At 48.5% G+C, this 266,301-nt stretch overlaps 8 protein-coding genes across 18 annotated transcripts; 4 read left to right on the top strand and 4 right to left on the bottom strand.

Moving 5' to 3' along the window:
* Nucleotides 1–15,116: 15,116 nt before the first annotated feature.
* On the bottom strand, nucleotides 15,117–26,973 carry TFAP4 (transcription factor AP-4). The gene is made up of 7 exons (XM_081299642.1): nucleotides 26,542–26,973; nucleotides 18,812–18,977; nucleotides 18,612–18,710; nucleotides 18,084–18,254; nucleotides 17,323–17,463; nucleotides 16,914–17,069; nucleotides 15,117–16,116 (listed from the first exon to the last, which is right to left on the bottom strand). The coding sequence occupies exons 1-7, from the start codon at nucleotides 26,628–26,630 to the stop codon at nucleotides 15,922–15,924; spliced, it is 1,017 nt and encodes a 338-aa protein (XP_081155768.1). The 5' UTR covers nucleotides 26,631–26,973; the 3' UTR covers nucleotides 15,117–15,921.
* Nucleotides 26,974–56,474: 29,501 nt separating this feature from the next.
* GLIS2 (GLIS family zinc finger 2) lies at nucleotides 56,475–75,135 on the top strand. Of its 2 annotated transcripts, none has more exons than XM_081299124.1 (7): nucleotides 56,475–56,812; nucleotides 70,687–70,929; nucleotides 71,550–71,722; nucleotides 72,220–72,396; nucleotides 72,477–72,610; nucleotides 72,690–72,811; nucleotides 74,324–75,135. In XM_081299124.1, the coding sequence occupies exons 2-7, from the start codon at nucleotides 70,758–70,760 to the stop codon at nucleotides 75,121–75,123; spliced, it is 1,578 nt and encodes a 525-aa protein (XP_081155250.1). In that variant the 5' UTR covers nucleotides 56,475–56,812; nucleotides 70,687–70,757; the 3' UTR covers nucleotides 75,124–75,135. The 2 variants fall into 2 exon arrangements, with proteins under 2 accessions (XP_081155250.1, XP_081155251.1); XM_081299125.1 differs by having other exon boundaries at nucleotides 56,555–56,812; nucleotides 72,693–72,811.
* Nucleotides 75,136–77,245: 2,110 nt separating this feature from the next.
* LOC308651700 (mitochondrial import inner membrane translocase subunit TIM16) lies at nucleotides 77,246–143,542 on the bottom strand (the record flags this gene model as incomplete). 5 transcript variants are annotated; one of them, XM_081299122.1, is made up of 31 exons in its annotated part: nucleotides 77,868–78,019; nucleotides 78,462–78,527; nucleotides 78,874–79,010; nucleotides 79,837–79,921; nucleotides 88,036–88,122; nucleotides 88,651–88,742; nucleotides 89,089–89,224; nucleotides 89,474–89,590; nucleotides 90,373–90,462; nucleotides 90,550–90,691; nucleotides 91,394–91,479; nucleotides 91,554–91,658; nucleotides 91,732–91,874; nucleotides 91,953–92,039; nucleotides 92,153–92,261; nucleotides 92,780–92,955; nucleotides 93,346–93,472; nucleotides 94,120–94,251; nucleotides 94,440–94,532; nucleotides 94,609–94,754; nucleotides 94,832–94,889; nucleotides 95,310–95,364; nucleotides 115,117–115,199; nucleotides 115,678–115,764; nucleotides 122,718–122,768; nucleotides 130,098–130,174; nucleotides 134,284–134,467; nucleotides 134,899–134,969; nucleotides 138,759–138,833; nucleotides 140,565–140,661; nucleotides 143,321–143,495. In XM_081299122.1, 31 exons carry the CDS (start codon nucleotides 143,378–143,380, stop codon nucleotides 77,933–77,935), a joined length of 3,141 nt encoding a protein of 1,046 aa, XP_081155248.1. In that variant the 3' UTR covers nucleotides 77,868–77,932. The 5 variants fall into 5 exon arrangements, with proteins under 5 accessions (XP_081155247.1, XP_081155248.1, XP_081155246.1 ...); XM_081299119.1 differs by lacking the exons at nucleotides 77,868–78,019; nucleotides 78,462–78,527; nucleotides 78,874–79,010; nucleotides 79,837–79,921 and adding an exon at nucleotides 87,698–87,905 and having other exon boundaries at nucleotides 143,321–143,542; XM_081299118.1 differs by lacking the exons at nucleotides 77,868–78,019; nucleotides 78,462–78,527; nucleotides 78,874–79,010; nucleotides 79,837–79,921; nucleotides 143,321–143,495 and adding exons at nucleotides 87,698–87,905; nucleotides 142,879–143,292.
* VASN (vasorin) lies at nucleotides 99,825–110,951 on the top strand. Its single transcript, XM_081299123.1, has 2 exons — nucleotides 99,825–100,425; nucleotides 108,330–110,951. The coding sequence occupies exon 2, from the start codon at nucleotides 108,339–108,341 to the stop codon at nucleotides 110,361–110,363; it is 2,025 nt and encodes a 674-aa protein (XP_081155249.1). The 5' UTR covers nucleotides 99,825–100,425; nucleotides 108,330–108,338; the 3' UTR covers nucleotides 110,364–110,951.
* A 14,049-nt stretch (nucleotides 143,543–157,591) lies between the features above and the next one.
* Nucleotides 157,592–185,195, top strand: DNAJA3 (DnaJ heat shock protein family (Hsp40) member A3). 3 transcript variants are annotated; one of them, XM_081296741.1, is made up of 12 exons: nucleotides 157,592–157,841; nucleotides 162,077–162,210; nucleotides 163,520–163,603; nucleotides 164,865–165,065; nucleotides 167,195–167,347; nucleotides 170,402–170,549; nucleotides 170,907–170,971; nucleotides 176,127–176,255; nucleotides 177,201–177,316; nucleotides 177,920–178,017; nucleotides 184,112–184,225; nucleotides 184,838–185,195. In XM_081296741.1, exons 1-11 carry the CDS (start codon nucleotides 157,631–157,633, stop codon nucleotides 184,210–184,212), a joined length of 1,440 nt encoding a protein of 479 aa, XP_081152867.1. In that variant the 5' UTR covers nucleotides 157,592–157,630; the 3' UTR covers nucleotides 184,213–184,225; nucleotides 184,838–185,195. The 3 variants fall into 3 exon arrangements, with proteins under 3 accessions (XP_081152867.1, XP_081152868.1, XP_081152869.1); XM_081296742.1 differs by lacking the exon at nucleotides 184,112–184,225 and adding an exon at nucleotides 179,640–179,678; XM_081296743.1 differs by lacking the exon at nucleotides 184,112–184,225.
* Nucleotides 181,250–196,107, bottom strand: NMRAL1 (NmrA like redox sensor 1). 3 transcript variants are annotated; one of them, XM_081296771.1, is made up of 5 exons: nucleotides 195,734–196,107; nucleotides 193,392–193,630; nucleotides 191,974–192,223; nucleotides 190,890–191,100; nucleotides 181,250–181,707 (listed from the first exon to the last, which is right to left on the bottom strand). In XM_081296771.1, exons 1-5 carry the CDS (start codon nucleotides 195,771–195,773, stop codon nucleotides 181,470–181,472), a joined length of 978 nt encoding a protein of 325 aa, XP_081152897.1. In that variant the 5' UTR covers nucleotides 195,774–196,107; the 3' UTR covers nucleotides 181,250–181,469. The 3 variants fall into 3 exon arrangements, with proteins under 3 accessions (XP_081152897.1, XP_081152899.1, XP_081152898.1); XM_081296773.1 differs by lacking the exon at nucleotides 181,250–181,707 and adding an exon at nucleotides 186,091–188,281 and having other exon boundaries at nucleotides 190,910–191,100; nucleotides 195,734–196,105; XM_081296772.1 differs by lacking the exon at nucleotides 181,250–181,707 and adding an exon at nucleotides 189,101–189,438 and having other exon boundaries at nucleotides 190,910–191,100; nucleotides 195,734–196,104.
* An 8,879-nt stretch (nucleotides 196,108–204,986) lies between these two features.
* On the top strand, nucleotides 204,987–242,403 carry HMOX2 (heme oxygenase 2). 2 transcript variants are annotated; one of them, XM_081298562.1, is made up of 7 exons: nucleotides 205,113–205,133; nucleotides 236,405–236,524; nucleotides 237,727–237,848; nucleotides 240,009–240,126; nucleotides 240,492–240,983; nucleotides 241,918–242,044; nucleotides 242,132–242,403. In XM_081298562.1, exons 3-7 carry the CDS (start codon nucleotides 237,763–237,765, stop codon nucleotides 242,257–242,259), a joined length of 951 nt encoding a protein of 316 aa, XP_081154688.1. In that variant the 5' UTR covers nucleotides 205,113–205,133; nucleotides 236,405–236,524; nucleotides 237,727–237,762; the 3' UTR covers nucleotides 242,260–242,403. The 2 variants fall into 2 exon arrangements, with proteins under 2 accessions (XP_081154687.1, XP_081154688.1); XM_081298561.1 differs by lacking the exon at nucleotides 236,405–236,524 and having other exon boundaries at nucleotides 204,987–205,133.
* A 1,259-nt stretch (nucleotides 242,404–243,662) lies between these two features.
* CDIP1 (cell death inducing p53 target 1) lies at nucleotides 243,663–263,533 on the bottom strand. Its single transcript, XM_081298564.1, is given in 7 exon segments — nucleotides 243,663–245,030; nucleotides 245,133–245,406; nucleotides 246,090–246,246; nucleotides 246,248–246,328; nucleotides 246,385–246,486; nucleotides 246,999–247,071; nucleotides 263,378–263,533. Coding segments are annotated over 5 exon segments (702 nt in total). The 5' UTR covers nucleotides 246,463–246,486; nucleotides 246,999–247,071; nucleotides 263,378–263,533; the 3' UTR covers nucleotides 243,663–244,918.
* Nucleotides 263,534–266,301: the final 2,768 nt, after the last annotated feature.

Below are 266,301 nucleotides of genomic sequence, written 5' to 3'. Positions count from 1 at the left end.
CCTCTGCAAAGTCTTCCTAAGGGAACATGATGGTCCAGAAAGCCAGCTGTATGAAGCCCTAGGACAACAGACACTGGCCTGTCCGGCTGGAGGGGACAGTGTCACCATGAGGGGAGGCTGCAGAGTCAGCCTGGAGGAAAGGAACTAAAACCTAGGTATGTCAGGCACTAGAACTTTATTTAGGTATAATCAATACACAACACACAATTCACCTTGATAAATTCTGACGTGTTTAATTGTGAAGTGATTAATACAATCAAGATAAGGAACAGATTCCTCACTTCACAGTCCCTCCTGAACCCTTCCCAGGCAGCCACTGACCTGCTTGTTATCTATATATGTTGGTTTGCATTTCCTAAGTATTGCTATAAATGGAAACATACTATGTCCTTTTTTGCTGCTCCTTTCACTTGTCATAATTTTTGAGGTTTATTCATGTTGTATTAATCATCTGTTCTATTACTGACTAGTCTTTCATTATATGGTCAACACAATTTGTTATTCATGCACCTGAGGACAAACATGTGGGTTATTTCCAAGGCTGGAATATTAAAAATAAAGCTGCCAAAGGATCGCGTTGTAACTAGTGGTAGAGCACTTACCTAGCATGTGCGTCGACCCAGGTTCAACCATCAGTACTACAAATAAGTAGAAAAATAAAATATACCCATGAACATTTGTATACTATCAATTTACAGATATATGCTTTCCTTTCTCTTGGATAAATGCCTTTAAGTGGAATGGCTAAATCATGAGAGTTCCTAGGCACCCGCTCTACCACTGAACTACAACCCCAGCCCCTCTCACTGTAGTTTTTTTTTTTTTTTAAAGAGAGAGTGAGAGAGGAGAGAGAGAATTTTTAATATTTATTTTTTTTTTTAGTTCTCGGCGGACACAACATCTTTGTTGGTATGTGGTGCTGAGGATCGAACCCGGGCCACATGCATACCAGGCGAGCGCGCTACCACTTGAGCCACATCCCCAGCCCCCTCACTGTAGTTTTAATTTGCATTTTCCTATGACTAATGACATTATGTTTTTTTTTAAATTTTTTTAGTTGTATATGAACTCAATGCCTTTGTTTTTGTTTTTATGTGGTGCTAGGATGGAATCCAGTGCCTCACACTTAAGGTAAGTGCTCTACCACTGAGCTAAAACTCCAGCCCGAACATTGTATTTTCATGTGTATATTTGCCATCTACTTCTTCAGTGTTTTTGATGAAGCGCCTCTGCATTCAGTTATTACAGAATATTGTTTTATTTGGTTTTGAGAGTCATTTATACATCCTGGATACAAGTCCTTTATCAGACATGATTTACAATATTTTCCCCTAGTCTCAATTGTCTTTCCATTTACTTAAGTGAATTTATATATTTATGAATATATTGTGGTAGAAATCGAACTCAGGGCCTCACACTTGCTAGGCAAGTGCTCTACCACTAGGCCACATTCCCAGCCCTTAAAAGTCATCCAAAGAGAAGTTCACCGAACATGGTGGTGCACGCTTATAATCTGATGTAGGAGGATCCAAGTTTGAGACCAGTCTGGGCAATTAAGCAAGATACTGTCTTAAAATAAAAATTTCAAAAGGGTGGGCATATAGCTCAGTGGCATAGAATCCCTGGGTTCAATCCTCAGAACTACAACAAAGCAAAACAAAAATTGACCATATATGTGAGTCTACTTCTGGACCATATCCTGTTGCATTATCTATGTGTCTATTCTTTCACTAAAATGTTGTCTTCATGACCACGACTTCCCACTAAGTCTAGAAATCAAGTACTGTGGATCCTCCAACTTTGCTCTTTTTCAGAGTTCTAGACAGACAAAATTCTAGTTTTCCTGCATTTCTATATGAATTTTACAATCAGCCTGTCAATCATTTTAAACAGCATTCTTGGATTTTAACCGAGATTATAATGAATCCAATAACATCAGTTTAAGTGACCAATTGTGAAGGTGGATTGCTTCCACTTGGTTAGGCCATGTGCCAGTTGTTTGCTAATGTGCCAATCTAGATGTTACTGTGAAGGTATTTTTAACATGTAAAGATCTTGAATAAAAGGGCCTGGGGTTGTGGCTCAGTGGTACAGCACTCACCTAGCACGTGCCAGGCCCTGGGTTAGATCCTCAGCACCACATAAAAATAAATGAACGAATAAAGGTGTGTGTCCAACTACAACTGAAAAAAAAAAAAAAAAGATCTTGAATAAAGGAGATTACCCTCTATAATATGAGCAACCTCATACTGTTAGTCAAAGGCCTTAAGAGAAAAGACTGAAGGTCCCCAAGTGTGGGAGGCCAACCTTACGGGTGACTGAGTTACACTCCCCAGCTGGGCGCTGAGGCGCTCAGTCACAGAAATGGGTGTGTCTTGCTACAGCCCCATGGGTGAAGCTATGCTCACCTGTTCCTTTGTAATATAACCCCTTGCCCTGTTTAGGATAGAATCTTCCATGGAAGTGCCTTTTGTGTGTCCCCTCCTCTTACTGTGCCCTTGGGTGTGGCCTACCCAGGTGTCAGTCAATCTGCTGACAGTGGACATCATGAAGATAGACTCAGCCCCCTGAAACCTGACCCCTTGCCTCATTTGAATAACTTCTCCTCAATAAAAGGGGTCAGCCGTGTTCTCTCTCTTTCTGCAGACCCTTAAGGTCAGAGGAGCTGTCACAGCAACCCCAAAGAAAAAGGTATTTGTGTCTCTTGTGTGGTTATTTCGTGCAGCCTGGTTAGCCCAGTTTAACTAGAGTGACCCCTGAGCCTTTTAGTCGCGAGAACAGAAACCTGGCACCCAAGGATGAAGGAATTTTACCTTGAGTGTGGTTTTAGATTCAAGACAACACCAAATCTCATTGGAATTCCGAGCCTGTCAGCATCCCTTGAAATTTTCAGACTTGCCAGCTTCCATGATCTTTTAAGTACATGCCCTATTGGCTCGCTTCTCTGGAAAACTCTAGCATATCAATATGAAATCTTCCAACCATGGACATGGCTGGGGGGAGGATCTCACAATAGGGGAGGAGGAAGAGTCAATCATGGAAAAGAAAAGGAACTAAAATGAACTCAGAGTAAGTGACACTAGTATGTAATTTTCAGTTAGTGCCTGTCAAAAGAGCTGACACTAATGAAAAGTAAATTTACAAATTTACTTTTGTCCTTAAAAAAAAAAAAAAAGTAGCCGAGCACAGTGGCACACTGTAATCCCAGTGGCACCTGTAATCCCAGAGGCTCAGGAGGCTGAGGTGGGAGGATCATGAGTTCAAAGCCAGTCTCAGCAACTTAGTGAGTCCCTAAGCAACTCAGTGAGACCCTGTCTCAAAATTACATACAAAAAAGGGCTGGGGTGCTAGGGTGCTGGGTTGTGGCTCAGAGGCAGAGTGCTTACCTCACACATGTAAGGCCCTGGGTTCAATCCTCAGCACCATATAAAAATAAACAAAAAATATTAAAAACAAAAAGGGGGCTGGGGATGTTGCTCAGTGGTTAAGTATCCCTGAATTCAATTCAATTCCCAGTATTGGGGGGGAAAAAAAGGTAAATGAAGCACCTCCTCTCTGCTAGGTGCTTTACATGTAATGAAGGCGGGGGGGGGGGGGCTGTGTAACACATCCTTAATTTCACATGAGATCAGGGGTCAGGGAGGTGAAATGACTGGTTCAGTATCACCAACAAAGAATAGAATTGTCTAGATTTGAACCAGCTCTAACTTACACACCTGTGGCTGCCATCTACCCACGTGAACACACTGGAGAAGACAGGAATTACCATGTCAAGGAAAGGAGGTTCAGGACTATGGGGAAGTGTGGGTAACATAGGAAACGCTTAAACTAAAGGGTCAAAGCAAGCCCCAAAAACCCAAACCCAGGCAACAAAAAAAGGGTGAGCCCAGTACTGCCCAGATGAAGTTATACCTGCTGGGGTTTCAAACAGATTGTTGCATTCCCATGTTCACACCAGCACCATGAACAACAGCCAGAAGTGTCCATTGGCAGATGAATGGATAAGCAAATGTAGTCAATCCAGGCAACAGAATATTATTTAGCCATAGAAAGATATCAGACTCTAACACATGCTATAACATGGATCAATTATGCTAACAAAAATAAGCCAGACACAAAATACTGTGTATTGGACACAAAGGACAATGTATTCATTGGGCTATGTATTCATAGGGCTACTAAAACAAAATACCATGAAACACACAAAGAAATTTTATTGTCTCACAATTCCAGAGGCCAGCAGGCTAAGATCAAAGTGTCAGCAAGTTTGGTTCCTTCTGAGACCTCTGTCCTTGGCTTGCAGATTGTGCTTTCTCCCTGTGCCCTCTGTGTGTCTATCCTATCTCCATTTATAAGGAAGCCAGTCAGACTGGATTAGGGCCCACCCCAATGACCTCATTTTACCTTAGTTACCTTCTTAAAGGCCCTATCTCAAATACAGCCTCATTCTGAAGTACCAGGATTAAGGTTCAATACATGAATGGGAATGGGGAGCGGGTATGACACAATTCAGTCCATTCCATACAATTGTTATGATTCCATTTATTTATTTTTTAAGAGATTTTAAGTATTTTTTTAGTTATAGATGGACACAATATCTTTATCTTATTTATTTATTTTTATGTGGTGCCGAGGATCAAACCCAGTGCCTCACGCGTGAGAGGCAAGTGCTCTACCACTGAGCAACAACCCCAACCCCATTATGATTCCATTTATATGAGGTACCTAGAATAGTCAAATTCAAAGATGGATGATGATAATTATACACTGTGAAAGTACTCAATGCCACTGAATTGTACATTTTAAATTACTTAAATAATTCTATTTTATATACATATGCATATATATGTCTATATACACACATGTGTATGTGTGTAAACACCCAAATATATATGTATACATAAATATATAAAATTTTAGTGTGTGGCAATGGGGGTTGAAGCCATTTCACAAAATGCTAACCAAGTGCTCTACCACTAACATACATCCTCCGTCTCCCCATCCACTCTGTTGTTGAGAATCGAAACCAGGGACACTTTACCACTGAGCTTCATCACCAGTCCTTTTCATTTTATTTTTGAGACAGGATTTTGCTAAGTTGGTTAGGGCCTCACTAAATTGCTAAGGCTGTCCTCAAACTTGCAATCCTCTATACTCCTGAGGTGCTGGACTTAACAGCCATGTACCACTACACCCAGCTCATCCTCAAAACTTTTTTTTTTTTTAGTTGTAGATGGACACAATATCTATCTATCCATCTCTCTCTCTCTCTCTCTCTCTCTCTCTCTCTCTCTCTCTCTCGTGCCTGGGATTGAACCCAGTGCCTCACGCATGTGAGGCAAGCACTTCACCACTGAGCTACAACCCCAGCCCCATCCTCAGCCTTTTTAAATTTTTATTTTGTGTTTTTTTTTTTTTCTTCATACTGGAGATTAAACCTACCAGGGCACTCTGGAAGAGTATCTTCCTAGTATACATGAAACCCTGGGTTCCATCCCCAGAACAACAAAATGAGCATAAAATAGGATAAAAGGTTCTGTCTGGAAAACAAGAGATTAAAAAGGAAGACAGGCTCAAATGAAAGTGAATTATTGAAATCCCAGCAATTTGGGAAGCTAAGGCAGGAGGACCACAAGTTCAAGACAAATCTGGGCAATTTAGCAAGACCTTGTCTCAAAATAAAAAATGAAAAGGGCTGGGGATGTAGCTTAGTGGTAAAGGGCCTTGGGTTCAGTCCCCAGTATCACAGGGGAAAAACAAAACAAAAAAAACAAAAAACAAAAAAACTCTTGAATCACAAATTCTGAAACAGTCCTCACACAGCCCTGAGAATCAGTCACCTAACATCATCCTCTGCTGCCACCACCTCCTAGTTCCAGAAGCTCCCCTTTCAGAGCTCAGCCTCTACACAGAAGCACTTGGTCTGAGGGTCCCAGGCCATTTTTAGAAGCCATCCATCCCACACTTGCCTGCTCCTGACCACCTTGGGCTGAAGCTCCTTGAGACAATCATTGGATGAACAGGGAAGAAACACATTTGAGAATTAAGAGGTGTGTTGCCAGAGAATAACCCTATACCATGGCCATTCAGAACCCACTTTCAATGCCTTGAAACAGGGGATGACCAGCTCTCCCCTAAGGGGCCAAGCAGTAAAAGGTTTAGGTTTTTTAGGCAACTGCAATTCCTTAACTCTGCTCTTTTGCAAGAGCAATCACAGAAAATAGAGATGAACATAGACATGGATGTGTCCCAATTAAACTTATGAAACAAGCAGTGGGCTAGTTTGGGGCAGTGGTTTGCAAGAAACCATTTGTGAGTTAACTAGGAGGTGGTGGCAGCAGTGGATGATGTTAACATTGTAATGTTCTTTGGTAAAGGATCACCTGCATCAGTGCTTTACACATTGGGTTTTCCTATGTGTGGCTGAATTGAATGGGGGTTAGGGGTCTGGATGGGTGGAAGGTACATTTTCTTGGAGCAAAGGGACAGTAGGTTTGTGAGGGGCTACTATAAAACTGGGTCCGGGGCCACGTTCTAGGACAGAACATAGGAGGCATTTTTAGAAGGGGAAAGTAGTACCACATATCCCTGGAAAACTTTGTCCTATGAAATAAGAGGGCTGGGGATGTGGCTCAAGCGGTAGCGCGCTCGCCTGGCGTGCGTGCGGCCCGGGTTCGATCCTCAGCACCACATACCAACAAAGAAGTTGTGTCCGCCGAAAACTAGAAAATAAATAAATAAATATTTAAAAAAAAAAAAAAAAAAAAGAAGCCTCAGAACTGGAAAATCAACACCATGATCACTAACATTTATTTGGAAGAACAGACAGCTTGTCTTAATTGCTAAATGTTCCTTCTATGTGGTTCCTGAGGGCAGAGCCATGTTGGATTGGCAAGAGCTACACACCAGATACCTCAAATCAGTATAAGATGTTTAGGTTTAACTGCCAGCACAGGAACAGGCTAAGTACCCTGTCCACAGCATAGACCAGGTGTTCTGGGAGGGGTACTGAACTAGAGCCTTCCTTCCCTCCTTACCTGAAAGGCTGAGTCTGCGGAGGCCTTTGGGGCAAATGTCTTTCTTCTAGGGGAGTGCAACAGTTTGAATTTATTTTTTTTTATTTTTATTTTTTTAAAGAGAGAGTGACGGGGGCTGGGGATGTGGCTCAAGCAATCTCAAACCCCTTAGGTGATCTTACCTCCCACCCCAAAGCCTCTGTCCTCTGCTGCCAGAGGCTTAGCATAGTCTTGTAATCACTGGTTACTTTTCTGCTGAGGCCAATAACCATTGCTAAATAATGCACATTAAGAGAAAAGACTGGGGGCTGGGGATGTGGCTCAAGTGGTAGCGCGCTCGCCTGGCATGCGTGCGGCCCGGGTTCCATCCTCAGCACCACATACCAACAAAGATGTTGTGTCCGCCGAGAACTAAAAAATAAATATTTTTTTTTTTTTTAAAGAGAGAGTGAGAGAGGGGAGAGAGAGAGAGTGAGAGAGAGAGAGAGAGAGAGAGAATTCCCAATATTTATTTTTTAGTTCTCGGCGGACACAACATCTTTGTTGGCATGTGGTGCTGAGGATCGAACCCAGGCCACACGCATGCCAGGCGAGCACGCTACCGCTTGAGCCACATCCCCAGCCCTAAAAAATAAATATTAAAAAATTCTCTCTCTCTCTCTCACTCTCTTTAAAAAAAAATAAATAAAATAAAGAGAGAGTGAGAGAGGGAGAGAGAGAATTTTTTTAATATTTATTTTTTAGTTCTCGGCGGACACAACATCTTTGTTGGTATGTGGTGCTGAGGATGGAACCCGGGCCGCACGCATGCCAGGCGAGCGCGCTACCGCTTGAGCCACATCCCCAGCCCCACGGTTTGAATTTAGATAGTACCCCTCAAAGGTCTCTTAAACAGTGGCAGTATGGAGGTGCTATAAACCTTTAGGAGTTAGGGCCTAGTGGGAGGCCTTGGGTTATTGGTTGTGTGCTCTCAAAAAGGATTGTGGGACACTACTGTACTCTGCTTCCTAGCTCAACCCAGAACACTCATGCCCTCATATACTCCCACCATGATGTGCCACCCTTAGCCAAAATGACAAACCTTCAATTAAACCTAAAGGATCATGAGCCAAAATAAAACTCTTTGGCTGAACATGTGACTCACTGGTAGTACTCTTGCCTAATGTGTGCAAGGCTCTGGGTTTGACCCCTAGCACCACAAAAACAAAACAAAAAATATGATAACATATTACATAATAATATATAATAAATATAAAAAATAAACCTTTGCTTACATCATAAGTAACCTATTTTGTTATAATGCTGCAAAGCTGATAGAGACCCTCCCCAAATCTACCACACATCTCTGTTTCCTGAGCTCAGGCCTGACTGGTTTCTGCAGGAAGCACATTCCTGGGTCTGTCTACTTCTAGTCCAGCCCATATCCTTGTCTCAAAATTATGTGCCATGTCCAGTGTCCCTGCACATGCTAGAGTGGAGTAACAAGAGAATTATCCAGCACGTGGTAACCTTGAGAAAAGTCACAGATGGGACAGACTCTTGGGTAGCTCAGAGTTGTGAAGGAAAGGAGGGTTCTGCCATACCCTGTCTCGGACATTTCAGTGGAGGTCTACTAACCAATTACCTCTTTTTCCACTTCATTTTCAGATGGCTGCTCTTCCTTAAGTGCTCCTATTAAGGAACCACCATATCTTCTCTGGTGGAGAAAACACCTAGGGCAAAGCTTGGAGACATACACCTGAGAGAATGGGGAAAATGGGTGGCCTCTCAGTAGTAGAGTAGTAGTCAAGTTCACAGAACCACTGTGAGGAAAAAGCAAGATGCTAGCAGGACAGTTATTTTAACTTTTCACTGAATTACAACCAGCACACTGGCAAGTACAAGAGCCAAGCGTGCAGCTCCATTAATCAGCACAAAGTGCAAAAGGGCAGGGGATGGTGGAGTGTCAGGTGGGTAGGCAAAGTAAAAGGACACAGGCCCCTTTAAGTGGACCTAGAATGTTAACAGTCCTCGCACACAGTTCCTATAGCCTGCTCTCTCTTTGGCTGTGACTTGCTAGATCAATCCATATCTCAAACATTCCTCAATGGTCTGGGAAACCTGGGCTGGACCCTGACAACTCAGGCAGCATTTGTGTTCAGATAGGTTGCACATTTAGTATGGAGTATACTAAGCAGGCCCAACAAGTAACCCTCATTGAAAGGAATGTCCCTTGGGGCTGGGGATGTGGCTCAAGCGGTAGCGCGCTCGCCTGGCATGCGTGCGGCCCGGGTTCGATCCTCAGCACCACATACCAACAAAGATGTTGTGTCCGCCGAGAACTAAAAAATAAATATTAAAAATTCTCTCTCTCTCTCTCTCTCTCCTCTATCACTCTCTCTTTAAAAAAAAAAAAGAAAGGAATGTCCCACTTATCTTGGAAACTATACATTATCTATCTCTAAGATAGGACCCAAATTTCATGATTGCAGTAATCTCTTCCTCAATTACTCTGACAGATACACATGTAGCATGTTTAAATAACCCCAGTGATAAGGAGCTCACCACCAGAGCAGCCACTCTGCTGTTGAATACACTGATAGTCTTAAATCAATCATAGTGCTGTAACTTTCTCCACCTGCCAGCTCAACTTCCCACCAAAAAGAGACATAGCTCCTCCCCTGATGGCAAGCATCTACCCTTCAACCCGCAGTACCAGCCCAGCCTCAATGGCATTTCTTTCTCCTACAAAGAAACAGTAGAGTCAAGCAAAGTGGCATACACCTGTAATCCCAGTAACTGGGGAGGCTAAAGCAAGAGGATTCAAAGTTCAAGGACAGTCTCAGCAACTTAGCAAGACCTCATCTCAAAATAAAAAATACACCAGGCATGGTGGCACATGCCTATAATTCCAGTGGCTTGAGGCTGAGGCAGGAGAATTCCAAGTTGGAGACCAGCTTCAGCAACTTGATGAGGCCCTAAGCAACACAGCCAGACCCTGTCTCAAAATAAAAAATAAAACGGGGATGTGGCTCAGTGGTTAGGTGTCCCTGGGTTCAATCCTCAGTACCAAAATAAATAAATATAAAAAGGATTAGAGATGTAGCTCAGTGGTAAAGTGCCCAGAGTTCAATCCCTGGTACCAAATAAAGAATTCCCAATATGTGTTAATTCTCTTTGTATCCAGAATATTCAAGAAGTCATTGCCTCCTACAGGGCAGATGATAATAGGAGAGACATGTGAAAACAGCCAATCTCTGAGGTGCTCAGAGCACCTGCAACCTTATCCGATCATTTGCCTGTTGCCTACGTAATCTTGAGAAAGTCCACTAAGATAGGCAACACCCTGAAGGAACCCTTAACTCAGACCCCCTAATTCAGGAAACTTTGCAGCTGTCACTCCTAGCTCCTTTTCAACACTAGGGGTATGGTAAGGAGAGCCAGCCTGAGGAACTCACTCCTTTGTACAGTTGCCAGATTTAGGGTTTGTCTTTCTTGAAGCCCCCAGTCCTACCCCCTCCTCTTAGCACACGTTCTTGTCAATCAACAGAAGAAACTTGTGATTCAGCAGGGCAAGAAAAGAGTAGAGACTAAAGCACTAAAGCGGAGGGATGAATCTCACCCCAACTTGGTCAGGGCAAGCAGAACTCGAGTGTGAAAAAGGCAAATGCTACGTTGCCAACAGCATCAAGGAAGCACACAGAAGCAGCTGGGTACAGGAGGGACAACAGGATGGGCTAAGGACAGCAAAGCAGCCAGCTCCAAGAGGCTGCTTGAGGATTTGCATGTGCTCTACATACTGGTCTTGAGCCAGGTAAGTAGTCAGCACTAAGGAGGCCCAAGGTCATAGAAAGGGACCCCTCTTCCACCGGGCATCCTCTTCCTTCAAACATCTAACAGAGCTGGGGCATTGCTCTCCTGCATGGCCAAAGACAATACCAAATCATGGCACAAGAGTCCTTATGCTATACCAAAAATGTATACAGATAGCTCCCAAGAATTCACAAAATACAATGTGCAAGCATGAATTGGAAGAAGCAGAAGAGAAACAGGAGGGACAGAAAATGGAAACATTAGTAAGCCTAGTGGAAAAATAAATGACACTATATATTTAAGTCCCTCACATGTATGTAATTTGATCATTTGCCCAATGCCCAACGTTCTTAAAAATAAGAACAAAGATTTCAAGGGAAAGAAGGGAAGGGGAGGAGGCATGGGGGTAGGAAAAATGTGGAATGAGATAACATCATTACCCTAGGTACATGTATCATTGCACATGTAGTGCCACTCTACATTGTGTACAACCAGAAAAATGAAAAGTTGTGCTCCATTTGTATTCAATGAATCAAAATGCATTCTGCTGTCATGTATAACTAATTAGAACAAATTTTTAAAATTAAAAAAAAAACAAAGATTTCCTGAGATGGCCAGGTGTGATGGCACGCTTCTGTAAATCCAACTGCTTGGGAGGCAGAGGCAGGAGGACTGCAAGTTTGAGGTCAGCTTAGGCAATTTAGCAAGACCCTATCTCAAAATAAAATTAAAAAGGTTAGGGAAGTAGCTCAGTAGTACAGCATTTAGCCAACATGCATGGAGCCATGGGTTCAATGCCCAGTATGAAAAAAAAAAAAAAAAGAACTGTTGTAAAGAGGACATGTAACACCCCTTGACAACATTCTCAGGAGACACAACACATTTCCCCTGAAGCTTATCCCTAACAGAGACCCTAAAGTAGGCTTGGTAGGACACCAGGAACAAGAATTCCAGCCCCTCTCCCAAAGAAACACACCAAAGAGGGTCAAGCGTAGGCTCAGGGACAATCTGAATTGCCACTTAAACCAATTCATATGTTGTGTGTAGGAGAAAAAAAACGACACAAGCCATTTGAGGGACAGTATTTACTAAAATGGAGTAATAATAGCCATAAGTTAGAAACAATTCAAATGCCCATCACTAGGTGAATGGATAAGCAAACTGTGGAACATTCATACAATGGAATAGTACTTGGCAATAAAAATGAACAAAAAACGATGCTGGGCCCAAAGTGCATGCCTGGAATCCCAACAATTCTAGAGGCTGAGGCAGGAGGACAGGAAGTTCAAGGACAGACTCAAAAACTTAGCAAGACCCTGTCTCAAAACAAAGTAAAAGAGGTTGTTCAGTGGCAGAGCACTTGCCTAGCATGTGTGAGGCCCTGGGTTCAATCCCCAGTACCAAAAAAAAAAAAAAATGTTGCCGGACGCAGTGGCACACACATGTAATCCCTGCAACTCAGGACTGTCTCAAAATAAAAAACAGAAAGTGCTAGGGATGTGGTTCAGTAGGTAAGGGGAGGGGGGAATGTGCCAGAAACAGCTCCGTGCTAGAGCACCCCTGGGTTCAATAGTACTGCACAAAAAACTGCTGATTATACACAAAAACACAAATGAATCTCAGAGACATTATGTTGGGTAAAAGAAAACAAACAAAAAGCATGGTTTATATAAAGTTTTAAAATAGACAAAATTAATACATGTTGACAGAAATTATAATCATCTTGACATCCCACTATACCTACCAGAATGCCTGAATTCACTGTCGCGATCTGACAACGCTAAGTGCCGGTGAGGATACCAACCCACTAGAACCCTCCTACGTTGCAGGTGCATGCATAAAACCGGCGGACGCCGCTAAAGCCAGTCACACAGCACGAGTGTCCGCCCCGGAGGGAGCCGGGTGAAGTTGCGCAGGACATCCCCCCCTCCCGTATGTGGCTAATCACTTCAAAGTACGAAATGTTTAAAAGAAAAGGCATTTGCGAGACAGTGGCAGGAAGAAGGAAGGGGGCTTCTCGGGCTTTGATGGGACTCTCGCTACAGTCGTGTGTGTGTCCGGTTTGTGAAAATTAGTAAGCGTCCAACTCTGAACACGGTACACAGTTCACCCACAGGGACGCTTTTAAACAGGTGCTGGGGCTCGGGGGTAGGGCGTCCTGAGCATGCGCCAGGCCCTGGGTCCAATCCCCAGCACACCAAAAAAAAAAAAAATGGGTGCTGCTCAAAGTTGCACTGGTCACGTCACTCTCACCCTAGCTCCCCCGCTCGAAGGCCTAAAACCCCCGCTTCCCGGCGCAACACGGTGGCCCGCGTCGGCCGCCGCCACGCCCGCGCTCCAGGAAAGGGAAGGCGCCCCGACGGCTACGTTCGGACTCTCGCCACACGCCGAGGTAACTGCGCCGGATACTCCGAACGAACTAGGTGTCTTATGAAAACCCGTGTCACCTGTTTCTTGACTGTTTTACGGTGACTTGACATTCTGTCACTCGTGAGAAGGCGCGCCCGCTGCCCGGAAACACCCTTGGGCGCAAGAAGCTGGGATACAGCGCGCTTGGACGCTCCCGGGCGTCCACGGGCCGGACTTGCGTGAGAGCACCGGCGCCGGGCGCGGGGGCGGGGCCAGAAGAGCGTGCTGGCAGGAACGCGCTCAGGAAACCCCGCTCCGGCGTCTAAGGCGTGCGCGTTGGCGGGGTCGGGGAGGAGCTATTCCGGGAAAGGGTGGGGCCTCAACCGCGCCCTCGACTTCCGTTGCCTGCTGGGACGCGCGGCGACTGGTCGGAGAGGAATTTCATTGACCCCGCCCCAAGCCCCGCCTCCCGTCTATGGAGCGGCCCACAGGGACCGGAAGGAGGCGGAGCCTCCGTCCTGGCCCGGTCCGGGCATCCTGGGCCCACAGCGCCCTCTGTTGGTCCTCTCAGGAGCTGCGTGGACCCATTGGGTCTGCTGCCTCACACCTGGCTGGAAAAGGTGTCTCCACCCGCCTTAGGAAGGGGCGTGCCCGCCCAGGTCCCAGCTAAGCCCCATCCCTCAGGGGCGCTCCTACTTCATATAAACTAGGCTGAATGCAGTCAAAAAGAGTGCAGGAAGCCAGGCTCAAAAGCCCACATACTGTATATTTCTCTTTTTTTTTTTTTAATTTTTTTTAAGAGAGAGTGAGAGAGGAGAGAGAGAGAGAATTTTTAATATTTATTTTCTAGTTCTCGGCGGACACAACATCTTTGTTGGTATGTGGTGCTGAGGATCGAACCCGGGCCACACGCATGCCAGGCGAGCACGCTACCGCTTGAGCCACATCCCCAGCCCGTATTTCTCTTTATATGTCATTTTTGGAAAAGACAAAACTGTACTAGTAGAGAATAGATCAGAGGGGGTGCCCTGCTGTGTTGGTCACAGAGGGGCCTGGGGGAACCCTGGGGATGAGCGACCAATCCACATCTTGATGACGGTCACCCAACTGAACGCCACTTGTCAGAACTCGCAAAACCAAAACCTAAAATGTTAGTTTTACCGAATGTAATTATACTTTTAACTTTTTTTAACTAAAACGAAGCTGGGAGCAGTAGCACACGCCTATAATCCCAGCTCTCTGGGAGGCTGAGGCAGGACAGCAAGTGGGAGGCCAGCCTGAGCAATTTAGGAGACCCTGTCTCAAAACACAAATAAACAAGGTTACAGATGTATCTTTATGTATCTTATGGTAATGCCCCTGCGTTTAAGCCTCAGCACCACAAAACTAAAAATCTGAGACTGGTGCTGCAGGGGCCGGGTGGAGAGGGAATGGGAAGTGACCGCTTAACAGATAATGGATTACTTCTGGAGTTTTGGAATTTGGGAACTTAGTAGGTTGTGTAACATTGTCAATATATAAAGCCCTTGGGATATCATTACCTCTAATTTTCAAAAAGGAAACAGACTTAAAGGAAGTGGCTTGTCTGAGAAGAGTATTGGCAGACCAAGGCTAGGATCTGGGCACACACTCACCACACCACAAGAGCATGTTCCATTCCCTTCTACAGATGAGGAGACTGAGGTTCAATGGAATTACACAAGCCTAGGAACCCTGAACACCCGTGTTCTTCTCCAGAAGTTAGGAAACTGTGGCTCACTTGCTCTTTCCCCTTACCCACAACACCACCCTCCATCTTTGCAGAATACCCAGGGAATATGGGGATCCCAAAATCTCATGACAACCCACACACAATGTGGGTATTATGTTCACAGTCCCCTCTGGAGTTGGGGGTCCTACTACTGGTCAGGTAGCCTGGTCTAGGTCCTCAAGACAGTGCACCCCAAGAGACACAGAATCTAAAAAACAAAGTACAAACTTTATTTGTTTCTTTACAAAGGCACAGTGGCCTCTTGGTTTTTCCCCCACTTTTTAACAAAATATAATAGCTTCTCCTTGGACACAAAGACCTCAAAATTGTTTTAAAAAAAAACAAAAATAAAAACAAAACCTAAACCAAAATAAAACCAACAACAAACAAAACAAAGAGAGAGAGACAAAGACATTCTGGGGTTGAGGATGGGACCTGGAGGGAGAGGTGGGCTGGGGGATGGAGAGTCCTGGTGCTGAGATGGGGAGGGGGAAGGGAGAAGGGCAGCAGCAAACCCCAACCAAGAAGCAACACAGACCCCCGGGCCCCCAGAAAGCCCGACCCAGTCTGACCCCCAACCCATGTAAGTGCTTAAGGAAGAAATATGAAAACCAAACAGAGGGAAGGATTGAGACTGACAGGCTCTGGGGAGGGAGGAAATACCTTGGGGTTTCGTTTGATTTTCCCTGTTCTTAAAAACACGTTCAAATGAAAAAATGTTTTTTGGCGGAGAGAGGCCAGGCACCTCAGTGTCAGCGTCCCCCAGCCCCCAGGGCCGAGGCCCAACCCTGGGGTCCCAATGCTCCCACACGCTCTGCAGCACCCCAGCCCCGGGACCTTGGCTTGGGTGGCATCATTCAAAGGTTGATTTACAGTATTGAAAAAAGAGGTCATAAAAGAGACCCAAATGACATCATAATTTTGTAAAAATTTCTCACTCATTCACCCACATTTCTCCCTGTTGCTGCCCCGGCCCCCTCCAGCCCCCACAAGGGAGAGGAGGGCTGGGGGTGGTCAGGGAAGCTCTCCATCCCCTAACGGCTCCTCCCGGCTCTGGTCCATGGCATCACTGTCTGAGGCCTCCGAATCGGAGGCTGTGTCGGAGGTATGGGCCTCCGGGCAGCTGCGGACTGGCTTCACAATGACCGCTCGCCGCTGTTCCTCCTCCAGCTCCTGCTTCTCCTGGGTGCCCTCGATGTGCTGGATTGCCTGTGCAGAAACAGGCCACTGAAGAAGCTCTGCTGGAGATGCCAGCCAGCCAGGAGACAAGGGCAGACCTCAGCCAGCCATGACCTCCCCCAAAACACATACCCCAGAACTGTCCAGAAATAAACCTGGCAGAGGGGAGTGCTGCCAGAGTCCAGGAGGAACAAACTTTAGAAACCCCCACCTCTGTTAAGTTGAAGAACCCCTTCCCAGAACCCACAGTCCCAGGGCTGCCCCGCAATGAGCATCTCTCACATATTTATGCATTCTAAAGTCTGCCTGCTAGCTCATTAAAGGCCTTTGTTACTATTGCATTCAGTGTGCTGGGTTTATGGGCAACTAAAGGTCTGGGGGTACAGAAGGGTTTTTTCCTGTTTGGGCTTTTTTAGATTATTTCATTATTAATTAACTAATTTCCTTATGCTGCCCACAGACTTATAAAAGGTGTGAGGACAACCCACCCAGCCACTGCCACCTCTACCTCTATCCCAAGTTCTGGGAAATGGAAGTGAGAGAATGTTCTGGATCAACTCAAAAACTGCAGGAGCTTGGTAACCAGGAGGCTCTGAGCCCAAAGGAGCCTCTCTGCAAAATCCATGACAAGGAAAAGAACACAGTTCTTTTGCCAGGCCACTCTCCAGTTCTCTGTCCCCAGAGACACAGGGAGGAGACCTCCCCAGGGGCATCTAGACTTCACCCAACCCAAGCCCCTCTGGCTCCTCTTCCATTTTTTCTAACTCCCCTAAAAGTCTCTTCCCAGAGGTCCCCCCACAAGCTGCCCCTTCCCCAAGCCCAGGTACCTGCACAATGGTGTCCAGATTTTGCCGGGAAGTGGACACAGAGTTGATGACTGAGGAGGGGCCCATGGTGACAACATTGATGTGGTGGGAGTGGGGGGGGGCTGGTGCTGGCACAATCACTGTGGGGTGGTGCGTAGGGGCCGGAGGGGGCAAGAGCTGCAAAACAGAAGCCTTCAGTCTCTCCAAAGGCCCTTCCAGCCCATCACCCTCCCTTACTCATGGGGGGTCCTGTAGTTTGGGTCTTATTTGCCCCCCCAAAGATCTATGTGGTCCCTGGCGTGGCACTACGGCAAGGTGGTGTGGGCTCTAGTGGAGGTTTATAAGTTACTGGGTGGGGGGGATTCCCTTGAAGAAGATAGTGGAACCCCAGGGCATTTTTCAGGGGGCCCTCCCAGAGCCTCCTGCTCACCTGGGTCCGCAGGTGCTGCTGTTCCCGCTCCAACTTCTCCTGGTGCAGCAGCCGCACCTGCTCCTGCTGCTGCTGCAGCTGCACCTGCTGGGCGATCACCTTGAGCTTTTCTGGATACATGTGGGCCTCAAGCGAGCGCACCTGCAGGTGGAGCACACAGCAGTCAAGAGCAGGCCAAACCAGCAGCAAAGCAAGCCATTCACTAAACCCTCAAGCCCAAGCACAGAGCAAGCCCCAACCCAAAATCCTAGCCCTCCTCAGCGTGAAGACCAAAGTCCTCACCAGAGCCCACCAGGCCTCTTCCCCCTCCAGCCCTTGGGCCTTCCCTCCACCTGGAGCACCCTTCTCCTTTCTGTGTCTGATTAGCTGGTTTCCATGTAGAACCGGGGAGTACCCCTGGAGAAGTAGGTCAATCCCCTCCTGATGGCACAGCTCTTCTTTTTTTTTTTTCAGGCTTTTTTTTTTTTTTTGGTTTTGGCGCTGGGTCTGAACCCAGAGCTTTATATGCTAAACACATGTGCTGTCACTGATCTATACCCCAGCCCTCGGTTCCAGACTAGGACTGATTCCCCTCGCCCCCACGCAAAAGGTGGCCCTGGAGGGTAGGGCCCTATCTGGCTGTTCTCCATTCCTAAGACTGGCACAAAGCAGGTGCGCCCGTAAATACCTGCTAAACGGAAGGCGCCAGGGCAGAAGAGACCACAGAATCCATCCTCCGCGCCCGCGGCACCGCGCCCGGCCGGCAGAGGGCACTGCCTCACCTGCTCCTCCAGCATCATGCGCACCGAGCGCTCCTTGTCCAGCTGCTGCCGCAGCTCAATCATCTCCCGCCGCAGGTCCTCCGCCTTCTCATCCTCCCAGATGTCCGGGGAGCCAATGCCCTCGTCCTTGTCCTCTGCCCGCCGCCGCTTCGGAGATGAGCCACTCAGCTCCTAAGGACCCCAAGGGGTTGGTGAGTGTGCTGACACCCCCATACCACGAACACCACCATGGAGATGGGCTCCACTGCAAACCCCATGGAGCTGCCCAACAGAGATGGACCCACCTAGGGAGCCCATTTTGCAAATCCAACAACTGGCCAAATGCCTTCCAGAGTCCACTCCACCACACAAAACGGGAAACTGAGGCCCTGGCAGGAAGGCAAGTGTGTGAAGTAGGCAGGTTGGTGGACAAGATGGGACCTGCTGCTGCATCTGCATCCCAGGCCAGTGGCTGGGTCCAGGCCTGCCCATGCTGAGGTGAGGGAGCCAGGAGGAGGGTGCTGAGGAAAGGAGGCCCCCTCTGGGTACCTGAATGAAGCGCTTGAGCTGTGTGTTCTGCTGCAGGAGCCTGGTCTTCTCCTGCTCCAGGGAGAAGATGTACTCTGCTGTCTGCTGGAGAATAGCTGCCTGAAGGCAAGAGGGAACAAAGTCAATGTGGTATTTGCCCAAGCCCACTTCCCTTCCCAACCACAGCCTGCCACCGACTCCAGGAAGCCCTCCCTGCTCACCTTGCTGAGCTTCTCTCCATCTGTGTGGGGGATGAGGGTCTTGAGGGACTGGAAGCCTGCGTTGATGCTCTGCATGCGCCTCCGCTCGTTGCTGTTGGCAATCTCTCGCCGAATTCGCCTCTCCTGGTCCCGCTGGGTCTCGGGGGTCAGTGGAATGTTGGCAAGGCTGCCAGGAAGGACGGGGACAGGTTCAGGCTAGATGCAGTATTAACCCCACCCCCAGTGGACCTATCTTCAAATTCATCTCCTGAGGGCCCTAGATGTAACCTGCATCTCTGCCCTGCTGCAAAAAGAGGCCAGATCACACAGATGCCTACCCGCCAGCAGATCACCTAAGATGACAGAGAGGTGCTCCCTGGACAGCTGGCTTCAGGCAAGGGCAGCCTGCTCCAAACCTAACCCTTCCCTGGCTTTCTTCCTGGAAAGAGGTGTCCTCCAGATCAGAGGCTCCCAGACACGTCTGGGTATCAGAAACACCCAGGAATCTGGGTGAGGTAGCACACACCTGTAATCCCAGCTATTCCAGAGGCTGAGGCAAGAAGATCACAAGTTTGAGGCCAGCCAAGGCAACTTAGCCAGATGCTGTCTCAAAATCAAATTTAAAAAAAGGGCTACGTAGGGATGTAGCTCAATGGTAGAGTGCACGCCAAGCCCTATGCGCGCGCGCGCGCGCACACACACACACACACACTACTACACAGGAGTTTATATACTACAGACCCCAGATGCCAGCTCCAGTATCTAGCTAGGTCTGGGTGAGGCCCTGTAGCCTCCATGGCTGTTCCCTGTAATTGTGAGCAGGTGGACCCCAGGCCACAATCAGAGACACTCCTGGGACATGTCTGAGCTCCAGGCGGTGCATCTGGACCATCTCCTTCAGACTCAGCCTTTGCCACCCCAGGACTGAGAAAATGTTCCTCCTCCTCCCTTCCTACCCCTACAGCCGTGTCTCCAGCTATACTCCCCTAACACCCCAGTCCAGCCCCAGCCCTGCAGACTAAGACTTCACAAAAGATAAGATGGGTACCACTCATTCCACAGAGGGGACACCAAGCCAACAATCCCTAGGACAGTTCTCCACAGAGCCCACCTACTCCAAAAGGCAAGCCCACTCTGTGCCAAAGAAGTGAGACTCCCCGCAGGCTGTGGGCGACGTTACTGCCTGGTGCAGGAGCAGTAGCCAGTGGGGTGAGAGAGAAGGCAGCCAGGAAGGGGGCGAGGCTTCGGGCACTGGAGGAGGCAAGGCAGCAGGGGAGCCTGTGGGCCTGCGCCACTGCTCCCGAGGGGTGGGCCTGTGTGTGGCCTGAAGGAGGCATGCCCCACTTCCCGGCCCTCCCCTGCAACTCCCCCACCCCACCCCGCCTGATGGCTTCCAGATGCTGGGCTCCTAGCAGAGGCCGCCAGCCCCACCCAAAGCCACAGCCTGGCCTCTTCCTGAGGGGCCCTCCCAGGGTGACCTGTTTCAGGTCTTAGCCAAGGAAGCTTGTGCTCCTGGGACGGGGGAATAGGGAAAGGTCTCTGTGCAGCACTCATCAAGGTCAAGGAGGAGCCTGGTCTAAATCCTTTGCTGTGACTTGGCCTTTGTCCTTATCCCCAAAAGAAAAGGAGCTACACAGCAGCCCAGGGGAGAACACAGAGGAACAGACAGAAACAGTCAAGGCCTGTTCTGCCCCACCCAACCTGCCCCTTTTGTCCCACCTCAGCTCCCTGAGGGCCTCTGGACACATCCCTCCCCTTCCTAGGCCTCAGCTTCCTCTCCCAACAGAGGGTGGCCAGCTAGGAGTTAGCTCCCCATCAGCTGCTGCTGGGTCTGGGGGCAAATCAGCCCCTTCCTGCTTCTCCAAGCCAAGGCCCCAGACATCAATGCCCAAAGGCCAGGGCTGAGACCCACCCAGAGCCCCAGGGCGCAGACCCTTCACAGGGCCTGGGAATGTCTGCACTAGGAAGGGAACCACATCCCTCCCTTTACAGATGACGTTCCCCTTCACTCAGGGTCCAGAGTCTGGAAAGCCACAGTTCTAGATCAGACAGCTGAACATCCATCTCCCTGTCTTCAGGCCAGGGTGCCTCCCTTTTTCTCAATTTTCTGCCCCATAATGGGAGTGAGAGGGTGTCTGCAAAAAGAAAAAGAGCAGGGCAGAAGCTGAGGCTCAACTGCCCTCAGAGCCTGGCCCCTGGAGGGCTTAGAATAGAGGAATGAGCAAAATACATTCTGTATTCTTCATGTAATGTGCTGGACACACTTTGCTAGCATTTCTTCATTGAATTGTCACAGTTTTCCTGAGTCAGGTGACCTGATGGTTCCCATATAAAGAGGAAGACAGAGAGTCTTGGAAAGGGACAAGTTATTGCAAGTGGTGGAGCTGGGACCCCAAGCAGGTATGGAGCCATGGGGCAGAACAGGCTCTGCATTATCCCCACTGACCAACAGGGAGCAGTCATCCATGTAGAGGGCTACGCGCTGGATATGCCCATGATCAAACAGCCAGACCAAGGCACAGCAGGCTCCTGCAGACACCCCACCAGCTGCTGGTGCCCTCTATGGACTGTTCACACCCAGCCCAGGGCAGCTCAGCAAAAGGGGTGTAGCTGCAAGAACAGTGCTTGTGTTCCTGCCCTCCCCCAATGAGGGGCCAGGCCCACAAGAAGTGACTTGCCCAAGGTGGCACCTGGCAGAGGATGAAGCAGGGTGCAGTGGAATGTATGTTCCTGCAACTCCCTGCCCAAGTCCCACCATGAAACTCAGCCAAGGGAGCTGACCCTCAGCCTCTCTATACCACCCCCACAGGATGCCTCCTAACTGGGGAGCTCAAAGGAACCCATAGAACCCTGGTCCTGAAAGGCCCAACCCCAAAATTCCAGAAGGAAGAGACCCTGAGAGCCGTGGCCCATGTCAGCCCCTCCTCTGCACCAGAAGCTGCCAGTCCAGGTCCTCCAAATGTCCCATTCTGCCCACTCCCTCCAAACCCATCAGTCCAGCCCCCTGACTTGGGAACCAGCTGCTTAACTCCAAGAAAAGAGACTTCCCCTCAGCTACGGCTCTTCATGTAGACCTGAATTTGCCACCAAGACTCTCAATTATAATTCATCTGAACAGCACCACAAGTACCAGCTTAGAACTGTTTAATGGACTACTTGCTAACCAGAAGTTCTGATTTGTGTGGTGTTATCTAACCAGGAATGCTGACTGGTGGAATGCTGACCAATCAGGGCTTCTAAATGCTGACCAACCCAAGGTTCCTACTGATGAAAGATGGTTAACTGTCATTTCCAGGAGATACGTACTGCATAAAGTGGACCTTCCTAAAACTGCCTGAAAGTTCCTTACAGCTTTTTCTGTGTGTTACAGAAGTAAGCTCCATTCACAGTAACCAACCATATGGTAAAAGTCCCACTACCGGGTAGGGTTGAGGCTCAGGGGCAGAGCGCTTGCCCAGCATGTGTGAAGCACTGGGTTTGATCCTCAGCACCCACATATAAATAAATAAAAAATAAAAGTACATCAACAGCTAAAAAATATATTTAAAAAAAAAAAAGTCCCACTACCTTCCCCAACTTCTACTCCTCCAGGTGGGCAGAGAGGCCACTGGCAGCAGGTAGCTCTGGCTTCTTCTCCCCCTCACCTCACTGTCCTCTCACAGCCAGTCTGATGGGGCTGACCAGGGCCTGCTTCGCTTCAGGAATAAGGCAGGACACTGGGCAGCCAAAGAGTCAAGGTGTAAAATTTGGGCAGCAGGCTTGGGTGTCAAGGGCAGGGCTGCTATCCCTCCTACAACAGTGTCCTTAGAAATCTGGGAAGGGGCTGGGGATGTGGCTCAAGCGGTAGCGCGCTCGCCTGGCATGCGTGCGGTCCAGGTTCGATCCTCAGCACCACATACCAACAAAGATGTTGTGTCCGCCGAGAACTAAAAAATAAATGTTGAAATTCTCTCTCTCTCTCTCTCTCTCTCTCTCTCTCTCTCTCTCTCCCCCCTCACTCTCTCTTTAAAAAAAAAAAAAAAAAAAAGAAATCTGGGAAGACGGGCAGCAACCCAACCAGATGTTCAGGGACAATGGTATACTCCGCACACCTAGATCCCTGACCAGTACGTGCTCCCCCTGCCCAGTCTAAGACCAAGTATCTCCTATCCCCTCAACCTGACTGCCCAGTTCCTACCTCCAACTGGTCACTGAGAACTTCATTTCACAATCCCCTCAACTCATACATCCCAGAGTCACTTAAACATCCACACAAAGGTGAGGAAGTCCACACAAAAAACAGGAAGAGGGGAGAACCTGCCCACCAAGGATGCCCAAGGCACTCTTACTTCTCTGTCTGCACAGGTCCCACTGCCTCTAGCCATACACCCCTCTCCAACCTACCACAGCCAGTCCGCCACCCTCCTGGGTTCCAGAACACAGGATGCCCAAGCTGCTCCAGGCAGACATTCTGCCCCCACCTCACCTCCCTCCAGCTCCTCCAGCCCATCAGAGGGAACCCTGCATTGGGTTCAAGTGTCACCTTCAGCCTAGCCACCTGCTGGCTGTGGAACCACAAGCTGTGCCACTGTGTCTCTCATACAGCCTCTGTCTACCCCACCTGTAAAACGTGGAAATACTGCCTCATTTCACAGGGTCATGGTAAAATGTAAACGAGAGAGAGCTGGGCATGGTGGCACACGCCTAGAATCCCAGCAACTGGCGAGGCTGGTGCAGGAGGATCGCCAAGTTCAAAGCCAGCCTCAGCAACTCAGAGAGGCCCTCAGCAACTTAGCGAGACCCTGTCTCAAAAAATAAAAAGGGCCGGGGATGTGGCTCAGTGGTTAGGCACCCAATCCCCAGTACCAAAAAAAAAAAAAAAGAAGAAGATAGAGAGAAGTATGGTGGCAGACGCCTGTAATCCCAGCAATTCAGGAGGCTGAGGCAGAAGAATTGCAGGTAACTTAGCAAGACGTTTCTCAAGAGATCAGGGTGCTGATCAGTGGTAGACCCCTGGGTTCAATCCCCAGAATGAATGAATAAATAAATAAATGAGAAAGAACATAATAGGAGGATAACAGGATTCCCTGTTTCCCAGGGTTTGCACCCAGGTGTCCAGAACATCCCGTGGCTCTCTCAGGGGCCGAAAGGACCCTTTAGCACCAGTGGTCAGGTCTTATTCACTGCTGTATCCTCGGTTCCAGCATCTAGCTGGGGTTTCTAAATATAGGATCAGGGACTCCATAATCCAAAGCCTTTAATTTTCTCTAACTCCCTGCCCCTCCTTTTTTTTTTTAATTAGGAGCATTTACTTTGTTTATTTATTTATTTTTATGTGGTGCTGAGGATTGAAGCCAGTGCCTCACACATGCTAGCAAGTGCTCTGCCACCAAGCCACAACCCCAGCCTTTTAACTCCCTTTTTACAGGCACTTTTTTAAAGAGCTTACAAAGAGAAGGCCACCTGCTCTTCAGAGTCTGAATGACACTGTAACAGCTTCCAGACACTTTCTCAGAGGTGTTGCCTTTTTCCAAGGCTGAGGATCATTAGACAACAGGTCCAAAACCTCCAGGCAGCACTGTACCCTGCAACCCTCTCTCTCCGTTTGGCCTGGGAGACAGAGGAGAGGGGCAGGGAAGGCTCAGCTAGACAGAGATGAAGTGAAGTCCTCCAGCCTGAGAAGCAAATTCACCCAGCCAGAAGGTCAGTATTCCCATGTCACCCTGTGGCCCCAGGTGAAAATGAACAAACCTTAGAGGCCTTGACTCTTGGCCCAGTGCACAGCTGGTAACTGCCTAGAAGAGGGTCAGGCTGAGGACTTGTGCACCAGGAAGCAGGCCCTGCTACCTCAAGCACTGGGTCTGCCAAGGCTCATACCTCCTGGTGGTCTGCTGGCCTCCTTCAAAGGGGGACTTAGGACAGAGATGGAGTGAAGCCAGAGTCTTAATAGGCCCCAGAAGTCTCAACCAAAGCCCAAGCATGGCAGTCAGAGGGTCTCACTGCCCAAGACTGCACAGGTCAGAGGCCGAAGGAGTCCTCTCAATAGTTTGGAATTCAATCCCACCTCCACTGCCCAGCCCAGCTACCAATAGCAAGTGGAAGGGCAGGCCTCTGGGATCAGTGTTGCAGACCCACCTCCACCACTTGGTCTAGCCAGCCTCTGTGTCCTCATCTTTACAAAGGAATCAGAAGACAAGGAGTCTCAGAGGAAGACTATGACAACTCAATGAGAAAACCCTAGCAAAGCGACTTATTACTGCTGGACCTTTTCTAAGGCCACCCTTCAAGGTGGCCCTGCCAGCTACCAGACCCATTAACTGGTATTGACTGTGAACTTGAGAAAGATGGGAGGCCTGAGGCGGGGCGTGTGCCTGTGCAGTGGAGTCCACTGGCCTGGGATACACCATGTGGGCTCCTCCTCCCTAACACCCGGCCCCGCCTGCCCGGGCGGCAGAGCACGTGGCTCCAGCTTTGGGGAGCCATTTGCTTCTGGAGCAGCACGGCAAGAAAAAGACTGCAGGTCCCAAACTTGTGCGCACTGGAGAAACTCCCCATCTCTGCGCGCATCCCTGGCTGGCCACTCGGGGTCGACAATAAGCAGATGTCCGGGCCCTGCCATCAGAATTACAGGCTTGTGCATTCTAACGTATCCAGGGTGATTCCACTACTAGTGGCCAGCGAATCCTTCACCCTTGGTAAAGGATAGATCTGGGGCAACCCAGAGCCAAGCTTGCAAAGCGACTTCTATGGAAGGCTGAGGACCCTGGGCCATCCACTCGGCTGTGACCAGACGAGCGATTTTGGTTTACCGCTGAGGGAAGGATCCGGGGATGGGAAAGTTCACGTGCGGAGAGGGGCGGCCTTGCGCAGCCAAGGCCACCCTCAGGTGCCGCGTACCTAAAGGCCTCCCCACCTGGCCTGCCTTGCCCCCACTGTAAGCAGAGGCTGAGCTTTGTGCGGGGAAAGCGTGGCCTGAGAGTGCCTACAAGTCCCACAATGCCGCAACAGCCGCGCGCGGAGAACTACAGCTCCCGCGAGGCCACGCGCGCACAGGCCCGCCTACTCCAAGAGGGCTGCAGAGTCACGTCCAGGCCTCGCTAGTAAACAGCGCCCGGGCGCGGGCGGGCAAGCGAGCGACCCAGCAGTAACCAAGATGTCCAGGGCCGCGGCGCTTCTGCCCGCCGCGCTGCCCCTCTGGGCCCGCCCATCCCCGCAGCCCCACACAAGCATGCCCCCGACCCCGAAGCAACTCCGCTCTCTGCAAACACGCACACCACCCGGCTCCCCGCCCCCCCCCCGCGTCCGGATCCGCGGCATGGCTGCATTGTAGCTGCCCTCGCCGGGGCTCCACGCGCGCCTGGGACCCCCCCTCCCAGTTCCCTTGGAGGGGGGCTCTGAGAGCACAAGGAAGCAGGGAAAGGAGGAAGCAGCCGCGAGAAGGGGGGAGGAAGCGAGGGAGTAAAGACACCAGCACCAAGCATGGCCGGGACTGCTGCAGAACCACGTGGGTCTGTTTGCAATTTACAAACGTCGCGACTCGCCCGCCTGCAGGGGACAAAAGTGGCTGGGGCCGCTCGGGGTCCCCACGTTCTGAGAAAGGAAGGTCCCCAGGCGGCTCAAGCACGGGGAACTGGGCTGCAGCCACCCCGGTGGCTAAGAAAAGAGAGCAGGGTCGGCAGCGCGGGCCATGCGTGCGCACACGCGCGCCCGCCCGGGCGGGCTGGCCAGGGGCTGCAATGGTAGGAAGGGGTGGGGGTAGGAGGAGTACACACCTACAGAGTCCTCCTATCACTTCTTTCTCTGTTTTCCTGAAATGTTGCAAAGAGGGCACCTTCTGAGTGGGCACCATGAAATACTCCATAGCGATCGGCCCCCCTCCTCTGCACGAGCTGGGTCCCGCGGTCCGCCGGAGAATGCAAGATGGAAATCCGAATCAAAGGGCAGCGCCGGACGGAGGTGCAGAATCGGCCGGTCCCAGATGCTGGCGGCGGCGGCGGCAGCGAGGGGAGGGAGGCGGGCGGGAGGGGCGGGAGGGAGGTCTCTCCGGCCTGCCTCCCCGGGCGTGTGTATGTGTGTGTGTGTTTGCAGCTGATCAGATGTCTGTTTCAAGGCGGGAAACAGCTGGTGAAAACTCAGCACTCCCCCGGCCTCCTTCCGCGGAGTAAGGAATTGCATGTAAACAAAGGACTATTTGCAGAGTCCCTCGGGCGGCGCAAGGCCGTGGCGAGAGGGGCATGGGCCCCGGGGGGCCGCCTGAAACCAGTGTCTGCAGACCTCCCCGACGGTGCAGGGGGCCCAGGGCTGCGGACCGGCTGGGGAAACGCGGCGTGAACTGAGCGAGCTGCGGCCCAGCTACATGCGCCACTATGGGTGATGAGGTCCATCAGCTGACAGGTTGGCAAGCATTGCAAAAAAAAAAAAAAAAAGGCCAGCCTCTGTGAGGGAGCCCAGTCTTTGCCGCTCGGGGTCCGCTGGGGACTGCCCAATGCAGGGTCTACTACGCTCACGAGGCCCCTGGGTCGGGATGGGGGACGTGATTGGGTTCCGCTTGCAGCGGCAGTGGGAAGGCGGCCTGGGATGCGTGCTTGGGCTTTCGCTTTTTCACGATTGCAACTACACGGAGTGGAGCCACTCTGGCGCGCTCCCTCCGAGCTGACCCAGGGCCCCCTGGAAACTTGCGTCACAGCCACCTCTTCCCACTTGTAACTTGGGGCTGACTCAGGAGGCCGACCAGCCTCCCCTCTCCGTCCCTGCCCTGCTGGTTGCCCGGACAGCTCCAGAGCCTAGGAATCCCGGAGTCAGGGAGGGGACCGCGAAGGCAGCGAGCTGGGCACCTGGGATGCTGCAGCTGCCCTGGGAAGCCTGGGGGCCAGGGAGCGGGGGCAGAACGGCGGCGGCGCCTTGGGACAGGCAGCCAGCGCAGCCCGGAGGTCTGATCTTTGCTGCCGGGTCTCCCCCCACATTCCTCCTCTGCGGGCGGAACACTGCAGTTTCACACCACATAATGAAGCATGGACGGAACTTGCTCCTCCGCTAGGGTGCGCTCTGTACAAGGGGGTAATGGCACAGTGCCTTGAGGGGGACACTGTAGCGGCCAGTTTCCGTCCTCCGCCCCCACCCCCCACCTTCCGGCCACAGTCCCTCCCCTGGTTCAGGAAGCCCACGCCTGCCTTGGAATGTCCTCACTCCTGCCCACTGCCTTTCCCAATCCCATCCGCCTTCCAGGTTCCGCCCAAATCTCGCTTCCTAATTGAAATGCTCCTACTAATAACAATTGTTACCGTTATTATTAGGAAACATTATTGTTATTACGTATTGACAACGCTGTGTAGATGCCAGTTTTGCATACATATTCTCCAGTACTCAAAACAACCTGTTAAGGCAGTTTCTCTGGGTACTGATTCCAGAATCCCTAGGAGGCTTAATTGACAATGTAACAGTCCTTCCCCCCCCCCACCCCCGCCATACCAAGGATTGAACCCAGGAGCTTAACCACTGAACCACATCCCCAGCCCTTTATTTTTTATTTATTTTTTAAATAAGTTCTCACTAAGTTGCTGAGGCTGGCTTTGAACTCACAATCCTCTTGCCCCAGCCTCCCAAACCGCTGAGATTACAGGCTGCCAGTAAATGTAGCATCCTTGAGCTCTGTCTACCTCAGGGGTATTGAATTGGCTGGGTGTTGCTGGGGAAGTTCATCTTTTACTCCCCTTGGACCAGGATATTTTGATGCATCACTGACTCTTTACCATACCATTTTGCAGCTAAGAAGACTAATACTCACTAGAACCTCCTAAGCCCATGCCTTTTATACCCCACCACCCTTCCAACACTGTGACTTGTTTTGTACTGATATTTGCTTATGTGCAGGGGTGCTCCCTCCTGTCATGTTAAATGTAGCTTTAAAGTCATCTCTAGATGTCTACCTAGTCCAGTTTTGTCTCCCAGAGAACAGGGACTGTACTTTGGCCCTTTCTACCCAAAGAGGTAGCATTCCAGTGCCTGAAGGTACAGAGGAAACATGGGACTACTTTTTTGTTTCTCTTGGGAGTCGTTTCGGAGATCACACAGACACCTTGGAGTGCAATGAAATAGCAAAACTTGGGAATCACAAAAAAAAAAAAAAAAAAAAAAAAAAAAAATCTGACATTCAAAAAAAAACATGTCTTGGGGCTGGGGATGTGGCTCAAGCGGTAGCGCGCTCGCCTGGCATGCGTGCGGCCTGAGGTTCGAGCCTCAGCACCACATACCAACGAAGATGTTGTGTCCGCCGAGAACTAAGAAAAAATAAATAAATGTTAAAATTCTCTCTCTCTCTCTGTCCCCCTCTCTCTCACTCTCTCTTAAAAAAAAAAAAAAAAAAACATGTCTTCATAACTTTGTTTGGGGTGGGGATACTAGGGATTGAACTCAGAGGCACTCAACCACTAAACCACATCCCCAGCCCTTTTCTGTATTTTATTTTGAGACAGGGTCTCACTGAATTGCTTAGCTCCTTGCTTCTGCTGAGGCTGGCTTAGAACTCTCGATCCTGCGTCAGCCTCCTGAGCCACTGGTTAGCGCCACCACACAGCACTTTTTTCTTTTTTTTTCAAAATCACCAGGTAGGTGTTGTACACCTGTAATCCCAGAGACAGGCGGCTAAGGCTGGAGGATTACAAGGTCAAAGCCAGCCTCAGCAACTTAGTGAGGCCCTAAGCAAAGGAACAAAAAAAGAGGGCTGGAGATGTGGCTCAGTGGTTAAGCACTCCTGGGTTCAATCCCCAGTACCAAAATATTAATTAAAATTTTAAAATCACTGCCCAAAATTTATGATGGGCAAAATGCTCACATCTTTTTTAAAAATATTTTTAGTTGTTGATGGATCTTTATTTTATTTATTGGTATGTGGTGCTGAGAATCGAACCCAGTGCCTCACGCATGCTAGGCAAGCACTCTACCATGAGCCACAACCTCAACCCCTGGAATATAGCCATTCTTTTTTTTTTTTTTTTTTTAAGAGAGAGTGAGAGAGGATAGAGAGAGAGAATTTTTAATATTTATTTTTTAGTTCTCGGTGGACACAACATCTTTGTTGGTATGTGGTGCTGAGGATTGAACCTGGGCCACACGCATGCCAGGCGAGCATGCTACCGCTTGAGCCACATCCCCAGCCCGCCATTCTTAAAATTATGATAGTTTGAGCTGGGCATAGTGGCACACATCTGTAATTCCATTGGCTCAGGAGGCTGAGGCAGGAGGATCTCGAGTTCAATTCCAGCCTCAGCAAAAAAAAGCGAGGCACTAAGCAACTCAGTGAGACCCTTTCTCAAAATAAAATACATAATAGGGTTGGGGATGTGGCTCAGTGGCCGAGTGCCTCTGAGTTCAATCCCTAGCATCCCCCCCAAAATTATGATAGTTTGGGTTGGGGATATAGCTCAATGATAGAGCACTTGCCTAGCATGCATTAAGTCCTGGGTCTGATCCCCAGCACCACCAAAAAAAAAAAAAAAAAGATATTTTGTTTATTGAATTTTTTCTTTTGCTTTAATTTTGACTCTTGCCGGGCACAGTGGTACACACCTAGGATCCCAGTGGCTCAGGTATCTGAGGCAAGAGGATTGCAAGTTCAAAGCCAGCGGCAACAACTTAGGAAGGCCCTAAGCAATTCAGTGAGACTCTGTCCTATAAATAAAATACGAAAAAGGGCTGGGTATGTGGTTCAGTGGTTAAGTGCTCCTGGATTCAATCCCTGGTACCAAATATAAATATTTAAAAAATTAAATAAAAATAAAATTTTTTAATTGATTGCATTAAAAATTGTTTCTCTTGCCAGGCACAGTGGTGCATGCCTGTAATCACAGCAGCTCAGGAGGCTGAGGCAAGAAGATCAGAATTTCAAAGCCAAACTCAGCAACTTAGCAGGGGGGCCTTCAGCAACTTAGTAAGACCCTATCTCAAAAAATAAAAAGAGCTGGGGGTGTGGCTGAGTGGTTCTGTACCCTAGGATTCAATCCCTGGTACAAAAAAAAAAAATTGTTTCCTTGATTACTGAGTTTTTGGTGCCTGCTATGTTTTGTCCTTCAACCGAGTGTCCCACTGGTCTCCTGTATGACAGTCCCCTCTTTTGCTGAGTGAAGTAGTTCACAATGACCAAGGCAAGAGGCAGCAAGGTCAGGGCTACCCACCAAATTCCCTACATCCCCTCTGGGTCTGGACATGGATATCATTTTTACAGCTCTGCAGAGGAAGGTGGGAAACCTTTGCCCAACCTTGGAGAATTCCTGTTCTCGCTGCTTCTCCCTGCCTTAACAGGTGACAAACCCTGCAAGACAGAGGTCAAAGCAGACAAACTGCACTCAAAGAGTTCACAGCCTTCTTGTAGTGACAGAGAATGTGCTTAGGAAATGACCACACTTGGGGACACATACAATACTGGGCCACATAACTATACACTGAGCAATTTCCCCAGTGCCTGGAACGAATGACAGCTGGAAGAAGCACACATGTCCCTATTCTTTAGACTAAGCCTAGTTCCCAGAGGGCACACTGGGAATGGCTTCACCATTTTTTTTTGGGGGGGAGGGCAGGTACTGGAGATTGAACTCAGGGGCCCTTGACCACTGAGCCACATCCCCAGCCTTATTTTTTAAATTTTTTTTGTATTTATAGATGGTCAGAATGCCTTTTATTTTATTAGTTTACTTTTAAGTGGTACTGAGGATTGAACCCAGTGCCTCATGCATGCTTGGCAAGCGCCCTGCAACTGAGCTACAGCCCCAGCTCCCCAACCCTATTTCTATTTTATTTAGTCTCACTGAGTTGCTTATGGTCTTGCTAAGTTACTAAGGCTGGCTTTGAACTCATGATCTTCCTACCTCAGCCTCACAAGCTGCTGGGATTACAGGCGTGCACCACCGAGCTCAGTGGCTTCACCATTTCTGCTAAGGCCCTTTCTTTCATTGGTGTCCCCAGCCCAGTGCCCTCCCATGCCTCAGAAGTACAAATCCAAACACTCCTTATCTTGTGCAGCCCAGTCCTATCCCCAAACTGAAATACCATCACTAGACACCACTCCTCCTCCCTAACCCCCTTCCATCACTTGTCCCTTTTCCAGCAGTAACATAAGGAGTCCCCAGATTCTGCTCCTTTTTTTTTTTTTTTTTTTAAGAGAGAGAGTGAGAGGGCTGGGGATGTGGCTCAAGCGGTAGCGCGCTCCCCTCGCATGCGTGCGGCCCCGGTTCGATCCTCAGCACCACATACCAACAAAGATGTTGTGTCCACCAAAAACTGAAAAATAAATATTAAGAAATTCTCTCTCTCTCTCTCTCTCTCTCTCTCTCTCCTCTCTCACTCTCTCTTTAAAAATTTAAAAAAAAAGAGAGAGTGAGAGAGAGAATTTTTCAATATTTATTTTCTAGTTTTCAGCGGACACAACATCTTTGTTGGTATGTGGTGCTGAGGATCGAACCCGGGCCGCACGCATGCCAGGCGAGTGTGCCACCGCTTAAGCCACATCCCCAGCCCCCAGATTCTGCTTCTTTGAGGCTCTGTGCATCCCTCAGTCAAAACCTCTTCCCAAGTCCTAAAATAATTGCTTGGGCCACTGTGAGTAGTCAAAAGTACTCAGGAGGCTAAGGTCAGCCTGGGAAACAGCAAGATCTTGTCTCCACAAAGGTGGGGTAGGGCTGAGGGTGTGACTCAGGGCAGAAAGCTGGTATAGCACAAGATGAGACCCTGGGTTTGATCACCAGAAACAAAAGCAAAAAGTGCCAAATTTATAAATCCAGGTATTAGCAGGGCTGCATTCTTCCAGAAAGTTCTAGGAGGTGTTTTCCTGCCTTTTCCCATCATCCTCCATCTTTAAGGTACACCCTTTCAACCTCTGCTTCTGTCCTCATATCCCTAAGTCTCACCTTCTTGCCTCCTACTTGTGATGACCTTGAACCCACCCAGATACCCAGAATAACCTCCTGATGGCAAAGCCCTTGGTGGTATCTTCACCTTTGCCATGTGAAATAACGTTCCCATATATCTTGAAGGTTAGGGTGAACATCTGAGGAGGACTTATTCTGTCTGCCACATCATTCTTTTTCTTCTTCTTCTTTTTTTTGTTTTCTTTCTTTTCGTGAGGGTTTCTGTTATATATATATGTGTGTGTATGTGTGTGTGTGTGTGTGTGTGTGTGTGTGTGTATATATATATATATATATATATATATATATATATATAGCTTTTAGTTTGTGGACCATTGTATGCCCATGTTCACAATACGTTCATGTTCATATTATTTACCATAGCCAAAAGCCACAACAAAGGGCTGAAGTCGTAGCACAGCTGTAGAGTGCTTGCTTAGCATGTGTGAGGCACTCGGTTTGATTTTCAGTACCATATATATATATATATATATAAATAGCAGCCAGGACGCCTCCAATGACAACTAAAAAAAAAAAAAGCTTTTTAAAAAAAGCTACAACATGGCCACGGTGCGGTGGTACACACCTGTAATTCCAGTGGCTCAGGAGGCTGAGGCAGGAGGGTTGAGAATTCAAAGCCAGCCTCAGCAAAAGCAAGGTGCTAAGCAACTCAGTGAGACCCTGTCTTTAAATAAAATACAAAAATAGGGCTGGGGATGTGACTCAGTGAGTGAGCTCCCCTGAGTTCAATCCTTGGTAACCCCGCCCCCCAAAAAGCTACAACATGGATGAATCTTGAAAACATGTTAAGTGGGGGCAGGGGGACAGAAAAGGTCATATGTCCTATGATTCTGTTTCTATGAACTGTCTAGAACAGTTACATCCATAGAGGCAGAAAGTGGATTAGTGGTGCTAGGGTATGGGGTTGGAGGATAAGGGGATGAATGCCAGTGGGCATAGGGTTTATGTTTGGGTGATGAAAGTGTTCTAAAATTAGTGACAGTTGCACAACTCTGTCGATACACTAGAAACCACTGAATTCTATAACTTAAATGGGTGAATTATGTAGCATGTGAATTATAGCTAATAAAGCTGTTTTTGGCAATTTTTCCCCCTAGCTCTGTGGATCAAACCCAGGGCCTTGCACATGCTAAGCATATGCTCTACCACTAGCTACACCCCCAGGCTACAGAGCTGCTATTTAAAAACAGAAGTCCAGGGGGTCTCAGAGCAGTGGGCTCAGGGCTTCTTTCCTCAGCCACAGTGGGACTTTCCTCCCTGGCCTGGGGTCCTGGCTGCTTTGAGGGTTCCAGCAGCCCTTCTTAGCCCCAACAACACCCTCCTTTTAGGCTGGTTGGGAGTTGCTGATTGAGAAATGTGGAATCAAGAACTGTAGCCACAAGGGAGCGCTGTCGGCAAGGGGGCTGCTGCAGGTTGTATTTTGTGTGTGTGGTGCTGGGGATCCAACCCGGGGCTCTGCACATGCTAGGCAAGCACCCCTCCACCGTGCCACGCTCCTGGCCTGGCTGCAGATTTTGACTCTACAAGCAGCAGCACCCTGTGGAGAGGGGATAGATTTTTCTCATTTCTAAACTATATATGAATATATATTTCTAAAATATATATTCATTCAACTGGAAAGGATTACACCAGGCTGAGGGTCACTGGAGATCACAGAGAATTGTACTCCCAAAGATGGGGGGAACATGAAGGAGGATTAGAGCAAGTTAAGAGACTTTCTGAGGACATTCAGAGAACTAGAAATGGAATCTAACAGGAATCTATGTCCCCAAACTTAATTTGAGGCTTTTTCTTGTACGCACATATTCCAGGAGCAGTGGATGGACCAGATCACTTTTGTCCTGATATGCTTTGGTGCATGTGGGGAACCAGAACCTGTTGGGAGCTGGGCAGGGGTGAGGAGAGGTAGACAGACATCAGAGGATAGCAACAGGATGAGAACCATAGAAGCAAAAAGTCCCTGCCTGGGGAAGGAACTTGAGTGTTCCCAGGAAGGCAGAATGAGGGTGGGGCCACAGGGCAAAGTCATATTAGACTCTGGTCTAATATGACCAGATGCCCTGGTCCCCTCTCCTGCTCTGTGCTCATGAAGAGCTCTGGACCAACCAGACTGAGACCCCCAAACACTAGGGGGCGCTCAGCGCACACACACGCTGCTCCGTGGGCAAGCAGTAGCTGAACACAGTTGGGGAAATCAAGGCAGTATTGGGGTGGAGGTGGAGGCTGGACTCTTCATGCTCCCAAAGCCCTGCAGACCCAGGTAGTGCCTAGCAATCTAGGAGCCTCAAAGGGCCTGACCTCTGGATGCCCACCTCCTTCACCTGCCCCCATTTAATTCACTTCAGTCATAAGCAAGCTGCTGAAAACAAGGTGTTCAAATGAAGGGAGTCTACCCTTGTCCCCCACCCTCTGCTCCAATGTGGTGGGCACCTGCCCTTGTCTCCCTCTTCCCTGCTGATCCTTCTTTTTAAAATTTTTTTTTAATATTATTTTTTAGGTGTAGATGGACACAACACAATGCCTTTATTTTTATGTGGTGCTGAGGATCCAACCAGGGTCCTGCCTGTGCTAGGCAAGTGCTCTACCGCTGAGCCACAATCCCAGCCCCTGGTCCTTCTTTTTAACATGTAGCTCCTCTGCTTCCTCCCACCTCAGCTGGTTAAGGATTGTCTCTGAGGGAAGCATCTTTCTGCTTCTCAGTGTGTGACAGGAGGAACCCAGAGCCTTGGCTGTGTCAATTGGGCTGTCCCCTTTTATAAATACTCAAGTGGTAGCTGTGCAGACATACTATTTCTTTTTCAGACAGAAAAGCTGTCTAATTGCTTCCTAAATTGATTCTCTGTAAGGCAGTGGACCAGCAGCCCGAGGCATGTGGACATGAAAGACCCTCGAAAAATTAGTAGAGAAGATTGAACCAGAACAGAGGCACCTGCTGCCCAGCAGAGCCCTTTCACCAGGAGCAAAGGAGGTGGGGAGGACAGAGTCTCAGGTGTCCAGTTATTCTTATAAAAGAATAACCAGCAAAGGGGCTGAGGGAATGTGGCTGGAGAGAGCCAAGGGTCAGAGGAGGCTCAGGAGGAACTAGGAGGGAGGGTTTGAGGTTCAAGAGAAAAATAGGGAGCAGAGGGCGACTGGAGAGAACTAGGAAGTGCCGTCTCCGTCTCTAGTATCAGGGTTGGGGGTCAGCTAGCTGATCTCCACTGAGTGGACAGAGGTGGGTGAGAAACAGCAGAATACTAAGTCCCTTTTTAATATATTTTTTCTGTTGCTAGGGATTGAATGCAGGGCTTCAGGCATGGTAGTTGGGCATGTGCTCTACCACTGAGTTACTCCCCAACCCATTCCTTTTTATTATATTATTTAATTACTTATTTTGTTACTGGAGCCAATTCCCTTTTCAGATTGGAAAAGAAAGGACTGGAACTCCCAGGAGCAGAGGTACCTCCCTGTAATCCCAGTGACTCCAGAGGCTGAGGCAGGAGGATTGCAAGTTTGAGGCCAGCCTTAACAACTCAGTGAGACCCTGTCTCAAAATAAAATAATAGGAGCTGGGCATGTAGCTCAGTGGTAGAGCACCCCTGGTTCAATCACTAGCACCACCAGAAAAATAAAATAAAATTTAGAAAAATAAAGAGCTGGACTGCTCTAGTTGGAAACCGGACTTATAGGGCTCCAAGGTGGAAGCCGCAGCCAGGGAAGGGAGCTGCTTTCCCTGGGGAGGGGCAGCCTCAGCGGCACATGCGCATGTGGGCAGCAGCATCCATGGGCCTGCTGTGTGTGAGGGCCACTCCAGAGGACTTACTTGTTTCATCCTCACTACACACCTCAAGTGCTATCCTTGCACTCTAGGGACTTGCCCGTAATCATGGCTAATAAGTGCCAGGGCTCAGAGTCTTTCAGGCTCCTTCCAGTCACCCTGTGAGCTGCCCTGGAGAGTGGCTTCCACACTGACCTCTGAACTCAAAAGAGCTCACCTGGCCCTGGTGGCCCAGTCCTGGCCGAGTAAGCTGGGTGCCAGAGGAGAGTCCTGCTGGGGGTAGTGAGGGATAGGGAGGGAGAATCATGGCCATGCATAAAATGACAAGGTCAGTTACAAGGTGATATATAATCTAAGCTCTGCCGTCTAGCTGCCAGTACCCAGTCAGTCAAAGGAAGGACAATTTGTAGGGCTCAGGGAAGTTGTTGGCTTCAGGTTTCCACAGACAGGCAGGCAGGAGGAAAGATAAGCACTGTAGCATGTGGGGGGCAGAGAAACTGGTCTTAGGATGGCTCTGTGCCCGCTCAAGCCTTCAGGCCTGCAGCCCTTCCCAGCAGCGCTGCCGCTGCGCCCAGCACATGGGGGGTTAACATCTCCTGGTGCAACCGCCTGGGCAGTAGCAGCAAGAGCACAGGCTGCCAGTAACTCAGAAGCTGAAATGTGAGAAGCAGGACGCCAGGGGCAGGGCTGGGAAGGCTGAGCGAGCAGGAGCAACAGCAAGAGGAGAGGGTTTCCCTGGCAGGAGCCAGAGCAGGCTGCCTGGACCTCCTTTCCTTGGCTCAGGTCTCCGCCCTGTGGCTGCCCCTCCTGCCTCAGGCTGGGAGCTGTGGCACCCACACAGGGTGGTGCCTGGTCATCATCCAAACCTTTCAGCTGCCAGGCAGCAGGGTCCCAACCTCGACTTCGCCCACCTCACTCAGAACTGACCACGGAAGCCTCCCAGGCGACCCAGCCTCCTGCTGCTCAAGGCCAGCAAGAGATGCAAGGCTGCCTTTGAACAAGGACCACAGCAGCAAGGGCCAGCTAAGAGATGTGAGGTGCTGGGCCACCAGCCATTCACTTAGTCAATACCCCAGCTATCCTGTGAGTACCTACTATTATTGTGACCCCCAGTGAACCAGGGCTCACAGGTTCAGAAAATTTCCTGAAAGCCACACTGCCAGAAAATGAGACAGCTGACTTGAACCTGGGCTTGTCTATAGCTAGATTCAGACCCACCACGCCATGGGGAGAGATGGAAGAAGTTCATTACCAGGTTAGCAAAGGTCTGTGTGCCAAACCCACAGAAAGCAAGAAATGGAACACAGCCCTGGGACCCAAAGGAAGTGGTCCACAACAAACAAAAGGGCCAGCAGCTTTTGGGACTGCCATCACCTGAGGGGGTCAGGCTAAGAACAGCACATCAAGGAAGTGAGGGTCAGGGATTCTGCAGCAGCAGGAGGGACTGCCTTACTCCCCAGAGGTGCATCCTCTGGGCCACAGACCACTGCTGGGTGCTCAATTATACAGGTCACGGAGGTTTCTGAGGTTTGAGGTTTGCACAGCCTGTTTGAAGAGTCAGCAACATTTGGGGACAGGAGCACTCTGCGAGGCAGCGCCAACGAGGACCAGAAATGACTCTGGAGGCATCACAGCCACAGTGAGCCAGACAGTCCAAGCTCCAACCTGAGCCTGGCTTCATCTCAGCTCTAGAACCTCGGTTTCCCTGACTGAAGAAGGGAGAGGATGCCAGGAACGACCCTGCAGGGTCATTGTGAAGGTTAAGTGAGGTCTTTGTCAGAGAGTCCTTAAAGAATAAAGGGGGAGGGGCTCAGGCCTAGCACCTGCTAGGCCCTTGGGTTCCATCCCCCCAGGACAGGGGAAGAAAAAAAGAAGAGGTCTTAAAATTGAAAACCTAAGGGGCTGGGGTTGGGGCTCAGTGGTAGAGCTCTTGCCTCACATGCGTGGGCTGGGTTCAATCCTCAACACCACATAAATAAATAAATTAAAGGTATTGTGTCCATCTACAACTAAACATTTTTTTTAATTGAAAACCTGGGGCTGGGGATATAGTTCAGTTGGTAGAGTGCTTCCCTCACAAGTACAAAGCCCTGGGTTCAATCCCCAGCACCACAAAAAAAAAAAAAGAAAAGAAAAGAAAATTGAAAATCTACATCCATACAAAAGTTCACACATACATATTTATAGCTAGGTTATTCATAACAGCCAAAGGTAGAAGCAACCCTTAATGTCTATCGATAGCTGACAAAGGAGCTACAATGGAATATTATTCAGAGTTAAAAGGAATAAGGAGGAATCTGTGGCACAAACCTGTAATTCCAGCTACTCAGAAGGCTGAGGCAGGAGGATCACAAGATTGAGGCTAGCCTGGGCAACTTAGAAAGACACTATCTCAAAATAAGAAACAAAAAGACCTGGGGATGTAACTCCGTGGTAGAGCACTCCTGGGTTCCATCCCCAGTATCCTTAAAAAAAAAAATGTAGCTATCCTTTAGCTTCAGGGAATAGGTCACATAACAGAAGAAACCAGGTGAACACATTTAAAAAAAACATTTGAGCAGGGTGTGATGGCATGCCCCTATGATCCCAGTGACTCTGGAGGCTGAGGCAGGAGGATCGAAAAGCCAAAACCAGCCTCAGCAACTTGGCAAGGCCCTAAGCAACTTAATGAGACTCTGTTTCTAAATAAAAAATAAAAAAGGCTGGGGATGTGGCAGTGGTAGAGCACTTACGCAGCATGTATGAGTCACTGGGTTTGATTCTCAGCATCACATAAAAATAAATAAATAGGTAGATAAATAAATAAATAAATATAGGTATCATGTCCATCTACAACTTAAAAAAAACCTGGGATATTGCTCAGTGGTTAAGTGTGCTTGGGTTTGATCTCTGCCCCCTCCCCTCAAAAAAAATAATTTTTTTTTAAGAAGTGAGCTATGGTAGCACATGTCTGTAATCCCATTGATTGAGTAGGCTGAGACAGGATTGAGGCCAGCCTGGGCAATTTAATGAGACCCTGTCTCAAAAAATAAAAAGGACTGGGGATGTGGGGATGTAGCTCACAGGTAGAATTCCTCTGGGTTCAATTCCCAGTACAATTCCCACCAAAAGAGAGAAAGAAAGAAAGAGAGAAAGAGAGAGAGAGAGAGAGAGAGAGAGAGAGAGAGAGAGAGAGAGAAGGAAAGAAAGAAAGAAAGAAAGAAAGAAAGAAAGAAAGAAAGAAAGAAAGAAAGAAAGAAAGAGAAAGAAAGAAAGAAAGAAAGGGCTGAGTAGCGAGAACCTGGCAAAGCCAAGGAGTTGCAAGCATGTTCTGTGTCTGCAGGATATGGACGAGTGACCAGATGGCTGTGCAGTCATACAGGAGCCACTGACCATCGTGTTGACACATTGAACCCAAGACCTGTCATGAAGATGAGAATTACCAGGGGTTTGAAAAGCTATCCAGAAAAACTTCTTTGAGGAGGTGGGAATGGAACTGGAATCGTGACTGGGAGGACTTGGGTGGAGCCAGGGACAGGTCAGCACCACAGCCTGGGGCAGCTTAGAGGTGTGATAGCGAGCAGAGCTGGCAGCAATAGAGGTCACTGAGCTGGCGATGGCACGCTGGTTCTAACACGCTGCCCCAAGCTAGTTCCAGTAGGTGCTTTGCTCCAGTGATTCATAAACAGCAGCAAAAGGTCAGAGGAGGCCTGCCCTCCACCTCCCAGAAACTCCTGAAGCCCAGGAGAACAGAGATGTCCTGCAAGACTGATCCAGGGACCTTCCAATGTCAGATGGCCAGACATCCTCCTGATGTAGCAGGGGAGGCACAGGGACAGCAGCTCCTTGGAGCTGAGGTCTCCAGGGCCCCTCCTCCAGCCACCAGCAGGCTGAAGGTGGGGGAGGTGACTTCCAGAGGCAGGCCTGAGCCTGCAGGCCCTGCAGCTGGGGCACACACACTGGGACTGGACTGTGTTTCTCTCCTTCCACCCTCTTTGCCCCCAGCCTCCATCCTGCATTGCCCCCAGCCTCCTGGGGGGTGGGGTGGGGAACATGTCAAACAATATAGCACACCTCAGGGATCAGAAAGGGGGCTGGGGCTGGGGATGTGGCTTAAGCGGTGGCACACTCGCCTGGCATGCGTGCGGCCCGGGTTCGATCCTCAGCACCACATACCAACAAAGATGTTGTGTCCGCCGAGAACTAAAAAATAAATATTAAAAATTCTCTCTCTCTCTCTCCTCTCTCACTCTCTCTTTAAAAAAAAAAAAAAAAAAAGAAAGAAAGGGGGCTGTACATGCACACACACACACACAGCATCCTTGCATATCATATAGAACCCAAGAGAAAGGGACTGGGTGATAGTTATCACTGGCTGTACCTCCTTGTGACCAGCCATGTGCCAAGGGATTTTCATGCATTGTCTTATTCAATTCTTAAAAGAACTGGAGATTTCATAGATGAAGAAAATGAGCTTCAGAGCTTAAGGCAGAGACTTAACCAAAGGTACACCCTGATAGGTAAAATCCCACAAAGCCAGGCTCAATGCCTGGTACAAGTCCCAATAACCAGTCCCAGACGGGCAGCAGCAGAGCTACAGTATTGTTCCTCTGGGGTCCCCACTCCTATATTCTGCATACAACTCCCAGGGTGCCAACCCTGTCTGGGGTGGGTTCCTGACCCACACCCATCCTATCAGCTGCATGATGATCCTTTCAGAAATGAGCTGGTACCCAACTCTGGTCAAGGAGAGACAAACTTAGGATCTTGCTGGAACCCATGAGAAAAGTAGGCTGGGAAGTCACGGGCCTATAATGTCACAGTCTCCCCTTAGGAGGTGCTGGTGTGAAAGTAAAGGGAATGCAGAGGAAACTTGGCTGAGAGATGCAAGCCAGTGTCAGCATCCCAGACCCAGCTAGCCCTTAGCCCTCGCAATTACAGGATGTGTTAAGTAACTGTCTTTGAACCCAGGTCTGACTGCTGAGCTCCCGCCCCTTTCCCTGCCCTAGGCTATACCCGTAGAGGCTACTGTAGCTCCAGAGCTGGGTCAAGGCTACAGCTGGGTCTGCACCTCTCTCTTAGGCCCTGGAAGTAGGTGATAGATCCTCTCAGCCCCCTCTTAAGGCAATTCCATGTTTCCATTTGACCTTCAAAGTTGGCATCTGTTTGCAAGAATCCATCTCTTTCCTCCTGGAATTCAGTCTCCAGATGTCAGATCCAAGGCAGCGGCAGCAGCAGCACATGGCTCCCCCCAGAGTGAATCAGCCACATTCCAAAGGTGCAAACACAGACGCCACGCCCGCCCAAGGCAGCCTGGGGCTGCAGACTTCCTCCCCAGGCCTGGCAGCCCAGCACCCCCTCCCCTCTTGCTGTTTCCCAGCCAGACCAGGCTGTGGGCTTCCTTTCCAGAGACATTCTACTGGCACTGGAACCCGCAGAGAGCATGCTGCTGGGCCAGAGAAACTCTGGGCCTATAGGCTGCTTCCCCAACACCAGCCACTGACCCCAGCCTGGACCAGTGTGCTCACAGCTGTTATCAATATACATGGGTTCGGTCATTCCGCAGGTATTTATTGAGCACCTACCACATGGGGAACAAGATACAAACAAGCAGAACCTCATGGAGCTCAGTTGAGCAAGAGAGTCACGCAAAACCAAGTCCACAGACAGAAAAGAATTCTAAGGGGGAAGAAATGGGCTGACAGAGGACAAAGTGACAAAAGGAGGGTTATGCTATGGGTGGTGAGGCCTGTCTTGATTGGGGACATGCCATGTGAGTTGAGACCCTGAAGGATGAAAAGAAACCTCCTCCTTCCAGTCACTTCTTGGCGATCCTTTCAGGAGAACCATTGCAGTATTACCCCTATGTACTGCCTCCCCGCACTTAGGAAGTTCTTTTTGTTTGTTTCTTCCTTTCTTCTTCTTCTTTTTTTTTTTTTTTTTGTACCAGAGATTAAACCCAGGGGTGCTTAACCATTGAGCTACACCCCCAATTCTTTTTTATTGTTTATTGTGACACAAGGTCTCGAAGAGTTGCTTAGGTCCTATGTTGCTGAGGCTGGCCTCAAACTTGGGATCCTCCTGCCTCAACCTCCCAAGCCACTGGAATAATTCAGACTTTGATTATGCCTCAGTATATAGTTCAGTGATTTTCAGTATATTCATGATGTTGTGCATCTATCATGACAATCAATTTCAGAATATTTCATCATCAAAAAAAAAACAACCCTGCTTAAGTCACTCCCTATAGATTAGGGGCCCCACCAGCCCCTAATCTATTTTCATATTCTGGACATTACATATAAAAAGAATCACACAATACCTAGTTCTTTGTGGCTGGCTTCTTTCCTTCAGCATGTAACATGAATCAGTGCTTCATTTCTTTTCATGGCTAAATAATATTCCACTGTGAGAACAGACCTCAATTTGTTTATCTCTTCATCAGTTGATAGACATTGTTTCTGCTTTTTGGCTATTAGAAATAATGCTGTAATAGGTATTTCCATACACGTTTTGGTGTGGATATATATTTTCATTTCCACCTAGAAGTAGAATTGCTGGGTCATCCGGTAAGTAGGCTTAAACTTTTTTTTTTTTCCTTCTCAGTACTGGGAATTGAACCCAGGACCTTATGCATGCTAGGCAAGTCTCTACCACTGAGCAACACCCCTGACCCCTATGTAACCTTTTGAGGGTCTGTCAGAGGTTTCAAAGTGGCTTAGGATGTCCTCCCCAAAGTGTGTCAGTGTTGCAATCCCTCCAAATCCTTTACAACACTTGTTTGTTTTTGCAGTACTGGGGACTGAGCTCTGGGCCCATGCACATGCAAACACTCTACCATTTAGCTACATCCCCAGTCCTTTTTAAAAATTATTTTGAGAAAGAGTTCCGCTAAATTGCCCAGGTTGCCCTTGAACTTGCCATCCTCCTGCCTCAGCCTCCTGAATTGCTGGGATTACAGGCATGTGCCACCAGGCCCGGCAACACTTGTTTTTTTTTTTTTTTGTTTTTGTTTTTATTATAGCCATCCTCAAGGGTGTGAAGTGGCATCTCCCTGAGGTCTTGGTTTGCAGTTTGCCTCAGGAACCTCAGTGCTGAGGCCAGTGTCAATGGAGGAAGCTCGTGGATCTTTGGGCCTCAGCAACGCTACCCAAACCCTCTTCATTCTAAACGCAAACTAGGTGAACTGTGGATAATGGAGGGGAACTTGGTGAGTAGGGACAAGCTTGTGAGTGCTTCTAGAGAGTCTGACATGGCCTGGGTTGGGGGGGACCCAAGGCCCAGTAAAACATGGTGGCTTCTTCCAGGTGATCCATCTGCTCTCAAACTGGCCTGTGTGTCAGGGTGCCCAACGGCAACCCCATTCCAACCCTGCCCACACTGCCCGCTTGGCCAAGGACCCCAATGCCTCCAAACCCTACATCGGTTCTGCAGTGATCCAGCTCCCTGCTAGGATGCCTGCTGCTTGAAGGCCTTCATGTAAAAGGAGCAGCTGGGGAGCCAGCTGGAGGGTTCCCTGCTGTGTTCCCAAGAGCAGACAGAGGAAGAGGGGTGTCTTGGGCAAGTTTCTACACAACTCTTCCTCTCTGACCCCCATTAAATGTCAGGATATGAGGGCACAGCTTCACCTGTTTGTTCGCCCCTACGTCACCAGGGAATAGGCAGGCCACAGATATCTGTTGAACAAATGTATGAACAGAATGTAAGGAGAACCAGGACTGGGAATGTAGCTCAGTGGTAAGTGCTTGCTTAGCATGTATGAGGCCCTGGGTTCAATTCCCAGCACTACACAAGAAAAAGAGACAGTGGGAAGAGACAATCAAGAAAGAATTGTGCTGAGGCTGTGGCTCAATGGTAGAGCACTCGCCTAGCATGTGCAAGGTGCTGGGTTCGATCCTCAGCACCACATAAAAATAAATAAAGTTAAGGTAAAAAAAAAAAAAAAAGAAAAGAAAAAGAAAGAAGGGATTTTAAGATAGGGGTTGGGAGCTCAGGTAGTGGAGTGAAACAGTTTGGACCCAAAACCCATCTCTGTGACATTAGAGCTGTGTGTTCCTACTCAAAGCACTTGGTGTCCCTGAGCTTCCCTCTTGCCATCTGCCAAAGATGGCCTGATGATCTACCTAAAGAGTTTTTTTTTTTGTTTTGTTTTGTTTTTGTGTTGGTGCTGGGGATTGAACCCGGGACCTGTGCATGTGAGGCAAACACTCTACCAATTGAGCTATATCCCTAATCCCTCAAAGAGAGGTTTTGAGAATTAAATGCAATAATACAGATCAAGCAATATTTTGTGCCAACTTTTAAGGACCAGGTCATGTAATGTCCTAATGTCATGTTGGTCCTCACAATACATGAAACAGGACCAACTGTGATGTCAGATACCAAGAAACCAAAACTCAGGCCTGGGGGTGCGGTTCAGAGGCAGAGCACTTGCCTAGTGCGCTCAAGGCCTTGGGTTCCATTGCCAGCGTGTAAAAGCAACAGACCCACCAGGGCTCAAGGAATCTGGCCTAAGGCTGGTGGGGGCAAAACCCAGAACTGAACCAAACTCCACCACTGACACTGGACAGGAGCTTCGGCCCAGTGCTGTGAGGACACTAACAGGTGTAGGAAAGCCAGGTAGGTAGGTCTCTGACATGTCACAGCCAGGATGATGGGTCAGTCCCAACCCCTCCAGCTCATGCCCTAGACACAGTGCCTGGCCCACTGTGGGGCCCCAGCAAAGTGGGACAGCCATCGCAGGGTTTCTGAGACCCCTAGAGAGGGACTGACTTGAGGTGTTCTTAGGCGAAGGTTGAGTGGGCCAGGTGTGGGTGGTGGTTGGAAAGAGACGACCCTGAGGCTGTAGGGCTCTGGGACAGAACCCAGTGGAGGGAAGGGCTCAGGTGCTGGGATGCGGAACGTGACAAAAATACATGTAATTTTATCAGGGAAAACAAAACATAAGTCAGAAGTTCCTGCCAGTGAAGCCTGGTCCCTCAAGGATGGTACTCTTTCCTCTCTCAGCAAGAATAGTGAAGAACCCAGATCCCTGGGCCTTTCAAGGGTGACAGGTGATTTAGATTTCTGTGACTGACTTTATCTGGAAGGGCTCCAGAGGGCTAGCCCAGGGGAGATTCAATATAGCCCCTAAAAATGCAGGCATAGTGTGTCCCAAACATCAGGCACAAATGTTGGAGACTCTTGGAGATGGGAGTTCCCCACACTTTGCCCCCCCTTTAATATTTATTTTTTAGTTGTAGTTGGACACAATACCTTTATTTTATTTATTTATTTATCTATTTATTTTTATGTTGTATTGAAGAGTGAACCCAGGGCCTTGCACATGGGAGGCAAGCGCTCTATCGCTGAGCCACAACCCCAGCCCTCCCCCTTTTAATATTTATTTTTTAGTTTAGTTGAACACAATACCTTTATTTATTTATTTTTATGTGGTGCTGAGGAGTGAACCCAGGGCCTCACACATGCTAGGCAAGCACTGTACTGCTGAGTCACAACCCCAGCCTACACTTTGCCCCTTTGACAGAGGAAAAGTTTCAAGACAAGGAGGTCCCAGGATATCAGTGATACTCGATTTCAAGGGCCACCTGCAGAGGAGGAGCTGGAATTTAAAGGAAAAGCCAGTTGCTCTGGGGCCTCAGCTGAGAGGAGGTCACAGTGTGAAAAGGACAGTAAGGGACAATTTAGGACAGAGCATAAGAGGAAGAAAGCCAGCATACAGTTCAGCAGTGAGTGGGTGTCCTGGGGTGGCCTACTCTTTTGAGAAACTTGGCAGGGGAGGGTTGGAGACAGGGCCATGGCTTGAGACATTTATTTTAAACAGAGGAGAAGCTCTGGCTGATGACAGTGCTCTGCAGAGATTGGAATGCGTTTAAATTCAGTCATGGAAAACAATTACACACACCAGGCTCCCGGCTGCTAGAAGGCTCCGGAAGGGGTTTCTCTTGGCTGCCTGGCTGGGAGGTCCAGGACAATGGTTTTGAAGGTTTATTCAGAGGACCACGTGCACTGTAATCACTTGAGGAACTTGTTGAAAACACAGATCCCTGGGTCCTGCTCTGGACTTTCACCATGCCCTGTCCAAGGACCCACTGGGGCTCCAAGCCTCAGAATGTCGCCAGAGAGGTGGGGACTCCTTAGAGGGAGACAGACAGTTCAATGCTTAGCAATGCCCAGCTCGACTATTTCCCACCAGTTGCTCATCTCATTCCACCCCCCCCCCCTCCATGACTCCTATGTATGGTCTTGGGTCTCTCTGAGACCCCTTGGGGATCCCACTACCTCTCTACCCCCAGCACACAACTCATCACGCACCAGGATAGTGCTATAGCTCTAGTTGCCCCTTCAGCTCAAGGTCAGAGAGATCTCAGGTACTCAGGTGGAGTCAGGCGCCCAACATGCCCAGCTTTAAGACCAAACCTCAGCCATGCATGGTGTCCACATCTATAATCCCAGCTACTGGTTCCAGCTACACTTGTGCCATTCTTGAGAGGGGCTGGCTGACCCACCTCATATACAAAGCCCAGGTATTGTGTGAATGAGAAAAGCAGAAAGTGCCTGTCCCCTTTGGTCACTGCCCCCATCTGCCATTTCTACAACTCCCCAGTGTATGGGGGGAGTGGAGAAAGAGGTCTGTGAGTAAGAGACCCACCAAGCTTGTGCTCTAGTGTCAAACAGTTTGGATTTGAACTCCATCCCTCCTACTTCACAGCTGTGTGCTTTTAGGATAAACATATAAGTTCTCTGAGTCTCCTTCTCAAATGAGCCTGATAATGAGTTCCATTTTGGTTCTGTCCCATCAGTACCTCAGACTTACTGGTGATCTGAGGCAGGGGCTCAAATAACAGCCCAACTTCCCCCAAAGAGGGCTGAATCCTGTTCTTGACCCAGCCATGTTTTACATCAGAGCCTAAAGACCAGGATAGGGAGCTGCACCAGGCTGGGGAAGGAGTGAATTCTAGAAGACTCACCATTCCTGTGCCCTTTAGTGATCTCAGAGGCACAGACCAACCTTCACAGGAGGAAAACACTTCTTCCTCCCCTCCTGCTGCAGAGAAGCCAGAAGAGCTATCAGCACTCAGACTGGCACTCTGAGGCCCTTCCACGCTCAGGACAGCAGGAGAGGAGTCAGTGGGTTTTGTGCTTTCATCTCTCCAGGCCTGGAGGATGACTGGGTAATTCTGCCTGTCTGCAGTTGCTGGTGGCAGATACAGCCAGCCTGGCTGAGACTGCTTTGTTACTACTTCAGAGATATCAGGATACTAACCACACCAGGCTCCCTGATCCATATCCTCTTCCTGGCTCCTACCCTTCCACTCTCTCCCCAAAGTACCTGCTCCAGAGCCTGGAGAGGTGACAAACACTTTCTTAGACTACAAAATCATCTAGTGGGAGAATAGACCTTTGCAAAGGCTCTGCATGCCCTTGCTCTATGTACTGATTTTCAGGGTGTGCAGGCCAAGAGCAAAAAAAGGCCCTGCAAGTTCATCCTTCACCTCTGGAGGTCAGTCCCAACCCTTTGGGAGGAAAGGGAGGACCAGGTCCTGGTCAAGGTCGTCCCACCCGGGTCTCATAGGCATTTTAGGCAATGACGTGAGTCTCGGGTTCCAATGCAGGTCTGGCCACTTCCAAGCTGTGTGACCTTGGGGAAGTTATTTAACCACCCTGAGTCTCATTTCCTCTCAGTTTATGGCAGTGCCTACCTCCCATCATCCCCAGGATGAAATAAAAAAGATGTACAATGCACTTAGCATGTTGCCTGGCACCTGCTCAAAACCGTAGGCCATCATCACCATTACTCCATCCTCTTTTACTCCCCATCTCTTTTTCTCCACCTGTGCCATACCAGCAGGTTTCAAAGCACGGCTGCTCTGGTTCCCTAAACCCGGAATGCTCTTTCTGGAAAGTATTCGTTAGTTCCCTGTATGGCGGGCTCCGTTGCTTCCTTTAGGTCTTGACTCAATCAGCTTTCACAGTGACTCGCTCCCCTGCTTACGTCCTTGCCTGGGCCCTTATCTGAGAGCCTACACATTTCATTTATTAGTCTCGCAGGTGGCGCCTGGTGCCTGGAACGCAAGCTCCCCGAGGACAGCTCTGTTCCACTTTTCACTCGTGAGTCTCGAGCACCGGGATGAATGACGACAGCACAGACGTGTCTGGAAGCCGAGGAACCCGGGGAACCCAGGAGAAACAAAGCACCGCGACACCTGCGCTGGGTTGCGGGCGTCTCCCGCCAAGCGGCTGCAGCGCGTACCCGCGAGGTCACGTCCGGGGCGCGCCGGCCGGAAGGAGGCCCCGCGCGGGGAGGGAGGGGCGGGGCGCCAGGACCAGACCACGCCCCTAGAGCCCGCAGCGAAGGCGGGGCCACCCTAGCCGAGGCCGCCGGGCACTTCCGCTCCCCACTCGGCTCATTCATATTTATAAGGCGGGTGAGGGGCGGGGCCATGCTGGTCCGCGGCGCCCCGCCCCTGGGCCTGGGGTCCCGCCCCGGCGGAGACTCGGGCCCCAGTGGGGCGCCCCCGGCTTCCGCCCTGGGGAGGGAGTTTCCACTTGGTCACGACTCAAAAATGTGTCGCGCCCGTTCCTTCACCCTCACGTCCCTGCTCCGGGAGGGTGGGGGTCTCCTCCCTCTGAAGGCCGGAGGGGCGGAGTCCTGTGAGGGACGACTCCTCCTGGGGGTGGGTCTGTAAGGGTGCGAAGCAGACCCCTCCCCTCACTCCAAGTTGGTGCCTGTGCTTAAATTCTCATTTTCTTTTCCTTTTTAAATTTTGGTGTTGGAGGTTAAACCCAGGGCCTCGCGCACGTGAGGCAAAGGCTTTACCACTGAGCCACGTCCCCAGTCCTTCTAATTTTGAAACAGGTCTCGTTAAATTGCTGAGACTGGGCTTCAATTTGCAATCCTCCTGCCTCAACCCCAGAGTCTCTGCGATTACAGGTGCGCTCCACCATGCCCAGCCCCATCCTCATTCTTCTTCATCATCATCATCATCATCATCTTTTGGTACTGGGGATTAAGTCAAGAGGCGCTCTAGCCCTGAGCTATATCCCCAGCCCTTTTTATTTTGAGACAGTCTCCCTAAACTGCCCAGACTGGCCTCATATTGTGATCCTCCTTCCTTAACCTTCTGAATCGCTGGAATTACGGGCCTGCTCCACCACACCCGCCCCATTTTTGAGACAGAGTCTTGCTTAACTGCTGAGGATCTTACTAAATTGCTGAGGCTGGCTTTGGACTTATGATCCTCCTTCTTCAGCCTAGTCCTTGGATTTCAGGCACATGCCACATTTTTTTTTTTTTAAACCAGGGATTGAAGCCAGGGTGCTTTACCACTGAGCCACATCCCCAACCCTTTTTATTTTCTTTTTTAAATTTTTTTTACTTGTAGTTGGACATAATACCTTTATTTTATTTTTTATTATTTTTTAGTTGTAGATAGACACAATACCTTTATTTATTTATTTTTATATGGTGGTGCTGAGAATCAAACCCAGGGTTTTCTTTTTTTTATTATTATTATTGTTTTTTTTTATTGGTTGTTCAAAACATTACAAAGATTGCAGAATCACATCGGTTACACATCCACATTTTTACATAATGCCATATTAGTAACTGTTGTATTCTGCTACCTTTCCTATCCTCTACTATCCCCCTTCCCCTCCCCTCCCATCTTCTCTATCTACCCCATCTACTGTAATTGTAATTCATTTCTCTCCTTGTTTTTTTTCCCATTCCCCTCACAACCTCTTATATGTAATTTTGTATAACAAAGAGGGTCTCCTTCCATTTCCATGCAATTTCCCTTTTCTCTCCCTTTCCCTCCCACCTCATGTCTCTGTTTAATGTTAATCTTTTCCTCCTGCTCTTCCTCCCTGCTCTGTTCTTAGTTGCTCTCATTATATCAAAGAAGACATTTGGCATTTGTTTTTTAGGGATTGGCTAGCTTCACTTAGCATAATCTGCTCTAATGCCATCCATTTCCCTGTAAATTCCATGATTTTGTCATTTTTTAGTGCTGCATAGTACTCCATTGTGTATAAATGCCACATTTTTTTTATCCATTCATCTATTGAGGGGAAACCCAGGGTTTTCTATGTGCTAGGCCCCTGCTTTACCACTGAGCCTTAACCCCAGCCCTGTCATTCTCATTTTTTTTAAAGAGGAGAGTTTTATTTTATTTTTTAGAGAGAGAGAGAGAGAGAGAGAGAGAGAATTTTTAATATTTATTTTTTAGTTCTCGGTGGACACAACATCTTTGTTAGTATGTGGTGCTGAGGATCCAACCCGGGCTGCACGCATGCCAGGCGAGCGTGCTACCACTTGAGCCACATCCCCAGCCCTCATTCTCATTTTTTTAATATTTATTTTTTAGTTGTAGTTGGACACAATACCTTTATTTATTTATTTTTATGTGGTGCTGAGGATCGAACCTAGGACTTCACACATTTGAGGTGAGTACTCTACTGCTGAGCCACAACCCCAGCCCTCATTCTCATTTTTTTAAAAATATATTTTTAGTTGTTGATAGACCTTTATTTTATTTATTAATATGCGGTGCTGAGAATCGAACCCGTGCCTCACACATGCCAGGAAGGTGCACTACTGCTGAGCCCCAGACCCAGCCCTCATTCTCATTTTTATAAACATAATAGTTCTAATTTCCTGAGCACTTTTCTTTCTTCTTTTTTTTTGGGGGGGCGGTATCAGGGATTGAATTCAGGGGCACTAGACCACTGAGCCCATCCCCATCCCTATTTTGTATTTTAGGTAGAGGCAGGGTCTCACTGAGTTGCTTAGCACCTCACTTTTGCTGAGGCTGGCTTTGAACTCTTTTTTTTTTTTAAGATAGAGTGAGAGAGAGAGTAAATTTTAATATTTATTTTTTAGTTTTCAGTGGACACAATATCTTTGGTTGTATGTGGTGCTGAGGATCGAACCCGGGCCGCACGCATGCCAGGCAAGCGCGCTACCGCTTGAGCCACATCCCCAGGCCGGCTCTGAACTCTTGATCCTCCTGCCTCAACCTCTTGAGCCACTGGGATTACAGGCCTGTGCTACCAAGCCTGGCTCTAGGACAAGTTTCTTAGGGGTCAGGTGAGACCCTCAAGGTGGATATGTCCCAAACCCACAAGACCCAGCCAGGCCCTCAGGGCAGAGGCTCTTTTCAGCCTGAGTCCTGTGAGTAGGCTATATGGTATACACCAGGCCCACCTGGATCAAACCTTGAAGACCTCCTTTTTCCCTGGAGCAGGGCGTGAGATGCAGTCAGGGCTGATTCCCAGAATAAACACCCCACCCATAGACAGCCCCAGCCCTGCAGGCTCAACAAGCCAGCATCAACCAACAGAGAGAGCTCCCAAGGCCGCCAGCTCAAGGTTAATAAGTCATCCTGACCTCACTCCCTCCATCACTCTTCCTGTGCCTGGGCCCTGCTCGCTGTGGGTTGCAGCTTCATTCATAACAATAATAGCTATCATTTGTTTTCCTCTATCTCCCTGCCAGATGATGGTGAAACCTTTTTTTTATTTTTTATTTTTATTTTTTGGGGGAATGAACTCAGGGACACTCGGCCACTGAGCCACATCCCCAGTCCCATTTTGTATTTTATTTAGAGACAGGGTCTCATTGAGTTGCTTAGCGCCTCACCATTGCTGAGGCTGGTTTTGAACTCAAAATCCTCTGGTCTCAGCCTCCGGAGCCGCTGGAATTACAGGCGTGCTGCATTGTACCTGGCTTGGTGGAAGTTTTTTCTTTTTTCTTTTTTTTAACATTTTTTTTGAGAGAGAGAGAGAGAATTTTTTTTTTTTAATATTTACATTTTAGTTCTCGGCGGACACACCATCTTTGTTGGAATGTGGTGCTGAGGATCGAACCTGGGCCGCACACATGCCAGGCGAGCGCGCTACCGCTTGAGCCACATCCCTAGCCCTGGAAGTTTTTTCAGTGAATTCTGCACCGAGCCTCACACAGCCCTGTGGTAGGCTCCCTGAAGATTGATACTTCGGGGCTGCGGTTGTAGCTCAGTGGTAGAGCGCTTGCCTAGCACGTGCGAGGCCCTTGGTTTGATCCTCAGCCCAATGAAAGGGAAAAAATAAATAAATAAATACATAAAATAAAGGCATGTGTCCAACTACACCTAAAAAAAAATAATTGATATTTCACAGCTAGGGAAACTGAGGCTCAGAAAGGTCAGAGAGCTTGGCCAAGGTCAAGAGTTGGAACATGAGACCTGCTGCCATTTATCCATCCTGGTTCCTTTGTCTGTGTCTGTATCATGGGTCTTAAGGCTCACTTCACTGTTGCCTTGTGTCTTTCATGCTCAGCTCAGGCTCTGAAAAGATAGGACCTGTCCCTACACCTCTGATTTCCTGTTGGACCTAGCACTGTGTTACTTAAGAGCCATTTACTAAGCTCCTATTTTTTTTTGGGGGGGGGCGGTGCTGGGGATTGAACCCAGGGCCTTGTGCAGGCTAGGCGTGCACTCTACCAACTGTAAGCTCCTACCCTGTACAGGACACTTTCCTTTCATTGGGCAGGTACATGTGTGTGATGAGTGAGTGGCATTTCCTCTGGGTACTGACAGGTAAGGGGTCACCACTAGATCTCCTCAAAGGTGTGGGTGGGGTGCCTAGCCTAGTGCACAGTATGCCTTCAGCAAATGTTGAAAAAGTTTAGGGCACCAAATTTAGCCACCAAATATACCTTTCAGTGATATTTAGGAAGCTTTTCTACGTGCCAGGTCCTGCGCAGGACTCTGCAGGGGGAGTGACAGGGCAATGTCCCTAAGTCTTTTTCCTTGGGGAACTCTCAGTCTAAAAGGGTAAACCATCCTCCTGCCAAGCAGCCATGTTCTGAGCACACAGGAAGGATGAATGCTCACAGCAAGGACCCCTGGAGAGAGCAGGAAGGGTGGGCATTCCTCCTTGCCCACCTTTCACTAAGCAGCAGAGGACTCTGAGAAAACAGTTCAGAGGCTAGCCCTCTTGGGTATCTACCTTGCCAGTTATCTGATGCCCAGGGAGTCAATGGGTCTGAGAATGCACTTTGGAATCAGACATTAGACCCACTGAGATTATAATCTGCACCATGCCTCCTAATGGTGTATAAAACCATGGCTACCTTAATTTCTTTCTGCCTCAGTTTCCACTTCTGTGAAATGGGAATAATAATAGGCCCCATCCTCAGGGCTATTGGGAATATAATGAAAATGTCCAACAGAGAGAAAGAATTGGTCTGGCTGAGGATGAGGGGATTCTGGTTTGGTCAGCACTACTGAGTTCTTTCTTTACTCTTATTGGTTTTATAGGAACCAAACAGACAAATTTAGGGGTTTTCTGGTAGCTAAGGAGACACCAGTTGGGTTCTGGAGTTGGCCAAGCCATGGGCCAGGTCTAACATATAGCAGTGGTTACTAACCTGTATTGAGTGTACCTCAGTTTTCACAACTGCCTCAGAAGGAGGTATTATATTATTTGTCATCCAAATGCTGTATCCAGAGAGAGTGGGGATCCCAGGTCAGAGTTCTCCCTGGGAACAAGTACAGAAAAAACAGACTTGGAGATATGCCCTCCAGGATAAAGTCCCTTTTTTCTTTCTCTCTCTCTCTCTCTCTCTCTCTCTCTCTCTCTCTTTCCTTGTACTACTGGGAATTGAACCCAGGAGTGTTTTGTCACTGAGCTGCATAGTTTTTTTTTTTTTTTTTTTGTTTTTTTTGTTTTTTATGTTGAGACAGGGTCTTGCTAAATTGCCTAGGCTGGCCTCAAACTTGCAGTCCTCCTGCCTCAGCCTCCAAATAACTGGGATTACACTCACCCCTGGATGAAGTTTCTTGTAGCCAAGTCTCCCTCAGCTGGGGTTGTTGGCAGTTTATCCACACCCTTTCATAGTACCTAGCATCCTTCAAGCACTGATAAGCATCCTCCACAATGTCAGCAATTGAACTCAGGGCTCTTGCATGCTAAGCATGCTTTCTGCCTCTGAGTTAAACCCTCAACCCCTCAATAAACATTAAAAAAAAATTATTTTTTAGTTGTAGGTGGACACAATACCTTTATTTTATTTTTATGTAGTGCTGAGGATCAAACTCAGTGCTTCGCACATGCTAGACGAGTGCTCTACCTCTGAGCCACAACCCTAGCCCTCAATAAACATTTTTAAAAAAATATATTTTAGTTGCAGATGGACACAATACCTTTTTTCTATTTATTTTTATGTGGTGCTGAGGATTGACCCCCGTGCCTCACAAGTGCTAGGAAGGGCTCTACACTGAGCCACAACCCCAGCCCTTGATAAACATCTTTTCTATCAGATTTAAGACAGCCAGTTACTGTGTACCTTTTTCGGTGCACCTCGATTCCCGCGGGCTGTTGCTCTGCCTGGCTAAGATTCCATATTGTGTGACCGGGTGGGTTCAGGGCCGTTGTCCCGGCCGAATCGCGAAGGTTCCTGACGCCGGGAGGGGGCGCTCTGAGGCCCTCAGTTTCGGCCCCTCCCGACTAGTCCGCTGACCGCGAGTCGGCCCTTAACAGTAGTACCCCGGCTAGACGCTTTAGTTCCCAAAGCTGGCCTTCCCCTGGGTCCATCTGGCGGCTAATGTTTAACCCGGCCACACTCCACATTATCCACACTTGGGAAACGCGGGGCAGGGGGAGGTCACCTCCAAATAGCTGCCTTACATCCATTGCTCCCGGTAAATGGGCTTTCTTAAATCCCTTTCATTTATCTACCAACAGGTCATCAGCACCTACTGCGTGCCCATTCACACAATAGGTAATAAGCACCTACCTAGTATGTTTATTAGCACACACATGAGCATCTATTATGAATGCACCCAACCAGTTATGAACACCTACTATGTGTCCGTTTGTTCACCATGTCATGAGCACCTAAGATGTGCCCACCTGCACACCAGGTCAGGAGCATGTGCCAAGCGCTATGCCTCGTGCTATGCCCAAGTGCTTCAGGCTCTGGCGGGCTACAGTGGCATCAAATGCACCAACGAAGGCAGAATTACAACCAGGATGCTGAATCTAAAGTGTCTTTTCGACTTCTGGTCTATTCAGGGCCAATTGTGAAGCAGGGTTGGGCAGCAGCAGGAGGGCTGTTTTTGAACCACAATTTGTCACCAGACAAGACAGTGGCAATAAGATACTGGGCGGGGGCTCAGGATTAGCCCAAACAAAACACTCAAGAACACAAGTCGAGGTTCAACGTGAGGGGACAGAAAACAGCTTAGTGGCTGGGCGCAGGCTTTCTCACTCGCGTGTGTCCACTCATGGTACTTACTAACAGAGAGGTCCAGGCGGGATCGAGGACCTCGCAGCGTTCAGAGGCTGGGGACCTAGGTTGTCCCAATTGCTGTCACCAAGACAGTGGAAGCCCGGATTGTTCTGATCCGGGCCTTGTCCTTATTCCACCGTGAAGTAAACTGAGGCCAAGGGGAAGGCAGGGACCCTCCACGTCGCATGGGCGCGAAGGGCCGAGCAAAGCCTCGAACCCGGTTTGCGTCGTTTGGAATCGGGAGCGGCCTTTGCTTGTGCGTTCCTGGAACTGGGCTGGGCGGAGAAATCAGGGCCTGCGGAGAGGCATTCCTGCCGCCTTCCCAGCTGCCCGAGGCCGCGGGGGGCCTGGCCAAGGTGACCCCGCAGGAGGCGGCAAGGGTCCCCGCCCCCTCGGCCGCTGAGATCTTCTCCATCTTCCCGGTCTTCGGGGCTTTTCCTCTGGGCCCACGCGCCCGCCCCACTCCCGGGCTTCCCCGAGGGCGGGATATCTCGGTCTCTCCCGCCCCCCCCCCCCAGGCCACCTCCGGGCCGTGTCCTAGCGCTGCCCTCGGGCCGGGGGCGGGGCCGCGGGGGGGCGAGCAGGACGAGCGTCTCGGCGGCGACCCGGGCTGCCTCCCGCCCTCCCGGTGCCCGCTCCCGCGGCCGCCCGCCCTTCCTCCCCTCCCCAGGCCCAGCCGGCCTCCCCCTCCCCCCGGCGCGCACGCCCCGCCTGGCAGCTGGCGCCCCGGGCCTGGGGCCGCCGCGGCGAGAGGGGTTTGCAGCGAGGGCGGGAGCTGGCGAGCCGGCGCGCGAGGGAGGGAGGCCGCCCCCCGCGCCCCTCCTCCTCGCCCTCCTCCGCGGCCGCCGGTCCCTCCTCCCGCCGCCTCCCTCCTCCCTCCTCCCTCCCTCTCTAAGACATCCCCGCAAGGCCGGGCCGCCGCGGCCACCTTCCCTGCCCGAGCTGCAGATGTGGCGGAGCGGCCGGGCGCCGGGCGGCCGTGCCAGGGGAGCCCGCGCCCCGTGAGCCTCGCGCCCCGGCCCCCGCCCGCCCCGGCCTCTCCCCCGCTCGCCCCCCACCGCCCCCGACCGCCGGAGCCCGCAGCCGGGAGCACCACCGCCCCCGCCGCCGAGGTAGGAACCCCCGGGCGCGGCGCGGTGGGGACGGGACTGGGTGGGGAGCTCGCCTGCCGCGCGGGGGCTGCGGGGCCGGGGGGCCCCAGGGCCCCGAGGGTCGCCTCCCCCTCGCGCGTCTGCGCCTCGCCCCGGGCCATTGTGAGCCCTCGCCGAGGCCCCTGCATTCGCTTGCTCGCTGGCTCGCGCGCTCCCTCCCTCGCCGGCTCCCTGGCCCCGTCCCTCGGTCTTTCGGTCTTTCTCCTCCCTCCTTCCCTCCCTCGGTCCGGAGGCCGGGACGAGCCGCGGCCGGGCCCGGAGCCGGCGCAAACTTCAGCGGGGAAGTTGGGTGGACGCGGTGGGGGTGCGCTGCGAGGTGAGAGGTGGGCACCCGGAGGTGGGCACGAAGTTGTCTGGGGCAGCAGGGCAGCCGCCCCTCCCCGTGGCTGCGTCCGAGCTGTTGCTAGTAAGGGGTTTGGAAGGTGCTTCCCTTGTCCCGGAAAGTCTCCCTTCTGCTGTCTATAGCACGCCCAGGAAGGGCCAGGATGGGGGCGTCCCTGAGGGTCAGCACTGAGAGCTGAAATCCTGTCTAGTGCTTGGTTTTCTTCTGCCCTCTGGGTGGAAGCAGGTGAGGGCCTGGCAGGGTGGGGAGGGCAGGGGTATCCAGAAGTACTAGAGGGGGTGGAAGAGGGGGGTGAGGCAGGTGCATCCCCCGGGAGGGAGATGCCTGCGCCTGCTTCTTGCTGGCCCCCTGGGATGGGACTGGAATCCTGGCTGGCACCTGGAGGCCTTGGCACACTGCCCTGCTCAGCAGGGTACTCAGGCCACAGCAGTGCAGCATGCAGGCTGTCTGCCTGTCCAGGAGGGCCCGCCCAGCCCAGCCAGAGGGTGGCCCTGGGAGCAATGGTTACAGGGAGCTGCCTGGCCCTGCCCTGGGGCCTGGGAAGCTGGAAGGGATACTGGGAGGAGCCCTGGGCCCCCAGCCATCATAGACTGGGATCTTGGCTCTGGAGGGAAAGCTTGACAGTAAGGGGGCAGCCAGGCCAGAAGGGGACTTGGCCAAAGCCTGGGCTCCTGTGGGTTTTGTCTGGTCTAGGGATACTGCCTGAGCCATGGTGCTTGAAGCAGGCACATTGAGTGGTAGGCAGCCATCCTGCTGTCCTGGCATCCTGGAGGGAAGGTGGGGCCCAGCTGGTGCTTGGGAAAGACAGCATAGAGACCCTGTGCTCCTCAAGGGCTTTCTGAAATCCCCAGCTCAGTGAATGGAAAGTGGCCCCTTCAGCCTGCCCACCCATCTACCCCTTCCCAGGCCCCATTCTGGTGCCACAGTACCACAGCTGTCCCAGCCCAGCCCACACATCCCTCCCTGGTGACCTCGGAGCCCTCCCCCTCTGCTCCTCCTTCTCCCCTCTGGGCCCAGGCTGGGCCTCCCAGCTGGCCCTGACCCACACTGGGGGAGGGGCTGCACCTGGGGGGCCCTTCCCAGTACACTCCCCTTGAGGCACTCCAGCCTTGCCCAGCCCATTTCTCAGCCCAACCCCAGCTCCTCTCAGCCCTGTCTGCAGCCAGCCAAGCAGGAGTCAGTGATGGGGTTAGAGCATTGGTTTTTTGGGTTGGGGACCCCTTGGAAGCAGCCCTGTTTTCCTTAGCCTTTTCCCCTCCCCCTCCTTTCCGGAGCTGCCATTAGTGCTGACCCCCTGACCCCCTATGCCGGCCCGCCCTTCCCTGTCTGTGACCTTTGACCTTTGGTGTTAAATCCCTCCAGCTGGGGCTCTTCAGCCCCTGAGTGACCCTGGCCCAGGCCCCCTGGGGGGCCTCTCCCTGCTCCTGGCTCTTAGTGCAGGGACACCTGCCAGTCCCTCCCTCACCAATAGGGAGGGGGTGCCCTGGGAAGCCAGACAGTGAGTCACCTCACTTCCAGGCATCACTGCTTTGGGGTCAGTGGCTTTTGGGGATTTGCTGGAGTCAAGCCACAGCCTGTAGGGTGAATGGGAAAAGCCCCTGTCCTGGGAGTCTGATGTTCTGGGTTCAAGTCTTGGCTCTGTCACCAATTTGCGGGGGCCTTGGCCCAGGTTCCTCCCCACTCTGGGCCTCAGTTTCCTCATCTGTAGAACTGAGGGGTCAGACAAGGTGAGCTTCCTGAGCTCCAGAGTCCAAGAGAAAACTGGGCTTGCGGGTATGGGGAGAAAGGAAAGGATAAATCCAACAAAAGCCAACTCTCAATTATCCGTGGGTGGAGCCAGTATGAATAACTGGATGCCACAGACATCCCAAAACCTCATTTTAAACAATCGTGTGAACCGCTTCCCCCCCAAAGCTTTTGTTTCTGAAAAGCCCAGCTGTGAACCGGTAGCCATGGCCATTTCTTCTGCCTGGGCTCCCCTTGCAGGGAGTACAAGTGGGGGACCAGAGGGTAAACTGGCCACTGGAAGACAAAGTTCTGCCAGGCCCCCTGCTTGGGCCCTGGAGTGGGGCTAGACCCTACCTCTACCTCCCCAAGCTCCTTTCCATCTCCTTTCCTGGCTTGGCCTTGGCTCCAGGTTAGGTGGTCTTCTGGCCACCTAACCCTTCCAGGGTCTGCTTGTTGGTATGGAAGAAAGAATGTTTGCCCCACAACATTTTTCCAAGTGCATTTCTACCTACCAGGCTGAATTTCCCACTGGGTGAGAAGGGCGGAACCAGTGCTGGGCTTAGTTTGGGGCAATCCCAGCATGAGAGAGGGGGGCAGCAGCTGTGGCTAGGGGACCAGATGTTGGGGCTGGGGCCTGCAGAACTCTCTGGGAGGTGTGCTGGGGAAGACTGCTCCTGGCTCGTCCCTGCAGCTCCACAGGCCTCCATAGGTTCTGCATCCTAGGGGAGGCCAAGGAGGCCAAGGAGGCCCCTTACCCAAGTGGGAAATTCGGATTTTAAAGGAGAGGCCCTGAGTTGGATGGGATGAGTGGGGGGTGCCGCCTTTTCTGAGACTGTAGGAAGCTCCCCTGGATCCCTCCTCTACTCAGGTTATGGTTATTTTATCTTTCACAGATGACTGAGGCCAGAGGGGACACCTGGAAGGTACTGGGGGATCCTCCCTTCACCTAAAAGTGCCCGTATCAGGGTTGAGGGCCCTCCCTGGTTGTCAGGGCTATGTGCTAAGCAACAAAGGAGCCTCTCCTGAGCTGGGCGCAGTGGTGCACACCTGTAATCTTAGCTCCAGAGGCTGAGGCAGGGGGATCATGAGTTCAAAGCCAGTCTCAGCAATGATGAGGTGCTAAGCAACTCAGTGAGACTCTGTCTCCAAATAAAATACAAAATAGGGCTTGGGGTGTGGGGATGTGGTTGAGTGCCCCTCAGTTCCCAGTACCCTCCCTCCAAAAAAAGGAGGCTTTCCCAGATGATGAAGGGATCTCAGGAGCCAGCTGAAAAGATACAGCATTCCTCCCTCTGCCTCACTGCCTCCTCTCAAGGCTGTGAAGGGTCCCCAGAGACTGGCTGAGGTCTCAACTTCTACTGGGGATTCATCTTTTTTTTTTTTTTTTAACGTTTATATTTTAGTTGTAGGTGGACACAATACCTTTGATTTTTTTTTAAAATTTTGTTAGTTGTATATGGACTCAATGCCTTTATTTGTTTTTGTGTGGTGCTAGGATCGAACTCAGAGCCCTACACCTGCGAGGCAAGTGCTCCACCACTGAGCCACAACTCCAGCCCCCTTTATTTTATTTTTATGTGGTGCTGAGGATCGAATCTAGTATCTCACATATGCTAGGCAAGCACTCTTCCTCTGAGCCACAACCTCAGCCTGTGGGGGTTCATATTCTGGGGACACCAGAGCCAGATCGAGGTGGGACATCGTCTCTGCTCAAGCCTGTTGCTAGCCCTGGGTGTAGGGACTATGGCCCTAACAAGGCTCATGGGACATGGCTGCTGGCCCCTGGGTTTCTAAGGTGTCTGCCTAGGGTCCCACCTGGTAAATCCTAATTCAGATGTGCCAAGGGTGGGCACTGGATATTTTCAACAAGCACCTCTAGTGCTGATAGGCCACAGTCTAGCCACTGTTTCCATCCCAGGGACAGGAAAGAACTCGCCGATGATGGGTGTGGAGTGGGGGAATCTTTCACAGGGGCATAGCCTAGGCAGACCCAGGTTTCTCTCCTCTTCCAACTTGGTCCTATAAGCCTTAGCTATCTCTCCAATTAATAAAGTTTCATCCTTAGGTTCCCAAGCAGGACAGGAGGTGGTATACTGTGTGGGGGAACACCTTGTAAGGATCCCTGGAAAAAACCCAACCACCACAAAAGCCTTCCACTGGCCTGGTGAACTTTGCTGGGGCCTGCATCCCTCACCTGATGCTGCTGTGTTAACCTGGTGGAGAGACCCACGTATCCCCAGTTAACAGAGGAAACTGAGGCTCAGGATGGAAAACTGCAATGGGCATGTGGGCCTGCTATGGCTAGGGATCCTGGCAGCTAGCTACCCTGCCTGGGAGTAGCAGGGCCCTTGCTCTGGAGGGAGGTTGGCCAGGTGACTGTGTGCCCTGGTCCCCCAGCCTGTCCTTCCCCTGGAGGTGTCTCATCCCCAACCCCACAACTCAGCTCCAGGCCTCTCCACAAGAGATGGGAGGTGGGAGGCCTGGCCCTCCTCCCCCTTCCTGCTCTGGGGCTCAGGGACCCTCCCAGGACAAGGCCTCCGGGAGCCTCCTTTACAGTTGGTCCCCAAGGAGTCCAGAAGTCCAACCTGGGAGGCCCTTCTGCAGTCCTGTGATTCCTCCCTCTAAGGGTCTCCAGGCTGGGCGGTCTCCGAGGCGGTGGCTCTGGGTCCATTCTCCCACCCCAGATGGAATGAGGCTCTGGCTAGCTGGCGGCAGGTTGGGAGGGGCCTGAGAAGCATGAAGATGGAAAGTGATTCCAGTTGAGGGACTTCCCATCTGGCCCTGGTGGGGGTTGGGTGTCTTCTAGTGCCCTGACTATGGGGGTGGCTATGTGGGCCTTCTATGTCCTTTGTCTTTGCTGCCCAGAGAAGCCAGGTGTAGTACCCATATGGGAAGGGGCCCAGCCTATTGGTGGGGCATGTGTATGCACCTGTTCTCTGGCCTTGGCAGACAGGACCTCACACCCACTCCCTGGTTCCCTCCTCCTGTGGTGGGAAGCCAGTGGAGGCCCCAGGAGACCCTTGAGGCAACTGAGTCAGACCACGGCTGGGAGCCTCTAGAAGAGTCCTGCCCTATGGTCAAGGTCCAACATGGGCACAGTGTGCCCCACTGACACTGTAAAAGGTGTGTGGGGGAAACTCAGGACCTTAGGAATTTGGGGGTTGGCTTGAAGTGACATGAGGTCAGGGAAGATCAGAGGGGAATGAGGGCCTAGGGCTACTTGGCCTTGACCCCAGCTCTACTCCTGGCCCCAATTCACTGCAAGGGCCTGATGTGAGGTAGATGTGTCCATAGGAAGTGTCATTCCCTTGTCCCTATTATACTGTCACTCCCTTATCCCAGACTGCCTGGGCTAGTTCTCCTTGGGCCTTGCCCTCTTTCATCCAGAGCCCCACTGTCCACTGCCACACCTCCATGCACACTGACCCCAGCTGTGATACCCCCTACCCCAGGCTGTAGGGTCCTCCATCATCCTCCCTGTTCAGAAGTCCCTCCCGCCCACCCCAACACAAACTATGTGTTGCAAACTATGCATCAAGGACATAAACTGGTTGCCTTGCTTGGTCTTATGGACCTTGGGACCTGCCTAATCTTTATCCCTTTGGAAGGAAAAGGATGGGATAGTTTTGGAAGCTGCCTTATCTTCCGGATTTGCTTTCCACCCCGAGTAGGGGAGGGGGGAGAGCATGGGGTGGAGCCTGAGGTTGTTTGGTGCCCTATGGTACCTGGTCTTGCCTGGCTATCTGGGGCTCTGGGCCAGGGTCAGCTGGGAGTGGCAGGAGATGAAATGGAGGAGCTAGGCCCTTCCAGTCATCCCAGCTGACCAGGATGATCCATATTGTCTCTTCCTACCCCTTGTCTAGGTATTTACCTGGGTCCCTTGCCCCAGACAGAATGAAGAGACATTCGTGTTAGGGGACATGGCCCTGCTTCTAACCTTGACTTTGGGAAGCCATTTCCCTCTTTGAGCCTCAAGCCCTCACATACCTTTCTGCTTCACCTGATGGGGAGACAAGAAATGAGTCTACTCATTTGCTCCAACATCCACTGAGGACCAAGTGCTTAGGAGAGGGAAGAGCAGGTGCAAGGATGTCATGTGAGGTGGGTGACTGTGATGTTCTAATGCCAGTCCCACTCCAGGCCAGCTGCATCCAGGCTTGCATCACCAGATCAGGCCTGTTTATTGACCATGGATCCCAAGGACTTCATATTGCTGCCCAATTCAGTCTGGGGGCAGGGGCCATGGGAAATGGGGCAGCAGTTTATGGGTTAAGGTCTTCCCTTTTTCATCCTCAGTGGACTTGGAGCTGCCCAGGGCCCCAGAGGTATTCCTGCCTACTCCAAGTCTTCCTTCTTAAAAGGAGGTTCTGAAAGTTAGATGCAGGGAGGGGATACCTGAAGATAAGGGTCAGGAGACAGTGTACAGGACACTTCAAGGACCAGGCACACTCAGCATGCTCAAGAGCTGGTGACTGGGTCTGGGGATGTGGCTCAAGCGGTAGCGCACTCGCCTGGCATGCGTGCGGCCCGGGTTCGATCCTCAGCACCACATACCAACAAAGATGTTGTGTCCGCCGAGAACTAAAAAAAAATAAATATTAAAAAAAATTCTCTCTCTCTCTCTCCTCTCTCTCTCTCTCTAAAAAAAAAAAAAAAAAAGAAAAAGAAAAAAAGAAAAGAGCTGGTGACTTTGTGGCATTAGTGATGCATTAGCAAGTGCTTGGACCCAAGCTGTGTGCAGCAAGTAGCAGGGGGCCACTGTTGGGTGAGGCACCCTGCCTTCAACAGGGGCACATCCCCATTCAGGGGGCTCTTGGGCAACGGGAAGAGGCTGAAGCCAGAGAGGGTGAATCGGGGAAGACTTCCTGGAGGACACAGGCAGGAGGGAAGTGACAGCTAGAGACTTGGAAGTTGTGAAGCAGGAGCTGGCACCTGAGAGGCCAGGATACTGAGAAAGGGAAGAGCTAAAGGGGCAAGCCAGAGGACAGGAGACTCTGGGATGAAAGGGCAGGTGACATTCTCCTCTACAAAGAGAACACTTCATGGCTCCCCAGTCCAGCCCTCTCCTATGGGCCTCTTCCTCTGCTGCCTTTCCTTGGGCTCTGGAGTGAGGAGGGGACTCCCTGCTGCACTGCTGTGTTCTCTGTGACCTTGGCAGTTCATTTGGAAATTGGAGAGAATACTGCCTCATTCATGGGGCCTCCAGGATGAACCAGGATGGTCCCCAACAAGGGCAAGGGACCCCATACTCCTGCCCCGAGACTCCTCACCCCACATCCATGACTGACTCAGGTCTGCCCCCAGTCCTCAGCAGAGCAGCATACCCCAACACTGTTTCTTCACTGCCCATGTGTCTGGGTGCCCTTAAGGCCCGGTTCCATCTGACTTCTCATGGGGCACCTGGAACCTAGCAGAGGGCCTGGTTTGGAATGCACAAATGAGGGGGAGAGAAGGGCCAGAGTCCAGAGACTGCCTTACCCGCTTTCTGCTCTCCAAGTTGGCAGGTGCAGTTGTTGAAAGTGGTCTGCCTCCGGGGTGATGGGAGAGGTGGGCCACAAACACTGCATTGGTGGGGTATTGCCTGGGACTTGCAAGGTGCCTGGGGGTGGGTCTGCCTGCAGCCAGGTTTGGTTTGGGAAGCAGTTTCCTTTCCTCTGGGGACCAGACCTCCAACCCCCTAACCCTAAGCAGAGGCTCCTGAGTCTTGGTTTCTGAGACTAGAGCAGGTTACCTTTATGTGTTGTGTGTGCTGTTTGTGCACAGGTGTAACATATGCATGTGCCTGTATGTCTGAAGGCTGGGGTGGGGGGCGGGGGGAGTTGTTCCCATTCACCTCCTATGGGATTCTGCTCAATGTTTGTGCTGGCCCCAAAGAGCTCTGGTGAGTGGCCCAACTCAGCCCGCCCACCAGGCAGCAGTGCTGCCCATGCCTGGCCGTGTTGGGTGTGTGTCTGGCTCCCCTAGTGTTGGCCCCTCCTAGGGATTTGGGCAGCCTGGCCCAGCCCTGCTGTCCCTCCCTCCTTCCTTCCCAGCCAGGCAGGCGGGTGTGGGGGCTGCTTGGCGCGCTTGCCTCTGGCTGAGGCCCAGGTGCAGGCGGTGCTCATAGCCCCATGCACCCCCCACAAGCTGGGCAGACAGGAAAATACCAGACATAGTTGTGCAAAGGTGGCTGCAGGCGGGCAGGCAGCAGGGGGTGGGGGCCACCAATGGAAGCCTGAGCCACCAGGACACGGTGAGGCCATTGTGCCAGGCTGGCCCTGTAGTATATGTCTGTATGAGGGTGCACGTGTGTGCTGGGACACCCCTAGGCCTGGCATCACCCTCCCAGTTGGCAATGGACGAGGAAGTACATCTGGTATGGGGCTGGTGAGGGGCATAGGGGAAACAGCCAGCATGCCTTCCAGCTGTAGCTCCCCAGTTACTACATGAGGCACCCCCTGCCCAGGGCTGGAAATGAGAATCATCAGGGTTACTAGTTAGTGGCAAGCAGGGGGACAAGGCTTGACCATTATCGGGATGCTTGAGTTACCAACCAGGAAACTGAACTCAGAGTGATAGGGACCTGTCTGAGGCTTCACAGCCAGAGATGCCGCAGGGGGCTGCAACCAGGTAGCCTGACTCTGGTCTTGCTTTAAGAACACGAACCCGCAGCATTCAGGGTTCCTGGCACACACTGTCTTCAGGTGCTACTTAGCTGGGCACTTCCCTGAAGCCCCCATTACAGAGGACAGAGTTCAGATTTGGCTGGGCCACCTGGGTACCCCTTGTATCCCCATTGGGGTGGGCTGCTGGCTAGGTACCCTTGTGGGATAGGGAGGGGCTGTCTGCAGAGTCAGAGGTTTCCCAGGGAAGGCTAACCCCAGGGCCTTCCAGGAAGTGCTGCCTTCCCTGGCCCCTCTCCTGGGACTTGCTGGGCCAGGCCTCTGGACAAGCCCCTCCCTTAGGCCTGGGAGGAGGTCTGTCTCTGGCTAATCCAGGCTTTCAGTACTCAGGCTCTGGAAGGTGGCTAGGGCCTGCTGTGGTCACTCCACAGGACAGCAGAGGCCCAAGGCTTTCTTGAGGGGTAAAGATCAACCAGTAGCTTTGGCAAAGCCAAGATTCTCCCAGGTTAGGTTCTCCCCGCAACTGTCTGTGGGTATAGAGCCGAGAGCCAGTCCTGCTTTGAGTACCTTACAGTTCTAGACTGCCAAAGGCTGGGTACTCAGCAGTGGTGACAATTCATATGACAAGTTTTACAAAGTACCTACTATGTGATTGGCCCTGTTCTAGGTGCTGAATATGTCATACTAATGGGAAGCACCAAGTCAGGATTGGATATGTAGCATTGCCTTGCTTTCTCCCCAAACCTCAGGTGGGATCCTGTTACTTTTATCATTCCACTTTATCCATGAGGATGGAGAGGCTCAGGTGACATGGGCAGGAAGTAGCAAGGCCAGGTTGGGGCCCCAGGTGGTCTGCTCCATATTTGGAGCCCTGGCCTTCTGCCTGTCAGAAAGGGAGGCCCTGCCCCTGCCTTCCAGCCCAGGTGGCTGGGCAGCCTACTAGGGTGGAGCTCTTGGCTAGAGCAGGGAGCCACAGCCAGTTCCCAGGAATGTGGGGCTGTGGGGCCGTTTGCTTTGGCAGCATCTCTGCCTCCAGTGGGCCTCCCCACCCAGGTCTGCTCCCCCTGGTGCCCACCCACTGCCTTCCCTGCCGCCCCTTCTCCCAGGCTCTGCACTGAGACCCCACAAACCCCTTGACAGGGAGGGGGTGCCTGGCCTAAGCTCTTGGTCTACTTCTTCCCACATCCATGAGCACAGGAGAAAGTTTTGTCACTGACAAGTCACGTGACCCTGGACAGGCCACTTAAGTTTCTCTGAGCCTCAGTTTTTGCATCCAAGAACTGGGGATGAAACAGCACCTGCTGTAACAGGTGCCTCCTCTCTGGCCTTCCATTTCAACATCTGTTAAGAACAAGCTGGACTTGCCACAGCTGACCAAAGGGGCAGTATCAGGACTATCCCAGGAATAAGGGGTACCCCTCAAGTTGCGCTTGGCAACACTGATACACTGGTGGTCACTCACCTGACCTACGCTGCTGGAGGGTGAGTAGGGAGGTTGCCCTAGTTTAACAGAGGGCTCTGTCCTCTCTGTTTCTGCCAAGGAAACTAACTAGTCAAGTTAGGCTGTTTGTCAGTTCATAGTTCCTCATCTGTCACGCCCCACTCTGTCCAGTACAAATAACCCCCAACCCACCCTGCACTTCTGCCCCTCCAGGCTCAGGGCAGGAGGGACTTTATCCAGAGCCAGTTCTAGCAGTCTTCTGTTAGCCTGGTGACCTTGAGCCTCAGTTTCCCCACCGGGGTCGGGGCCTGCGGTTGGGAGGGTGGGGATGGAAGCACCCAGACCCGCCCTCTGGGGGTGGCAGTAGGGTTTACCGGGCCAGGCGCTGCAGCTGGGGGCCGCTGCAGCTGGGGGCCGTCTGCTCTGGACTGCCGCGGGCGCACAATAGCAGCCATTGTCTCGGCCGGGCCGGCGGGGGGCCCGCCCAGCCCACCCTCCGGGTGACCCCCGCCCCAGGGTGGGGGAGGGCCGTCCACAGCCCCCGCCGCCCCGGTGGTCCCTGAGCCGCCCCCGCGCGCTTCCTCCTTCGCCGCCGCCGCCGCTTCCTCCCGCTCCCTCCGCTCTAATTAGTTCCTTTTGCAGCTGGAGAAGCCGCGCAAGCCCGGGCCGCCCGGCCTACCCGCGGGACGTCGGCGTGGGAGCGCCGCGCGCGTCCCCGGCCGCCCTGTGCTAGCGCTGCGAGCCGCGGCCGCGGGTCGCTGATCGCAGCTCCACGCCGCGGGAGCAGGGCGCGAGGCGCACGCCTTCCAACGCGCCGGGAGGTTCCGCGGGAGGGAGGTGACCCGCGGGAGGGAGGTGACCCGCGGGTCGGCACGCTCCACCCCGCCACATCGGGCCCTGCACCTCGCCACCTGTCCGAGAGGGATGGGCTCCTGCCTCGGGACCGCCCCACCGCGAGGGAGAGACCTCGCGGACAAAGCGGCACTGGGTCCCCCGCTGGCTAGGCTCGTCTTCTCTGAGCAAGGCAGGCGGCGCTCCGCCCTTCCGAGGGTCATCGCGCCCCGCCCCCCCATGCCTTAAATCAGGTGACGGTGTGGCCAGTGCAGGAGGTGATGGGACTAAGGAATTAAAGAGAGCAGGAACCAGGCTCTCCTTCCTGCCCTTTTCATCCATCCCTGGAACAAAGAGCAGAGCCAAGCCGGTGCCTGTGGATGGGGGTGGGGGAACACTTTGAGGTTGGCCAAGATCAGAGCAGGAGTGGGGTTACAGGCCATCTCCCTAGGGGGTAGGTCCCTGCGGAGGGAAAATTCTAGGCAGGCTCATCTTGGATGGGATTGCTAGGAAGTGAGGGCTTTGGGATGGCTCCTTCCTTTCCCAGGAGCAGGAGGTGGTGCCTGGGCTGAGTTCTGGCTTCCATAGGAATGAGCCCTTGCCTCCCTGGGTAGAACTCAGCACCAGGATGGGGGGGAGCTGGGGGGCTGGGGGGTTGGGCCTTCTGATGGGGGGACTGTGCCCCTCCATAGAGATGGCTTTTCTTGGGACCTCCCCAGTTTTGAGACAGGGAACCAGTTTTAGGGCAGGTTCAAAGATCAAGGTGACCCAGGGCCATGGCTCCTCCCACAGCTCCCTGGGAGGGGTGGAGGGGACAGTGGGGCAGGTGCCACAAGATGTTGCTTGGGCATCATTGCCAGCGAGAGTCAGCATCAACTTGGATTCCCAGCTCCCCAAACATTATGCCTGAGGTTCCCTCCTTTGGAAAGGTTGGGGGTGGAGGTGAGGACAGGGGGTATGGGGAGGCCAGTGGCCCTGGGCCAGCAGAGGGACCAGGCCACCAGCCCTTCCTGGCTCCTGAATTCTTAATCAGCATAAATATTTACTTCCTTCCTCTCCTTCCAGGCTCTCAGCACAGAGGAGCTTTGGGGAGGTTGGACTGGGCCTGTGTCTAAAAATAAACAGGTGGAAGGACAGGCAGACACAGAGAGACATAACTAGGGAGGTGGGGGTCAGGCAGAGGACAGCTCCCTGCTCAGGGAAATGGAGGAGGGGACCCAAGGTCATCCATCACTGCCACCTACCCACCTGCAAGCTAGGATCTAGGCCTCCTGAGGAGAAGAGTGGTGCTCTGGTCCCACCTCCTTTATATTGTTGGGAATGCTTGATCTGTGTATGGTAGGGGGTATGTGGCGCACATAGATCTGACAGCTCCAACAGGGACAAGTCACAGACCTGGGTCTTGAAGCCAAGAGTGGCCCACCCATGCTCTGATGATGCAGGCCTGGGAGGGGTGGACAACCTCTCTATGCTCAGAGACTCCATGTTAGCCATGCATATATTGTAGGATCTGGGGATTTGTCCCAGAAAGCAGGGGGTCTCAAGTGAAGGAAGGGACTATTTCCTGTGTGCTTGGGGAGTCTCTGCATAAGCTTTGAATTTGTAGGAGGTAGAGGGGAAGGATGAACTGCATCGAGTGGGTGAAGTTGCCAAGGGGCCTTGGTCTAAAGAAGGGATGAGAGGGGACATGGGGGTTGTCATCCCTGTCCTATTCCTGAGAATGTTCCAGCAGCTCTGAATCCCTATGTGCACCACCATCCTGCCCCCCCCTTCCAGGACACAAATTTGGGTGCAATTTTCCAGGTAATGGCCCACCCACCATGTCCACCCTTTTGTATTAAATACAGCGAGTGACAGGATCTCGTGTTAGTAGAGATTTACAGGGTGCACCAGTCTTCATGAACAAAGGCCAGGAAACAGTGGGAGTGTTTTCTCTGTGTGTAAAGACTGCTGCTGGGAGAATGAAGTGTTGAACTTGGAGGGATGAGCTGACAGCTTGGTCAGAGGATCCTGAGTCCATTTATGTGAAAATTACACCAATGAGAAATTATATGAAAATTATAGCATGAGACATATAATAGAAGAGCGTTATCACCTTACTGTATGTGGTTTTTATGTACTGAGCTGGTCTACTCCACCAGCCCAGCTCTGGCCAGCCTGACCACAGTCCCCATCTGCCCCCTGCTGGCAGCCCAGAGCCCTGTGGCTCCCATTGGCTTGTGGATGCCTCTCCTGGCCCCACCTGGGAAGTGTCCCCAGTTCCTTGAGGCCAAACTCTGCATTACTTGCCTGAGACTTCCCTATCAGCAGGGCTGGGCTCCCTTGGAGGTGACAGAGCTACTTGCTGAGAATAGACAAGGGTGGGCACAGAGGGCCACTAGCATTTGATTGCTGAGGAATATCAACTGGCACCTTGAGGACACTCCTTGCCCACAGCCTGCTTCTAGGTCTTCAGACCCAGACCAGGCAGGCTCCCCCTCTCAAAGAAATGACTGTGGGGGGGGGGTGTGGGGGGCTAGGAATATAGCTCAGATGGTAGTGTGCTTGCCTCGCATGTATAAGGTCCTGGGTTCAATTCCCAGCATCACCAGAAAAAAAAAAAAAAATGAAATGACTGGTCAGAGGTCTGGCCTTGAGTCTCGTAGTTCTGCCACTTCTCTTTGACCTGAGGCAGTACCTCTAAAATTCAGCATTCATGGCAGAACAGAGGCCTTGAGCCTCCCCCAAAACTTGGAGGAAGTGGGCGTGGAGCCTCTGAATAGGTGGTTGGTTCTTTCCGTAAGAACCTAGGGTCCAGATTGTTCCCTCTCTACTCATTTGGGCTTTTATGGGTATAGCTTGAGGAGGAGCCTGGGGTCAGAGTCACAGTACAGCTTCTGTCCTTCCCCAGGTTCCTGCCTAAAGATCAGCTGGGTGCCCCCTTCTGCCTGCTATCCCCTCCAACGCCAGCACCCCATCACCATGCACTCCTTGGACGAGCCGCTTGACCTGAAGCTGAGCATCACCAAGCTCCGAGCGGCGAGAGAGAAGCGGGAGAGGGTGCTGGGTGTGGTCCGGCACCGTACTCTGCACAGGGAGCTGGGCCTGGTGGATGATAGCCCCACACCTGGCTCCCCAGGCTCCCCACCCTCAGGTACTGCACCAGCAGGGTGGGGGACTTGCACATGACTGAGCATTGACAACAGTAAGAAGAGCCAAGGTGTGTCCACCAGAGCACAGCCACAGCCCCTGGCTTCTTCCAGTTTAGAGTGCTACCCACAAGTTTATCTATTCATCCTCCCAACAGTTCAGTTTTGAAGGGAGCAGAGAGCTGAGCCAGGGTTCAAACTGAGGGCCCTGGGAGAATTTGGTAAGGGGTTTCAGAGGTCTAAAAGTAGTAGCATAGGTCCCAAGATCTCACCTGGGCTTTGAGGTGTTGAGGCTGGTCAACCAGGGAGCCAGGTGAGTTCAAGTTCTTTTCTATTATTCATCCTGTGTGCCAGACCAGTCTCCTCTATAAAATGGGTACTTCCTCTTTCATCCCATTTTGTCTTACACAGTTGGCTGGGTGCTCAGGGTGATGAAAGTCCAACAGCCGACAGTATCATTACATCTGTCAGATGTGCAGGCTGCTCCTTAGATACTGGGTCCCTCAGTCCTCTGGGGGGCCTACCTGACATCTGCTCCCCGCGTCACAGTGGGGATCCTGAGGTGGTAGGATCTGTCCCACCCGGACTCTTGACTCCAGCATCTTGAATCATGCCTTTCCCTTAGGCTTCCTGCTGAACCCCAAGTTTCCTGAGAAGGTGGATGGACGCTTTTCTGCAGCCCCTCTGGTGGACCTCAGCTTGTCACCACCGTCTGGACTGGACTCCCCCAATGGCAGCAGCTCACTCTCCCCCGAGCGCCAGGGCAATGGGGACCTGCCTCCAGTGCCCACTGCCCCGGTAAGGAGGGTGAGGATTTTGGAGAGGTGTATTGGTTTCCTGGGGCTCTGTAACATTATTCTCCCACAGTTCTGGAAGCTCAGGTCTACAAAGTGTTGGCAGAGCCATGTTCCCTTGAAAGCTCCAGGGAACAATCCTTTCTTGCCTCCTTGGCAGCCCTAGTCTGGTACCCTTATCACCTCAGTCTGCCCCATCTTCACATGGCCTTCTTCCCTCTGAGCTTCTGTGTCCTCATCTTCCTCTCTTTTTTATAAAAACACCAGGTACTGAATTTAGGCTACCCTAATCCAGCAGGACCTCATTTTAACTTGATTACATTTGTGAAGATCCCATTTCCAAATAAGGTCACAAGCACAGGTACCAGGGATTAGGACTTAAATGTATCTTTTTGGGGGACAACATTCAGCCCATTCCAGAAGGGGACAGAAGGGGTCTGGGTCTGCAAGGGGGTCTCAGGAGGGCACTGACCAGCTCTCTCCCTTGCCCTTACTCCCAAGGACTTCCAGCCACTGCGATATTTGGACAGTGTCCCCAGCTCCTTCCAGTTCTTCCTACCCCTGGGCTCTGGGGGGGCCCTGCATCTGCCTGCTTCCTCCTTCCTCACACCCTCCAAGGACAAGTGCCTCTCGCCAGAGCTGCCCCTGCCCAAGCAGCTGGTGTGTCGCTGGGCCAAGGTGAGTGGGGGCCACGAAGAGTGGTATGGGGCCCAGGGCAGGGGCCCCACACAGGCTCAGAACCCTGCCTGGCTCCACAGTGTAACCAGCTCTTCGAGCTCCTGCAAGACCTGGTGGACCATGTCAATGACTATCACGTCAAGCCTGAGAAGGATGCAGGGTACTGCTGCCACTGGGAGGGCTGTGCCCGTCATGGCCGTGGCTTCAACGCCAGGTGAGGGAGCAGGGGCAAGGGCGGGAGGAAGGGGCTAGGTCTTAAGCAAGCTGAGCGTGCCCCTGTGCCCTCCCTGGAGCAGGTACAAGATGCTCATCCACATCCGCACGCACACCAACGAGAAGCCGCACCGCTGCCCCACCTGCAATAAGAGCTTTTCCCGCCTGGAGAACCTGAAGATCCACAACCGGTCCCACACAGGTGAGAGGCCTGGTTGGGGGTTTTTCCTACATAGGAGAGCTGGGCAGGCTGGGGACAGAAAGGGCAGGCACCCAGCAGGCAGGCAGGAAGGACTGGACCTTAGTAATGAGGAACAAATCTTATTGATCATGACCCTTTCAGAGGGCCACTTGCTGGGGGAGCCCTTCCTATGGGTCAGATCCCAACATACACTGAGCATGGACACAACTTCCTGAGTCCTATCTGTATGATCTGACTAATAGCTAGCTACCTCAGGACAGCAGAGACTGGGTCTGCATTGCTCCCTAGTCCCTGAGCCACAGCCAACTCTTATTCACAGAACCATAGAACTAGTTTTACATTGTCTAATCACCATTAAAAAGAAAATAGATGACATTAATTTTTTAAAAATATTTTTTATTTTATTTTATTTATGTGTATGTGGTCCTGAGAATCGAACCCAGTGCCTCACACATGCTAGGCAAGTGCGCTACCACTGAGCCACAACCCCAGACCCGACATTAATTTTTAAGTTTTTATTTTTTAGTTGTACTTGGACACAATACTTTTATTTTTATTGGTACTGAGGATTGAACCCAGGGCCTTGCATATGCCAGGCAAGCGCTCTACCGCTGAGTCACAACCCCAGCCCCAATTATATATTTAACTGAATCCAACATATTTATTTATTTTTTTTTAGAGAGAGAGAGGAATTTATTTACTTTTTAGTTTTTGGTGGACACAACACCTTTATTTTATCTTTATGTGGAGCTGAGGATCGAACCCAGTGCCCTGTGCATGGCCAGGCGAGCGCGTTACCGCTTGAGCCACATCCCCAGCCCCAATATATATATTTAAACTGTTACCATTTAAATAATTTCAATTAAAAAAAAATCAGTAAGACCCTGAAAATCCTTACTTCAGACAGTCTTTGAAACCTAGTGTGGTGTTTCTTTTTCTGGTCTGTAAGTCACTCTCACAGCACATCTCTACTTGGACCAGCTGCATTTCAAAGGCACAGCAGTCAGCTGGTTGCTGTCCTAGCCAGTGCAGTGGTAAAGGCTTAGTAAATATGGAGCCATTTTTTTTTAAATTTTTATTTATTTTTCTTTTTTTATTGTTGGTCGTTCAAAACATTACATAGTTCTTGATATATCATATTTCACAGTTTGATTCAAGTGGGTTATGAACTCCCTATGGAGCCATTTTGAACAAGGCCAAATGAAAGGGCACACTAGTGAGCCCACCTAGAGCTACATAACCTCCAAGGTGGAGTTCTGCCTGCTTAAGTTTACCAGCTGCAGTGGGGCAAACTGATGGTATACAGCAAGGCCATCGCAGAGCTGGGGCTTAACCAGGCTGGGTTCTGCCTGCAGCAGCAGCCAACTGAGTCAGCTCTTGTGCTACATTGCTGGGGATGCCCCCCAAATCAGAGTCCTTGCTCTGAGAGATCTGGGCCTGGGGAATGCTGAGGGTGTGGGTGGGAATACCTGAGAATAGGGCAAGATTCCCTTATGTGGCCTACCCCTGCAGGTGAGAAGCCCTATGTCTGTCCCTATGAGGGCTGCAACAAGCGCTACTCCAACTCGAGTGACCGCTTCAAGCACACTCGCACCCACTACGTGGACAAACCCTACTACTGCAAGATGCCTGGCTGCCACAAGCGCTACACAGACCCCAGCTCTCTGCGCAAGCACATCAAAGCCCATGGCCACTTCGTGTCTCACGAGCAGCAGGAGCTCCTGCAGTTACGCCCACCCCCTAAACCACCACTGCCCACCCCTGACAGCAGCCCCTATGTTAGTGGGGCTCAGATCATCATTCCCAACCCTGCTGCCCTCTTCGGAGGCCCCAGCCTGCCTGGCCTGCCCCTGCCCCTGGCCCCTGGCCCCCTCGACCTCAGTGCCCTGGCCTGTGGCAATGGCGGGGGTGGCGGGGGTGGCGGGGGTATTGGCCCTGGGCTGCCAGGCCCTGTTCTGCCCCTCAATCTGGCCAAGAACCCACTGCTGCCCTCTCCCTTTGGGGCTGGTGGACTGGGTCTGCCTGTGGTCTCCCTCCTCACTGGCTCCGCTGGCGGCAAGGCAGAGGGGGAGAAAGGGCGTGGGTCAGTGCCCAGTAGGGCCCTGGGCACAGAGGGCTGCAAGACTCCCCTCGAAAGGACGGAGAGCAGCCGCTCCCGGCCAAGCCCCGATGGACTCCCCCTGCTTCCAGGCACTGTGCTGGACCTGTCCACAGGCGTCAACTCAGCAGCCAGCAGCCCAGAGGCACTAACTCCTGGCTGGGTGGTCATCCCACCAGGCTCTGTGCTACTCAAACCAGCTGTAGTGAACTGAGCCTGCTTACCTACCTACCAGCTATGACAGCTCAGCCAGCAGCTCTGGGCCCCACCCTGACGAACAGAAACTCTTCTGCGAAATAGCAATAATGTCCTACTGCCCTGGGGCCTGGTGGTCTGTGCTCCCTGGGAAGCTGCAGTCCCAGATGCAGTCCTCGGGCAGCAAGGATGGTGCTAGAAGGTCATTGTTGCCTTCCCAGGTCCCAAGTGAGGACTTGGCCCTGACCATGCTCTTGGGTGCTGAGGCCTTGCTCACCCTCAGGCCCCTGCCCCACAGCTTCTGAGCCCTCTGCCCATCCTCCACCGGACCCTTAGTCCTTGGTTTCCCACCCTGGTGCCTCCTTCATCCCAGGGCCAACTTGAGCAGGTTGTCTTCCCTCACTTGCCCACTTATCAGCCACAGAGGCCAGCAGCGACTGCTTCCCGTGTCCCAACACTGGGAGCAGGCAAAGTAGCATCTGCCCTTCTGATGGTCCAGACCACCCCCAACTTTATGTGATGTGCTGTGAGGAGCCCCCACGGGGCCACAGCACCCATGCAGGCTCACCCTAGACCCCTTTCCCTCTGGCCTACCCCCTGGAGGGAGAGAAGATAAGATGCAGACCCTGGCTAAGCCACAGGAAGAAGCCATGCTGTTCCCCACCCACCCCTATGACAAGGTGCCTTCCTGCTCGCTAGAGAAGGGAGGCCTGCTTGGTCAGCTGCCGTCATCCCTCATTCAGCCTGAATCAGACTACACTGCCAGAGGGCCAGCAACATTCCCAGGTGAAGGGCCAGCTGACCACTCACTTGCCCCTATACCCTGGAATGATCTGACTCAGGCATCCTGAGCATATGGGAAACATGGAGCCAGGGAGGGAAGGTGTCAGATGGACAGCCCTGGTGCTAGGACTTAATCCAGGCCAAACAGGCAGGGCCAGGCCAAGCTCCATCTTGGTCATCCCAGCTGGGACTGGCCTCACGGAGAGGCCTACGGGGCACTGGTACTGAGGCAAGAGGCAGCTTCTGGTCTTAAGGCACCAAGACAGCATTCAGGGGAGGAAGTGGAGGGAGCTTTCTGGCCATTGACTGAGGCCTGGGTCTGTGGGAGACTGGGCAGCCAAGCATGGCTACGGGCAGGCCCAGCCCCTCTGCCTGGGAAGAGCTGGCTGGAGGAAGGAGCTGGACTTGGGATGTTGCTGCCTCTGGCTTTTTCTCAGTTGAGCCTGATCCTAAGAGACTCCCACTCAGCCAGCTCCCCTAGGGTCTAGCTACTATGCAGGGGCCAGAGTATGCCAAGGATATGTTATTGATCCCACTGCCCAATCTCCAGAAGCTAGGCTATCTCAGCATGTCCCACTCAACCAACCCTGGGCCTTTTGTTCCCTTCCTGCCAGCAGCTGGGAGCTCTGGCTTCTAGAGCACCTTAGTCACTAGGCTGCAAAATGGCCAACCCCCTCCAATTCCCCACCCATAGAACAAAAGAGCCACCAGATGGCAGTGGGGTCCTCCATAGCCCTGTGGTTCCTCTGAGCAGTTCTGATCCCACTCTTTCCTGGACTGCCCTTCTGTCCTAGAAGGGTCACCCTGACCTGGCAGTCCCTGCTGCTGGTCTTAGAACCCCAGTCCTGACAGGGCCTGGCCATGCTGGCTCTGCCCCTTGATGGGGCTGTGAGCAAGGTAGAAAGGAGCTGGTCTTCTTTCTTTGGGTCCACCCTGGACCCAAGCACCCCCCTCATCCCTGTTAGGGCCCTAGGCCTTCAGTCCCTAGCTTGGGGGATGTATGGTTTGACTCAAGCCCAGGAGCAGAGGAATAGGGCACTGGAAGGTGACATTAGCTCAGCATGTGATTTGGTGATAGACCAGGCTTGGAAGGGCCAGTATACTTTTCGTTGTTGTTGGTTTATTGTTGCACATTCCAGGATATCAGTATTTTAACAGGTTCTAAGTGCCTTTCTATTGTAGCTTATGTTTTTCCTCCTCTTGGCTCCATTGCTGTTAGCATAGAGTTTAAAAAAGAGATAAGCTAATGACTATAACAATATATTCCTCCATGTGAGAGGAAGTTTATAAAGAAACAATAAAAGTGAGTTGCAAAGATGGTTTCTGTGTCATGAACATGCTAGGAACGGGGCTGACCTTAGACTGTCTGGCTCTATGCTCAGCTTTGGGGTCTCCCAACAATATTACCTAAAGCCCCTGATCTGGGGTTTCTCTTCAGCCTTTAGGTGCCAGCCTCAATGTGAGGCTGAAAGCAGGTCAGCCCAGCCGGGAACTGGAAGGAAAGAAGCGTGAGGGTCGGGTTCTGAGGAGCAGAGATGGAAGATTCTGGAGTAAGCATTACAAGGTTCAGGTCCCTAACCTGCTATGACTGGTGAGCCATGCCTTGGTCCAGGGATAGGCTGGCCAAGGTTCTCCCTCAGTCATGTATGGGAGCATTCTGCCCAGCTCACCAAAAACATCATATGGAAGCCTGGGCCAGGGGCTTTCACCCTGAGGGTGGGGCAGGAAAAGACCTGTGGGATGGTAATGGGTTTCCATCTGGCAGGATGCAAGGGAGGGAAGGGAACTAGGTGCCATGGGAGCAGGAGCAGCTGTATGACCCCTCAGGCAGGCTCTTACATGGTGGGACTGCTCAACAATCTCACCACCTGAACCCAGCTCCTGAGGCTGTTAGCTGTTGCCCCCCGGGGCCCCAGCAGAGCCCTACAATAGGCAGGAAGAGCAACTAGCCTCCTGGAAATGGGATACATGCAGAGGAGAAACACGGAAGAGATTTATTACCAAGCTATAAGTTAAGAGGTGGCAGGGAGAGGAGAGCTGCATGGTCACGTTCTGGGCACCTGCTCTTTGTCTTTCTCCTCCTGGGCCTGGATTCTGAGTTCCTCATCCAGGCGCTCCTTTGCCCGGACAACCTGGAAGGAGGTGAAAGATCAAGGCTCGGCAGAGCCTCTACCTTTTGCCCCCCCACCTACAGACAGGATTCTTCATTTCCTGGCTCAGGCTACCTTTCTGGAGGGCAGTCCTCCTCCACAGGAGCCCTGAAGGCTGGGTTTCTGCACCAGTAGACCAGTGCTGGTCCGGTACATACCACCAGTGGCTGCTCCTGCTCCTTCAAGGTCTGAATGCTGGGAGGGCCACTGTCCCTTCAGCTGAGCCCTACAGAACTGAGGCAGCCAGAGGAGTGGCAATTTGAGAGGGTGGGTGTCCTCTCTGAGGCTAGGGCACCAGGGAAAGGCCTGGCATACCTCACTTACTACCTGCCAACTCCCTAACTGCCAGCTGCCCTGCCAGGGGTCCCAACTGAGGAGAGGAGGTATGTGGCTTATCCTTCTTGAAGAATCAAAGAGCACTTACCTTGGACTGTAGGTAGAAGGAGCCGCCCACGGATTTATCATTCACCTTAAATAGATGTTCATAGTTCTGCAGGGGAGAGGAGACGGAGAGCAGACTGCAAACTCTGAATGAGACACCAGGAGAAGCTGACAATAAGGGAAGTTAAAGGGCCTGACCTCTACACCCCATATGCCACACTGTGCAACCCAGGAGGCTGCTATGACCTAAAGGGGCAGAGACAGGACAGATGTCCATAGAGGGACAGCTTGGCTGCTACTACCAACAGCTCTGCCTCTGCAACTGCCCTGCCTGGGGCCTAAAACTTAACAAACAACAGTGGCTTCCTCAGTGGGAGTCCCAGCTGGCTTCAGTCAGACCCACTGCACTTACCCACTTCTGCCAAGCCTCCCCTACCCCAGTCTTACGGCCTTACCTTCTGGACCTCCTCAGGACTCAGTTTGGAGACATTGAGAATCTGCTGGGCCTCCTGAAGACTGAGGCCAGAGAGGTTGGATGCAGCTGCAGACTGGTGCCCAGCTCGTCCCCGGGCATCAGCTGCGGCTCGGCTGGCTGTGTGGACACATGGGTGATTGCTCAGCCCTCCATGGCCCAAAGCTCCCCCTGAGCCTTCCGGATGGGTGGCTCACCCCTGCCAGGTGGCACAGAGGAGACATACAGGAACAGAAGTGGCCAGGAGTAGCTCTTCTCCAGGACTGGTTTCTTTTGGGGGAGGGGGCAGGAAAGTAAGGACAGACAAGCCTTACTGGAGGACAAGGTCTGACCATCGAGCCTGGGTTATGGTCCCCTACTAGATCATGAGTTGACCTAGTCCCCTTCTCCCCCTACCTCTGGTCCCAGGGGCAGAGCAAATTGGGGACCAGGCGGAGTGAAGCTGTGGCCAAGGGAGGAGCAATAGTTCTGCTGGGACCTGGCTGCCCAGCCAGCACCCAGACCACTAAAGCAAGCTTGCCTCTAGTGACACTAAAATCAGAAGCCAGTAAACATTTCCTTACAGGGTCAGATAGAAAATATTTTTAAATTTGGTCAATTTCACCTGCATGGAATTACTCAGCTCTCCCTGATAGCAGCCAGAGGATGTGGCTATGTTCCAGGAAAACTTAATTTACAAAAACAGATGGTCAAGTGGGCCAGTTTGCCAGCTCCTGACCAGGATATTCATGTTAACCAAGTCTCACTGGACATAAACCTCTCTCTCACATGGGAAGGTCCCAAAGTCTGGCATTACCTCCTACCACAAAAGAGTGCCCCAAGCCACCCAAGCCACAGAAAGCTTTATTGTGGAGGGAATCACTGTATTCATGACCAGGCTGAGCTACCAAGGAAGATCTGACCTGGGCAGAAGCTCTCAACTCAGGAGAGAGGGGCCCATGCTTACCTGCAAACTCCTGCCGCAGGGCCCGAGCAAAGGCTCTGCCTACCACCTGTGCGCCCATCACAATGATTTGGGCCAGGTACTTGGCCTGTGGGCAGAGTAGGCATCTGGTTAGAAGGCTGCATTCTCAGGGCCTGAAAAGTGGGGAGTCTGGAGATGGCTGCTGAGGAACTGAGAGTATGGTGTATAGCACTACAGCCACAGGCCACCTTCTCCAAAGTGCCCTGATAAAAAGCTTCTGCTTGGGGTGGCTTCAGATACTTACTGGAGTCTCCAGAGGCAGACTGGTCCCCCTTGACCTTCGGGAAAGTCAGAGAAAAACCAAAGCAATGTGGCTACAGGGGATGGAGGGCACTGACGTTAGTAAGAAACACCGTGGCCTGGGATCCAGAACACAGGGACAGTCCCAGACCTGTTACCAATTCACCCTCTATCCCAGAACTGACAATGACTCTTCCTGTGCTTCTCAGATTATCTGGTCCAACCTTCTTTTTACCAGTGGGGAAATTCAGACCCATTCTAACCATAAAGTCCTATGACTTGGAGTTCATTCCATTCAATACAACAAAAAATTACCACAGGTCTACTTAGAATATTAATTCTCCAGCTTCAGGAGCTAAAGGCCCATTAGGAGGGTAGTTAGACAATCACAGGAAGGACCTTTTGATTATCAAGAGTAGGGCTAGTTCATTGGTTCAGCTATTGGTTCGCCTACTCCTTCAAACACTAGCCAGAGTCTATGCCACCCACTGCACAGCACACACGGAGCCTGGTCCCTGTCTTGAGCTGGCCACATACTTACATGGCCTCACATGGAAATCAACTGCAACACAGCAAGGTTATACAGACCCCAGACTATGATTCAGCATGCCACAGACATACCTCACTAAGACACAACCAGACGCTCAGTCAGTAGAGGGAACACTGAGCAAGGAGAGAGGTTCTGGGAGAAGATGGTGCTTCTCCTGGCTAGGTTCTGAAGAGCAGATAGAATCGTGATGGGACTCTTAGGACTCTGAAGCAGAGGAACAGGATAGGGGAATAAGATACATCCTGGGGGGGCTGGGGATGTGGCTCAAGCGGTAGCGCGCTCGCCTGGCATGCGAGCGGCTCAGGTTCGATCCTCAGCACCACATACCAACAAAGATGTTGTGTCCGCCGAGAACTAAAAAATAAATATTAAAAATTCTCTCTCTCTCTCTCTCACTCTCTCTCTCTTAAAAAAAAAAAAAAAAAAAAAAAGATACATCCTGGGAGCAGCCAGAGGTAAGAACAGAAAGGCATATGACATGGGAAAATTTATAGACTATATTGTGACATGCAGATAACATAGGCAACATGTATAAAAAAAAATCCTGTGTCCATGAAATGGTACAAACAGGGTTGCACAGAGGACACAGGAGACTGCTCACAATGGGTTAACAGTGTTCATGTGGCAGTCAAGTAAGTTGCCCTTTCTTCTTTGTACTTTCCTGTGGTTAGAGTTCCCCTTGGTCAGCAAGTACTGATTGAGCTTGTGTGCCAGGCACTGTGCCAAACATGTTCTATTGTTTGTGCCATATAATCCCAATAACTCAAAGGGCTTAGTGACCAAGGACAGGCAGCTAGTACTTGAGTGAGGGAGAAGGAACCCAGAGCTGGCGCTATGTGACAAGGTAGCTGCGGGCTGCTGCCTCACAAAAATCCCAAGATAAGGCAGGGTGACTAAGCAAACTGATCCAGAAGCCAAAGAGGGGCAGGGGCTGTCAGATTCCAGTGGAATTCGGACTCCAGAAGTGACCTAGTTTGGCTTTCAAGGCCTTGCCCTTCCCTAACAGAAGGGATGTGATTATGGGCCAACAGGGGAATGAATAAACAGAATTTGGTTTGCATTTCACAAGTAGGTGGAAATTTCATAAGTTCTGGATTTCATACAAGAAAGTAAAGCCTAAAGAAGACCCTCATGTAATCAAAGGCGAGACTGCAGCCAGTTGTACTGGAGGTGTACGAGGAATAGCAGTGTGCTTGCTGACTGTGTAATCTCACCTGTCTTCTGTCCTCCTTGCCTAAAAGCTACAGGCTCTCAGGTGGAATACTGGCCTTGCATGACAGGGCAGTCACTACCTCCAGAGGTTCCCTGAGCCTGGAAAACCCCTTAGGTGATCTTACCTCCCACCCCAAAGCCTCTGTCCTCTGCTGCCAGAGGCTTAGCATAGTCTTGTAATCACTGGTTACTTTTCTGCTGAGGCCAATAACCATTGCTAAATAATGCACATTAAGAGAAAAGACTGGGGGCTGGGGATGTGGCTCAAGTGGTAGCGCGCTCGCCTGGCATGCGTGCGGCCCGGGTTCGATCCTCAGCACCACATACCAACAAAGATGTTGTGTCTGCCGAGAACTAAAAAAAATAAATATTAAAAATTCTCTCTCTCTCTCTCCCCCCCTCCCTCCCCTCTCACTCTCTTAAAAAAAAAAAAAAAAAAAAGAGGAAAGACTGGGCTGGGATTGTAGCTCAGTGGTAGAGCGCTTGTCTTGCATGCGTGAGGTACTGAGTTTGATCCTCAGCACCACATAAAAAATAATAAATAAAATAAAGATATTGTGTCCATCTACAACTAAAAAAAAAAAAAAAAAAAAGGCTGACCGCTGGCTATACCTCAGTGATAGAGTCCTTGGTTAGTATGCACAAAGCCCTGGGTTCAAGCTCCAGTACCCCAAAATAGAAAACAAAAACACCAAGGCTGTTACTGGGAAACTTCCCTAACCATGTCCTCCATGTTTTTTTTTTTTTTTTTTAGAATTTTATTTTTAATATTTATTTTTTAGTTCTTGGCGGACACAACATCTTTGTTTGTATGTGGTGCTGGGGATCGAACCCGGGCCGCACGCACTCCAGGCGAGCGCGCTACCACTTGAGCCACATCCCCAGCCCTGTCCTCCATGTTTTAAATCAAAGTTGTGCTGGGTATGGTTGCACATGCCTGTAATACCAGAGACCCAGAGGACAGAGGGATTATAAATTCAAGGCCAGCCTCAGCAATTTAGCAAGGCCCTAAGCATGTTAGTGAGACCTGTCTCGAAATAAAAAACAAAAAGAGCTGGGGATGTAACTCAGTGGTTTAGTATTCCTTGGTTAAATCCAAGGACCAAAAATGAAAAATGAAAAAAATAAATAAATCAAAGTGGCATGGTAGCCTGTGGTTCTACTGTCCAGAACTCTCTACAACTGCAGGGAAGGCAGGATTGGCCCACAAAGTTTCAGCAGCTACCCTGGCTGGTAGAGGGAGCTGGATAGAGGGCAGATGGAGGCCAAAGTTCCTGCAGGGTCACCTCCTACAAACCACTGGGGAAGGAGTGTGGTATAGTGGTTACAGAAGGCTCTGGGATCACCTGTGGCCAAATCCTGGCTGTGTGGCCCTGGAAAAGATCTCAATCCCTCTGAGCCTATTTCCTCACCTATAAAATGAGGACAATGATAGGGCTGTCACAGAGATTATATAATGCCTATAATGTGTCTGGCATGGACCTTAATAATACAGTAGGTGATCAGTAAGTGTTGCTTTTCATTAACTACTGCTGTTTCACAAAACTTGGCAATGGCTAGACAGTATAGAGTAACAAAGCAGTTCATTTGATTCCTCAGGGGTGAAGGCTGCAAAATGCTGTATTCCCCAGGGAGCCAGGAAGCAGTTAGGGAAATACTTCGACTGGAAACCTAACTTTGCTTCTCACTAGTTGGGTGTCCCTGGGCAAGTTACTCAACTTCTCTAAATCCTGTTTTCTTATCTGCAAAATGAAGAAAAGAATACATTCCTTATAGGAGAGTCATAAAGCCATAAAGGAATGCATGTAAAACCAACTGGTTCCACAGTGGCAGGCCGAAGCAAGAGTTCAACAGCTGGCTTTACTTCGGTACCAGACCCAGTTTGGTGTTAATGGTCTGGCAATCAGGTGGTGCTGCCAACTCTCATCCACCTATTCCAACCCAAACATTCCCTGAACACTGACTATGGGTCAGGCCATGCTCACAGCTGGGGATTCATGGTGGGCAAAGCTCTGGAAGCTGCAGCCTCTGCAGGTGATCCAAAGTGCCACTGGATGAGGCCCCTCCTAGAAAGACCTAAAACAACCCATAATACACTGACTGATACTTGGGTCTGAAAGTCCCAGTGAAGACCAACCATTGGCAATCAACTTCGGGTCAAGCAGTAGGCAGACAGCAGAGGTCAGAGCCACAGGACTCCAACCTGGGACCCACAGCGGGCAGCACATAGGCTTTTTCTTCTGTAAAGCAACATGGCAAATACAAGACCACAGCCCTGAAGTTAGGGCAAAGTACCACAAGTAATATTAAGGAGACACTCAGAAATAAGGATTATCCCACTAAAAGTACATCAAGAAAGCTCAGCTTTCTGACAAATGTGCTACATTGCTTCAAGGCACAGCTGCAGGCCCTCAGGTTGGTGAGCAGACTGCCACTAAGACTCACTTCCTTCTCAAGGACATGCTGAGCTAGCAAGGGGCTATGGTCACCCAGGGCCTCTACAAACAGCTGCTGGTATCACAGCTAGGCAGGAAAAAGGCCAGGACCACAGGGGCCCAGAGCCCAATCTGCATTTGAATGAATGTGGCTGCCCAGGAATGGACACTTAACCACACCACCCTCAGCTGCGCTTCAGACAAGGCTGGAGTCTTATACTCTATGCTCCCAGACAAGGTTTCCAAATACCTCCTAACCCCTCAGCTGGGGAAGGGCTCTGGCCATTGCCCAATACACACACCGTTCTCCACTTGGCATTCACATCTCTCCATCTGGCCTCAACTAACTTCTCCGCCTTATTCTCCCCTTCACCTCTCCCCATAATGCAAATGCACCCTCTACTCCTAGATCAGTTCTTACGCTTTTCTTCTCCACGTGTGCTCCAAATTCCTCCACTTTGAATATCTTCCCTTCTGACACTGTCTAAGCCCCAGCCCTGCGGGAGTCGCTGGACGTCTAACAGCCCACCTCCGGTGGGAAACTTTCCCAGCCTCCTCCTATCATACTTATCCACAGCATTTTCCTTTCCTATGGATAGAGTCCCTCAAGTCATCGACTGGCGGATACCAACTCCGCGACCCCCAGGGACGGTGCTCAAGAACTTGCCTTTTCAAAGTTCCCGGGAGGCCTCCGTGGAACAGGTGTGCGCATGCCCCCTCCGGTCGCCCGCGGCGGCTCGCTCTCACCCGGCTGAGCGGACGGCGACGGCAAGGACCGGCGCGTGCGTCAGCCAGGTAGGTGTGCGCTGCCTTCCGCCGGCGGCGTTTCCCGGCCGCCTCCCCCCACCCCCGCTTCCCGCAGCACGCGCGCCCTCAGCACGGCCGGAGCCCCATCACCCTCCCCAGCCTCCCTGTCCCGGCGGCGCGTCCCGAGTCTCACCATTGCGACCGCTCTGCCTCGGGGTCGCGGACTCCCGCTTCCTGGCCCCGCCGCGCCGGCTCAAGGGCGGCCGGCGGGTCAGAGGTTAAAGGAGACAGCAAAGCGCGTGCGCGAGGCCGCGCTGGGCATGCGCGTTACCTCGGCCCCAGGGAGCGCTGTCGTGACGAAAGAGGGTCGGGAGGGGCGGGACCTTCGGTGGGCGGAACCTTCCTTGGGCTCTGGGGATCACCAGGCGGGCGATGGATGGTCCCAGCCCCTCCAGGTGGCCCTCTAGCTGGGGCGCCAAGACTGTTTCTTCCCTTAGTTTTGCCAAAAATATTTAGAACGAAAACATCAAGTGAAATAAACGAATATAATATGAGGTAGGATGCCAAATTTTCGGGAATATCTAAGAAAACTGGGAACTTCAAAATAGATTTCAGTCCAGATTCCTTCTGTTTGGTAATCTGAGAGGCTGATTTCCTCCCCCAAATCTGTGCTCAAATGCCACCTTCTCAATGAAGCCCACCCCGAGTCCCCCACTATGAGATGCCCTACATTCTCTCTATTGAGATGTTATTCACACACCATACACCTCACACTTTTAAAGTGCACAATTCAGTGTCTTTGAGCATATTCACAGAGCTGTGCAACAATCACCACCATTTAGTTTCTTGCCCACCAGCAGTCATCCTCGCCCTGCCCTGACAACCATTCATCTGCATTTTGTCCCTATGGATTTGTCCCTTCAAGACATTCCACAAAAATGGAATCAATACTACAAGTGTCTTTTGTGACTGGCTTATTGCTTATTCCTTTTTTTTTTTTTTTGGTAGTGCTGGGTATTCCTTCATTTTTTTGGTACTGCAGATTGAACCCAGAGGCACTTTATCACTGAGCCATATCCCCATCCCTTTTTATCTTTTTGAGACAAGGTCTGGCTAAGTTTCTTAGGGCAACTATGGACAGCTAAATTGCTGAGGCTGGTCTTGAACTTGCGATCCTCCCACCTCAGCCTCCAGAGTCGCTGGCATTACAGGTGTGTATTACCATGCGCAGCTTAATCCTCCACTCTTGATCCCCTTTACTTTTTTAAATGTATATATATTTTTATTGTTTGATGGACCTTTATTTTATTCATTTTTTATATGTGGTGTTGAGAATTGACAGTGCCTCACACCTGCAACACAAGTGCACTACCACTGAGCCACAGCCCCAGCCCCCTGACATCCTCTATTTTTTTCTGAGGCTTTTACATCCTCTACCTTATCATATAGTTCCTTTATTTTTATGTTTATTGCTTATAGTCTGTTCCCTCCCACTAGAAGGCAAATTCCCAGGGGGCAAGCTGTGTATCTATTCTCCACCTGGAAGGCTGCCTGGAGTGTGGCAGGTGCTCACAAGTATTTGTAGAATAGATGGAAGTCAGGCTGCCTACACTGTGCTCTGGCACTGCCCTTTCTTTCCTCAGGCTCTCAAAATTGCTTCTTCCCTCAGCACTCCTGCTGTCCTTCCTTTTGTTAGAGATGTTCTTGTAGCATTCTCTGTGGCAAGCTCCTTCAGGTGTCAGCTTAAATGGGAGTCAATTTCTCAGACCTCTGAATACCCTATTTGCCCCCGCATTCAAATCACTTCCTTTTGTGTGTGTGTGTGTGTGTGCTGGGGATTGAACCCAGGGCCTTGTGCATGTGAGGCAAGCACTCTACCAACTGAGCTGTATCCCCAGCCCCACTTCTTTTTTTATAGTTATCTTCTCCATGGCTCCTTTCACACTGCTCTTCTGCACAGTCTACTTCCCTTGTACAACAAAGCTATAGTAAGCTTAAGCTCACTGAAAGACCCCAACCCTGCTGGGCTCTCCAGTTTCAATACCTACCAGAGTACTGCTGGGCACCTGAGTGCTGAATGAATGAACTCCCAGCAGCTTTCAGCTAAAAGGCCATAAGGACAAAGTGAGCTGGGATGAGGGTGAGCACAGATTCAACCACTCTCACTCATATTCATGTCCTCTTTCCCTTTCCAGTTATCCCAGAGACAAGAATAGCACAAGAGGTGGTCAGCTTACAAAAATTTAATTGCTGAAAACATCCAAGCATGTGCAGGCTGGTCCTTGCAGGATTCACACTACCCTAATTGGGCCATCGATTTGGTGAGGCCCCCTTCTCCTGGTTGCAACCCTGAGAAGCAGGGCAACTGGTCCCAGGTTCTTCAGGCTGGAGCTGTTCCAAATGGCTTGGTGGGGGGCCAGCCCCCAACACCCTTAATAGGAACAATTAAGCAGGCAAGATGGGTTGGCATGTAGTACCTGAAGGTGCTGGATTAAGACCAGCCTAGGCTGGGACCAGCCCAGGTCAGCAGAAAGAGCAGGGGAGACAGGGAGCCCAGGGCCTGCCCAGGGACATGGTACTGACCCCAACCCCATGCCCTTTGGTTCCACATGCTAGCAGGTGGTTGAGGACAAGCAGCTGGTCCCAAAGAAAACTGAATTACAGACAATCTCTGGGAGTTGCAGTAGGCCCAGCAACCATGGAAGTGCCCAAGGCCTGCAATAAACCAAGGCTTCTGAGATGGGGCGTGCCAAGGCCAGAGAGGTATCTTCCAGGTTGAAGAGATGTGAGGTGTGCAAGGGCACCAGGTGGTTCTAGGAGGTGGCAGCAGCAGATGAGGCCAGAAGTGACTGGTAGGCAGGCTAGTCCTGGGGTGATAAACCAAGAAGTGGGAGAGAGTTAAGAGGGTCTGGGAAGGAAGGGTATGTGTGCTGCTGTGTGTCTGGGAGGGATGGTGCTGCTGGTCAGGAAGGCTGGTCTCCCTTGCCACTCACTTACCCACTCATCCTCATCCACCCCTTCAAAAGAGTCCTGGGGCAGCGGGTCCTCCCGGTTCCCTAGCTTTGCCACCATGGCATTCAGCAGCTGCAAGAGTGGATCAGAGAAGCGTTGAAAGAAATAGGACTTCCAGACCTCAAGAGCATCAGATCCCATGGTTTTTACCCTGACAGTATTGTGAAAAGAGCCATTTTAATTAGAGCTGTGGCAAAGTTCATGGGTTTTCACTGAAGAAGACACAAAGACAAGAGATGGGAATCAGAGACAGAGAGACTGTGGCTGTGGCACTTGATTCAGGTGCAGCTGTCTCTGCACATAGCCTAAAAAGCTCAAACATACACCAGGGCCCCAAATGGACTTGGCTCTCCAACCTCCAGTTTTAGTTGGATCAAACCTGGTGGGGCTTGGAGGGGCTCTCCCTACCTTGCCTGGCTTCCTGTAACCTGGGGGTAGCAGGAGGTCAGCAGCAGGGCTCTGAAAGGTCTCCCCACCAAGCTCTGACACAGAGATCAGTGTGATACAACTCCCATCTGATCAGGACTAGAGATATGAAGGACAACCACACACAGCTAGGACCCCATCCGCTCTGCAGAGCTAGCCCTCTCCCTTGCCTACCTCTTCCTTCTTCTGTTGATCTGACTTCTCTTCCAGGTACTGTGCTGAGGATGGGGCTCGTCGGGCAGGCGCTTCACGGGGGGCTTGGCTCACTGAGATGAGGCAAGGACAGGTATCAGAGAGTCCCCTGTGTGGGGGCTGCTTGATGCCAGCCCCTAGGGGATAGGTGGCATAAACAGCTAGTGAAGTTTCTGTTTAGGAGGACTGCCCTAGGCACCAGGGACCAGGGTGTGTGTTGGGTAGGATGTGGGATGGAAACATAGGTACTACCCTCCAGGAGCTCAGAGATTGGGTCTCAAGACATGGTCACTCCATCCCTGAGAGAGCTGGAGGTCCTGTGTGTCCTCAATGATGAAGGATTGAACTTGGGCCTCTGCCTCCTCCTCTAGGCCCTGCCCAGACTCCCCTGCTTCCTCCCCCCAACCCTAGTTACTCCACCTGGGATCATGCCAGGGGGCTGCAGGCTGAGTAGTCGGGGCTGTCCATTAGTGCCTCCTAGCCAGGCCTCGGCACTGAGCACTGGCTCCCAGCTCACAGCAGTGTCTGGGAACACATCATCCTGGAAGAACTCTTTCTGCAGGGGGGGAAGGGACTGTCTTGAGACATTGACTAAGACCTAGAACACACCAATATCAAGCTCTGTGACCCTTACCCCCCCCATGCTGGGGCATCCATAACTTCTGAAATTTCAGCAAATAAGGGGCCAGTATCCCCAAAGAGCAGAGAGCAGGAAGGTTTGGAAGCACAGCCAGATAGAACTAAAGTCCCTGGCCAGTGCTGGGAAGAGGGTGTTGGGTGCTGGAATCCTTGGACCCGACCTCACCCTGACTCGGGGCAGCCGGAAAGCAACAGGCTCCAGGGAGGTTTGGCGCAGCCGCAGGCATCGGGCAAACTCCACTTCCCGCACATCACACTCAGTCTTGGGTAGGAGGATGAAGCCCTGGGGGGAGAGGAGTAACAGCTAGAGCCAAAAGCTCCTCCTGGGCACCCAGTGTAGCAACATTCCTATGTAGGACCACACCCTCCCCCTGGACAGTGGTATACTGGTAATGTGAACGGGTGGCCCTATGAAGGTTGGCCTGTTTTCAGAGTACAAACTCCCACCATGGCCCATCTCAAGCTACTAACTTGACTCATTAAATGCAGGGTTGAGAAGCGATGTATAGTGGCATGCCATCATGGCACATTTCAACTCTCCCAGATACAACCAATGGCACAAGTAATAGTAAAATCTAGTATGATAATTAGAAAGTGATCAGAATAGTTTTTTTTTTTTTTCTTCCCTTAGTGGTACCAGGGATTCCACCCAAGGCCTCAAGCATGCTAGGCAAAAGTTCTACTATTAAACTACTACCCGGTTATTTGTTCATTTTGAGATAGGGTCTCACTAAGTTGCCCAGGTTGGCCCCAAACTTAGAATCCTCCTGACTCAGCCCCCTGAGTCACTGGGATTATAGGCATGTGCCAGGCACCGGGCTATCCTTTTGGTTTTTAATATATTTTTTGTAGGTTTATATTGCAGGTTCATATTATTTAACTTTAAAATAGTTTAACTTTTAATAATGGCTGAGTATAGCAGCAAGCTATCAAAATTCCTGGATATTTCATAACCAGCTCTGACCTCACAGGCTCCTTAACTTCCCCACATGGCCACCAGGGGGCGGAGAAGCCCCAAGATCCCATCGGGGACAGGAGATGGATCAGGTACAAGGATGGCCTCACCTTGTGTGGGTCAGGAGATGTGAAGCTATTGCACTCCAGGAAGAAAGGGGCCTCAGAGAGCAGCTCATACAGGAACACCCGGGTGTCACCCTGGGGGACAGAGGGTAGATGGGGCAGGTGACAGGTAGCTAGCTTCACCACCCGTCCCCGACACCCTGCCTGACCATTCCAGCCCACCTTGCCAGTGAGGAGCACCAGGCTGGTATCAGGGTCGTAGATGGGCAGGAGAGTCGAGGGAGCTACATCAAGACCCAACACAGCTGAGGGGCCTCCTGCCAGGGCATCAGCCATATACAGCAAGAGCTGGCGCTCACTTTGGCTGCAAGAGGAGGCAGAGGCAGGCCCTTAGGGTTGGAGGGGCCTGGGCAAGACGAAGACTTCCACAGAGAACCTGATTCTAGGCAATGTGAGAGCTGAGTCCAGCCCAGAACTGGCCTGGCCAGGGCGGCAATGTCCCACCTGACCACTCTGCTTCCCCCCTCATCCCCGGCTATACCACTGTCCCTCTTCAGCACAGTGCTGACCCCAGCACCTGTCACAGGTGACTGTAGCTTCCCAGGACCAGACTTCCCCCTATTCTGGGCAGCTTCCTGGCCTTTCCCCAGAGCTCAAATACTCTGTCTTCCAGATCTTGGTCAGCAGCCCCAGATCAAATGATACCTCCCTTGGGAGACCCTTCCTGATCCTTCCTCCAAAGCACCATCTCTCAGAGCTCTCTAACTGGCTTTAGCTGGTCCCCATCAGGCCTGAGCTCCTGGGCCTGGCTCTCACCTCCTGGTTTCCGTATTGACTCATTTTCCCTTACCAGCCTTCACTTCCACCCACCCACCCACCTACCCAGCTACCATCATCCATCCATCCATTTATCCATCCATCCACCCAAACCTCTACTACTACCCACCCAACCACCCGGTAACTGAGGGGCAGGAACAAATTTTGCAGGCCTGAAAGGTGTCTGTTACTTTGGGGAAAGGAGACTCAGGTGCCTAGAGCCTGGGGATGGTGGTCTCTAAGTCCTCACCTGTCAAAGCCAGACACCAATAGACAGCGACCATCACACACCCAAACAATGCGAGCTCCGCGGCCCCCTTCAGGTCCTGGACCTTCCTGTTGAGATACAGCACATGAAGCACAACTAGTGTCCCTCACACCAGGTCTAAAGGCCATGTATACTTGCTTACCTGCAGGGGCTCAGGGCCACTCCGGGGCTCATAAACCCGCACACGCCCATCCTTGCAGACAGTGGCCAGCTGCTGTCCATCAGGACTCCAGGTCAGGCCAAAGATCTGGGGACAGGCAGGGATGTGAGAGGCAGCCTGTTGCCCCATGGTTAGGCCCCCATTCCTGCAGCTGTCCTACCTGGTCCTGATGGCCCTGCAGCCTCAGCCGCTCAGTCCTGGCCTGAAGGTCCCAGATGCGAATGGTGAGGTCATAGGAAGAGGAAGCCAGAATATCTGCTGCCAATGGGTGGAAGCGCAAAGAGTAGATCTTTTCTGTGTGACCTGAGGAAGGGGAATGGGGTGAGGCTGAGCCCCCTTGGAAGCCAGTGCCTCACCCAGCCCGACCCAGGCCCTCCTGACCTGTGAGCACAGCCTCAGGTGTGGTGAGCATGTTCTCCAGGCCCCCTGGGGGCACTCGCCACAGTCTGATCCGGGCATCCTCCCCGGCTGTGGAGAGAGCAGCAGCTCCTCACTACTGGGCCCAAGATCCCTGGCTCCCCAGAACACTCAGAACCCAGGGCCAGTACCTTCCCTCAAGCCCAGGCAACCAGCCTCCTTACCCACAGCGAGGCGGTGGGGATCAAAAGGGTCCCAGGCCAGATCAGTCACGGCTGCCCCATTCTGCAGCGTGGGCAGCGCTGTGTCAGGTAGGCGGCCAGGCTTCCTCAGCTGCAGGAGGTGCCCCACCCCATGGCCCATCAGAACCAGGCAGGAGAGCCAGTCCCAGGTGCTGCAGAGCAACAGCATGCCTGGGTCCCCACCCTCTGCAGCAGATGCCCCCACTGCTCGGTGACCCAAGCTCTCTGCCTTAACCACCCCATGCTCTGAGCCCCCGATGCCAAGGGTGAGACACCAAAAAGTGAAGAGCAGCAGAGCAGAGTGGTGGAAAGAGTTCAGGCCTGGGGCTTAGGTGGCCTGGGTTCAAACCCAGCTCCACTTACGCTGTTGTGTGACCTGGATAGATCACTAAACCTCTCTGTACCTCTTCACCCTCATCTGTAAAATGAGGACAAGAATGGTCCAAGAATGGACAAGAATGCTTGGGGCAGCTGGGAAGACTAAGGGACATGCTGGCAGGAGCCTGATACATGGTCTGCGCTCAGCGAGGTGACAGTCACTAATGCCCTTAGGATCCTTGCCACCTTCAGGGACCTGGGGAGCAGCCCTGGTGGAGTGGAATCCCTCACCTCAAGCACGGCCACCTGTCCTCCGCTGCTGAGCAGGGGCACAGCCACATGCAGCTGGTTGGCGCAGAAGCCATCACTCTCGCCAGGTGTGGTGAGGCTGAGTCCCTTAAGGTTGGTGATGTGGCTGTCTCGGTGCAAGACGCTACCCTGAGTGTGGCGGAACTTGGAACTGGGTCCTGGCAGGTGGCAGGGACACAGAGCTTTGCGTAAGGATGCCATGTCTGCACACCTTGCGCCATGGCTCCTGGCCGCTTGCCACCCTCACTATGGGAAGGTGCCTGTCATGTGCCCAGGGGAGGCCTCTGCAGAGGCAGCACATACAGCTTGCCTGGAAAGCTGGCCCTTGCTCCTCTGCAGCCAAAGGGATCTCAGCAGAATCCAGGGCTCCAGGCCACCCTCTAGTTTTACAGATGACCCTTGGCAGCTTTACTGTGGCTCACAGGACTATTGATTCTGCTAGGAGCTGCAAGTCTGGGTGCCCCACATAAGGCCTCCCTTCAGAGTTGGGGGACAGAAGAGAATGGGTAGGGACAGAGTAGACAGAGTCAGTACCCTGATGTGCTTACCCAGCAGGCTCTGCAGCGATCTCTGACTGGGGCTAGTCCCAATGCCACTGCTGCTGGAGAGTGAGGGCCCCAGGCTGGAGGGTGTGGAGGGCGAAGTCAGGGAGCTGGGAGAGGAAGAGAAGCCCCCCTGGGGAGAAGGACCCAGATCAGCCAGCGGGTCCCTGGGCACGCTAGCCAGAGAGAGAGGGGACACCCAACTCCAGAGCCACTGCTCGGGGGCCCTCTGGGCTGTGGAACACTGGGTTGGGTCTAAGCACTGCTGTGGGCATGGACAGTGGCAGGGGGAGCACAGGCTGGGGTAACATGGATAAAGGAGGCAGGCTAAGCTCTAGGCCATGAAGATAGCGGGTGGCAGCTGCTGGCTCCCAGATTTGTGGGGTGGGGGGAATATGCCAGTGAGTTAGAGCTGCCAGTGTTTCAAGAAAAGCCAGAAATCCAGTTTGTGTGAGAAGTCTCACTTCTTCAGTGTCGGCTCAAGTTTTCTATTTATGCAGCAAGCAATCCTCTGTCATTCTTGTTTTTATTTTTTTTCCTGTTATTCTTTTTTTTTTTTTTTTTTTTTTTTTGGTGGTACTGGGAATTGAACCCAGGGTCTGTGTGAGGCAAGCACTCTATCAACTGAGCTATATCCCCAGCCTTCCTGTCATTCTTGATAATTAGAAAGGACAATAAAGATCACCAGACAGAGAGACACAACACACCTAGTGCTGATTTCACCTGGGCACCCACTGCAGCCCCCTGCTGGCTGTGGGACGGGAGCAGCCTGGTACTTACAGCTGGGTCTGCATCAGCCCTGGGCGCCTCTGCAAACTGGACTGTGTCAGGGGGGGCCTCCGTAGCAGGCACCAAGAGGGAAGTGAATCTGGGGTGGGGCGGATGGGCCGGGTTAAGGCTGACCTTCTGCACCTGTGGAGAGGTTGGCATTTGAGGCAGTGGTAGGTATGGGCCACGGTGGGGGGGGCATAGGCTGCCAGGTGGGAATACAATCTCTGGAGGGGTCAACTGGGTTCAAGGGTCACTGACAGGCCCAGCAAGTCAGGGCCCAGCCAAACTGAGGGGCTTCCAGGGGCTGGTGGAATCAGGCATGGCCCTACCTGCTGATTGCTCCCGGCCCACCAGGTGTGGGGGTCAGAGGCAGGCACACAGCCGGCAGTATCTGGGAACAGGTCCTCGTGGAATTCCACAGCCTGGTGATGGACAGGCAGGCAGCCAGTGAGGCCCAAGTGTCCCAGGCCCAAGTCCCTTGCCTGGGCACCCCCTCACCTTTCGGGGCACATGGTGGCTAATGGGTATGATGGCTATGTCGCTCAGCTGCAGGACTCGGAGCACCTCGCAGCTCATGACAGCCAGTGCCCGACGGGGAACAAGAGCTGCACCCCGCAGCACACTCTCCAGAACACACTGGGTCACTGTCAAGGACAACACGGGAAGACAGTCAGGGAGGGAAGAGGAAGGGGGGTGGCAGAATGGGAAGAGATGAGCTCACCTGGGCTCAGTGCTGGCTGCTGCAGGGTGACCTCATAGCAGTACAGCTGACGCTCGCCCTGAAAGAAGCCCAGCCTGAGTCCCTCTCACTGACCATACCTGGCTCTCACCCTTGTTGCTCCCCAGGGACCTGAGCCACAGACCCATGGTGGCCATCTAGGAAACTGATTGCTATGTGCTGGGTGTCAAGCTGAGCCCTTGGCAGACTGTCCCTCATCTGCACATCATCACCTTCAGTGGTGACACTGGGAGTGTACAACAGCACTTATGGGACATAGACTGCATGCTGAGACATCATCTTGGCAACCCAGGTGAACATGCACCTGGCAGGGGGACCCTCAGGGCTGAGCCAGCGTTCAAGCTCAAGTTCCTCTTCTGTCAGGGACAGCGAGGTGGACCTTATAAGCCCAGGGACCAGAATGTGTCCCTCTGGGTGAGGGACAATGACAGAAGAACCCAGATGTATCTTTCTTACTCACCTTTCCTGCCAGGACCAGGAGCCCAGAGTCTGGGTCCAACAGGGGCATGAGAGACCTGGGGAGAGAGGACCAGTGGGCAGACTGATGGGTAAGGCAAGGAAGGAGGGCTATGTGCCTCATGACCCCAGACAGGGTACCTGGAAGGGTACCACAGTAACTAGGAGCCATCTAGCTGCTCCTGCTGTGTCCTGTAGGACCCTCCACTTCCTCTCCATGTGCTGCCCACACACCAAGCACAACCCACCCTTCCCTGGGTCCCCCACCTGTCCACCTGGTTCCCAGCCAGACTTGTGCTAGGCCTGGGTACCTCAGATCCAACCTCTACTCCGGGCTTTTCCAAAAAGACCCCACACGGATTCCATCCCCTCTCCCCTACCCCTCAGTCACCTAGACATCAGATCAGCACTGCCAGGGAGGAAGAGGGGGTGAAGCTAGAAGCAGAGACTCCCCCAGAACCAAGCACATCCTTCTCCATGCCAATCCCAAGTCCTGTGCCAGGCCAAGTGGTTAGGATACTCCTTGCCCTCTGCTCCTGAGGTGGAGGTCATGGCAGGAGGGGCAACACTGGGAATACAGAGGGTGGGCATGAAGCCCCAGATCCCTACCCACTGAGTGCCAGGCTCAGCCTTGGCCAAGTGCCTGTCATTGCTCAGGGGTCTGCACGCCCTTCCCTGGGCTCCGGGGAAGCCCTCTACAGCCATCAGGGTGAGGGCTGCCTTCTAGACCTCAGCACCCAGGGAAGCACCCAGGGGAACTGGAAGGTGCCACCTTCTGTCTCTTGCTCTTGGTCTCACTTTCCGGTCTCTGGGGACCCTCACCCCCAAGACTGTACCCTATCCCTGCCGTAATTTGGCCGTGGCAGTTGTCACTGTCCCTCACCCAGATGACAAGGTGCCCAGCCTTCCCCTCCCCTGCGCCCCTCCTCTCCCCACCCTGCCAGGAGCCACACAGTGGGCTGGGACTCTGGGTGGGTACCTGGGTGTCTCCACAGCTTCCTGGAGTGCCCTGAGTGGGTCACCTGTGAGTAACACAGACTCCTGATTACCTCAGGCCAACAGGGTGAACCAGGCTCAGCACTGCCTTTCAAGACCTGGCCTGAGCACTGCCTGCTGTGATGGTAGGGGTGAGTGGGGACAGAGCTGGTGTGACCCGGGGTGCTCCATGCTGAGGCTGGCACCAGGTCCCCTTCAGTGGCTCCCACAGGACTTCATTCACTTGTTCATTCACGATCATGCATTCCCTTGAGCAGCTGGCCTACCCAGTCCTCACCCAGCCAGCACATGAGACCAGAGGTAAGTCAGACAGATCTCATCCAGTCCTCGAGGAGCTCCACAGCCTAGTGCTAGAGGCAGACACAAGTCCACATCTAAAAGTGATGAAGGAAAGGTCCTCTGAGGACACGTGGCAGGGGGCAGGGTGACTTGGTCCTACCTAGGCCATTGGGGAGAGGGTGTTCCCTACAACTCGAGTGTCAGGGAAGTCAAACACGTCGCAGAGAGAGTTCCGGACATTGAAAGCAGCTTGTACAAAGGCCCTGTGGTAGGCGGAAGTGCAGCCCTTCCAGGAATGGGAAAGGCGATGGGCCTGGTAGCCCAGGAAGTAAGGGTGAGGGACTGAGGCTTGGGCTAGTGTGGGCAAAGCCAGATAGAACAAGCCTGTGGCAGGAGGGAAGTTCTGCCTCCAGTGCACCATGGTGACAAAAAGCTGATGGTGTGTTTTAAGCAATGGGAGATAGGTTGGTGCTGGGCAGGGCTATGCCGGCTACTGCAGAGACAGGCCAGGAGAAGTGGGAAGGAGGGAATGAGGCAGAGGCTGAGAGCAAATGAGCTGCCTGTGGCTCCTTTGCTCCCGGGCGAGTCAGGGGAAGAGGCCTGGCCCGCCTCTCACCCCTACCCCATCAGCTCCTGCCTACTGACTCAGGCACTCAGGATGCGGGGGCAGGAAGTCACAGCAGGCAGGGCTGGCTCTTCCAACAGGTCAAGCCAGTCCTTCTTGCCTCAGGCAGAGCCAGCTGGGCAGCTCTGCCAGGCAGGAGCATCCTGCTGTCTACAGCACAGCCCAGGCCAGGATCTGGGGTCATGGCAACCAGAGCCAAGGGTTGGCCAACAGCTGGCACGGGCCTGACTCTGGGCCCCATAAACAGAGCTAACTTGGGTCTGGGTCTGGATTGCAGAAGGTAATCCCTGGCTTGGCAGAGGGTCAAAGGTGGTGAGTTGTGTCAGTACCTTGCCGGCTGTCATGGCCCCAGGGTCTGCCACCTCAAAGGGCTCTGACTCTGACACCAGGTTCAGGGATTTACCCCAGACTCAAAGTCATAAAAGGTCAAGGGCCCACATCTGTCTCCACCTTCCAGTCCTAAAAGATAGGACAATAGAGGCATCAACTGGGTTGCGAAGGAGGGCTCTGGCCCCCTGATAATGCCACCAGCACTCCTGTGATGAGCTCATGGTGGAAAGATCGGGTACATGCAAAAGCAGCTCCGGGACTACATGTCCAGTTTTCTTCTCCACTCATCTTTTCACCTTCAGGCCTCCTCCTAACCTAGACATCTTGGCATTGCCCCTAGTCCAGAGCAGTCCAAGGCCCCTGGGCCAAGCCTGTCCCACACTCACTGGGTCCCTCCTTTCAGAGTCTCTGAGTGGGGTGGTATCTTGAAAGCAATGAGGAAAAGTTGGGTAAACTGGCAAGGTCTACTGGAAGCTGCCTTGAGCCCCTGGTAGATGGGGCCCTGTGTGAGCCCAGGGGATGGGAAAACACTTTAGGTGGGGGAAGGAGTCTCTTCATCATCCAAAGCTGGCCACTGAAGCAAAGGGCCATCAGGAAGTCCTGTTCCTTGGGGGAAATCATGCTGGAGTTTGTCAGATCCTCCTGGGTGGGGTTGGGCAGCATCTGTGGATATTCCTGAGGGTCTCAGAGAACACACGGCTCAAGGAAAATAGCACAGGGACAGTCTGACCAGAAGCCGCACAGCACTGATTGCACATTCAGATGATTGTGGGCCAGGCAGGAAATGAGTGAAGTGCCTGGCATGAGACAATAGGGAGTAGTGGGGACTGAGGTGACCGTGAGCCTGAGCTCTGGCCCTGGCCAAAGAGGGCAGCTGAGACTTCCTGTTCAAGGCAAGCTGGGAAGTCCCATTTTAATGCAAAACCATCTGACTTCTCAATGTTGGCAAAGGCTTCAAAGTTTAAAACATGCCACACAGGCCAAATGAATCACACCCAGGGGTCAGCGTTGCCCAGGCGAGGCTGGCAGGCATGTCCCATATCCATGATACAAGAAAATATGGAATGAGGAGCCCCACCTGTCCTGGGGAGATGACCCTGTGGAAACCAAGAAACTTAGAGGGGACATCTAGAAGGCAACTGTCCCAGTCACACCCCGACAACAACTGGACACAGGCCATCTTGCCTTCTGAAGTTAAGAGTCCTCCAGAGACCACACAAGTCCCCAGTTGGTGTTGCCCAGCCTCCAGGGTAAACCTTCAGGTCCCCCAAAGACTCAAACTGGTCCAGCAAAGGCCTTGGCTGCAGGCCAGATGGGGGTGGGGTGGGGTGGTGATATTCAGGGGCTCTCCAGAAGCTGGAAACTGAGCAGGGTCCCCAAAGGCTCTGAGGCGTGACTCTGACCACAGACACAGTGGGGGAGGAGAGCAGAGCGTTTTCCCGGAATACTCCATGGCAGGGGATTTTTCTGGACTAGTCCAGGCCCTGGCACCCACTCTCTCCTGCCCAATCAAAGGACACTGTCAACTGAAGCTCAGGCCCCACCCACAGTTGGTGAGATCCCAAACCCACCATCCCAGCCCCCATCTCCAGTACATTTTGCACCTGAAGCTGCAAGTAACTGTTGGGCCTTGGGCAGATGACCACTTCCCTTCCTGTGTCTCAGTCCTTCACTTAAATTGTGGGAAAAGGGTCCACGGATGCTTAAAACCCTGATAATGGGACACAAGGACCCCAAACTCAGCACCAGAGACTGTACTTAGAATGCTCTTGGAAGTGCTTTGTACCGCTTTCCCAGGAGGTTTTGAAATTGGAATTAGCTAACAACAGCAACACTTTCAGAGAGTTCACCTGAAAATCGGGACTTCAGTCTCAAAAAATCCTTAGCTGGTGGTAAAACACTTGCCTAGCATGCATAAGGCCCTGGGTTTAATCCCCATCACCACACTAAAATAAATAAATAAATAAACAACAACAAAAAAGATTAAGAAAAAGCCTTAACTCTGGTCAGGGGTGGTGGCACACCTGTAATACCAGCAGCTCAGAAGGCTGAGGTAGGAGGATTGCAAGTTCAAAGCCAGCCTCAGTGAGGCACTAAGCAACTTAGCAAGACCCTGTCTCAAAAAACAAAAAAGGCTAGATGGGCATGGTGGTGCCAGCGGCTCAGCAGGCTGAGGCAGGAGGATAAGGAGTTCAAAGCCAGCCTCAGCAACTTAACAAGGCCTCAAGCAACTTAGGGAGGCCCTGTCTCTAAATAAAATATTTAAAAAGTGCTGGAGATGTGGTTTAGTGGTTAAGTGCACCTGGGTCCAACACCTGGTACCAAATGGGGGCGGGGGGATCCTTAGCTCTAGCAGGCTGGGTTGGTCGTGAGGGGCTGAGACCTTCACTGGCCCCCACAGGTCCTGGTGTCTGCTTCTTATATATATGTCACCTGCCTGGTGTCATGGGCATCTGGGTTGTGAACCTTGGTGACAATCAGTATTTGCTTGCTTTATACACAGAAAGCAGAACCTATCTAGTGTCATACAGCAAACTAGGAGTAGACTCCAGCGGAGGGCCCCTGACACTGAGTCTAGGAAAGATCTCTCCTCCTCGTCCAGGTCGGGAGGAGGCGGGAAAGGGCCAGGCCAGGCCAATGACCCCGTCAGCGAAAAGGAGGCGTGTTCCCCGTTGGCCCCGCCCTGACCAATAGGAAGAGGCCCCGCCCCCGCCCCTTAAAGCGCGACCCGCCCCCTAGATTCGACTCCGGAGCCTGGGCTGGAGGACGCGGACGCCGCTGCTTCTAGGTCCAGGGAGCGCGGACCTAGGACCCCCTCGGGCCCGGCCGGCCGCGAAGGATTGAGGCCGCGGCCCGGCCCGGCCGGCTCCCTCGGGTGCCGCCGCCTCCGGTGAGTGTCTGCGGAGCTGGGGGTCGCGGGGCGCCGGGCTGGCTGCGCACGTTCGCCGTGCACGCGCGCAGACCACGGCCGCACACACACGCACTTTTTTCGCAGGACGGTGGCTTCCAGCCCCGTATTGTCACCTGGGCGGCCCCAGGCGCGCGCGGCGGGTGGGTTCCCTGTGCCCCTCCCCCGGCCGTCTCAGGGCTCCAGGAGCCCCACGGCTGGCCAGGGTGCATGAGTGTGTATGGTTCACCGGCCGGCGAGGCTGCTAGCAGACAAAATAAACACCCCCTCCCTCGCTTCCTCCTCCCACGGCTGGGCCCTCCGGCATGACCAGTTTTATGAATCAAACCCCTTTCAGGGGATGGCCCAGCCTTATTCTTTGGTTACATTTCATTCCTGGGGTCTGACGGTTCAGTGCCCCAGTGCATGCAGGTTGACTGGGGTCCTCAGGGCCTTGTCACTTACACCAGAACTGGGGGCCACAGATATGCAGCCCTCAAGAAGTATGGGGGCGGCTGAAGATAACTATTGACCCATCCCCCCCCAGGTGGGGGATGGACTTCGGCTGGCCAGGGCCTTTGTGCTCCAGGTATCAGGGTGCCCCATCTGCCTCTGCCAGGAAAGGGGCTTTGCTTGTGCAGTGAACCCAGTGGCCTAGAGCCAGCCTAGTCTTTTGTGTCCCCAGGGCTGGCAACACTGAGGCTTGAGGACTGCCGAGGTCCCCTGTGGTCACTGGCCGTCCAGCTGACTGGTGCCAGCCACTGCCTCACCGCCCCTTGTTAACTATTACACCAGGGTTGCTGACAGCATCTCCTGCTTGGGTGCAGGGGTGGGGTCTGCACCCTGAAAGAGGCTCTCAGAGTCCAGGTGTCCACCCTGCTTGCTTTCTACACCAAGGGCAGGTGAAGCTCCAGAGAGGCACCAGAATCTAGAGCCCCTTCCCAGGCCAGGAGCCCCTAGGGCTGGGGAATGGACCAATCTCCAAGGTCCATTCCTGCTAGGCTGTTGGGTGCACAGAGGGTAGCTAGGCTGGCACTCTCCGGCAACTGTTAGAGTTGGCCCAGTGGGCAAGTGAAGTCCAGTAGGGGCGCAGCTATTGGTAAAGCCCAGCAGAGCTGGGATAGGCTGGTGGGGGGATGGGAAAGCAGTCCCCTGAGTTTACTGTCTTCTCCCAGGGGAATCGGCCCCTGGAGCTTCTGTAAACACAGTGTCAGAGGCAGGAAGAGGGCTCTGGTAATGAGCAGCCCAGCTGGATCTCCTCCAGACCATTATCTAGCCTCTCCCAGTTCAGGGAGGAAGGACCCAGTAGCACACATGCCAGCCTGGAGGCCTGGGCACTGCCTGTCCCCTATCACCCTCAACCTCAAGGAGGTGAAGGACAGCCACATTGGGACAGCCATCTGAGACCTGTGGGTCAGATGGGGATGACTTGGGGGCTGGTGTCCTGGGGCATTTATCCAGATAACATCACTTGCTCCAGACTCTGGAAATGGGGGAAGAGGAATTCAGCACAAGGAGCCCCCCAGACATGCCTCAGACCTGTGCTCTCCTCTGAAGGCCCCTCTGGCAGGCAGCCCTGGGGCCAGGGCAATGCCCAAATAGGAGATGGATCCACAATTCCAACAGCTTCTGTTACTAACCCCCCTACATCCCTGGGGGAACTGGGACAAGACCCAGGTAAAGCAAGTTAAGTCCCTGTGGGGTTAAGTTAACCCCACCCCTAGGCTGCACAGTCCTGGACAGGAAAGTGGGTCGCACTGGGCCTGGGAGACCACAGAGGCACTCCTAACCACAGACAAGCCCATGGGAAGGGGCTTAGTGCCTATCCCCAGATCCCCCTCAGAGCCCCTCCCTGAGCTGGGGAGCCCAAGCTCTGTGTTGCCAAAACCAGCTCCCCTCACTGCTGTGGAATTTGCGTGAGTTCTTGGAGAAGGGGGAGGGTGTGTGTGTGTGTGTGTGTGTGTGTGTGTGTGTAGGAGCTCGGCCCAGTGGGTGTGTATCTGGCGTGGGTGTGTGCCTGTGCGCGTGACTGCAGCAGTGCTGTGTTCAGGGCGGGCAGAGGTGCTTCAGGGAGTCGTGTGTACTGGGGAGGGTGAGCCGGGGGCTTAGCCTCCTTCCTTTTATCGGTTTCCACATTCCAGAGGCAGCCGGGTTGCTTTCCCCAAGCCCTCAGCGGCTGTCCAGGCCCACAGGCCTCCCCCGCTTTTCCTCATTCCAGCCTCCCTGGGTGTGAGGAGGCTGGGGGAGGCTCCCTCAGGCCACCTCAGTTTTGGGGGGTGGGGTAAGGCAAGGGGCCAATTCTTCTCCAAGACTGGGGACAGCCCCCCCCCCCCAACAGGGCTCCTCCTGGGGAATGCAATAAGGCTCAGACATTCCTGGAGGCTGCCTGAGAGATTTCATTAAGGAGGAGGAGGAGGGAGCTGGCTTGCACTGAGAAGGGGCCAAGGCCCCTGCTAGCCCTGGGCCCCCAGTCACTGAGCAACAGTGACAGCCATGTGGAGCAGGGTTATGGCTTGGTGACTGTGGCCCACCTGCCCATTGGCAGTCCCCAGATCCCAGGAAGGGCTGCTTGTGCCAATGTGGCCAAGAACCCCAGGACACAGCAAGAATGAGAAAGGCAAGACCCCTTCTGATTCCAGGCACCTTAGGCTGGCAACCTCCATTGGTGACTAAAGTGTTCTTCTAGCAAGTTCAGGGTTAATTGCTGGGTTAGAGCCTTACTCCTTGGGTGGGGACAGGGTGGTGAGAAGGCCCAGCGTCTGGGCCAAGCAGCATCATATCTGCCACGTGCCAACAGTGGAATCTGGGCTGGCCCATTTCTAGTTGGGCCACAGCCACCACATAGCTCCAGGGGCCACAGGTGTCCTTGCCTAACAGGTGGCACCTCTCCTGACTGAAGTGGCACGTCCTGCCACCCTGAGGGCTCACTTGAGCCAGGGACTAGTCTTAGTCACTGGTCTCCCTGCCCTGGGCTGACAGGTCTGGCAGCTGCCAGGTCACCCATGCTGCCACTAAAGGCACCCACTTGGGGCTAGGCCAGCCTCCTGAGTACAGAGGAGGAGGGGGGCAGCTGCCAGCCACTCCACACCTGTGAGGGAATCCAGAACCTCCTCCCTGCATAGGCAGACACGCTGATGTCCCTGGCTGTCCCCTTTGCAAACCTATGACTGTGCAGAGGATTCGCCTCAGCTGTATTTCTAAAATACAGCTCTGCTGGGGCCTTACCTTCAGAAGTTCTTACTTAATGGTTTTTTTATTGGATGGGCCCAGGGTATCAGAATTTTTTAAAAGCTTCCTAAAAGTTGGGGTGGAAAAGCCCCAAGGGTTACAGGTGGAGATGGAAGCACAGAGAGGTCGGGGAGCTGGAGTGAGGTCACAGAGCAGACCGAATAAACAGAGCCAGGTTGGGAGTCCCTGGCAGAGGGGTCGCATTCTGAGGAGCAGCCTCTGAGGAAACCAAGCCCCTCTGCCCTTTGTGTGAGGACCCACATCAGAGACCCCTGACCTCTCTGCCCTGCTTTGTGGGCCAAGGGCTGCTGTGTCCCAGAGAAGGGGAGATGGGGTGGACCCAACTTAGGCCTGGGGCTGTAAGCCTTCTTGGACACAGACACGTCAGCGAAACCGGAGCCAGCCGTTTTGGCGGCTGCCAGAATAGTCCCGCCTGCCTGGGGAGGAGGGGCGGGGGTGGCAGACTCCTGGGGCTGGGCTGCTGCCAGGCCTGGCCTGCAGTGCAGAGCCCAGGCCCAGGCGGGCCAGCACCAGGAGCCAAGAGTCCAGAGCCATGGGGTCAGATTAGACGCACCCATCCCCCACACCTTCTCTGAAGCATCTGGCACAAGAGGAGGGGGAGTGTGAGTTCTGTCATCTGTCAGTCTGTCCAAATGTCCTCTGCCCAGTTGGGTACATGGCCTTCCCCAGGAGCAGTGTGGTGTACCAGCTTCAGGGCTGATGTGGTCACCCAAATGCCTAGACTCTACCCCACCCATGTGCCCGTCCCTGCATGTAAGTGGTTGCCCACAAGTGTGTCGCACACTCATTGAGAGGAGCGTTCTGGGTCCCTCAGGGTGCCTTTAGTCTTTCTTACTCATAGAGCCCCTCCCAGAGGTCATAGCAGCAGGGGGCTGGCCAAGGGACAGCTCACCCCCATTCCCATTTCTAAAACTAAGAACACTCCACCACACTTCCCACCATCCTGACAGTGGAGGCAGCCTTGCTGTGGAGGCCTTGAACCTGGGTCCGGGGACCTCCTGTTGGCATAAAGATACACAGTGTGCTCCTGCAGGAAACTTGCCCCCTAGTGGGGTGGGCAGGACTCCATGCATACAGGTAACACCCTTGACAACTAATGTTCACCGACCACCTGATAAGTGCTGAGGACAAAGAAAAGTGGTGGAACCTTGACACCCAGTCATGGTGTCATGAAGCCGGGGACCTCACTGTAGCCCTCCCTTCCTCACAGCACCCTAGAGCTCAGGGTTGTTCCAGAACCCTCCCCCACCCTTAGCAGAGGGAAAGGTTTCCCTACCCTGCCTCAGCTTGGCAGATCAGATTTCAAAGCGCAGGCCAGGGCTGTAATCACTGGATAGCACAGGGCGGCAGAGACCCCAGGAGATGCCTCCATCCCCACCCGCAAGTGGACAAAGGCACAAGCAAGTGGACAAAGGCACAAGCAAGTGGACAAAGGCACAAGACGGTAATCCCAGCAACTCAAACCTGTAATCTCAGCATTTAATCTCAAGCAGGATGACTGCAAGTTTGAGCACATTGAGAGACCCAGTCTCAAAAAATAAAAAGGACTGGTAAAGCACCCCTAGATTAATCCCCAGTACAACAAAACAAACAGAGCAATGCTCCAGAGGGTAAAGGAGACAGAGATGCTTATGCTGGCTCTGCAAGTGAGTGACTGAAACTCACAGTCATGAAAGGATTTGGGGATCTACTTCACCAGAATTTGGGCCTGAACTCTGTCTCATGCTGCTCTGCACCTGTCCCCTCCACAGTCAGCCTTTGCCCTCTCCAGGTTCCTTCCCCATCTGCTCTTGGTGCCAGGAACCCCATGGTGGAGCCCCCTGGCCATGAGACCACAGCTTGGAAAATGTGGAGTTTTCCAAGGCCCCAGTGCAAACTCCTGTTTCCCCTTGCCTGGTAGAGCAGGGACTCTGGCAAAGGAACTCAGCCCTGCATGTTTGGGGAACAGGAAGCAGTTAACTACTGCTTGCTAGGTCTCCTTGGTCCCTCCTGTTCTGAGCTTACTATCTCTCCACCAATTGAAATGCACCTTCTTGTCACCTGTCAAGCCAGGTGGCCATCTTGTAGCCAGACCCAATGACTGCTGATTAAAAGCCCAACAGATTAGGAAGCCCAGAGCCCACAGCTGTTCCCCCTCCTCCCTGGCCATGCTCCAAGCTCCTGAAAGCCAGTCTGGACACTCAGTGCTAAGTGCTCCACATGCACCTATCCTCTGCAGCCCTGAGATGTCCGAGGTAGATACAGGAAAAATGTGGGTACAAGAGTCTAGCTGCTGTCTGTGGCCTCACAGCTTGGACATCTCAGCATAGAGCTGCCTGCCAGGAGTGAGAAATCTTAACCATGACCTTATAGGAGGCCCACAGGGAGCTGAAGCAGCAGTGTGGCCAGGCTGGCCACGTGTAGGGTCCCCTCCCACCTGACCCCAGCCTGGCCCCTCTGGGAGGGTTGATTCAGGGGGCGGCACCTCACCCCCCACATGTATGCCCCGTTGGGGGGCCACTCATGGCCCACATCTGGAGGTTAGGCCCCACTCATCATCCTGAGTCAGCAAGGGTGGAGCAGGTCTCAAGAGGGGGACAGGGTTGGGGGTGCGGCACACAGGGCCTTAGGTCACACCATGGGGGCACTCAAGGGAGTTGGGGAAGGCTTTCACAGCTGGGCTCTGAAGGGCCTTCATCATTGCTAACTAGTGAGGGGCTCCCAGCTAGAAGCTCCTTGGGGAGATGACTTCCCTAGCAAAGGGACACTGCAGATGAGCAGGGCCGACAGGACCAACTCGGGTGATAAGGGCTTCCCCTTCACCTAGAGCTGGCCTAAGAGCCTAAGGACCTGACTCACGTAGCCTGGGATGACTCCTTTTCCTTCTTACAGTCCAGGGGCCATGGCCTGGATGACGGGGAGCTCGTGGATGGGCTCCTCCCCACAGCCTGGGGCAGGCAGGCTGGGTGGGGGGGTCCTGTTACCTGCTTTGGCCACATGAGAGAAGGAGAGGCCCAGCTCCAGCACAAAAGGCTCGTGTGTGAGTGAGCATCAGGCAGGTGCTGACCCTGGCAGGACTGCCTCTGGGGGAGAGGCTGGCACTCCAGATGAGACTCAGAAGTCTCAGAGGCACCCATGGTATGAGGTCCATGCCTGGATATGGCTCCAGGCTGTTCTGGGAGCCTACATTATGGGGGAAGGGGGCAAGCTGTGGACCATCTTGTCTCAGCTGTTCTAGTTAGGAGCAAGAGTCAAGACACGACATCCTTCATCTAGAGGGTGTGGACTGGGCTGGGATGTAGCTCAGTGGCAAAGTGTTTGCCTTGCATTTACAAAGTCCTGGGTTCAGCCCCAAGTTCCAAAAAAAGATTAAAAAAAAAAAAGAACACCATTGGAGCTGAGTGTAGCTCAGTGGTGGAGCGTTTGCCTAGCATGTGTGGGGCCCTGGGTCCAAACCTCAGCACCACATACAAATAAATAAAAAAGTATTGTGTACAACTACAACTAAAAAAAAAAAAAAAAGATAGAAGGTGTGGACCCTGTCCCAGGGGCAGACCCTTAAGCCCTTGGGCTACAGCTCAGACCTCCTGGCACCTCTGAGGGCCCCCTTTCCTCTTGTCCCTTTGGGAGTGGTAAGAGCAGCTTCCCCTGAAGTGGCTGCACACTGCCACTGCTGAGGGGTGCTCCTGCCCACTATTCTCAGTGTCATGCCCAGAGCAGACCTGGAGGACCATGAGAGGAGTGAACCTGGGGCTTCAGTACAGCCTGGCATTGCCTCTGTGCCCACCTCACACCAGTGCCCCCCACTCGACCTCAGCGGCCCTTTACCTCTAGTTCTGTCCTGGTCTGGAAATGGGTCTGCAGAGGCAGGCTCCCTGCTTCCCCATTTCCCTGGGACAAGCAGACACCTGCCAAGGACTGCAGCCAGCTTGCCCCTCCTCCAGGAACTTTCCCCCTAGCCACATCGTGGCAGCCCAAAGCCCCTGTCCTGGGCAGGTCTGACTGCACAAATGGAAAAACACCAATCCCATAGTTTCCATGTGAAGTCTTCCTGCTGCGGTCTTGGAGGAGGGAGGGATGAAGAACGTGGCCCAGGGGCCAGCAGCCTGGGGCAGCCAGCTTCTCTGCTTACGCGCCTGGGCTGTCTGCCTGCCCAGTCTCTCCCAGATGCTGCTGGGAAGGACTGCCACTCCATGACACACAATTCTCTCTCCTTCCCTGATTCTTCCCTTTTTCTACCATAGGTAGGAAGAGGTAGGAGATCTGGGTTCAGGAGGAGGAAGAGTACATGGTCACTGGGTACTCAGTGGCCCTCAGTCCCTGTGCTCATCTGCACACATCAGCTTACCGAATGCTCACAACAGCCAACATAACTGTAAGGTCAGATAGGCACAGTGGAACACACCTATAACCCCAGCGACTGTCTCAAAAATAAAAACTAAGAGAGATGGGGATGTTGCTTGGTGGTAAAGTGCCCCTGGGTTCACTCCCTAGTGCAAAAAAAAGATAAGGTCACATGGTATGGGAGTGATGGGGATGGGCCAGGAACCGGGCCGGGGGACCTGACTCATAATCACTGGGCTCTGTTGCATTTGGGGGCGTGGAGTGATGAAATCCCTTCTGGCCCTTCCTGGCGTAGCTGACCTCTCAGCCCTGACTCATGGCTTCTTTGCTCCCAGGGACAGAAGATGTGCTCCAGGAGTCCTCTGCCACAGCCCCTGCTGCTGCTTCTACTGCTGGTCCCAGGGCCCAGCGTGCAGGGGTGCCCATCTGGCTGTCAGTGCAACCAGCCACAGACAGTCTTCTGCACTGCCCGCCAGGGGACCACAGTGCCCCGAGACGTGCCACCTGACACAGCAGGCCTGTACATCTTTGAGAACGGCATCACCACACTTGATGCAAGCAGCTTTGCCAGCTTGCCAGGCCTGCAGCTCCTGGACTTGTCACAGAACCAAATCACCAGCCTGCCTGGTGGCATCTTTCAACCACTCGCCAACCTCAGCAATCTGGATTTGACCTCCAACAAACTGCGTGAGATCACCAACGAGACCTTCCGTGGTCTGCGGCGCCTTGAGCGCCTCTACCTGGGCAAGAACCGCATCCGCCACATCCAGCCGGGCGCCTTCGATGCGCTAGATCGCCTCCTGGAGCTCAAGCTGCAGGACAACGAGCTGCGGGCACTGCCCCCACTGCACCTGCCCCGCCTGCTTCTGCTTGACCTCAGCCACAACCACCTCCCGGCCCTGGAGCCCGGGATCCTGGATACTGCCAACGTGGAGGCACTGCGGCTGGCTGGCTTGGGGCTGCAGCAACTGGACGAGGGGCTCTTTGGCCACCTACGCAACTTGCATGACCTGGATGTGTCTGACAACCAGCTAGAACACGTTCCTCCTGTGATCCGAGTCCTGCGGGGCCTGACACGACTGCGGCTGGCTGGCAACACCCGCATTGCCCAGCTGCGGCCTAAGGACCTGGCTGGCCTGGCCGCCCTGCAGGAGCTGGACCTAAGCAACCTGAGCCTGCAGGCCCTGCCAAGTGACCTTGCAGGCCTCTTCCCCCGACTGCGGCTCCTGGCAGCTGCCCGCAATCCCTTCAACTGCGTGTGCCCCTTGAGCTGGTTCGGCCCCTGGGTACGTGACAGCCACATCACACTGGCCAGCCCTGAAGAGACACGCTGCCATTTTCCACCAAAGAATGCTGGCCGACTGCTCCTGGAGCTCGACTATGCTGACTTTGGCTGCCCAGCCACCACCACCACTGCCACAGCCCCTACCACAAGACCAGTAGTGGGGGAGCCCACACTCTTACCTTCCAGCTTGGCTCCTACCTGGCTGAGCCTGACTGAGCCAGCCACCAAGGCCCCCAGCCCACCATCCACTGCCCTGCCAACCAAAGGGCCTGCTTCCCGGGCCCAGGACTGCCCTGCATCTACCTGCCTCAACGGGGGCACCTGCCAGCTAGGACCAAGGCAGCACCTGGAGTGCCTGTGCCCTGTGGGCTTCACGGGCTTGTACTGTGAGAGCCAAGTGGGGCAGGGGCCGCAGTCCAGCCCCACACCTGACACACCAGGGCCCCCCCAACCCCTGCCCCTTGGCATTGAGCCAGTGAGCCCCACCTCCCTGCGTGTGGGACTGCAGCGCTACCTGCAGGGCAGTGCGCTGCAGCTCAGGAGCCTCCGCCTCACCTACCGCAACCTGTCAGGCCCTGACAAGCGGCTGGTGACTCTGCGACTTCCTGCCTCACTCACAGAGTACACGGTCACCCAGCTTCGACCCAACGCCACCTACGCCATCTGCGTCACACCCTTGGGGGCTGGGCGGGTACCTGAAGGCAGAGAGGCCTGTGGGGAGGCCCGCACTCCTCCGGCTGTCCGCTCCAACCATGCCCCAGTCACCCAGGCCCGAGAGGGCAACCTGCCACTTCTTATTGCACCTGCCTTGGCTGCTGTGCTCCTGGCTGTGCTGGCTGCTGCAGGGGCAGCCTACTGTGTGCGGAGGGGACGGGCAGCAGCCATGGCTCAGGGCAAGGGCCAGGTGGGACCAGGGGCAGGGCCCCTGGAGCTAGAAGGTGTCAAGGCCCCTTTGGAGCCAGGCCCCAAGGCAACTGAGGGTGCTGGGGAGGCCCTGCCAGGTGGGCCTGAGTGCGAGGTGCTGCTCATGGGCTACCCAGGGCCCAGCCTCCAAGGTGCCCTCCCTGCAAAACCCTATATCTAAGCTTCAGGGAGAGCCATGGGCTGAGTTCTCAGCCAGCACCCTCTGCTGCCACACAAGAAAGTTCTCAGTGCATATCCCGGGGACACGTGCTGGGTAGGGCTATGTGACCACTCCTAGTCCCTGCCCCTCTCTGCCTTGATCTCTTCTGTGAGTTGCTGTGGCCCAGGTAATGAGCTTTGATAGCCCCCTCGCCTGAGTGCTTATAAGGTTGGCATCTGCCCCACCTATTCAATGTGCAATCCTGGGGCCTGGCAGGCTCTGCCGTGTGCTGGTAATGCGGCTGGGGCCCTGCTGGGCTCACCCAACCCAAGGAGACTGGGGGCCAGTGAAGGAAGCCCTCAGAAAGAACATGGGTGGGGATGGGCCCTGTGGCCCCAGCAGCACAGGAACACAGGAAACTGGAAAGGAAGGTGCTCTGGGGACATGTGGACTTGCTTCTGTTGTTTCATTTTTTAAAGTGTATTTATAAGCAATCCTTTCCCATTTATGCTGGGAAAATGTTTTTCAAACTCAGAGACAAGGACTTTGGTTTTTATAAGACAAACGATGATATGAAGGCCTTTTGTAAAAAATAAAAGACAAAATGAAGTAAGTGCTTCTCAGGCTTGGCCTGGGATACACAGTTTGGGTTCAGGGTGGATGGGAAGGCTAGCCTCTGTGGGAGGCTGCAGACATCTCCCCACAGGGCATCAGGTCTGGGCTTCAAGGGCTGCCACAGAGGGTCTTGCCAGAAGGGCAGCCCGGCCAGGAGTGAATGAGACCCAGGCAGGGGTAGGGCCACCTGTCTTTGGGAAAGGGAACCAGTTGGAGCAGCCTCATCCTAGCCAGATCCAGTTTTCTGCCAGCAGGAACTATAGTACCTGAGTCTGAGAGATGCTTGTGGCAGATATGGGGCCCAGAGAGACCCAGGGGAGGTCATCCCCTGCTCAGGGGCAGGTCTCATGGGCAGTTCACCATCTGACCTCCAGGGAGGGGGTGCCTTAAGCTGTCTTATTCCAGGTCTCATGGCTGTCTGGTCCTGAGACCAGGTGGTATGTGTGGCCCCAGCTCCTCCCCACAGTCCCACAGGCTCTTCTGGGAAGTCCTGTTCTGCCCTCCGATCCAGCTGTGAAGAGGGTTTTGGTACCGGTAGAGGGAGGGTGGAGAGCCAAGGCCAGAATCCTGATGGGTGCAGAGGGAGGGGGCCAGCCAGAGCTGTTAGGAGCAGGTCAGAGACGGGGCCGAAAGGGCTGTCTGGCTTACAGATGGCACTAGGCTTGGTGGCTCCATGGGGGCCCTTTGCCCCCTGCACTGGGGATGTACTCAGCTACTCTAAAACTCCCAAAACTGCAGGTTGAGATGGGGGCAGAGCCAGGGACGTGTAGGAGAGCTGTAGCCCGGACTGGGTTTGGGACAGTGACGGATGTACACCATCTCTTCCCTGCCACCCCAGCCAGTCCCACGGGCCAGGTTTGCCTTGTCCCCAAGGCAGCTTGGGGACAGTGACGGATGTACACCATCTCTTCCTGTTACCCTCAGAGGGTGAGGGGCAGTGGGTCCCAGGGCAGTGAGGAGCCCAGCAAAAGCTGGAGCAAGCCTCCCAGAGGCCCCATACCAGTGTCCACCCACAGGTCACAGCCCTGGTCCTTAGCCTCACCCCAGCAGTAAGAAGGAAGCACAGCCAGGCCCAGAGGCTTGGGGTGTTGATGTCAACATAGAGTCGGGCCTGGCCACGCGAGGCTCTGGATTCAATTAGTGGCTGCTGAGGGCTCTGGCACGCAGAGGAGGAGGCAGGCGGTGTAAGTCATGTGGCAGAGGAGGTGGCTGTGGGCCTGGGTGGGGCCCTTCCTCCTAAGGCAGCAGTGGCGGTAGCAGCAGCCCAGGTGGATTTCCTGTAGGCCTGGGCTCCATTAGGAAGCAGCCATGGCGAGGCGGCCGCCCTCAGCAGCCCCATCAGAGGCACCTTTGTGGGCCTGTGGGCCGCTGCTGAGTACGGCAGCTGCTAAGGAAATGTTTCCACCGCAAAGCAAACCTGGCCCGTGGGACTGGCTGGGTGGGGTGGCAGGGCCCAGGAAAGGTACAGACCTCATTCACCCAGGGTGGCTTTAAGCCAGGGACCAGGGGCAGCCATGGGGACATGCCAGCCCCTTATTCTGGGTCCTTCCTGCCACAAGTGTAGTTTCATTTGGGCTGCATGGGCTCTGCTTCTGTCCCTGGCACCTCAGACAGATGAAGCAGCAGCTTGCTCACGGCCAAACAGGATGAGCCCACCGTCTGCTCCCTGGCCCAGCTGGGGCTGCCAGTCACAGGGGAAGATTCGGTGGCCATGACCCCTGCTGCTATAGGGGATAGAGCATAGGTTCCTCCAGCACCCTCACACTCATACCCCCTCCCATTTCACACCCAAAAGCATGTCTCCTGGACCAGGGAAAAGCTGCTTCTTGAACACTGAGCTCTGTTGGTCCCTCTCATATCCCCCATCTCCACCCGGCACAAAGCATGGGGCCTGCCTTACACACAAAAAGTGCCAGGTACCTGCCCCTCCCACCAGCCTTTCACAAGGCCCGAGGTTGGCCTGCTTCCCAGTACACCCAACTATTCCCACTGTGGCATGCTCCAGTGAAGACCTCCACAAATGGCAGGAAGGACAGAGATGGGAACCACAATAGAGCCCCTCCCGCCCCAGGGGAGGAGGAAGTGGGGTGAATGCCTGACCCCTGGCTTCTATAACTCTTAAGAGCACACACTGTTCTGCTCAAACCAAGATGGAAAATCTGTAAAACAGAAGAAACTGAGGGCAGCTGAGTGCACACCGCTGCCAGCCTCCCTGCAGCTGTGCCCACAGCTGACGCCCTGTGCACTTTCCATCTCCAGTCAGCGGGGGGCTCTGGCTTCCAGGGTGCATGGGAGCAGGGGACCCACCGCCTCTCAGTTTAGAGGCTGGCATGCGTCCCTAGCATCCACTAGCTTGAGAGTGCCAGCTCTTTTGCTAAGGGTTCTGGCAGGGCCAGGGCTGGGGACGGAGGGGCAAGACACTGGCCTGGACACCCATCTGGGAGTGATTTGAGAAGCTCCAGTCCTTGCTGGTCCTTCCAGGCTATTCTTAACTGCTGTAATTACAGGGTCAGCCTTGGCCAGTGGCACCGTGGGGTCTGAGCATCGTTAACTTCCAGGGGCCCTGCTGGGGCTGGGTGGGAGTTGCTCTGCGGGGGATGGAGGACCTATCACTGAGGGCAGGGTCTGGAAGGCAGGAAGCAGTGGGCGGGTGAGCACTTGATTGCTGATGCTGGGTCCCTTCACACCCACAACGCCTCTGCTGGGGGCCTGCAGGGAAGGGGCCAACTGGTCTGGGAAAGTCTGGAGGACAAGATGCCAGGGCAGCACCAAGACAACCTCAGGGCTGGGGTGGGTACGTGGAACAGATGATGGGTGTAGGACCCCGTGGCCCAGCTGTTCCAGTTCCTCCAGGGCAGGCTGGGCTCTGCTGACTTCCTTCCTGAACCCCCTGTTCCCCAGGCCTAGAGCAGCAGGAGGCTGAAGAAAGTCCTGAGTCTCACTCAGCCTTGCCTTCCTCACCTGTAAAACTGGCCATGCCAACAGCGTCCCAGTCTCCCTCTCCCTAGGTGTGAGAGGATGGGATGGAAGGTCTCTGTCATCCTGACCAAGTCCCCCTCTTTAGGCAGCGCACTCAGCTAGGGAACACTCGGCCAAGGGCTCTTCTAGAAGATCCAAGGGAGACACATTGCCCTTGCTGCTCCTGGTCTCTGTCCCTCCGTGATTCAGTTTTTTTAACATAAGAAGGTTCTTTCCTAACTCTAGCAGTCCACAATCCCCTTGCCTGGAAGAGCACAAGCCAGCCCCTCCATGAGTCACAGCTGGAGCTTTGGGACAGGGACCAAGTCCTTGCCCCTTCCCCCCATATCCTTGCTTGGCTAAGTGTGAACCTTCCCAAGCCTCGGTTTCCTCAGCTATAATGTGGGTGGTCGTGCAGACTAAATGACTGCTCCCTTGTAAGTGCTCATTGCAGGCCTCCTGATGGCTGGCTCTGTGCCACTGTGGACCAATGCCATCTCTGCACAAAGCTGCCGGCCTGGTTGGGGACCCCACCAGGGTTTCCACAAACCTTCCTCCATATACTTCTGGTGGGGATGGAAGGAAAGGTGTATGTGGACTTCCCCCATGCTTCCTGGGCACCAGCCCCAATTGGGGACGGACAGTGACAGCCGTGTAGCAAGTGCTGACTGAATGTCATAAACCTCAATAGAATCCAAGCCCACTCCTATCTGCCACTGGCCCCTCTAAATCTGCTCATCTCTCCCAACATCTCTACTTGTCTATCCCATAACCATCTTCCTGTAGGTCTCCCAGGGTCCTCAGTCCCACAAATATCCTCAACAAAATCAAGTGCATCTTCCAGGCCACAATCCCCTCCCCAAATGTCAAAATACACCTGTGAGCCCTAGGCCATACCCCATGACCCAGCACCCAGTCTGCCACCAGGGCCCACCAGGGTCCACCAGGGCAGGTCAGGCTCACTGGCTAACTGAAGGTTACCTCAGTGCCCTTGCTGTTGAAACCTGGGGCTCCTGGAGAGCAGTCTTTTACATAGACCTTGCAGCCCAGGTCAGGCACCTGCAGCCAGATAACAGGTGACCAGCCTGACTAACTGCCAAGCTGGATTAAGGACCCTTACCAATGGCTAATGCACCAGACCTGGACTCAGCACTCATCTGGTCCTCTGGTCCCAGCCCCCCCAACTTGTTGCAGCTCCTACCCGGGTGAGGTGTCCAGGGTGAGGGAGGCCAGGGCACTGGAGAAGAAACGGGTGTCCCACAGCTTCACTTCTTGCTCACGCATCTGTGGGGAGGGCCAGAGAGAGGCTCAGAGGGTCCTGGCCTGCCTACCTCAGGGCCTCCTGAAACCCAATGCCTGAGGGTATGCCTGGTACAAGGCAGAGCAGGGGGAAGACATGCCAGGAGAAAGAGTCTGGGTTTCCCTGTCCTGCTCCTTTAACAACCCCTAGGTGACAAAGGACAGGGGCGGTTCCCTCCATGGACTCTGGTCCCTGTGGGGCCACCAAAGCTCCCAGGGTCAGGCTTAGCTATTGCAAATGGAATTCACCAGTTTTCCACAGCCCTTAGTCCCCTGGGGCTCTGAGACCCAGCTGCAGAGGCAGGCCGTATATGGACAGGCCTGGAACTGGACATCAGCTCCCTACCTCCCACCAGCCTTATCCCACCTTCCTAGGTCAGGAGTCTAAAGGACTAGACACGCCCTAGTCCTCTAGACTAGGACTTACGTGACAGTGCCCTGCTCGCGCTGGAGAAGTCCCTACCTGGTTGAGTCCTGTGGACACGAGGTGCTCTTGCGTACCCGTCCATGCCAGCCGGCTGTCCCTGCTGTTCTCGTGGGCCTTTGTGCTCTACAGGATGCAGAACCAGGGCTGAGCCATCAGGGCCCCTTGGGGGCCAGAGGAGATGCACACAGCTCTCTCCTAGTTGTACTGGCCCCTGGAGCCCTAGACAAGGGGTGGAGGTGTGGAGTGGGCCTCAACTAGGGTAGTTCTGCTACCCACCCATCTGAGCACCCACAGAGGGACAGATCGGTCTTTACCTTGGAATTTCCTATGGCTGACCTAAGCCAAAAGAGACTTCATACACACAGGACAAAGCCCACTTCCAACCCCACCAGGACAGCTGTGTCAATAGGCCCTGGTGGATGCTCACCTCCTGGGAAGGCTGGACTAAAAGCAGGTGCCTAAAAGAGGCTGAGACCCCATCCCTTACCCTGCCCATATCCCCGAGCCATATGACCCTGGGGACCCCACACCCTCTCAAAATCTCATTTTTCTCTTGTAAACAGGGCTCATGGTACCCACGCTGCCCTCAGCAAAGCACTGTGCAAATCGCAGGATTAGCAGGATTACCACTGCCTCTGGGAGCTGCCAGCGGGCCAGAGGGCAGGCCTAGGGCCAAGTTCTGGGGAAGTCCTAGAGAGGGCAGTGCAGTGCCCCTTGTGGCCTCCCACGGTGCTAGAGCTGCCAGCAGGAAGGCTCAAGGCCCCCAGGAAGGAGAGAGAAGTTCACATCCCGGGCAGGCAGCCTTGTCCCTCTGGGCCCTGGTGGGGGGGAGGCTGAGGGGGCCAGAGGAAATGCAAACAGCTCTCTCCCAGTCACCCTGGCCCCTGGAGCCTGAGACAAGGACCCTGTTACCAAAAATAGCTCACCCCAACCATGGCCAGCCTCCTCCAAGCTTCCCACGATCTCCTTGGGAATGAATGAGGGAGGGAAGCAGCCAGCGAGGAGCTGGCCCAGGGCCCCCTCCTCAGCCTACAGAGGCGACCCCAGCGTGGGAGACCTGGAAACACTCCTCCACCCGTTGTTCCAGGGGCTTTTCTCACTGCTCCCTTCCCACCCAGCCACAGCAGCACAGGAAGTCAGGGCTGGAGCCTGAGAACCAGGGCCCCACACCCCTCTCCCTGACCTAAGAGGGGTTCAGATCCAGGAAGAGGGTCAGGCCCCTGACACCCAGAATAGGTGAGAAGTGTCATTTGGGCTTCTGTCTTCTCATCAGTGTACAAATATCCCTGTGTAAGAAGCAAACCGGATGGTTCCAACTGGTCTGCACATTATTCATTCATTCAACAAACACGTGAGGCCTCCCTCAGGCCAAGGACCAAGCCGGAAGCCAGCAGTGGGGATGGGCAGTCCTCAGAGGACCAAGAATGTGAGTGAAATCAAGCTGCTCCTTCATTTGTTCTTTCATAATACAATTATCCAAGCCACACAATGTGCCAGGAGCTGGAGACACAGTGAACAGAATGGACAAGGTCCCCAAGCCCACGGAGTATCTACACTGGGAGGCAGACCAGACCAAATGGAAATAACTAGGCCTTCAACATCACTGTAAGCGCCACAGAGCAGCCAAGTGGAGGTGAGGGAACAACCTGAGACAGACTGCCTGAATGAAACCCCAGACCTGCCCAAGGGCCCTATCCCAGAATGAGTCACAAAGTCAGTGCCTCAGTTTCCCTGTCTGTAAAAACTACCGTAGCAGGACCTCCTTTGGAGGACTGCCACAAGGAACATTAACACAGGAGAATCTGCCACATATCAAACGAGGTGGGGTACCAGGGATTGAACAGGGGGCCTCATGCATGCTAGGCAAGTGGCCCACCACAAAGCTACATCCCTGGCCATTATTTTATTTTGAGACAGGGTTATGGAGGCTGGCCTCAATCTTGTGATCCTGCTGCCTCAGCCTCCTGAATAGATGGGCTTACAAGAATGCACCACCACACCCAGCCTCAAATGCTCTATTTTTAAAGATGATAACAGTGTACAATCAGAGTGTAACTGAAGTCATTATAAAGTAACATTTGAGCAAAGAGGTGTGAGGTAGACAGCAGAACTAACACCTACACAGCAGGAGATGGAAGCAGAGAGGCTGGTGCAGGCAACAGGTGGGTGAGTGAGGCAGGGCCAGGCTATCACCAAGCATTTCTCATTCAGAGGCACAGCTGAGGCGAAATGCACCTTGGCCTACATCTTCTACCTTCTGTTCACAGGTGCAGAAACCAGGACCTAGAGAAAGCAAGCCCTCTCCCCAGTCACCTAGCAATGCAGCTGGAGGCTACCTGAGCCTCCAGTCCTGTGAGCTGGTCCCATGATCTCACTCCGCATGAGGACATGAGACCGGGGGTGAAGAGACTTGCAATGCAGCAGAGAGAGGGCTAGGGGAGCCCAAGACGACCACTGCCCCAGAAGCCCTCTGGCTTCCAGCAAGCATCCTGGATCAGCTCACCCTGGGGAGGGCACCAGGCCTCCAGGCACACAGCACTAACCTCTGCAAAAGTACTCGGAAAGCCACTCCCCATTATGGTGAACCTAGCTGTTGGCCCAGGGGCCACAGGAAGCCACATGGGTTGGGAAGGTCAGCAGCCACCTCTAACCCCAGATCACTGGAGTAATTTCCAATCTCAAAAATAGAAAGTTCTTTGCTGACCTCAGAGAGACTCACAAAAGAGAAGCCCTGCCTCTGAGCCCTCAGCATCTCAATCTCCTGGGCCCCGGGGAAGGCTGCATCCTATTACCCTGGCGCAAGAGGCCAGTCTGGAGGTTCCCTCCTAGAAGCAAAGAGGCTGCAGGTCCTCCTGGGGGTGGCCTTTGTCCCCACAGGCAATAGGGTATCTGCTCATGGAGAAGCTTTAGGAGGGCTTCACTGCCCCTCAGTCTCTGGACCAAAGTCCCTGCTACCTGGCCTCAGGAAGAGGAGAGGAGGAGGTACAGCCAGGCAGGCAGCACCAGCCCATCCAGTGAGTGTGGGTGTGTGTGTGCATACCCAGCATTTCACTGCAATGCAACCAAAGCCCCTCTGGATTACCATGACAACGGTGTGGGGCAGGGCTGCTCATCAGGAAGCCCTGGGCTCCTTCCTAGGGCAAGGAAACTTTTTCCAGTGGTAAGACCCTCACCTGAGCCAGGCTCAGTGCTGGGTTCCAGATGCTCAGCCCCCCAGGCTTTGTCACATGGGGTGGTCAGGAGGCACATACTCCCCCACAAAGAGAGGTCAGATGGCTCATCCGGGGCCCCTTTCTGTCCCTAAGGAGGATCTTGAGGCCTCACTGCTCCCCAAGCATCTCCCAGCCTCAGTGTGCTGCTTCCCTGAGACAGTCAAGACTTCAGGGCTTCACCAACCCCCCTCCAAGGCTTTGGTTCAATGAAGGAGCAGCAGAAGGGGCCTGGGGGCTCAGATAGAACAGGCCTGGCTCTTCTACTTGTGGCCCTGGAGCAGTGAAAGAAACATCCTGACCCCTGGTGTCCTGGCTTGGACTTCAGAAAGATCCAAAGAGCCAACTTTCTAGGGGGGCCATCAGGGTGGAAGTCCTACAGTGGTCATAGACATAATTGAAAAACGAAGGAGGAAGCCAGACACAGTGGTATGCACCTGTAGTCCCAGGATGAGGCAAAAAGATGCTTGAGCTTAGGCATTCAAGGCCACCCTGGACAGCAAAAGGAGACCACATCTCGAAAAGATATAGAGCAGACTGTGTTGGTATACACCTATAATCCCACCTACTTAAGAGGCTAAGGCAAGAGGATCACAAATTGGAAATCAGCCTGAACAACTTAGCAAGACCCTATCTCAAAATAAAAAATAAAAAAGGCTGGGGAAAAGTCCAGTGGTAGAGAACTTGCCAAGCAAGAGGAAAGCCATGGGTTCAATCCTTGGCACTGAAAAATACAAAACAAAATACATGCATACAGAATAAAGAAAATGTGGTATACATACACAATGGAATATTACTCTGTCATAATGATGAATGAAATCATTGCATTTGCTGGTAAATGGATGGAACTGGAGACTATCATGAGAAATAAGCCAATCTCAAAAAGCCAAGGCCAAATGTTTTCTCTGATATACAGATGCTAACTCACAATAAGGGGGCAATAGGGAAAAATACAAGTACTTTGGATTAAACAAAGGAGAATGAGGGGAAGGGAGGGAGAATGGAAATAGGAAAGACAGTAGAATGAATCAGACATTACTATCCACGCACACGTATGATTACACGACCAATGTAATTATACAACACGTACAACCAGAAGAATGTTACACTCCATACGTGTATGTCAAAATACATTCTATCATGTGTAACTAATAAGAACAAATTTAAAAATACATGTATACATACATGAAAATAAAAAGTAAAAACAAAACAGGGATGTAAATAAGAAGGAGGCACCCAAAGGTTTCTGCTTTAAGCTCAGGTGGCCCAAAGCAGGGTCCAGACAGTGAAGGGAGGACTCGTCCCTGCACCGCACAGCCTTCAGGCTCCGAGGATAGTGAGGGGAAGAAATGGGATGGAGGAGGATGCTATCCTCCAGGAGCCCCAGCCATGCCCCCTCAGAGAAGGTGCTCCTAGCAGGACTTCCCCCAAGCTGGCCCCTTGGCTCACGCCCACCCCTGCCGCCAGCAGTGGTTTTCTTAATAGAAGCCAGGTGTGGGCCAGATGCCCTGGGCGGAAGTGGGGGGCAGGGCCAGGCGGAGGACGGCATTCCAAGCCCACTGCCCCCGCAAGGCACCAGCAGGGCCGAGGCGCCAGGCACAGTCTCTGCAGTCAGGGAGCCGCCCTCGCTCCTCCCAGATCTCCTGGCTGCAGCCCCTTCAGAGGCTCCTCCAGGCACAGACCTTCACCCACTAGGAATCAGACTCCCTTGGCCAGCAGCCACTCCAACTCCACCTCAGCCCCCACTCAGCCCTGCTGGAGGAAGGGCGGGGGCTGGAAGGAGGTAGCGTGGAGGGGAGAGAATGGAGAAACACTCCAGGGTTGGCCCAGAGGCTGGGCATGGCATGCCCAGCGGGTACGAGTGCAGGCACTCCAGGCCGAGCATCTGAGGCCCTGGGCAGAGGACGACCTGGGAAAGGGGGGATTCAGTTTATCCTCCAAGTAGAGCCTGGACCCCTTTCTGGGTAAAGGCTTAGAGGTGAGTTAAGGAAAACTACCAGGTGAAGCCTATTGTCCACACCCACACTTCTCTGAGACACAAATGTCCTCTTGGGTGGAGGAGGCCAGGTAGCCCCTCCAGGATGCACAGGTGGGATGTAACCAAACTACTTTTCATCTCAATTCACCAGTCAGATAGGGCTTCCTTTCTGTCTTCAGCCAGAATGGAACTGACTGTACCATTTTGGCCCCCCAAAACTCAAATTTCAGGCTACCAGGTTTGAGCTGATGGTCTACTCTTGGCCCTAGGTGGGCATTAAGCCCTTGAAATGGGGACAGGGTGTAGATGGGTATGTACCTTTGCTAGGGAGCGTTTCCCCAGAGCTGGCGGTAGGACCCTACACTTCATCTCCCTGAGGGAGAAGACTTCAGTTTCTAGAAAATTCCCACCTACTTAAGAGGCTAAGGCAGGAGGATCACAAATTGGAAATCAGAAATTTAAATCCAATGAAATTAGGTTATTTGCAGGAAAATGGATGGAACTTAAGAACATTATGTTCTTAATAATAAGAACATAAACTAAATGCAAAAAGTCAAGGGTCAAGGGTCATATGTTTTCTCTTATGTGCAGAAGGTAGAAAGAAAAAAGGAAAAGAAAGGTGGGGGATCTCATGAAAACTGAAGGAGGACTACCAGAGAACAGGGACCAGGGGAGGAGGGGGAAGAAAGGGAAATAATGGGAACGATATTGGCCAAATTTTATATATATATTTGTGTGTGTGTGTGTGTGTGTGTGTATATATATATACACACACACACATATATTAAATATATATACATATTTTTTTTAATGGATAGCATGTCTTTATTTTATTTGCTTATTTTTTTGTGATGCTGAGGACTGAACCCAGTGCCTCACACGTGCAAGGCAAGTGCTCTGCTCCTGAGCTAAAGCTCCAGCCCCAAATTATATTCTTATAGTATATGCATGTGTGAATATGTATAATAAATCCCATCATTATGTATAATTATAATGCACCATACAAAATTATGGGGCGGGGAGTAAATCCACTCATCTCACTTCCTGCTTAAACACTCTAGGGGCTTTCCAAAGCCCAGGGGACAGGCTCTTAACATGGCCTGCCTCCCCTCTGGGTCCCTCAGCAGACTTCTGGGACAAGTTCATCCTACCTCAGGCCATCTGTGCATGTCACCCTGGTGAAATGAAACTTAGGCTGAAGCTTCAATGTCAGTTGCTCAGAGAAGCACTAATCCATTCCCAAAGAGAAGCCCCCAGTACTACCTAGGGCAGGGCCACTGTATCTGGCTCACTGGCTGCTGCCTCTAGGTCTGTTGGATAAATTAATGACTCCCAATGACTCTGTGTCTGCTGCATGAACCCAGGTCCCAGCCTCCTTATGTGGAATGCAAATGGCCACATGTGCCCCCATGCAATATACACTTGCAAACATGTGCAACCAAAACATGCAGAAACTCTCAGTCCTGTAGGTCTGATAGGCCCTCCCTACCCCAGGGGTCTCTGTGAGGCCTGAAGAGCACAGAGGGTGGGAGACTTTGGGGATACTCTCTGCTGGTCTCTTCTGACCATGCCAGGGAAGAAGAGTGTGTGTGTGTGGGGGGGGTGAGGGTCACAAAGGAAAGAAGGAAACTGGAATCTCAAATTACCTTCCTGAAGCCACAGGATACCTCCTCCGCCTGCCTGTGGGCAGCCAGGCTGCTCCCACCCTGTGATCAAAGCCAGGCCCTCCCAGGACCCAGAACTGGCTTTCCAGGAAGAGCTCTACCAGCAGCAGCCACTGCCCATGGCCTCTGCATCAGGAACCCGCCCGCCCTCCTCCACCTGCTACAACCTCTGGGTCCTCATCCTGCATGGAGGTGTCCACCCACCCCACCACCCCTACAACTCACCTGAGAGGCCTCAGGCTTTGCTCTGGGGTCGAAGATCCTTAGCTGCTTGTCCTGCAAAAGCAAAGAAGAGGAAACAGAAAATATACAATTAGAGTCAGCCCGTTTCTTCACTCCAGATTCTGATTGGCCCCTGCCTCTCTACCCGGGGCTGGCATTACATGCCCCAACCCAGTTCCTCCTTTGGCATGGACGGGTCCTGCTTCACGCCCACTTCCCCCAGAAGACCACATTTGGTGGGGGCAACCGCTCACCTTCCTGAGCACCTACTATGAACCAGGCATGTCACAGGCATGCCCTCTCCTGTCGCCCCAATGACTTTATGGAGTGGTGCCATGAATAGGACCCTTGAAAAGGAGAATGCAGACCCAGAACCAGCAGGAGGCTGCTGCAGGCATGTCCAGCCCTGTGCAAGGCGTCCTGGCTCCTCAGACGTTGGCATTTCTAACTTCCAATCAGAAAATGGAGCTAACACCTTCTAACAGTCCACCCAGCTTAGTTACTGACCCATACTACCTGAGAGCAGAGATGAACAAAAAAAGAAGAAAGAACTCTACTGAAATAAAACTCCCAGACCTCGTTCAAGCCATTTTTTGTGGAATAATCTGTGTATCTGTACGTGTACCCAAGTGTATATACATAGACAACTGGGGCAGAGGGCTGAGGATACTGTTCAGTGGTAGGGTGCTTGTCTAGCATGCACGAGGCCCCCTCAACTTCTAGCACCACAAAAAGAAAAGAAAAAAAGAACTGTGCAGAGAAAGGGCAGACTCTGTGTCCACTATTTATAGGCTTGGCCATAACTGTCCATAATAAATTGTTAAGTGCAAAAAGGAAGTTGCAGAATAACATGGCACACTGTGATTCTACTGTGGTCAAAAATAAACAAAAATCTCTATTTGTGTGACCATGTTCCCATATGTTTGGGATATTCTCTGGGCAAGGATGAAGGTCCTGACCAACATAGGCAAGGGTGTCAATGCTGGATACCAGGGGTGGGGCAGTGGGGGCTCATCAGCAGGTCATTTTTATGTCTGAGTGCAGCTCTACTTCTGTTTCAGATTCCTATTTTCATATTAAAAAAATAAACAATTGTAATTTAAAATTAAAAACATTACCATTTGCATCAGAATCAAAAAGTTGAAATGTTCACTTATAAATCTAACAAAATATGTATTGACAAAATATGAGAAAAACTACAAAACTCTGATGGAAAAAACTGCAGAAGGCTGGGCACAGTGGCATACACCTATAATCCCAGCAACTCAGAAGGCTGAGACAGAAGGATTTCAAGATCAAGGCCAGCCTGGGCAGTGTAGCAAGATCTATCTCAAAATCTTTTTTTTTTTTTTTTAAAGAGAGAGTGGGGGGGGGGAGAGAGAGAGAGAGAGAATTTTTAATATTTATTTTTAGTTCTCGGCTGACACAACATCTTTGTTGGTATGTGGTGCTGAGGATCGAACCCGGGCTGCACGCATGCCAGGCGAGCGCGCTACCGCTTGAGCCACATCCCCAGCCCCTCTATCTCAAAATCTGAAAAAATAAATAACAGGACTGGGGATGCAGCTCAGTGGAAGGTGCTCCTGGATTCCATCCCTAGTATGAGAGAGAGAGGGGGGGGGGGGGAGGGAGGGAGGGGAAGGAAAGGGTTGGGTTGTGGCTCAGTGGTAGAGCTCGTGCCCAGCATGTGTGAGGCACTGGGTTCAATTCTCAGCACCACATATGAGCAAATAAATAAATACAGGTCCTTCAATAACTAATAAAACATATTTTTTTAAAGTGCGTTTAAGGGGCTGGGGATGTGGCTCAAGTGGTAGCGCGCTCGCCTGGCATGCGTGTGCCCTGGGTTCAATCCTCAGCACCACATAGAAACAAAGATTTTGTGTCCGCCAAAAACTAAAATAAATAAATAAATATTTTAAAAATTCTCAAAAAAATAAAGATATTGTGTCCACCTAAAACTAAAAAATAAATATTAAAAAAAGTGCATTTAAAAAAAAAGAAGGAAGATCAAAGAAATGTATGGATATGAAGACTTAGTATCATAGAGAGATCTGTTCTCTCCACCTTTGATCTACAGAGTCCACACAACAATCCTAATCAAAGTTCCAGAAGTTGCTGTGTAAATATCGACAAACTGATTCTATATTCTCATGAAGAAGCTAAAGACCCAGAATAATCAACACAATGATAAAGGAGAACAAACCCAATTTTACTAAAAAGAGAAACAAATTGATGGAGCAGACAAGGGAGCCTGGAAAAGATCCCCCCAAATACAGTCTACTGATCTTTGACAAAAACCAATCAAGGGCTGGGGTTGTGGCTCAGTGGTAGAGTACTCGTTTAACATATGTGAGGCACTGGGTTCAAGGCCCAGCACTGCATATAAATAAATAAATAAAATAAAGGTCCATCAACAAACAAAAGAACCCACTCAACACCATGGAGAAAGGGTAGTCTTTTCAACAAGTGGTGCTGGAACAACTCAGGAAAAAGGAAAAAAGAATCTCTACACAGACCTTACCTTTTTCACAAAAGTTTAACTCAAAATGGACTACAGAACTAAGCACAGAACATGCAACCATAAAACCTTTGTTACATAACACAGAAGAAAAATCTAGGTGGCCTTGGATACAGCAATGACTTTTTAGGTCTAACACCAGAGGTATGATCATGGGAGAAAAATCTCACAAATTGGACTTCATTAAAATTGAAAATTTCTGGGCTGGGCTGTCGCTCAGTGTAGTGATTGCCTAGCAAGTGCAAAACCCTGGGTTTGATCACCAACACTGGGGAAAAAATACTGAAAATTTGTTTTTCTGCTTTGTGACATTGTCAAGAGAATAAAAGACCAAAACTCAAAGCCACAGACTCAAGAAAATATTTGCAAAATACCTGTTTCAGATCATTTATACCTAGGGCTAGGGTTGTGGCTCAGTGGTAGAGCACTTGCCTCGCATGTGTGAGGCACTGATTTAATTCTCAGCACCACATATAAATAAATCAATAAAGGCTGGGGTTGTGGCTCAGCGGTAGAGCGCTTGCCTCATACATGCGAGATCCTGGGTTCGATCCTCAGTACCACATAAAAACAAACAAACAAACAAGTGAAATAAAGGTGTTGTGTCCAACTACAACTAAAAAAATAAATATTTTTTAAAAATTAATCAATAAACAAAGTAAAGGTCCATTGACAATTAAAAAAAAATAATTTATGCCTATAACATCAGGAGAACATTAAAGGTTCAACCATGAATTGGGTGGGAGCAAACTTCTGGTACCCCAGTGACTCAGAGGCCAAGGTGGGAGCATGGCAAATTGGAGATCAGCTTGGGCAACTTAGAGGGACTGCCTCAAAATAAAATTAAAGAGGCTGAGATCCTTGCTGGGCACAGAAGCACTGCCTATAATTCTAACAACTTGGGAGGCTGACACAGGAGGATCACAAATTGAGACTAGCCTCAGCAATTTAGGAAAGACCCTGTTTCTTTTTTCTTGTTTTAAAAATATTTCTTTATTTAAAATATTTTTTAATATTTATTTTTTTAATTGTGGTTGGATACAATACCTTTAGTTTATTTATTTTTATGTAGTGCGGAGGATCAAACCCAGGGCCTTGCACATGCTAGGCAAGTGCCCTACCATTGAGCTACAGCCCCAGCCCTATTTAAAATATTTTTAAAACAATACAATATTAGTTATAGATGGACACATTGCCTATTTTATTTATTTATTTTTTTGTGGTGCTAAGCATCAAACCCAGTGCCTCATGTGTATTAAAGCAAGTGCTCTACCACTGAGCTACAACCCTAGCCCATTTCAACATAAAAGTTATTTTGAGCCACACCTGTAATCCTAGTGGCTCAGGAGGCTGAGGCAGGAGCTTTGTAAGTTGGAGTTCAGCATCAGCATATTAGTGAGGCCCAAAGCAATTCACTGAAACCCCATCACAAAATAAAAAGTAATAAGGGCTGGGAAGGTGGCTCAGTGGTTGAACACACTTGGGTTCAATTTCTGGTACCAAAAAAAGTAATTTTAAAATGGACTAGGGGCAGGCACAGTGGCACAGTCTGTAATCTTAGCAATTTAGGAGGCTGAGGCAGGAGGTTTGTGAGTTCAAGGACAGCCTGGGCAGCTTAGTGAGACCCTGTCTCAAAATTTTAGATAAGTGGGCTGGGGAAATAGCTCATTGGTAAAGTGCTTTACCTAATATACAAGGCCTTGGGTTCAATCCCTTGTACTAGGGGAGGAAAAAAAAAGAAGGGGAAAACCAAGTGAATACCTGCTGTGAGCAGCCCACATTGAGTGCCGGGGACAGAAAGATGAGCAAACAGCCCAGCCATCACTAAACTTGAAACCAAGGGATGTACTCTGCAGAATAGTCATAGGGACCTTTGGGGAGGAACTGAGACCTGAGCTGAACCCTAAAGGACAAGCAGAACTTGCTCTCTTACTCTGGCAAGGGAAAGGTATTTGGGGAAGGTGGAAGAACCCGAGCATGATGTGGAGGTGGGAGTGTACTGGTGTAATGGGGGAGTGCATGGGGTAGTGAGTAGGGCAGGAGAGCACAGTCAGCTGAGGCAGGGACCAGCCGAGAGGGCTTCCAAAGCCAGGCCTTGTGGGCATACTTGGAAGGGGCCCAGGGCTCTGTGCCATTCCTGGCAAAGCCTTCCCAGATGCAGTTTACTGAGCAACTGCCACACACCAGGTGGGCACTAGGCAGGATCCAGGGAGTAGCTCCTCTCAGCTCTGTGCTCCACAACCTGGGCTCCAAGGGTCCTGTGGTGACATATGTAGACCATACTTATGAAGGGGATGAAAGCACAGGGCAGAGAAGGTGCACCTAGGGACAGGCAAAGAAGACAATCAGGGACTGAAACAGAAACAATGCCAGTGAGAGTCAAAGAAGACAGCCAGGGACAAGGACAACTGTAGATTAAGGACATGAAGAGGGCACAGGAAATGGGACAGGATGGAGAGCGGGTCTCAGCGATGAAGGTCAAGGGAAACACCTCTCCACCCCACAGTGCTGCGAGAAAAGGCAGGGGCCTGGGTTCAAAACCACTGATGAGCTCTGTGACTTGGGCAAGCCCTGAGCCTGCTGAAGGAGGATGAGGACAATGGGACAACAGTGCCACTCACAGGAGGGTTACTGGGGCTTAGGGCACAGCACCCCATGGAGGCACCTGAGCCCTCTGGAACAGTACTTTAAGGCTAAGTCCTAACAGGAGTCCATAGTGTGACCTGAAGGGCTGGCCCTGCAAGGGATGCAGCCTCCCTGCAGTGGCCCTGTCCTGGCAGGGCAGGAGCAGACTTGTGAAGGAGGTGCAGGCGCAGGCGGCAGAGGCCATCCATCCGAGGGGCTGGCGTGCCCCCTAGTGGCCACCTGCCCCTTCACCGTGGCCCTAGGAGATCCTCAGGCAGGCAGTGAAGAGGGGCACTCTTGGGGCAGCAGCCCCACTGGATTTCCTCTCAACCTGAGAGCTCAGTGTTTGGAACCTACTGCTTAATGAACAACCCAGAAAAAAACAATCAGTAAGGACTAGGAAATTCACCTTCCAAAAAGGCAGAGAATAGGGTCCCTCCGAATGTGAACCATGGGCCTAGAGGGGTCTACTGCTGGGAGCCTTCTACTTCAGGAGAACTCCCGTCAACTCTGTCCCTGCCACCCCTTCCACTCCTTCCTCCCGGCCCTGGCGCCAGGCCCTTGCTACCTACCCATTCTCTAATAGTGCCTTCAGGTCCAGCACAGCACCAAGGCCACCCACATCCCCAGATCCCATGGTCTTCCTGGACCCTGGTGCATGGCCATGCTGGGGACCCTCTGTCCTAGGTCCAGGCACCACCCTGCCTTAGCTCTCTACCTGCCACCTTCTCCTTGTAGGCTTTGGATCCTTCTTCCAATGAACTGTCATTTCCTCCTGGAGGCACTCCTGGCCTCTGAACATAAACCATGCCCACCTTTCCACCTTCAGCTCTGGGCACCACCAGGGCCAGAGACTTAGGTGACGCTTCACTCCCACAGCTCCAGGTACTTAAGCTCAACAACCAACAATCACTCTGGGAGGTGCCCAACCCAGAACATCCACACAAGGTGCCCTTCTTTTTTTTTATTTTAATATTTAGTTTTCGGTGGACACAACATCTTTTGTTTGTATGTGGTGCTGAGGATCGAACCCGGGCCGCACGCACGCCAGGCGAGCGTCCTACCACTTGAGCCACATCCCCAGCCACAAGGTGCCCTTTCTGGCACCTTGTGGCACCTACTGCACATGCCAGTATCAGTGCAGGGGCTCTTCCTGGAGCCCAGGACCCAGTCTCATGATGTCCACTCCTTAATCCACCACTTAGCACTCAGCGCTCCTCCCTATGGTGTGCGTGTCTGCCCTGGTTTCTACCACCCCCGACTAAGGAATTATTCTTTCCATCCCTCAGGAAGTTGTCCAACATCTGTGTTGGACACTGCTCATCTGCCATGCTCTGTCCACACAGCAGCCAGGAAAGCACTCAAAACAAAAACTGCTCACCTCACACCATCAACTGCCCTCTGACTTAGTTGTAAATGTACAACATGCCTTTATTTTATTTCACGTGGTGCTGAGGATCGAATCCAGTGCCTCACACATGCTAGGCAAGTGCTCTACCACTGAGCTACAGCCCCAGTCCTGCCCTCTGACTTTTAATGCTTTGATGCTTTCCTGTTGCCCCTGAGGCCTGGGTACTTGTCTCCCCTGGCGTCCAGCCAGGTGCCTGCCCCAGGATTACTTCCCAACCCAGACCTCTGCTCCACAGCCCCTGTTTAAGGCCAATCTTCCCCAGCCTCTCTGACAAACTCAAAGTACCACTTCCCTTTCAGAGGTAGGTCCCAGGTCACAACTTGCCATTCATCTGTACCACCCTTCATGGAAGGTGGCCATGTCCAACAGCATGGGGCTGCCACAGAACCCTGCATATGGAAGCCACCAAACATGAGCCTCGAGTTTGGATAAACCATTAAGGCAGTAGTGTGAGGTTGATTCGAGGACAGGATGGAGCTAAATCGCAAAGGCCAGGCACCAGCAGCGGGCAGCATGGGGCTCTCTTCAGGCCCATTCTGTTAGAACCCAAGTGGGGTGGGAGTTCATAAATGTCCCACCTGGGGGCTGGGGATGTGGCTCAAGCGGTAGCGCACTCGCCTGGCATGCGTGTGGCCCGGGTTCGATCCTCAGCACCACATACAAACAAAGATGTTGTGTCCGCCGAGAACTAAAAAATAAATATTAAAAAAAAAAAAAATGTCCCACCTGACTTCATTGCCCTTTGGCTTCATAAATCCTGCCACATCTGCAAGGTACAGGCACGGCTGGCCCTGTGCAGAGGCCCACAGACTCACTGCCTACTTACCTTGCACGCCGTGCCCACAAGTGCTCCATCCCGGCTCCAGACAACACTCTGCACCAGGTCCCCGTGGGCCTCCAGCTCTGTAGAGAAGCAGCCAAAGTCAGGCCCCAGCTCATAAGGGGACCAGAGAAGCAGGCTGGGGCAGGCCTGGGGCAGGCCTGGTGTAAGGTAACTCCCAGGGTTAAGGCAGCAGCAGCAGCAAAAAGGATCCCTCTCAGCTAGGAAGAAACAGGCAGCAGCTCCCTCCAGACAGAGGTATGTATACCAGGGGCTTCTGCCTACAACTCTGCCCTTGTCGGGTCGCATCTGTACTCAACAACCACCTGTGGCTCCTTGTTCCTCGGTCTGGCTCTCACTTCCTACCAGGCTCACTTCCGCTCACTCTGCCATCCCTACTGGGTCACCGCAGCCCTGGACCTCTGCTCTTGCCAACTCCACTCTCTTCCCCTAGCAAGGGTTTTCAAATACATCCATCCACATGTTCTTTGAAACTCTTCCTGTTGTGGGTTGAATCGTATCCCTGCAAAAGATGCTGAAGTCGGGCTGGGGATGTGGCTCAAGCGGTAGCGCGCTCGCCTTGCATGCGTGCGGCCCGGGTTCGATCCTCAGCACCACATACCAAAAAGATGTTGTGTCTGCCGAGAACTAAAAAAAATAAATATTAAAAAAAAAAAATTCTCGGGCTGGGGATGTGGCTCAAGCGGTAGCGCACTCGCCTAGCGTGCGTGCGGCCCGGGTTCGATCCTCAGCACCACATACAAACGAAGATGTTGTGTCCGCCGAGAACTAAGAAAAAATAAATAAATATTAAAATTCTCTCTCTCTCTCTCTGTCCCCCTCTCTCTCTCACTCTCTCTTTAAAAAAAAAAAATTACTCACTACTTTAAAAAAAAAAAAAAGATGCTGAAGTCCTAAGTCCTAGTACCTGTGAATGTGACATAATTTGAAACTGGGTTCTTTTAGGCTGGGGTAGCTCAGGGGTAGAGCTTGTGCTAAGCAGGTGAGAGGCCCTGGGTTAGAGCTCCAGCACCAAAAAGAAAAGAAAAAGGAATATTGTTTCTTTGAAATGCAATATAACTGGTATGCTTATGAAAATGGGAACTTGGGAGAATGGGAAAATGGGAACAAGACAAACACGAATGGAGGGAAAGAAGGAAGACAGACACCCACAAATCAGGGAGCTCTAGAGGCAAGCCCTGGAACAGACCTTCCCATAGCCTCGTGAGGTGCTGATCATGCCTACACCTCAATCTGCCTCCTAAACCCCAGAACTGTTAGATAATAACTCCTGATATTTTACACCACCCCATTTGTGGTTCTTCGCACTGGCAGTCTTAGACACTAATACCCTCCACTTCTGAGTGTGAGGAGCACTTAGTGACTCTCTTCCAAAATAGAGAAGCTGGTAGGCAAGTTGGTGTGTGACCTGGGTCCCAAGTCAGGTCAGAAAATGCACTACGCTTCCTCTCTGTTCCCTCAGGGCACTCGAGCAGCCATCAAGGGACCCATAAGGGAGCAACTGAGCCTTCCTGTCCACAGCCAGCACCTTGTGAGTGAGTTGTCTTGGAAGGGGCTCCCCCAGCACAGGTCAAGCCTTCAGACAAGTGCATCCTCAGGAGAACCGAGCCAGAACCGCCAGCCTTAGCCACTCCCACATCCTGGCCCCTCAAAGACTCTGGGGTAATAAATGCTTGTATTTGTTTTAAGTATCTAGTTTTGGGTAATTTGTTCCAAAGCAATAGATAACCACCAAGGTTCCCTCCCCTGGACTAATCCCAGTTCTACCACCCATGAGTGCCACAGCCATGGCCAAGTTATCTGACCTCCTGAGCAGGAACTGACACATTCCAAAGGAGCTGCTGTGCAGACAGATGTGCAGGCCCTCAGCACAATGCCAGGCACACAAAAAGAGCCTGGGAGGGGTAACAAAAAAGTTGCTCTCTAACAAGAGGCAGGCCTCATCACCTCCACTGTCACTTCCAGGGTCAGGCTGGTCTTCTAGGCCACCCCAGGGGCTCACCAGGGCAAGACCTACACCTTATAGTTCACTTTTCTTTTCCCCCATGACTTCATGGGGCTGGGGATGTGGCTCAAGCGGTAGCTCGCTCGCCTGGCATGCGTGCAGCCTGGGTTCGATCCTCAGCACCACATACAAACAAAGATGTTGTGTCCGCCGAAAACTAAAAAATAAATATTAAAATTCTCTCTCTCTCTCTCTCCCCTCACTCTCTCTTTAAAAAAAAAAAAAAAAAAAAAAAAGAATATTAAAAAAAAATGACTTCATGGTGGGCTAAGCAGGTGAGAGGCCCTGGGTTAGAGCTCCAGCACCAAAAAGAAAAGAAAAAGGAATATTGTTCCTGGCTGAATTTTCAGTAACTGAGGCATCAGAAAGGACTCCCTAGGACACAGGCTGTTCTGACAGCCCTCTACGGTGAGCTCAGTCCACTCCCAACACTGGCATATCACAGGGCTCAGCTGCAGGCTGCCAACATCACCATCAAACACTGAGGAATCGGACCCAGCACTGTGACCTCTCCATGGGGATTGAGGGAGGAGACACAAGCACCCATGGGAGGGGTGCCTTAAAGAACAAAACCTCCGCTTCCAAGTGGGAAGGCAGGGGTTTGTTTTCAACACTGAAAACAGTTCTAGGGGTTGGAATGTGCGGCTGAGTGGTAGAGTGCTTGCCTGGCATGCAAGAGGCCCTGGGTTCAACCCCTACCCCTGACACACACTCAAAAAGAAAGATATTTATAAAGTTTTTTTCAAGCAATAACAGTATAAGGAAGTTATGTAGAAAAATGGAGGAAAACAATAGAAAATAAAATAGCTAAGAAATGAAAACAGATGCCTATGTGGAGAGGGACAGATGCTTATCATAAGGCTTACAGAAGTTGCACTGTGCAACTTTTTTATTTTGATACTTTTTTATTTTTATATTTTGATACAAGGGATTGAACCCAGGGGTGCTTCATCAGTGAGCCACATCCCCAGCCCTTTTCCTTTTTTTTTTTTTTTAATTTTTAGTTGTGGAGGGACACAATACCTTTATTTTATTTATTTATTTTTATGAGGATCGAACCCAGTGCCTCACATATGCTAGGCAAGTGCTCTACCACTGAGCTATGACCCCAGCCCTCTTTTCATTTTTTTGAGACAGGGTCTTGCTAAGTTGCTTAGGGCCTAAGTTTCTGAGGCTAGCTTTGAACCTGCAATCCTCCCGTCTCATCCTCCCAAGACTCTGGGATTATAGGCATGTGCCACTGCGCCTAGCAAACTTAGGGTGTGTGTGTGTGTGTGTGTGTGTGTGTGTGTGTGTGTTGCTAAGAATGAAACCCAGGCCCTCATGTGTGCTAGGCAAGTGCTCTGCCACTGAGCTAAACAACCAACCCTGCTATTTTTTTCTTTTTTAAAATTTTTTTATGTATTAGGGATTGAACCCAGGGGCACTCTACTACTGAGCTCCATTCCTAGGCCTTTTTAAAATTTTATTTTGAGGGAGGGTCTTGATAAGTTGCCAAGGTTGACCTTGAACTTGTCATCCTTCTGCCTTAGCCTCCAAGTTGTTTCAGGACTACACCACCATGCCTGGTCCTAATACGAATTTTAAAAGTCATATTATTGAAACAACATGCCAGGCATGGTGGTTCATACCTGTAACCCCAGCAGTTTGGGAGGCTGAAGCAGGAGGATCACAAGTTCAAAGCCAGCTTTAGCAATTTGGCAAGGCCCTAAGAAACTTAGTGAGACACTATCTCAAAAAATTAAAAGGGGATCTGGGGTTGCAGGTCAGTGGCAGAGCACTTGCAGAGCACATGTGAGGCACTGAGTTCAATCCTCAGCACCACGTAGAAAAATAAATAAATAAAATAAAGTTATAAAAAAAGGTTTAAAAAGGATGAGGGGGCTGGATGTGTGAGGCACTGGGTTCAATTCTTAGCACCGCATAAAAATGAAACAAAATAAAGGCATTCTATCTACTTTTTTTTTTTGGTGTTGGATGTGGAACCCAGGGCCTTGTGCATGCAAGGCAAGTACTCTACCAACTGAGCTATATCCCCAGCCCGTCTATCTACTATTACAAAAATTAAAAAAAAAAAAGGGGGGGGGAATGGGAATATACCAAAAAAATAAAACAAAACAACAACAAGGAAAGGAAGGGCTGTCCAGGGCACCAGGGAGGCCACACCTGTCAGAGACTGCTGCTTGGCTGCGTCCCAGACCTTCACGGCTCTGCCTGCTGAACTCGCCAGAACGCCGTCTGTGGTGGGGTGAAATTGCAGTACTTCCACCGGCAGCGCTTCAGGGCCCAGCACCACTCCAGGCTCTGAGGGGAGGGCCTGGCCAGGACCTGGCAGCCGCCACAGCTTCACCTATGGAAGAACTGAGTTTGTAAACCAGGGCTGCCCCTGGCTCCAGAGAGGTCCCATGCTGAACAAGGCCAGTCCACAAAGAAAACACCCTTTGGCTGGTCAGGGGCACCTCGCCCACCTCAGCTGTTCGGGTTGGGAGCTGCATATTCTATGTCCTGGAGAGGGAGGGAACCCAGTTCAGAGCTCACAGGGTATGGCCAAAGGCTGGTCAGAGTGGGGACAGGGGCTCTGCTGTCCCCTTCAGTCTCTCACATCACCCAGACTCCTTCCCTTGGGCAATAATATGGTGTAAAGGCTAGTCACCACCACAGCTGCGGGCAGGTACTCAGGGCCCAAGGGCCTGAGGAAGGGGAGCAAGTGAAGACCCTGTGGGAGTTCAGAAAGCTGGGGTAGGTGGGACATGACCAGCTCCTCCAAATGGCTCCACTCACCGTCCTGTCAGCAGAGCCCGTGCCCAGAAGGAAATCATCAAAGGGAGAGAAGTCCAAGTCAGTTACCAGGTCTGTGGGGGAAGAATGCATGAACTTGCTGTAATGTCCTGTTTCCAACTCAGCAGGATCCACCCCAGGCCGGAACCAAAGCTCAAGTCTATGGAGGTAACACCTTCTTCCCAGACAGAGGTAAAAGTGAGAGCCCTTCTGGACACCATGGGAGCAAATGCCCTAGGCCCCTCCTGCAACACATGTCCACCACAGCCCTGCTGTCCCAGGGTGGTCAAAGGCATCAGGACGCTCACAGGAAAATGAGCAGGAAGCTCCTCAGGTTACCAGGCATCTGTGTGGACATAGTGGCCCAATCCAGGCCTCTCAAGGCAGCACAGACTTCAGTTGCAAAAGGTCCCAAGTCACCCAACAAATACTTCCTTGGCTGAAGCAAGCAGAAGTTAGTCTCAGGTTGCTGGTACAGGACATGGGGGCACTCAAAGTCAGCCAGAATCCAAAAGGGAAACAAGGCTGGTGATGTGGGTTGGAGCTGGAGGGTGGGGAGGGTGGACGGTGGACAGGACTGTGGGCCAGCATCCCTGCTACCTGCCGTAGGGCTGAGCAAGACAGTTTCCTCATAGCCAGAAGAGACAAGAGAGGATAGCTATGGAAAAGCTCCCCTTGGATAGCCCTGCCTGTATTCCCAGCCAGCAGGCCCACACTAGCCCTGGGCCCAGAGGCAAGAAACCCTGCTACCCTGATCTTGGGGCTCTTCGGGCAGGTTCTGAGGGAGCTAGAGCTCAGCTACCCTTAAGGGTAGCTTCTTGGGGTGCTCTTACAAGAAAAGGCTCTGAGGAATGGCCATCACAATGACGCTACCACCCACCCATAGACGAGTGGTCCAGCATCTGTTTATAGAATGCTAGTGATGGCGGGGCTTACCACCTTTCAAAGACATCACCCACCAACTTGGGTGGCTCCACCATGGATACAAAGCAAGTAAACATGAAGCCAGGCCCAGTGGTGCACACCTGTAATCTCAGCTACTGAGGAGGCTGAAGCAGGAATATCATAAACTCAAGGACAGGCTCAGCAACATAGAAAGATCTGTCTCAAAATAAAATTTAAGAAAGGCCAGGGATGCAGCTCAGTATACAGCACCTGTCTAGCATGAGACACCCTTGGTTTGAACCCAAGTACCACCAAAAAACCAAATATACAGACACACACACACACACACACACACACACACACACACAGGATAAGTTATGCTATAAGATGAACAAGGCAGAAAATGTGTGATCCTGAAAATGATGGCACCTGGGCAGGACTCATGAGTCCACTCAGTCCATCTGTTAGAGTGGGAAAAACTGGGCACCAGAGCAATCATAATCCATATACTCAGTCATCTTAGTTGAGCTATTTAATCCCCAAAATGTAGAGGAAAAAAATCACAAACCGCTAATGTTCTCAATCAAAAGCTATAACCTGAACCAGGCACAGTGCACACCTATAATCCCAGAGACTCGGGAGGCTGAGGCAGGAGGATTGCAAGTTCATAGCCAGCCTCAGCAATTTAGCAAAACACTTAGCAACTCAACAAGGCCCTGTCTGTAAATACAAAAAAGGGATTGAGATGTGGCCCAGTGGTTAAGCACCCCTGAGTTCAATCCCCAGTGCCAAAACCAAAAACCAAAACCCGCCAAAACAAAAGCTACAATGTGGACAAAAACAAAAATGTAAAAAATCTTGGCCCTCATGGTCCGGTCTCTACTGGTATCTTTAGATTAGCTCTTATCACTCCAGTACTGAGAACTGGTTTATTATTAGTCATTATTGCAAGATACAAAAAAAAAAAAAAAAAGACCTTATGCCAGACAGTGGCAAATGCCTGTAATCCCATCTTGGGCAACTTAGCAAGACCCTGTCTTAAGATAAAAAATAAAAAGGGCTGGGGATGTAGCTCAGTGATAAAGTGTCCTTGGGTTCAATCCCCAGGACTGAGGGGAAGAAAAAAGGTAGGGTATTACCTATTTTAGCATTTCAGGACCATATAGTCTCTGTCAACTATTTCACTCTGGGCAGGAGGTGTAACTCGGTGATATAGCACGTATTTGGTGTGCCCAAGGCCCTGGGTTCAATCCCCAGCACAAAACAAAGCAAAACTACTCAACACCACAGTTAATACAAGAAAGTAGCCCAAACTGCAAGTCAGTGAACGGGTAAGGCTATGTTCCAATAAAACTATTTATGAAAACAGGTGGCTGGCTGGATATGACAACAATGTACAAACATCTGCTACAGAGGCAGAAGGTGGATCAACGGTGGCCTGAGGCTGTGGTGCCCAAGGTGGAAGCAGATTAACCCCAAAGGAATCTTCTGGGGGTGGGGGGGGATGCAAACATTCTGAAACTGAACTGTGGTACACACAATTCTAAAACTTTGATAAAAAGCATCAATTATTCACTTAAAACAGGCAATGTTTATATAATATGTAAATGATGCCTCAATAGTTGTTTTTAAAATTTTAGATCAGGGGCTGGGGTTGTAGCTCAGTGTGAGGCCCTGGGTTCAATCCTCAGCACCACATAAAAAGATAAATAAATTAAATAAAGGTATTCTATCCATCTACAACTACAAAAAATATTTTTTAAAAAATTTAGATCAGGGCTGGGGATGTGGCTCAAGCGGTAGCGCGCTCGCCTGGCATGCATGCGGCCCGGGTTCGATCCTCAGCACCACATACCAACAAAGATGTTGTGTCCGCCGAGAACTAAAAAAAAATAAATATTAAAAATTCTCTCTCTCTCTCTCACTCTCTCTCCTCTCTCACTCTCTCTTTAAAAAAAAAGAAAAAAAGAAAAAAAAATTTAGATCAGAAAACACAGATGAAGCTAGGCACAGTGGCGCATTTCCGTAATCCCAGGAGCTCAGGAGGCTAACACAGGAGGATCACAAGGTCAAAACCAGCCTCAGCACCTTAGCAAGGCCATAAGCAACTTAGTGAGACTGTCTCTAAGTAAGTAAAATACAAAAAGGGCTAGGGATGTGGATCAGTGGTTAAGTGCTCCTGGGTTTAGTCCCCAGTACAAAACAAAAACAAAACACAACACAGACAACTTAGCACCTAGTATTCTAGATAAATATTGGCTATGGCTATTAACTGCCTTCATTGTCACTATCAGGATTCCTGCAGTCAGCAGCCTACCCAGTCAAAGGATCAAGGATCTTCCCCACTTCCCTCATCCCAAGGCCTCCCAATAGGCTGCCAGGAACACAGCAGAGTGCTTGGGCCCAGAGCTGCTGCAGCTGGACAGAGGAGACAAAGCCAGTCTGGCCAGTATTGCCTCGTCCTAAGGAAAGCAAACTGTTTCCTCAAAATGGGCAGGCTGCCAAGCGCCCTAGAAGCAGCTGCAGCAGACATCAGCTCTGTGTGAGGGCCTACCTCTGACCCAGCAGCCCAGCGTGGAGGGCCCTGAGTGGCCTGACTGCAGAGGATGCCTAGGGTGAGAGGTGTCCCACGGGGCTCCAGGAGAAGATACAGGGCTAAGAGGCACACAGGAGTGAATCCCCCACATCGTGTCTCTGTCCACAGTGACAGAGAGCCAACCTAACCCTGGACCCTGAAGTGCACACCTCCCTCCTTCAGGTTAGAAAACCTGGAATGTCCAGCTTCCCACCTCTCTTCCTGGGCCAGAATTCTAAACTAGCCTTCTGAGTCCAACCACTTTGCAGAACACAGTGAGGACTATAAGCCATGGGACCAGGGGGCCATGGGACCAGGGGGCCATGGGACCACATGTATAGCAATCCCTGACCCCAGGAAGGAAGGGCCAGTTCTAGGCTTTCTGGGTCAAGCACCCACTCACCTGAATGACAGCCCAGGTAGGCCACACGTCTCTTGTCTTCTCCTTGGCCTTCCAAGGCCATGATGCCCAACATACCTGTTAAGCAAACACAGGGGCTCTTTGACTCTGAGACTAATGGGGACTACCTACCTCCCAGCTCAGGGCTCCCAGAGGAGATAAAAACCAAAAACTCAGCCTAGGACTTCTCCAGAGCCTCTATAAGTTCATATCCCTTTGAACATAGTGGCCCAGAGTTAGGTTACACCCCACACAAGAACCATCTGTGCATCAGATACACAGATGCCACTGAAAAAAAAGAGGTTTTCTTTTTCTCACATTGTGAGCCATATAAAAGATCAGCTGTGGGCTGGAGATGTTGTTCAATGGTAGAATACTTGTCTAGCATTCATGGTTTAATCCCCAGTGCCACAAAAGAAATAAAAAATAATAATAAGGTCAGTGTGGGGTCAGTGTGGGGCCACTGGCTGCCACCTCTTCCACCTTTACCTGGAAAAGAAACCAATACCCCAAAGTAGAAGTGTTGAGTGTTTGAGAGGTTGAGGCTAACAGTATATATAAATCTTTGGATACAGCTCTGCCTAAAGCTCCTGACTTCTCAGACAAGCCAAAAAGGTTATCACGAACAGCCAAGGGTGTCCCAACTCATGCAAGGGCTTTTTAAATCTTTGTACTCTTATTAACCCCAGCTACTCCAGGCCCACAGACAAGAAATAAGTAGCCCATGGGGAGGGCGGAAAACAGAAGCATCAGTCCTCTTTCTACCCTCCTGGGCATACTCTTTTTTTTTTTAATATTTATTTTTTAGAAGCAGTTGGACACAATACCTTTATTTTATTTATTTATTTGTATGTGGTGCTAAGGATTAAACCCAGGGACTCGCACGTGCTAGGCGAGTGCTCTACCACTGAGCCACAACCCCAGCCCCTGGACATACTTTTGATGACCACAATCACTAGTTTATATAAAAGTACACTGTATTATCAGGATCAATAGTTTATAATCCCAGTGACTTGGGAAGATCTCAAGTTCAAGGCCAGCCTCAGTAATTTAACAAGGCCCTGTATCAAAATTTTAAAAAATAAGTAATAAAAAAGACTGGGGATGGCCGGGTGCAGTAACGTACACTTGTAATCCCAATGGCTTGGGAGGCTGAGGCAGGAGGATCACAAGTTCAAAACCAGTCTCAGCAACTTAGTAAGGCCCTAAGCAACTTAGTGAGACCCTGTCTCAAAATAAAACATAAAAAGGAGGGGTTGAGGAGTAGCTCAGCTGGCAGAGTGCTTGCCTAGCATGCACAAGGCATTAGGTTCAATCCCTGGCCAAAAACAAAAAAAAACTGAGGATGCAGTTCAGTAGTAAAGTGCCCCTGGGGTCAATTCCTAGTACCTTAAAACAACAGGAACACCTTAATGAAAATCCATCAGGGCTGGGGTTGTAGCTCAGCGGCAGATGGCTTGCCTTGCATGCATGAGGCACTGGGTTCAATCCTCAGCACCACATAAAAAAATAAAATAAAGATAGTGTGTCTATCTATAACTAAAAAAATATTTTGAAAAAAAAATTGGGCTGGGGTTATGGCTCAGTAGTAGAGCCTAGCACGTGTAAGACACTGAGATCATAAAAATAAAGGTCCAACAACAACTAATAAGATATTTTTTTTAAATTGATCAGATTACTGCATACCGACTAGTAAGCAGGTGTCTAACGCCCTGTGAGGCACTCACCTGAGCCCTTTTACCCCAAGACACTCCAAATCTCTGGTCTGCCAAGTCCCATGTCCTCCCTGTAACCAAGTCCACCCCATACCTGGACGGTCAGAGTTGAAGGCAATCAAGGTAGAGCTCGATTTAATCTGGTTCCCACATGAGGGGGTGGTTCCTGCACGAATGTCATTGATCCAGGCCTGAAAATAAAGAATAAGAAATGAGTGGTAAAGGCCAGATTTCTACTCAAGACTAAAGCAGTCAGGGCTGGGGATGTGGCTCAAGTGGTAGCGCGCTCGCCTGGCATGCATGCGGCCCGGGTTCGATCCTCAGCACCACATGCCAGCAAAGATGTTGTATCCGCCGAGACCTAAAAAATAAATATTAAAAAAAATTCTCTCTCTCTCTCTCACTCTCTCTCCTCTCTCACTCTCTCTTTAAAAAAAAAAAAACTGTTAAAAAAAAAAAAGACTAAAGCAGTGGGCAGAGGCCATAGTTCAGGAAACTCTACTCTAAAGCTGTAGCATTAGAGATGCATTATTTAGATCAAACCCTGTTCCCATTCATGCAGTCCTTTAGGAAATGCAAAATGTTCTTGAAATAACCTAAGTCACTAAGGGGGGTGATTTTTCTTATAAGTCAGTTCCCTAAAAAGGATGAAGAAGCTGTCAGAAGGAAGCCTATTTCTTTCAAAAGGGAAGGAGGGAGGGAGGCAGGAGGAGGAGGAGTGAGTAGCTAAGACAGAAGATGGCTCAGCTTCCCCAATGGTGCTGCTGAGGGCTCTGCCAGGGTTCAGGGACCCCTCCAAGCACTGGGAGAAAAGCACCCACTCTCAACAGGGAAAACTGAGGCTTGGCCTTATCAGAATATGCCCTTCCATTAAGTGTCCTAAATGAGTGAACACTTTACCCCCAAAGGCATGGGGTGCTTATTTTGAAACGAGATCAACAAGGCCCTCATATTTCCTCTGTTGGTGTCAAAACATAGCTCCTTGTTCCTTCCTGCCCCAATGACGGAGCACCCAACTTCCCAGTCCAACCACCTGCAGCATCACACCTAAATTTCTTACTTCAAAGTTCACTTGCCACCAGTAGAATATAAGTACCATCTTTATTTTCCCTCCCAATTCATGTTTACCATACAAGCATAATGACAGACAGTCTCTTTGAAAAGGAGAAGAGACTGCCTATTCTCCTGTCTCCCTAATATAAACTCAAGTTTTCACTGCAATCTATGGTTCCATTAGGCGCCCCTTTCTGCACTTTACCTTGCTGGACTGAGACCCACTCAGGACCAGGGCCAGCCAAGTACTCTCCAGACCCCCTGAGGAGCACTTACTGTACTACCAGCAATGGTCTTAATGCAAGTTTATTTATTTATTTTTATTTTTTTTTATTGTTGGTTGTTAATGCAAGTTTAAACACTAAAAACTCCCCTCTGCCTTTCAATGGGTCCCTACTGCACTGAGAACAAAACCCAACTTCTTCCACAGCCCCTCAGACTTGGCAGAACAGCTCTGCACTTAATTGTCACTATGCTTCCCTGATCACTGCTCTCCATCCACCTGCCTTCTTTTCAGTCCTCCACCAGACTCTTTCTCACTTCTCACCCTTTGAGCCTCAGTTGAAATCCAGGCAGCCTTCCCCATCACCCTACTGAAATTAACCCCCACATCATCACCCTCCATTTTTGCTCCTCATGAGTGTCCTTCAATGCACTTATTAAAACTTGCAAAGTGGCCGGGTGCAGTGGTCCATGCCTGTAACCCCAGCAGCTTAGGAGGATAAGGCAAGAAATAGGAGTTCAAAGCCAGCCTCAGCAAAAGCCAGGATTTAAGCAACTCAGTGAGACCCTATCTCTAAATAAAATACAAAATAGGACTGAGGATGTGGCTCAATGGTCCAGTGCCCCTGAGTTCAATCCCCAGTACCCCTGCTTCCCCCCAAACAAAACTTGCAATGCCCTTATATGTTTCTCTGCTTGCTGGCTATCTCCTTCATGTGGCTATCAGTGCGACCGAGACAGAAAGGGAAATGCGGTTGCATTTCGGTGGCCCTGGCTTGCTTTGGGACGCGATTGGGCCACTAGAGATCAGTTCCTAAACCCAATTATTCGAGGACACTCCCAGGCCTTCCAAATAACACGGGGAGTGGCAGACCAAGGCTGGCATCATCCGTGCAGCACATCCCTCATCAGACCTGTTGCCCTGCTGGAGGTCGGAGGTACCCCCACACACAGCACTCGGCTCAGCTCTTCCTCTGAGCTCCACCTGCTCTGGCTTCCCCAGGCCCCACCCAGGCTCCGGCAGCATCACCAGAGTAAAGGAAGAGCTTAAAGCAGAGAAAGGAGGAAGCGCTGGCGGAAACCCGAGGGCGGGCCGGCTTCTGGCCAACGGCGCCCTTCTACAGCTGCCATACTCGGACTCGCCCAGGCCAGGGAAAGAGACGCAGCTCTCCCTCAGCCCGGCCCCGGGCAGAGGCGGTCCACGGCGGCGGGGAGGAGCGGACAGGCTCCAGCAGCTTCCAGATCTCAGCTCCCCAACGAGGCCGACCGGAAGCAGGGAAGGGAGGCAGCCTCGCAGGTCTCAAGCCTGGCCCCAGTCGCAAGGGATACTTCGCCTCAGAGGTCCCGGAGCTAGGCAGGCGGGGCAGGCAGGCCGCCGGGATCACCGAACAGCGGGGCCACGTCTGCCCTCCTAGCAGCAACGGGGAGGCCCGGGCGCCTGGGCCTGAAGGGAGAGCCCGGGGGAAGTAGGGCTGGGAAACTTGGCAAGCCGGGCGTCCACTGAGGGGCCGGCGCAGGGGGAGGGTGGCCCGAGGGGGCCGGTGCATGGGCTCGGGGCCAGCGGAGCAGGCTCACCTCGCGGCGGGGCAGCCGGGCCTCCAAGTGCCGGAACTTGGACACCTTGAAGCGGTTCATGGAGGCAGAGACCGTTTGCACACAGCTTGGGTGACCCGGGAGTCAGCTCTCAGGTGCACGCTCAGCAGCCGCGACTCCAGCTGCCTGCTGCCCCACCCGCAACCCTTGATCCACGGCCACGCCCTGAGCGCCCCCGGCCAATCGTAGCCGTCTGCGGGCTTCCTGACCACGCCCCCAACCTCTCGCTTGGAGCGCGCGCGCCGTCGGCCCCGCCTCCCTGCCAATGGCCGCGAGGTCGTCCGCGAAGCCACGCCCAGATGCCGAGGCAGCGCCGGCGCGGGTGGGTGGTCACGTGCCTTGAGGCTTTCTGCCGGCGGCGGCGCGCGTGGGGACCTGGCTCAGCAATGGAGATTCTGCGGGCAGGATTTGTTTCAGTGTGTTAGGCGCCCCTTCCTGCACTACCTACCTCCTCAAGTAGGGAGGGCAGAAATTAGCGATTCCGGAGACAGGAAACCCGACTTAGGGAAGATATAGTTCGGTGGTAGAGTGCTTGTCTACCGTGCTCGGGGTCTTAGCTTCGGGCCGCAGCAAAGAGAAAAAAAAAATAAAGGATAAGCCATTGGCCCCAGGTAACACCGATGTAAATGACAGAGGGGAACTGTCCTCAGGGCCTACTCAAAAGCCTCTGAGTCCTCTTCATCCTGCTCAGGCCAGGTGGGAGGGTGAGGGGCTTCAGCATAACTCCTTGGAGTTATGTCCTGGCGGGTCCCCTCCAGCCCTTGGGTGTAGTGAGGCATGCTCCCCGCAATAAATTACTTAAGTCATTTAGATAAACAGGAAAGAGAGCAAAAGATAAGAATCCCTTAAAAAGCTATGTCTTGGGCTGGGGATATAGCTCAGTTGGTAGAGTGCTTGCCTTGCATGCACAAGACCCAGGGTTCAATCCCCAGTACCACACCAAAAAAGAAAGAAAGAAAAAGCTATGTCTCCAGAGGCGCTGCATGGCTTAGTTCCCCTGTGACCGTTCATTCCAAGGCATCTTCTCATCACTGAACACTGACTCCATGCAATCTGAATGCTGTGTGCTTTGGAACTGACAGAACACTTGCCCAAGCGTGCTGGTAAAAGGGATTTTGATCTGAGGAATATGACTGACTGTTCTGGAATGGTCAGCTGCTTTGAAAATTCTCTTTCCACAGCAGGTGATAGGCTGCACAGACCAGGTAATGCTGACAGGCCCCAAGGGAATCGGAAATATGGATCTTTCTAAAGAGGTAAATTATGAAAACTGCTTACCTGTATCCTGCTAAGCGATTCAAAAGCATCTTTGATGAGTAAAAAATAGAATGTCAGTAGAGTTGATTGAAGTGTGGGATCCAGAGCTTTAAGATTCTGGCACCCACAGATGTGTAGTGTGCCCACACTTACCAGATCTGGAATACCAGCAGCTTCAGAAAGACACCTCCAGCACAGTCTTTTTTTTTTTTTTTCGTTTTTTTTTTTTCTTCTTTTTTTTTAAGAGAGAGAGAGAGAGAATTTTAATATTTATTTTTCAGTGGACACAACATCTTTGTTGGTATGTGGTGCTGAGGATTGAACCCGGGCCGCACGCTTGCCAGGCGGGCGCGCTACCGCTTGAGCCACATCCCCAGCCCCACCAGCACAGTCTTGAGTTGGTTGTGGAGTTTCATTACCTCAGATATTGCTTTTAAAATGGTATGGTAAAAAAGTATACAATTTACCATCTTAACTGGGGTAGGGGGAGATGAAACCCAGGGCCTTTCCCATGCTAGACAATTGCTCCTCCACAGAGCTATATTTCCAGCCGGTAGCCTATTTTTTTTTTTGGGGGGGGGAGGGCATACCGGTATAGAGGATTGAATTCAGAGACACTTGAACACTGAGCCATGTCCTCAGCCCAATTTTGTGTTTTATTTTATTTTATCACTGAGTTGCTTACCACCTTGCTTTTGCTGAGGTTGACTTTGAACTTGTGTTCTTCCTGCCTCAGCCTCAGGAGCTGCTGGAATTACAGGCATGTGCCACCACGCCCAGCTGGTAACCATTCTTAAGTGTACAATTTGGTGGCATTAAGTGCATTTACAGGGGCCAGATGCGGTAGCACACACCTGTAACCCAGCAACTCAGGGAGGCTAAGGCAGGAAGATCACAAATTCTAGGACAGACTCAGCAACTTACCAAGACACTGTCTCAAAATTTTTAAAAAGGGCTGGGGAGGGGCTGGGGATGTGGCTCAAGCAGTAATGCGCTCACCTGGCATTCGCGGGGTGCTGGGTTCAATCCTCAGCACCACATAAAAAATAAAGATGTCCGGGGCTGGGGATGTGGCTCAAGCGGTAGCGCACTCGCCTGGCATGCGTGCGGCCAGGGTTCGATCCTCAGCACCACATACCAACAAAGATGTTGTGTCCGCCGAGAACTAAAAAATAAATATTTTTAAAAAAACAAAAACAAACAAAAAAATAAATAAATAAAGATGTTGTGTCCACCGGAAATTGAAAAAATAAATATTAAAAAAATTCTCTCTCTCTCTCTCTCTCTCTCTCCCCCCCTCTTTCTCAAAAAAAAAAAAAAAAAAGGATGAGTAATATAGTATTGTGTATGTGTACCACATTTAGCTTATCCATTCATCTGTCAGTGGACTCCTGGCTATTGTGAACAATGCAGCTAGGAACATGGGTTATGGGTATACAAATATCTTAGACCCTGCTTTCAATTCTTTGGATATATACCCAGAAATGAGATTTCTAGGATCGTACCATGTGGGGAGCCACTCTGAATGACCCAAGCCTTTCATCCTGAAGCAGGAGGCTCTGACCAATCACTACATTTCATGGTGACTTGGGCGTTGTCCCAGCCCAGGAAATAGAAGGCATGTCTTCAGGAGCTATACTCTCCTGTTCCTTTGTAATACTACCCCTCTGCCCTGTTTAGGATAGAATGTTCCATGGAAGTGCCATTTGTGTGTCCCCCTTCTCTGGCTCTGACGTGGCCTTCTAGATGTCAGTCAACCTGCTGACAGCAGACATCCCAAAGCTAGACTCAACCCCCTGAAACCTGACCCTCCCTCTCTCTCTCTGTCTCTTTCTGCGGACCCTTAAGGTCAGAGGAGCTGTCATAGGAGCTGTCACAGGACCCACAGAAAAAGGTATCTCTCTCTCTTGTGTGGTTATTTTGTGCAGCCCAGTTCATTTGGAGTGTCTTAGTTGTGAGAAACGCAACAGTACCAAAAGTTGTTTTGTGTGTGTTTTTTTTTTTGAAGGGGGAGTTTGTTGTTGTTGTTTTAATTTTGTCTTTTAATTTTGAGACAGAGTTATATTAATTGCCCAAGCTGGCCTTGAACTTGTGATCCTCCTGCCTCGATTTTCCTATAGCAGGGATCAGAGGCTGTATCACCACACTTGTTAATATGGTAGTTCTGTTTTTAATTTTTTGAGGAACACATAATTGGTATTGAGTTTGGGATTTTGTTTTGTTTCTTGGTGCTGGTAATGGAACCCAAGGCCTTGGATATACTAGGCCAATACTCTACCACTTAGCTACACTCACAGCCCAGAATATTGTGCTTTGTAAGTCAAAATTCCTTCTTAAGTCAAAACTCATCCCTTAGTTACTGTTTGCATCAGTAGTATTTTTATGTGTATTTGCTTTTTCAATTTTATTTTTATTTTTAATTTTTTTGTATCAGTAGTATTTGATCTAACTTTCTCCTAAGCTGACATTCACACAATACTCAAATGCTTCAAATGTGAATCAATTGTACACCTATGAAAAGGTTCACATAAGCCTCTTAAATAGGCTTGGTATCACTTCATTGCTATCCCTGAAGTATTTATTTATTTTTTATTTTGGGGGGGGGGTACCAGGGATTGAACTCAGGGACACACTATCACTGAGCCACATCCCCAGCCCTATTTTTTGTATTTTATTTAGAGGCATGGTCTACACTGAGTTGTTATAGCACCTTGCTTTTTGCTGAGGCTGGCTTTGAACTCACAATCCTCCTGTCTCAGCCTCTTGAGCCGCTGGGATTACAGGCGTGCACCACTGCACCTTGCAATTTTTTTTATTATAAATTTACTATTGGGTCAGATGGGCCTAAGAAAGCACATACACAATGTAAAAGTGTATTAACAGGGCTGGGAGTGTAGCTCAGTGGAAGAGTGCTTGATTGGCATGCATGAGGCCCTACGATTGATCCCCAGCACCATAAATAAATAAATAAAAATGCTGATGAGAAGGAACAAGTAAGAGGGGTTGAAGTATAGAAATGGGAAGGATTGATCAATATAGCAAGTTTCTTGAGAAGGCAGAATATATCAGGGTGCTGGTAGGCAGGAAGATGGCTTAGAGAAAGCCATTAATCCCAGAGGTAACAAATGGACATGCCATGGCATAAATCTGGTTCACAGATAATGTTACAGATTATATATTTGTGTCAACTCAGAATTCATGTGCCAGATGTCCCCTCCAATTCCAGTGGGGTAGTATTATGATTTAGGGCTTTTAGGAGGTAATTAGGTTTAGAGGATGCCACAGGGGAAGACCCATGAGGGCAAGCTCCATATTACTGAGCTGTATCCTCAGCGTCCATTCATGTCTAGTCATGAAAGGACTAGAGCTCACTCGCCTTTTTTGTGCAAGCACCAAGGAAGGCCCTCATCAAGAATCTGACTGTGATAGCACACTGATTTTGGATTTCTAACTTCCAGAAGCAAGAGAAAAACGTGTGTGTTGTGAAGTCACCAGTCTCATGGTATTCTGTTAAGGCAGCCAGAGCCAACTGGGACAGAAGTACTTCTGTCCTTCAGTTGGTTTGTATAGCATTTTTTAAAATTTGGAAATTATATAAAATTTTGTATTTTACTTTCTTTTTTCTTTTGCAGTACTAGGGATCGAACTGTTATGCTTGAATTCTGGACCCCCAAAAGACCACCAGAGACCTAAGATCGATGTAAGCAGCAAAGAGGTGTTTATTGCGAGCTAGCTCGGTCCTCTGCGCGCACACAGCAACTGGTGACGCTGAGAGGCCCAGAGCCCAGGGTTTGCAGCAGTTTTATACATTCTTTGGAGAAGGCAAGGACCCCCACATACATCATAGCATCTCTTAGCAAATCTTCACACACCGAGGGAAAATCAAATAACAACTCTAAAACATGATTAGCACATTCACTGGCGAGAACAATTTGGGTAAGGGTGATTGGTCAGTACAAAAGGGGTATTCATTTGAACTGATTGGTTTAAGCCAAGAGGGGTGTTCATGCTGAATTACATGGTTTCCCAACATGTTATCAACCACCATAAACTACTGGAAGGGTCATCTGGCATCCCAGGTATTTCCCTGTCTCATGCTGATTGGTGGCTGCTAGGGGGTTGCTATGGATCCCCACCTAGCCTGACTGAGTCAGGGACACCTGGCACAGCAGATCTCTCCTGTTATTTGTAGATAAACCACTTAGCAGGGCGGGAATGTGCCTAGGAGTGCTCTGTGGGTCTTTCAAGGACAAGGTCATGTCCCTTCCTTGGACAGACTTTGCTCTGAGGTAGAGGCTGGTTTTTCAGAACCTAGGGATGCTCTACTACTGAGCTACATCTCTAGTCCTTTTTTTTTGGTGGTGGGGGGTACCAAGGATTGAACCCAGGGGTACTTAACCACTGAGCCATATCTGCAGCCCTTTTTTATATTTTATTTTTAGACAAGGTCTCACTGAATTGCTTAGGACCTCATTAAGTTGCTGAGACTGGCTTTGAACTCATCCTCCTGCCTTAGCCTCCCAAGGCCACTGGGATTACAGGTATGTGTCACCCTGCCCAGCCCTAGTCCTTTTAATTTTTTTAAACATTTATTTTTTAGTTATAGGTGGGCAAAATATCTTTATTTTATTTATTTATTTATTTTTATGTGGTGCTGAGGATCAAACCCAGTGTCTCGCAAATGTTTGGTGAGCACTCTACCACTCAGCCCCAGCCCCAGCCCTAGTCCTTTTAATTTGTAAATTTTTTTTGAGATAGGGTCTTGCTTAGTTGTTAGGGATGGCTTTGAACTTGCAATCCTTCTGCCTTAGCCTCCCAAATCTGCTGATTGACATATAGGAATTGACCATTCCCAGTTGGATTTCAGACTCTTGAAAAATGAAAAATTTGGTGATTCTGGATCCATATCTTCACATAGGTATGGGTCCAGGGCGGAATAATACTTGTTCCCTTTAAAGCAGGTGCTCTTGGGGGATGGGGATGTTGAAAAATTAAAGTAGATGTTCTTGCCAGGCATGGTGGCACATGCCTGTAATCCCAGTGACTTGGGAGTCCAACCTCAGCAACCAAGCAAGAATCTGTCTCTTAAAAGTTCAAAAGACAGCCGGGGATATAACTCAGTGATAGAATGCCCCTGGGGTTCATTCCCAGGGGAAGGGGAACAGATGTTTTCACAGTTCTACTGTGCTCCATCATCTTTTGCTCCATAATTTTTTTTTTTGAGATAGGTTCTAACTATATTTATTGCCCAGACTGACCTTGAATTTTCAATCTTCTGCTTCAGCCTCTTGAATAGGTAAAACTACAGTCATGGGCTTTTCACTCTTATACTTTACCTACCTGGCCTTAGCACCTGAGTTTGTGACTCCTAACGTACTCTCCTAGGCACTGGCTGTGGTGGGTGCCTGATGAGAGCAGACAGCTCTTCTGTCTACACAGTGACCAAGCTGAGTTCCACAACCAGGAAGAGAAAAGGAACAAAGAGACAGCAAGATCCAGGGAGTGACAGTCTGCTTCATGTGTTCCCAAATCCTTTCTGGCTAGAGAGGGTGAGTCTTGCTAGTAGTGCTCGGAGCACTGTGGCTGCTGCAAACTTGAGCAGAATAAATTACTTCATCAGTTGCAAAATTGGACTGGAGGGCCACCAGAATTTCTCCCAGTGCAAGCCCATGAATTACCAGCCTGACTTATTTTTTTATATTTATTTTTTAGTTATAGGTGTCTTTATTTTACTTTATGTGGTGCTGAGGACCGAACCCAGTGCCTCACGCATGCTAGGCAAGTACTCTACCACAAGTACTGAGCCATAATCTCAGCCCAGCGTGACTTCTTTATAATCTACAAACAAAGACAACTTCTCAATTGTGCTGAAAACAACTCTCTACCCCAGTAACTATCAGAGGGTAGGTCAGATTCCAGCAAAACAATGATGTCTGGTTAGTGTGGTGCCTGGTGTAATGATCTAGATTTCACAGGATCTATCATCATGAATAATTAATAAATGGTGGTACATGCCTGTGATCCCAACTACTGGAAGGCTGAGGCAAGAGGATTGCAAGCTCAAGGAAGCCAGGGCAACTCAGCAATATCCTGTTCAAATTTTTAAAAAATAAAAGAGCTAGGGCTATAGCTTAGAGGTAAAGAGCCTAGAATGAGTCAAGCCCTTGGCTCAATCCCCAGTAAATACCAAAACAAAACAAAAACTAAGAATAATTAATAGTGAACCAGAATTTGGGAGTCCATTGTGGGAAGTTCTCCTTCTGGAAAACCCCAAAACATGTCATCCAATTAAAGGAACATTAACAGAAGAGAAGGGACCAAAAAGGAAGACAAGAACAAACAATCTGCACAAAAGCTTAAGTCTTAGGACACATTCTAATTTTATTTATTTTGAAGCTAAAGGAATTGAACCCAGGGCCTTGCACATGCTAGGTGCATACTCTACCACTGAGCTATGTCCCCAGGCTTTATATCCTAATTTTTTTTTTAACAGAGAGTGAGAGAGGGGAGAGAGAGAGAGAGAGAGAGAGAGAGAGAGAGAGAGAGAGAGAGAGAATTTTTAATATTTATTTTTTAGTTCTCGGCGGACACAACATCTTTGTTGGTATGTGGTGCTGAGGATCGAACCCGGGCCACACGCATGCCAGGCAAGCGCGCTACCGCTTGAGCCACATCCCCAGCCCCTTTATATCCTAATTTTAAACTGTGATGCCAACAATGTTTCGGGTATGGTATCCCCTTAAAATCAGTGGTTTTAAAAAATAGAAAGGAAAAAATTTAGTGGTTTCCATAAATCAGAGTTTTTGCGAGAGAGAGAGAGAGAGAGAGAGAGAGAGAGAGAGAGAGAGAGAGATGGATAAAGCCAGCATCAGGGTCAATCACAGATTCCTTAAGTCTATTTATCTGCCTCTGAACTTATTTTTTTTACTAAAACACACATTGAAGATGTTTTATACTTAAACCACACCTTATTCACTTCAGGATCTGGCGAAGAGAGATACATGTAGTTATCTCAGAAATTAATAATTTTACAACTAAATATATTTTTAAAATTGTGTAAGCTAGGCATGATGGCATATATCTGTAATCCCATTAACTCAGGAGACTGAAGCAGGAGGATCACAAATTTGAGACCAGTCTCAGCAATTTAGCGAGGCCTTGTCTTAAAATAAAAAATAAAAAAAGGTCTAGGGATGTTGCTCAGTGGTTAAGTGCCCCTAGATTCAATCTCCAGTACAATTAAAAAAAAAAAAAGTAAAGAATGGTAGATGGTGATCCCAATGGTATTGTGTTCATTGTCAGTTCAAAGCCCTCCCGGGTGAATGAGGCAAGGACTCATAACATCTGTAGGGATTTATCTGTGCCCACTGTAGATATCATGATCCAGAACATCTGTACCACACATTTTAACCCTTTTGGGATTGTCTCACAGTCTCTTAAGGAAGAAAGGAAATGCTAACATTAGAAAAATTCTGAGCTAGCTTTTTCTTTTCCTTTTTTTTTTGAATTTTTTTTAATATTTATTTTTTAGTTTTTGGCGGACACAACATCTTTGTTTGTATGTGGTGCTGAGAATCGAACCCGAGCCACACGCATGCCAGGTGAGCATGCTACCGCTTGAGCCACATCCCCAGCCCATCTTTTCCTTTTTTTTTTGGTGGGGGGGTACTATGGATTGAACCCAGGGACACTTAACCACTGAGCCACATCCTCAACCCTTTTATTTTTTAATTTTGAGACAGGGTCTTAATGAGTTGCTTAATGCCTCACTAAATTGCTGAGGCTGGTCTTGAACTTGGAATCCTCATGCTTCAGCCCTGGAGCTGCTGGGATTATTACAGGTATGTGCCACCATGCCTGGCCTGAGCTAGCCTTTATAGCCTCAGGAAGAGTGTGCCCTCCCTGGAAGGGCTCCTCACTCATGGGAGGGTTGCAGCCAAATGACATCATGGACTTGCTCACTCCCATTTAACCTCAAATGGTCAGTGATTTCAGCAAGAAATCATGGAATAGACACTCATTTTCTTTACCTTTAACCCGCACCCTGGAGGTCTACCAGTGTGTTCAGATGTAAAGACAGATGTGATCGGAAGAGAACCTGGTGGAATTACTGGTCTAGTGAAATGAAGAGTGCATGAAGGGATGTGCTTGCTGCCTTGCGTGCTCTCTGTAAGCAACTTTTATTTCTCCTTAAAGCTCAAGATTGGGGGAATTCAGAATGGAGAACACAGGGCACAGGGAGAGGAGGCTTACTCTGCCTAGGAATGTGGGGAGATGTGGTCCATGTGCTCCTCCCAGTCTTTGGCAACAGGCCTGAGATGGACAATTTGTATCCTGTCCCAATTGAAGGCTTTGGAAGGCAGGGCAACAGTTCCTACACAAGGGTGACAATAAATATTTGTCCTGCCTCCCTCTTGTGAGAATCAAATGAAATGAAACATGAGAAAATATTTTGTAAATTATCAAGGGCTAGGCAAATAAGAACTAATGATATGACAGGCCACATGGTTTACAGGAGAGAGCCATGTTTTCATTGTTAGAAGACCTGGTCTTAGGTGTTACTGGCCATGAGACCTTGAACAAATCTTTGCATCTTTCAGCATTTATTGTATTTGGATGGAGTGTCCACTAGAGAAAATAGTCTTTTCGCCAGGCACGGTGGTACACTCCTGTAATCCTAGTGGCTTGGAAGGTTGAGGCAGGAGAATCGCAAGTTCAATGCCAGCCTCAGCAAAAGCAAAGCGCTAAGAAACTCATTGAGACCCTGTCTCTAAATAAAATACAAAAAGGTCTAGGGATGTGGTTTAGTGCTTGAGTATCCCTGAGATCAATTCCCAGTACCAGGAAAAAAAAAAGGAGAAGAAAATAATCTTTCCTACCCGTCTCACAGAGTTCTGATCATATTGAAATATAAAATGTCAAAAGAACTGGGCGTGGTGGCACGTGACTGTAATCCAGCAGCTCAGGAAGCAGAGGCAGGAGGATCCTGAGTTCAAAGCCAGCTTCAGCAACTCAGTGAGGCCCTAAGCAACTTACTGATGTTAGGTAGTAGCTAGTAATAAGCGGTGAGATGCAGCCAAGGTCACAGGTGTACTTTAAATTATTTAAGGGTCTTCTTTAAACTACTTCCAAACTAAACAAGAAAGCAAAGTATGGTAGTTAATTTGTAGAAAAGAAATGGAAGCAAAAGGAGCTAATCGGGAAACATGACAAGAGAAAAGGATTAATGGAATTAACTTTTGATAGGGTCCATTGATATTGACATGAAGCTAGGAATTATGGCTAAAGGTGCCTCCATTTATCTGGAGAGGAAGATTCCTTTAGTAGCACAGGTGCACTAAGGTAACTTCTGACCAGTGATTTATCCTAGTGCCCACATTAACATGGGATTGACTTGTAGATGAAGCCCCCTTAAATAGGATGGCTACCATGACAGTTTTAGAGATGACCAACAAAGGTAAAAAACTCCTCCACCACCTGATGTGAAGGAAGAGTGGAACACCTGGTTGGCAAAGAGTATAGAAGGTGGTCCCCAGTTGTCCTGGTAAACATCAAACAGTAATAAAATTGGGATGGCATTGTCTCCTTTGTCCTTCTCTGCTTGGAGATAGCCCACTCTTTACCTTGAGAGTACTTTTTGCTTAATGCTCACTTTTCTTTTACTGTATTTTCACCTCACATTCACTTCTAATAAAGTTCTCTTTCGTGATTTTTAGTGTCTGACATTAAATCTTCTTTCATCAGAACACAAGAATCGAGGTTAGGAGTTTCAGCTCCCTACTTTCCTGTGATAGTGACACCCTGTCTCTAAATAAAATATAAAAAGGGCTGGGCGGTGCTGGGATGGCTCTGTGGTAGAGCACTCACCTGGCACGTGTGGGCACTGGGTTTGATCCTTAGCACTGCATAAAACATAAACAAGTAAAATAAAGGTATTTATTTATTAAACTAAAAAAATGGGGAGGTGGGCTGGGGATGTGGCTCAAGTATTTAAGCACCCCTGGATTCAATCCCTGTATCAAAAAAAAAATGATAATAAGAAGCCAGGTGTGGCGACACACTCCTGTAATCCCAGCGGCTTGGGAGGCTGAGGAAGGAGGATTGCCAGTTCAAAGCCAGCCTCAACAACAAGGTGCTAAGCAACTCAGGAAGACCCTGTCTCTAAATAAAATACAAAATAGGGCTGGGGATGTGGCTCAGTGGTTGAGTGCCCTTGAGTTCAATTCCCAATACCAAAAAAGAAGAAGAAGAATTGTGAACTGTAAAGAGGTTATTCTTAGCACATTACAGCTTTCAGATTTCTCCATAATCATATACATATTGCCTAAAATAGGACAGTCAAACATCTCAAACATTATAAGCCCAAATAATAACTTATCATTCTCCCCAAACCTGCTCATTAATTGGGTTCATTAGCTTGGTTGGGGAATTATTTAAAAAGTATCTGTTGGGGCTGGGACTGGGGCACAGTGGTAGAGCACTTGCCTGGCATGTGTGAGGCACTGGGTTCGATTCTCAGCACCACATTTAAATAAATAAATAAAGATCTATCAACAATTAAAAAATATATATCTGCTCTTTCAGGGGTGATGGCATATACCTGTAATCCCAGCAACTTGGAAAGCTGAGGCAGGAGGATTGCAAGTTCAAGACCAAACTTGGCAACATTACTGATGCTCTGAGAAACTCAGTGATATCCTGTCTCAAAATAAAAAATAAAAAGGACGGTGATATAGTCCAGTGGTAAAGTGCCCCTGGGTTCAATTCTTTTTTTTTTCCCAATTCTTAGTATTTAATTAATAAAATAAATAAATAATAAAAATAAAAAGTATCTGTTCTGTACCCCAACAACAGTCAAAAAACAGGTCAGCCAGGTGCGGTGGTACACACCTGTAATCTGAGTGGCTTAGGAGGCTGAGGCAGGAGGATTGCAAGTTCAAAGCCAGTCTCAGCAACTTAGCAAGGCATTTAGCAACTCAGCGAAACCCTGTCTCTATTAAAATATATAAAAAGGTCTGGGGATGTGGCTCAGTGTTTAAGTACCCCCGGGTTCAATCTCCAGTATCCCCAAACAAACAAACAGAAAACGCTAGGCCAGACTCCTCTAGAGGCAGAGAAAAAGCCCTAATGCCTTCCATTTGGATGTCCAGGACTGGGGGTATAGCTCAGTAGTAGAGTGATCGCCTAGCATATATGAGGCCCTGGTTTCAAGCCCCAGTATCTATCCATCTCTGCTTCTTCCTCCAACCCCTCCCCGACAAGACAAGTCTTCTCAGATTTTTCTTAAGAATCAAGCCTAGGGCTGGGGATGTGGCTCAAGCAGTAGAGGCGCTCGCCTGGCATGCGTGCGGCCTGGGTTCGATCCTCAGCACCACATACAAAGATGTTGTGTCCTCCAAAAAATAAAAAATAAATATTAAAAAAAAAAAAAGAATCAAGCCTAACCAGGTGTGGTGGTGCACACCTGTAATTCCAGCGACTTTGGAGGCTGAGGCAGGAGGATCACAAGTTCAAGGACAGGCTCAGCAACTTAGCAAGACCCTGTCTCAAAATAAAAAATGGGCTGGGGATGTGGCTCTCTGGTAGATGTGGTTCTCCCTGGGTTCAATCCTTGGTAGAAAAAAGGAAGGAAGAAGGGAGGGAGAAAGAAAGACAGATCCACATACACAAAACTTTTCTGTACAATACTGGGGTAGAGAGCAGGGGGAGCAGTGATCTTCCTAAACCCATGGATGAACCCTTAGGTTCCCTTCCTATTGCTTGGTGAGGTGATGGTCTTGGAAGAATGCAAGTTGAAACTTCCTTGCAACTTATCAGGCAGGTCTACCTTTCTAGCCTCCTGTCTATTTGCAAACCCTGACTTTAGGGTTTAAGCAAACACTTTTGCATCTCCGACATTAGATTTTTAAATTCTTGCCCTTGTATTACTTTATCCCTACCAGATGCACTTTTTATCAAAGTCCAATTCAAACATTACCTCTCAGAAGGCCTTGACAGTTGAATCCAACTTCCCCAGAATGACTCCTTACCTGTATATACCTAGAATAGCATTTAGTACACTGTTAACTTGTATTACTTATCAAGGAGCGCGCGTCTCTCTCTTTTTCTGGGAGAGGGGACTGGGGATTTAACGGGGCCACTTTAACAACCTCAGGACTCCCACGCTTTTTTTTTTTTTTTTTTTAACTGGGAATTGAACCCAGGAGCGCTTAACTGCTGAGTCACATCCCAGTCCTTTTAATTTTTTGAGACAGGGCCTCGATAAATTGCAGAGGCTGGCCTTGAACTTGAGATCCTCCTGGTTCAACTTCCTGAGCCGTTGAGATTACAGGCGGGTGCCACCGCGCCCCGGCGGAGTCTGTCTCCAGTGAGGTTTGCTCTTCCAGGGCAGGGATGGTGTGACATTCATCTCCCTATCCCCAGTATTCTACAAAGTGCATAAAACCGCGGATGCACGAGACAATGGGTGTTCACAAGGTTTATTAAACTCATTTTGGGGGAGCTCGGCTACCATTCTGAATCATCAGCAAGCTCGCTACATTTTTGGAGAAGGCAACTATGCTTAGTAAGAGCAGAACTCTCGCAGTCCAGCTCGCAGGTTCTGGGAGGCGGGGCTGCCTGAGAGACCCACAGGCTCAGAGACGCGAGCTTCAGGGTCAGCTGAAGGCAGCCGCGCGCTGCATGCTGGGATCCGCGCGACCTAAGGCCGCGTAGCCTGCAGGGACTTGTCGTTCCCCTCCTGGCCAGAATCCTCAGGCCAGTTACAATCGCTACGCTCAGCCACGTTGTTCACAGGCAAAGTGCAGTCTTTGATCGTCCAGCACAAAATGACTGGATTCTCCTGGGCAAGTGTGCCTGACAGTATCTTCAAAGCAAAGCTCAAGCCGGCATGGGCTATCAGCAAGGCGAGCCAGGGAGGCTGCGCGTGCGCAACGCGTGCGTCCCTGCGTGCGCGTGGAGGCCCCGTCCCCGGAAGCGCCGTCCTGCGAGGCCTCCTTGAGCCGGCCGGCGCAGGCGCAGTGTCCCCGGGCCAAGATGGCGGCGCCGTGTTCCACACGCTGGTTTCTGGTGGCCGTGGGGAACCCGCGGCTGCTGGCTGCAGCGGGGAGAGGGGCCCGACCGCTGCGGGAGGGTGTGGTGAGGGCGTCGCTGGGTCGCAAGCTGAGCGTCCTCGCCTTCGCGCCTTCCTTGGGCGCTCGCGGCCCCCGGGCGCTGCTGACATTGAGACCCGGTGTCAGCCTCACAGGTGAGGGCAGGCTCCTGCGCTCGAATTGTGGCTCCAGGAACTAGCAATGAGTGACTCGCCTCGCTCCGGGTGAGGGGAGCAGGGTGGAGGTGTCTTCCGACTTGGGTGCGGAATTAGTGGGGAGACAGGCAAGTGGGAGGCAGAGAGGCCCAGGTGGCTCTCTATAGCCGTCTAGGGGGAAGAACTGCACGGAGTTCGGGGTGATGAACTGCCCCGAAGGCCATGAACCTTCACCTCTGTCAACATTTCTCGACTCTGCGGCTCCCTTGCTCTATTCCTTCTGTATCTCTGCACCTTTTACTTGTAGGAGAAAGCAGGAGGCAGCTGCCATTCGATGAGTGCTAGTCACTCAACAGCCCTGCAATATGCAGATCTTCATCCCCATTTTAAAAACAGGCACTATCAGGAATTGACCCCCGACCAAGATCGTGAAGTTAGTTGTCTCAAACTCAAAGTTGTCATATCCATAGCTCATACCCTTCCCACCACATGATGTAAATTAAAGGACACGTTAATAGTCTTTTAAGAATATGTTCTTAAGAAGTTCTTTAGACAGTGATTGTAATAACACATTCTGACATATATGAGCACTTTACCATGTTTCCATCATATTGCCTTATTGATAAGCACTGTTACCATTCCATTTTATAGAAAAATTGAGGCTTAGATGCTAAACAACTTGTAGAAAGTCACAAAGCTAAAAAGCATTAGACTTTGATTTAAACCTAGCATCTTCTTAATTGCCAGAGATTACATCAAATTAATGTGTATTAAGACTTAAAGTTGGGCTGGGGATGTGGCTCAAGCGGTGGCGCGCTCGCCTGGCATGCGTGCGGCCCGGGTTTGATCCTCAGCACCACATACCAACAAAGATGTTGTGTCCGCCAAGAACTAAAAAATAAATATTAAAAAAAATTTTCTCTCTCTCTCTCTCTCTCTCTCTCACACACACTCTCTCTCACTCTCTCTTTAAAAAAAAAAAAAAAAAAGACTTAAAGTGCTTAGCCATGATGTTTTCTTATGCTGTGCATTGGATGACTTCAGTTTTAGTGAAAGGGAAGGAGGGAAGCATTGAGCAACCTTTTATATTCTTGAATTATGATAGTTGTTTTGTGTCCTCTAGAATTTGGGAATTGTAAGTTATCTATAAATTTATAAGTAAGGGCTGGGGATGTGGCTCAAGCAGTAGCGCGCTCGCCTGGCATGCGTGCGGCCCGGGTTCGATCCTCAGCACCACATACCAACAAAGATATTGTGTCCGCCGAGAACTAAAAAATAAATATTAAAAATTCTCTAAAAAAAAAAAAAAATTTTATAAGTAAGATTAAGGAACCTTGGCTGACTGGGATTTAGTACATGCCTACAATCCCAGCAACTCTGGATCCTGAGGCAGGAGAATTGCAATTTTGAGGCTATCCTGAGCAATTTAGCAAGACGCTGTCTTAAAATTAAAAAGTTAAAAAAAGTGGGCTGGGCATATAGCTTAGTGCTAAAATACCCCTGGGTTTGATGTTCAGTTCCCAGAAAAAGGAGGAGGAAAAAAGCTCTTACTGGAAAATTTAATAAGATAATTTCCTATTGGGGGCCAATTTTGTACCAGTTACATAATAGGTAGTTATTAAAATATCAGTAATTGTGATTATGTTGTGCAGCATTAAAAAAAAAAAGCATGGGTTTTGAACAGACTTTCCTCCCGAAAAGTGTGTGACCTGGGTGTATTATTTAATCTCTTTGATCCTGTCTTAACTCTGAAAATTAATTCATAGGCAGATATTTGTTGAGGCTACCCTATGTCAGCCACCATTTCAGGCACTGGGAATGTAGCAGAGAACAAGAGATTGGGAGTGAGTTTAATCCAGTGAAGACATTTTAAAATTCTCTTCCTGTCGTATTCCTGGATAGAGCAGTAGTTTGTTCAGGTTTTTTTTTTTTTTTTTTTTTTAGGGAGAGAGAGAGAGAGAATTTTTAATATTTATTTTTTAGTTCTCGGCAGACACAACATCTTTGTTGGTATATGGTGCTGAGGATCGAACCCGGGCCGCACGCATGCCAGGCGAGCGCGCTACCGCTTGAGCCACATCCCCAGCCCTTGTTCAGGTTTTTTGAGAATTATTTGAAAAAATGTAATGCTGTTTTCTCAGTATGAACAAAATGGTCATTTTTAGGGTTTTCTAACATTTATAATGTCAGGATTTTTTGTTGTTGTTGTTTTCTTTTTCTTGTTTTGGGTACCAGGGATTTAACTCGGAGGCACTCTATCACAGGGTCACATCCCCAGCCCTTTTTTTGTATTTTATTTATGACAGGGTGTCACTGAGTTGCTTAGTGCCTCATCATTGCTGACGCTCTCGATCCCAATCCCCCTGCCTCAGCCTTCCGAGCCCCTGGGATTACAGGCATGTGCCACTGCACCCCGCTTAAACTCTTTAAATTATTGCTGATCATTGTTGCATTTTGAACAGTGTTATCAAATTTGTAATAGAGAAATGTGATTTGTCTTTATCCATATGCAGTTTTGCATGTCTCCCATTCTAACTCTGCTGATGATGTTGAATCCATAGCTGCTTAGAATCTTTGCCACTTCTGGCCTCAGCCTTTGGCATTGGAAGGAGAAGCTGGAAATGGTTAAGGTAATCCCTTACTCTTGAGGAAAAGGGAAGAGGTTATAGGATCACTGAGAAACCAGTTCCAATGTCTCCTCAAGACTGACTGAAGAGACAGTAACAGCCTCCTAACCTCTACTACTTTTATTGTCCGCTTTTCCCATTCTAGAAATATTGGATATAACAAAAACAGCTTTACTTCCTGTTTCTGATTTTTTTTTTTAAAGAGAGAGTGAGAGAGAGAGAATTTTTAAATATTTATTTATTTTTTCTTAGTTCTCGGCGGACACAACATCTTTGTATGTGGTGCTGAGGATGGAATCCGGGCCGCACCGCATGCCAGACGAGTGCGCTACCGCTTGAGCCACATCCCCAGCCCCCTGTTTCTGATTTTATTCTGACCCTTCCTGCTCATTCTTGTGTCTAATCATCCCTTCTCCTGACACTTTCCTGGATATTCTCAACTTTTCTGATTATGTTTTTCTTTCTTTCTTTCTTTTCTTTTCTTTTCTGTTTTTTTTTTTTTTTTTTAAACAGTACTGGAAATTGAACCCAAGGCCTTGCCCATGATGCTAGGCAAATGCTCTACCAGTGAACTACATCTCCATACCCCTGTTAATTTTATTTTTAATTTATCTATCCATCTATTTATTTATTTATTTTTGTAGTATTGGGGATTGAACCCCGGGCACTCTACTACTGAGCTACATCCCTAGCCTTTATTATTCTTTCTTTTTCTTTTCTTTCTTTTTTTTTAAAAAAATATTTTATTAGTTGTTGATGAACCTTTATTTATTTATTTGTATGCGGTGCTGAGAATTAAACCCCAGTGCCTCATACATGCTAAGCAAGCACTCTACTACTGAGCCACAACCTCAGCCCTTTTTAAAAAAATTTTGAGACATGGTCTTGCTAAAGTGCCAGAGTGACCTCTAATGTGTGCTCTTCCTGCCCCAACCTGTGTCACTAGGATTACAGGTGTATGCTACCTCTCTAGGATCCTATTAATTTTAAGTAGTCTCCCAAATCTCCTTCAAAATCTAATTTCTTGTTAATACTTGCAGTGACTCCCTATTGCCCTCAGGATAAAATCCAGACTTAGAGTATCTTTAAGGCCCTCTGCTTATTCCTGGACCTCATTAATTATCTCCTAACCACCACTGTATATCATCACTCACTGCAACCCAGAGTCTCTGGTTTAGTTACATCATGGTCCTATAGTCTACATGAATGAGGTCCTTACCATTTACTCCCAGCCCCCACGCCCTTCTAGTGATTGAAGCCAGGGCCTCAGGCATGGTAGGCAAATGCTCTACCACTGAACCACATCCACAGCCTTCTAAATCCCTTCTTAATCATCTCCCAGAGGTAGCTCTTTATCTGGGATCTTTAATATTTCTCTAATGGTGTTATGAGATTACACCAATGGTATAATTCATCAGAATCAACCACACTCAGTACTCTGATATTGTATGAATTTATTTTAACCCAGTGGCTTTGTCCACTTTTGAATATACTGCCTTTTTCTCTAGTGGGCTTGGATGGGGACAAGCTGGTATCTCCAGTCTTGTTCTTTCACAGGTGTGTGCTGTCTGACTCACATTCCGAGAGTGATTTTCTTTTCCTTTTCAGGAGTAAAAAGTTACCCTTTTGTTTGTACTGCCTACTTCCACACAAACACCCCTTTGGCCAAAGAAGATTATTACCAGATACTAGGAGTGCCCCGCAATGCCAGCCAGAAAGAGATCAAGAAAGCTTATTACCAGGTCTGTATGTCAGTCTGTTATCCCAGCTGGTACAGTGTTTAGCCTATATGGATGGGTTATGTGAATCTGTTGGTGTGATGTAGTGGACTTTGCTGGATGCATTCTTCAGTATATGGTACTGTAGTGATTAGTGCTTTAGAAAAAAAGAGTCCAAATTAGGTTCTTTTCCAGAGGCTATTAGTGTAGCTCAGTGGTAGAGTGTGCTTAGCATGCTTGAAACTCTGGGTTCAATTGCCAGTTCTAAAATATAAAACTCGTTTGCATGTATAAACATGTAACAATGAGTGTCTATATATATATGATTAAATTGTACCAGTAAAAAATTAAAATAAAAAAATTTAAATATTTTCTCAATTGTTAATAGACTTTAATTTAATTTATTTATTTATATGCGGTGCTGAGAACTGAATCCAGTGCCTCACATATGGTAGGCAAGCATTCTACCACTGAGGTACAACCCCAGCCCTAAAATAAAAAAGATTTTTTAGGGCCAATTCTGTAATTCAATTTATTCTGAGCTTTCTGAATTAGCAGGTATACTTATCTAAGTTTTAGGTAAACATTTTTCACATTCAGATAAAACAGTTTATGGGTTTTAAGAATTATTTCCTTTCTTAACACAGAAAATGTGAAATTCTATTGTTGAGTTCCAGACTCTTGGTTTGGTCTTATCAATAAAATAAAAGCTAGGAGTTCAATGTGGGATTAACATCTTTTCTCTTTCTTTTTGGTGGTACTAGGACCAAACCTAGGGCCTCATGCATGTTAGGCAAGCACTTTACCACTGAGCTACACCCCCAGCCCTTTTTTTGCTTTATTGTGAGTCAGGGTCTCACTAAGTTGTCCAGGATGGCCTTAAACTTGTGATCCTTCTGCCTCAGCTTTCCAAGTAGCTGGGATTACAGGCATGCACCACTATGTCTATCATAAATACACTTTTTGGCACTTTGTTTTCACAATGGTGCCCAAGTTCTAAAGAACTAGTTATTATTTTTGGTAGAGATGTGTTGTGGTTGAAAATGTGTACATTTATTTCATTGAAAAAATGTTTTAAAGTTTTAAATCTTGTTTTAAAAATTGCTGTTAGTTGATATATATATATATATAAACCTAGGGGCACTTAACCACTGAGCTACATCCCCAGTGTGCCTCCTGAGCCACTGGGATTACAGGCGTGTGCTACTATGCCCAGCACTTGATAAGTCTTTAGAGTTAACTATTACAAAGAAGACATAATTGTGTCTCATATTTGGGTTCTGTTTTAATAACCATCTCATGTTTGTATTAATTTTCATTTTTTTTCCCTTAGCTTGCGAAAAAGTACCACCCAGACACAAATAAAGATGATCCCAAAGCCAAGGAGAAATTCTCCCAGCTGGCAGAAGCCTATGAGGTAATGTGACTAATGTGCATGTGGTCACTGTTGTTCAGCTGTGTGAATCAGAGTTTGCTTTGGTACACAGGACAGCCTGTAGTGTCATATGGTCCAGTGTGAAGGCTGTGTCCCTACACTAAATCACTTTGTCATGTATATTAATGTGTATTAATGATAAAACAAAGAATGGGGTTCAATAATCCAAATTAGTAAAGCTTCCCAGGCAATTTATATTTGCAGCTGAATTTGGGACCTCCCAGTTGGATTAATTCAGCCCTTGTTTGATGACTCTCCTACTTAGGACATCTTCTTAGGGTTGGTGGAAGACCATTATTGCCATGCAAAAACTAGAAATGTAATCAGAGGGCACAGCATACACCTGTGAGGCGGGCATCACCCAAGTAGAATTCTACTGGATAGTGTCTCTTCTCCCCAGATTTTGACCATCCTAAAGGGATTCTGAACATGTAGTTTCATATATCCACAGAAGTAGACATCCTTATATAAAAGCAGCCTCAGCTCAGTGAGTAGTCACTGAGCCAGTGTCTTATTTCCTGGCAACTACATTTAATGTGTGTTAGTCAGGATTTCCCAGAGAAACAGAAACAATAGAGTATGTAAAGTTTATAAGAGGGGATTTATTAGACTGGCTTACATGATCAGGGCCTGAATAACTACACAGTGGCTATTTTCAGCCAAGGAAGCTGGTAGCTGCTCAGTCCAGAAGCCAGAAGAGAGAGAGAGAAAGAAAGTGAATACTCCATTTTTTCCCCACCCCTCCATAGTGGCGCTTCCCTCCAAAGAGCTTTGTGCTAATATAGCAGTCAGAATAGTCCTCAGAAGGCATCCTTAAATGATGCACTCTCTGCTCCTGTCGCTCTTCCTCCTGTTTCTGTCCTGTAGGATAAAGGGTAGGAAGCTTAAGGTCTCTACCAGGGTGTCTCCTGAGAAGAGAGGTGCAGTATTAATCTGAAGCTTCAGGATGCCTAAGAGGTTCTGTGAAGATGAATACAGGCATTTTACAGTGTGGCCACCCCTGGGGCTTTTCATAAGACACTTGAAAGTACTTCAGGCTTCACATGTAGAGTCCCATGCAGTCATCTCTCACCTCTTCTAGGAGCTGAAGTTGCAGTCTGTCCCCCCATCCAGAGAACTTCATAGAATATTTTGGCACATGGAGCCCTTTAGCCTTGTGACTGCTTTCCTTGGTGGAGCTCTTATCTGTGTTCCCATGCTTCCACAGACCCAGAAATGCTGCTTGCTCTGCCTCTCCTTGTAGGTGTTGAGTGACGAGGTGAAGCGGAAGCAGTATGATGCCTATGGCTCTGCTGGCTTTGATGCTGGGGCCAGCAGCTCCGGGCAGAACTACTGGAGGGGAGGTCCCACCGTTGACCCTGAGGAGCTGTTCAGGAAGATCTTCGGGGAATTCTCATCATCTTCCTTTGGAGATTTCCAGAGTGTATTTGATCAGCCTCAGGAAGTAAGTTCCTTACTTTGAAGGGTTATTCCAATTTTAGGCTTCTAAAGTGTGACATAAATTTTTATCACTTTATTTCTCAGAAAGGCAAAGCAACCTAAGTGAAATGATCTTGAGGCAGCTATTTGACAGAAAATAATTCCAGCATTTGAAAAACCCTGTAGGTAGCAATGAATAGCACCCACCAGGTTTTGACTAGGTTCTGTTTTTTTTTTTTTTTTTCCTGCTGCTGGGGATGGAACCTTGTGGGGGTGCTGTATCACTAAGCATCTCTAGCCTTTTTAAATTTATTTTTTATTTATATATGTACTTAATTTTTGGTAGTGGGGATGGAACACAGGGGTGCTTTACCACTGAGCTGCATCTCCTTTTTAAATTTTTTTTAAAAATTTATATATTATTTAATCAATTTATTTTTTTTTGTGCCAGCAACTGAGCACAGGGGTGCTTTACCACTGAGCCACATCCCCATTTTTACTTTTTATTTTGAGATAGGGTTTCACTTAGTTGCTCAGGGGCTCACTAAGTTGTTAAGCTGGTTTTGAACTCATGATCATCCTGCCTCAGCCTCCTAGCAGCTGGGAATACAAGTGTGTGCCACCATGCCCAGCTATCTATTTATTTAGTGTATGTATGTATGTATTTTAATATTTTGTTGTTGTTGTTGTAGATGGACATAATACCTTCATTTTGTTTATTTTTATGTGGTGCTGGGATCGAACCCAGGGCCTCACGCATGCTTGGCAAGTGCTCTTACTGCTGAGCCACAACCCTGGCTTGTATTAATATATTTTTTATACTGGGAATTGAACCCAGGGGCTCTCTTGCATTGAGTTGCATCTCCGGACCTTTTTATTTTAAGATGGGGCTAAGTTGCTTAGGGCCTCGCCATGTTGCTGAGGCTGACCTCAAATTTGAAGTCCTCCTGTCAGCCTCCTTAGTAGTTGGGATTACAGGCGTATGCCACTGTGCCTAGCTTGACATAGGGTCATGCTAAATTCCTGAGGCTGGGCTTGAGTTTACAATCCTCCTGCCTAACATTCCTGAGAGACTGGAATTATAGGCATGTACCACTATGCCTGATTATTTTTACTATATTCTCAACAATTGCTTAATCAGGCAGCACGTAAGACCATCAGGGGCCATCATTTGGGTGTGTTTTATGTGGAGTCTGCCACATTATTCTAAGGGAGCTCAGTTCACAAAGGAGACTGCTGTGTCTCCTTTTCATATTTATGTCTTAATTGTTACAGTTGAAGACGTAGGAGAAATGTTTCATGATCTAAGTTATGATTATGTATTATTTCATCTTTTTTTAAGTGCGTTAGCTCTCCATTACTGTTATAAAATACCTGAGACAATAAATTTTAAAAAAAGGAAAGGTTTGTTTTGGTTCATGTTTTCAAAGTTTTCAGCCTATGGACAGTTGGCTCTATTGTTTTTGGGCTGTGGTGAGGCAGCATATTATGGTAGGGAGTGCATGGTAGAGCAAAATTGTTCACCTCATGTTTCCTGGGGAAAAAAGAGGAAGAGACCTGTGGCCTGCCTTTCCTTTGAGGGCATGCCCCGCTGATCTAAAATTTCCATACCTCTTAAAGGTTATACCACCTCTCAGTAGTGCCAGCTTAGAGACCAAGGCTTTAGCATAAGGGCCTTTGGGGAATATTCAAGATGCAAACTGTCGTAATTATTTTCTGTGAACATTTTCAGTTTATTGAAAAGTGTATTTTCTTTTTTTTTTTTTAAATAGAGGAGAGAGAGAGAGAGAGAATTTTTTTTTAATATTTATTTTTTAGTTATCGGCGGACACAACATCTTTGTTTGTATGTGGTGCTGAGGATCGAACCCGGGCCGCACGCATGCCAGGCGAGCGCGCTACCACTTGAGCCACATCCCCAGCCCTGAAAAGTGTATTTTCACTTAAATTAAGACATACTTAAAAATCCTAAGGCCTTGGGAAGGATCTGATGAGTGATTCCTACCTGTTCTTACCTGGCAGTATACAAGTGTAAGCATAGCAGTTAAAGTGTAACCACAAGTGCTGACCAGTGGCCTCGTGTCCTCCTATAGCAGAGCATCACTTTGGTCATTGGGAAGCAGAGCATTAACAGGTCATGCCTCGATTTCTTTAGTACATCATGGAGTTAACCTTCAATCAAGCTGCCAAGGGTGTCAACAAGGAGTTCACTGTGAACATCATGGACACCTGTGAGCGCTGCGACGGAAAAGGGAATGAGCCCGGCACCAAGGTGCAGCATTGTCACTACTGCGGCGGCTCTGGCATGGTAAGATGTCTGAGAGGACCCCCCCACACACCAACCCCATGGTCTCCCACCTTTTGCCCATTCACCCTGTTTGTTTGTTGTTTTTTTGTTGTTGTTGTTTTGTTTTGTTTTGGGGATTGAATTCAGGTGCATTCTGCTACTCTAACACTGTGCTGTACCCTGCCCTTTTTTAATTTTTTATTTTGAGACAGGGTCTCACTAAGTTGCTTAGGGCCTCACTAAGTTGCTGAGGCTGGCCTTGAACTTGTGATCCTCCTGCTTAAGCCTCCAGAGTCACTGGGATTACGGGGCTGCACCACCAAGGCTGGCTCACCTGTGTTAAACATTTTGTTCCATTTGCTTTTTCACTTCTGATGTGTTCCTATTCATTCGTTGGGTGTGTCTCTGTCACTGTCCTACCCGAAGACTATTTGAAAGTGAGCCGTATTTTTCTCTCTCTTGGGGGGAGGGGCCTGGGGATTGAACCTGGGGGCCTAACCACTGAGCCATATCCCTAGCCCCTTTTTATTTTGAGACAGGGTCTTGCTAAGTTGCTTAGGCTCTCACTAAGTTGCTGAGGCTGGCTTTCAGTTTGTGATCCTTCTGCCTCAGCCTCCTCAGATGCTGGGGTTACTGGCCTGTGCTGACTCACTGGGCTGGCTGAAAGACATTATATCTCTTGATTCCTAAGTATTTAAGTGTAGTATTTCAGTATGTATGGTGTGTTCTTAACAAAAACATTCTCTTAAATAACCACAGTACAGTTTTCTCAATCAGGTAACTTCATGTTAATACCATATCATTATCTGTATGTTTTCAAGTTTTTGCAGGTGTCCTTATGTCTGTAGCATTTGACTATCATATCTTTAGTCTCTAATCTGGAACTATTTCTCAGTCAGCTCTTTTTTTCTTTGACCTTGACTTTTTTGAAGATTATAAGCCACTTGTTTAATAGAATGTCCTTTGATTTGGATTCTTGATAAGATTCAGATTGTGGGGCTGGGGTTTGTGGCTCAGTGGTAGAGCAAGAGCACTTGCCTAGCATGTGTGAGGCACTGGATTCCATCCTCAGCACCACATAAAAATAAATAAATTAAATAAAGGTATCCTGTCCATCTACAACTAAAAAAAAAAATATTTAAGGAAAAAAAGAAAGATTCAGATTGCTTTGGGTAGAAACCCCACAGAGGCAATTTATCCTTTTCAGTGGATCATATGAGTAGTTTTAGGTGTCAGTTTGTCTCATACTGATGACATTACACATGTTCATGATTACTTTGTTAAAATAGTGTTTATCAGGTTCTTTAAAGTTACTATTCTTTTTTTTTTTTTAACAATTCTAGGTAGGTGGTCTTTTTTCTTTTTTTTTAGTGAAAGAGAGAGAGAGAGAGAATTTTTAATATTTATTTTTTAGTTCTTGGCGGACACAACATCTTTGTTGGTATGTGGTGCTGAGGATCGAACCCGGGCCACACGCATGCCAGGCGAGCGCGCTACCACTTGAGCCATATCCCCAGCCCACTATTCTTTCTTTTGAAATTAATAAATGTTATGATGAAATACCCTGAGACTATAAGTATCATATTCCTCATCAGACTTCTCAATCACACATGACTATCATGGTCGCTAAATGACAAGTTTTCTAATTCTGTTAACCTGTCTGCATTCTACTGGATGGAAGAACTTCTTTTCTTCCAGTTACCTGTTTGTTTATATCAGTATGAAGTCAGGGATGCTTATTTTATTCACTGTGTTATAATCAGCAGTTTCTTTGCTGTTCAACTTATCCCTAACTTGGCCTGTGCCAGGTCCCTTCCATCTGACTGTTGTGTCCTTTTGACATGTTCCAACCATACTTTCAGCACTTCCTTACCTTCCACAAGGCAGAGTATTCCAGGCTGAACTTGTTCTCTCCCTGCTACACCCTTTGAATCAGGTATTACCTGTAGCTGTGGTACCTGTTAGTGTCTAGTGGGACATGAAAACCAACGTCTGTATCCCCCTTATGCTCGTGGCCCCTGGAGTGACACTACTTCTAAACTTTCTCAGCAGACTGAGCTAGGAAATCAATGTGTGTGTCACTTGTAGACACGTATATACATCTGTTCACATGTATAGATATATGTGTACACACATGCATGCATTGACATCTGTCAAAAAGCAAGAGTTCAAGTGAGAGTTTCACCTTTTTTTCTGTAACAGATATCTAGCTGCTATTATCCTCAATATGTTTTCCTTGTTGGGCAAAGTGGTGCAGCCCTTTAATCCCAGCAACTCAGGAGGCTGATGCAAGAGGAATGAAAGTTTGAGAAACTCAGTGAGACTTTGTCTCAAAGAAAAAAAAAGAACTGGGGATTGTAGCTCAGTGGTGGAGTGCCCCTGGATTCATTCCCTAGGACTATATTTTATTTTATTTTTATAAATATTCATTTAAAAAAAATTCAGTTTTATAGCACTAATTAGTTTTAGAATTGTTAATCCATACCATGTGGAAAGCATTCCTATTAACATTCATTCAATATTTACAGAGTTCCTGGAGCTGGGGATATAGCTCAAAGGTAGTGTAACTAGTGGGGAAATAATATCTTTAAATGTGTTGCTGAGCTTTAGGGGTTCAGATAGAAAGAAGCAAGTATCTCATTATTTAGATCACATCAACATATCAGTATTCAAGAGTTCAGAAGTCAGTGTTCTAGAAAATCAGGCTGGCAGTGAGCCCCCATGTCTGTTTTCTTAGGCAGTGTGTTTTAGGGCACATGTATACACAAAGAAGAAGCCTTTAGTCAAACGTTTTTCTCATGCATCAGTTTGCTTGCATATTTAAGGGTACCATTTTTGCTATGGTAGCACATACCTGTAATCCCAGTGGCTTAGGAGGCTGAGACAGGTGGATCACAAGTTCAAAGACAGCCTCAGAAAGTGAGGCACTAAGCAACTCAGTGACACCCTGTCTCTAAATAAAATACAAAATAGGTCTGTGGATTTGGTTCAATGGTTGAGTTACCCTGAGTTCAGTCCCCATTATCTCCCCCGTCCCCCCCCCAAAAATAAGATTTTCCCTCTCCTTTTTGTCAGGAAACCATCAACACAGGCCCTTTTGTGATGCGTTCCACCTGTCGGAGATGCGGTGGCAGGGGCTCCATCATCACAACTCCCTGTGTGATCTGCAGAGGAGCAGGACAAGCCAAGCAGAAAAAGCGAGTAGTGATCCCTGTGCCTGCAGGTAGGTACCAGGGCCCCCCATGCCCAGGAAAGGGCAAAGGCCACTGTGCCCTGTGTGTTTAACTATTGCCAGAAGCTGGAGGGCTTTAGGGCTCCAGGCTGGAGAAGGAACTAGAATCTCCGAGACTATTTCCCCTTGCGTCACTTATCCTTGAAATGTGCTTGTTCTGTTCCCATCTGGTAGGAGAGCAACTCCCATCCCACCATTTTCTCTCTGCTGTCCCGTCTTTAGTTGAGACCAGCATTAACAAGAAACAGGAATGAGCAAGGAAGCCTATGGCTAATCATTGGATCTTGGTTGGGAAGTGCTATGGGGTGTTCCACCATAACTGTTCTCTTTGGAAATTTGTTCTTCTAGGAGTCGAGGATGGCCAAACTGTGAGGATGCCTGTGGGAAAACGAGAAATTTTTGTCACATTCAGGGTAGGTGCTGGCCTGCACAGCCTCTGTTAGGACTCTGCTCTGTAGCTACAGGTGTAACCAAAGCTACTTGTTGGCATGAGGTAGGAGCTTTGTGGCATATCTCTTGCTGTTGCATTTTTTTTTCTGTTTATAGTACTTGGGTTCAATCCTGCAGCCTTGTACATGGTATGCAAGTACTCAACCACTGAGCTACAACCCTAGTCCTTTTATTTTGAGGCAGTCTTGCTATGTTGCCCAGGTTGACTTCAAACGTGTGCTTCTCCTGCCTTAGCCTCCTGAGTAGCTGGAATTATAGGTGTGTGCCACTGTGTTTGACTTGCTGTTGTGTTTCTTTTCTTTTTTCCTTTTTTTTTTTTTTTTTTTTTTTTTTTTTTTTTTTTTTTTGATACCAAAGATTGAACCCAGGGATGCTTAGCCACTAAGTCCCATCCCCAGCACTTTTTTTATATTTTACTAAAGACAGGGTCTTGCAGAGTATCTTAGGGCCTCATGAAGTTGCTGAGACTGGCTTTGAACTCACGATCCTCCTGCCTCAGCCTCCCAAGTCGCAGGAATTACAGGTGTGTGCCACTGCCCCTGGCATTTGCTGTTGTATTTCTAAAGGGAAGAAGGGCCACGTCAACATGGTTATTAACTGTCTTGCTCTTCAGGTTTTGGCAAGTGCTCTACCACTGAGCCACAACCCCAGCCCACCATGTGTTTTTATTCACATATCATATTGTTGATAGGAATGGCAAAAGCCATCTATCTGTCTATCTATTTATTTATTTATTAGTACTAGATATTGAACTCAAGGATACTGTTTACTGAGGTAAATTCCCAACCCTTTTTAATTTTTATTTTGAGACAGGTTCTAAGTTGCATAGCGTCTTGCTAAGTTGCTGAGTCTGTACTTAAACTTGCAATTCTGTGCCTCAGCCTCCCCAGTTGCTAGGATTACAGGCATGTGACACTGCCCTTAGTACAGTATGGTTTTTTCCTTCTTTTCTTTTTTTTAATCTTTTCTCATTCATCCATTTATTTACTTACTTATTTTGTGTGGTGCTGAGGTTCGAACCCAGTGCCTCACGCATGCGAAACAAGCGCTCAACCACTGAGCCACAACTCCAGCCCCCCCTTTTTTTTTCTTTTTTTAATTTTTTAAGTTGTCAATGAATTAAACAGACACCTCTCAAAAGAAGAAATACAAATGGGGGCCGGGATTATGGCTCAGTGGTAAAGCAGTTGCCTAGCATGCATGAGGCACTGGGTTCAATCCCCGGAACCACATAAAAACAATTAAATAAAGGTATTGTGTCCATCCACAACTAAATATATATATATGAATGAAGAAGAAGAAATACAAATGGCCAACAAATACATGAAACAATGTTCAATATCATTAGCAATTAGGAAAATGCAGTGCTGAGAATCGAACCCAGTGCCTCACACATGCTAGGCAAGCACTCTACCACTGAGCTATGACTCCAGCCCTTTTTTAAATTTTTAAATTTTTTTCATATTTTTATTGGTGCATTATAATTGTGCATAATTATGGGATTTGTTGTTACATGTATACAACATAACAGTATGATCAGTTGTCAGCACTTTCCTTCTCCCTCCTCATATCTATTGATCTCCCTTTGATTTTCATGAGATCCCGCCACCTTTCTTTTCCTTTTTCCTTTCTAGCTTCCACATATGGTAAAAAACATATGTTGTTTGGTTTATGTTGCTTAACATAATGTTCTCAAGTTTTATCCATTTTCCAGCAAATGACATAATTTAATTTTTCTCTAAGTGTGAATAAAACTGTCATGTATATATACTGCATTTTCTTTATCCATTTATCCATTGATGAGTATATAGTCTGGTTCCATAGTTGGACTATTGTCATTTGTGCTTTTTAAACACGGGTATGCATGTATCATTGTGGTTTGATGACTTTAATTCTTTATGATAAATATAGAGGAAGGGGGCTGGGGATGTGGCTCAAGTGGTAGCGCGCTTGCCTGGCATGCGTGCCGCCCGGGTTCGATTCTCAGCACCACATACAAACAAGGATGTTGTGTCCGCCGATAACTAAAAAAAAAATAAATATTAAAATTCTCTATCTCTTTCTCTCTCTCCCTCTCTCACTCTCTCTTAAAAAAAAAAAAATATAGAGGAAGGGTGTACCTGGGTCATATGGTGGTTCCATGCCTAGTCTTTTGGAGAACCTCCATACTGATTTCCATAGTGATTGTACTAATTTACAATCCCGACACCAGTGTAAAAGTGTTCCTATTCTCCATGTCCTATCCAGCATTTTTGTTTGTATTCTTGATGACTGCCATTCTCACTTGTGTGAGATGAAATCTCAGTGTAATTTTGATTTGCATTTTCCTAATTGCTAATGATATTTTTTTTTAAAGAGAGAGTGAGAGAGGAGAGAGAGAGAGAGAGAGAGAGAGAGAGAGAGAATTTTTAATATTTATTTTTTAGTTCTCGGTGGACACAACATCTTTATTTGTATGTGGTGCTGAGGATCGAACCCGGGCCGCGCGCATGCCAGGCGAGCGTGCTGCCGCTTGAGCCACATCCCCAGCCCTGCTAATGATATTGAACATTGTTTCATGTATTTGTTGGCCATTTGTATTTCTTCTTTTATATATATATATATATAATATTTTATATTTATGTACATGCTAAGCAAGTGCTCTACCACTGAGCCATAATCCCGGCCCCCGTTTGTATTTCTTCTTTTGAGAAGTGTCTGTTTAATTCATTTGACCATTTTGTATGGTTTTAATTAGTTAATTATGGTGTGGCATAAGAAATTAAACCCAAGGCTTCACTAGGCACATGCTCTGCCACTGAGCTGTATCCCCAGTCCCAAGGTACAGTTTTATGTACTGTTACATATGTGGGCATGCTGTGGTTTTCTCAGGTAAAGAAACATTTAAAGAAAGTAATACCTTTATCACTAATCACATTCCTAAATGTGGACCTCAGAAAAACAACAGGCAAATGTAGCAGATGATGGTCTTGTTTGCATAGGAAGACACTTGCTGTCATTAAATCAGAGAATGGACACTGCACCCTGCTGTGTCACAGAGATACTACTGAGCCCTCCAGAGGAGAGAATGAGAGTCACAAGTGACCATAAGATGCCTCGTTACCCATGACAGGGAAGCAGGTCCCGATAGCCTGGGGAACACAGGATATAGAGTTTTCAAGACAAGACAGATTATATTTATTTAGGACATGGAAATGCACAGCAGAAGTAAACGCATGCTGGCTGGAATGGCAGTTCCAAATTAGGTTATTGGTTTACTGAGGAGCAGCGACTGTTTGATTTCATTTGTCATGTTTTGTTCTCAGAGCCAGGTTGTGGGTACACTGTGTTTGCTGTATTATTTGTTTTTCCTTTTTCTAGTTGTATTTCATAATTTAAAACAAAGGCAGTCAGGCATGGTGCTGCATGCCTATACTGCCAGCTATTGAAGTAGGACAGGGCAGAAGGATTGCTTAAGGCTGAGTGTTTGGGGCCAGCCTGGCAACATGGTGAGACTCTGTCTCAAAAAAAAGGGACTGGGGGGGCTGGGATTGTGGCTCAGCGGTAGAGCGCTTGCCTGGAAGGTGCGAGACCCTGGGTTCGATCCTCAGCACCACATTAAAAAAAAAATAAAAATAAACAAGTGAAATAAAAAAGGACAGGGGATGTAGCTCAGTTGGTAGAGTGTTTGCCTCCATGCACAAGCCCTGGGTTCAATCCCCAGCAGGAAAAAAAAAAAACAGGCTGGGCCTGGTGATGCGTGCCTATAATCCTAGCAGCTTGGGAGGCTGAGGCAGGAAGATTGCGATTTCAAAGCCAGCCTTACCAAAAGCAAGGCACAAAGCAATTCAATGAGACCCAGTCTCTAAATAAAATAGAGAACAGGACTAAGGATGTGGCTCAGTGGTCAAGTGCCCCTGAGTTCAATCCCCGGTACTCCCGCAAAAAAACAACAATAAAAGCACACTAGCATATGCAAAGCCCTAGGTTTAATCTTCAGCACCACAGAAAAGAAAAACAAGTAAAAATAATGTAAAGGGTAAATCTTTTAGACTATGAAATCAAAGATGAAGGCAGAAAGCTGGAAGCCAGTGTGTAAAAAAAAAAAAGTTTGGTATAGAATTCAGCTTGTATTCCTATCTAATAATAGAGGGAAAGAAGAGAATAAGGAATCATTGCCAGGTGTGGTGGCACATACCTGATATCCCAGGCACATACCTGGGAGGCAAAGGTGGGAGGATCACGAGTTTGAGGCCAGCCCAGCAACTTAGGGAAACCTATCTCAGAATAAAAAATAAAAAGGGCTGGGATGTAGTCAGTGGTAGAGCGACCCGGTGTTCAATGCCCAGTGCTGCAAGCTAAAAAAAAAAAAAAAAAAAAGACACTATTGATGGCAGAGAATGTCTTTGAGATGCGAGATGGTATTTATAAAATGGAATCAACTCTAGTGCTGCCAGTCTGTCTCGGAGGCAGCATTTATCAAGTTATGTTCACCTTTGCAGATGTATTAGTCTGTATTTCTCCATACCATTTTAAAAAATGTTCAAAAAGCAACCTCATGGGCTGGGGTTGTGTCTCAGTAGTAGAGCACTTGTCTAGCCTGTGTGAGGCCCTGGGTTCAATCCTCAGCATCACATTAAATAAATAAACTAATAAATGGATAAAATGAAGTTTAAAAAAAGCCAACCTCTGGGCTGGGGATGTGGCTCAAGCGGTAGCGCGCTCGCCTGGCATGCGTGCGGCCCGGGTTCCATCCTCAGCACCACATACCAACAAAGATGTTGTGTCCGCCGAGAACTAAAAAATAAATATTAAAAATTCTCTCTCTCTCTCTCTCTCTCTCCCTCCCTCCCTCCCTCCCTCCCTCTCTCCCCCCTCTCTCACTCTCTCTTTAAAAAAAAAAAGAAAAAAAAAGCCAACCTCATGTTCTTATTTCCCTTCACAATGAAACAATGGACTAAGGAAGTTCAGATGTTCCCCCACCATGTGTGATTGTGGAGGTCGGGGTCTGCAGCATTGTTGAGTACAGGTCTTTCTCTTGATATTGTGCTGTAAGTGCAGGCTCTGTGAGACATGTGCTGATGTCTAGCCTCGGGCAGGATTTCTTCAGTGGTCACCTCATCTTGTGTTTGGCCTTAGGTGCAGAAGAGCCCTGTGTTCCGGAGGGACGGCGCAGACATCCACTCCGACCTCTTTATTTCTATAGCTCAAGCTATTCTGGGGGGGACTGCCAGAGCCCAGGGCCTATATGAGACAATCAATGTGACGGTAAGATGATACAGAGATGTCTTTGCCATCTGGTATTTTTTTGCTCTTTATTCTGAATTGGGAAATGGTTGATATGCATCCTGATACCTGTGACCCTCCGGCATATTGTGGATTCTGGTTTGGAGATGGGCACTAGGAGCTTTGGGCTGTTCCTTGAGTGAGAGTCACAGGCCAGGCAGTGACTGGAAAACTCTGGAGAGCAGGTCCTGGCTGGCTTCCCCTTCTCTGTTGTTCAGTGGGTCTCAGGAACTGAGTGCACCTATGATGCAGAAGTGTATCATTGTGGGCTGGGGTTGAGGCTCAGTAGTAGAGTGCTTGCCTAGCATGTGGCATAAGGCACTGGGTTTGATTCTCAGCACCATTGACAAAAAAGGTCCATTGACAAAAAAATATTGAAAAAGAAGTGTATCATTGCAGTAGGTGCTCTTTGCTGTTTCCTTCAATGTCTGGCAACAAGAGCAAATGCCTCTGGGGCTACATTTCTTCTCCTTGGCCACTTCTGATTTCAGTCACACATACAATGATAGCTTCCTATGCTCACCCACACCCCTTACCCCTTCCTCCAGGTCCCACTATTGTCTTTATTTACCTAGGACCTTCTTTAATCTCTGGGTGTGGGGGACTTTAGAGTGACTTGCCCATGGAGATAGTGTCCATTGGCATCCAGCTCATAGAGGGCCAGGGAAGTATAAACCCAGCCTTGCGTCCTGTGTTGGCTTTTTCTCTTCCCAGGCCTCACACTCTTGCTTACCACCCAGAACTGCCCCCAAGTCCTGGTTGTAGGCTGTGCCTCATGGACCCAGTTCAGTCAGTTTCCAGGTGATCACAGGCTTGCTCCAGTAACCCAAGTGCAAGGAGTCCTTTCAAGATGGCCTTTGTGTAGTGAAAAGGTTTACTCTTGGGCAGCAGGAACCAGGGAGCACCACCACTTTCTTTTCTCTGTAGATTCCCCCTGGGATTCAGACAGACCAGAAGATTCGCATGACTGGGAAAGGAATCCCCCGGATTAATAGCTATGGCTATGGTGACCACTACATTCATGTCAAGATCCGAGTTCCAAAGTAAGCACCCTAAATAGACCATAGTTACCTACCAGCCCCACAAACGCTTGTCCATCACTCATCTACCAAGCAGGTGCCTGCTGAGCCTTTCACCTGCCAGGTCCTGCCCCAGCAGCTCAGATGCCCCATATGCTTTTGGCTTATTGGTCATGTCTCCATGAAGTCAGATGTGTCCAACGCACTTTCCCCATCTGCAAATTGGATGTAATGAGTCCACCTTGTCGAATGACACATAAGAGATGCTTAGCACTTGCTGTATTGCTGTGGGCACCCAGGGCAGGGTATGCCCATCTGCTCTTCTGGCCCTCATTCTTTTTTCTGAGATGAATTAGATAATTTCTTACCTGTTTCATACACACACTTATAAGCCCTTCTTTGCCCCTAGCAAATTGTGTCTGTCATAGCTGCTGTGACAGTTATTTATAAAGAACTTAGGGTATTTTAGGAGCTCTTCTTTGTAAGAGCTTTGAGCTTCATAGGAGCCAGGATCTCATCACTAGCTCAGGTGTCCGGTTTGGGTCTGGGTCCCACGTTTCTTACATGCTGTGAGGGAATGTGGCTGCATGTGTGTCCTAAGAGATGTTTACTGTGCTTGGTCCACAGGAGGCTGACGAGCCGGCAGCAGAGCCTCATCTTGAGCTATGCTGAGGACGAGACAGATGTGGAGGGGACAGTAAATGGTGTCACCCACACAAGCACTGGTAAGGGGTCTGGAGGTGCAGACATGAGGGGGCCTCTGAATCCCTTAGAGGTTGGATAGGCAGCATGTTTGGGTTTCCACTTGGGTCTTCATGAAGCCCCTAAAAAGCTCTGTTGAAAAAGGGGAGCTGTGGGTAGAAATAGCTGGAGCGGACTTGTGGCCTCTTCCTTTCTCTGTGTTTGTGTGCTGAGGACAGCACTGGAGTGTTTCCTGTCCCGGGCAGCTCTGTGTGTCTCAGAGCTGGTATTCTGAGTTCTAGGATTGGTTCTGCCACTTGCCTTGTGACCTTGGGCACATCCTTCCATGAAAGTTTCTCACAACAGTGTTAAGGAACAGATGAGCCAGGCAAGGTGGTGCACACCACCTATCATTCCAGCCATTATGGAAGCTAAGGCATGAGGATCAAAAGTTCCAGGTCAGCCTGGGCAACTAAGACCCTGCCTCAAAATAAAAAATAAAAATGAAAAGGGCTGGAGATGTAGTTCAGTGGTAAAGTACTCTTGGGTTAAAGCATCAGTAAAATTTTAAAAATTTTTTTAAAGGGGATGGGATGCAACTTAGTGATAAAGTGCCCCTGGGTTCAAACCCTAGCACCCCAAAAGTAAAATAAAGGGGCTGGGGATATGGCTCAAGCGGTAGCGTTCCCTGGCATGCGTGCAGCCTGGGTTCGATCCTCAGCACCACATACAAACAAAGATGTTGTATCTGCCAAAAACTAAAATGTAAATAAAATATTAAAAAAAAAAAAGATTACAGATCAGGGCTGAGAATATAGCTTAGTCAGTAGAGTGCTTATATAAAAAAAAAAAAAAAAAAAAGTAAAATAAAAAGACAAATAGAACAGATTTGTGCTTTTCTGGGCTAGAATACTTCACCGGGATTCCAGAATGTCTTGTAAACAACAGTAACCACAGGGCAGGAAAAACTGAAGTCGGAGTTCAGTCTTTCTTTTAGAGCAGGGTAACTTTGAATTCATTTGGCAGGGAATAAATATGTCACACTGAATGCAGAGATCCTGCCATTGGCAGTTTTGTTGAATGTTGGTGGTTTAAGAGAGCATATTTGATACTAGACTATTTCAAAGAAAAAAAGTTCAGATGTTTTATAGAAATGAGATTAGAAATCAGTACAAACAGGAATGTTTCAAATTAGTGTCACAAATTATCTCAATCCAACTTAATTCAAGTAAACTGAAACTTCTTTGCAGATTTGGTTTATTTAATCTTTTGCGTATGTGGCTGTATGTATGAGTAATGTAACCATGTCATTATATTGTTTAAATATAGTTCATTATACAAAGTATTAAAAAAGAGAGAGAGCATATTTGCCAGTCAGAGCTTCAGCAATGGCACCCACAGCTGCTGTCCCTCTTCTTATGGGGGTTGGGGACCTTGATTGATTGGGACTCAGGTCAGGTCAGGATAGGCTGTGCCCACAAGGTCAGTGGCTCAGACTATGCATGTTTCTTCCTCATTGCATCAGTTTTTGTCTGGATCCTGGATGGAGTTCCCAGAACTCAAATGTTCAGAGCTGGGAGCAGATTTACCAGTGAAGTGGAGGGTTGGGCTAGGCAAGCACTAAGCTAGATCCCCAGCCTTTTTTTTTTTTTTTCCCTTTTTTTAGACAGGGTTTCACTAAATTGCTTCAGCCACTGAGTAGCAGGTATTATAAGCATGTACCACTGTGCCTGGCTTGTTATATTTCCTGAACTAATAAAAAAGTGGGACTGGTTATTCTACAAAACTCTGGTATGCACCTCTGGCTTCTTCCTTAAACCTACATGTTCCTGTAGTTGTGTGGTATGTGACATTTGTTCTGTACCCAGTTGTCCTCCTTCTCTCCTGCCAACAAGAGGCCTCACGGTTGGCTAGGTATGGCCTTGGTGGTATTGGTGTTTTAACATGTTACAATGTTGGGTATTAAGCTAGGAGCAATGACACATCCTTGTAATCCCAGCTACTCAGGAAGGTGAAGTAGGAGAATTGCAAGTTCAAGACCAGCCTCAGCAGCTTAGTAAAACCCTGTCTCAAAATAAAAAAACAAGGGCTGGGGATGTAGCTCAGTGTTAAAATAACCCTGGATCCAATCCCCAGGACTAAAAAGAAAGGAAAAAAATTATTGGGAATTTAGTGGCTCCCACTTGTTTTAAATCTCCCGATAGCTTGAGAGTTGATTATGTAGTTTGTTTGTGAGTGTCCTTGGAAACTTCGTTATTTTTGTGGTTCCTAGCCCTGATGGCCAGTTCCCTCATTCTACCAGGATTTATTTGGAGCCTCCTGTGTGACAGATGTCAACTCTTCTTTTTGAGATTCTTTTTTTTTTTTTCCAGTTGTAGATGGACACAATACCTTTCTTTATTTATTTTTTGTGGTGCTAAGAATCAAACCCAATGTCTCACCGTGCAAGGCAAGCGCTCTACCACTGAGCTACAACCCCAGCCCTCGAGATTCTTGATGACATTAATTTTGCTGAGTTTTGTTTAACCTCTGAAAAGTTGCTTATAAAGTGAAATGGGTATACCAAATTATATTTATTTCTACTCACTTCTTTTTTTAGGGGAGAGTACCAGGGATTGAAATTGGAGCACTTGCCCAATGAACTACAACCATAGCCCTATTTTGTATTTTATTTAGAGACAAGATCTCACTGAGTTGCTTAGCACCTTGCTTTTGCTGAGGCTGGCTTTGAACTCATGATCCTTCTGTCTCAGCCTCCTCAGCTGCTGGGATGACAGACTCTTTCTATTCACTTCTATTGTCATTTTCAGAGATGCATTCCAATGGGAACTTTGGCTCCCAGCCATAATTTTGCAAAAGGCACTTAAGAATTTAGAATTGGGGCTGGGGTTGTAGCTCAGTGGTAGAGCACTTGACTTGCATGTGTGAGGCTGGATTCAATTCTTAGTACTGCATATAAATAAAAAAAGTCCACGGACAACTAAAAATAATTTTGGGGCCTTTTTTTAGGTTTTTTTTAATTTGTTTTTTTATACATGACAGTAGAATGTGTTTCGATTCATTGTACACAGATGGAGCAAAACTTTTTATTTCTCTGGTTATACATGATGTAGAGTCATACCATTTTGTGCAGTCGTACATATGCCAGGGTAATGATGTCCATCTCATTCCACCATCTTTCCTACCCTCATGCCCTCTCCCCTCCCCATACTCCCCTTTGCCCTATCCAAAGTTTCTCCATTCTTCCCATGTCCCCCACCCCGTATTATGGATCAGCATCAGCTCATCAGAGAAAACATTTGGCCTTTGGTTTTTTGGGATTGACTTACTTCACTTATTAGCATGATATTCTCAAACTCCATCCATTTACCTGCAAATGCCAATTTTATTCTCTTTAATGCTGAGTAATATTCCATTGTGTATATATATTACAGTTTCTTTATCCTTCATCTATTGAAAGGCACCTAGGTTGGTTCCACAGTTTTGCTACTGTGAATCAAGCTGCTGTAAACATTGTTGTGGCAGCATCACTGTAGTTTACTGATTTTAAATCCTTTGGATATAGACTGAGGAGTGGGATAACTGGGTCAAATGGTGGTTCCATTCCAAGTTTTCCAAGAAATCTCCATACTGCTTTCCAGACAGAATAGTTGTACCAATTTGCAATCCCACCAACAATGTATGAATGTACCTTTTCTCCCACATCTTCGCCAATGTTTATTGTTGTTTGTATTCTTTTTTTTTTTTTTTTTTTTTTTTTAGAGAGAGAGTGAGAGAGGAGAGAGAGAGAGAGAGAGAATTTTTTTTAATATTTATTTTTTAGTTCTCGGCGGACACAACATCTTTGTTGGTATGTGGTGCTGAGGATCAAACCCGGGCCGCACGCATGGCAGGCGAGCACGCTACCTCTTGAGCCACATCCCCAGCCCCAATGTCTTTTTGTTTTGTTATGACGAATTGAACCTGCGGCCACCTGAGTGCCAGGCAAGCAGTCTACCACTAAGCTACATCCCTAGTCCTTTTTATTTTTTATAGGTTCTCATTAAATTGCCAAGGCTGGCCTTGAACTTGAAGTCCTCCTACCTCACAGTCTAAATCAGTGGATTACACATATGTGCCACCATACCTGGCTTGGTTTTTGTTGTGTGGCTTGTGTGTGTGTGTGTGTGTGTGTGTGTGTGTGTGTGTGTGTGTGCGTGCTCTTTGTGCCACTAACCAGCTAACCAGGTACTTGTTCTAGCTCTCCCAGATCTTGACCACTGTGGCTCAAGTACAGCTGTGACCATGGAGCACAAGCTATTTCTTGTCCCACTGCCCATCCTGCCTGGGCAGTGCAGCACTGTGCAAACCTGGGGGCTGCTATGGGCATAGCACTGGAACACTGCAGTGTCTCTGAACACAGGGATGTTTGTGCTCATCCCTAGTGCTGGGGCTCTTGACCTTCTCTGCATAGCCATTTTCCAGGGATTAATGAAAGCTCTCCCGCAGGGATGTGTTTTGGCATCAGAAATGTAACTGTCTCCTTGGTTTAAGAAAAGAGTCCCCTAACTGTTATCCTTTTCACCCAGGGGACAAGGAAAGTGGGTGACAGCAGTTGCTGAGTGTTTTTGTGCCCCACTTGATTAGTTAAGAGCTTGAGTCCGGATATCAGATAATCCATATCCCAGCTCTGTTGTCAGTAACTGTGAAGATTTAGGTAAATCATTACCTCTTTGAACTTCAGTTTCATCATCTGTAAGCAGGAGATAATAGTAGTTAAGAGCTACTTCAGGGTTGCTGTGTGTGTTTGCATGAGGTCATGTGGGTAAAGCCTCTGGCATAATACCTAGCACATATACGAGAAGCTCCATCAGCAACAGTTCATAATTTGCCACACTCTTATCGCACACCAGGATTTGCTCTTCACTTACCAAGGACATTAACAAAATTTAAAAAATCCTGTTTGCCCTTGTCTTGGGAGGCATAGGAGTAAAACTTGTGGTTTGTGGATACATTGTGTTAGAATCCATTTTGTAAGAAGGGGATGGGAAGAACTGAGAGAGGCCTCACTTGGCTTCTTGACCTCAAGGCAGCTTCTGAGGCATGCTGTGTGCTGTACAGAGCCAGGTCCTCAATGTGCAGCTCTTAAACTTGGACGTGGCCCCAGTAGTTTTGACAGTTGCCTACATCTCAGTGTGTTGCTTGGGTCCCCATTCCTTCTCTGAGGACGCACATGAGCTTTGAGAACATGCTAGGTCAGAGGAATGATCCTTGGTCCCACTGTTTTTCCTGTACCCTAGGGACCCTGCTCTACCCCTGCTTGGGGACTGTCACTCTGAGCTATGGGCTTCTCATTCCAAGGCCTTGTTTCATTCAGACTAAGCTCTTGGGGACTGACCATTTTCACTCTGTTGGCACAGTGAGAATATGCCCTGCAGTTAGAACACTCGGGCTATTGAGACCTTATAGATCCTTAAAGTAACACATCTTTGCAGCACCTCCTTGGGAGTCCTGGCCTGGGACCTAAAGAAACATCAGCCCAACTGCCTTTTCTCCAGAGCAGCGGGGGTTATAGGTACTAGGTGTGAGGTGGTTGCTTGGGGAGACATAGACTCCCTACAGGTGTTGTGATAGATGAAATGAAATGTATACATCAGAGGGATCAGTGTGGCAGTGGGCCCCTCACTGCTAGGGGGTGTGTTTTGGCATACATGCACAGTATGGAACCTGGTTCAGTAGTCCTAGAAATAGGATTTTTTCTTGGTATTACTTGCCTTCTGGCCAGTTGGATAGATGGTTAAGAGCCTAAGCTTTGGAGATAGGAAGCTTGGGTTTGAACTGAGCTCTACTTCCTGTTAGCTGGCTCTGTGTCCTTGGGTAGACCACCTACCCTCTCTGTGTCCCTGTTGTTTTTTTGCCCATCTAAATTTACCTATAAGCTTATCCTAAAGACTGCAATGTGTGTAAGTAAACTGTAGCTTGACCAGTTGAGACAGCCCTTGCCAGCTTGGGAGTGGTCCCCACTCTTCTAGAGGTGGTGCTTGGACGTTTCTCAAGTGCCAGGCCCCTGGCAGCCAGGTGTGGGTAGGTGGGAGTCTGGGATGTGACACCTGGAGGTGTGTGCCCTTGACCCCGGTTCTTTCTGCTGTTTGTGCCCAGGTGGCAGGACCATGGATAGCTCCGCAGGAAGCAAGGCTAGGAGTGAGGCTGGGGAGGACGAGGGATTCCTTTCCAAACTTAAGAAAATGTTTACCTCCTGATATCCCAGCCGAGGTAGGAAAACTTGTGAGGTCCCTTCCCTTTGTTTCCCTCTATGAACTAATCACTGTTTTCTCTCACTTTAACCAACATCATACCACTTGGAGGCATGGTTAATCTAGCAGCCTCTCCACCCATGGGAGCAGAGTGTGGCAGCCACTCAGTACAGGGCTGAGCCAGGCTGCAGCAGCCAGCCTCTTGGGTTTGAACTCAGTTCAGACTCTACTGGAGAGCTTGTGTTTGGGGAGGCTGCCTCATGATGCTCCTACACCAGTTCCCAGGGGTTCTCTGTCCCATAGTGGTAGGACCAGCTTGTCCATGGTCACAGAGGACAACTTGTGGTGGAGCCAGGCCTAGAACTCAGATCTCCTCTACTCCCCGCTCCCCCCCCACACACACGCTTCATGGCCGCCCATCCTTCCTGGGCAGTGCAGCACTGTGCAAACCTGGGGGCTGCTGTAGGCATAGCACTTGCAGTGTCTCTGGACACAGAGACTTTTATGCTTATCCCTGGTGCTAAGGACTTTTGACCCTGTCTGCACAGCCTCTTCCCAAAGGTGAATGAAAGCTCTCCCACAGGGATGTGTTCTGGCATCTGACATGTAACTGTTTGTCTCCCTGGCTTAGGAAAACGGTCCACTGGAAACTAGGCCAGGAGCAGCAGCCTCTTCTGGTGGCCAAGGCACCTCAGAGATGGGAGGATTCCTGAACAGCAGCCCTGAGACCTGGCCTACAGAGCCCTCAGGACTGCCTGGCAACAGCAAAACCATGTGACACCCCCTCTACAGGAAAGGCCACAGTGGACAGCCCCTGGACAGTAAAATGTAGCATCCAGGGGCTAGTGGAAGTTTCCTGTCCATGGGTAGGTGAATTGCCTCTTTTGGCTCGGGCAGGATAAGGCAGTTGGACTCTTCTTGCAGTACTAAAACTCAAATCTGGAATCAAATGTGGAAATCGTAGTTAGTTAAAAGAATTAAAGGCCATGCTCACAGCTTAAAAATGAAGCCTTAAACTGTACCAAGTTGTGAAGTGATTAATTTCTCTCACAGCAAACCTCCAGAGGTCCCAGAATGAGTCCTTCTTGACAGGTTGGCTTCCCCAGGAACCGTCCTCCGCCAACAGCCTCTGCAGAGACATCAGTCACTCCTTTTGGAGTTGGTTTTTAATTCCTCAAGGTACCAAGCCGCTGGAAAGTGGGTGCTGGGGGCCTGGGCAGCCACACTGAAAGGCCAAAGGATCCTGGAGGTTTGTCCCGCTGTCTGGGCAATGGGAGTGGAGGGCCTCCTGCCGTTCTGAGCCATGGCAGCTGTAGCTCTGCTGGGCAGACCTGGCTCACTGAGGTAACTCAAAAAGCCTTACCTCAAAAGGCCATGTCAGCCCAGGGGCCTGGTTCTCCCCACTTACATGCATGTTCAGATTACTCAGTGCTGAGAATCATTATCTTTTCCTATGTGTTTGAAGAAGAAAGCACAACCTCAGCCAAGAAGGTCGCACCGTGCAGTCAGAGCAAACACCCTGTCCCTAGACACTGCTGGTAGCATGTTGTGGTTTCTGCATTTCAAGGACCGCAAGCTAGAGCTAGCGTAATGCAGGTTAATGAAGAACACTTCTCAGTAGTTTCCTTTTTTCTCTTTATAATTTACAACATTAAAGCATTTGTTAGGGTCTGATTTAAGAATGTAAAGTGATTATGTATTAATGTAAATAAGATTGTCTACTGCAAAAGATATTTAAAACCTAAATTGTGGTCATTTCTTTGAGTTCGGACAGCCTTCTGCATGTGGCTCAGCAGGGGTGACTGGAGTCAGTTGGCTTCATCAGTGTGGTCAAATCCTTCAGAACACAATGAATCAAGGGCACTGACAGGGCTGATTTAAGAGTCTTGGTGGGTTTTTGTTTGTTTTTTCAAACACTAAAATTTCTGCTTAGGCTTACTCAGGTGGCTAAGGCAAGAGTCTTGAAATTGCAAGGCTAGCCTTGATGACTTAGCAAGACCCTATCTCAGAAGAGGTGGCTCAAACCTGTAACTGCAGAAGAATCACAGGTTCAGGGCCAGCAACTTAGCAAGACCCTGTCTCAAAATAAAAAGTGCTTATGAGGTAGCTCAGTGGTAGAGTGCCTTTTGGGCTCACCCTAGTATTGAAAAAGAGAAATGTGTATCATGATTTAACTAGTCTGGCACTCAGCAGACACCTGGTCCCTGGCACACAGCTCATGCCCGCCCCAGTGGTCTAGGCTGAACAGGAAGGTGTTGGGATTGTTCCCTGAGCTGGGTAGAGATGGGGTAAGAGTCATGTATAAGGCAGGCTCAGAAGTTTGGTGCCGGCATGGTGGCACATGCCTGTAATCCCAACGGCTCACGAGGCTGACGCAGGAGAATCAAGAGTTCAAAGCCAGCCTCAGCAACTTAGTGAGGCCCTAAGCAACTCAGAGATTTGTCTCTTAAGTAAAAGAAAGAAAAGGGCTGAGGATGTGGTTAAGTGCCCCTCAGTTTAATCTCCAGTACAAAAAAAAAAAAAAAAGTGACATTTGGTGAACTTGGATACTTGCCAGTATTTAATTCAACAGTGTTTATTGCCTTCCTGCTGTGAACGTGCAGTGGGCCAGGGACTACTACACAAGCCCTGGGAATGCAGTGATAGGTTGGACAGAGTGTCAAGAAAGTGTAGGTCTATTCCTGGAGAAGTCAGCTGGGCCTAATTCACATCCTGTCCTTGGAAAGTGTAAGTCTGGAGTCTTTGAAAGAGGAAGGTGGAATTTCTGGCTAGAGACACCACTGTTGCTGTGCTGAAGCCTCCTTCCCTCATGGTGTTGAAAAATGGCCCTGGAACAACTGCAGAATTAAGTGCTGCTTCCAGGATTAGGGTTGGTTTATTTCTATGTGGTTTTGTTTTGAGATTTCTTTGCTGCCTTTGAGTTGGGCTGGGGTGCAAGAAGATGTATTTTAAATACAAAAATGGCTGCTTGGGAGGCTGAGGCAGAAGATTCAGAAGTTCAAAGCCAACCTGAGCAATTTAGCAAGACCCAATTTCAAAATAAATAAAAACTGGCTGGGGGTGTGGCTGTGATAAAGCCCCCCAGGTTCTATCCCTAACACACACAAAAAAGTTATCTCCAGGACACTGAGCCTTTGGGGGTTGAGAATAGGAACAGAGGTAGATGGTTAGTGTTTGCTAATATTGGGAGGGTGGGCCAGGGAAGGTGCAGTCAGAGTAGACTAGGCTAGTTGGTCTCAGCCCCATCCCCACTCAAGCCCCTGCTGATTCTGTCTCCAGCCCTCCTCACAGTCAGCCCTGTTGGTTCCACTCACTGGCCTTTGCATCCTTCCCTATCATTGGAGCCCCTCAGTGAAAGTGCACAACTATCTTCCAGCCATCTGTGCCAAAACTGACCATCCTTCCTGTCCAACAGCAGTGTGGACACACTGAAAATGGACCATGGCAGCTGGACAGCTTTACAGAGGCATTTTCAATCACTCCTGCTTATCAAATCTGTACTTATCTTCTAAGTTTGACTCTTTAAGGGCCATAAGGGGGCCATTCACACACTTTATGTAGGGCTGGGGGATGTAGCTCAGTAGTAGAGTGTGGGGAGCCACCCTGAATGACCCATGCCTTCCAGTCCTGAAGCAAGGGGCTCTGACCAATCACTACATTTGTGGTGACTTGGGTGTTGTCCCAGCTCTGAGAGCAAAGGCATCTTCAGATGTAGGCATTACCCACGAGGGTTGAGTTACACTCATGTGTCCCTTGTAACCCTGCCCCTTCTGGCCTTTTTTAGATAGAACTTTCTAAGAATAAAGAGTCCCCTCAATAAAAGCTCACTTCCGAATGTGCTCGCTCTCTGTCGCTAGCCTCTCGTGACTTTCTCTTGCTCTCCCTTTTGGAGAGCCTGAGGTCAAGAGCAGAGAAGCCGTCCTGAAGCTTGTGAAAAGGTAAAGTGTGTTTGTGTTTTATTTGGTGTCCCTGCAAATTCACGCGAGCGATCTTAAGTTCAGCTGCCCGCACAGGTTGGGGGTGGCAGTAGAGCACTTGCCCAGCAGGCACAAGGCCCTGAATTCCATTCCCAGCACTGCAAAAAAGAAAAATAAATAAAAAGCATAGAACTTTACATTAAAAAGTCCACAGTTCTGGCCAGGCATGATGGAGCACACAGATAATCCCGCCAACTCTAGAAGCTGAGGCAGGAGCATCACAAATTCAAGGCCAGCCTCAGCAACTTAGCCAGGCCCTAAGCAATTTAGTGAGAACCTATTTCTAAAAATAAAAAGGGCTGAAGATGTAATTTAATGGTAAAGCACTCCTGGATTCATTCCAAGCACACACACACAAAAGTCAACAGTTCTGAGGGGTCTAGGGCATGGCCTGCAGCCTAGAGAGTGAAGAGTGAAGGGGCAGTGGTTTCTCAGCTACAGCCAAGGGGTAACCTGGGGAATCCACAGCCACTCTCGCTGGATTGGGGCTCCCCACCCCCACCCCTGCTGCAAACCACATCCTCATACATATGTTTAGAAATTGTTTTACTTTGAGATAGGGTCTTGATAAACTTCTTATGGTCTCTCTTATGTTGATGAGACTGGCTTTGAACTCGCAATCTTCCTGCCTCAGCTACTGGGATTGGGCGTGCTCCATCACAGCCCATCTCACACCTGCTTTGACTAAACGTTTTTATCATAGCACTGGGGATTGAGCACAGGATCTTGACATGGTAGGCAACGTTGTAACACTGAGCTACACCCCTAGCTCGGTGCTTGCCTTAACTTTAACATTTCCATCTTCAGTTACCCACGATCCCTTCAGCCAGACCCCACATGGTTACCTTTATTGCAGGGGGACAGAGACTGGGCCCCAAACTCAAGCATTTGATGCTTCCTGTTAGAATTTTCATGCTGTTTGTGTCCTAGCAGCTGCCACCCCAAAACAAAGCCTTTTTCTTTTGGAAGCCATCTGTGAAAACAGTGGTTTTATTGAAAAAAATATTTTGTGCACAAGAAATTGTTGTGCCTTTGGGCCTCCCATCTCGTGACTTGGGGCTGCAAAGTGGGTAGGTCACAGCTGGGTGAAGTCCCCTTTGTGCTGCTCCAGCCACTGATCCAGCGTCCGGGCCTTGGGGTTGAGCTGCAGGGTCAGCTCAATGTTTCGGTCAGGTTTTAGAGAGTAGAAACGGAACATGTTGGCTAGGTCACGGGCCCCAGGAAAGCCAAGCCTCTCATAGTCTTCAGGAGTTGTCTGGAAACAGAGGGAGGCTACTATATCTGGCCTCCTCCAACACACCAGGGAGGCAGGTGGGCTAAGGTCTTCCTACCTGCTTCACCCAGAGCTGCTACTAGCCTCTTGGTCACCAACTGGGGTCCTCAACACATGGTCACTTGAAAACATTCTACTTCAGAGATGAAGTTTAGAAACCACAGTTCCTCAAAAGCTACCTGATTAGTCAGTTTAAAGACTGTTCAAGATCATGAGATCTTGACTCATGAAAGCTTTTGGGCTCCTTCCAAATGAGAAGTCTGCAACATTACTTCCATGCCTAAAAGCCAGAGCTACTCTCCTTTCCCTCCCAAACTGAACCTTACCTCCTCAGCCAACCCAACAGCCCAACCCAGGCCTTTGTTGCTCTCTTTTTAAAAAAAATAATACATGGTGGGAATGGGGTTGTGGCTCAGTGGTAGAGTGCTTGGCTAGCATGTGAGAGGCCCTAAGTTCGATTCTCAGCACCACATATACAAAGTTAAAAATCCATTGGCAACTAAAAAAATATTTTTTAAAAAATAAATAAATAAATAAATAATACATGGTGCTGGGTGCAGTGGCACACATCTGTAATCCTAACAATGCAGGAGGCTAAGGCAGGAGGATCACAAGTTTAAGGCCAGCAACTTAGTGAGATCTTGTTTCAAAATAAAAGGTCTGGGAATATAGCTCTTCAGTCTCACTGTCTAAATGAACAAATAACACATGGCCACTTAATATACATTTTCTAGGCACTAGGCATTCTGCTAAGAAAGCCCTAAAATCAATTATTTCATTTAGTCCTCACAACAGCACAAGGTGGAAGCTATAATATATCCATTTGACAAATAAGGAAGCAGACAGGGGTCAGGACAGGTCCCAAGCTCACATGTTGAAACTGAGTCTGGGAACCTGGCCCCCAACTTCCCCATTGCTGCTCTGAGGGTGACTTGTCCTAGAAATTGTTTCCCATATTTTCTTAATGTCTTCTGTAATGCAAACAACAAACATTAGAAAGAAGGCACCCAAGGGTCTGGTCAGGAAGCCTGAGGGTCAGTGGGGAGAGGAGGAGATGGGAATGCCTCCTGCCCACCCAGGCAGGACAAGAGGGACAGGGTTAGGCCTTTTTATCCTCCCCACTTGCTCCCCTTCAAAACACGTCCTACAGAAGCCCAGTGGGCCCTGTGTCTTTAGCCTGCCTTGCCTAGGTTTCTACTGTCCTTTCTTTATGAAAATTTGTATCCTTGGTCAAAACACATAGCCAGAAATTTCATTCTGGTCACACAGGAACAGCACAACATGTTAACCATGACAATGGATTTAGATTTACCTCGCTCAGAGTGGGGAGAGCCCTAACTACTACTTCCCTAGACCCAAAAAGGCCCCTTTGAGAGTTAGAAGGACCTGTTGAGGCTGTGGAATTGCCTTGCAAGACCTGGGACCTCACCCACCCCAGAAGGGAGGAGCCCACCTTGGCATGGTGCACAGTCTTGCCCGTGTGCTTGGTGAGCAGGGCGGCATACTCCTCTGCAGTGTGTCTGCAGGTGCTGAGTCCGATGTTCTGCCCGATATATGCTTCTGGCATCTTCAGCAGGCTGAGCACCACAGGACCCAGGTCACTCACAGCCATACCATCCATGGGGATGTCACCCATGGGCAAGTCTGGGGGGTGGTGGGTAAAGAGACATGCTGGCATGGTCAGAGCCCAGAGTTAGTCTACTGGGCACCTACACATATCAGCACTAGTCAGTGTCCAGGTGTGATGCCAGGAGCCCTTGGGTCCTTCATCAGCCAGCAAAAGTGGTGCCTTTTCAAATCACCCAGGAGCCTGAGGGGATGAGTCCAACTCAGAATCCTTGATAAAGTGAACTTCTCACAACAATTCTGCAAACTCTAAAGGGTGGTACAGCAGGCCACTGCGGGCACCAGACTCTGCTTACCAGGTGGGCTAGGCTCCCTGGCAGTGCCTATGTCCTTACATGAGGGTAGTGGCATTAACACTCAGTGTGAAGAGGGGCTAGCTGAACCTGGCCCCTCCCACTCTGGCCTCCAGTGCATCCTGCTCTAATCTGACCACCAACTGGCAGAACGTAGGTTGCCTGAGGTTCCTTCCAAGCCAGAGCCCCTATTTACAGACCGGCCAACAGGCACAAAAAAGACCAGATGTTCCCACTGAAATCTACAACTGAACCCTACCATCCAAACCTTCCTTTTAAAATTTTTTTTTTGCAATGCTGGGGATCAGGACATACCACTGGGCCATCCTCCCAACCCCCTTTCCTTTCTTTGAAGAGGTAATAATAACAGTGCTGCTGTCTGCAGTTATTATTACTTGGAAAAATCACCCAATGGAGAAATCACCCATCAGTACCACCTGGTTGGTTTCCTCACTGTCGCTGTGGAACAGTCACAGGCCCAATGTGAGGGAGCCAGGACTTGGACCCAGAACAATCTTGACAGTAAGCCTGCTTTCCTCTACACCTGCAGCTTCACAGTCAGAACTCTGCTTCACTGTGCTTGGGAAGGGGCACTCACTCAACAGATAGCTCTTCCCATCTGGGGCTTTCTGAGGCAAAAAGTAGGAGAGGAGGTTCTCAAAATAGCAGGGCAGCCGCACACTGGTCATGGGAACGCCAATGTCGTGGAAGTATTCCTCCACCTCCCCTTTGCCGTCAAAGTGGCCTGCTGCCAGCCTCCCAGCCGTCAGCTTCCTGATATTCTCCAGGCCACTGTAGACCACGTAGCAGAGGCCCAGGCGCTTGGCCAGATCAGCCAGCAGCTTTCCCTGGTGGACAGGAGAAATCACAAAGCTAAAAGGAAGATGCATGTCCCTAACCACAATCTTCTACCCTAGCTCTAATCCCAGAGTTGCCACATCTGTGAGGCTAAAAGCTAGGCTCATCTATCCCAGAGGAAGCCCCCTCTTCCAGAATGATGCTTACCCTCAGCACACACCCATGAACACTGAATTGTAAGGCCTGAACCACCAGGCTCTGGAGTCACCTTTCCACATCATTCAGGCAACCCACCAGGCTCAGGGAGGGAATGTGGGTTGGGCTGTGAGGAGGCCCACTCAACTTCCACATCAAATCTCTGCTAGCCTGAGCATCCTGTCCATGGAACTCAGCCCACTTCCTTGGAGATACCTGAGGTCTACCTCGGAGGTACTGCAGCTCCTGCTAAGTGCACAGCTGCTGAGGTTCTAACTCTATTGAGGCCTTGCCACACACTGGCTGTACCTCCAGTGATGCAGACATTCCAACCACTGGAAAAACATGACACCTGCCACACGAGGTCGTGAGAGGATTAAATGGTGGCCTCCAAAGAGATATGCCCATGTCTGCAGCCCTGGAAAACTGTGAAGGTGACCTTATTTGGAGAAAAGATCTTTGCAGTTAGGGATCTTGAGATGAGATCATCCTTGATTAAGCAGATAGTCCCTAAATGACAAGAAGAGAGGAGACAGAAGGCAGGGGAAGATGGAGGCAGAGACTGGAGCGATGTACCCAAAGCCCAGGATGGCCTGGAGTCACCCGAAACTGGGAGAGGTGAGGAAGGAGTCTCCCTGCAGCCCTTGAAGGGAGTGTGACCTGGAGGACACCTTGATTTTGGACTTCTAGCTTCTAGAACTGTGAGCTAGATTTCTGTGGTTTTAAACCACCTGGATTATAATCACTTATTACAGTGACTCACACAGGTTTCTCAGGATTACTGACTGAGAACAAATGCCAACCAGGGAATTTGTTTTTGTCCACTGTGTGCTGTGGCTGGATGAGGTTGGTCCCCAAGGGTTCCTGTGCCAGAAGGCTGGTCCCCCATCAAAGCTTGAACAGCAGCATGAAGAAGAGGGGAAAGGCAAGTCAGAGTTGCCTCCCAGGACCAGCTAGGATAGAGTGCTCCCAAGATGAGCTGCTCCTGGCCCTGACCCTGGCCTCCCTCCTGCCTGCCCTCACCTGCTTGACCTCCTGCTCCTGGCTGCAGTTCTCCCAGTAGTTGGTCACAATGAAGGTGGCATGAGCCCCGGTCAAGGCCGACTCCATGCTGGCCTCGTCATTCTGATCTCCTTTTACCACTTCAGCACCTTGCAGCCTCAGCTCCTTTGCTGCCCTCTGCCCAGGATCCCGGGTCACCACTCGAACCCTGAACATCCCATCTTCCAGAAGCGTGCGGGCCACTGAGCCCCCCTGGGCACCTGTGAAGAGTTCATAAAGACCTCCACATTGGGCTGGGATTGTGGCTCAGCGGTAGAGTGCTCGCCTAGCCCAGGCGGGACCTGGGTTTGATCCTCAGCACCACATAAAAATAAAGGCATTGTGTTGTGTCCATCTACACCTAAAAAATAAATATTAAAAAAAAAAAAAAAGACCTCCAGCATCACATCTTCCCATCTGGGCTTTCTGGGGCAAAAAAGTAGGAGAGGAGGTTCTCAAAACAGCATTGGAGCTGCCATTGGAGCCCAGAAGGGAATGGTTACCACAGCAAGAAACACCCAGGAAATCTTTTCATGCATGATGTTCATTAAAAGATTAAAAATAACAGCTTTACAGAGATATAATACTATAATATTCACCTCTATCAAGTGGTGTTTAGTATATTCACTGAGCTGTACAGCCATCACCACCATCCGATTCTAGAACATTTTTTTCACCCCCAAAATAAGCTCATGCTTATTAACAATCATTCCCCATTCCTCTGTCCCCAGCCTTGGCCAGTTACTAATTTACTTGTCTCTATGGATTTTGAGCACTTGCCGAGCAAGCTCAAAGTCTCGGGTTCAATCCCCAGCACCAATAAATAAATAAATACTGAAGTTTAAAAAAATTGAACTATGGAATATTTCACTTGTATAAAATGATGCATCAATAGTCATGAGCTACCCTTTGGTTTAAAGAATAAAACATCACTGCCTAGCATAGTGGTGCACTGCTGTAATCCCAATAGCTATTCGGAAGGCTGTGGCAGAGGGTTACAAATTGGAGGCCAGCCTGGAGAACTTAGCAAACCCTGTATCAAAAATAAAAAGAGGGGCTGGGGATGTGGCTCAAGCAGTAACGCGCTCGCCTGGCATGCGTGGGGCGCTGGGTTCGATCCTCAGCACCACATAAAAAAATAAAATAAAGATGTTGTGTTTACCGAAAACTGAAACATAAATACTGAAAAATTCTCTTTCTCTCTCTCTTTAAATAAAAAAAAAAAAAAGAGTTCGGTGTGGTGGTGCATGCCTGTAATCCCAGTGGCTGGGGAGGCTGAGGCAGGAGGATTGCCAGTTCACAGTCAGCCTTATCATTTAGCCAGGCCCTAACCAACTCAGCAAGACCTTATCTCTAAATAAAATACAAAAAAAAGGGCTGGGGATGTGGCTATATGGTAAAGCATTCCTGGTTTAAATCCCTGGTACCTAAAAATAAAATTTTAAAAAATTAAAAAAAAAACAACTGGGGGTGCCCCTGAATTCAATTCTCAGTAAAACAATGATAATAATTGATTAAATTAAAACAACCAAAGGTAGAAAATAAAAACCATCCCTCAGGTTGGGGGATGTAGCTTAGTGATCTAAGCTAGTCTACCATGCACCAGGTTCTGGCATCCATCCCCAGCACCGAAAAAGGAAAAAAAAAAAAGTACAAAAGGATTTGATAAATAAATATATATGAAATAAAAAAAAAGCAGGTACGAGCAAAATACAATGCTACCAACTGAAAAAGTGATACCTACTTGCATGAGTCTATACCGTTAGAAAGCTCAAGAAACTTGGTAACTGATGGAACAGTAGGGAGGGAAAATTTAATTTTGGTATCTAGAGCAATTTTTTTTTTTCAAGTACTGGGGATCGAACCCAGGGGTACTTTGCCACTGAATTTTTAATTTTATTTTGAAAGGAATCTCACTAAGTTGCCCAGGCAGTCCTCAAAGTTGGCGATCCTTCTTCCCTAGCCTCCTGAGTCACTGGGATTACAGGGGTGTGCCCGCTTGGAACATCGCCCTCATCACTGTTACTTTGCTCTAAGGTGCTGGACCACTGAACTACACCCCCAGACCCTTCTATTTTGAGTCAGGGTCTTACTAAGGTGCCCTGGCTGGTCTCCACCTTGCAGTCCTCTACCTCGGGCTCCCGAGTTGCCGGGATCACGGTGCTAATATTTTAAAAGGTAACTCCAAGGCAATCCTCCCCCTGCGCGGAACCCTCCCCCGCCCCCCTGCCCCGCCCCCCTGCCCCAGAGCCGGCTCCCGCGTCCGCGCCGCGCTTAGGCCTCCGCGCCCTGCGCGCTCGGGGCCGGCTTCGTGCCTCGCTCACCTGTGGCTCCAAAAACGACCACCAGTTTCTTGGCGGCCATGAGGCGCTAGCGGGAGTGAAGCTACCACGAGAGGCCCGGGTTGGTAGTGGCGCCGGATTGGGGGGCGAGGGTCTCGGCTCCGAACGCAGCGCCGAGCTCGAGGTAGGCCAGGCCCAGCCCCGCCCCCACCCCTGGCGCTTTCCGGCGCGGGGACCCTCCCCCGGCCCGCCCACCAGCCGCAGCCCGCGGGTCCCCTCTCCCTCCCCGGCTGAGCCCTGCCTCCGCGCGCACCCGAGGGGGCGAGCAGCGCCGCCCGCAGCTCCAGCCGCTCCAGCAGGCCCCCGCCCCGGAGCTTCCCCCAGCCCGCGCGGAGCGTGCGCCGCGGGGTGCAGATCTGCTGTGACCCCGGCGCACGTGGCGGGAGGCGCTGCGCTGGATTCCAGCCCGGGAAAGCAAGAAAAGAAAAAAAAATAATAATGATAATTCGCCTCTTTATCTTGCGTCAACTTGTGCATTTTCAAATCCTGGCTGTCACCTAAAGATAATTTAAATCTAGGTTCATGACTCTAGCCCGCCCTGAGTCCCTATTTTGTCTGCCCGATTTGCCTGATTTACGTTTTTTTTTTTTTTTTCTTTTTCATTTTAATGTCAATTACTTAAAGGATTTAGGACATGGACTGTCAAAACCTGAGCACTTTCCACCTCAAAATTTTTCAAAACAGCAGTAAATCTTAACAATATTTGAATACGATTTTAAAATCGTCATAGAAACGTTTAAAACCATTGTCTCAGGCCTGACTCACTTTTGAAGATGTCACCGCTTGCACGGGATTTTTTTTTTTTTTTTAACAGAAATGTGCGATTTCTTTGTGTTCACCCTGTCATTCTGCATGTGCGAAGTTATTGACGAGTGGCTCAAAGTACTCATTCTCCCATTCATTCATTCATCCATTCGCTCATTCCAAAGTGTGGAAAGAACCTCTAACCCGCTGGGATTACAAGTCTGTGCCTCCAGATCAGGTCTGGAGGTCTGTCCTTCACCCTGGATTCCTAGCACCGGAAATTATTTGTGGGACAAGGTAGAGGCCTCAAACATTTGCTGGTTGACTTCTAAACACCTACTGGATGCTGCAGCCTACTGGTCGCTGCACTTACAGTGGAAATCAAACTAAAACTGAGGCTATTTTCCTTGTGATCTATTGTGATCTAGCATTTAACATAACCCAGAAGTTGTTTTTTTTAAATTTAATCAGTTATACATGACAGTAGAAAGTTCTTCCATTCATTGTACACAAACGGAGCAGAATTTTTCTGTGCTCTGGTTGTGTATGAAGTAGAGTCTCACCATTCCACCATTCGTTCAATTATACACCTACCTAGGGTAATGAAGTCCCTCTCATTCCAAGGCCTTTCCTACTCCTTTTCCTCCTCCCTGCCTTTGCTCCATCCAAAGTTCCTCCACTCATCCCATGCCCCCCCTTATGGATTAGCATCCACTTATCAGAGAAAACATTAGGCCCCTGTTTGTTTGTTTGTTTGTTGTTTTTTAATATTTTTTTAGTTTTTGTAGGTGGACACAATGCCTTTATTTTTACGTGGTGCTAAGGATCAATCCCAGGGCCTCACACATGCTAGGTGAGGAGCGGTGCATAAGAGTCAAGAAACCAGCCCCCTCTGTCATTCTAGTGTGTAAACCTTTTCTGCTTTTTTTTTTTTTTTTTTTTAATGAGTACTGGAGATTGAACTCAGGGGCACTCGGCCACTAAGCCACATCCCCAGCCCTATTTTATATTTTATTTAGAGACACGGTCTCACTTTTGCTGAGGCTGGCTTTGAACTCACCATCCTCCTGCCTCAGCCTCCTGAGCCGCTGGGTTTACAGACGTGCACCACCGTGCCTGGTCCTTTCTTGCTTTTTGGATGCATTAAACAACTCAACATGAACAAGTAGAAAGATAACATTTTGAAGCCAAATTCAGTTGGCTCATACCTGTAATCCAAGCAACTCAGGAGACTGAGACAGGAGGATGGATAGTTTGAGGCCAGCCTCAGCAATTTAATGAGGTTATTAAGCAACTTAGTGAGACCTTATATCCAAATAAAAAATAAAAAGGACTGGGGATGTAGTTCAATGGTAGAGGGCCCCTAAGTTCAATCCCCAATACAAAAAAAAAAAAAAATAGAAACATAATTTAGGGGACTTTCCAACATTATCTATAGATCAGATAATGTAAAGCATGTCAGCCTGTCACCAGATGAGGTCTGAAGCTCTTCTCAGCCCTGGCAGAGGTTCTTGACTTACACCACAGAAATTAATTTCAGGGTGTGTCAAAAGAGGCACGTGTAGAGACTTATTTGGAAAAGCTAACAGTACAGCAGGATACACACTCACAGGGAAGGGTAGGGCAGGCACTTGAGGGGGAGATGCTTTTGGGGGCCTCAGGCTACTTTTAAAGGAACTCTGGTAAATGGTAAACCTGACACACATAAGGGGTGGTGTCAGGCTAATGAGCTCCATTTCTTTGACTGTGGAGCTCATGGGGGTCTGGGTCTCCAAATCCTCAGGTGCCTGTTACTTAGTGTAGCACTTGGACTGTATCCATACCACGGGGCTTTAACCATACTTCTTCCTAGGCTTGTTTTAATTAATCTAAAAATACATTCTGTAAACCAACAAAATTATATAGGAACCAATCAACTGGATTTATAGTACTCTAAGATTTATTGGACTTTTTAAGAATTCAGGCCTGGAGGATGTAAAGAAAGAACTGAATGAAGAAAACAGGAGAGGAGGCTCCTTAGTAACAGGTTTATTTGGGACAAATCTGTGGGCGTGGGCAGGAGATGGAGATCCATCTTCCACTTACAATCTGGAGTAGAGGAGAGGGAGAGATTGGGGGGATTTTTGCACTTAGGCCATTAAAAGGGGCATTATTAGGGAAGGGTCCTCCAGGGGTGACCTTCTGTGTCTTCAGGATTTCAGTCCCAGGTAACAGTTTCCTTTCTCTGTGCTGCTAGACCTCGGGGTTTCTTTGCATGGTGTTGGTGGTGTTTAGGTTAGGCTGAGTCAGAGTGACTTTGTGGTGATTCTTGTTCTAAGACGGAGGATACATTTCAAAATGGCCTTGCTTGTGTCAAGTTCTTGCTAACAGCAGAGAACAGAACAGCCTTGGAGGTGAAGGTGAGGGTGTTTGTGGAGCTTTTAGACTTAAACTGCAGTCTCTCTTTACTTTCCTGTTTGTCTCCTTTGTACCTATCCTACCTCAAGCCTGAGGACCCTGAGAACAACCAGGCCACCACAAACTGTCTTGAAATGGTCAGACTGATGTCATCCCACACACCTTCCCATACCCACTGTTCAACCTCGGTGCTGCAAGAGCTGCAGCATACTGTACACTGATCCCAAAGAAGAGACTTGGAGGACTCAGTAGAGGGGCTCGGATATTTTATTGTTCACATGGTCCTGGGCAGTGGCAGGCCATGGAATAGCATGGAGAGCCACACTGTGCCTCCAGGAGAGGTTGTGTGCATAGTGGGCAGATGGATTCCTTCAGATACTCTGAGTACATACCTTTATTTCAGAATACCCAAGGTTCTGTTTTTTTTTTTCTTTTTCTTTTCTTTTCTTTCCTTTTTTTTTTTTTTTTTTTGTGGGGGCGGTAACCAGAGATTGAATGAGACCACTGAGCCACATCCCCAGCCCTATTTTGTATTTTATTTAGAGACAGGGTCTCACTGAGTTGCTTAGTGTCTCCTTTTTCCTGAGGCTAGCTTTGAACTCGAGATCCTCCTGCCCCAGCCTTCTGCGCTAACCTGCTGGGATTACAGATGTATGCCACCAAGTCCAGCATCCTTTCTGTTTTGATCCCTATCTCAAGATGGGAAATGAGCTAGGCGCAGTGGCTCATCCTGTAATCCCAGGGGCTCTAGAAGCTAAGGCAGGAGGATTGCAAGTTCAAAGTCAGCCTCTGCATTTAGCAAGGCCTTAAGCAACTTAGCAAGACACTATTTCTAAATAAAGGGTTGGGGATGTGGCTCACTGGTTAAGTGCCCCTGAGTTCAATCTCCCGTACAAAAATAAAATATAAACTGGAGATGAGGCAGTGGCCAGTTTCCCTCCCCTTTCCCCAGCATAACACATTCTTTGAAGTCCTTTTTATCTCACCTTCAGGAATAGTAAGCCTTCTAGGCACTGACCAGTGTCAAACCCCAACACACACCCCTCACCAACTCTCCTTTAAAGGAAGAGCTGAGGACCCCAAAATGCCTCTCTCAAGATGGCCAGCATTCTTCCTTGAATGTTTCTGCTTTCCTAAACAAATTTTTGTTTGTGTCTCAAACCAATGTGTCCTTAAATTCATGTCTTTAGTCAAGAATCCTAGTGGCCCTGAGTTGAGGTCCCCCTCTCTGGGAACTCCTCAGACCTCTTCTGGTGACAGTAGGACCTATTACCAAAAGCTCGGTCCTCATCCTAAATGCCAATTCGATAATGAGAACATGATTTTGAGAAAAAGGAAAAAGTTTTCTTGCTTTACTAGCAAAGGAGAAGCACAGGGGACTCTGGTCCCAGAGGCTGTGATTCTGCCCATCTAGGGGAGCAAAGGGCTTTTTTTTTTTTTTTTTTTAAGGTGGTTCAAAGGCTACATTCCATGAATTCTTTGACAGAGTTATAATTCACTTATTAATTGGGCACATAGTCAGTTCTGAGATCTTCGGGTGCCATCCCCAAGTTTGAATTACTTCTTTCCTGTGGTGGGTGTGTGCTCTAGGACAGTTAAATCTGCCTAGGATGGGAAAGAAAGGTGATCCTGTTTTCCCTGAGATTACAGAGCAGGAGAGATTAGGGAGGAGCAGGAAGAAGAGAAAGAAACCTGTCCTTGTAACAAAAATTACCAGCACAGGGGCTGGGGATGCTACTCAGTGGTGGGGCACTTACCTCATATACGTGAGGCACTGGGTTCGATCCTCAGCACCACATAAAAAATAAATAAATAAAACAGAGAAATTGTGTCCACTTACAACTAAAAAAAAAGGTTAAAAAATTACCAGGGCTGGGGATGTGGCTCAAGCGGTAGCGCGCTCGCCTGGCATGCGTGCGGCCCGGGTTCGATCCTCAGCACCACATACCAACAAAGATGTTGTGTCCGCCGAGAACTAAAAAATAAATATTAAAAATTCTCTCTCTCTCTCTCTCTCTCTCTCCCCCCTCTCTCACTCTCTCTTTAAAAAAAAAAAAAAATTACCAACACAGTTTTGGCACCATTATGACCACACTGGGACTCCTCAAAACGATCAGCAAGCTTTCCTTTCCCTTTATTCCGCAGCGGAGTCAATCAATCAGGCACTGAGGCATTTCTGGATAGAAAATGGCCCCGGTTACTGGGGAGGTACGGGTTTACCTGGGATACACACTGGGAGCTGACTTAACCATTGAAGACAGACGTTAACTGAACATATCAGTTTGGACATTCAGAGAACAGGTTGTGAGGATTTGACATTTGTTTTTACTGGGCAAGGATGAACGTCTAGTACTGTCACTGAAAAAAGATTTATTTGGGGAAGGATTGATGTTTTAGCTCCTTCCCAGAGATTGTCATTTTTAGACTTGATGGACATCTCCTTCCCAAGGATTGTTCTGTCACTGGGAAAGGATCAATGTTATCAGTGTGTTGTCTTTTCCACCCTCCCTCTTGTCAGGCCGTACTGTTTTGGGAGTTGTCATTTCCGTATCCTTCAGTCCTTTTTAAAAATAAGTTGCATGGGACTGGGATGAAGCACTAGGTTTGATCCGCAGCACCACATAAAAATAAATAAATAAAGGTATTGTGTCCATCTACTACAACAACAAAAAATGACTATAAAAAGTTAAAAAAAAAAGTTGCAGTGGCAGAACAGCAAGGGCTTTATTTGAAGTATAAAATAGACCACAGTTACAAACTGAATTATAATGATTTAGTTTACAGATTTTTGTTCCTTTGTTTTTTGTTTATGTGGTGCTGGGGATCGAACCCAGTGCTTCATGCATGCTAGGGAAGCACTCTACCGCTAAGCCACAATCCCAGCCCTAGTTTAAAGATCTTAATTGTTTTTTTTGGCTTTTCAGTTCTAGAATTTTGCACACCTTGATCTCATAAAATAGAATAAGTGTTCTGAAGAGCTCAGCAGTAAACGACTAAAGAAAGCAGGGAGAAAAAAAAAAGACTGATCAGTTCAAAGTCACTTTCCTTGTCAAGTGGTAACAGGGAGACAGAACAATAGAAAAATAACTGATTGGTTAACATTAGGTCACCTCAGGCTACATTTTCGGTAAGGATTAAGGCAGAGGGAATTTTCATTTTAGGTAAGGATCAGGGCAGAGGGAACTTCATTATCTTGTCCATTGAAACTGGTCTGTTAGGGAAATTTGGTTATCTCCCTACATTAATGTTTTCATTAACCACTGAATTGCAACCCCAATCCTTTTTTAAATTTCATTTAGAGACAGGGTCTTACTGAGTTGCTTAAGGCTTCAGTTGAAAGAATTCCCCATGCAAAGACACTTCGCCGGTAGAATTCCAATTTTATTGCAAAAAGCTGTGTGCTTATATAGAACTAAAGGGGAGATGGCAGGGCTTAGACAAATGGCAAGTTCTTCCAGATATCAGCTCCCTCGCCCAGGAATTAGTTCTCATTGGGGCTGAGGTTCCCCGCCAGCGAGGTTTGAAATTGGCGCCGGCGGGAGAGTTCACACGGGCGGGAACTTTTCGCACCACTGCAGAGAAGAAGAAGGTAGGAAGAAGAAGTCCTTAGGCGCCATGTTGGGGTTTTTTCTCTGGGGTACGGCTGCCATTTATACTTTTCCCAACATCAGTAAATTGTTGAAGCTGGCTTTGAACTCACTATCCTCCTGCCTCAGCCTCCCAAACCCCTGGGATTTCGGGCATGAGCCACTGCATCTCTATGCTGAATTTCTTGGAAGTTTACATAAACAGCTTTTTTTAAGTTTAGTAAAGTGAAACTGTAGCCAAAGGGGACATTTTGATTTTTAGCTTGGTCTGCTGGGGCCTAGTAACAGGAGCTTAGTCCAAAACAATGGCCTCCTTTAATTTTTATTTAACAGGAGCATCATTTTATGTATGGCAGTGACCTTCTTGCTTGTGCCTCTTTGGTGTCACAAAGTGTGCCTCTGGAATAGCTACGCCCCTCAAAAAGTAATTCCATTCCCCAAGTGGAATTATTGGATATTAAATTTTAATAGATTTTTGTTAAATTGTTCCCCCTTCCTCAGTAAATTCCCACGAACACTGGGTATTTGCCACATTTTTGCCAATGCTGTCATGTGATTTGTAGTCAGTTCTGTACTGGAAACCAATGTGGCTGGAGCAGAGAAGGCAGGGAGGTAGAGTCCAGCTCCGGATGAGCCTTAAGAGATGGTGACAGCATGTAGACTGATGGCTGGGGGTGGATAGGCGGGTACTGGGGAGCCATTAAAGAGTTTTCAGGAGAGGATCCCATTTGGTTTTGCTGTTTGAAGAACAGAGAAAGGCCAAGGCAGGGAAACCAGATACAAGACTGGTAGCAGAGCTGGGCGGAATCCACATACATGTTTTGCTGTGGGTCTGCACAGGAATAGCTAACATATTGAACTAGCCAGTGACCCAGAAGGAGACTAGAAGTTTGACAACTCAGTTCTTACATCGCTGAATGGACTCCTTACTTCACTTGTAATGCCAGATTCATGAGCCCCCGATAGACCTCCAAGAGCCGAGTCTGATGCAATCACACAAGAGTCTTTTTTTTTTTAATGTTTATTTCTTTTAGTATTTGGTGGACACAACATCTTTGTCTGTATGTGGTGCTGAGGATCGAACCGTAAAGGTAAAATTTCTAAGCTGCAAAATCCTGAGTTAAAGTTAAAGTGTAAAAGACTAGGGCAATGTAAAGCTTCTAGATTACAAGGCCTGGGCTAAAAGGTAAAAGCCTATTGTTACAATTCCCCTGCTATCCCCCCGGAACCTGTTATCTCTGTAAAGTTGTTAGGACAATGCGGGAGCTGCTCAGTAAATATCTCTATTGATTCCCTGGTTGTTTAATAGCTAAGGGCTCCAGGTAACATGGCACGTAGGCATCCAGGCCCCAGAACCAATGAGTTTGAATGTGTACCCCACTTAGAAGTGACCAATCACCCCTACCCAAACTGTTCCCGCCAATGAATGGACTAATCATGTACCAGAATTGTTGTTCAATTTCCCCGCGCCTCATGATGATTTGTTCTGATGTATGCAAAGCCCCCCACCCTCTCCAAAAAGTGTACTTAAGCTCTGCTTGACCTCTAATCTGGGCTCTGGGCTGCTCTCCCTTCTTGAGTGAGCACGGAGCCCCAGCGCGCTGGAACGGATCCCTAATAAATCCCCCTTGCCATTGCATGGAGCTAGTCTCCTGTGGTCTCTCCTTCTCCGACGTTTCGCTGGACCCCTACAGAACCTGAGCCACATCTCCAGCCCACACAAGAGTCTTTATTTCAAGTTTGAGCCTGGACTCACAACCATTTCCCACACAGTGGTCCAGAGGAGTGAGTCCTGACCCTTAGTTCAGTGAGAATTTATAGGTTTTTTGGGAGATACTCTATGTATCACAACATCATACAGCAAATCAATTCACACGGCAAGGAAATCAAACAACTCTTAACATTGATTAGCACATTCATTGGTGGGAACAAGTTGGGTAAGGGTGATTGGTTAGTACAAATGGTGGATATCTTTGAACTGATTGGTTTAGGCTTCGAGGTGTTGCTAGAGTGTATATGCTAAACTTGCAGGGTGGCCTAATCAGGTCATCACCCAAACAACTGGGAGGAGGGCTTGGTATTTCAGGTATCTTCCCTGTCTCACTCTGATTGGTTTTGCTATTGTCTGAATTAGGCCTCAAGCATTCTTTTGGTCTTTTCAGGAACTTGAATTTGCTGAGTCAAGGACATCTGGTACAGACAAACGACTCAGCAGGGTAGCTTATGTGCCTTGGAATGGGTTTCCAAGGACAAGGGTCACCCCGCCCACACACACTTTGGACAGGCCCTGCTCTGAGATACAGGCAGGTTTTTCAAAAATGGAGTCACATCAGTTTTTCACACCGAGCGGATATAAAAGGATTAGAAGACAACAGGAAAGACAAACACGTGGCCCAGTGCATCCGCCCTTGTTAACACATTCGCTCTGGTGGACCCTACCATTAGCTTAAGCCCAGCAGCCGCGAAAGAGCAGCCACGTGCCGCCTGCTCCGCGCAGGGGGCGTATCCCCCGCAGGACCCGCCCCCGCGCGACGTGCGCACGTCGCGCCGTCCTCGCGCCCGCCCGCTTGGCTGCGGCGGCGGCGGCTTCGCCTGAGGAGTAGCTGGCAGGCGAGCTGACGAGCGGACGCTCGGGGCGAGTAGACCCGCGGCAGGTGAGTGGCCCGCGCCGTCCCCGGTCTTTCTCCCACCCTTCGGGCCGCGCCGCCCCCTCGGCAAGACCGGAGTTCGCCCGGGCCGTCATGAGTGCGGTCAGGGGCTCCGTCCCAGTGCCGGCCTGAGGCTACACCGCGCGGGGGACGGCGAGGAGCGGGGCGCAGGCGGCCGAGGCGGGCCGCGGGCAGTGGTAAGGGACGCCGAAGCCGTGGGCGCTGAATCTGGACGACGTGTCGGCGGCGCCCAGCCCCTGTTGGTGTCACGGGCGTGCTTGGCGAGGTGACCTCGGGGTCGCGGCCGGCGGCCTCGCTGGAGGTCGACCGTGGCGCTGGCGCTGTCCTGCCTTCTCGCGCCTTGCCTGGGCGGGAGGTGCCCAGTGGACCGCTGTCTGGGCTTCTCTGCGACCCGGGCAGCCTCTGTGCGGAGTGCAGGACTGGGAGGAGCAGCCGGTTGGTCTGGACGGGCAATTCACCTGTCACCTCCTAAGCACGGCACTCTGGGTATCTTAATTGCCCAGTAAAAACTGCCAGCAGTGCCTTGCACCTTCTTTGCACAAGGCCTGTCTGTGTCATGCATTTAAATGAGTTCTGCTGGGCCGGTCGTTGTGGCCCTTGGCTCTTCATCCTTGCTGTGTTATCTGATGGCGCTGTAAACCGCAACAGGCAGAGTGTGATGCAAAGAAACACTGTGTGATGCTCTCCAGGTGAGCAAGTTCCCTTGCTGTCAGCCCCTTCCAAAACCTTGTGAAATGATAGTTTTCATCTTGCAAAATGGGTTTAAGCAGAGATTCACAGTGAAGTAACTTGACCTGCATCACACGTGAGGAAGACAACGACAGATGATCTTTTTTTTTTTTTTTTTTTTTTTTTTTTTTTTTTAAAGAGAGAGTGAGAGGGAGAGAGAGAAAGAGAATTTTTTTTTCTTAATATTTATTTTTTAGTTCTCGGCGGACACAACATCTTTGTTGGTATGTGGTGCTGAGAATCGAACCCGGGCCGCACGCATTCGAGGCGAGCGCGCTGCCGCTTGAGCCACATCCCCAGCCCACGACAGATGATCTTGAACCTGGTAGTTGGCCTCCAGATATTGTGTACTCTACTAAGTGAAGTTTTCCAGACTAGGAATGGATTATTTTAAGCGGTCTTCCCTTAAACTGTCCTGTCAAGTAGAAGGAAATGAGCTTACTGGGTTTTTCCATTGTTGTTATTTTTTCCTTTTTGGTATTGGGGATTGAACAGAAGGGCGCTACATTCCCCGCCCTTTTATCTTTTGAAAGAGGCTCTCAATAAGTGCTTAGGTCTTCATTAAATTGCTGGGGCTGGCCTCAAACTTTTTTTTTTTTTAAAGAGAGTGAGAGAGGGTGAGAGAGGAGAGAGAGAGAGAATTTTTAATATTTATTTTTTTAGTTCTCGACGGACACAACATCTTTGTTGGTATGTGGTGCTGAGGATCGAACCCGGGCCGCACACATGCCAGGCGAGCGCGCTACCGCTTGAGCCACATCCCCAGCCCTGGCCTCAAACTTTTGATCCTCCTGTGTTCAGTCTCCCGAGCTTACTGGCTTTGTGCTTTTGAGTTTCTGGTATGGTGTTAGTTAACCAGTGTTTAAAAAAACATTTTATATATATATATAATTTAATAAAGGGGATTGAACTCAGGGCTTTGTGCATGCTAAGCATGCACTCTACCATAAAGCTAAACCCTCAGCCTTAACCAGTGTGTGTGTTTTGTTTGTTTTTGCAGTACTGGGGATATAACCCAGGGGAGTTACATCTCCACCTCTTTTATTTTTGAGAGAAGGTTTCACCAAATTGCCCAGGCTGACCTCAAATTTGCCGTCTTTCCTCAGCCTCCAAGGTCAACTGGGATTACAGGTGTGTGCCACCACACCCAGCTGTCACCTGTGTGTGTGTGTGTGTGTAATGTTTTTTTACTTGTAGTTGGACACAATACCTTTATTTTACTTATTTGTTTTTATGTGGTGCTGAGGATTGAACCCAATGCCTCATACATGCTAGGCAGGCGCTCTACCACTGAACAGAACAACAACCCCAGCCCTAACCAGTGTGCTTTGATTACAGTTTTTCTTATTAAAATATTTACTTTCTTTGGGAAGGGGAAGAAGTCTACTAACTAGTTTTTTTTTTTTTTCCAAGAAACATCACAAGACATAATCTTCAATTACCAGAAATTCACAGTTCAATAGGGCATTTACACGTTTTTTTGGTGAAATTGGAAGTTTTCAAATACAGTTTCTAAGCCAAAACCCTGGTGAGGGTGTGGGAATTTGTAGGTTTTGGAAATTCATGTTCATTGTATGACCTAATCCAACTGGGGATGTGAAGAGGGAAATCCTGTGATTCCTTCATTGTCTGACCTGATTTCCTTTTTTTGAGGTGTATTGGCACCAGAGTCAGGATATGAGCTACTCTAGAAATGACAATGAGATGAGTTACAGAAAGCACAGTATTCATTACTTTAGCTCACTCAAGTCTATTGAAAATTGCAATACCGGGCTGGGGATGTGGCTCAAGCGGTAGCGCGCTTGCCTGGCATGTGTGTGGCATGGGTTCGATCCTCAGCACCACATACAAACAAAGATGTTGTGTCCGCTGAAAACTAAGAAATAAATATTATCTCTCTCTCTCTCTCCCTCTCCCTCTCCCTCACCCTCTCCCTCTCCCTCCTCTCTCTCTCTTTAAAAAAAAAAAAGAAAAGAAAATTGCAATACCGCACATCTGTGCTGGGTCTACATTGATTTTTAAATTTCTTGGGTTTTTTTGGTACCAAGGATTGGACCCAGGGGAACTTAACCACTGACCCATATCCCCAGTCCTTTTAAAATATTTTATTTAGAGATAGGGTCTTGGTGAATTGCTTAGTGCCTTGCTAAATTGCTGAGGCTGGCCTTGAACTGGTGATCCTGGTGATCTTCCTGTTTTAGCCTCCAAAGCCTCTGAGATTACTGGTGTGTGCTGCTACGCCCCACCAATTACCTTCTTTTAATTTTTTTTTAAAATTGTTGTTAGATTCTTATTTATTTGTTTATATGTGGTGCTGAGGATCGAACCCAGTGCCTCACACATGCCAGGCAAGTGCGCTACCACTGAGCCACAGCCACAGCCCCCTGCTTTTTAATTATTATGTCTAGTTGACTTGTGTTTGTAAAAACAAGATGAAACCACTTTTTTTTTTTTTTTTTTTAAGTACTGGGGATGAACCCAGGGGCACTGAGCCACATCACAATCCTTTTTTATTTTTTATTTTCAGACAGCGTCTTACTTAGTGCTTAGGACCTCTATAAATTGCTGAGGCTGGCCTTGAACTTGGAATCCTGTTTCACCCTCCAGAGTCATTGAGATTACAGATGTGCGCCACCTTGCCCTGCCAAGAGTAGGCACTGTTTCTGTATATGAATACATTTTGAACTTCTAGAAACAGTGCCAATTCTTTGCAGCAACAAAGAGAGAGAGATTGTTAATTAGAACCCTTAATATAAAATTGCTTGTATAGCAGTATTATATACTGAAAGAAATTTCACTTGTTTGACTGCTCTACTCTGTTCCTCTTTAGCTTTATCTTTACAGTATTGCCTTCATTTATTTTACACAAGTTGTTGATTTTTTTTTAAGAGAGAGTGAGAGAGGAGAGAGAGAGAGAGAGAGAGAGAATTTTTAATATTTATTTTTTAGTTCTCGGCGGACACAACATCTTTGTTGGTATGTGGTGCTGAGGATCGAACCCGGGCCGCACGCATGCCAGGCGAGTGCGCTACCGCTTGAGCCACATCCACAGCCCCAAGTTGTTGATTTAAAAAAAAATTTTTTTAGTTGTAGATGGACACAGTATCTTTATTTATTTTTACGTGGTGCTGAGGATCGAACCCAGTGCCTCACATGTGCTAGGCAAGTGCTGTACCACTGAGCTACAACCCCAGTCCCCAAATGTTGATTCCTGTACTATACATTTTACAGTCAATTAGTGAATGCAGCTGAGTTTCTCTGAAAATTTCTTTCTACATTTCTAATAAATTTCACATTGTACTGGAAGACAGTATTGGTTTTCCGACATTTCATCTATTTACAAATGATGATGATAATGGTGATTATAATAATGTTGGGGAATGAATCCAGAGGTGCTTTACCACTGAGCTGTATCTCCAGCTTTTTTCTAAATTTTTAAATTTTGAGGCAGGTCTTGCTAAGTTGCTGAGGCTGACCTCAAGTTTGTGATCCTCCTGCTTTAGTCTCCTGAGTTGCTGGGATTACAAGCATGTGCCACCATTCCTGTCTAGAATAGGGATTATTAATCTGAAATTTGGGGTCCACAGATGAACCTTGGGGTCCTACTGTTGCTCGTGAATGGGACAGCCAACACTTTTTTTAAATGTGATTATCCTAGAATGAGGATCTCATGCCTTCATCTGATTCTCAAAGGATTATGCAACCAAAAATGTCTTAAGGATTATTCTGGCAAATACCTTTGGCCTCATCTTCAGGAGTGTGCAACTGTGTATCTTCAGATGAGCAGTTATTTAGGTGGAAGACTAGAGACAGACTCAAGGACATTCCTTTGTAAATAAACAGCCTTTCGCAGAACACCAGCTGTTATGGGATGTACATGAGTACTTGTCCAAGGGACAGCATGTTCCCGCATATTCCTAGTGGTCTAATCTGGTTCCCAGGAAATGAGGCACAGTCTGAGGCTATAGCACCCTCCTTGGCTAGTGTGAGTGAGGCAGAGATGTTAAGGCTCATGGTCTGCCCTCAGGGATCTTTTTTGTTTTTTTTTTTTAGTTTTTGGTGGACACAATATCTTTATTTTTTTATTTTATTTTTTTTTTAAAGAGTGAGAGAGGAGAGAGAGAGAATTTTTAATATTTATTTTTTAGTTCTTGGCGGACACAACATCTTTGTTGGTATGTGGTGCTGAGGATCGAACCCGGGTCGCACACATGCCGGGCGAGCGTGCTACCGCTTGAGCCACATCCCCAGCCCGAATATCTTTATTTTTATGTGGTGCTGAGGGTCGAACCCAGTGCCCCGCACATGCTAGGCGAGCACACTACTGCTTGAGCCACATCCCCAGCCCCTCAGGGATCTTATATAATCCATTGCAGCTGATTAGAATCAAAACTCAGGGTTAGAAGTAAGTACAAGTGAGTTGAAGACAGACCACCTGCTTTCTGGAAGGGCATGAAGATTTGAAGGAACTGTTGGATTATTGGAAATGAGGTGTGAAAGAGTAGGGAGTACCCTGAGCCCAGGCCTGGGAATAGTGGCTATTCAGCTTCCCACTGCTACTTTTTTTTTAGGACATTTTGGGCTAAGAGGCCCTGCCTAGAGGTACTGGTCACTTGGCATATGAAATGCCAAAGGGTAACTGTTTAATGAGTGTCCAGTCTCCCCTGGACCATAACTAAGCAAAGGTAGGCCAAACTCAGTGGTCCTGAGAGGCCTGGAGGAGCTGAGCTGCTAAGCCTCCCTTTTCTAACAGTGGAAACTCCACTTTTTTTCCTCTCATTTTTAAAAATTGATACATTATTATAGTTGTACATATTAATGGGATTTGTTGTTACATATTTATACATGCACAGAATATAACAATATAATTTGGCCAATATCACTCATATCACTCCACAGGATTTTCCCCCTCCCTCTTTGCCTTTTACCACTTGGTCCCTTTCCTCTACTCATCTCCCTTTGAGTTTTAGGATATTCACCCGCCCCCCACCTTTTTGTTTTTCCTTTTTCCTCTCCAGCTTTCCATATAAGAAAAAACATACAACTCTTGACCCTCTGAGTTTGACTTATTAACATAATTTCATTTTTCTTCATGGCGGATTAAAACTCCAGTGTATGTATTTATATATATATATATATATATATATATCACATTCTCTTTATCCATTCGTCCATTGATGGACACTTAGTCTGGTTGTGAATTGACTGTTGTGAATTTTGCTGCTATAAACATGGGTATCATGTATTACTGTAGTATATGATGACTTTTATTCTGTACGGTACGGGCTGGGATTGTGGCTCAGCGGTAGAGCACTCACCTAGCACAGGTGGGACCTGGGTTCGATCCTCAGCACCACATAAAAATATAGGCATTGTGTTGTGTTCATCTACACCTAAAAAACAAATATTAAAAAAAATTCTTTATGATAAAACTGAAGAGTGGTGTATCTGGTATATCCGTGCCTAGTCTTTTTTTTTTTTTTTGCAGTGCTGGGGACTGAACCCAGGACTTTGAGCATGTTAGGCAAGTGCCCTACCACTGAGCCATATCCCCAGCCCCACTCCATGCCTAGTCTTTTGAGGAGCTTCTGTATTGACTTCCATAGTGGTTATACTAATTTACAGTCCCACCAACAGTGTAAAAGTATTCCTTTTTCTCTACATCTTTTCTAGCATTTGCTATTATTTATATTTTTTCATGTATTGACCATTTACGTTTCTTCTTTTTTTTTAGAAGTGTCTTTGAATTCATTTGCTCATTTATTAATTGGTTCATTTGATTTTTTGGTGTACTCTTTGTGGGGGTACTAGGTATTGAGTCAGGGGCACTCAACCACTGAGCCACATCCCCAGCCCAGTTTTGTGTTGTATTTAGAGACAGGGCCACACTGAGTTGCTTTGCGCCTCGACATTGCTGAGACTGGCTTTGAACTCACGATCCTCTAGTCTCAGCCTCCTAAGCTGCTGGGATTACAGGTGTGTGCCACCATGCCTGGCTGGTGTAAATTTTTTTGAGCTCTTTATGTAGTGTAGATATTAATCTTATGTCAAAAGAGTAGCTAGCAAAGATTTTCTCCTATTCTGTGGATTCTCTCGCCACATTCCTAATTGTTTCCTTTGCTGTGAAATACCTCTTACCACCCTGGAGAGCCTGCTTCTCTACTTTTCCTGGTGTATGAGCTATTGTGCCGCAGTCTTGGCTGGGCACAGAATCACGAGCCACCACACAGCTTTGTAGATTCAAACAGCAATTCTTTATTCCCAAACTCACACCGGCCTCCACACACGTTCTGGGGCAATCCCAGTTCTGCTGCCACCCAATTCACCTACTACACGAGGCTTTTTTCCCAAAATACTCTCTGAATCTCAGGAGAGCTCAACGGGAGCTCAGGTAGCAGGAACGCCCTATTTCCAGCAGCAATAATCCTCAACATCGAACTTCCCTAAAACCCAAGGTCTTAAACTGGGAACGCTCTAAACCCAAGGACCGGGATACTATACTTCCTCAAACTGCAGGATACACCCTAATCCTGGATCCACCCTCGTCCTTGAGTAGGGTCATCTTTCTCAAACACACATGCAAGGTCACAGCAAATTTAACATGGGGTACTCTGGCAAGGAAATTTCGATGTGTCATTCCTACTTGGTAATGGCCCTCAGCATCATTGGATAGTTGTCCTCCCCATCTTGTCTACCTACTTTTTTTTTTTTTAAAGTTAGCTATTGTTGCCTAATCAAGACTTCAGTTGATAGTTGATATTCTGGGCTGTTTGAATTTCCCCTTGGTAATGATTAATGGAAATAATTTACTGAAAAGAAAAAAATAACACCACCCCCCCAGCAGTTTATCAGCATAAAACTGAATTAAGTTCTTCTTCCATGTTCTTCAACTAGGCAGTGCTCACAAACAAGCACATTAAGTTACATTTAATTCCCAATTTAATTACCCCAATTTGGGGTAATTTTTAGGAATTGAATTCTTGGGAATTATAAAAATTATAATTAATTATAGTTATAAAAATTATACTCTTGGGAATTAAATCCAATTTCTGATACTGCTCCCACCCCCACCACAAAAAAAAAGATGGGGGCTGGGAATATAGTTTAATGATAGAGTACTCTTAGGTTCACTGCCTAGTACAAACAAAAAAGGTAGTATAGTGTCCTCCTACTAATCGGCTTTCAGAGACCTTAGAACAAAATCTGAAATGTGCTCTGCCTTATGTGTGGAATCTGGTTTAAAATCAATTAATGGAATATTGAATATTTCTCCTTCAAATATGAAACAATGAATTCAAGCACAGAAAACCACATGTTTTTTTTTTTTTTTTTTTTTTTTTTTTTGAGGAGAGAGAGAGAGAATTTTTTTTTCCAAAGGTAGGATTTCTTTCTTTCTTTTTTTTTTTTAAGAGAGAGGGAGAGAGAGAGAGAATTTTAATATTTATTTTTTAGTTATCAGCGGACACAACATCTTTGTTTGTATGTGGTGCTGAGAATCGAACCCGGGCCACACGCATGCCAGGCGAGCGCGCTACCACTTGAGCCACATCCCCAGCCCCAAGAGAACCACATGTTTGATTCACCCATAGGACCATGTATTTATTGTTTATTGCAGAACTGGGGATTAAATGCAGGACTTGGTACATACTAGGCAAGTACTCTACCACTGAGCTGTTTCCTTTTCAAATGTTGCTAAATTGACTAGGCTGACCTTGAATTTGTGATCCTTCTCCTTCAAACTTCTGAGCAGTTTGAGATTATAGGCATGTTTCACTTCTGGCCCTACAAGCTCATTCTTTTTTGTTTGTTTTTGATTTTGTGTGTATGTGTGTGTGTGTGTGTGTGTGTGTGTGTGTGTGTGTTTCCCCCAGGATTGAACCCAGGGGCACTTAATTACTGAGCCATACCCCAGCCCTATTTTAATATTATTTAAGAGTTAAGGTCTCACTAAATTGCTTAGAGCCTCACTAAATTGCTATGCTAGCTTTGAATTTGTGATTCTCCTGCTTTAGCCTCTTGAGCCCCTGGGATTACAGGCATGCACCACTATGCTTGGCTACAAGGCCATTTTTATCCCCCACCATCCATTCACGTTTCTTCTGTAGAAATTTTTGCCATAAATGCTGCTCAGGGAAATGCTTGCTCGCTAGCCAGCTGTTTTCTTTATTTCTGGGATTCATCTTTAGTTGTTCGCTGACATCAGCTCTGTGAGAGTGCCTCAATTTTGATAATACTTAGCATTCTTGAACTCACTTATTCACTTAGGAAACTCTAACTAGCTATGTGCTCTGTGTTGGATGATAGGAGACTCAGATGAATGAGCTGTAATCTGGAAAACAAACATGTAAACAAAGAAGTATAACAGGATATAAGTGCTACAATAGATCATGAAAGGCTAACTTTGGTAGCTCTCAATATAATATCAAACCACCAAGATTATCCCTGATATTGTTTTCTAGAATTTATTTTTAGTATCAACACAAGCTTTTTTTTTCCCCCCTTTCTTTCTTTTGAGAAAATACAGCAAGGAATATAGGAGTTACTCTTAACTGAAATAAGGGAGACTCAGAACTTTTCTGCTCTCCCTCCGGCTGGCTGAGAATGAACTCATTGGAGTTCCAGGAAGGCCTACAACTACGTAGCAGCAAGAACTAAGACCTGAGAAGCAGAACTAAATCTTGGCTTACTTTCAGTCAGACACCAGACTGATAAATGATTGGTTTCTCCAGTTTTAAGTTGTATCTCATCAATAAACCAGTAATCATAGGTTTAACTTCTAGTGATCCCAACACAAATGAGGACTATTGGGGCTGGGGATGTGGCTCAAGTGGTATCGCGCTCGCCTGGCATGCGTGCGGCCCAGGTTCGATCCTCAGCACCACATACCAACAAAGATGTTTTGTCTGAGAACTGAAAATAAATATTAAAAAAAAATTCTCTCTCTCTCTCTCTCTCTCTCTCTCTCTCCCCCCCTCTCCCTCCCTCCCTCCCTCCCTCCCTCTCCTCTTTCTAAAAAAAAAAAAAACAAACAAAAAAAAAATGAGGACTATCCCCAGGAAGGCATTGTGACCCTTTTCATTGTCCCTGTGGGCAATGCCATGTTGCCCCACCTACTAACATTCTTAGAAATCAGGCCCTGTGTGGTGGCACACACCTGTAATCCCAGTGGCTCAGGAGGCTGAGGAGTATGATCATGAGTTCAAAGCCAGTCTCAGAAACAGTGAGGCCCTAAGTAACTTAGTAAGATCCTGTCTCTAAATAAAATATAAAAGGGGGGATGTGACTTAGCGTTTAAGCGCCCCTGGATTTAATCCCCAGTAGCCCCCCCCCAAAAAAAAAAAAAGAAAGAAAAGAAAGAAATATGTAAAGCCAGGAACTATGCATTTATTTAATTTTCATAACTACGTTCAGAATTGTTATTACAAAGAAAAGAAATCTGAGAAATTAAGTAACAGGTCCAAGGCCACTCTGGTACATGGTTTGCTCTCAGTTGCACATGTCAGGAACCTGTGCCTTAACCATGTCTGTGTGTTGCCTCTTGGTCTCAGTGTGATTGGAATAGTTCTCTTGGCTGGCTCAGCTCAGTTAACTTTCGTTTGGTGCCCACCACTTGTCAGGCTCTAAAGATATCACAACTCAATACAGATTCAGTTCTTGTGTGTTGTAATAACATGTTAGTATTGTGCTATACAGAAAGAATTTCTGTACAAATGCCTGCTATTAGACTTGTTGAACCCATCTTCTAGAAACTTTCAGATGGAGGGATTCAGTCTCATGATGTAGGATGTATAATACAGATATTTAAATATGTATCTAAATTAATAGCCACATGTGGCATTCATACAGTTAGTGCTAAGTGACCATTGGGATGGGGAAGCCATGTCGTGGGAATTTCCTTTTTTTTCCTCCTATTGGTGAGGAAGTAAAGAACTACTCTGTCTTGCACTGGGAAAGTCCAGTAGCTGATATCTTGGTCCCCTGCCAACACAGACACAAATATATGTGTGTGGAAGTTTCTCACATGAACGAAGCAGTACCTCTTCTCCTAGAGGACTTCAGAAAGGAGCTGGAGCATCTAGAAAGCTTTCTTAGAAAGTTAGTGGAAAGTCTTTTTGCTAAGTAATCACTGTGTCACTTTGATTTTCTGCCTTTTAAGTATAATTATGAGATGTGTCACATGTAATTTGTTATTAACAGTGAAGTTTATAAATGCTTTCTCTTTAAAAAGAACTCTAATTGGCTTAGCAATTATCCTTGTGTGCCTACTCTCACTCTGATAGGCTTTTTAGAGTAGAAGAAAGGACTGCTGTTATAGCTAACTGTTGGTAATTCCAGGTCTCCTACAGAACATTTTTTTTCTATGCTCTAGGACCTGGCTGTTTCTATGGGACATTGTCATTCATGTATAAATCAGGGCCTATCTTCTGAGGGAGGAAAACAGTTGGGGATCCCCCATTCCTAGGAATTGTGGATACCTGTTCATTAAGATAAGGAATCAGAAGGTAAAATGGGAGCAAACTGGGGCTGGGGATGTGGCTCAGGCGGTAGCGCGCTCACCTGGCGTGCATGCGGCCCGGGTTCGATCCTCAGCACCACATACAAAGTGTCCGCCGATAACTAAAAAAATAAATATTAAAATTCTCTTTCTCTCTCTCCTCCCTCCCTCCCTCCCTCCCTCCCTCCCCCCTCTCTCTCTTTCTCTTTAAAAAAAAAAATGGGAGCAAACTGACTGCTGTATTTCCCTCAGTGCTCTTCAGGTATGGGCAGTGCCTGCTAGTAGTGCTGGGAAAGGACTACTCTGTCTTGAACTGGGAAAGTCCAGTAGCTGATATCTTGGTCCCCTGCCAACACAGACACAAGTCTATGTTGGACATGCCAGCTATTTGAAGTTATTGGTCCTTGGTCTAGGAATCCTTGTACTCACTCCTCATCACCAGATTCTGAGCAATTACTATGAAGAAACATGGGAATAATACCTAACTCTGTAGGCCTGTGGAAACATGTAAAGATCCCTTACAGCGCCAAAGTGAGAAATTGGAGCCACCTCATTTAGTTGACCAAAACCTTGTCCTGTATTGCTAATCTTAAAGGAAGTTTCTGTTAACATATTTCTATCACAACTATTTCCAAGGCAACATACATTTTCAGAGGCAGAAAGACACAGAAATGACATAATTCCACATTCTTAAAGCCAGATCTTCTATTTCTCTGTAGTTACTCTGGTGATGGGTGCTATAGAGATATGCAGACCCTATTGTGACTCCCTGTTGGTGCCCTGTCCCAGAGCCCCTGGCTTCATTGTCCATCAAGGTCTGGGAGGCTTAACTGCCTCTTTCTAGCACTGGCTTGTTCCATCTTCCCCCTTGCGATCAGCCTTGGGCTGCCCTATCAGTTAACAAAAGTAAACCTCACCAGGGAACAATCTTCTCAGTGTAATCTGAGTGAGCCAAGGTAAGTCTTTTGAGGACAGGAAGAATTTGCTCTGAATCTTAATTAATTAATTAATTTTGCATGCTGGGTATTGAACCCAGGGCCTTGCACATGCTAGGCAAGCACCCTACCACTGAGCTCCAGACCAGCTATGATTCTTTAAATGGAGCCTAAGCTCTTATTTCTCAGAAATGACAGGACTATTCTTACTTTTCATACTAAAACAATAAATCACATGCCCTGGTTAAATTCCTACACTGTGAGAATAAATGCAGTGTGGTGAGGGAGCTTCCAAAGCCTGTAGTTTCTTTTTTTTTTTTTAATTTTTTTTTAAGAGAGAGCGAGAGAGAATTTTTAATATTTATTTTTTAGTTTTCGGCGGACACAACATCTTTGTTGGTATATGGTGCTGAGGATCGAACCCGGGCTGCACGCATGCCAGGCGAGCGCGCTACCACTTGAGTCACATCCCCAGCCCCAGCCTGTAGTTTCCATGTGGCTAGTATTCTGTGGTGATACCCCACTAATTTCAGTGCATGAATCAGTAAGAATTTGTTGGAGACATAGGAGGAATCACATTGCATTTAAAATGACTCAGGTTTAGTCCCAACTTGACTTTTCACTTCTGAGAGACTTTAGCTCTGTTAATTTTCTTGATCTTAGTTCTCTCTCTTTTTTTTAGTTTAGATGGATGCAATATCTATAGTGCTGAGAATCAAACCAAGTGCCTCACACTTGCTTGGCAAGCACTGTATCACTGAGCCACAACCCCAACCCTTGATCTTAGTTCTTTTTTTATTATTATTATTATTATTTTTTTATTTATTGGCGGACACAACATTGTTGTTTGTATGTGGTGCTGAGGATTGAACCCGGGCCGCACGCATGCCGGGTGAGCGCGCTACCACATCCCCAGCCCGATCTTAGTTCTTAATAGTACCCAGGTCTATCACACTTGTAGTCGGTGCTATCTTCTGCCTCAACCCCTTTTGCCTTTTGCCCAGAAGGAATAGCTTCTAATGCTTAAAATTGGTTGTAGAGAGAAAAGTACCTGGGAGCTGACTGCCCATCTAGGTTCTGCACAATGAAAATTCAGCAGAAGGGCTGGGGATGTGGCTGAAGCAGCCTGGGTGCGATCCTCAGCACCACATACAAATAAACATGTTGTGTCCACCGAAAACTAAAAAATAAATATTAAAAAATTCTCTCTCTCTCTCTCTCTCAAAAAAAAAAAAAAAAAAAGGAAATTCAGCAGAAGCATTTTCCCCCCTTGCAGGTCTGGGGATTGCAAGTGGGGACACTCCGTCACTGAGCTATATCCCCATTCCTTTTTATATTTTCATTTTGATTATTTTTATTCCTTTTCATTTGTTTAATTGTTTATAATTTTGATATTTTGATACAGGGTCTTGCGAAGTTGCCCAGGCTGGCCTCAAAGTTACAATCCTCTTGTCTCAGCCTCCTGGGTAGCTTGAACCACAGGCATGTGCCACTGTTCTCAGCCTTATACCTCTTATGAGACTAAAATGTCTTTGTCTTTTTAGTTCCAAGACCCATTCCTTGCACACAGGGGTGAATCTTGTATTTATTTTATTTCATTTGTAGTAAGAAGGCTCACGCGAGTGGGCGCTCTCTCTCTCTCTTTTTGTTGTTGTGCTGGGTGTTTTCAGTTTTTCACATCTTGTCTTTAGTGTCTGCTTTGATTGCTTGCTCAGTTATATTTGGACATGCTCAAGATGAACATACCTACCCACCCCCAATTTAGAAAATGCCTGCAGGGGGAGTCTTGGACTTCCTGAACTGATGTCAGTTTGTTTGTTTGTTTTTGTTGTTAGAGATGGACAGAATGTATTATCTTGATTATTTTTATGCGGTGCTGAGGATTGAACCCAGTTCCTCATGCATGCCAGGCAGGCAGGCGCTCTTTCTCTGAGCTACAGCCCCAGCCCTGATGTCAGTTTTTTTGAGGTTGTTGACTTTAGACTGATTGGCAGTTTTTATGTTTTGTAAAAAGTGCTAGGGAGCGCTGGGGTTGTGGCTCAGTGGTAGAGTGCTTGCCTAGCATGTGCGAGGCCCTGGGTTCAATCTTCAGCACCACATTAAAAAAAAATAAATAAAATAAAGGTATTGTGTCCAACTGCAACTTAAAAAAAAAAAGGGCTAGGGATCCATCCAACCCAGGGCCTGAGGAAAGTGCTCTACAACTTAGCTGCATCCCCAGTCTGACGGTTATTTTGCTTCATCCTTGCTTTTTGCTCACATTTGCAAGTGTATATTTAGTAAATCTGATTCCAGTGTTTTTTGGTCCCTGCAGTCCCCACTTTCCCAGGATTTCCTGTCTGATCTTCTTCTTCATTAAGACATTAATAGTCATTGGTTGAGAGGCTGGGATTGTGGCTCAGCGGTAGAGCATTCGCCTCACATGTGAGACCCTGGGTTTGATCCTCAACACCACATAAAAATAAATAAGTGAAATAAATGTATTGTGTCCAACTATAACTAAAAAATAAATATTTAAAAAAATAGTCATTGGTTGAATGAATTGTGGGATTGAATTCCTACAGTGATTGAAAAGAAAGGGGTGAGGCTTGTGTATAAGATTTCCTGAGGAGTGGTGGTACCAGAGTTCAGAGGAGTCTTCAGTCCATTTAGTTTAGAAACTCAGCAGCTTTTGACCTAGATGATGTAGTTTTGAGAGGCCCCTGTTATCTATCAAGACTTGTTTGCGTTAGAGCTGATTCAGGCCTGTCTACTGCTCCCAACATCCTGCTCTCAGCCAGCTTTGAGTAGCACCTGTAGTGTGGGTATTTTAGCCTGTAGTGGTCAACTGGCTCATCTGGTATGACCTGCCTAGAATTATCTGAATTCTCTAAATTTCTAATTCTTCCTCAGCATTTATAGTCACCCAGCTACTTGTTCTCACCAGTGACTTTCTCAGTAAGAGAGCTACATTTGAGGCAGCATTGCATTCTTGAAACACTGTAATGCCCATTAGTTTACTTAGTCCTTCTGTATCCTTGAGAAGGTAAAGTGAAGAGTTTTATTACTAGTTTTATGGATGAAGAAACTCAGGTTTCAGGAGGTTATGATTTATATACTCTCAAATGTACTCTCAGGAGCTACTTAATATTAGGACTTCAGATGGCAAGCACAAATTTTTCTTTCTTTTTAGGGGGAAGGGGGATTACTAGGGATTTAATCCTGGGGAAGTTTACCCCTGAGCCACATCCTCAGCCTTTTTTAATTTTGATACAGGGTCTCACTGAGTTGCTTAGGGCCTTGCTAGGTTGCTGAGGCTGGGCTGAGAGCCTCCTTTTTCAGCCTCTGAGCTGCTGGGATTACAGGCATGCACCACTGTGCCTGGCTCAAACCCAAATTTTTTAGCTCTAAAGACCATGTTATTTTTGCAGGGCCAAGCTGCCTTCCCATTTCTGAAGGCAAGTTGGGTTTCTAGCAATAATTAGGAGTAAGTGGGAACCCAGAAATTAATCCAGTAAAGTGATAGTGATAGTGAGCTTTTCCCTTCCACTCCAGATATTCCAGCTTGCTTGAGGTCTGAGACAGGGCAGGGCCTGCCTGGTGTTTGTTTACCTAAAGCAGAAAACAGGTCACAACCTCCTCTGTACATCCATTTGCTAGATGGTATACAGAACTATCCCTTGTCTTGAGTTTACTTTAATCTTGGATTTTAAAGACCAGTCAGTTTTGGGCTGTGGGAAGGAAGCTGTACCAATGACCACTGAGACAGGGCAGGGCCTGCCTGGTGTTTGTTTACCTAAAGCAGAAAACAGGTCACAACCTCCTCTGTACATCCATTTGCTAGATGGTATACAGAACTATCCCTTGTCTTGAGTTTCTTTAATCTTGGATTTTAAAGACCAGTCAGTTTTGGGCCATGGGAAGGAAGCTGTACCAATGACCAGAGAGACTAAAATGATTGGAGGCCTCATTTCCTCCAAAGCTGGCTGAGAGTAGGAACCAGGGCCTGATGGAGTACATTCCCTCACAGACATACAGGTAAGGAGCAGCCTCACTGGGCAGTGGATCAGAGGAAGTGCAACTGGGCCATGTGGAGGGGTCAGAAAGGTGCTGGGGAATTAGGGGCCAGACCTGATGTCAAGAGAGCTGGGGGAATTGTCTTGAGCAGCTAATCAATAAATATATAAATAAATAAATAAACAAACAAATAAATAAATAAATTTATAAGGGGGGGAAAAGAGCTGGGGGAGGGCAAGATCTATAATGAGACCCTAGCTGGGCCCAAAGGGGTGAAAATAGCCTTGGCTAGCATAGAGACAATGCAAAATATAAACAAGTCAATAGTTAGAAAATTCAGGACCCCTTCCCCATTGCATCAAATAAAGCTTCTGTACAGCAAAGGAAACAGCAGCATGAAGTGACAGCTCACAGATTTGGTAGCAAATACTAGCAAATCATACATCAGAGGATAATATCCAAAGTATATACCAAACTCAGACTCCTCCATAACAAGAGAACAAATAACCACATGTAAAAATGGATAAGGTTAGGCATGGTGGTGCACACTTCTAATCCTAGTGACTAGGGAGGCTGAGGGCAAAAGGATCCAAAGTTCAAGACCAGCTTCAACAATTAGTGAGACCCTGTCTCAAAAAGAACTGGGATGTAGTTCAGTGATAAAAATACTCCTGGATTCAATCCCAGTACCAAAAAATAAAGGAGTGGGGGTAAAAGACCCAGACAAACATTTTTCAAAAATATGTACAAATGGCTGCCAGATATATGAAGAAATGTTCAACATCACCAATCACCGGGGAAATGCAGATTAAAACTATAATGAAATGTTAGAGACTGTAAACAAGTCAGGATGGCGCCTGGCAAAATGCCAGAGGGAGTGGTTTGTGAAGTAAGGCCAGCGAGCCATTAAGTGTGGAGATTACTTATTGGTTGACTGATGTATCTATGGTAATTAAGATAAGCTGTGTGGAATGTATAAATACCGCTCCTGTCCTACAGTAAACGGCTCCCTCTCCTGCTGTATCAACCTATACAAGTTGTTCTTCACCCTCCCCCCTCATTCTGCTGATAACGCCAAGGTCGCGGGTTCAATCCCCACCATCTGCCGCAGTCCGGCTGCAGCAGAATAACAGAGGGGGGTGGGTGAAGAACAACTTGTGTACGTTGATACAGCAGGAGAGGGAGCCATTTATTGTAGGACAGGAGTGGTATTTATACATTCCACACAGCTTATCTTAATTACCATAGATACATCAGTCAACCAATAAGTAATCTCCACACTTAATGGCTCGCTGGCCTTACTTCACAAACCACTCCCTCTGGCATTTTGCCAGGTGCCATCCAGACTTGTTTACAGACTCTAATATTCCCCTGGCAAAATGCCAGGCGCCATCCTGACTTGATATCTACATCTCACACTTGTTAGAATGACTAAAAGACAACAAGTGCTGGTGACAATGTGGAGAAAAGGGAACACCTAGTAGGAATACAAATAGGTATAGCCATTTTGGAAAACAGTATGAAAGTTCCTCCAAAACTAAAGATAGAATAACCATGATCCAGCAGTCCCATTACTTGGTGTATATCTAAAAGAAATGAAAAATATTATGTCAAAGAAATACCTGCATTCCGGGGGTTTATTGCAACATTATTCATAACGAAGATTTGAAAACAACTGAAGTATCCATCAGCTGATAAATTAATAAAAATAAAATGGGAGGTGCATGCACCAGGCAGTTCTATTCAGCTTTAAAAAAGAATAATATTTTGTCATTTACAGCAACATGGATGAATCTATAGAGGACATAATGCTAAGTGAAATTAGCAAGCCACAAAACAACTTCCTGATCCCACTTACACCTGAATTGTAAAAAACAAGTCAGACTCATAGAAGTAAAGAGAAGAAAGGTGGTCACCAGGTGGGGAGATGGAAAAAGATAGACAAAACGTTGCTGGATGAGGTGGCGCACGCCTGTAATCCCAGTGGCCCAGGAGGCCAAGGCAGGAGGATCACGAGTTTAAAGCCAGCCCCAGCAAAAGTGAGGTGCTAAGCAACTCAGTGAGATCCTGTCTCTGAATAAAATACAAAATAGGGCTATGGATGTGGTTCAGTGGGCATGTGCCCCTGAATTCAGTCCCTGGTAACCCTACCCCCCACCCCACCCCCACACACACACAAAAAAGAATGACAAAATGTTGGTCAAAGAATAGAAATTTTGGTTAGGAAGATTAAGTCTGGGGATCTGTTGCACAACAAGGTGACTATAGTTTAATGTGTATTTCAAAATTATTAAAAAAAATTAAAAGTAGAGTTTTTGTTTTTACCATAAAGAAATAATATAAGCTGGGTGCAGTGGCACACAGCTGTTACTCAGTAGAATCAAAAAGTTAGAGGCCAGCTTCACAACTTAGGGAGACCCTACCTCAAAATGAAATAAGAAAGACTGGAAGGTGCTTGCTTCAGCAGGCCATATACTAAAAAATTGGAGAAATACAGAGAAGATTAGCATGGCCCCTGCACAAGGATGACACATTCATGAAGCATTTTATATTTTGCACAGTGAAGAAAATGAATAGACAATTCATGTGCATTTTTTGTGTGTGTGTGCTTAAATAAAACTACCAAAAAAAAAAAAAAAAAGCATACAAACAAACAAAAAACCTGGAGGTGCAATTTAGTGATTAGAGTGCTTGCCTAGCATGCAGGATACCTGGGTTCAATCCCTAGCACTACCAAAACCAAAAAGAGTTATTTGTTGTTACAACATAAAACTTTCATTTAGCTAGTCTCTTTAGACATTCTGTTTGTGCATTGCAACAGTTATAACTCAAGTTGGAGGCTCCCTGTGGTGCTGGACATGATGTTGGACCCTGATAAATTTGAGTCTGAGAAAAATCTTTTTTTTTTTTTTTTTTTAAAGAGAGATAATTTTTTAATATTTATTTTCTAGTTTTCGGCGGACACAACATCTTTGTATGTGGTGCTGAGGATCGAACCCGGGCCACACGCACGCCAGGCGAGCGCGCTACCACTTGAGCCACATCCCCAGCCCCTGAGGAAAATCTTGATCTGTTTTTTAGGAAGTTTCTAGTTTAACTGAGGAAACAGGATGATATTCATATCATGTAGTGATATGGTGCCAATTTTGTATAGGAACTCTGAGCTGTGGACACCCTTCTAGGAAGCAGACAAGGGACTCCCACCAGTGCGATGGTATGAATCCTGACGTTTTGCTTCAAGCCATTCCACAAGAAAGGAACCAGTAGCAGAAGTCTCTGAGCAGCCACTTAGCCTCCCTTTGAATGTGCATGTCATGAGCATCAGCTGGTCACTGTTGTCAGTACCCTGTGAGTCAGAGGCTTGCCAGCATTGTTCTAGAACTCCAGGGAGCAGGTCACCCTGCCATCCCTTTCCTTCTGTTCTGGCTGAGCTCAGCAACCTATTCCCTTCCTTCAGTTGCAGTTTCTTCAGGGCAAAGAAAAAGAAGTGTTTATTGTGCTTCTTGGATCTCTAGATGGGAAATGAATCATAACATGCTCCTTAGATTATTTCTGCCTGGCTGCTGTGCCTTGAGCTAATTGACCTTGTGAAATTTTCTGGACTTGCAACTCCAGGAAGGAGAATTCTTCAAACAATGTATGTGTGGCTTCAGAAGCCCTAGTGCCCTGAGATTGGAATTTACCAGGAGTAAAGGCTTTGATATGAGTATTCTGCATCTGCTGGGCTGGTCTAACAGGAACTCACCATGATAGGAACTTGCCGCTTTGGTCAGAATAGGTGTTAGAATGAGAATTAGCTGTCCAAGCAAATAGCTAGGATTATATAGATAAATATGGAGTAGAGGAGGTAAATTTTACAGAGGATCATGATTTTCTGAAATGGGAAAGAGGGCAGAGTGACCTTTCTGCCATTGGTAATATCAAAGGGGGGTTCAGGGTTGACTTCCTGTTGATTAGTTAGTGCAGGACAGACCTTAGCTGGTTTGCTTGGACAGTTCTTTTCTGGGCTCACTTCCCTTTCATTCCCTATAGTTTTGTTCCCTTTCCTCCCTATTTCCCCTATTTTTTCCAAGAAAATCAGGTTACTTTATATAAAAGCAGCAGCCAGTTGGCTAAGAAGCCCAACAAAAAGAAAAAAGATCTTATAGCTTTCCAAATTCCCTTCCTGTTATTGTCAGCATACTTAACCTAATATATATATTTTTTTCCTAGTGGCCCTGGGAATTGAACTCAAGGGTACTCTACCACTGAGCTACATCCCCAGTTCTTTTTGTTTTTTATCTTAACATAGGGTTTCACTAAGTTGCCTAGGGCCTCTCTGAGTTGCTGGGGCTGGCAGCTCCCTGCCTCAGCCTCCTGGGTTGCTGGGATTACACGTATGCCTCTATACTGGTTTATATATTATACGTTTGTACACAATTTTAGTCATTGTTTTGGATTTTTAAAAAATAAGTTTATATATGCTTTTCCCTGGGTGAATGCAACTAGTTCCTGACTTGTCAACTGGTCAGGGCTGTGCTAGCATTCCCTTGCTTACTTATTGCCCTTTGAGCATCCAAGCCTTTGCCATTAGACCATATGATTTGTTTTCTAACATAAGAGTGTGGCTGTTACTATTTTGATACAGATTATATGAATATTTTGAGGTGTATTTTCCAGAGTGGAATTTATTCTTTTGTATTTGAAGTGTGTTTTGGGGTAACTTCTTGTTGATAAGAGAGATTGAAGTATAGCTGGGCCATAGCACACACCTGTAATCTCAGCAGCTCTGGAGGCTAAGACAGGAGGATTGCAAGTTCAAGGCCAGTCTCAGCAACTTAGTGAGGATTTATGCAACTTAGTAAGACTCTGACTCAAAAAAATAATAAGGGCTGGGATCAAAGCACAGTGGTAAATTACCCCTAGGTTAATCCCCATTGTGCGCCACCCCCACCAACACACACACACACAAAAAAAAGGCCCTACATTTATAATTTGGCTCCCAATTTTCTACGAATTCCAGTGGTTCTTGCAAAGAAAAAAGGATTCAGGATTCAAGTGTAGAATTGGGCCAGACTGAGTTTGGACATGTATCTTTTCAGAGATTGAAGATAATTCTGTTTCCACTGTTGCAGGGTAGCCTCTTAGTGACACACGACATGGCCACTCCCTTGAGAAAGAGTGAACAGCCACAGGGCCATGGTCACAGGCTGCCTGCCCTGGTGGTACCACCCAGGGTTGAACATGCTAACTAGTAGTGGAGAGCAGATTACTTTTTGCTATTGTTTTTTTGTTTGTGGTGCGGAGAATCAAAACCAGGGCCTCCTGCATGCTAGGCAAGTGCTCTACCACTGAACTATACCCCTGGCCCATTGCTGCTCTTTTAAACCTGTGTTGATGATATGCATGAGACTTTTTCCTTTTTTTTGACTTGGATTTTTTTCTTTTTACTCAAGTATTTATTAGAACCTAGCATTTTTCAGGTTTTGGAGCTACAGCAGTGGAAAAGATAGCTGTGGTCTGGCCCCTGGGGCCAAAGTTTAGACTCTTGTGGGCTGGGTAGACAGAATTTGGGGCTGGCAAGTGGACATGAGGTTGAAGAGGGTAAATGGCACAAATAAAGTGCTTCTCAGAAAAAGAAAATGCCAAAATGGGCACCAATGGAAGCCAGCTCCTCTCCCCTTTTTGGGGGGTACTAAGGATTGAACTCAGGGCCTGTCACATGCAAGGCAAATGTTCTACCAACTGAACTACATCCCAGTCCCTTGTATTTTTTTTTTTTTTTTTTTTTTTTTTTAGAGAGAGAGAGAGAAAGGGAGGAGAGAAAGAATTTTAATATTTATTTCTTAGTTTTCGGTGGACACAACATCTTTGTTTGTAATGTGGTGCTGAGGATCGAACCCGGGCCGCACGCATGCCAGGCAAGCGCGCTACTGCTTGAGCCACATCCCCAGCCCCCTTGTATTTTTTTAAACATTTTTTTTTTTTTTAAAGAGAGAGTGAGAGAGAGGAGAGAGAGAGAGAGAGAGAGAGAGAGAGAGAGAGAGAGAGAATTTTTAATATTTATTTTTTTTTAGTTCTCGGCGGACACAACATCTTTGTTGGTATGTGGTGTTGAGGATCGAACCCGGGCCGCACGCATGCCAGGCGAGCGCGCTACCGCTTGAGCCACATCCCCAGCCCTTAAACATTTTTTTAAGAAGTAGTTGAACACAGTACCTTTATTTTGTTTTTTATTTTTATGTGGTGCTGAGGATCGAACCCAGGGCCTCACATGTGCTAGATGAGCACGCTACTGCTGGGCCACAACACCAGCCCCTAGCCCCTTGTATTTTTTTGAGGCAGGGTTTTGCTAAGTTGCCCAGAGTAACCTGAATTTGTGATCCTCCTGCTTTAACCTGAATAGCTAAGTCCACAGGCATTCACCACCATTCCCCTTTTGTATTTTTAAGTAAGACCTTGTTGTTCAAATAGACTACATTCTCCCAGAGAATAAAACATAGTTAATGATCAGATTTAATCATGTACACGGTCACTGTTGTGTGGCATAATTAGGTATACATAGCAGGAAACTTACCTAAGTTACCTCAGTTGGTAATCTGTGCACTTGCTCTATTGTCTTTGCTTCAACTATAAGCAGCTTGGGATCTGCAGTACTTGGTGCCTGGCTGTTTTCTCAGTAGGGTAGTGCTGTCTAGAGGCCCTGGGACCCTTTGTGCCCCTCCCTCTTCTAGGCAGCCTGCCGGGTTTCTGTTCTTGCCACTAAAAGGCTCAGGGGTCACTCTAGTTAAACTGGGCTAACTGGGCTGCACGAAATAACCACACAAGAGACACAAATACCTTTTTCTTTGGGGTTGCTGTGACGGCTCCTCTGACCTTAAGGGTCTGCAGAAAGAGAGAGAGAGAGAGCACGTGCTAACCCCTTTTATTGAGGAGAAGCTATTCAAATGAGGCAAGGGGTCAGGTTTCAGGGGGCTGAGTCTATCTTCCTGATGTCCACTGTCAGCAGGTTGACTGACACTTAGGTAGGCCATACCCAAGGGCACAGTAAGAGGAGGGGACACACACAAGGCACTTCCATGGAAGATTCTATCCTAAACAGGGCAAGGGGTTATATTACAAAGGAACAGGTGAGCATAGCTTCACCCATGGGGCTGTAGCAAGACACATCCATTTCTGTGACTGAGCGCCTCAGCACCCAGCTGGGGAGTGCAACTCAGTCACCCGTAAGGTTGGCCTCCCACATATTCCCCCTTTCTTAATATAAAAAAAAAAGAATGTAACTGGGAAATTTTCTTTTAGTCACTTGGCTCTTGGTCCAAGGTCATCACAATCTGCTATTGAAACACAAAAAGAATTAGTAGAAAACATATTATCTTCTTAACAGTCAACACAATAATCTGGATTATTATTGCCTTGCCAAACACTCATCAGAAGATTTTTAATCTTTTCCCAGTTTTATTGGGACCATTGTTTTTGGCCATAGTAAAAGACGTTTTCATTGCCATGGCATTTAGGCCTCTCCATAAACCATAGAGCAAAGGGCTCACTCACATTATTCATTACATTGTCTTCTAGAACATCATTACTTAGTTCTCATCCTTCCATCAGCACTTATCTGACCATGAAGGAAGTTGGATGTAATTTAAGTCAAACATTAAGAAAATCCATACATTGTAAGTTTTAAGACATAGCCACAAAGGCCGAAATTGAATAAGCAAGGAATAATATTTAAAGTAGTTACTTTAGGGATTATGAGACAGCAGTTTGTCTAGGTCTGGTTAATAGACATACACCTGTTTTAAAGCCTGAATATTAACTTCAGCATATTATAGTTCTGAAATATTAGCTGGCAATAATTAATGAGGCAATAAGTTGTATTCTCATAGGCTACAGGATATTTATCATTTTTTCTCTTCACTCTCATATTTAAGGAGTTAATTAGGTCTGTCAGTAATACAAATACCCTTGGAAAAATTTATTTTAATAATCTTTCCAACAATTGTCCATAAAGGTAAATGTAGTCTTAGTCATTAAAGTCCAGCATAATTGGCTGGCTTGGGTTTTTTATCTGCTGTCTAGCATAAGTTTCTGTCACTGGTGTGGTCAATTTGTTGCTCGGCTATTTGGCTACCTCAGTCACAGGAGCTGGTGATAACTGGCTGGTGACAAACCTCAAGTCAATGTCCAGTAGCTCAGTTTCTTTTTGGAATGTACACAACTGTTACAGGGTTTGAGTGGGGCATGCCTGTCAATCTACATAAGGAAGATAATATCCATAAGCCAGTCATCTTCTGCCTAGTGTAACCATACTGTGAGGAAACTCTATATGCTCGTAGCTGTTAGTTGCATCTGAAGGCTATTCTAACATTTTCTCCTCTTCTATTAAATTTATTGTCAAAGGAGAACCCTGATGAGAAAAGAAAGGAAAAGGAAAGGCATAGGAAAAAAAATGAGTACCAAGAAAGAGAAAAGCATCCAGATATGGTCCATTCCTGTAGCTGCATTTGTTTCCTGCTGTGGTGAGCAGGTAGTCACTGTTGACTAGGTCTCTGTCACTAGGGTTCTGATCTGAGCTGGATGTGAGGAGCAAAGCAGCCATGGGGCAGGAGACCTCTCTCAGAAGGGGAGAAGAATTAGGCCTTTGCACCCAGCGGGGGGGTGAGGTTCTTTGCCTCACCACTGTTGGCCCCCAAATTTTCTCCTGATGGTCCCTCTGCGACTGTGCCTGTCTTAGGTTGTCCCTCCCTTGAGGAATTTTACCCGTCACTGGCTAACCAGCCATTCTCCGGGGCCAAACAGGGTGATGTGGAGTGTGCATGGCATCGTCCCCAAGAGGGCTCTCTGTCTCCTTGATAGATAATGTCCTCGTGTCCTCCACGCTAGCATTTACCCTAGGATCAGCAAACTCAGGTTTCTTCTCCATGGAGGGCCCAGCTCATAGCACTAGGCTGGTGGGGATGTGTTCAGGAAGGAAGGAGACAGGCCATAGACAGACAAACAGTAATATAGTGACAAAGCTGAGAGACAGATGAAGAGAGATCCCTCATACAGAACTGGCCCTAATTGGTGTTACTCACATCTGGTCCATAGCTGCTATCCATACGGATGCAGAACAATCCGTTATTTTAACACTGTCTTTTTCTCAAAAGATACTTCTAGACAGTCTCTTTACCATAGAATCAATATACAGGTATAACTGACCATTACAGTCAGGACAATTAATTTAGTTTCATGGGTGGACTTTCCAGTCCACACTGCAAGACACATTAAAGGTGGACCTGGAAAATGGGTCCATACAAGTCTTTTTCATAATTTTTATTTACCTGACAAGCTCGTGAAGCTGCATGGCTATAAACTCTGTAGCTGGAAATTTACCTTCCTGGGCCAGGTTTCTCAGTCATCTCATGATGACTGGTTTAAACTCTCCTTTGATATCTGATTTAATTTACTGAATCATGTTCAGTAACATTAAGACTCTCAATATTACAATTTAAGAAAAAACTTTTAAAGTATTTTGTAAAATCTAGTGTCTCTGGGATCCTGTATTCCCCCTTCTCCTTATTTAATAAATTTGAGTAAAGGCTTGGCATAAGTCATAGTATTATTAGTTTAAGTTATAGATAATAGTACAAGTATTTAAATGACTAAGAATAGATTTACCTTTTATTGATTATTAAAATTTTTTAATATAGACTAGTCGATCCATCCTAACAATTTAGAAAGAATCCTCAATCTTTTTGAGAGAAGGTCTCAAAATCTCTATATTTTAGAATATTATCCTTTACATAGGTATCTCTTAATTGCCTTTACAAAATATGATGAAGGTTATTTTCTGTGTAGGGAGCAGTATATAAATCTTACTGTATTTTTTATGGACAATAGATCTAGTTAGAGAAATTATATAATATCAATGAATTGTTTTTTTTTTAAGAGAGAGTAAGAGAGGAGAGAGAGAGAGAGAATTTTTAATATTTGTTTTTTAGTTCTTGGCGGACACAACATCTTTTGTTGGTATGTGGTGCTGAGGATCGAACCCGGGCCACACGCATGCCAGGCGAGCGCGCTACTGCTTGAGCCACATCCCCAGCCCTCAATGAATTTTTTTAAGTTTGTAACCTTTATTGTTTAAAATTAATATATGGGGCTGGAGATGTGACTCAAGTGGTAGCGCACTCACCTGGCATGCGTGCAGCCCGGGTTCGATCCTCAGCACCACATACAAAGATGTTGTGTCCACCGAAAACTAAAAAATAAATAAATATTAAAAATTTTTAAAAAAAGCAACAACAAAAAAATAAAATTAATATATAACTTTAATTTGGAGAACATTAGTCTTAATAAAATTTTTTTTTAATTTTATAATTATCTAACAAACAAAATATGTAAAAATTAGTATCAATCAATCAATTTTAGTCTCTAAGGACAATTGTTAAAATCGGGATTTAAGGGCTGGGGATGTGGCTCAAGCGGTAGCGCGCTCGCCTGGCATGCGTGTGGCCCGGGTTCGATCCTCAGCACCACATACCAACAAAGATGTTGTGTCCGCTGAGAACTAAAAAATAAATAAATATTAAAAATTCAAAAAAAAAATAAAAAAAAAAAATAAAAATAAAATCGGGATTTAAGTTAGTAGTTCAGTATACTTAATGTTTAATCAACAATGTGAATTTATTTATTAAAATTAATTTTTGTCTTAAACAGTAAGAATTATTAGGCAATAAGGATTTTACTTTAAAGAAATAAACTTACATTTTAATAGGTTGCTTATCATGTCAAAATATGGACAAAATCTTAGCTCACATTAGTATAGTTAAATTAGGAAAATAGCCTGAAATACCCTTAAATTAATTATAGTCAGTTTAGTATATATAAATCTCTTTTTTAATTGTTCTAACTTTTTACATCATCTGTTTAGATAACAATATAAAAATCTTTTTTACTTAGGAAAATGAATATAAAGACCTTGTTTTACCCAAAGATGATTTCTTTCTTCTTTTTAGGATCCATGTGTGCTTTTTCTTTGTTGAAGCATCTTTTTCTTTTAAAATTTTTTTTTTGTTATACTTTGGAACAATTTCTGAAAACCTTAGAATCTATAAACAAATTATTATACTTTGATAAGAAATATCAATGAAAATATAGTTAAAATCCTTAGATATTTTGTAGACATAATTATAATTATTTATCATCTTATGAGTTTGAATAGTAACTTTGAGAATTAGAAACTACTTTTTTTTTTTTTAGAAAGAGTGAGAGAGAGAGAGAGAGAGAGACATTTCTTTAATATTTATTTTTTAGTTTTCGGCAGACACAACATCTTTGTTTGTATGGTGCTGAGGATCAAACCCGGGCCGCACACATGCCAGGTGAGCGTGCTACCGCTTGAGCCACATCCCCAGCCCTAGAAACTACTTGAAGATTGTATTTTTACTTGAAAGCAAATTTATAGTAAACACATTTATCTCAAATATCTGTAACTGAAAAGGCAGAGTATCTGATAAATATAAAACATAAATTATGGGTTTTCTGTTGAAGAAAAACAATTAGGCAGATATATATTAACTAATCAATTAGGCATGTGTTAATTATTTTATAGATTAACAAATATAGGTTATCTAAATATCTAAAAAAATATATATTAAGAATAAGAACATAACTTATAGTTGTATTAACTTTATGTAACCACGTGGTCTTAAAATATTTGGATCCATTTTAATTTATTTTTAACTAGGAGTGCACTCTTCTATGTGACGTCACTTGATGTAACTGAAATAAAATCCTTGAGTAGACATATTTATTTTTAATAGTTAGGAACGAGAATAAGGATTTTTTGGTCATCACAGGAACATTGCCGGCTTTGTTTCTGTGGCGAGCAAATGCATCCTTATAACCTCCAAAATTAAAAGTAAAATATATAGAAGCATGTTTGATATCTCTCATCATTAGAACATTATTTAGTAATACAACTATAGAGAAAAGTCAGGTTATTTAACTCAGAACTAACTTAAATTTAGGACTGCAACATAGAAACCTGTGGAATTAAATTTTGTCTGAAAAAGATATCTTTCCTTAGCATTTACAGGTAGGCATTCTTAACAATAGACTCTGAACAGCTCTGGTAGAAATCTGAAACACAGTAGTACAGGTTAGTGGTTGGAAGGCAGGACTAGAAGTCCTGTCTGAGTGACTGTGGAAGAACCAATTGGAAGCCCGCGAAAGTCTGGGAGATGGTACCAGGAAGCCCGCTCTTCCGGCCAGGCACCCCGTGGTTACCATGGTGATGCAAACAACATGGAGTCCGCTGCCCATTGTCGGGGCAAAAGTGCCCCTAGTTTTCCTAGGTTATTGCATTTTGTTTGATTTTTGTTTGCATTTTCCCCCGCTTGGCCAAGATCTTACTGTGGTAGCAGCTTGTTCTGTCTTTGCGACCTGCGGTTGCAGCTCCTGTACATCCTGCACTTTTTTCTGTGGCACGTGGGTGCTCCAAAGGTTTTTTTTAGCAGCAAACGCTAGCATTACCATCAGATCTTAAGTTAGTCTGTGTTTGGCATTTAGGTCAAGTAATTCAAGGATTAAAAGCACTGTTGGCCGCAGGGGCTAGGACCCCGAAGCGAGCAGCAAGCAGCAGCAGCTAAAGTCTCTTGTCCCCAGCGACTGAGTTACAGCCATTCTGATTCATGGGACAATCATGTAGTAAAAAAGGTCTGTACATACTTTCTGAGTATTGACAAAAACAATAGAAAATTGAAACTTATTTCTCTCCAGGTAAACATCACATTTTCTCTTTTTCTCACTCTCCTAGCGCAAACTTCTAGAACATAAAGGCCAAAAAATCTCCTCTTTTTTTTTTTTCATGTGATGCTGAGGATCGAACTCAGGTTCCGCCCATTCTAGGCAAGCACTCTACCGCTGAGCAACAATTTTAGCCCCCAAAAAATCTTTTTTTTTTAAAAACTCCTGGCACATATTGAATGTTCATAACATTTTTTTTTTAAGAGAGAGGAGAGAGAGAGAATTTTTAATATTTATTTTTTAGTTCTCGGCGGACACAACATCTTCATTGGTATGTGGTGCTGAGGATCGAACCCGGGCCGCACGCATGCCAGGCGAGCGCGCTACCGCTTGAGCCACATCCCCAGCCCCCCAAAAAATCTTTTATAAAGATTTATAAAAACAATTTTAAAAAATCCACAAAAGCGCGCTTTCCATGGAGAGGACTCAACAACATAGCCCATCAATCATCTTAATAACTATATTTAGAGTCTCTACAATTATACCCCAATATTAAAAATTTTAACGTCATAGATTTTCCTTTTGTCTAATTCACTTTCTACAATTTTTCCCACAATACTCTGCAATCCTAAGCATGCTTAACTTCTGGAGAGAACTTTCAACTTCATTAACTTTCTTTAATATTTAAATGGAGTCCCCTTAGGAGCCAGAATTTGTCGCTTCTGTCCCAGCGGCTTAAAGACCTTTCGCCCCACGTTGGGCGCCAATTGCCGGGTTTCTGTTCTCGTGACTAAAAGGCTCAGGGGTCACTCTAGTTAAACTGGGCTAACTGGGCTGCACGAAATAACCACACAAGAGACACAAATACCTTTTTCTTTGGGGTTACTGTGACGGCTCTTCTGACCTTAAGGGTCTGCAGAAAGAGAGAGAGCACGTGCTGACCCCTTTTATTGAGGAGAAGCTATTCAAATGTGGCAAGGGGTCAGGTTTCAGGGGGCTGAGTCTATCTTCCTGATGTCCACTGTCAGCAGGTTGACTGACACTTAGGTAGGCCACACCCAAGGGCACAGTAAGAGGAGGGGACACACACAAGGCACTTCCATGGAAGATTCTATCCTAAACAGGGCAAGGGGTTATATTACAAAGGAACAGGTGAGCATAGCTTCACCCATGGGGCTGTAGCAAGATACACCCATTTCTGTGACTGAGCGCCTCAGCACCCAGCTGGGGAGTGTAACTCAGTCACCCGTAAGGTTGGCCTCCCACAGCAGCCCACCATTCCCATCCTAGCATCCCCTTCGCCTCTCTGCTGTCTGAGTACTCTGTGGCTGGAGGTACATCTTGGCTCTCAGAGTCTCCAGGGGTGTGGGGCATAGCTGTTCTTTTTTAAAAGTCTAAGTCACATCCTGGCTACTCAGGAAGCTAAGGGAGGAGGATCCCAAGATCATGGCCAGCCTGGGCAAGTTAGTGAGCCCGTCTCTCAAAAAAATAAATAAAAGGGCTGGGAATGTAGTTCAGTCGGTTCAACCCACTGTAAACCCACTGTTCAACCCACACATGCCTGTAATCCCTGCAATTGAGGAGGGGCAGGGAGGCTGAGGCAGAAGGATCACAAGTTTGCAACTAGCCTGGGCAATTTAGTGAGACCCTGAGCAACTTAGGGAGACCCTGGCTAAAAACAAAAAGGTCTGGGAGTGTGACACAGCAATAGAGGGCTTCTGGATTCAATCCCTAGTACTCCATCATCTCCAGTACTAGGGGGAAAAGAAGTCTATACAAGAAGATAAATTGTGGAAAAGTTCTTAGAAGCACTTGTGTGGGGCTGAAGAATAAGTTCTGCAGCTGGTAAAAGCCTGCCTCAGTCCCTTCATAAAAGGACACACAGCTGGATAGCCTCATTCCATCTGTGAACCTTCGCATTTCTGCGTTTGTCGTAGTGTTCCTTGATCTGCAGACTCTGTTGTTGGGGGTCCTTCTCCAGGAGGCCTCTCCACATATCATTCCCCTTACTTGATAACTGCCTCCCTTTTCATTTTTCTAGACAATTCTGTGCACCATATAGTTCATCAGTATTATGCAGAAAGATGTGTCTACTTTGGATTCAAGAGACGGTACCATTTTCTTTTTTGCTATTTATTTTTTGAGCATTTTTGGCTATCACTAAACTTTAGTCAAAATTCAGTGTAGGGCTGTAGATGTAGCTTACTTGCTTCACATGTATGAGACCCTGGGTTTGATCCTCAGCACCACAAAATAAGTGAATGAATAAATAGAACTAAAGAAAATCACAGGTATAAGCAGTAACATTCATTGAGTGCTTACCACATAGCAGGCATTGTGCTTCTATTGTTCTCATTTAATTTTCTTTAATTAATTCCATTGTATAGATGCTGAATCTGAAGTCAAGAGAAAATTCTGAAAGATTGTGCTGAGCAAATTACGCATTGTAATATCCCAAAATATAACAAAGAAAATGTAACTAGGTGTCTGGAGGAAACTCAGGGAGGGTATGTACCAGTAACTTGTGGGGTAAGACAGCTTGGTTTTCTCCTCTTCTTTATGTCTTTGGCCATTTAAAAGACCATTTCTTACACTTCTTTGTCCCTCTTGACACTCTTTCTGGGTAGATCATGTAGAAAATGTTCAGTAAATAACTGGTTGAAGTAGAAAACTAAGTTTTTTGTTTTTTTTTTTCTTCGCTTGGCCCATTGTGGCCTGAGGAGGCCTGACATGGCCCCAATGTTGGTCGTTTTGTCTTTGAGTGACATTATTGTTGGTGCTACTGTTGTTGGTCTGTTGTTCATCTATAAAGTTTGCTGAGTGGGCTGCCCTTCACACTGCTAGAGTTGAAGCCTCCAGGGATTAAAGATGAGCTTTTTGTGTTGTGGGACTATATATATCCTTACTGATGAATGTTCAGCCTCTGCAGCAGGTGAAGGAATTGATTGGCTAATAACTCCTTCAGCCAATCAGAGTTCTGTGTAGTCACTAGGTGACTCAAATGCAATGGATATGGGCTTGCTGGGTGCCTTGTGAACTGCTCTGCTATACAGTATGGCTGTTGGGCACAGCCTGACTTAACTAAATTCTAACACCCTGTTCCTACTATTCTCTGAACAAGGCCATCTAGCTACCTTCATGTAGGATGTATTGTGGTGATATGGAAGCCTTATGTTGCTTGCCAAGCTGAGAGCCACTGTGCTATAGCTTTTTAATTTATTTTTTAAAAATCAGTGATGTTGTATTTCTTTTATGCTTTTTGGTAGTTTTTTATTTTGATCTAATTTCTTACAAAAAAATTATAAAAGTAGTACAAAGAACTCTTGTATACTCAGATTCTCTGTCTGCATTTTGCCTAATATGCTGTCTTGCTTGGGAATGCACCTGAACTCCCTGCCCCACATAGATGCATGGCTATACCCTCTTCTGGAACTTCTGACAGTAATTTGTAGATGGTATGCTTCTGTGCATTTCCTCAGAACAAATTCAACATCAACACAGTGCTGTTACCTAATCTACTTTCCATGTTCAGATTTGTCCATATTTATATATGGTCTCAGTAATAGCACAGATTTATTGTAAAGAAAACAACCCTGAGGTACAGGGGTGTTTTCTCAGTTACATTCCCTCAGAGAAGAGCAGAAAAGGCAGATATTTGGGGAAGTGATTGCCAACGATGTTAAATAATTGACTCCTTGTGTCTCTACAGAACCATTGTCAGGGCATCAAGAACCGCTCAGCAACAATGTCAGCAGAAGTGGAGACCTCTGAGGGAGTAGATGAATCTGAGAAAAAGAACTCTGTGGCCCCAGGAAAGGAAAACCATACCAGGTGAGTACTGGGGGTTGGCAGCATCAGATCAGGTGGTCCCACCACCTTCCATGTTCAACACATCTGGATTTGTCTGCTGGAGGCACTGGGGAGGGGTATTGGTCCTGAGCTATGGATCCTGGGATGCCTGGTTGGCACTGAAGGACTCCAAGTCCCTGGCCACTTCATCTGGGCTGAGAAAGGGTAATTAGGCAGAACTGGCTCCTCTACAGTGTCTTCCATTCCTTAAAATTTAGGATTTGGACTCTATTTTTCCTTTCTTTTTTCCGTTGGTTCTTTTTTTTTTTTTAATATTTATTTTTTAGTTTGTAGGTGGACATACAATATCTTTATTTCATTTTTTAATGTGGTGCTGAGGATCAAACCTGGTGCTTCATGTGCTAGGTGAGCACTGTACCCTTGAGCCACAACCCCTGCCTCCATTGGTTCTTTTTAGTTATACATGACATTAGAATCCATTTTGACTATAGTTCTACAAGCATGGAATATAGCTTGTTCTAATTCTGACCCCAGTACCTCTCCTTCTCATTTCTCCCCACCCTTTACTTTTTTCCTCTATTGATTTTTCTGTTATTTACCCATAGTTTTTTAAAATTAATTAATTATGGATATACATAATGGTGAGATTCACTGTGGTGAGTATTCATGTGTGTACCTAAGAAAGTTATGTTACATTCATTTCTGTTTCCAGTCCCCTTTGCCTACTCTACTGAACTTGTATTCCTCTCCTAGGACTTGAACCTCTTAACTGTTCTTTAAGGCAGGGTTTTTCTTATTAGGACAAGTTCTTTCTGAGCCTTAAATTACTGGGCTCTGCTCTGTACTGTTCTTAGCCCTTTGTTAGAGCCCTGATGAGCCTTGTCATTGGCTTCCCCAACCCTCCAGTATTAGGCATTGAATCCAGGGCCTCACATGTTAGGAAAGCACCCATCCCCACCCTTTTTGGATCCAGGAATTTAACCCAGGGGTGCTTAACCATTTAGTCACATCCCCAGCCCTTTTTTGTATTTTATTTAGAGAACAAGTCTCTAAGTTGTTTTAGGGCCTTGCTAAGTTGCTGGGGCTGGCTTTGAAATTTTAAGGCCAAGTTTTTTTTTTTTGTTTGTTTGTTTTTAAGATGTTGATGGACCTTTAATGTGGTGCTGAGAATCAAACCCAGTGCCTCACAAGTGCTAGGCAAGCGCTCTACCACTGAGCCACAATCCCAGCCCCCAGGTCAAGTTTTTCTCACTCTAATACATGAATGTGTGAGCCCTGCCCAGATGCCATCATCTTTGTGGTCATATTTTCTACCTTGTCATCTATCAGCACAATTTCTACTATGTGATTTGTATGTATGTGTATGTGGTGCTCGGGATTGAACCCAGAGCCTCTCAATTACTAGACAAGTATTTACCACTGGACTATATCCCTAGTCCTCTGCTGCTATCTATCTATCTATCTTATCTTTTTTTTTTTTTTTTTTTTTGTGGTGCTGGGGATTAAACCCATGGTCTTGTACATGCTAGGCAAGCACTTTACCAACTGAGTTATATCCCCAGTCCCCTTTTTTATTTTGAGACAAGGTTTTTTGAAGTTGCCTGGGCTGCCTCAAACTTGATTCTCCTGCCTTAGCCTCCCAAGGAGCTGGAATTATAGGCATGTGCCACTGTGTCTGGTTTTCTTGTGTGATTTTGTTAAGAAACACAAATCCAAGCATTTGGCCCCAGCCTCTCAGTTGTTTCCTTCTCATCCTCCTATGCATGGAGCCACATATAGTCCTGAAGAGACTGGACACATGGTGGTAGGAAGGCAGCAGGACTGCCTCAGAAGATCCATATTTCCACAGGGGAGCATGTTCTTGGAGAAGCCAGCAAACTGGTGGGATAAGAGGTGTGAATTTCTTTGGACACTAGGTGGCCACAGAATCAAAACGTCATTCATTTGGGTGATTCCTAGCATAAGACACTTAGACCTAGAGTCTTGTGGAGGCCACAGTCTACCCATATGTTTCCTGAGCAGACTGTCTGCTTGTCCTGTGGCCCCTGCTGTTTATGCAGAAGTGTTGGAGCAGCCTCTGCCTACAGTTCAGCAAGTAGTTGCCCTGGGATCTGGACTTTTTTCTGTGATCTTTTCTGGGGAATTAGGAAGGGGTCTCACACACACATCTGATCTCTGCAGAATGGCTGACCTCTCTGAGCTTCTCAAGGAAGGGACCAAGGAAGCACATGACCGGGCAGAAAACACCCAGTTTGTCAAGGATTTCTTGAAAGGCAACATTAAGAAGGAGCTATTTAAGGTTTGTGCCCTCAGTCAGATAAGATTGGGTTCCAGACTTTCATATGGGATGGGTTTGAGTGCCCTCAGAACTATTCTGAGGGAATACCTGGGTCTTTTTCCATGTTCAGTCTTTCTTAGTGTTAAGCTGTGGTTTTCCTGGCTTAAATGGAATAACATAGTAATGTAAAGGAAGCAAAAAGTATGTGTTTCAAAGACTTCACCATATTTTTCCTTTTAGAAACACAAAAGCTTCCTGGGTGTATTAACTAATTCACTATATAAAAATAGGTCACATTTGGGTGTTGGGACTAGAAAGGGGTGTTGCTTTGGGAGTTGCCAGTTTGGCCTGCAGTTTTTTCCTGTGGTCTCCTGTCACCCCCACAGCTGGCTACAACTGCACTTTACTTCACATACTCAGCCCTTGAGGAGGAAATGGACCGCAACAAGGACCACCCAGCCTTTGCCCCCTTGTACTTCCCCACGGAGCTGCACCGGAAGGAGGCACTGACCAAGGACATGGAGTACTTCTTTGGTGAAAACTGGGAGGAGCTGGTGAAGTGCTCTGAGGCTGCCCAGAAGTATGTAGAGCGGATCCACTATATAGGGCAGAATGAGCCAGAGCTGCTGGTGGCCCATGCATACACCCGCTACATGGGGGACCTCTCAGGAGGCCAGGTGCTGAAGAAGGTGGCCCAGAGGGCACTGAAACTCCCCAGCACAGGGGAAGGGACCCAGTTCTACCTGTTTGAGCATGTGGACAATGCCCAGCAGTTCAAACAGTTCTACCGGTCCAGGATGAATGCCCTGGACCTGAATTTGAAGACCAAAGAGAGGATTGTGGAGGAGGCCAACAAGGCCTTTGAGTACAACATGCAGGTACTGCTGGGTGCATAGGTTACATTTTGATAGTGGGGGCAAATTCAGAGCTTCCTGGGAGGGCATCAGTGGCAAGAGGATAGACTGTAGTATCTTCTCTGGAGAGAGGCAATGGAACCAAATTGGTCACCAAAGGGCATGGGCCCAGTGGATAGCTTCTGGCATGGAGACCTGGCTTGGTAGAGGTTTGTAGGTAAGTGTTGGGAAGGGCAAGGCCCCAGCATGAAGAGGGTGCTTAAACAGTGGGGCTGTCTTCTTCCATCTCATCACAGGATGCCAATGCTAGAATTGAGGAATAGATAATTTCCTTCTTTTTTAGCAAGGACTGCTATGAAAAGTCTTGCTTGGTAAATTCAGCTCGAGACAGATTATCACCAAGGATCAAGAAGGAGAATAACTATTTACAAGTAGCCTTTGGTTAGTGCTGAGCTCTTGAGGATTAATTCTGCCCCCAGCCACAGGTGGTCATTCCTCAGTATCAGCCAGGCTGAACAGTCCCCAGAAGCCCTCTACTGTGGACTCCCAGGATGGGTCTGTCCTACTGTGGGCTCTTCTCATTTCCATTTTGCTGTTCCTTGCTAAAAAATGACTAGCAACTAGAAATGGGGAAGTACTGGTGGCCCGGTAGTTTCGCTGTTCAGTGTCCTCACGGCAGGTGGCATGGGGTATGTTTTGATCAGTGCCCAGGGAAGACCCATCATGATTGGCGGCCTTGGGGTGCCACCAGCAAATGTGGCCACACTTCCCAGATTCCCATTAGGGAGAAGTACAGTAGTATTGCCACCTACCGGGGCTGCTAGATTATCTAGTTGGCACTGCTGAGTAAGTGCACCTGCTCCACCTCCATTTGGGATGGGGGTAGGTAGGGAGGAAATCAGCTCCAAAAGCAAAGTCTGCACAGTCCAAGATGGCTCAGTTTATCTGTGCTCCTCAGATATTCAATGAACTGGACCAGGCTGGCTCTGCTTTGGCCAGAGAGACCCTGGAGGATGGGCTCCCTGGGCACGACGGAAAGGGAGATGTACGTAAATGCCCCTTCTATGCTGCTCAGCAAGACAAAGGTAGGTTGTGGATTCCATGCTTCCCTCCTGGGACAGGCATGTCAGTGGCCCCCACTGATGCCCTGTCTCCTGTTGCACTACATGCAGGTGCCCTGGAGGGCAGCAGCTGCCCCTTCCGGACAGCCATGGCTGTGCTGAGGAAGCCCAGTCTCCAGTTCATTCTGGCTGCTGGTGTGGCCCTGGCTGCTGGACTCTTGGCCTGGTACTACATGTGAAGGACCCATCATGCCATGCTGGAGTCCTCCCAAGTGACCTCTGTCCTACCCCATTCTCCCCCACTAAACTACCGCCTCAGGTGACTTTTTTAAATGCTGGGTTTGAGAAAATAAGCAACCAATAAAAGCTAGATGCTAGCTCTGCCTGACAGCGTCTTCTCTGTAGGCCAGATGCACACCAGGTATACAGGATATCACCCTGGCAGCAGCTGGCACAGTAGGGCAAACCCAGAACCACCTCTGCTTCATGGCTTCTGCACCTTGAGCCCTAGGTGTATTCCCTTCATTCTCTATCTTCACAGTACTTGGGAAAATATGTCCTTGCCCTGTTGGGAGTAAGCCCTATTAGCCAGTATGCCTGAGTTCTGTGGGGTTGAGGGGTTAAACAGTGTTGCTCAATTTCTCGGCTTCTCTTGGGGACTTGGGGGTGAGGGTGGGCTGAAACCAGGATCCCGTCCACCTCAGAGGCCCTGGGAGCTCCTTCTCAGTCAAGAGCTCTTAAAGATTTGCAAGCCTGGGCTGTTCCCTCCCCTGGTCTGTGTAAATGCTATAGCATTCAATAAAATGCACTCTGTATGTTTCTTCCTTCTTGGCACGGGGTCAGTAAAGCTATTTCCTAGACCCTAATAACCCACTGGGAAATGGGTATAGTATCCATATGGGGACGTGGACATTCTTGTCCTGAAAACCCACTATATTCTCCTCCTGACCTCATGTACTTCTCTGACACTGTTGGTCATCCCCTAGCACCCATTCCCCAAGACAGTCTCTCTTGACCACTTTTGTCACAGATATCCTAATGGCTATCTGGACCTGTGATTTTTTAACTCAAACACTTTGAAGGTTTCCTACTTTAAAAAAACATAAACAATTCACTGTCTCTTAAATATAAGTGTGAGGTTAAATATTTTTATTAGTAGGAATCTACCACTTGTAAAAAGTTTTATTTAAAAAAGGATTATATGGTGGTGAAAGTCTTTTTGAACTAAGGACTGAAACTTACCACCTTCACATTTAACAGGCCAAGGCCAGAGCTATTCCAGAATTTGGATGCTCAGACTGTACCCTACTAACCTACAGACCATTAGTCTCAACCCAGTGGCTCTATCCAAGTGAAAAAGAGCTACAGAGCAGGATGACATCAAGCCCAAGCTTGGGATGGGTAGACTCGAATTTGCAGGTCCCAAGGGTGAATGCCAAGGTGCCGGCATCAGAAAGAAAGGTGACTTTGAAACTGTCAAAGGCAGTTTCTGCCCTGGCCTAGTCACAGCTGGGTTCCCAGGGCAGGTCTACATAATGTTTCCCCAAAGCAGTTGGGCTCAACCCCCTACCTGCCTCCTCACTACCTGTAGCCCCCCCCACTCCCTCAGAAAAGAAGGAAACCAGGCAAGAGCAGAGAGAGGTCAGGGCAGGGGAGTGAAAGGGCCAATTTAATGAGAAACTACAAACTGAGACCAGGCCACGATTCACAGTGACAGGAGGCCATGCAGTGGCAGTGCGCGACCAAGGGCGGGACAGTAGCAGGAATACAGTGTCCATGTGGGCAAGTTTACAGACAAACCATTTAGGAAATAAAGACAGCTCTGGGTCTATGCCCTGGGCAAGCAAGACAGTTATCCACTAGGGCATTACCCACCACACCTTCCTCATCCCAGCGCCACAGCTCTTTCTGTTGACGTGTCCCAAAGAGAGGGAGTAGGTACAGCAACAGCAAGTCAGGTGAGGCAAAGGGCCTAGTGCTTTCCAGGAAGAGAACCAAGGGTGAAGGTGTTGTATATCCCAGTGCCTCTAAGGGGGGGGCCCTTTTATCTGCCATCTGTTTCAGCTGGGACATAGCAGCTATTGGACAAGGTTGTACCCACACACAGTGAGGACACAGGGTAGACAGGACGGGCTAGGTTCATGGGCATTCCTTCTGACACCAGAAAATATAGGAGTTCACAGAGGTGTGGCCAGAAAGGGGGTCTGCACATCAATTCAAAGGGGGTACAGTGGGGATGAGTCACTCTTGGTTACCAGGGCCATGACTTACCCAGCATCCTCCCTACCTTGTACCAGGGGTTCTTGGGCACTTGGACAGAGAGATGTCCTGGGTTTCCATACCTGAGTGCTGAGGGCCAGAGTTGGCAATCATTAACTCTGGCATGCCCCACCTCTGGCACCCTAGAGGTGCAGTGTACCCTACACCAAACCCAGGCCTTATGACCCTGTTCTGCTTGGGTCCAGATGATGCCCTACTGTCAGCCTAGCAGAAACATCTGTGGCTCCAGGTACAGCCTCTACTGCAGGACCTCAGGCTGGGACCTGCTTTGGCAGCTTATGGCCCCATGGAGAGTCAGGACCGAGCCTGGACCTTGGAAGGAAATGGAAAAATAAGGACCCCTTTCCAGCTTATCTTCCGGATCAAAAACACCAAGCAAACCAGCAAAACACAAGCTCAGTGCTACTCCCCTGCCATCCACTGGCCCTTGGCCTTAAAGCCGACAGAATTTTTGCTGGAAGAGTCAGATGCTCAGAGTAGGGCAAGGAGAAGAGGACAGGACTTCCAGGGGAGGGTGGCCTAGCTTCCAACCCCAAGTGGAGAAGTAACCACTGAGCACAGGGAGCGAAGCATGGGGAGGGGGCCACTGACAGGCTGGGGAGTCCAAATTCAGCTCTGTTAGCACAAGCGCTTGTACGTGTAGATGTAGGCTTTGCAGCTGGGGCACGTGTGCGTCACATCCTTGAAGTCATTGATGAGGCAGGGGATCAAGCAGCAGCCCAGATCACACCTGAATCAGAGACAGGGAGAAAAAGGCTGATGCCTGAAGAGAAGAGGCAGAGGCAGTCTGCAGAGCCCTGGAGGTCCAACCCTGCGAACACCCCACACCTACCCCATGAAGCAGCAGAAGAAACCCAGCACAAAGTTCATCAGGCCAATCTCGTAAGAGATCTTGGTGGTGATGGCCTGCTGGCAGTGGGGACACACAGTCTGCACTGGTGCGCCTTCAAAGATCTCTCCCTGCAGCACTGTCACTGTGGTGGCAGCCCCTGAGGGAACCAGGACGGTGGCTGTGTGGCCTCCAGGGCCAGAGTAGGGCCCTGGTGGGTAGGGTCCAGGTGGGTAGTAGCCCATGGGTGGGTGAGGGCCTGGAGGCGGGTAGAAACCTGAGTAGCACAGAAGACAACAGAGAGGTTATGTCATTCATTGGCTGGCCACCTGCCCTAGTGGCATGAACACAAAATCTGGGGCCCAGCAACCAAGTGCAGCCTAAAGCTTCCTGTACCCTGGGGCCACAGAGTACCAGTGAAGACTTGTGGTTGGGGCTCTGTTTCAAGCAACCACATTCTCCTAGTCCTTTCTAGTCCCCACACTATGGGACCAGGATAAATGTGATAGAGAGCCAGGAACATGGACCTGACTTCCCTTTGCTCTCCCACCTCTAGCATGAAGGGACTAGGCAGCCAGAATCAGCAGGGATGAGGGCCCTACCCCAGTAGGAAAAGCCTCGCCTCTCTCCTACCCCTCTCCTGCATACATAGCTTTGCCTGGTGTGTTGAGGGTCATCCCACCTTACCTGGCAGCCTGTACAAGAGTCACAGGCCCTTCCTTGGGCCTGTGGAGAGCTGCAGATAGGCAGAGATCCAGACATCTACTAGGAGCCAAGTCCCTGGTAGGAAGAAGTCCTATAGCACTCAGTCATTAGGAGCCTTCCCTGAGTGCCTGTCTTCTAACCTGACAAACCCAGCACAAGGCCCTGCTACCCTGTCTCACATCCACAGTCTGGCCCATCACCAACTGCCTACAGTGAAGGATGCACAGTGGTTGCTCTAATGATCCCAACACTCACCTGGAGGCATGTAGGTGCCATCCGCACTCATGTGGGGGGGGACAAAGCCAGGTTGAGGTATTGGATGACCTGGTGGCTCGTACGGTGGGGGGCCAATGTCTGCAGGGGGCAGTGGCATGCCTGGTGGGGGCTGCATCACAGCTGGGGAGGTACGGCCTAGACAAAAGCAGAAAGTGGAGGCTCAGGTGGTCAGCACATGGGCCATGCCAGATATCACTGCTTTGGGACACAGGGTGATCCTGGAGAACAAATGGTGTAGAGGTGCCAATTGTATCTGGGGAGGAGGGATTCTTACCTGGGGTGGGTGGGACTCCATTCTTCTCCTCCAGAAGTGGGGCTGTAGGTCCCCCAGGATAAGGAGGGGGTGGCTCATTGGACATCTTTGCTGCTTCTGGACCTGGAGGGAAAACCAGATACAAACTCAGCTCCCAATCAACCTGCTTTCCACTCAGGTTCAGGACTGTGTTGAGGGCCATTGCACAAGATGTGTCACTGTCCTCAGAGGTATCTAGCTGAGCCCTAGCACACAGGCCCTCTTTTCACAGGGTCCCTTGCTTTTGGCTCACGTGCCCAAGCTGTCACATTCCCTTCATGCATAGCTCCCAGCTCTGGAGGCAGGGTTAGTAGGCTGGGGCTGGTGCCTTGGAGAACTCACTGGACTGCTTATCACAGGGGAGGTCCCACCTTACCCTGGGGACCAGTAGCTTAGAGCTGCCATTCTCTGTACCTTTCTAGTCACTCAGGCAAGGACAGCAGTCCTGGGGACTAGCAGTCCTGGGAAGCTGACCCAGGGCTCCACAGAAGAGCAGTCAGACCTAGTCCTCCCCTTACCTACAGGCATCCATGGAGGGGCTGATCATCACCAGAGGCTGCCAGGTCCAAGGGAAAGAATTCCAGGAGATTTCTTACCTCAAACCCCTGGTACTCAGAGAAAGGAAGTGGGTCCTCAGTGGCTGGCCAGGATGGACAGGGCTCTGGAGAGCTGTTCAGGGAAGACGCAGCACACTTAGCCTGTGAGAGCTGCTGGGCCAGGCTTGGGCACATCCCCACTCATTGTGGCACCCATAAGCCTAATCACTACACACTCTTGCCCTGCCCGACCTCACAGGTCTGATTTCTGTCCCCAAGTCCTGTGGCTGCTGGGTCCTCTGCACACCACCACCTCTCTCCAGTCTTTTTTTTTTTTTAATATTTATTTTTTAGTTCTCGGCGGACACAACATCTTTGTTGGTATGTGGTGCTGAGGATCAAACCCGGGCCGCACGCACTCCAGGCGAGCGCGCTACCAGTTGAGCCACATCCCCAGCCCCCTCTCTCCAGTCTTGACAAATACATTACCCATGCAATGACTGTGAAAAGAGTCAGGATGATGGGATATGAGTCTGCCTAGTCTCCGGACTTTTTTGGAGCCAGGAAGGAAAAATAGAATCAGTCAAGTTAAACACTTTGCCTAATTTCTTTCACCAACTTCCCTGAGCACCTACTGCTTAGGTACTAGGAGAAAAGCAGGGAAGCCAGGTCTCCTTGCCTTCACTCTTACTTAGCATTATAAACGACAAACCATTAATAGCATTCTGAAATGAGACTTTCTTTTTGCAAATGAGAGTAATAGTACAAACAAGGAAAAAAGTTCATCGTCTGCTACAACAGCATACACAGTGCAAATGGCAGGCTCAATATTTTTTCACAATGGAAATAAAAATCAAAACCAAAGCCCAGCATGGTGCACCTAAAGTCCCAGCTTCTAGGGAGGCTGAGCAAAGAGGATACTGGAGCCTTGGAGTTGGGAGGACAGCCTCAGCAACACTTGAGACCTCTGTTTAAAAACAAACTTTGAAGAATGAAAATGCTCCTTCAGGCTGTGGTTGTAGCTTAGTGGTGTGGTAGAGCACTTGCCTAGCACATGCAAGGTCCTGGCTTCCACTGCCAGCATCTCATACATACATACATCAAAACCACACTGAAATATGATTTTATATCCACAAGGTGGCTAAAATTTAGAAACATGGTAAGCAGAGAAGTTGGACCCTACACCCACGTAGCTGCAGGGCTCTGGTACTATTCAATGTCTCCTCTCCATAGCCCTGCTTGCTGTATACTGCTGCCCAGCCCTTCACACCCATATCCATTCAGCTACCTTCCTAAACTGCAGCAGATAATGTGGAGCAGATCCCTCATAAGGAGAGAAGTATCTGGACAGTGGCATGAAGATCTCCCAAAATCAAACACCAATGCCCCAAGTGCCTTCCAATATAAAACCATATTAAAACTCAGACCCCAGGGCTCATAAGCTCATCTGGCATCTGGACTCCCCCCAGACTTCAGGCAGATGATATAGTCTCAGCTAAAGCACAGGAAACAAGGAACATTCTTTACTGAACTCAAGTAGCAATGTTGGCTCACCTATTAAAGGGTCCAGTGAGGTGTAGCTTCACACACCCAGTGTAGGATGAGACAGGCGTCCTGAGAGAGCCATGCAAGGGCACATGCTCCATGAGCATTTATCTCTTCCCAGACTCTTGGGGCTGCAGAAGCCCAAGAGGTGGTCTTAAGTAAGGCCATGGAGAAGGAACAATCCTGATGTCCTCAATCAGGTGACATTCCCTGCACAAGTATTAACCCTCAGAGCAGCCCACAGGCCAGCCCTTCAGCATCTGCATATCAAGAAAGCCAACAAAGCTCAGTCTCCAGAGTCACACAGCCTCCCAATCAGTGTCAGATGCCTTCAAGGATTTCTTCTGAGCCTTAAATTCCTGCTCCTACCCATTTTCAGACACAGTGTTAAGGATGCTGGGAGTACCCTGAGAGGTGGTTCAAGGGGGCAGAGGTGCTTCCCAGAAGCTAAAGAAGTATGGGTAATATCCATAAAGGTGTAGGGGGAGGCCTGGATTACTGGCTATGGGGGCCTCATAGATGAAACTGACCATGGAGCTCATTGTCTCCTTGATGGCATTTTTATTAAGAAGCCCATCCATCCCAGAAGGAATGGTCCTGGCCTTTGCCAGAGCAGAAAAGCAGCTGTTGAGTCAGAAGGCTCCAGACTCAAGAAGGGAGAGTGTCTTAGGCACAAGAGCAGGCACTGTGGGAACTCCAAGACATTCATGAGCCTGTCTTCTCTGAGCTGTTCATTAGAATCCCTATCACTGGCATTAATAAGTAAGTCCCTTAGAATGAGAATTTAGTGAAGTATGGGGGAAGTAGGACAAACTTAGGGGAGCCCTCAGGGGAAAGAGGGGGTGATGTGTCCAAGAGAGGGAGGCTGGACCCACTCATGCCCCTGGTCCACTGGGGGATAGAACCGGTCACCAGGGACCCATTGGCCCCTGTGCTGATGACCAACAACCTAGCACCCACCATGCCTTTCTATAGGGAGTTATTAAAGACACCTGAAAAAAAGGGTACCTGTCTTTATCCCACTGCAGCTATAATCCATCCTCCCAAAGGTGTGTGACCTGATGGGGCTGGGAACTTCCCAGGGGCAAGACACAATTCTCACCCTACCCACTGCTCCCAGACACAGGGTCAAGCACTATTCTGCAAAGCCACCCTCACATCCCACATCCCCAGTATACTGAGGACATCTGGATTCTAAATGCCATCTGTCTGTGAGGCTGGTTAAGCAGCACAGGGGGCCTTGGGGCCTGCTCAGTGCAGGGTCCATCTCAAAATGAAAACCCGCTCTGTACTGCAGCACTGGAGCCCAGGCCTCACTTCCCTTGCCCCTTCATGCAGTTCTGCCAGGGAATGCAGCACACTGCACCTTCACTCAGCCTGGCACCTGGTCTTATGGACTCACAGAGGTTCCTGCTGCTTCTCCTGGGAGCAGCCAGTTGGAGATTTTCCCAGAGTGAGGATGGAAAAGATATTTTGAGATGCCTGCAGTAGATTTTAGGGTACATGATGGGGCCATGAAACCAATAAAAACTGCTCTACTGCACTCTCATCCCAGGCCACATGGAATGTGACTTAGCTTCAAGGAAAGTGCACGGTCTGAGGGCTGTAGTTGTGGCTCAGTGGTAGAGGGCTTGCCTAGCACATTTGAGGCACTGGGTTCCATTGATCCTCAGCACTATACCACATAAAAACAAACAAACAAATGAGTGAATGAATAAAGGTACTGTTCCATTCACAAAAAAAGATATTTAAAAGAAGATAGTACAGGGGCTGTGGCTGTAGCTAAGTGATAGTGTACTTGCCTAGCAAGTGTGAGGCACTGGGTTCGATTCTCAGCACCACATATAAATAAATAAAAATAAAGGTTGATCAACAACTAAATAATTAAAATAAAAATTAAAAATTTTTAAAAAAGAGTACATTGTCAGTCTTCTAAAATGGGGTCAGCATGGCACCAAAACCTGAAACCTTACCTCCCTCTCCAACTCCCACAGGGGAAAGGATGGACCCTATGCCAGACCCTATTAATGGGAAAATGGTGAGGACAGAAAGAAATGGCATCCTGGAGCCAGATAAACCTGACTTCAAATCCAAGACCTTGGGCAGGTCAGAGCCTCCAACTTCCTGTGAACTGAAACTAGGACACCTGCCTCCTGGTCCTAGTGGACCATTCCATACAGAAGGGGGGCTGCCTGTTGGGTAGATAAAAACATAAAATTAGATCATGGGGATGGATGCACAATGTGAACATATTAAAAGCACTGAACTGTACTTAATAATGAAGTTGCATTCTGAGAAATAGTGCTTACACAAGCTAAGATGGCAATGACACCACCAGACAATATAATCTGAGGGGACCCGCCTCATATATGCATGCAGTCCATTGTTGACCACACATTTGTTTGTTAGGTAGCACATAACTATACTTTGAATAGAGTATGGTTCCAGACAGGTCAGTAAAGGGCAGTTCTGACTCTGGAGACAGGCAGAGGAGGGAGGAGACCCCTCATGATGTGCTGAGCTCAGCTTCTCTCCTCTGGGTCTTCTGCTTCCCAGATAGGAGCCAAGTACAAGACCTCAGGGCACTGGGCACTGACTCTGGCATCCTCCATTCACTGCAGAGAGCAGTGCAATGAATCCAAGGCCAAAGCTAGGCCAATGTGCAACAACCTGCCCACCATGGCAGGATCCTGAGAGGGTGGTAGCAGGATACAGACCTGCTAGCTACAGCAACTACAATAGAATCTGAGGGAAAACTATTCTCATTTGAAAATGTCCTATACATTGCAACCATGGGTACCAGCCATGCAACTGTGATCTGTCCCCTTGCAGGATACCACCATCAGATTTACTGCCAATCCATTGTGGAGGCAAAGTCCAGGAGTGGGGCAGGTACTCTGATGCTCCTGCCCCATTGTGATAGTCAACCTGGCTGGCTCTCCATGTATGTGTGCTCTCCTAGAGCCTGAGGATAGGCAACAGGGGATGAGGCAGGGAGATGACAGAAAAGACAGGGCCCAAAGGGATGTTCTGAAATTCCAGTTCCAGAGAGTCTGCCAAAGCAGTGTTTCTCAGATTTTCTGGTCTCGGGACTCCTTTACATTTGATTACTGAGGACCACAAATAGATTTTGGTTTTTTTGAGCTATTATCTATGAATACTATATTAGAAATACAAAATGAGGAACCAGAAATAATGTAATCAATCAATCATACTATTAGCATCACCACCAATATTATCAGAAAAGTCTTTAAATATCATGAAATAGGCTGGGATGTAGTTCAGTGGTAGAGTGCTTGACTTGCATGTGCAAGGCCCTGCATGATTCCCAGCACCAAAAAGTAATAATAAAATAAATATCAAGAAGCTATCAAGCTCACAGTGTTAGATATGTTTCCAAAATCTGATTTTCATTTGATATCTCAAATTTTATTACTGGAAATAATAATAAACTTATTACTGGCAACATATACAAAAACTCGGGGCTGGGATTGTGGCTCAGTGGTAGAGTGCTTGCCTAGCACGGGCGGGACCCAGGTTCAATCCTCAGCACCACATAAAAATAAAATGCATTGTGTTGTGTCCATCTACACCAAAAAATAAATATTTTTTAAAAAAATAAAAAAATAAATCCATGTCTTTTTGAAGGAGCAGGCTTACTTTGTTCATGTCCAAAGAAGTGCCACTGAATAACTTTTTTTGTGTGTGGTGCTGGGGATGGAACCCAGGACCTCTCAGGCAAATACTCTACCATGGAGCTACACCCATAGCTGGTCAGTTTTTGATTTTTTGTTGGGGGGAGGGAGATACTGGGCATTAAACCCAGGGCTATATGAACTATATCCCCAATCCTTTTTTAAATTTTGATACAGGGTCTCATTAAATTGCTAGGCTGGCCTTGAACTTGCAGTCTTCCTCAGTCTCCCAAGTTGCTGAGATTATAGACATGCACCACCCACCTGGCTAATAACATTTACTGCCTTTTACTGATACTGGCTTGTGTGTGTATGCTGTGTGACACAAAAACAATGGCCAGCACAGGCTTTGGCAGTTTCTTTCCCACTAATTCTGCACCATCTATGGGAAGGTCAGCCAGCACATTACAAAATGTATTTTTGTATTATCATTAAAACAGTTTCAACCTCCACACTGAGAAGTCTCAGGCAGCTCCTGGGGTTCAGTTCATATAGAGAACAAAGTGCTGAAGGAACCCCAGAATGTGAGTGCAACATTAAGGGCCTGGACAGAGGGCCAGGGCTTTGCTATCAGAGGAGCCCAGAGGGATGCCTCCAGAGGAGGCTGCACCCCAGAGAGGTGCCTGCTGCAGCATGGAGGCTGTAGATGAGGCAAGGAGTCAAGATGTGTTTCTGCATCAACCAGAACAAATCCAGCCCCCCTCCCACTTCCTAGCTGTGACCTGTTTCTCTCATCTGCTTATATGTTGGGGTAGGAACAAAGCTCACAAGAGTGCAAAATAGGGCTGAGGATGTGGCTCAAGTGGTAGCGCACTCGCCTGGCATGCGTGCGGCCCGGGTTTGATCCTCACCACCACATACAAAAACAAAGATGTTGTGTCCACCAGTAACTAAAAAATAAATATTAAAATTCTCTCTGGGGCTGGGATTGTGGCTCAGCGGTAGAGTGCTCACCTAGCACATTTGAGGCCCTGGGTTCAATCCTAAGCACCACATAAAAATAAATAAATAAAGGTATTGTGTCCAACTACAATTAAAAAAATAAATATTTAAAAAAAATTCTCTCTCTCTCTCTCGCTTCAAAAAAAAAAAAAAAGGGTGCAAAATACCCACTTCAGAGCACAGGGCCTGGCACAAGGGACGCTAAATAAAGAGAATCTGCTATTGTTTATTAGGAATGACTTTTTTGGGGGAGGGATTGAACCCAGGGACACTATCACTGAGTTACATTCCCCAGCCCTTTTTTATTTATTTTTTTTAAAAATGCTTTTTTAGTTGTCAATAGACCTTTATTTAATTTATTTATATGTTGTGCTGAGAATTGAACCCAGTGACTCACACGTGCTAGGCAAGAGCTTTACCACTAAGCCACAATCTCAGCCTCCCTTTTTATTTTTTGAGACAGGGTCCCACTAAATTGCTGAGGCTGTCCTCAAACTTGTGATCCTCCTGACTCAGCCTCCCAGGTTGTTGGGATTACCAGCATGAGCCACCACACACAGGACGGCTAATGGTTCTTAAAACTTAGAAGTAGTAAGACTTACAGGAACTATGACAACAACAGTTACTACACTTTGCAGCAGGCTGAGCTTCCTGTGAAGCTCTGGCAAGCTACTTTTGCATTCCCTGTACCTAGCAGCTCTGCTTTCCTGGACAAGAGCTGTGTGCCTGCATTCTTCTTGTTGACTTCTACAGGAGTGCTACCCTAGAGGTAAAATGGACCTGGTGCAGCGATCCCCTGCAAAGGTGTTCACTGCATCACTGTGTTGACATCCCACCAAAGGGACTGTCAGACCCACTTAGTCTACCTTACAGTGTTACAGTGTTACTCTGAGCTACTTGCAGTGACATGGAAAGATGGTCCTGACAATGCTGAGTGAAGGAAGGATGTAAAGTAGCCTGTGATTCTACATTAGCTGCTTTCTCTGGGTATTGAGATTCGGGGTGATTTGTTTATACCTAAATACAAATACAGAAGCTTTTCCTTATGTGTGATGAGCAGCTTCTCTAAATGCTTCTTTCTCCAAAATACTCATAATTGTGCTAGATTTATGTTATTTCTCCTCAATCCAGAAAGGAGCCTCAGACTACAATCTAGTTTTACCCAGAGGAGAAAATGCTCATGGAGTGAGCCCAAGGCTGTCGGTCCTCTCTCAGAAGTTGGTGCTTGGTCTGCATGGAGGTCTTACTTCAGTTTGGTAGTACGAGTCTATTCTCTACCAGGCCACCTCCCAGTGCTCCAGGCAAACTGAGGGTCCTACTGCACCTGTTAAGTCAGTAGTCTCAAGGCTGGCCTGGGGAGTTGGCAGGCCACCTAACAGAGGACAGCAAGCAAATCCCCACAAGGTCCCTGATAAAACTGAATGCAGTGAGTTTCCTGGCCTGTCAAAGGCCAGGCTAGAGCTGCACTGAACACAGCGCAGCCTCTGCACTGCCTCCTATGCTGTTCCAGAAAGCTTGTTTCTATGTCCTGCTGCTTTATACAGAAAAGGAAGGAAGAACAGATGGCAGGGGAAATGAGCAAAGGATGGAAAACATCTACAAGTGGAACCACAACTAGCAAATAAAAAAGTCAATGGCACCTGCCCACAGGCAGGAGGTGGTAAGTAAGAGTCAACTAATTTTAGAAACATAAGCCTAAAGAGTCATCACTTGAGCAATCAAAATGCAGCTCTGAAGAAGTTCCTACCTCTGCCTGCACTAAGCTGACACAAAATCATCTTTGGGTTGACTATTTGAACCAGCTGTCAGCTGGGTGACATCAAGACATAACATCCTGACCTTCCAGAAAGCACAAGGTTTATTCATGCCATCAAGCCATGTGGTCACAACAGTCACAGCCACCAGATGGATTGGGACAGAAACGCCTTTGAGCACAGGGGAGGGGCTCTGAGCCTCTAGTTAGGCCTCACCCACCCAAGTCTCCCCATGCTGCAGGAAGAAGCAATCCCTGGGATCCCCTTTCTTTCTCCATATACTTCAGTCATCAAATATCCCTGAAAACTACAGCGTACTCCCACCCCTCAGCTTTCCCTCAGAACAGAGGTGGCTTTGCAACACTCAGATCTCTCATATGACAGTATTCCTTCAATCATTTTGAAGAAAACTCTGGTGGGGGAAGAACATGAACTGCAGTGACCTGTCAGCACTAGTGAGACACTCAAGTTGTAGGTGGAATTGGTAAATAAACACAAAACACTGCAGACATGGAGATCTGTAACTGTTCCTGGGCCAGGCCTCAAAATGACACTTGTTCAATGTTGCTATAAACAGCTTTTTCAAGAGTGCCTTTAAACATGCAGGAAAAATCTATGCTGCAGGGCTGATAAGAATACCTGAGGGGGGCTGGAGTTGTGGCTCAGTGGTAGAGCACCTACCTAGCACATGTGAGGCACTGGGGTTTGACCCTCAGCACTACATAAAAATAAATAAATAAAATAAAGGCATCATGTCCATCTACAACTTAAAAAAAAAAAAAAATGCCTGAGAGCCAGGCTCAGAGGTGCACACCTGTAATCCCAGCAGCGTGGGAGGATCGTGAATTCAAAGCCAGACTCAGCAAAAGCGAGGTGCTAAGCAATTCAGAGAGACCCTGTCTCTAAATAAAATGCAAAAAGGGCTGGGGATTTGGCTCAGTGGTCGAGTGCCCCAGAGTTCAATTCCCAGTCCCCAACAACAAGAAAAAAGAATACCTGAGAGAATGTAACCAGTTCTGGGGCACAGCAGAGCCATCCTGCTCTTGTGGCACTCAAGACTACTTGCACCTGCTCTGTGGGGCCACAGAAACAGGGACATAGAGGTCAGTGGAGTTGCACAGGAGGAGTAGGAATGGCAGTTCTTAGGGAACTGTGAGTGGGAAGCAAAAGTACAGTTTCATGTTATATGTAGAATATGCAAGCTTCACTAAATTCCTGTAACCTGAAGCTAACACAAAACTGGGATTTTTTTCCTTGCAGAAGTGAGAGTGTGTGTCATGTTGGGGCTGCTATGTTTGCCCATGTGTATTTCTCTATGACTCAAGACATCTAGAAAGGGGCTGGGGTTGTGGCTCAGCGGTAGAGCGCTCATCTAGCATGTGTGAGACGCTGAGATTTGATCCTCAGCACCACATAAAAATAAATAAAGATATTGTGTCCAACTACAACTAAAAATATATTTTTTAAAAAAAGATATCTAGGGCTGGGGATGTGGCTCAAGCGGTAGCGTGCTCGCCTGGCATGCGTGCGGCCCGGGTTCGATCCTCAGCACCACATACCAACAAAGATGTTGTGTCCGCCGAGAACTAAAAAATAAATATTAAAAAAAATTCTCTCTCTCTCTCTCTCTCTCTCCTCTCTCCTCTCTCTCCTCTCTCACTCTCTCTTTAAAAAAAAAAAAAAAAAAAAAAAAAGATATCTAGGGCTGGGGATGTGGCTCAAGTGGTAGCATGCTCGCCTGGCATGCGTGCGGCCCGGGTTCAATCCTCAGCACCACATACAAACAAAGATGTTGTGTCCACCGAAGGCTGAAAGGTGAATATTAAAATTCTCTCTCTCTCTCTCTTAAAAAAAAAAAAAGTTATCTAGAGACCACCTTTCAGGGCTGGAAAAGCCACCAGAGATGACTACATCTGAAATTTCAGTTGACATTCGTTTAAGTATTATACATTAATCAAGCCCCCACCAAAGGCAGGTATGTGTGAAGTGCTGGAGACTACAGTGGGCAAAAGGAACAATAAGCAGTGCCAATGAACGGGGAGCAGGCTCTAAGGGTGGCTGTGGCTATCCCAGTTGCTCAGGGACAATGATCTGAGACAGGACCTCTACTGTCCTGATCATGCCCAACACTCTTTTCTATAGTACCATCAGCCTTGTCTCTTGTCCCACATTCTCAAATGTGGGGTCTTAGGGACCAAATTGCTTCAAGCAGGGGAATTCCATCCCACTCATTTAGTTTATGTGGACTTCATGGCACCCAAACAAAAAGCTGAAGTAATGCTGGTGGGCCCCCCTAGCCTTACCCATTGGTGAGAATAGGGCTGGGAGGGAAATGAAACATGGCTCATGCTATCTCCTCAGGGCCACAGTCCTTCCATATGCTCACAGCTTAGAGGCCATTCAAGGATTTTAAAGGACAGTGAGACCAAATGAGGTCTTTGCTCTACCAGCAACTTCAGAATCTAACCCAATAACCATGCATGTGAGAACTCAATTCTGCATTCAAAGTGAGATGCCCTTGCCAGGCACACACCTGTAATCCCAGCAGCTCAGGAGATTGAGGCAGGAGGATTAGGAGTTCAAAGCCAGCCTCACAATTTAGCAAGGCCCTAAAGCAACTCAGTGAGACCCAATTTCTAAATAAAATATCAAAAAGGGCTGGGAATGTGGCTCACTGATTAAGCACCACTGGGTTTAATCCCTGGTAATAAACAAACAAACCAACAAAGTGGATGCCCAGGACTCCAGGGAAGGACACAGCACATGGACATTGCAAGATGAACAGCTATTAGGAACACAACTGAAATGCAGGCATGGTATATGACTGTGACCATTCACTAGGTGTCAACACTTTCCTAGGCAGTGAAGATGAAGGAGTGCCTGTCTTAATAGAACTTACTTTTAGGTTGCAGGGTGGGGACTAGGGACTGTGAGACACAGAATGTAAAGCTTGTTATATAGTGAGTTGTATACAGGAATAAAAACTTGGGAATGGAATGCTTCAGAGCTGTGTCCTAAACAGGGAAAGCTTCACTGTGCAGGGAATATTCCAGCCCAGGTTGAAGATGAGGTGAGCCATGTATGCAGTGTAGGAAGGAGGCACAGGCAATGACCCAGGAGTAGCAGCTGAGTACAGCAGGTGCTGAGAGCAGGGAAGGTGAAGTAGGGAGGTGATGGGGGGAGGGGCTGGGCTAGGTCCTCTGGCTACTTACTGCAGGACCCCACTTTTTAAGTAAGCTGCGAAGCTTTTGTACAGTTTAAGAAATCAGGCAATCCCATGAATCTCCACTTCCTACATGCTGCCTGGTATATTAATATGAGTCCTTCAAAGCCCTGCTATCAAACTGGTAAGTGCTAGAGGTGGAGAACCCTAGAGCACTTGGCCACCACCTCCAACTGGTACAGTTATTTTCTGGCCTGTTTGGGACCACAGAGTAACGGGTCACAGTGTGGCTACTCTCCAGCAAAGCTGGTAAACACACATATGTGGAGCCTGAGCCTTCAGGGATGGAGAATGCCTGGGGACTCCAAGGGCTGAGAAGTGGCCACTTGAGGCCTTCTCCCCTGAGCAGGGTAGGTTTAAGCAAAAGCAGTTTTATTCAGCAAAGAAATCACCACCCAAGTTTTCTTTCTTGTTTTTCTGTTGCACTGGGGGTCAGTGGCAGGGCTTCCCACAGGTTAGGCAAGCACTCTACCATTGAGCTACATTCTAGCCCTGTTTTTCTAAATCACTACTTATTGAGAGTTGACTTTTTTTTTTTTTAGTTGTAGTTGGACACAATACCTTTATTTTTTTTATTTTTTATTTTTTTTAAAGAAAGGGGGGGAGAGAATTTTAATATTTTATTTTTTAGTTTTCGGCAGACACAACATCTTTGTTTGTATGTGGTACTGAGGATTGAACCCGGGCCGCATGCATGCCAGGCGAGCATGCTACCGCTTGAGCCACATCCCCAGCCCAATACCTTTATTTTTATTTATTTGTTTTTATATGGTGCTGAGGATTGAACCCAGGGCCTCGCACATGCTAGGCAAGTGCTCTACCGCTGAGCCACAACCCCATCCCTCAGAGTTAAGACTTTTGACTTCTAAATTGAGTCAACAAGTCACTGGATCCTTGCTAGATAGTACTTACTTTATGGTTCCTGCCCTCAAGGAGCCACAGATCTACCTAGGAAGCTAAGTCACCCTCAAGAAGAATTTTCAAAAGATACTCAGCAAAATCAGCAGATGAGATTTTGTGAGAAGGGCTAAGACTGGGGAGGCTTCCGGTCCTTGTGGAAAGAACTCAAGCAATCCCAGGCCTGGGGCATTAGTCATTCACATCAGGAGAACTTGAAAGTTGTGCTCAAGGGTCCAGTTTGTCCATCAGACCCACAGCTCCTGGGGGTGAAGATGGAACTTGGGGCCACTTCTCTACAGTACCAGAAACACGTGAAATATGTGTTGAGCATGTGGAGAGCACATCCAGGCTGACCACTGCTGGGATGGGGCTCCTCAGCCTCAAGGCCTATTTCAGTTCACTGGAAAACTGGACAGGCTTAAAGGAGTTCTAAACTATTTCTCTGAAACCTTGACCAGCTGGCAAATCCTATGGATTCCATAGTTCAAACAGCACTCAGACCCACATTATCTCATCAGATGGTCAAGGTTGAAAGGGAAAAGTCTGGGCTTAGCCCATGTCCCAGACCTACAGTAATCTACTCCAGCTCTACTCCACTCTACTTTGGACTTCTCTAAACCACTGGAATGTTTGCTAAATAAATGAGCCTATGAGTGTGGGGTTAACCATAGTGGACTTCCTGTACTTTTCCTAATCCTAATGCCCACTACCCGTGCCCTAGGACCAGAGCACAGCCACAGCTCAGATGGATTCCACATGCTTCCTCATAAAAATGCCTTTGTTTATGGTCAAAATCAAAACAGGAAAAAATGCCATTTTTTGAATGACAATCAACTCCATGAAGCAGTAATCATAGCAGGGCTGGGGAAGCCCGTGTTCCCGTCACCCCCTTCATGCCATTGTTTCAAGAGAGCTGTGTGTGTAGCCCTGTTCTGCCATTATTTGGCAACCATGTGCAAGTCACTTAGTCTGGCTGCTTCCTTAGCTGAGGCATGCTTGTGTAACTATTTCCTTGGATAAGAGGTGAGAACCTGTCAAGTAGGAACAACACACTTAGAAAGGGCCCCACCTTGCACAGAAATCTCATGCCCTGTTTTCCTACTTAATGTCAGTTGAAAGTGTGACAACTGTTCATGTTTTCTTGAATAGGGTTAAATTCTCCTTAAATGCACCCAAAGCAACTCCTGTACCCTTCCCTACCTACTCCCACCTGCTGTGGACTCCTTTTCTTCCTTTTTTTTTTTTTTTCTTTTTGGTACCAGGGATTGAACCCAGGGGCACTTAACCACTAAGCCACATCCCCAGCCCTTTTTGTGTTTTATTAGAGACAGGGTCTAACTGAATTTCTTAGGGCCTCGATAAATTACTGAGGCTGGCTTTGATCCTCCTGCTTCAGCCTCTCAAACCACTGGGATTACAGGTATGCGCCACCATACTCTTTTCTTCTTGAAGGAAAAACTCGGACACTGTAACTAGATCCACAGGCCGAATTAACATTTATTGAACACGATATATATCACACACAGAGGTTTTACTGACCCATGAGACACTTCTTTGCAGTACGAACTGATGGTGTTGGATCACCCAATGGACAGACCAAGCAGGGGCTCACAGCACCCACAAAATCAGGAACACTAGAAAGTTGACAAGAAATGTTTTCTGGAAAAATGATCCAATATTAGCAAAAAATGCATCACAGTTGCTTTCATGGAAAGTACCAGAATGTTGGAAACCCTCCCCCATTTTTGTTCCCAGAGATTAACCCAAGGGTGCTTAACCACTGACCCACATCCCCAGCCTTTTTTAAAAATTTTGAGACAAGGCCTCATCATGTTGCTTAGGACCTCACTAAGTTGTTGAGACTGGCTTTGAACTTGCAATCCTCCTGCCTCAGCCTCCTGAGCCACTGGGATTAGGTGTGCACCACTGCACCCAGTGTTGTTGGACCTCTTTACCCTTTACTGCATGGCTTTGAATTGTTTATACTTTGTCAACATTAGGAAACCCTAATCTTTTCAGTGCTTACTGTGGATATAGGTCTTCTGACCAGATCAAGGTCTCTTCACCTACCACAGATGTAATGAATGAGGCTCTGGGAAGACAACTAGCTTGTCACAAAGCTTCAAAGTCACATGGAGGGTCCTCCAATGTGGTTTGCTAACTGAGTCTAGGCAGTACTGGTCCCAGAATCCATCATTATCACCAGAGCACTGCCTGATGACTCATAGTACGGAAGAGGTGGTGAGCAGACCTAGTGGACCCATAGGCTAAGGAGCCAGTCAGACCAGTGTCTCTCTGGCCCTCTGTGGGAGCTCTCTAGCAGGCCCCTGGCCTGACTCCAACTCCCCTCTGTAGCACTCTATTACAATGCAGCCTCTACCGCCTCTAAGAGATAGGATTTGGAAAATTCTGACAGGGTGGAGGTAAACACAGAAGCCTTTTATGGGGTCCTAAAAATGGATATGCTTCCATTTTATGCAATCTATTTCCAAGTCCCCTTGTGGGACAAGAAACCCCCCATCATCACTGCCAAAATAGCTCTTCTCCCCACTAAGGGCCCAAGTTCTCCCTGCATGCTACCTTCTTATCAGCATATCCTCCACATACAGGACAGGACTTAACATAAAATGACATGACTTTAACTGCTACAAATCCTGAACTGCGTCCTCTCTGAGTTAAAATATGTCATCATGCTTAGTACTGTGTTTCTGAAAGTGGAAACGAATTTTCATGAGGCTTGACTTTTCTCTCCCACTTAAAGGAATAGGGTGAGGGATTGGTAATTGTGGCTATGGAACCAAGTATCTGGGCCTAAGGGACTCAAAGTCATGACCTCTAATTCATCAGCACCATGTGCCTGCCAAGTGTGTTACCCAGCCCTGTTCCCCTACAGCTTAGAAAACACACATCACACCTGCAGCTTCAAACAGCAAGCTTATAGTGTACAGAAAGAGCCAAAAAAACACACAAGCTGACAACTCACTTCAGTTATTGCCAGAATGAACTGCTGGGGCACTGTCCTTTGGGACACATTCTATTCTCTTCTTCTCAAAACAATTTTGTTCCCTTAAGTATTCTTCATATATTTCATGTTTCTGCTCTTAGGATGAGTCTAGAGCCATGGCTAGCTGTTCTTAAATTCTGTAAGAGCAATATGTAAAGGTCTTTCCTCATGTGAAGAAAAAACCTACACACTCCTTCAGGTCCTCAGGATTGAGAGGTTCTGTTGGTTAAAAATCAATAAGCAAGAATCGTAAGAGTCTAGTTAATGATATGCATGCTTAACTATTTGAAAAGAAAACACACTGGTGATCTACAACTTACTTCGATATGCATAAACAAAAGATGGGACTGCTGGGTGGATAGATTGATGAAAAAGTAGAAAATGTTAACTGTACATTCTACATGGAGTTCATTAGCATACTCTGTAAAATTCCTTCGACTTTTCTGCATTCTAATTTTTTCCTAATACAGGGGAGGTTGAGGTGGTCTTCTGAATGGCTCTTTCCTGTTAAGAGCAGGACAATAAGAGCTGGCAGGCCTTTCCCCACTCAACTCGTGTCAGCCCCAAACAAAGTAAGAAGCAAAGTACCAAGGATAGCGGTCCTAATTTCCTAGGCACTCCCCAGCCCACATCCCCAGAATGCATACAAAAGTGATAAAAACGCTATGAATCGCCCCCCACCGAAGGTCCTTGATCCCCACTCTGGGACAGAGATTCTCAGTCCCATGTGCCTGAGAATTATCTGGGAGCTCATTATTTACAGATTCCCTGGGATACACCCCATAACTACAGAACGAGAATCTGTGGCTGGGACGAGCCCCAGGACCCCGTCCTTTTAACAACGGCCACCGGTCGTGCTGACGCAGGATTTTCAGCCTCTCTCTTGACACCTGTGGAAAGGCCCCTGGGAACCCACCTCCACCAAGGTGCTGAATGGCCCGAGGCCAGGCCACCCGCCGCCTCCCCAATCCGCCTGCGGGAGCGCGGCGCAGAGCCAGGTCCCGACCCGCACGGGCCTGCCCGGCGGGGGAGGGCAAACGCGGCGGGCTCCCGCGGGACCGCCAAGGTCACGCGCGGGGACCCTCCCGACCCCCGTTCCTTGAGGCCACACAGTGAGGCTGCCCTTCCCTCCGCTCCCCTGCCCTCTCTTCCCGGTCTCCCCCAGAAAAATGGCACAACCCTCTCTTACAGAAAACGGGGAGGCGTGACGAGGGCTCACGCGAGCGGCCGCAGGGCCGGTAACCCCGGGCTCTCGGCCCCGGGAAGCTGTCGCCGCAGCTCCGCGGCCGCAACGACACCGAAACGCCTTGGGTCTCGGCAGCGCCCCAAGGAGAACAGCCCCAGTCTGGCCGCCGCCCCCACTCCGCCACCTTTACCTCCGACACCTGGCGCCCGAGGCCGGCGGGACGCGGAGAAGGGCCCAGGTCCGGCCTGGCGCTCGGAGGAGCCCCTCGGCCCGCGGGCTCTGCGCACACACCGCCCCCGTGCGCCCGGGGACCTGTGGGACCTGTAGTCCTGAAGCGGGGCCTACAGCACCCGGCAGGCACCGCGGCGGGGCGGGGCTCCGCGGCGAGGTCATCCCCCAAACCGGGGCGGGAGGCCAGCCCCCGCTCTAGCGGAGAGGGATTCCCGCCGGAAGCCGTCCCCGGATGCGCAGAGGCGACTCACCGTCCCCGCGGCCCCTCAGCGGCGGCGAGCGCAGCAGCTGGAACGGCCGCCTCAACAGCTGCCTGACGCGCCCCGTCAGAGGAGGCAGGTAGGTTTGGAGATGGGCCCAGGGCCCGAGGCGTCGCGGCTCAGGGCCTCGCGTGGCACGTGACTCGCCTTGGTGACGTCAGAGGGCGGAGCGCAGCACGGCGTGGGACTGGACTCGTGGGAGGACCTCGGGCCTGTTCGTCAGCCGCTCAGGAGGAGGGAGAGTCGCGGGACCTCGCAGTTGGCGCTCGCTGCCGCCCCGCCCGCGGCGGGAAGGAGTGCGCGGCGTCGTCGAGCCCTGGTTCCGCGCACTCTTGTCCGGTTAGGCGGCGTGAAACACTGTGACAGAAGTCAACCCCAACCCCAGGGCCGCGAAGGAAAGCCCAGTGGGCGCCCCCCGCGGGATTATGGGTGGTGCCTCTGGAGGGGAGCTCAGAAAAGGAGGTGATGGTGAGGAGGAGGCAGAAGTGAAAGGGCAGAGCCATTGCGGGGTGGGGACAGGCTGGAATGGGAAGGCAGGAAGCCACTGTGGTCCGCGGTGTGAGGATGCAGGAAGGTAAACTGCACCCGCACCCTGTTGGGCCTTTCCGTCGTCCTTAAAGCAAAGGGGGTTAGAAAACACTGTCCCTGAATGCCTCCTTTCTGTTCCCCAAAACCACCAACTTAAGGGAACAGTGAGAACAAGACTGGGTCACCGTGTCCAGATACACATTATCTTTTTTTTTTTTTTTAATTTATTTTTTAGTCCTCGGCAGACACAACATCTTTGTTGGTATGTGGTGCTGAGGATCGAACCCGGGCCGGCCCGCACGCGCGCTACCGCTTGAGCCACGTCCCCAGCCCAGATACACATTATCTTGAAGGACACTGGCTTTCCCTCATGCACACAGGGAACTAGGGCAAGTTAGTTTTATCATTAGAAAGCCACTTTCTTACGTGTACACCAGGGCAGTTGCTCCTTGGGATGCCGGTTGTGTAAGCAGACTAAACAAACTAATGCTAAAGATGTCACTGCTGGGCTGGTGTTATAGCTTAGTGGTAGAGCGCTTGCTTACCATGTATGAGGCACTGGGTTCAATTTTCAGCACCACATATAAATAAAAAGTAAATAAAGGTCCATTGACAAAAATAAATATTTTAAAATAACAATAAAAAATAATAAAGACGTCACTGATTCTACAGCCTTTTATAAAACCCCTTTCTGAGTGGGTGGGTAGGACCCAGGGTACTATATAAAGGATATGTGTGACTTCTCTAGCCAATTGCCATTGGACAAAACACTGAAGGAGAGGAAATATTATGAGGGACTGGCGTGCTGTCAGCCTGGCCACTGAGCTCTTCTGGGGCAGTCATGGAGCTCTTATGAATTTTCCTTAATAAATTGTCTGTCTCCCATGTTGTGTCTGGGCACTTTCTTTGACCTTTCCAAAATCTATCCCACCACCCCGGCACTGCTGGGCTATGTATAAAACAGCCTTGTAGGCCATTGTAAGGAGTTTGAATTTTTTTTTTTAAGAGAGAGAATTTTTTAATATTTATTTTTTAGTTTTCGGCGGACACAACATACCCGGCCCACAAGCATGCCAGGCGAGTGCGCTACAGCTTGAGCCACATCCCCAACCCCAGGAGTTTGGATTTTATAAATGGAATCTAAAGCCCTTGAAGAGCTGTAAGCAGTAGAATTAGTCACGCTTCATTATTCACAGATTTCATATTTGCAAATTCCCCTGCACACCGCAAAATCAATACTTTGTGGTGCTTTCTCATTTTTTCTCAGCCGAAGTCAAGTAAGGGTACATACTCCAGAAAGGGGATGGAAATAGGATAGGCAGTAGATATTTAAGCTGGGGGTTTAAGGACAGGTAGAAGTTCCCCAGGTATAAGTTATGAATCAGACATACTTTCCTATGTTCATTTATGGATACATGACCAATATAATTGCACATAGTGTATAATCACAAGAATGGGAAGCTATACTCAAGGTATATATAATATGTCAAAATACATTCTACTGTCATGTAAACTAAAAAGCAAATAATTTTTTTTTTTTATAAAAAATAAGGGGGCTGGGGATGTGGCTCAAGTGGTAGCACGCTCACCTGGCATGCGTGCAGCCCGGGTTCAATCCTCAACACCACATACAAACAAAGATGTTGTGTCCGTCGAAAACTAGAAAATAAATATTAAAATTTCTCTCTCTCTTTAAAAAATAAGGGTACACTGTCTAAAAATGTTCTTTTGGAGGTATATTTAATGCCATGTTTTTCTTATTTTTGTGCTTTTTGTTGGTGATTTTGCTGCTTAAATGTCCCCAAGTATAGGGCCAAAATGCTATCTAGTATTCCTAAGCACAAGAAGGTAGTTGTTTTAGTCAGCTTTGTGTCGCTGTGATCAAAACACCCAACCAGAACAGCTTAGAGAAGGAAAAGTAGATTTGGGTCATGTATCAGAAGTTTCAGTCCATGGCCAGCCAACTCCATTGCCCAACACATCATAGGGAAAGGGCGTGTCAGAGGGAATCTGCTCCCCTCCTAGCAGCAAGGAAGCAGAAAGAAGAGCGAAAGAGCTTCGAGAAGATGCACCTTTCTAGGGAGGACCCTGAATG

Source organism: Spermophilus citellus (genome assembly GCF_964194105.1).
Source record: "Spermophilus citellus genome assembly, chromosome: 6".
NCBI lineage: Eukaryota > Metazoa > Chordata > Mammalia > Rodentia > Sciuridae > Spermophilus > Spermophilus citellus.
The sequence above is the reverse complement of the archived record's forward strand: the minus strand, read 5'-3'. Positions and strand labels throughout refer to the sequence as shown.

What these genes read in the sequence shown, in the direction of transcription:
- TFAP4 (XM_081299642.1), bottom strand. Translation starts at nt 26,630, where the DNA reads ATGGAGTATTTCATGGTGCCCACTCAGAAGGTGCCCTCTTTGCAACAT. An exon ending in AGCTCAAGCGCTTCATTCAG is followed by an intron (nt 18,255 to 18,611) that starts GTACCCAGAGGG and finishes TGGGGTCCTTAG; the next exon opens with GAGCTGAGTGGCTCATCTCC. An exon ending in AGCAGCACCTGCGGACCCAG is followed by an intron (nt 17,070 to 17,322) that starts GTGAGCAGGAGG and finishes TCTGTTTTGCAG; the next exon opens with CTCTTGCCCCCTCCGGCCCC.
- VASN (XM_081299123.1), top strand. Translation starts at nt 108,339, where the DNA reads ATGTGCTCCAGGAGTCCTCTGCCACAGCCCCTGCTGCTGCTTCTACTG.
- DNAJA3 (XM_081296741.1), top strand. Translation starts at nt 157,631, where the DNA reads ATGGCGGCGCCGTGTTCCACACGCTGGTTTCTGGTGGCCGTGGGGAAC. An exon ending in ACTGCGGCGGCTCTGGCATG is followed by an intron (nt 167,348 to 170,401) that starts GTAAGATGTCTG and finishes CCTTTTTGTCAG; the next exon opens with GAAACCATCAACACAGGCCC. An exon ending in AGTGATCCCTGTGCCTGCAG is followed by an intron (nt 170,550 to 170,906) that starts GTAGGTACCAGG and finishes TTGTTCTTCTAG; the next exon opens with GAGTCGAGGATGGCCAAACT.
- GLIS2 (XM_081299124.1), top strand. Translation starts at nt 70,758, where the DNA reads ATGCACTCCTTGGACGAGCCGCTTGACCTGAAGCTGAGCATCACCAAG. An exon ending in CTCCAGTGCCCACTGCCCCG is followed by an intron (nt 71,723 to 72,219) that starts GTAAGGAGGGTG and finishes CTTACTCCCAAG; the next exon opens with GACTTCCAGCCACTGCGATA. An exon ending in CCACAACCGGTCCCACACAG is followed by an intron (nt 72,812 to 74,323) that starts GTGAGAGGCCTG and finishes CTACCCCTGCAG; the next exon opens with GTGAGAAGCCCTATGTCTGT.
- NMRAL1 (XM_081296771.1), bottom strand. Translation starts at nt 195,773, where the DNA reads ATGGCCGCCAAGAAACTGGTGGTCGTTTTTGGAGCCACAG. An exon ending in TGGGAAGAGCTATCTGTTGA is followed by an intron (nt 191,101 to 191,973) that starts GTGAGTGCCCCT and finishes ACCACCCCCCAG; the next exon opens with ACTTGCCCATGGGTGACATC. An exon ending in GTGGGCTCCTCCCTTCTGGG is followed by an intron (nt 181,708 to 190,889) that starts GTGGGTGAGGTC and finishes AAAAAAAAAAAG; the next exon opens with AATACAAACAACAATAAACA.
- HMOX2 (XM_081298561.1), top strand. Translation starts at nt 237,763, where the DNA reads ATGTCAGCAGAAGTGGAGACCTCTGAGGGAGTAGATGAATCTGAGAAA. An exon ending in GGAAAGGAAAACCATACCAG is followed by an intron (nt 237,849 to 240,008) that starts GTGAGTACTGGG and finishes TGATCTCTGCAG; the next exon opens with AATGGCTGACCTCTCTGAGC. An exon ending in TGCTGCTCAGCAAGACAAAG is followed by an intron (nt 242,045 to 242,131) that starts GTAGGTTGTGGA and finishes CACTACATGCAG; the next exon opens with GTGCCCTGGAGGGCAGCAGC.